The sequence below is a fragment of the Rhinolophus sinicus genome, linkage group LG02 (genome assembly GCF_036562045.2).
Source record: "Rhinolophus sinicus isolate RSC01 linkage group LG02, ASM3656204v1, whole genome shotgun sequence".
Taxonomy (NCBI): Eukaryota; Metazoa; Chordata; class Mammalia; order Chiroptera; family Rhinolophidae; genus Rhinolophus; species Rhinolophus sinicus.
Window position 1 is genome coordinate 94014893 of NC_133752.1, and position 243793 is coordinate 94258685.

The following is a 243793-nucleotide window of genomic DNA, read 5'->3' on the forward strand; positions in this document are numbered from 1 at the left end:
GCCCCCACCTATTTGCGCCCTCAGCTCTCCTCAATTCTCAGGTGGAGGGGAATCCCCCCGAGGGGCTGGGCGCGCAGTAAGTTGAGAGTCTGCTCTGGCGCCACGCAGTGTCTCTACCAACATGTGCTTCCCGTCCCCACCCCCCACCGCGAGAAAAGCTGCGAGACTCGAAGCGCGTCTGCAAGTACTTCTGGTGGCTCTGCGAGCCCCTGGATTGGTGGCCCAACCCCTACTCTTATAGCCCGGGCTTCGGAGGAACCTGGATCTGGGGCCAATGCAACGCGCTCGGAGCCCCCAACACCCAAGTGCCCACATCTGCCCTTCAGCCCCAGCGAGAACGTGCCGGATGCGGCTTGCATGGAGCGTGTGGCCTCCACAGGACCGGTGGAGAAGCGGGAGAGGGTTGGAGACTGAGGCCCGGAGAAGCCCCCGGAAGGGTGTGGGGGAGAGGGGTACAGTCAGGCTGTAACAAGCGCGAGGGCGCCGCCGCCCCCCTGCGCTCCCCAGCCCAGGCCCCGAAGCGAGCAAACGTGTGCACGATGGATCGGTTTCCTTTTAGAGAGCGAGCTTTTTGTTGAGAAGGAAACACATCGGGAAAGAAAGTCAGCTCTCACGTTTGTTTTGGTTTGTCGCCTGTTTGCCTCCCAATTAAAAGTGGCCGCCTAGGCGACAGCTTTGCGGTTTTCACAGTGTAAAACGGATTAGAGGAAAAACTCCAGCCCCTCTCGACTTTCACTTGCGGTTTGCAACCCCCGGGGCGGGTGTGACCCTGCGGCACCTGCCGGGACGAGCTTCCCCCGCGGCCGCCCAGCCTGTGGCCTCGGCTTCCCAGGGGCGGGGCCGGCAAGGTGGAGCCTAGTCTGTGCCCCCCCCCAGGAAGGGAGGCTCCCACGATGCCGGTAAACTTCACGCGGGGACTGCAGCCCGCCTCCTCTCCCCCGCGACGGGGCCTGCCTGAGCTTTCTTCCGCGGTTCCAGATCCTGGGTTGTGCGGGAGTCGTAGGGCAGCCTCCGGGAGGCCCCCTCTCCAGGACAAGGAGCAAGAAAGAGCAAAGGAAAGAAATTGACTGCAGATGGCACCGGGACCAGAGTTGCGTTGTTCGTGTCCCGCTCAGGGCTCCTAGGTTTGTCCCCCAAGAATCTCGAGTTCGCAGAAGACACTTATATCCAAGAAACGATGAGTTCATACGCAAATTAAGTTGAAAAGGAAAGAAAGGAAAACTGCCCTTTCATCCTCTCCACGTTCCCTGCTTTCACCAAATAAACAAAGCATCCTGGCGAGAGTGGGCTGAAGCTCGAGGCGCCCGAGATGCGCAAAAGGGGTTCCCTGCGCGCCAGCCATTCCTTTCCGGCTTTTTGCACCCACCCGCACCTGCCCACTAGTTTGCGGGGCTGCAGGCGCTGAATGAGATTCCCCGGACAGCCAGTCTCATCCTGAGCACTTGGATCCCGCACACCCATAGATAAGTCAGCCCTCGGCGACCCTTTCCTTCTGACCTCCTCCCTTTAACTTATTAAAATAAAAGTTTGCTTTCAGGTTAAAGAAACGCCTTTCTGGTCTTTCTGGCCTGACGCGTGACTTACACATCCTTTGATACCTTTTATACCAGCAGGGAACTATCAGTTGTGATTGCCGAAATCGATACCGGGGCATCCGTGGACGAAGTCCCGCAGGTAATGGGGCCAAGGGATCAAGGAAATAGCAGCAGGTCCGGCAGACTCCAACAGTTCTGGACAGCTTTGCGAAGGAGACTTGCAGCGGTGGAATCTGGGTTGCAGAAAAGCGGAACCCGCGGGTGGGAACCCGGCGGATTCCACCTTAAGCGCTAGCGCTGCGCGGTGGCTGCGGAGGCGTCCGGCACCTGCAGGAGGCGCTGCTGTCCCGCGGTTCCGCCCGCGCCGCCGCCGCCGCCTCCTCCTCGCAGCTTTGGGTCCGCGATCCCGGGAGGGGGTGGGGACGCTAGGGGAGGAAGGGAGCGAGTGGAGCCGTTAGGTAAGGAACCCGAGCTCTCCTGGATTTTGAAGCGGCCTCACTGAGGCGTCGGCTGAAGGGAGCTTTCCTTCGGCCGCGAGAGGAAATGTGGGGAGGCGCCCTCCCTGCCCCCACCGCCTGCCTTCCTGCCTCCCGCCACCTCCGCTCCCCGACCCTGGCAGTGCTTCCCAGACCCTTTGTTCTCGAGGTTGGGAGCTGCTGGGTGAAGGTTCCCCGGAGAAGAGGTCCCCACACGCCACTCGGAAGGAAAAGGACTCTCGCCTCACCCCACAGCCACAGCCTTCCCCAGACGAGTCCTCGGGGTCCCAACGGCCCTTTCCTTCGCGTACTGATGCTACCTTTCCGAGCCGGACTCCGCCAGCCCCCGAGCTCCGGCTCCAAGGCCTTCTCCATGTCTACCCTCCTCCCTTCCCATTCCTCCGCCACCTCCGAGGTCTCTGGGAAGAGGGTGAGAGAGGTAGACGCGAGGGGGAGGAGAAACCACGTCGCCGTCGCGGCGCAGAGAATCCCCAGGGACGCTTTTAGAACCCCCGCCACCCCGACCCCTGGGACCCGCCGCAGAGGAAGGGGTTTCCCGGCTCCGCCACACGGCGGAAGGCCCGCACCTCCTCCGCTTCGCTGTGGAGCCCTGGGGCTCACAACCCAGCCCGCCTGGGTCCCGAGCCCCCAGCTGGAGAGAAGGGGACACCGTAGTTCGTGTCAGGGGAGGCGAATTGCAAACGAACGCTCCCTTCTCCCCCACCCAACCTCTCGGGAGCGCCCCGCCTCGCCTCTCCGCCGCGCGCGACCCGAGGGCTCCCGCGATTGTATCTTGAGTACAGTTACAACTGCGCTCAGCTTAATTTCTCACTTGGGCGAAGGCGGCGCGACGTGAAGAGAGGGGACGGAGATGCGGGGGGGAGGGGAGAAGCTGGGGCGGGAAAGGGAGCCGGAAGGTAGGAGGACGTGGCCGGGCAACGGAGCCGTGAGGGCCTCCGCGAGTCCCGGGTCCGAGTTAACGAGGCGGGACCGCCCGGCAGGCCCACGCCCTGGCCCGGGCGGTCGCAGCCCAGCCGAGCCCCCTATGTCCTCAGTTCTGTGGAGGCGCCTTCACATAGTGCCATCCACGCACCCGCACGTACGAGATCTGGAAGGGGTGGTCCCCTCCCCCCCCCCCCAGCAGTGGAGGCGGCGCGGTGCAGACAGCTCAAAGCTTTCTAGAGTCCTCTTCGGCCTCCCTGCGTAACCCTGGACCTCCCTGGCACGTTGAGAGCCGCGCCAGCGGTTCTCTCCGCAGTGGGTTCCCCCGGACACACCCCGTCCCCACCCCGGAGAGCTGGCGGCCAGCTCGGGATGCCAGGCGGCCAGGCGGGCGCCCTGCCAAATTCCGCGTTCCTCTCCAGGAGACGCGGAGTTGCGTCCCAGGCTCGGGAAAGCCCGCAGTTTGGGCCTGGGACTCGATGGAAAAAGCCCCCCCAAGGCGCCAGGGACACCCCTGCAGGTTGAATTCCTGCTCCATATCACTTCCATTTTAATTAATCTTTTAAAACACCGCTGTCACGCCGCTTGCAGAAAATTAATCAAACCTGAATCCTTGTTGCATAGCAAGAATTTCGATCCGAGTCTTTTAAAAAGGACTTGACTTTGCAAAGTCACGTCTTTCACAGTTCCCTCATTCCCCCTTTAGCAAGGGAAATATCGCAAAAGTCAAGACATGTTTGTTTGGTTCTGTCTTCAAAATGAAACTTTGCTTATTTCTGATCTTTATTTTCTGTCTTTGAACAAAAAATAACGAGATAAATTGCCTACCTCTGTTAATTCAAAATATAATTACTTTGAATAATCTTTAAGAGCCCAGATAAACTAAGATAATCTTAATTTTAATGTGACACGACCCCTATTTTTCCTTGAGAATAATGAGAATAAAGCAGTCATTAATTAATACCAAGATATCGCCATAGAAGATGGTATCTGGTCTCGCTGAGACGCTGAAACATCAGTTGTATTAGTAATTGATACTGTGTAATTGAACATGGAGATAGTCGTCTATTTTTAACCTCAAAGCTCAGAGTTTATTTGGTGATTACCGAGCTCCTAATAATTAATTTTGTTCCTTCTTGCTGCATAAATAATTCTTATGATTCCCAGTTCCCATACAAAAACAGAGACTTCCCATTAAAATCTCCCCGTCAAAATATAAGGTTGTGAAGCTATATTGTGCATCAATCCTTTCTAGTCAATTATTTATAACATATTTGCTTCATTTTTATATCTTCCTGTTTCAATCTCCTTTGCTGTAATTTACCTACTGAAAAAAAACAGGAGAATATAACTATCTTTTACCAGCTTTGTCTGTGTTCTGTTGGTTTGATTTAATATACATTACTTAAGATTTCCAGTCCTTGGAGTGTCTGAGGTTTGAGGATAAATTCCATTGAAGAATCAAACAATTTTGTATAGTGAAGTTGCCATAGATTATATACCCCCACCTAACCAAAACAACCCACATTATCTCACACTTTCCTGTGGTTAAAAATAGACTTTGCTTAAACACATTCCGTTTTTCCCAACCTGAATTGAATTGAAGATCAGCTCTCAACAATTTCCTGGGTTAAATTTACATGTTAACCCAACTTTTTTTTTTTTTTTTTTTTTAAGGAGGGCGCAGCTCACAGTGGCCCATACGAGGATCTAACCAGCAACCTTGGTGTTATTAGCACCACGCTCTAACCAACTGAGCTAACCCGCCACCCCTTAACCCAACTTCTGACATTAAAAACAAATTCCCCTCCCAAGAAATAGAGAAGTCTTCCAAGTAATAATGGAAATTTAGACTCCACCTTTAAGATATCCATTGCTTAGCATCAATTTGCTGATGACCCTTGCTTTTTATCCAGTAGAGGGGGGTTATATTTTTTCTCACACATGCAAAAAAAAAAAAAAAAAAAAAGGTTCCTGTGTATTTCTACAGTATGTCTCCCCAAATAAGTATAAAATATTTTATACCACTTACATATTCTTAGTACCTACACTACCAAACACACTTTCCTTAATTGTTAGTGCTATTGCTGAAGTGAAAGAGTATATCGGTTTTCCACTTATTTTCCCATCAGAACAATTAAAACTTCAGGTCAATATATGACGGAATAATTCTCTCCTTTTGGATTTTATATTTTCCCACTATAATTTAGACTGAAATGGGATTAAAACAGGATCTAGAGTTCTAATCTTGGTTGATGTTTTGGTGTATTCACCGTAATGAGTCCTATTCCCTGGGGTCATGAAGCTCCCAAATGTCAATCAAGCAAACTGATTCAGAAATGCCATTGTTCGACTCCCACGTCACTCGCCTTCCTCTCATTTTATTTAACAATACCGGAGTTCTCTGATCAGTCATTCGGAATATGAGGCATTATCTGGGGGAAATTCACAAAGTGTCTTGATCTTTCTTTGGGAGATACTGTTAAGGGGTTTCCGCAAAGCATAAAGTGCTTGTTTATATCTCTGTCTTTGGACCGCTCTAGGGATCGAAAGAACCAATGAATACGGCTTGAAAGAAAATCATACCGTAAATCCGTCAAAAATTAATTCGTCCAGTTGAATGTTACATTTCTATTTTCGTGTTGGAAGCACCCTGACTTGTCACCGAAGGAGAAGTATGACCGGGTCTGGGTCCAGTTGACGTGCCCTCACTTTCAACCGCGTCTGTTTTACCCCCATTTAATAATACTAATGTGTTTAGTCTACACTAGTTAACCAAGAATTTATTTGGGGGCGAGGAAGAGCCAACCTTTGCCCCGGGAGCGCTATCCAGCCCTTTCAGACACGTCCGGGATCGTCCGCAACTCTCATTTCCCACCCGTAGCCCTGGGCCTCGATCCCAGCTCCCGGACAGTTCCCAAAGCCAAAGTCGTTGAGTGTATCACTCGTTCCGGGCAGCCAAAATTAATAATCAACTTTACTCGTAGAGGTTTTGAGCCTTTCTCCTCAGTTCCCTGAAGGCGCCCTGTATGGAGCCCGGCTCCTGCGAGGACTTCCACTTAAGAAGGCAGGCGTGCGGGGAGGTTTCATGGGAAAAGCTGCCTCTTGCGTCTTTCACCTAGAGGGCTGTGCGGAAAGAGGCATGAATCCCCCCTCCCGCTATGGATTCTCACATCGGGATTTACCCCAAATCCCGGCAGACGCTGGAGCTGGGTCTGCTGCCGCGCATTCTTGCACAAATGCTCGCGTTCGCAGCGCTCATCTCTAAAGGCACCAGCCTCGCGCCCCGCGCGGTCTCCGCGCACACTTAGAGCAAAAGTGACAAGGGAAGGCAGCAGAGGTGGGGACAAGGGGTGGAGCCTCTCTCTAGTAGGACACGATCAATCACTTTAAAGTAAAGGGTTCAAAAGTTCCAACCTCCCATTTGGAGGGTAGAGGACAGGCTTCTTTCTGCAGCCCGCGGGTTCCCAGCAGCCGCGCGACAACCAGGGATGTCGGCTGCTCATCGCAGGAGCCACTTCCCAGGGACACCCTCTCCCGCCCACGCAACCAGGCCAGGCTGACGAAGCTGGCAGGGGGTAGTTTGGCTCCCCGGAGGACCCGCTGTCCCTCGGCACAAACGCGCTCCCCGCCGGGACGAGCCCCGCCGTGCGCTTTTCCCTTTCTCAGCAAGCGGGACGGGCCTGTCCGCGGAGGCTAGTGGAGCTGGCGGCCTGGCGGCGCCGGGCCTCGCGGAAACTCGAGCTCCCTGTGACTCGCTCTGCAAGAAGGGCGGGGGAGAGCACGAGCCAGCTGCCCTGGAGGCAGACCGAGCGAATTCCTCAGAAAACTCCGTTCGAAACACCAAAACCTTCCAAATGATGTGGCTCTGCCCCTCCCCGTCCTGTGGCCTTCCGTCCTGTCAGTCCACTCTGCACCACCGGCCCTGGCCCTCACCTGCGACCTTACCAGGACCTAGCCACCTCGCTTTTTCCCCACCCCCGCTTTTAAGCTCCATCTCCTCCCTGACCTTTCCAAGGCCTCGGCTAGGGTAGCTAGGGTGCTGCAGAGGAAATGAAATTGTTCTGGAGATTACAGTGGGGCTTTTGGCCAGGAGAAGTTATTTTCCCCCCTTCTTTTTCTCATGCTTCCATGTTAAGTGCAAACTTGTATTTCCCTTCCCAAGAATAGACAAATTTTCTCGCTTATTTGCAGTTTTGCAAAGTTCTACACACAGATCAGTGAACCTTAAGCACCCTGTTTCAGACCCACATTGTAGAGGTTTGTCAGGGTCCCTGGGCAGTGAGCGGAATGACAGGTGAATCCAGCAGCCCCAGGGGAAGCCAGACCTAACCCTCAGACTTACAATAGGGCAGGGGTCCAAAGGCTCCCAAGCAGCTTCAAGCAACAGGTACCCACCCTACAGCAGAGCAGGCTTTCAGGATCCCAGAGCTTAGGCCCTGGACACAGAATGTGTTTCTCAGTGACTTGGGACAGAGAGTTCCCAGCCGCACCTCCCTGCCCCCAGGAGATTCCTTTTCCCAGAATTGCCCCTCAGTCACACAAGCACAGGAATCTCTACACTCTAGCCACCTGCCCAGACACAGCCAGGCCACATTTCAACTTCAGTAGGCCCTCACAGTGTAAGTTTATCCCTGCTTTCAACCTGCTTTTTCTTCTTGAAATGATTTAGACGAAGAGGAGGAAGAAAGTAGAGGAGAATGAGGAGAAAGTCCAGGAGATACAGAATAAAGGAATAAAAGAAAGCCAAAGGGCGACTTTAGCAAAACAGCAATTCCTTTCTTATCCAAATTGCCTCCTAATTCAGTCTGTCCCACACTCAAGAAGTGAGATAACTGGTTTCAATAACTGTAGCGTCCCAAAGTAACTTTTTTGAGTGATGTTTTGCTCCTGGACCTGAATGGACCCAACCTACCTCTCTCCCAAACCTGAAAAGAGGAAGGAGTCATGTAGCTTTAAGAAGATAAACAACTTTATAGGGCAGAATGGTCTCCCTGTAGCCAGTTACCACTCCACAGAGGGCCTGGAGTTTCAAGCTGCAGGAGACTAAGTGCTTTTTTGCACAACCAACTTCAGCCCTTACCCAGCCCTGGCAGCCCAAATTTGATTCAAAGGAAATGGGGACACTTATATAGTTCCTTCTCCTGGCTTGACCATTCCCTGGTAAGGAGATCTTAGAATAGAAATACAGCTATTCCATAGGACCATGCTCCAAGTGGGAGCTACTCATCATAAGGGTAGCTAGGATGGAAGATTACTGGAAAACTGATGGCAGAGAAAGGAGATCCTGGGATCCCAGTGTACTCCGTGCTCAGACCTTGAAGTCCATCCTCACTCTCTCAGCCGCTGGGGTAAAATAGACATCAGCCTCTGGGTTATCAGACGGAGTGTGGGGGGGGGGGTGCCCTTTACAACCCCAGGCTAGTGTATAAGGAGGCTATAGTGGGTAGGGAAAGATCTGGCAGAAGGAAAGAGAGGCCTGAGCAGCAGCCACAACCCCCAGTCACTCTGAGGAACTCATCCTCATTAAAGAAATCCTTTGTATGATGCTGCATGTCTTTCCCAGATTTGTGGCGACCACACTGAAGGAGGAGGCAGGCAGCAGGCAGCTGCGGGTGCTGCTGCATGCAGGCATCCAGCAGTGTGTCCCTAGCAGCAGACTTGGTGTCCCCAGTGTGAAGAGCCCAGGCCTTGCCCATTAGGCTGTGACTGAAAACAATCCCCTCTCGCCCCAAGCAGCCTCCGCAGTGGGACTGCCCCAAATCCCTAAACAGATTCCTGGACTGAGAGAAGCGCAGATCATAGTGTGAATGTCTAAGAGCTGGGTTTGGTAGAAGAAAAGAACAGAAAATCCCACACAGTTCTGAAATCACTAATGAAATCATGTGTGGTAGTGGGTATGTGTGCCTGTATCTGTGATGATTTCCTACTTTGGGACTTAGAATGACATTTCGGAAATATTTCTCCCCAACATAGCACCAACGGCTGTTTTTATGGTCCTGCTATTGGGAATCAGCCTTCTGTAAACCATATTGTGCAGTTTCCCCTGGATTTTAATGAAAGAAGAACTGTGCAAAAGCAACTGCTTTGTCCCGGAGCTGAAACAAAGACTAATACACAGGGAAGGAGCAGGCTTTCCAAAATGTACTCGTCTCTGATTTGGGAGGCAAGCTCCTAGAGTGACCAGCCCATAATTGCGGTTGATATTTAATCCTCCTCAGTACAAAGGCCCATCTTTTCACTAAGCAGAAGCTCCACTGATATACGACTAACCTTTAGAGTTATATTCCAAACTAGGAGTCGGGGGCTTCTCCTTGGATTGTCTAGGCCTCTTCTAACCTGAACAAAAAGGATCTGAAGAAAATCACATTTTTTCCCTCGCAACAAAGCATTCCTAATCACTTCAGCTTGTTGGTGAATTTTTATTCCCGTGTCCACTTGGGGTATTGAAATCGATCGCTGCAATATTTAATATATTACACTCCCAGGGTCATTGCTCTCCTAAGACTGAATTCTCTCCCTCACACCCTCAACTCAGCCCGGTTTTTCTACCCTCCCACTCCCATCTGTCCAGGCCCGCTGTTTTGCTGTCCACATAACGCCTTTAATTCTCAGCCCAGGCCAGCAACTTCACGTTTATTTTGTTTTCTGGTATGGAAAATACTGAAAGCTCTAGGCAGCACTGCGCTTAAAAGGGAAAATGAGGAGCTCAGTAGATTGGAGAAAATTAACCTGCCACAAACAACCTCATTAAAGAGCTGCCTACCAAGAGTTAAGAATTAATAGCAAAATGGATGGGAAAAAAACCCTTGAGTGAAGAGACCTTAAAACCTCTTTCCCTGAAAGGTGCATAATTTACAAGCCCAACCTAACATTCAGTTTTATTTCCCTTTCCTAGTGACCTGTCCCATAACCTTGTAATCCACTGTGGGGGCGTTTTCTCTTTGGTCCCTTTCTTCTTTTTATACACCCATAGGTTTGCAAGTCCAAATACTTTGTGATATTTTTGGTTCAAAAATGCATTTAAATTGTTTGGGGCCTTTTAATTTAGAAAGACACTTTAAGAGACTCCTGGAATACCCTTTGGGAATTATTAGATGATTTGAAGAGTGCCCTTAAAAGAATTGTGTTTAGATAGGAGGGATTGTGGGGGAATCATGCAGAAAGAAGTATGAAAAACCAGAGTGAGGACATTTTGTAGATTTAATGTTCTGATGGTACTGTGGTTTATTTTGCTCATGAAGTTAAAATTTTAAGTAAAGCCCATGTATATGGGCTGTAAGTTGCTTTTCTATTGTTTTATTGGGCATTGTATTCTATATTGGCATTTTATATGCATAATCTCATTTCAATGCAGAGCCGCATACTAAATCCTGGGGCAAGCAGATGAGAATGCGGTATGGATATTACACTCAATTTCATTGGCTTCAATGAGAATTTGCACTTTGCGATTTCCATTGTAATGGCTTATCTTTGGCTAGAATTTTACACATTGACATGCTTGTCCTTTGGCCAGGATCCTGAATGAAGAAACCGTGTCAATGGAACAGCCATAATCATTCCATTCACATTATAGTAGGTAACTGGGATCAATGGTCCTAACAGTATTTATAAAAGATTTCCTACCTTTCTTTTTCATAATAATCATTTTTGCACTTTTTTTTTTTGAAGGAGATCACATTTAGAATCGCCCTGGAAGTATACACTAAAGTATTGGCTCAAAACAGGAAGAGATAGGAAATTCACAATCAGGATGTTTCCAATTCATCTAGAAATCCTTCCATTGTGTCAGAATATTATATTTAAGCCCACATATTATGTAGGATCATATCCTATTCAGATAAACCAGCTAGAGATTGATACAAAGGACAAGATTTTAGAAGCCTTGGCAACTTCCCTAAGTCTACAAAGTAAGTTATATTTTCCTCCCATTTAAGTTATGCAAAATAAATTCTATTTTCCTCCTATTTAATAGTAATGTTAAATCACAAACCACAGACTGAAATGTATAAAATAATATGAAACGTTGATGTTTTAGGTAAAAAGATGTTTCTGCAGTCATTTTTTCTAAAGAACACGGCAGGGATGTATAACCAATTTCCTATTTTACTTTTAAATTTACCTACATAAAGATGTAAAAAGATTTTTTTAGAGCACAAAGATTAAAATATTTTTATTTTCTTAAAATTAGATGAGGAGCAAAATAACTGAACAATTCAAATGTTAATCAAGCTCTTCTACTTAAAAATATTCCTTGTTTAGGAGAAAAAGTACCACCTCTCTTTTCAAATTCAGATAAGAAACTCTTTGGTAGTAGTGATGTACACCCTTTTAATTCTCAATCATATATGTTTAAGATTGTTTTTATAAAGTCTTTATTATTAACAGAAAGAAATCAACATTGGCTTTCTGAAGACAAATTTGCCACATGATGTATAACACTTGGAAGAAAATTGAAAGCATCTCTTTGCATTTGCATCTGGCAATGTACCCCACGTTAGAGCCATAGCCATGTGTTTATGGAGTTGAGCTCTCCTAGTCTTGAGATACATGCTGTTTTTTATAGCCTAACCGGAATACCTCAGCACAGGCAGGACAAGAGGCTGGAAGGCCTGGCCCCTCACCCCAGCAAGGAAGCTCAGGGTCACCGCAGGCTCCAACACAGCCGCTATCAGCACTGGTTTAAGTGCAGATCTTACCCTCTTTCCACCTCTGGAGAAAGGATTGCTAACTATTGGTATTTCCCTGTGAATCCTTCACCTGGGTGCAAGGGTTAGGTAGGAGGAGGGGAAGAGAAAAAGCTGAGAAAGTGAGAGAAGAGGAAAAAGAGAAGATAAAGGGAAAGGGGGGGAGCTAAATAAACCTGGTCATGGCAATTCCTACTCTACCATGCAGGTTTTACTTTGAATGGATATCTTAACTAGGCGTCTGAAAGCTTAACCATCCACTGCTCTGCATATTTGAATCCAATGTAAAGGAAGAAAACTAATCTCCTACATTCGCACCACTGACAATCCGGGTATTCATTTGAGAGGGAGAGAAAAAGAGAGCAAGTGAGAGAGACATGAGGGAGAAAGAATGTAAAATGTGCCTTTATTCCTGGGAGATCCAAGAATCTAGGTCCTTTCCAGTCATTCAGGGACTGAAACCCTTGCCTACTGATGTAGCCTTGAGATCTTATAAATTTGTGTCATTTCTAACTTTCACAGGAAAGAGGAAGGGCGGCTGCCCAAGCTTAGTGCAGTCTCTTTTCTACAGTTTTTCCTCTCTGCTGCTCATCACTTATCACAAGGATTGTGTTGTCCCTGGAGCTAACTTAAACTGATCTTAAAGAAGGCAAGCACTAACCATGCAAACTATATTCCAACCTTTCAGTGCTCTGCATGTGCTTGTCCAATAGCTCAGTCTGCAGGAGAACTGAGTTTGTTTGTTTTGATGGCTTGGGGAAGAGGCTAGGCAGCCACTCCGACGGTTTCCCTTCTGTTTGCCTCCCTTCCTTCAGAGCATCCTGGCTGGGGAGGGCCTTTGCAGACCTGTGAGCAGTTGCTCTCTGCTAAACTAGCAATATTTTAAGATCTACGTCTGTTGACTGCTAAGCCTCTTCCATCCAAAAGGGTCAAACACAAACATACTGATGACACTGATTAGATGAATAACTGGATCTTACTGGAGAGCCTCTAGGCTGCCTGCCACTCTCTCTCCACCCCTTTCTGTCTTGCTCTAGTTGTCTCAACTGAAGGAAGTTCCAGGCAGCAGGAGCTAAGGAATCAGGGATACCCTAGCATCCTAGGTTGATCTGTTTCTCCTGTAGATGATCTTTTCAGGCTACACGGACACACATATCTGTGGGCAGCAGGCTCTCTTAAGATGCTCTTTCGGAAATTCTTCTTCCTCCACCTCTCTAGCCTTAACATCCCTTGCAAGGGGACAACCACTACCCTTCCCCCAGTTAGGCACCAGTACGCCCTGCAGCCATGGCCGCTGCCACAGAAGAATAGAGAGCTCCCTGTGCTGCAACCCATACTGCTCGGCTCTGGGCGAAGAAGTCGTGGGAATCAAGTAATGGGCAAGCAGAGGGCTGCTTCCTGACCAGTAAAATATTTATTCAACTAGGCAAACGTTTTCTGGGCATCCACTATGGCAATTTTAGGTGCTGCTGTTAGGTCCTACGAAGAGAAAGAAACAGGAATGGCAGGCAGCAAGGCAAGTGTGAGAGGAGCCCGGCATGGAAGCCATTGACGGGTTTAGCTCCACACGTTTTGGGGTCGTGTTTTTGCAAACAAACCGGAGCAATCTTTAGGGAAAGCCAAATACACATGATGGAAACATCCTGTTTTGAAAAGCAGGAACGGTGGAACCACGGTTACTGCCCACGAGTGCGTTAATCAGGCAGGAAAGGGCTTCGGGAGCCCAAGGCCTGAATTTGGTGAATTCGTGCAATTTGGAGCATTTCGACTTAGTATTGATCTCTAAACTCAATTTTGAAAACAGCCTCCATCGCAGAAGTGTGGGTTGTGTTATCCCAGTATTTGCACGCATCGATTGGGCTAAAATAAAATGCATCATACTCTCCGCAAAGAAGGAAGAGGCAGGGACAGTCACAAGAGGAATAGCAGAAAGTGCATGGTTAATATGGGTTGTACGCGAATCCGCGAAACAAGTGCTTTAAACCCATGGGGATTATACGTAATAGCTAATTTGGTGAGAGCGAGAGTGCGCAAGCAGAGGGCCGTCTTAGAAGGGAAGGCAGATAGCTGAATATAGGTTTTTTTGACTGAAATTAACATTTCCTTGTGATTTGCATTTGCTAATGTCCAAACCCTTACGTATTGTCCACCTACCCCAGGTTTTTTTCCCCCCAAAGTAGGCTCACAAACAAATTCTCTTTCCTCTAACTGCACTGCCAGAGCTCAGAGGCTGCGTAGAGGCTGCTGCTGCTTTTCCCCCGGACCCACCGGGTTTTAAGTCCTGGAAAGGCCGCGGGGCTGAGCCTGGGGAGGCCCTCGCCGCCCGCCCTCTCCAGGCCTGCAGAACCCGGCCGGTCCTCGCCTCAAAGTTAATCTAATGAACACAGCGCCTGCCTGGGTTTGGCCGTACCTTTCCCGGGTCTCAACTGGCTGGAAGAGACCTGGAGGAGATGGGAAAAGGAGATTGCAATGCCTTATCTTAGACTAAAGAAGAAATCCTTTTGCTTGTTACACACACACACACACACACACACACACACACACACACACACACACACACAAAAGCCCTTCCCCTTATTTCTCCTGTCTTCTGAGTCCATTTCAGGTTTCTAATGGAGAGAGCAAGCGAGAGAGCGAGAGAGATCGTGCGTGAGAGAGGAAAGGAGAGAAAGCTTTAAACAAAAGACGAGGAGGCGCGGGTAGGGGTCTGGAGCTCTCCTTCGGGGACTGCTCGTCCTGGCTCTTCTGTTTCCCGGCCCGGCGTTTTCGGGCGTTCCGCGGCCTCGGCGGAACCGGGCTCCACGCGGCTGAGAAGTGGAGACAAAGCCCAAGAACCCATTTCACCCCAGATTGCTCGAGCTGGGGCTGGGGCTGAGGCCGCCGGCCTGTGGTCGAGGCTGGGACCGAAGAGGGTCGCCGGGCCGCTCCACCTCCCCGCTGCCCTCGCTGCCTGGGTCGCCCCCGGCCCGCCCGGTTCTCCTTGTCGCACGCGGCCAACTGCTCTTGGGGCCCCGCGAATTCAAAACACGCCTCCTTAATGGGAGCCTGGAAGCCCCGGCCACTTTCCTCCCAGGCTGAGGTTGCGTCTGCAGACTCGCCGCGGCGCTCCGGGCGAGCGTCGCTTCCATGCGGTCCTTGGCGTCCGAGCGGCCATTTACTGCCCTCTGATTGCGCCCAGGACCAGGTTAGCTCATAAAGCCTTTCACACTCAACAATGGGGATTTTCTCAACAGTTAACAAGAAACAACATAATAAAGCCATTTACAAAGACCTTGCTATTTACTATAAATTAGGCACTCTTTAAGAGACCAGTGCGTAATTTCACACACTTTACAACTGGGGCTGCATTTTAAACACCCGGGAAAACAAGCTTGTTGCACTTTCCTGTGACCTAGCTGCGATGCACCTCTGGTTCCCCTCTTCCTCCAGGAGCAGCTTTGTTTGCGTTGCTGCACTCCAACCTCCCCAACCCGGGGTGCTTTTCCAGGTCACTGTCTCTCGTTTCCCGTTTCCAGGTCATCATTCCACTTGCAGATGCATTGCGAGGTTCCAAGGGACAGGAACCACGGCGCCAACGCTAGCAGGCCTCAACCCGTTACATTTCCCCCACTGGGGCATTCAGCCCGGCCCTCCCCTGACTCTAGCCCCTGGTCTGAGGCCACTTCGGGAGGCGTTCGCTGCCCTGCTGGCTGGCCCAGTGTGAAGTCCCATCCCTTTGCCACTTGCATTCCACACCCGCATTTTGGAAGCTCTGGCAAGCCCTCCGCCCAGTGCAAAAAGCCGGGCCCATTTGACTGGGGAAGAGAGATGGGCGCGAAGGTGAGAAAGGGCTAGGCTGTGTGTGCGTGTGCAGGGGTGGGAGAAGACGCCAGAACACACAAAAGGAGCACAAAGTGAGGGGAGGCGGCTCAGTCCCGGAGGGCGGCGGGGTGGGGGGGTGGGGGGGAGAGCACCCTGTCGCCCCTTCTCCTAGTGGGCCTGGCCACGAGGCTGCTGGGACGTGAGGCTGCGCCAGAGGAGCTGGGGCCGCGCACAGGGGTGCAGGCTCTTCCGCCCCGGGAGTGAGAGGGTCACAAATTCAAAGGAGAGCAGGATCTGGGCGGGGGGAAAAAGTCACAAAGAAATTGGTTTGCCACCTTGCAAAATGGCGGCATTTAAACATCTTTCTGGTGGTGGTGGTGGTGGTGGCCCAGGCCAGAGAGCTCAGGGCTGTCCTGGGTCAGCGCGGTGGCCAGAGCTCGGTGCCCATGGGGACAGCGAGGGGAAAAGGGACCCCGAAACCTCCTTGGTTCCCGGGCCAGCCTTTCGCCGTGTCGGCCGTCCCCAGCCTTTCCTCTAGGCCCGCCTGTCCCAAACCCTGCGCCAACAGCCCCCGGACACTGACCCCTGTTTACAAACACAGCTCGGGGGCGGGGTAGGGCGGCCGGAATGCGGGCTGGCGGGGTGGGGGAGGCCGCTGGCTCCCGAGGACGCCACCAGCAGCGAGGAGCGAGGAGTTGGTGCGAGAGAACGGGCCCGGCAGCTGGAAAGGACTGAACGCCTTGTTTTTGAAACTGTCAATCCCCTCAACCCCTATTGTGAGGGCTTCATGCAAAACATCTCAGGCCTTTTAAAGTAGGAGCTTGTGAGGCCGCCACAGTTTGAAAAGAAGCGAGAGAGGAGCGGGGGCCTAGGGCATGGGCAAAGAATGATAGCTGCCCCCTCCCTTTTTTATCCCCCCTTTTTTTAAATAGCAAAAGAGGGCCTGCCAAACAGGTAAAATGCAGCCCTCCCCCACCTCCTAGATCTGCCCTACGTCCCCACCCCCCAGGCTAGTTTGCAAAATGCCCTTTGGCCTAGGGAGCAAACCAAAACCAAAGCTAGCATTAAAAATAGTTCTTCCTTCCAGGGATGGGGAAAATCCTGGGGAAGACGGGGGTGAGGGTGGACTCCCTAAGGTGGATGCCCTGTTCCTCCTTGCCAATTTCCTGAGTTTAGTTGATGTGGAGCCTTTACTTTTCACCCCTAGTTTGGCTCTAGAAGCTCCCTTTCTCACATCCTTTTCAGCAGGAATTATTTTTAAGGTGAAGCAAAACTCACCACATCTTATGACTTTTGTAGATGCTAATGCTTTATTTAAAATTTTACTTATTTACTTATTTATTTATTTATTTATTTATTTTACCATGGAGAGTTTTTGTTTTCTTCGAAAGGAAAAAAAATGCTTTTGAGGAATTAGTCTACGTCGCTTCCTGCATGCAAACAAAACTATCATCCTCATATCAGCAGAAACTTCCAATTCTTGGGACTGGAACTTTGAGGAATTTCTAGACCATTGAAACTCACCCAGACACGGATAAGATAAAAATCCATGCACCAGCCCATCTAGTTTGTGTTATTGCTGTTTAGTGGTGGCTCCCTGTTGTTGATTTTAAAATAAACAACCATTATTGAGATTGCTCCACTGTAATCAAGTAAGCCAGTAGGAAAGAACACCCACTTTAAAAAGTAAATAGTTGAAAAAGAGCAAGCTGCTTTTACGAAAAAGGCAGATATAACCTGGCTGTGGAAGACAGAGTACACACATCTCTTAAAAAAAATAATTAAATCTTCATTTCACAGTCTTATCAGGAAACTAGTTTTCTAGAAGACCAAATATAAGCTTGTTTTCCCCAAAAGTCAAAGAAAGAGCCCTTCCCAGTATTTTCCTTATGTCTGTGAATGTTGAGCTTTAGACACAGGAATCAATGACCCTGGAACCATATAATGCCTTTTAAAAAAATATTCTATCACCTGAAAACATTTAAATGTAAAAATGCAATCTGTCAATGGAGGTAACTTTTGTTTTTCTCACAATAAGGCATAACTTTTTGAACAAATGGGACATTTATAGTATCTTAGGAAATCTAGATATTGTCATTAATCATAAGACAACCAAAATGAAATAAACTGCTCTGAGAATAATTCCCACAGCAGAATGGGCAAACAGCTAAGGGGCTACCAGAAATTGAAAGAATACTTTGTATTTTCATGTTACTGAATACACTTTCCTAACAGAAGCCCCAACTGAGGTTTTGCTGTGGTTGGCTGGCTTGTAGGAGTACTGTGGGGTGAAATCTGTGTTGACTATTTAATTTCTCTCCTTTTGATGGTATCACTCTGGAATGCCTCGGCCTCCATGCTGCTCATTCTCCAGCTCTTATAAACTGAAACTATTGATTCTCTGAGGGCTAGAGACCAAGTGTCAAAGCTGGAGGCCGATATTTTATGTCAGAAATTCCATAGGGTATTATTTGTTTTAAAGTGTGCTTATTCCATCTCATGGTCCACCCACGCCCAAGATCTGTAGGCTTCAAATATATTCTCAATTTATAACTGAGGAACAGTGATTCCATAGCCAACAAGTAAAGTACTAGTCTAAATGTAGTAGTCATCATACTTTGAACTTTCTTGACTTAGCAGTAATTAAAGAGTAGAAATGACAGATTTCCAGTGTGTGTATGTCACACTTTTTGAAGATTGATTTTGCAGGACAGCTCACTGCACTCAAATTCTGTATTGCCTTCCAAAGAGGAAAGAACTCAGACTGAGAAGCCAATTGTTCAGCTTTCTGGAGTTTTAACTGTAACTTGTACTGATCTTCAGAATTACACACAAACATGAATTCAAGGATAACATCCCCCAATTTTTGCTTTGACCATATCTATCATGCCAATAAAAAAGGATTCAGTGCACTTACATCTGGCAACATTCAAAAAGGAAAGGAAGGGAGGCAGTTCAAAGCATCTGTTTACTCCATCCAAATGTATTTGGATGCAGGTATGCTCAGCCTCTGTCTTTTACAATAATAGTCAAACCACAGAGCATATACAGCAATTAGGGCTGAGACCATCCAGATCTATCTGAAACATTTATAGACAAAAGAAAATTTTCAAAGGGAGTAGGAATTAAAAGGTTAAGGGGGGAAAAGACTGAATTTTCATGAGAAATAGTGACTTAAATTCACACAGTAAACATTTCATTCATGTTTTGTTTTGTTTTGTTTTGTGATTTATGATCTATAGATGCAACTTCCTAGGTTTAAGATGGCAGAGATCCGAGATACATAATTTGTCAGACTAAGGGAGGTGGACCTAAAATTATTAGATTTAACTTTCATTAAAATACCAGTTGATCTCTGCTTCAGTTTTTTAGACCTGAACTTTTTGCACTTGATTTGTAACAAGTTTGTAAAGTCTTGTTGTCATTTAGGAAGAAATCTACCAGTGTTTAGCACAGAACCTGACTGGCCTCATCACATGGTATTACAACAAAACTCTACACCCAATAAATGCATTTCTTTCAGACAAAAACATTACAAGTGAAAATGTCAACAAAACCATTCATTCCTGTTAACCGTTCTTCAATCTGGAATAAGTAGAAATGTATGGAACCAGGAATTTTAAACAGTGTTTTTAATTGAAAATAAAGCTAAAGCATGCTTTTCAACAGTGCAAATTTCCATAATTTTGATTTACTGCTTCCATCACCACAACATAGCACACCAGCATAGCCCTTACCAAGGGCCAGACCCTGGCCATTTGCATGTTGAACTACTTTGACTTTAAGTGCAAATATAGATAGTCACCTCTGATTGTCACTTGCAGTAGAAACTCTCCTGCTGTATACACAGGATGGTCTGAAAACAGAAGTTTAGAGAGATGCAGAAAAAGAAAAATGTAACAAAATCCAAGTGCCTGAGTTCTGGTACCAAAAAGCCCTGAAACAACTGTTATTTTTCATTTGGGGGTATTCTTGCAACTCTGACCCATTCTACTTTTCTTGGGTGTATTTACTGCCTTGTCACTATGAGGAGTCAGACCATAAAATATCCTGCTCTTAAGCGGAATATTTTAATTGTTTTTCAAGTCTGAGGAGTCATGTTCAGACCACAAGGTAAGCAGGACAACAGTAAGAGTCACCTTATTTAAAACCTTTGGGTGAGAACACAAAAAGGACTTTTCCATTTCAAGGACTGGCTGTAAAAGTAAAATCACACCTTTTACCAAAAAGAAAAAAAAAGTAATCTCATATTTATTTTACTCAGTATATATGAGGCAGCTTTTACCAGCATTCAATCAGGACTCCCCAATCTTTCCACTCAAAAAAGGAAAAATTAAGTGCAACTACCATTGGAGACAGAATGAGGGGAGAAAAAGAAAGAGATACCCCACAAATAAGAGCTCCAGAAAAGAACATTTTGGGCTCACAGAAACTTCTTGCTACCTCAGTGTAACCATGTAACCTAACAAACTTTCACTGAATGAAGTTACACTTTCAGGTCTGAAATCTAGTGCATAAACTTAATGGCTCATTGTAATATTTATTATTCAACCTTTTGACATTTATTTGTAGCAGTTGAATTGAGGTACCGGGTGCATTATTAGCATTGAAACAGTAAAGTGTTCCAGCTCTACCGTAATAACTGAGTTTTACTTGAGTCTTTAGCCTGAAGTAGTCTGTGGAATGTAAACCAACCATTCTCCCACCCCGCCCCCACCCTACTCCAAAAAAAAAAAAAAAAAACCCGCAATGTTTAAAAAAAAAAAAAAAAAGTAATCCGATTTCTGTCTTCAAAATGCGATAAACCAGGACTCCAAAAGGGGTGTAACACATTAATGGACTTGTACAAACCATCCTGTGCAGTTTACAACAAAAGGAAGGTAATGGGGTTCAAGAAAATATCTTCCAAAACACTTTTATGAATTAAATTTCCTGAATTTGTGACTAGGTGGAAGAGGTATTGCAGAACCGCCCAGCTGCCATTTCCAGATAGGATGGGCCTTGTGAGGAGGTTGGGAATCCTTAGTGGTGTTTAAGGAATATGCCGGCCACAAATCCCCATCGTTCCCAATAATGAGTGATGGTGGACAAGGAAAATTTGCCATGAAATTAAATGGCTTTTTCACTGCTGATGCTACATTGCTGGCTACCTTTTTGCGTCTGTTTATAACTGTAAAATCATCCAGTGTTCCTTCATGTAGCTCACTTTTACCTGTCGGACGAGGACTTCTAGCTGATTTCAAATTTGGTTTGACTGGAGGTGTCTGAAGTACAGGTCGCTTTCCCAAAACTAGTGTCCGGTAATTTTTTCTCACCCTGGCACCAAATTTATATTCCCCATCCTCAGGTTTTGGAGAACCTAAAGTGCATGAAAGGCCCTGACTTGGAGCCAGTGGATTTAAGGAAAGAGTTTCTTTTTCAGGGCATGCAAACCCTTCCTTGGCTGTGGTTAGCAAGGGGTCCTCCTCTTTACTTCCAGTCACACTGTAAAACTCACCCTTTGTATCATTGCACTCGCACTTTAGCTTATTTATAATAAGGTCAGGTTCATATTCTTCATTAGCACTACTGTCTTCGACTTTGATTTTAATATTGTGCAGAAAGGGCAGTGTCTTGTCGCCTGTGTCAGTGCAGGGACTCTCCGCTTTCGTTGCTGCTGCCACTTCCACCCCAGGGTCAGTCTGCAAAGAGGGCAAATCCGTAGCAAATTCTGTACAAGGGGGGATTTTGGAATCTTTCTCTGAATTTGCGGCTGCTCGTAAAGAATCCTGATTGAAGAACCTAGCAGCTATTGTGTTGTTATCTGCACCGGGTGTAGTAGGAGTTGCTTGCAGGCATTTCTTAGCCTCTCGGAGTATTCTTTGTTGTGGAAATGCATTGTTTGTCTTTGGGCTAGGTGAAGAGGCCCCCTCCGCTAGGCAGTTAAGTGTCAGGTCAGTTCTCTTTACAGTACTGGAAATTTCAGAATGTGGGAATGTAATCGCAGATACCCTATCGTTCCTTATCTCTGTGAAACAAGTCCCCAGGCTGGCCGGGCAGTACACCGGAGACGCTTTGGGGGCCCAGCTCTGCAGAGTCCACTCCTCCGGCGACTCGGCTTTGACACTACTTTTGAGATCGGGAAGTCGGCCGGCATCCTCGAAAGCAGCGGGGTTGGTTGCAGCGGCGGCGGAGGCCAGATGGTACAGGAAGCTGGCCTGTGCCTGCACGCTGGGCGGCTTGCAGAAGCTGGTGCGCCTGAAACGGATGCTCTGCACCGACACTTGGCTGGAGCCGGAGCTGGAGTCCGACTCCGAAGACGAGTCCTCCTCCTCCGAGCTGACTTCACTGGAATCCGAGGCCCCACTTCCCCCCTCCTCCTCTTCCTCCTCCTCCTCTTCCTCCTCCTCCTCTTCCTCCTCCTCCTCTTCCTCCGAGGACAGAGAGTTGCTGGAGCTGGACAAACTGGAGCCAAAATCGGAGTCGTTGGCTGCGTGGTCCGAGTAGGAGCTGGACTCCGAGTCGCTGCTGCAGCTCTCGGGAAAGCTGCCCGGATGGGGCTGCTGCCGGTGGTGATGAGGGTGACTCTGTGGCGGCTGCTGGGCCCGGTGGTGGTGGTGGTGGTGGTGATGGTGGTGGTGGTGGTGGTGGTGGTGGTGGTGGGGAGGCGGGCAGAAGCTGTTAACCAGATGGAACCTCTCAAGGCAAGTGGCCCCGGCGGCCGCCGCCGCCGCCGCCGCCGCGGCCGCCGCGGCCGCCGCCTTGGCTTTGTAGGACCTGGGCAGCAGCAGCAGGCGGCGGGCGCCGGCGTGGGGCGCAAGCAAGCAGTCCTTGGCGCCCCCGCGCTTGCGCTTGCAGCGGTAGGTCAGGCTCACCGGGCCGCCCGCGCCCGCCGCCGCCGCCGCCGCCTTGGGCTGGGGCCCGGCCGCCGACGCCTGGTAGTAGGCGGCCGCGGCGGCGGCGGCGGCGGCAGCGGCGGCGGCGGCGGCGGCGGCGGCGGCCGGGTGCTTGCTGCACAGCAGGCTCCGAAAATAAGCCGGGTCCGAGTGGAAAGCGACGTAGTTTCCCTGGAGCGGAGCAGTTTCGTAGTTTAGAGGGGGTTTGCAAGGCGAGCGCACGATTTCCGGGTAGTGCGAGCCCGGGTATTTGCTAAAAATCTGAGGTAGATGGGTGGCTGGGCGCGCGGCGGCGGCGCCCGGGCGCGGGGACTGCGCGCTGATTGGCAGGGGCCGCGCGGCTCCGCTCAGGCCCCGCCAAAGTTGGTGCCTGTCCTTCCAGAAAGCCGGGCGGGGGCTGGCGGCGGCGGCGGCGCGCTCTGGCGGCGGGGCCTTTGTGGTCAGGGCCCGGTCGACCCTCCTGCGCTTGGTCTTGAGGACCCGCTCAGTTTTGCAGGAGGTGTAGAGCGCTTCCACGTCTTCCCGGGAGATGAGCGTGCATTTGGCGGCGTGGAAGGCGATGCTGTTGATGGCCTTGAGTTTCCGCAACTCCTCCAGATCGCAGTGGTGCTTTTTCACTTTCAGATGATCCATACGCTTGTGCACGGTAGTCCTCGGGATGTTTTTCAGCAGATCCGTGAAGACTTGGGAGAGGGCAAACATTTGCTTTCCTTTAATGATGAGGTAGCCGAGCCTCACGCCATCCACCTCTTCAAAACCTGACTTCAGGTCTCCCATCTCGGGCACTAAATGATCCCCACCATTTGCAGCAAATATATACGTGACGCATACATACACATGTATGTATGTTAATCCTCCACCAGATGCTGCGTGTGTCTCAAGGCATCCTGCTAATAAAATAACAAAGACTGTTATTCCCGACGAAGGGAGTGCCAAACTCTAGGCGAAATTATTGGAAAAAAAAAAAAAAAAACCATGAAATTACACTGACTTGATTCTTGCTTTTTTTTTGGTTTTCGTTTTTTTAAAAAAGAGGGAAAAAACCATCCGGTTTCTGATCTACCAGTGAGTTGGTGTAAGTCTCCGATGCAGATCAGTACCTGGGCCCCTCTATTCCTTCCTTCTCCATTGGAGCACTATGATAATGGAATGTGAAGGGAGAAAGAGAAAAGAAATGCAGCTGCTATTCCCGCCGCTGCTTTAGCTACAAATAAAATGACAGAGTGAAGTGAGCTCGTCCGGAGACACCTTCATCAATTAATTCCCCTAAAGCCAACGCTGATTGGACACTCCTGACAGGTGATGCAATAAAAATTGATATTCCACCCCTTCCCCCCAAAATCTCCCACTAATTAGCATACCCTTATACTGCCACCTCCCCTCCCAAAGTAAATAATACAGTCGGTATATAAATCTTTCCATTAAACTATCGGAGCTCAGAAACAGCCTGACTCACAGACTTCATCTGAACCAGTGTGTGTACGCTTAAAAAAAAAAAAAAAAAGCAAAAAAAAAAAAAAAAAGCTGTATATTCGCCTTTAAAGGAATATTGCCTATTTTTTTGCTTTATTTGCATTTTACCGCTACAGCTATTATCATTTCAAAGAAAAGCATTTAAAAAACATTATCAACCCTAAATAGATACACCCCACCCCTTTTTCCTTTGGAAAATGGAGATTAAGTGAAAATGTGCAGAATAGCCTGGTATTTCCCTTATGGGAATGGGGAAGGAGACCGACCGACTGCGAGCTCCAAAGTTAAACCCGCGAGGTGAACCGCCCCAGTACGGACTTACGTTTTGAATTTCTCTCGATTTTCCTTTTTTTTCCCCCCTGTAATGCCTTTTTACAATCAGAAACAAAGTTTTTTGACCAAGGAAGCAGTTCAAGGTTCCAGCTCCGAAACACTGTAACAATTCAACTGGATTTGGGTTCTCTGCTGGGGGGTGAAGTGGGGAGGAGGTAGTTTCACGTCAGCCCCATAACAAAGCATAGATAAGCTAGAAATGTGTATACTTTTCACAATTAACCAGGCTGGATTGGAGGCGGGATCGTCATAGAGTCCCCAGCACAGCCTTTCCCTGGGTTCTGTTCACCGCAGGCCAGAATTCCAAGGAGCAGTTAGCTTCTGCAGCAAAGAAAAGAAAACGTAAAACGCCCAAGGTGCTACCAGAGGTTTTACGTAATAACGATGAAAAGAAAGTGCTGATATATGATGCAGACCATTTCAACGGTCTATGATGCTTTTGGTTGGTAGTTCAAGTGAATCTTCCACAACTCCCCCCCCCCTTTTTTCATGAAAGCCAAGCATATGCTTTTTAAAAAAGCACTTTGGATGAATATCAATATTGTTTAACCTCTTCTTAGTCAAATTAAGGCATATTTTGGTGTCATTTTCAAGGATGTCCAAAATATTGCCAAATGAGAGCAAAGGTCTTTCCAGTCGCGTTACCAAACGATCCCAAGGCGGTTTGTTGGCTGCTTTGCACAATTCGGCAAAATCTTCTTAACTGCTCGGTGTTTGCAACTACAACATAAATGCAACCCAGGCATTTATATGTTTCCTGTTCCTCCAAAAATAGACACATCCGTGAGGTTAAAAGAATAAACGGATATTTCTGAGGCTGCAAGAAAAAAACTGTAGAACAATTTCTTCCTTTACATTAAAAAGTTCCAGCTTCCCCTCCTCTGGTCTGGCTAGCACAAGCAGTTAAGGCTCCAACCAAAAAAAAAAAAAAAAAAAAGAAAGAAAGAAAAAGAAAAAGATAAAAACCGAGGAATCACATACAAAAATGTAGTTTGCATGAAATCTCGGCCATAGTTCCCCACCCCCAACCTCACCTCCCTTGTAATTTCCCAGGAATTTTGAAGAGAATTGGGAATTTCAAGAAGTGCATCCGGAAATTAAGGAAGTCTATTTAAGAGAGTATGTAACTCAGAGGTTGGGATTTGAAAAGTCAGCCCTGGACTACTGTTGCACTCAGCACAGATGTAATCGCCGCTCTTCAACTTAATCAATGTGTGTACAAACCGCGATGTCTAGTTCTTGCCTTTGAAATCTAAGGCTAGCATTTCCATCCAAGAAATCAGAGCTACAGCAAATTACATTTTTGTCCCTTGAATGAGAGAAGGATCATTGAATAGATCTCGTGATATTTCAGGCTTTAAACGTAACCGAGAGGCAGCAATGAACAATGCCTCGTCACAGCTAATACCATCCACCGAGTTGGCTTTCTCTTGCATCTGGATCCATCATACCGCGTTTTTCTCTTTCACTTTCACCGGAGGCAAAATGCAAAAGGTTTAAGCAGAAAGCAAAGTTTCCAGGAAAAACAGATGCTGGTATTTGTATTTTAAAGTAGAATGACCAGAGTCTTTCTACTGCCAGCGACAATAACGTCGTTTTAAAATTCCTCCTGATGCACTTATATACTGCCAGCCCTCTTCCTTCCACCCCACCCCCGTGCAATTCCCCTCCCCCAGCTTTAAGATTTCCACCAGAGAGTCAAACAGCCAAGAAACAGTAAACTCAGAAAAAGCCTTTGAGAAGACATTACAAAAGGTTGGCTAGAGCGTCCTTTGGGGGGAAAGGGGCAGGTAGTTCTAGTTGTTCTCCATTCCTATTTAGATTTGCACATACACACACACACACACACACACACACACACACACACACATTAACACACATACTTATTCCTCCTGCACATGGCAACATGATTTAGTAACCATTTCAAAATTACATTCTTTCCCTCTCCTTTCTTTCCACCTTTAAAATGCTGGCAATATGGGTGGTTTTTTAAAAACAAATAGAATATTAAGTATTATTTTTAAACTAAGGGTACAATCTTTTGGGTCAAATACAGAAAAATAAAGGCGGGGAATTGGGAATTTGTCTATATATACAATTTATGGGAGTATCTTTATATGTGGACTCAGACACCTTTACACTTATACATTTTTAATACTTCTATTACACATTTTTCTTCTTGTCTAATACATTCTTTTGTTCCTTTAACTTCCTCATCTTTGAGTGTGTGTGTGTGTGTGTGTGTGTGTGTGTGTGTGTGAAGGCGTGAGTGCTCGCAATCACGCGTACACACACACGGAATGTGACAGCTTTCTTGTGGCCATCAGCACACGTTGCATATCCGGGGTCTTCTGCAGGCACATTGGGGGTCGGTCCCGATAAAAAGATCTAGCAGAGGCCCCTGAGCGCTCACACATGAAAGGCAGGGGACTTTAAGATGGATTTGCATGCACACAGGGGATTTCGATCAATAGCTACCAACATTTATGGCTTAGATTATTAATGTGAAAGCTGGCCAAAAGAATGGGGATGAAAAATTAAAGGTGTCTGTTATCAATTATGCTTAAAGTTATGCAATAATTTACTTACTTTGCCTGGATGTGCAGATCCAGATGTATAAAGTACTATTCTTCAAAAGCCAGGGGGTTTCTTTGATAAATTTGTTGACCATGTCAGCCGCCTCTACAATCAAAGATGAACCCAATTCAGATGATGGACTGTATTTAAATTCTTTTTTAAGAAAAGATATATCAACTTCTCTGTTTCTCAAATACACATATATATGTTGGTGGATATGCCCAAATTAACATTTATGTGTATATCCATCTCTGAGGGCCCCGGGAATTACTTATTGGGAATTTAGGTATATATATGAAATACATTGAGTTTGTTAGTTATATGTGATTATTTATTCAGTGAGGAACGCATAATCTACACACTATCAGAAAAAAGTATTTTAGCTTTGAAAACAAAGCTGCCTGCTAAAGGAGAATCCTCTGTGGCAAATACAAATAGAAATACATTCTTAATGTCCACTTACTTCTGCATTTATTGTAAAAAAGTCAGCACTTTCAGTTTTTAAAGTGATGGGCTATGAAGATATGAACATATTTGTCTTTACTTATCCTGTGTGAATGTGCTAAATTTACCTTCAGATGTTCTATTTTGATTTATTTTCACCATATTTTATGTTTAAATACCATTACAATTCAGTCTGACCTCTTTCCTCTGGAGCGAAGTAATGCACACGGCATTTACAGTCTTTTAAATGGTTAGCTGGGAAATGCAATAGCAATTTGCAGAAGTAGTTTACTAATGGGGAAAGTTCTTTTGAAAACCTGAAGGAAAGCCTAAGAGTACTTTTGCATTTCTACACTACAACTGTCATATAATTAAAGTATTGAAGAGCATTAAAATAATCCTTTCTTCCAAGCTTTCATCCATACATACGTAATTTAAATGAAGATCACCCACCCCCATCACCATCCCCACCGCCTAACTCTTCACCATATACATTTGTTTTAGTGACTGCTGGCCACATTTTGTTCAAAGTGAATTCAGACAGAAAAGACCAAGGAACATCACAAAGGCCTCAACAATGTAAGTATACTGGTTAGAAGAATAAAAGAAGCCCCTTGTGTGTTAGCCAAAAGTAACTGTAATACAACGTAACAAAGACTAAAATAATAATAATTTAAGTCTCATATGGCTGAATTAATTGAAGATATAAGACACTAAAAGCTTGTGTGATAGTCAACAGTGCCTTGCTTAAATGTATCTAATCTCACATGTTCTCTACTTCTTGGAAGGGGAAAATGAGAATGGAGGAGGAGGAACTGGCTAAATTAAGGAACAACTTAAATTATAACTTAGTATATTTTCCTTAATTTTTTTTCCTTTTTTGTCTCATCCATACAAATCAGGGCAAGTCTCCAAAAGGGCACATCCTTCTGTTCTTAAGGCATTTAAAAATCCTGTTTTTAACAGAAGTTTGGGACACAGAGTATATGCCATGTTGTCTACTGACCCATAATCAAAATGCAGTGACCTTCTACCCTTTTTATGCCCCCTGACCCATCTTGAATTCAATGCAGCCTTTATAAATTTGCAAATCCTTGGAGGTAAAGGGGTTTTTGTGAGGCTTTGTTCTGAAAAGCCATGAGTGTGCTTTCTAAATTAGACAAAAAGGTAAAGCAACAAACCCTAGTGGACAAGATTTTATACAGGTGAGCAATAGGCAACTCTTCAAATAACACATATTGCAAGCTAAAAAGCAATTATAAACATGGGAGACAAGAAGGTTATAGATGGCATCAAATTAGAGTGTGGTACAAATCACTTTCATGATGTAAGAAATGGTTAGGCCACAATCTTCCTGCTCTCCTCATCTCAAGGGCTGTGGGGGACCCTAGTGACTGAGAAAGGAATGGGGAAGGGGGGGTAGTAGTGAGAGAGTGGGGAGGGAGGGAGGAAGGGAAAGAAAGAAAGGAGGGAGACCTGATATGAATCTACAGGCCCATTCCCTTATCTTTTCTATCAGCCAGTTTAAAGGACACCATAATTATGATGGTGATAAAACAATGCCTGCTTATGTGTGCTGAATAAATAAAGAATGTTTACAGCTCAAGAATCTTTTAATTCCAATTAAACTCTATCAAAGAAAAGCTACTTTCCTTACTACAACTGTCTTTCCCCCCAATTATCTTGTTTTGTTGCTGTATTTTCCTATGAGACACCAGGGCCTCTCACAATTGATCCTGAATGTGGAAAAAAGAAACCTGAGAAAGTAGAGTTCAATGCTGATATATGAAATAACACACAAATATCGAGAGCCACAATTTATTTGTGTTGCCTCAATTTTTGTTTATTTTCCACTAGGGCCAAATGTGTAGAAACTGAAGTGATGACACTAAGTCCTGAGGCCTACCTATGGGCTGCTGAAGCCATGCTGAAATTCTGAGCACCCATGAGGGGAGAGGGGAAAGATAAGACATGTGGGGCCTGATGGCCTCTGTATAGGGAATCCTCTGGTTCTGTTCCTCTGGCTTCAGCCCAAATCTTTCTAGGAGCACTGGAGCCAATCACTGTCTTCCACTGCTGCAGCTACTGGGCGCACACAAAAAAGCGGGAGATCAAAAAATCCCAAGTTCACATTTATGGATACACAGGATCATTTCATATTCATGGCTTCAACAAATCACATCATAATCAGATTTAAACAAGGTTTGGGCAGTAATGCCCACCAGGCTGGGCACTACACACTGACAAGTATCACACACTAAAAGCAACTAGAAAAGTTGCTTTTTTATTTTGGAATCATAGAGTGAAAATTAAGTCTTTACTTTGAAAAGCTTACTTTTCACTTTTGAGGCCAATTTTTACAGTCATAAATGTCAAATAAACGCCTCTCTTTAAATCATTCCTCAACATTATAATTCAAACTTTTATTTTCTTTCTTTCTCAGTTTTAGTAGTGTTTTGTTTTTTTTAAAAAAACACATGGCATAACAAACATTATAAAAAATGCACTCATTCCGTTAAATGCCCATATAAACTTGCTTTTTTTTGGTTTTGTTTTTATTCCATCTAAGTAGCGCATTGCTAAGCATAAACTTAAAAAGAAATTTTCCTCAAAGAAATATCTAACATTTCTTGGTAAATTCTATTTGGAGAAGTGGTACAAAAATACAGTGATAAAAAATTTCAGGGTATTTGTGCGCTTGCTGGGTAGTTGCAGGCCCCTTTCCTTTTGAAAGTTTAGAGCGCCAATACCCTCAATTCTACAGGCAGAATTAGGATGGACTTAGAGGGTCCTAAACGTGACCGATTCACTAAGGCGGGGGGCTACAGCTTGCAGCAACGTGCTCGGCAACCTAATCCTACGCTAAAAGAGGGCAGAGAGCGAAAAAGAATGGAATACAAACTATCCCGACATTCGTAGTTACTTTCAAGGTGGATTGTGTATTTTAAGGCTGATGGGAACGTCTGGTTTTTGGAGCAAAAAGAAGAGAAGGTAAGTGTTTGTCCTTGTATTCACCAGTTCGTAGAGAAACAATGAAAGAACAAAGGGAACCACTTCTCCATCTGAACATTTTCTGTATCTCCCTCCGTTTCAGGCCAAAAAGCTTGTCAGGGGATTCGCTTTACTCTATCTTAAGTAGTTGCTGCTAGGCTTGTTGAACTAAGAATTAGAAAAAAGTTGAGCGGCTGTGTAAACATAGATTAAATAATAATAATAATAACAATAACAACAACAATAATAATAAAGGCTTGCTGTGGCGACTCTACAGCGCTGGTCGCAGTAACTTACAACAGAAGTTGTAAGGGAAGCCATCAGGAAGGGGAAGCCCAAGAAATAACCTTTACACCCCAGATTTCGAACTCAGACATTTAAATCGCCTTTCTCGCTGTCTGAAAGGGTTTCGGCGCACAAAATGTGTAGGTAGTGTCTATGGGAAGAGAGGCGGTGTACCATTTAGGTCGAAAATGTTCTCCATTACTATCTGGAAAATAATTTTTAAAAAGGAAAGGGGATTCAAGTATTGACGATACTTTTTGCCGATAGAAGAAATGGCAGAGGTGGCCGGGCAAGGAGAGGGCTTCGTTTTTAAATGTATTTGCTTTGGGGTACGGTGGTTATCGGCAAGTCTGCCTTTGTGGGTCTGTGTGGCTGAATGAGTGACCGAGTGCCGATGGCAATGTATAAATGAATCGGTGTGTGGGGGAAGCCCCCAAAGCCGGCCAGCACGTGAAAGACACATTTTTTACTGCCCCCCAAGCGACAACCTAGCCCCCTCCACCCCACCCCCAAATCCGTATATTACCTGCCCAGTTACAGTGACACATGTTTATGTTTATAGTCCTGGTTTGTAGTAGTGTCAAGAGCCGCAGCGAGAGGAGGGGGAGGAGAGAGGAGAGGAGGAGTAAATGCAACCACCCCCACTTGTTAAAGCAAATTTACTGCGTTATTGCAAGCCGGTACGGGGGGCTGGGAAGTGAGTTGAGAGGAAGGGTAGAGTTGGGTTCTGTGTTGGTGGTGGCAGGGGGGTGGGGTTAGGAGATCTGGGATGGAGCTACTCTCCAGCGGCCCGGGAAAAGCAGGTCGGTCAATAGGGGAGCATGCTGGCGCAATCGAAAACAAAAAGGTTCCTCCTGCTCGCTGCGTTCACGTGGGGGGCTCTGCACGCGGGGCTCCAGGGACCTGACCTCTGACCCCGGCTCCTCTCCGCGCTCTCCCGGTGCCGCGCGGCCACTTTTTACCCAGGATCCCTCGCGCGGGCCGCGCTCGTGCCGCGCTCGAGTCCTCCTTAATCCTCCATTCCCCGATCTCCATCCCCTCCCCCCCGCCGCCAGCCCCGGGGGAGGATTCTCCGGCAGGGAACCCCCGCCCCACCCCCAGCCCGAGAGTCAGGGCCCAGGCGGCCGCGGTGCGGCCGGTGAGGCGGGGAGTGCAGCGCTGGCCTCCCCTGCCGGGCCGGGCCTGCGGGGGAGGGGATCAAGGGGAGGGGGTTGGGGACAGAGGGGAAGGGGAGGAAAGAAGGGAGGGCCCGGCGGCCCGGCCAAGGCCTGGACCTGTTGACTGCCATTGGTCCGCTTCGTCCCGCGCCCTCTCCCTGCCCGCCTTGGCCCGGGTCCTTGCGTGGAAACCAGGGAGGAAATGAGGATAGCTGTTCTCTCCGCCTCCTTCCAACTTTATTTTTTTCTTGGGGGATGAGAAAGCAAAGTAATCTCCGCTGTCCCATCTTTGCTCATAAAGTACCGTCATGCGCGGGCCCAACGCCCACCCGGCCCCGCTATTTAAATCCTCCTCTCCTTCCCAGACCTGCTCCCCGGCTCGGAGCACGCGGGCCCTCGACGCCCCGCCACGCCTCCCCCCGGCCTGGCCCGGCTGCGTCCCTAGCGAATTGTGTTGCTTTTCTTCCCTAGAAGCTCCCTCGTCCACCTTCCACTTTTTTCCCTGTCCCAAGAGGCGTAAGATAAAACCTCTGATTTGCTGCGCGCTGCCGGACACATTCTCTGCCCTCTCGTCGAAAAACATTTGATGGAGAGTTTAAAATAACAGTATTTTTAAAAGAGAGGGGAGTTTTGTTTTGCAGTTTCATCGGAGCATTAAAATAAAAAATACTAGATGTATTTAAACGTAAAGGTTTTGTTGGATTTGCTGTATTTCCTTTTAGATTTGGGGTTTCCTTTAGAATATTTTCCGGCAAAAAAATGGCAAATTAAAATTAAGGTGAAAGTGAGGCATCAAAACCACTTCCGAAAATAAAGGGGAAATTTAAAAAATATGTAAATGAAATAGCGGGAAGGCGGCCGCAGTGGAAGCTGGAGTCGCCGAAGGCAGCGCCTAGGTGTCGGAGTCCGAGCAAGGAAGGAGGGCCAGCCCGGGAGGGGAAGGAAGCAGCGGGCCGTGCGCGGGCCGCGGCGCTCGGGAGGCCGGCTACGGCAGGCAGGGCGAGCGCGGAAACGCGGACGGGAAGGGCGGCGGTGGGCGGGGGTCCGGCGCGCGGCCGGCGCAGCAGAGGAAGCGGGAGCCAGGCTCCCTTCGCCGGGCAGCCCCTATTGTTCGGCCCTCGTGCGGCTGTTCGCCGGGCGCGCCCTTCTTGAGGGAGGGGTATTGCGATCCAACTCACCCCCCACCCCCACCTCCCCGAACTCCAACCCTCGGGTCAGGTCGGCGCAGCAAGTTTTAGCATCAGACTCGGCCAGCGAGGGGTTCCTAACTCCAGAGCACATAGAGAGGACGCTTTACAACGTGCCGCTAAATTGGAGGAAGCTGGGCAAGCCTGCAACTCACATTAAAGAAGAGGGAAAGCAGCTTAGATATGCTTATAAAGTGATAACTAGGTAGAGACAGTGTGGGCAGTTTTTTTTCTGGATCCGGAGAGTTAGAGTAGTTTCGATCATGTTTTAAATATCTTTTAATGTATGGATTCGAAAATGAATGTCGGGGTTCAAAGGAGTTCGGAAAAGCACGTTTCCCTGTCTATTTGTTATTATTCAGCTCTTTGTTGTGTGCAAGAGCTCTTAATTTTAAAAGGGCTGAGCTACCCCTAACAAAAACAGGCTTGATTTCTTAACGTGAAATGCATTTTCAAAATAACAGTGAAATTCAAAAGGGAAAAACGTGTCATTTGCTTTTAAACTCTGTTTTGGAAATAAATAACCCACGTACGAAACTACCCCTTTTCCTTTGTGAGGCATGTGGAAAACATTTCTGGCAAACGTCACAGTTTCAAAAAATGAAGATTTCCAACAAGTGATGGCGCGTCTTGAAGACAAGACCAAAGTCATCGTGTGTGAAAACTCATGAAGAAATAATTTCAATCCTTTGGCCCAAACCTTGCTAGGGCAAGGGAGCAATTTACACTTAGATTTATAATAGACTTTGCGGAAATTCCTTCTAAAATACCCATTACTTGTCTGTGTATTATGCAGCACTGTTTCCCAAGGTGGATTTTAAAAAACCAATTAGAATTGATCTCTAATGGAATATTATATTTACACGTCATCATGAAAACATCATTTGACAAGAGTTTTGAATTACAAGAAAGAAGTTAATAGATGATGCTCATAAATGGCATCTGTTTGCAGAAAACCTTTAAGAGTCCGTTAAAGGTAGTGGTGGTTGTGATTTTGCATTTGAAATGCTATAGAAGTGGTTTGCTTTTTAATTCTTTTGAATCTTCTTCCTAAACCTGCATTTCCTCATGGAAATCATTTGGGTATTTTGAGGTATAGGGAGAAATTCTTAAATAAGAAATCATTTGAGGTGTAACTATGGAAAGGTTTGAACAGAAAAAAAATTGGTATTGAAAATTAAGTATTCTCAATCTGTTCATTCCTTACACACTCATCCTCCCATGGTCCTTCCTCCCTAACTACTTGGATTCAATTTACAATTTTTATTTATAAGTGAATATTTAGAATAGCTTTATAAGTTTATTTGTTATGTAGTTGATTGTAGAAGGTGCATCTTTTTACACATTTTAGTGTTTCTGGCTTTTTTGGGTTTCATTTATAGTAAATATGTTACAAGTCATTATATACTTTCGAGAAAAACAACAAATGGGTGGAAAAAAGGGCATGAATGGGGGTAGGGATGGAGAGGGACATGTAATGTTCCTGGTCAGTGTTTGAAATACTTTTCTTTAATTTTATGTCATTGTATTTTCCACTTCTGCTTGCACCAAAGATTATTGCTTTTTTAATTGAGGTAAAGTGCCACCATATAAAAATTACCTACATTGTAGCTCTTAAGCACCATAGTAAAGTGAGGCTGACAAAAAGTGTTGGGGGCTTGTGTGTTTAATTCACCAGGAATGTAAGCTTCATAAGATTCACCCTATGGGTCCATGTTGGTCCTTGGCATTGTTACTGTACAATTTCAAGAGGTAAATATACACATTATATTTTTTAAAAATCTAAGGTGTACTAGGCAAACAGTTTATTAATTGAAGGAATAAAAAAATGAATTTGTCAACTTCATTCTTTCTGGGACACAATGCGGTTAATTAACATATTCTTGGGCTTGTTTCTGGATTTGGTAAGCAGTGGCCCCTTTCGGAGAGGAAAACATTTAAATCTTAAAAACTGATGTGTTTTTTTTTGGTCCAAATAGTATTTAGCAATTTAGTTTAATATCTTCTTTTTTTTTTCGGTCCAAGACATGTTTCGTTTCTTTCAAGGTTCTCTTCCATTTTAAAAACTGATTTTCCTCTTTTCCATGTTCAGAATCTTCTCACTTAGATAACCCTATGCATCCTATAATCAGATATCCACATATGTCACTTTAATCACACTTTAATTATAACAGAAATGCAAATCTTCAGTGTCAGTAAAAAAATGGGAACATGGACCTTACACTCCTATTCTTACATTATATTGATGATACTCTGAAAAGTCAAAGCGTGACACTTTTAAGTATTGTTGCATTATGGAAAAAACAATAGTCCAACACTGAAATGTTATTGAGGTTTATGTAATGCTTTGAAGATCTAAAGGCATCTTTTAGATATTATTTTTCTACTGGTAATTACATGGTGTTTTACCCAAAAATGTAAACAAAACCAATATATATCAATTTTATAGCAAAGGAGTAGCTCTGAAGCCAAACGCAAGATTAACCAGACCAAACTCTTTAAAGTAAATATTAGGCTTTGATTCTTAAAAAGATTTAAAATTTAGATTACACACAATTTAATTTTAGAATTACCTAACTAAACTTTTCAACAATTAAGGGTATCTAACAATAATATTAATTATGATTGATTCTAAGTAAGAATTTGTTTTGTAAGAAAATGATGACATTTACATGAAAAGGTGGTTAATATTTGAGGGCTATTTACAGACAATTCTAAATTACTTGGCAAATAAAAAGTTTTCACCTATATTAATTTCAACTATTGAAAATCTTTAAAGAAACCAATTTAGTTGAAAATTTCTGTTAATCATCATTTAGAAATTTTAGTTCAGTTGTACATACAAAATAAAGTCTTGCTTTACTTTGAAGAGTAAAGTTCAGTCTTCAATAAGCCATTAAACTTCAATATTGTACATTAATGAATATTTATTGTGGGCCTACTACGTGTAAAACACTTGCTAGATGGTATGGTGAGTAAAAAAAAAAAATCACCTAGTAAGATTAGCACACTTCATTAAATGTAATTTCCCAAAAGCCATTAATGAAATATCAATTGAAAACATAATTGAAATGAATACTTTTTAATGAAATCTCTAATAGTACTCCATACTATAGGTGCCATGTGTGGGTTTATATCTATAAAGACACAGTACTCACTTATTGTAAGACAAATAAAGTAGTTGCATAAATACGTCAATATTTTAATCATGCTAGCATAAATATATGGCTGATAATAAACTTTTCAATTAAACCTTGGGTACCCATTGAGCAAAAAAAAATTTTATTCAGAGATTCCTTTATGTAAAAGAGGATGTATTTCAAAGTTTGTACAGATCATAAGAAATTGCCTTTTTGCATTGTCCAACTAATTTATTTAGAAACAAGATTATAGTTTCTGATGAGGTTCAGTACATAAATGAATTCTAATAATTGCTTTTTATTAAAAAACCTTAGTATCGGAACCAATACAAAATTTTAAATACTTTGTGGAAGTGAACAACCTGAGTTAAGGAAAGTGCATCTAATCTTTATGGGAATATATCACAATTTCCATACCTCATTATAGAAATATATCCCAACAATGGATATATAGACAGAATATAATGTGCACAAACAGAAGGCAAATAAAACTTTAGTATAAAAGAATAAATATAACCAATACTAACCCATGAACCAAATTTGTGTTTCATAATCTCTACTTATGTAGTAGTTATCTACTTATGTAAATGATTGTGGAAAAGCAAATCCAAAAATTTGGTGCCTAGGTTAAGGGATAAAGAAAATTATAAGAAAATATCCATAGAGGAAAAAAAATACAATTTCCCATTATAGTAGTGTTACAGGTTATATCATAAAATTCTTGAATTTTTTGTGGTTTGCCTCAGATGATTAGTTAGAGAAATAGATAAGCCAGTACTGAGTTAGCTGCTGTTATGTAAAGAAGAATACTGTAGACAGCAGGCTTTTGTTTTATTCTACAGGCACTAGATACACTTTTTCATAAGATATTTTGAAAATACAGAATCAGATTTAAAGGGTAACATTATTTTAAGATTGAAATTGTCCTTTTCTATGAAGTTAGTCTATAAATCCGCTGGACTTTTTTTCTTTACCATGTATATTTAAAAACTTACTTGAACTTTAACAATTGTGGCAATTTAATTATAAGTTTTAGCCATTCCGAGGTCTGAGAATTAGGATATTTAGCCAATTGTCATATATATGTGTATATATATATCACACAAAGGATAAATATAACTTGCTCACTGCTCTATTTCCTGTATCCAAGAGTCCTTGGCTCACAATAAATGTTCAATAAATGTTTACTGAATGAATAGTTGTATATCTGAACTGTTTTATAATATTTGCTATTCTTCCTTTTCAGTTAATATTTTATAGAACTATATTAAGTTTCTGGTATATAACATAAGAAAAAGTTCTATATCTGGTACACGAGTTAAAATTAGAATGACCCACTTATACCCATTATGTTTTTTCTTATGATTTTAATAACTGAATATTTAATATGTTAAATGTCAGATTTAAATAATTTGACTCATTTTGTCCACATTTATACGAACATCTTTGATAAAATTGCTGCATCTGATGCTATTATTTATATATAGTCCTGTTTTTACAAAACAGTGTATTTTCTCTATTTTTCTAAATTTCAAAAGTTGCTTAGAAGTGATTTTTTTGTTTGTTTTGGAAATAGCAAGTGTTTACTTACATTTCTTTTATTAAGTATTACAGAATAGGGTAAAATACCCATCCTTCTTTACATATAAAGTAATTCTATCACAAGAAGTAAGCTCTAATGCATCAAAAACAAAAAGAATGTATTTTGAAATAATTTAGTTCATTAAGGTTTGACTGCAGTGTTTGGGAAGGGAAGTTTCACAATGATTTTAACTCAGAGTTCCTCTTCATTAGGAGTCGGAACCTGAGCAGGAGTTGGATATTAAAGTGGTATCCTTTGTAAAAGGTAAAGATAAAATACACAGCTAAGATACGCAAAACAATATAGGTTTGTTGGAAGGCAGTTTTAGTTTTATAAATATCAATGACATTTTAAGAACATAATCATTATATGTTCAGAAATTTATTGTGGCCATTCCCCCCAAAAGCATTTGCATTTTATAAGTATGTAATCTTATAGTCATATTTTCTAAATTCAGTAATAGAGCTAAAAAAGAATTCTCATTTTTGCGTGTCTCTTTAGTGTACATATTTTCCCTATCTTAAACTTTTAATAGATTTCCGTTACTGTTGGTTTCTCACTGAGTTTTGGAATGTTTGAATATATTTGCTAATATATGCTTGCATTGTATTATAATTCTTAAATATATTTCTAGAGATTAATTTGAAATAGTAAAAAGTCATGCTACCATTTTTTTCCTTTATGAGAACATTTGGAATGTTTTTAAATCTTAAACCATTCTCTTTGGGTGACTGTCCAGGAGAACTTCCTTCATCCTTTGGCATTGTATATAATCTCTTTTTCAAGATCTTCACTTTATATTGCTAATTCCTGATAAGCAACCATTTTGTACCTGCAAGGTATTAATAACCAAAGCCATGAATTTGCCTTATAAGTATACATTTAAACAATGTATATTTCTATTTCATGCTAAACTTTTACAATTAGGCACTTTTTGCCTAAAATCAGTATTGGGCATACAAGGATACATAGGGGATAGGGCAACTGTGGAAGTTTTTACAGCTCAAAACTACTCAGTATCCAGCTAATTAATCTATTCAGACAGACCTAATCCATTTTCTGTTTGTATGTGAGGAGCGAGCCCCCATCTTTCTGCCACTTAAATGACCTTAAAAAAAAAGTGACCTTAAATTTTTAAGAGTAAATTTATATTACAGAGCCAGATCAGAGAAATCCTCAGTCAAAATTGGACTATAGTCTCGTGGTGTTAAGTATGATTTGGTGACTGACTAGAACTTGCGTTCCTTCATTCTTTAGTATCGTATAACTGCATTTTCCAGATCATCACATTATATTTCCATTTGCACTCCATGTTTAACAACCATTTGCACTCCTACAAGGCAAGGTGAGGGTAGCCTTGGTGTTCCCTCTCGGAGTATATCCAGCACCCAGGCTTTTGACCTTCAGTCTGTGATGCACTTCCATTTGTCACTGGGGCCAATGTGCTGTGTAAATGGGCGGCAGATTTGGTGGCCCTTCCACTGGCTGAACTTTGGGTCGAGTCCAGGATGTGAATTTAATGGGTGGAAACGCTGGGGCGGTACAGTGAAGTTAGCACCGCCAACTGAAGGAGGCCATGCTTCATTGCACCCTTCATGTGAGCTGGCATACTTGCCCTAGCCTTGTTACCCACGGGCTAGTTCTGGAGGAAAAGGCCGGCAGGTAGGTTCTCAGTGCAGGAAGATGCCCCCGGGAGACCCCTCCAGCTACTCTTGACAGGACGCCCTCCCTTCAGGCCTTCGGCATTCTCCTCCCCTCCCCCTGAGGCCTCTTCACGGCGTGCACACGCAACCCGCGCGACTAGCGCTGCAGAGGCAGCCTTAACGTCCACGCCCCCGCGTGCGCGCCCCCGCGCCCTCCCGTTGGCTCGTTTCGTCCTCGACGCGCCGCCGGCCACACTCGCTCCCACCTCCCAGCACACTTCAGCGGCGGCGAGCGGCGCAGAGGAGGGGAAAGCGCCCGGAGGTAGGCCGAGGCTGCGGGCCAGACGCGGCGGCGCGCACGCAGGCCTCGCCTCTCCCGGGCAGTTTCCCTCACGCCGGCCTCAGGGCGAGCGCGCACGCCGAGTGACGCTCGGAGGAGGAAGCGCAGCCCGGTTCCCCTCCCTCGCTGCCCCTGGCCCAGCGGGAGCTCCCCCAGTGCGCCTGTGCGGAGGCCTACTTGATTATGTGTGCCCTCTCCGGGCTCCAGCGTTAGCGGCCGGGTGGAGGTGGGGAGGGAAGAAGACGAGGAGGAGGAGGCGGAGGAGGCGGTGGAGGGGAGGTGGGGGGAGTCAGCAAGGACATGGCTCCTGACTCCTGTGCGGAACGTGAGTGACTGAGCGGCAAAGCCCGAGTGAGCGAGCGGCCGAGCGGCGGGCGGGTGCCTGGGGCGCCGGGAGGGAGCGGGGGCGCGGGTTGCTGTGTGTGTGTGTGTGTGGGGGGGGCAGCACTAACTGGCTTGCAAGTGTTTTTTAATGGTCCCCCCCAACTCCCTCTTAGATGGTCTCTAGCGACCGGCCCGTGTCACTGGAGGACGAGGTCTCCCATAGTATGAAGGAGATGATTGGAGGCTGTTGCGTTTGCTCAGACGAGAGAGGCTGGGCCGAGAACCCGCTGGTTTATTGCGACGGGCACGGCTGCAGCGTCGCGGTGCATCAAGGTAAACACCCAACCGCCCGCCTGGCCGAACCCGGCCTGCTTCCAACAGTCACCGCTTCCCCCACCTTGGCTGCAACTGCCAGTTCCCTCTCGCCCCTCCCCCCGCCCCGCCCCGTTCTGCGGCCCGGGATTGACTCCGAGGGTCTGCGGCGGGGCGCAGGGGGGTGTGCGTTGTGCATGTGGGAGAAAGTGCGTGTGGCCTGGACTGTCATGTGATTCGGCGCTCACTCTCTCAAGTGTCATTTGGCTGCAGCCTGCGCCCGGAGCCGTGGGTCTGGAGACTTTCCGAGGCGGTGTTTGGAGGAAGGGGGTGCGGGGCCTCCGGGGGGCCTGTGGGGGGCTGGGTGTGCGCCCCTCGGTCGTGTCATGGTGGCTGTGGGTGGGTTTGGGCACGTGGAGACCCCTCCCCCTTCATGCCCGCTCCCTTCTGCCGCAGTGTGTCAGAGGACTTCCTGTGGCAAGGAATCAGGCTCGGAACGCAACTCGCTGCGCTGGGGCGAGGGAGAGGGAGTGGGGGGCAAGGGGTCGCCTTGCCGCTTTAGATTAGGGAGGGAGGCGCCCGCTGCTGCACCCCAAGCTTTCTGGTGGAGACCCTGCTACTGCGGACTGGGAACTTCCTGCGGAGAAGACGGCGGAAGGTCGCCGCCGCAGTCGTGCTGCTGCAGGAGTGGGTTGGCTGAGCTGCCCTGGGCTGCTGGATGAGGCTGATCAGTGGCCGCTTCAGGCCACTTCCTCAGCTTTAGTGACTGAAGAGAAGAGGAGTTGGTGGTGCCACCAGTGACTTGGGGATCATCTTAGTTTATTTCTGGGTGTTAACAATCGGTGAGTTTTTTTGATTTACAAAAAGCGGAGGACACTAATAAGATACTTTTCTGGGCATGGAAGTTTCTGACCTTTTCCACTTGATGTGGTAAGGAGTTGAGGTTGAAACAATCTTGGTAATTTTTTGGTGGTTCTTATACTCTTCTTATTATTTACCAATTCGCCCTCTTCCCATTTATGAATCTGGCATTGAGTGATGGATGTCAGGAGCTAAAGTGCTTTCTTTTTTATAGAATGGGAATCTCAGAACTGGGAAGGGAGACTTCAGAAGTAGTGAATTTAACTTAATCTGAGGATGCAGTTATTACCATTTTCTTTTAAAGAAGAGCAAATTTGCACACCTGTCTTTTTTTTTTTTAAAGGAGGGTGCAGCTCACAGTGGCCCATGCGGGGATCGAACCAGCAACCTTAGTGTTACCAGCACAACGCTCTAACCAATTGAGCTAACCTGCCACTCCAAATACACCTTTCTTTTTTAAAGAATAAAAACAATGTGTGTCCAAACTACATACTGATTTTAAGGCCTTAGAAAACAAGGTACATAGTATTTCCATTACAGTGTTCGTTGGTATTTGTGGAGGAATTTCTTATGAGTTGGATGAAAAATTATCAAGTTTTGATAAGTAATCCCATCTCAAAATAGAAAATGTTCATTCAAGTCTTAATTTCTTTCTCTATTAGTATAAAATATATTTCTGAAATAAAATATAAGTTTTGGACACTGATGTTACGTTTCTTGGCAGATGGAATGTTTTTACTCTGACATATTCACAAATTTTAAAATGGATTAGAAGCTTAGCTTTGGGGGTTTTAAAAATTTGTGCTGGTTTTACATTCTTCAATTGCCTTCCAGTATTTTAGATATTTTCAAGTTTCCTCTGAGGAAGATCATTTGAGGATATCAATTGGATATTAGTGTTTTTAGGTTTTGGGGAAAATAGCAATTTTGGGTTAATTAAATATTAATATAACAATTTTTTTAAACAACTAGACTTAGATATGTGATATATACTCAGAACACTTGTTGGGACACTCACATTATATATTTAGAAGTGTGCACTTTACTTTCTTTTTTTAAATAATGGCTTTATTGAGATGTAATCCACATAGCATATAATTCACCCACTTAAAGTGTACAATTCATGGGTTTTTACCACAATCAATTTTCAAACATTTTCATCACCCTAACAAGACCTTGGACCCCATTAACAGTTACTCCATTTCTCCCCAACTCCCCAACCACTCTTTGTCTCTATAGATTAAACTATAGAAGCATTTCACTCCTACATTTCATTTTTCTTTTCTGCAGTATCTGTTGCTCATTTTGAAAGGTGATTTGGAAATATTTTCCTTAGATTTATCTAAAATGCTTGCTATCTAAACTGCAGGATATAGGCACGAATGAATGAATTTTTGAGTTAGTCTATGTAAAAAATCTGTGTTAAATTTTATCCAGTATTTGTCCCATCATAAGAGAACAAATAATTAAAATTTATAATGTTTTTACTTATTTAAATGAAATAAAAGATTGGCATTATAACATTTTTATTACAATATACAATTTCAACTAGGTAAAATATGAGACAAATATAAATATGAATGTTTTAATTCTCTACAAAGCAGGTGGTTTACGTGAATAGTTTGAGAGGTAGTTAGTTGAATAGGGCTTGAACGCATATTTGATTTTCCATAATTCCTTAATCTTAACATATTTTAAAACATTTTTACTTCCCAACAGCTTGCTATGGCATTGTTCAAGTACCCACTGGACCATGGTTTTGCAGGAAATGTGAATCTCAGGAGAGAGCAGCCAGAGTGGTAAGGAATGTTTATCAAAAACATTAAATACTTCACTGAGTAGCTTAGGATGCTACACACTCATGTTTCAGTTTGAAGGGTTGCCAGTCTTTTGTTCAAATATTGAATTTGGGTCAAATATTGACTTGCAGTTTTAAACTGATTTTATAAAATCTGAAAAACAAATTGAACTACGTAAGTATATGTTGACGGATACTTTGAGCAGATAAAGTATAAAGTTGTATTTGGGCTTTATTAGCCTTACTTACTGGTTTAAAGGTTAAATCGGCTAATCATGTTAGAATATAATGGCAGTAGGACATAAGGAAGTTAAATTAATAGTTTGGCCAAGTTCTGTTTAATGAATTAAAAAAAAATCACAAGAATTTAATGATTTATATTCTTTTTACTACATCTGCACATGTATAGTTTAACTTTGAATGCTCAGTATTTTCAGACATTCAGTCCCTTTGGCAAAGCAACATAAAGATCTTTCTTTTTTATTTGACTGGCTACCTTCTTTCTGAACACTTTTGTAAACCTCTGGTAAGAAAGAGGGGAGATATTGTTTATTCTTTGTGGCCAAAAGCATTTTTCCAGTTGAACTTTTGGAACTATCAGGGAGAAATAAATTTAATTTTCATTAATCATATAAAAGCATTACCATTTGCAATACGATAGTTCCTTTTGGTGTTGACTAGAGAATTTGACAGAAGGTAGAAGACAAATATTTCAACTTCTCTACATGCATAGTAAACATAGAATCTTATTTTTGTGTGGGCAATGCCTGAATGAAATTCAGAACAATATTCTGTTGATATATTTTGTTTGTGTGTGAGAATGCACTGTAGTAGAATTATAGCTATTTTTCTAGTGTTAGAATAATGGGAATTAGCAAATGGAGGATGAAATCAATTACATAAATTTTAGGACTTGATGAGGTATGTAGAGGTCTACTTTGCATTTTTCGCCTCTTTGTAGCATGTTATGTTTTGGGGTTGATGGATCACCGAGCAAAGGAAGTTCTGCTTTAATTTATTAGTAAACGCTGACAGTTAAGGTGAGGCTGTTCCAGGAGGTGTCACAGTAGATTCAGGGTCAGAGAAAAATTAGAAAGCAGAAAGGTGGGTAATAAGAGAGGGAGGATAAAGATGCTGTGAATGGGGAGTCTAGAATGCCAGCATTATTTGTCTCAAATGCCACTTGTTGCATGTTTCCTTTTATCACTGAGGGCATGGTCAACATACCGTTGTTTCCCCGAAAATAAGACCTAGTTGGACAATCAGCTCTAATGTGTCTTTTGGAGCAAAAATTAATATAAGGCCCGGTCTTATTTTACTATACTATAAGACTGGGACTAATATAATATAATATAATATAATATAATATAATATAATATAAAATACTGGGTATGATAATAATGTAATACCGGGTATAATATAATATAACATAACATAATACCGGGTCTTATATTACTTTTTGCTCCAAAAGACGCATTAAAGCTGATTGTTCGGCTAGGTCTTATTTTCGGGGAAACGGTATCAAAGTAAATAATGTGGTTATCTTAGAAAGTATATTGGAGGATGCATTTTATTTCAGGTTTATTTGGTGAGATGTGGGGGCAATTAAAGGTTTTGAAGAAGAGGCACAACCTCTTCTAAATTATTATAGTATAAATTATAAAAGATAGGGACCTTTGTAAGACAAAAACTTATTTCAAGTTTAAATAAGCAAAGAAAGAACATTTTATTACAAAGATACAGAAACTAAGAACCCGAACATGGAAATGTATACATGACTTAGAAAGGGAATTGAATTAGTCTTAATCTTATTTCTGTTTTTCTCTGTGTCTGCTTCATTCTTTTCCTTTCTGCAGATTTATTCTGTGACTTCAACAATCAATAGCTAACTTTTTTGACTGTTTACTGTCAGATTCTGTGCTAAATGTTCAATACGCATCATCTCCTTTAATTATTCTATCAAATCAATGAGGTAGACATTCTCTTACTCTCATTTTATGGATAAGGACATCATAGTTTTAAGAGAAATATATATCTAGTTGGAGTCTGAGCTGTGATTAATCTGTCAACTACCATGTTGTATGTTGCGTCCTGTGGTGAAAGATGGCCATACTTCAGCTCCTAATATTTTCTATTTCCTATCTCAAGAGACTAAATCTCACTCTGAATCTCACGTTCCTTTGGGACAAAACAAAACGAAAAAACCTCTGGCTTTGCTTGGAAGAGATGCCTCGCTCTGGACCAGTTAGGCATGGCTAGACAATAGGACTGAATTGTTTACACACAGTTAGGGTGATCTCTGGGTTTCGGATAGCTCACTTCTCAGAGAAAGGGTATTACTGGCTGGTGATATCTAGACAGATACTGAAGAATAAAAACCTAGAACAATAAAGTAGCATTTTTAGACAAGTAGTTGGATAGTTTATAGAATGGATTTGAAAGGAGAGGTTAGAAACTAAAAGACTTAGGGTGTTATTACTATAAAACGGGGAGTAGAAAGGGAGGGAATAGAAAGGAAGGGAGGGAGCATTTTGAAGGATGACATGACAAATGGATATTGGGTAAAGGAAGGAAGGGAAATAATCAAAGATGATTCTGAGATGTCAAGGTTGATCATTCTGGAATAGTGATACCATTAATAGAATAATAGTAATAGAGGAAATTTGAAGAGTAAGAAAATTTTTGTTTTGGGCACGTTGGTTTTGATGCTGCTAGGATTTTTCATTGGATATTTAGGATTAAAATAATGAAGTAAAGTTAAAGTTGGAGCTACATAGAAGACTTTGAACCAAATAATATTTTTTCTTAGAAGTGAATGTAGAACTATGGTTAATGGCCGAATGTGGGAGAGTAAGAGAACAGGTTACCAAGGATGGATAATGAGCTGTCAGGAAAGGAGAACCTGCAGGTACAGTAGCAACACGGTCAGTTGGTTTTTTAGGAAAGAATAGTTGATAGTGGCGTTGTTGTCAAGGATGCTGGACTAAGAAACGTTCTTGAGACAGCAATTGTAGTTCCCTGGTTTGGGCAGAACGCTCATTATAGGGCATCAAAGAGAGTAGGTTGTAGGCTTAGACTGAATGTTGCAAAAGTAAAGAAAGAAGAAAATAATAGACAGGCGTTGAGGGCAAATTTGCTTTTTTTTTCTTTCTTTTTTTTTTTTTTAATATTGGGGTAGGTGAGCAGTGTTTTTATTGGGGAACAGTGTGTATTTCCAGGACTTTTTTCCAAGTCAAGTTGTTGTCCTTTCAATCTTAGTTGTGGAGGGCGCAGCTCAGCTCCAGGTCCAATTGCCGTTTCTAGTTGCAGGGGGCACAGCCCACCATCCCTTGCGGGAGTTGAGGAATTGAACTGGGAACCTTGTGGTTGAGAGCCCACTACCGCCTGAGCCATTGGGCTGGCTCCTGCTTGGTATTTAAGGGAAGCACTTTGTCGCTGGGTATTCATTGTTCAGAAAAATCACTTCAGTGGCATTATTCACCTCAAGTGTGAATATGTATTTTTGCTGAAAACTTTTTAGTGAACTTAAACTATTTACTAATCGTTATCACAGTGGTTAGATGTTAAAATACTGCTGACTATTTTTGTATTTAACATGTATTTGTTCTTAATTACCACAGGCTGAAGAGATTTATAGAAATTTTATCTATATAGATAATTTTAATGAGATACAGACAGGATATTTTTATATTTTAAGTATTCTACTTTGAAAACATGTGGAGAGTGGATCATGCAAAAAAAATACAATGACCAAAAGCCCATTACGAATTTGTATTATTTAGGAATTGTTAAATGAAAGCCTATTCCTTTCCTACAGGGTGAGCTGTAAGTTTTTCCTACTGCTCTGCCTGTTTTTATTGCAGTTCTTCCTGGTTTCTTACAGGAGGAACTGCTGGATGGAATCAAAAGTGAGGTTTTAGGGATTGACCTAGGATTGTATTATTTTATTTTTTAATTTCTGCTTAATGAAGATACATAATGCAAACAAATCACTATAAATCTGTAATACCATATAATTGTATACTTAACTGTATCAATTCTATTTAATTGTAATTAAAATTATATTCATATATATTTAATTATCACAGTTTTGAACAATATAGGATGTAAAATGAATACATATATATTCCGCACTCAGAATGAACAAATGTTACTTCTTCATATTTGCTTCAATTCTTCTCTTCTACTTACAAAAAAAACAAATTAAAAAATTAAGTTAAAGTTTTTTCTGTACTCTTCCTCAATACTCTGAGTCAACCATTATGCTTTAGTGTCCGTTGGGCCCTTCTATAGATACATTTTTCCAGTTTACTGGAATATACGATATGTGAAATGTATTCCTCAGTTTATTGTAATTCCTTCAGTTTATTGGGATATAAGATATATGAGGAATGTAAGGAAAATGAGGAATAATTGGTGTATAACATTATATTAGTTTAAGGTATACGAGATAATGATATATATATATATTACAAAATGATTACCACAGTAATTTTAATTAAGTTCCATCACCTCACATAGTTGCAAAAATTTTTTCTTTTGATGAGAATTTTTAGATTTACTGCTCTGTTAGCAACTTTCAAATACACAACACAGCCTTGTTAATTATAGTTATTATGCAGTACATTACATCCCGAGGAAGTTACCTTTTGACTACCTTCACCCATTTCCCCCAGCCACCGCCTGCTGCTTCTGGTAACACCAGTAGGTTCTCTCTCTGAGTTTGGTTTTTTAGATTCCACAAATAAGTGAGATCATATAGCATTTGACTTCCTCTGTCATAGTGCCTTCAAGGTCCATTTGTGTTGTGGCAAATGGCAGGATTTCCTTATTTTTTTATGGCTGAATAATATTCCATTTGTGTGCGTGTGTGTGTGTGTGTGTGTGTGTGTACACACATATACCAACATCTATGTTTTTAGTGCTTAATACTACACATTTATATTCATAAACACCATTTAGTATTGTGTTATTTTACAGGAATATACCATACTGTATATGTATTCTGTACTTATGATATAGCTATATCGATACAGACTGATCTAATTCATTCTTTTTATCTGCTTTTTAGTATTCTGTTGTAGAATGTAGCACAATTTAATTCCCTTATTGATTGTCATTCAGGTTTCCAGTTTTTTCCAATCACAAATAGGGTTCAAATGAACATCCTTATAAATTTAAGGATGGTACTTTAAAAAAATACAGTTTAAGAATCTATATTGATAGGCAAGTTTAATTTATTTATATTTATAGTAATGACTGATACATCTTGGCTGATTTTTAAAATTTTATTTTGTGTTACCTGTTTACCATACTTGCCCCATCTCTCTTTTCCTTCAGTCGGAGTAATTGAGTGTTCTTTATTTCTCTTCTGAAAAACCTGTACTGATTTGGAGGTTATATGTTCTATTTCTTTTTAGTATTTGTCCTTAAAATTTTAATGTTCATACTTTATATTTTTCTAAAACTAATTTCTATACTCCTCTTGAACAAATCCAAGGTTAGGATCCCTTTTACTCCCTCTGTTTTCCTTGCAAAACCTGTGCTACTATGTTCTGTATTTTAATTCCACTTTTTTCTTAATTATTAGTTTCAGGTGTACAAAACAATGCAATAGTTAGACATTTCACCCCTCACAAAGTGATAACCCCTCTCCCCCAATCTATTGCCCCTCTGACATCATATATATCTATTACAATTCCGTTGACTGTACTCCATATCCTGTGATTATATATATATATTAAATTATAGTTGACATACAATATTATTCAGCTTCAGGTGTACACTGCAGTGGTCAAGCATCTACACCGTCCATGAAGTGGTCTCCCTAATAAGATATGTGCCCATTTGACACCCTACAAAATCTTTACAACATTATTGATTATATTCCCCAAACTGTCTTTTGTATCCCTGTGGCAATATTGTAGTTACCAAGTTATACTGTCTAATCCTTCCCCTTCTCCCTCATCCCCATCCCCCTTCCACTTTATTTTTAATCTTCCAAATTAGTAGTTGTGTGTTTCTTTTTTAATAATCATCTACAATTTAGACTTAACATTACTGACTTTTTTGTGTGCAACTCAGTTTTTTGTTTCCCTTGCTGCTTTATGGGTTGTTTTTATCTTTTTGAAAAATTTTGGTTTTTTTTTTTTTTTTTTCCTTTTTAGGGTCTGTGGTTAGTAAGTTGTAAGTAAGCTGTATCAGTCTTTTTATGTCTAAGAATATCATTATTTTGATTTCTTGTATGCTAGTTTGAATTCTAGGATAATAGTTGTTTTCCTGTAACTAAAGCTTTTATTGTAGCTTGTCTTCTGGTGTCTATTTCTGCGAACAGGAAGTCTGTTGACAGTCTGTTTATTCTGCTTGAGAGAGGTGATCTACTTTTTCATTCTGAGGACTCAGTGTTTTTCTTCCATTTTGGAAAATTTTCTGCTCTGTGTGTTCAAATATTATCACCTTCCCATTGTATTTTTTTCTCCTGGACCTGTTACTTAGGTGTATGCTTGGGATTCCCATTTTTTCTTCATACCTTTTAATTTCCTTTTCATATTTTCTGCCTTATCTCTGCATTACAGATAATCTCTTTAGCTCTGCCTTCAAATTTATGCTCATTGTTAATCTGTGAGTTTCTTTTTCTGTGTGAATCATATGTAGAGTTTCTATTTTTATTTTTCAATTTGCTTTTTTTTCATAGTATCTTGCTATTATTGCTTTAAGGATTATATTCTTTCCTTTATTATTTGAACATTTAATGCATACGTACTTTAAAACTCCTTAGAGATTTTGGAATTCTTTCATTTGTTTTGTTTGTTAACTCTGGTGGTAGATGTCTTCATATACTTTGTAATTTTTGACTGTGAGCTAATCTTCAGGAGTTGTCTTCCTTAAGATTCCTTTTCCTCTAACCTGAGTTTGTGAAAATGTCACTGTGGGGAGCTTTGCATTTGCTCTGCAACTGTTAAGAATTGCCTTTGGCTGCTGGTAACAAAGACCAGATTATAATGGCTTCTAAAAATTAGGAATTTATAAATTTACAAATTCTTTTATTCAAGTTCAGAAAGGCATTTTAAAGCTTTTAGTTAGGATAGCTCTGTGAAGTCATTAGGGATCAGACTACTGTACAGACCTTAGCACATGGTTTTCATTTTCAGGGTTGTCCCACAGTCATAGCATAGCAGCTGGAACTGTAGTCGCTGTGACTGCAGAAAGAAGGGGAAAGGGAGGGTTAAAAGTTATTCACCTCATACCTGAGTTATGTTCTTAAACAAGTTTTCTTAGAAGCCCCACTCGACAATATATGCTTAATTTTACTGTCTCTTAATTGTTAGACTGCAAAATATAGGCCCATTGATGAACTGAATAAAATTGGAATTCTCTTAGTAGGCAGGAAGGGGAAAATGAATTTGGGGTTGGTAACTAGAAGATTCTGTCACCATTTGCCCAGTGAGGTTCATTCCTGCAGACCAGTTTTTTGTTTGTTTCTTGGCTTGGATTCCTGCCCCCTTTAGTTAATGGATTTTGAGCCCCACACTCTCTCAGCATTTGCTTGACTTTCCTGTTTTTCTACGGTGACTCCTCATGTCCAGAACAGGCATCTCACTTGAGTGTAGCTTCTCCAGTTTTAGTGGTCCAGGCTATTGTTTTCTAAGACAGATTTCTCTTTGGTGGTGGGATAGGCCCTTACCAGCTCCTGGCCTTGCAGGGAACCCAGTTAGAGCTCTTCTTCACTTTTAGGGTCTATACTGTTGCCATAGTCAACCCCAACCATAGGGGGTATGCATTAGATCCCATACTGTCAATGACTGCCTCAGCTTCAACTAACGTTTATTGTTTTAGCTTTTAAGTGCTTTTTAAAAATGTCTACCAGCTGGAGATTTACCTTTATCTACATAATTGAAAATTGTTCTCAGATTTATTTGTCCTTGATCTGCGTGTGAGAAGGCAGGATAGGGTAGCTATAGTTGATTTTTTTTTTAAATTATCATATATGGTATAACTTTTTCCATTTTATTTCTGTATAGCTTTTCAGTCTGTATACTTTAAATAGAGTGGCTTCAAGGTTAAACGTTTGCTAACCTTTTTTCTTACTGCTGATTTCGTATCTAATACTTGCTTTTAAAAAATTCAGTATAGCATCCTAAGTTCTTATAGCTTTGAGATTTTGAAAAGTTAACAGATTTAGTGCTTACTACCATAGATAAAATAGCAAGTAGCCAATTTCCCTTGTCTCTCTTCTTGAATTCCTTTCTTTCCTGTGAGAAAAGCCTAGCACAACTTAGGTGCTTAATACTTGTTTGTGTCCTTTTCTAACCTGCCTACGGTAACTAGTAAGAGAAATGGAAACATAAGGGTACTTTGATATATTGCCCAGCATGTGGTACCTGTTTATTCCATTTTTTTGGTTAAGATTTAATTTTTATGTTTATCAAAGTGATAAATGCATAGTCAAAATCATGTAGTACCAAAATCTCTCACACACAAAATAGTACTTTGCTGCTTGACTCTCGAACCCTCATCTCATTCCCCAGAGGCAACCCCTTTTTGGAATGGGTAAGCAGCTATTTTTGACAAATCATTTTTAGATGTTGCCTTTCAGTGTATCACAAATTTTGGTTAAATCAGTAGTGTTAAATAGTAATATTTACATGATTATAACTATTTACATATTTTGTTAATTTCTGACCCAAGTGTACTATGATTATTTTTACTATGATTATTTTCTTGTGTTAATTTCTGTTTTTTTCTTTTTGTCCTGGGATTAATAATTGTCTTATATTTTCATTTGCTTTGTGTTCTTTATTTAAGGCTAAATCTTTGTATACCCTCTAATCGCTTCTTCATGTAATCTTTCATTGGTTAGTAAAATTAGGTAGTCTGTAAATTCAATTTTCCTTTTCTTCTCTTTACCTTCTCCTTTCCTTTTCCTCTCCCTCTCCGTCTCCTCAGCCTCTCCTCTGTCTTTCCTCCTCCTTCTCCCTCTTCCTCTCCTCCCCACTTCCTTCTCTCTCTTTCCCTCTTCTTCTGCCTCCTCTCCTCTCCCTGTCTTCTTCTCTTTTCCCTATTCTACCTCTTCTTTCTCCTCTTTGACCTTTCCCTCTTCCTCCTTTCTGTTTTAAACCAGTAGACCTTCCTCTGGGTACCATCTCCCTGCTGCCATCTGGGCTGGTTTCTGTTTAAGCCTGGAGCTTCCCTTCACTGTTATCTTGGGAGTTTCTTCCTGCTTATTTTGGATTCCCTGTTTTCTAACTCCTTACTCCCCCATTTCTTCATCTTTAGTGGTTTATTTCCTTGTTTTGATGGGCACATCTTGTAGCAGCTTCATAGGAAAAGGTGTGTGAGAAGTCAATTTTTTAAAGATTTTGAGTGTCTGATAAAATTGGTAGCTTTACCATCTTGATTGATAGTTTAGCTGAATAGAATTCTTTTTTTTTTTTTTTTTAAGATTTTATTGGGGAAAGGGAGCAGGACTTTATTGGGGAACAGTGTGTACTTCCAGACCCCTTTTTTTCCAAGTCAAGTTGTTGTTCTTTCAGTTTTAGTTGTGGAGGGTGCCATTCAGCTTCAAGTTGTTTCCTTTCAGTCTTAGTTATGGAGGGTGCAGCTCAGCTCCAGGTCCTGTTGCCGTTGCTAGTTGCAGGGGGTACAGCCCACCATCCCTTGCAGGACTCGAGGAGTTGAACCGGCAACCTTGTGGTTGAGAGCCTGCGCTCCAACCAACTGAGCCATCCGGGAGGCAGCTCAGCTCAAGGTGCCCTGTTCAATCTTAGTTGCAGGGAGCAGAGCCCACCATCCGTTGCCGGACTCGAGGAATTGAACCGGCAACCCTGTGGTTGAGAGCCCACTGGCCCATGTGGGAATCGAACGGGCAGCCTTCAGAGTTAGGAGCATGGAGCTCTAACCGCCTGAACCACCGGGCCGGCCCTGAATAGAATTTTTGGTTGGTAATCATTTCCCTTCATAATTTGAAGATATTTCTCCATTGCTTTTTAGCGTTCAGTGTTTCTGTTAAGTTCCATGAAGTTCTGATTTTTAATCCTTTGTATGTAATTGTTCTCTGGATTTAGTATTTTTTCTGTATCCATCTATTTGTGATGTTTTTCATGGTAGTGTGCGTTCCCTCATTCATTGTACTGGGCACACAGTGGCCTTTTGATTTAGTGAATCATGTTGGAAACCTGAGTTCAGCTAAGAGAAATATTTTTTGAATTATTTCTTTGATAATTCCCACAGTTCTGTTGTCATTGTTTGTTTTTTCTGTATGTTTCTTTATCTGGATGCTGGACTTTTTGAACTAATCTTCTGTTGTTTTTTTTATATTTGTGTTTCTTTTGTTCTACTTTCTTAGGCAGTTCCTTACTTTATCTTTCAACCCTTAACTTAAATTTCTAAATTTCATTACACTTTTAATTTCCAAGGGCTCTTTTTTTTAAAAATTTTTATTGGGGAATATTGAGAAATAGTGTGTTTCTCCAGGGCCCATCATCTCCAAGTCGATGTCCTTCAGTCTAGCTGTGGAGGGTGCAGCTCAGCTCCAAGTCCAGTTGCCATTTTCAATCTTAGTTGCAGGGGTCACAGCCCACCATCCCATGCGGGAATTGAACCGGCAACCCTGTTGTTCAGAGCTCGCGCTGTAACCAACTGAGCCATCCGGCTGCCCCCTAAGGGCTCTTTTATGCTCTAAATGCTCATTTTTTATCTTTTGTTGTTTCTTGGATTCAGTATTTTCTCTTAACTATGAGTTTATTAATCAGAGGGTTTTTGTTTTGTTTCAGTTTTCTGAAGTTTTCTTCTCCTGGGACTCTTTTCTCAGTTCCTTTGTACTGTTTGTTTTGGTCTGTGTTATTAAAGACTTTGCTTAAAAATCTGGTTACTCTTAGCCATGAAGCTATGAAGCTCCTAATGAGTTGATTGGAAGATCTCTGTGTGGGCAGGGATTGTTGGCTGATTGGCTTCATTATAGGTGATCTAGCTGGGTTCTTTCATTAGGAGACCACCAACTGGTTAATTTATTCAGAAAAAAATCCTCTAGTCATCCATTTGGGACTGACTGACCTGGTTACCAATATTTTTTGATCCAGGTGGCTGCTGTAATTTTACTATTTAGAATTCGATTTTCAGTTAATTCTTTTATATTCAGTGTGGTACCCCTTTCCTCAGCTCTGCCTGATGTCCCCAAGTCCAAATTTTCTTGTTTACCCTTTCTGCAGTTTTTAGGATGGGAGAGAGACCAGGTACCTGGTAATGTGTAGTAGAGAAGGAGCTTGGGAAGGGGTGGTGTTGATTGTTTTTCAGATTATACCCAGTCCCTCCTGTTCTTAGCTTCACCTGAACCCATTCCTCCCAGATATATATACCACCACTGTGCATGTGCGACCCCTGCCCGCAGTGCCTGGTACCTAAAGTTCCTCCAGTTTCTGATGCTACGTGGTCTCAGACACATTGCTTTTGGGCTTGTCTTACTGCAGCAACCTTTTCTGATCTAAGTCATTTACTACTTGTCTCCTTTCTAGCTTCCAAAATTGTATAGTTGTTGTCTTCCCTTATGTTCTTGTTGTCTTTGTGGCTTTATGCCCTTTTTTCTCATTCAGTGGAATTGTAGGAAGGAGAGGATGTAGTTTTCAAGTAGAATTAAGTACCTGTGCTTGTGATACACTCTTCCCATTTCTCCCAGGATCTTGTTTTATCTTTTAGTCTGTCTTTTTTACTTGATTCCCCCCCCCCCCCAGCTCACAAACGTTTGAATCTTCCCATAGATTCTACTTTCTCTTTACGTTTTTTCACCTTTTTGTCTTTTCCCTTTCACTTCCTGAAAGAATAAAACCTTAGTTGGTATCTCTGCTTTTTCAATTGTCTACTATAGTCCAGCCTCTTAGTTGTGCTTAATGATTGAGGTATAACTTAGTTTTCATTTTAAACAATAGCATATGAAATCTGCATTTGCTATAACACTCTGATCATGGACACTGTCCATGTTGTCTCTCAGTGACTATTATATAAAGATCCGTATATAAGAAAGTCTTTTAATAATTTAGCATCAGGAAAATTGTCTCCCTTGCAGATCTGGTATACTTCCTCCTTTTTCGTAGCACATTCTGTTTTTCTTTTTGTTCTGGCTACCAGGCAGCCCAGAACCAAATCTGGTCTTTAGTTACATCAGTTTTATTAATCTGATTATTAGTGTATTTGTTTCCTCCTCCTCCTCCTGTGGGGTTTAGAACTTCACCTCTTATCTCTGTTTCTCTGCGTGTTGATTTCATTCTCTCATACTACAGACTCTCTACTTCATGAGGCTGGAACCATGACTGCTGGCAGCTCTTGGCTCTCATCTTCCCAGCCCCTTCTACCAGAAGAAGGGGCTCTCTTGAAGAAGCCTGGGAAGGACTCTGATTCACCTGTCTTGGATGATGTACCCACCATCCCTGTGGCTGGAGTGGGGAGGGTACTATGAATGGCAACCCTCACTAGAACTACATAGTTGGAGTCAGGGGTAAGAGAGTTTCCCTAAATCAGGGGGATGTCCCTCATATTGATTTTATGTTTATTTTTCTATTTTTTTATTGTTATAACACAGGTCCTTTATTTGTAGGCTGCCTCAGATCCTTTTCTGAAAAAAAATTTAGGTATAAATAAATACATAAAATATCACAAACTCCTATTCATTCACCCTTCATACCATTGCATTTGGCTATTAAGTCTACCACTCTGGATTTTGTTAACTTCAAATGGCCATGTGTAAAATTTTTCCAGTTTTCATTCTACTTGATCTACTTTCAGCATTTAAAACCGTGATCACTCCATCTTTCTTGCAACTTTCTCATGACTTCTGGGAAGCCGCTTTCTTTTCTTACCTCTTTAAACATTGCCTCTTGATTCCTGTTTGGCATCACTTCCTTACTTCTTTAAAATTGAATTTACATGATTGCTTTTCTGGCCTGTTTATTTCACTAACTTACCTGAGGTAAACTTATGCATGCTATGGATGCCTCTAGGCATCAATATCACCTGAACAGTTTTTTTCAGCCTTTACATCTGTATTTGCAGTTGTCTTCTGGATATCTATCTAGGTGTCAGCATTTTAAATTGAATCTACTTCTCTGGTCACTGACATAATCTAAGCCCTGTTTTTTTGGTATACGTTATTATAGGTTTAAATTACTTAATTTTTGATAAGGTGATATATTAATATGGTGCAAAAAATGTAAAAAGATATACAGTGAAAGTTCTTTCTCTTAAATCTCTCTTGTTTGTCCAGTTTTGCTTCCCAACTTCCCATTGTTGTTTGTTCCTCATTCATTTTCCTAGTTTATGCATGTACATACTTTATATAATATAGTTTATGCGAGTGCGTACTTTATATAATACTAGGTTGGTGCAAAAGTAATTGTAGTTTTTGCAATTATTTTTAACCTTTTAGGCCACAATTACTTTTGCACCAACCTAGTACATGTAGACTCTTGTTTTTCTTTTTTCTTCAGGGTAACACATACTTAATTCATACAGTGAACTTCTCCCTTATCTTCTCTCCTTTTCAGTAGTCTCCCTCTGTTTCAAGATTATCTCCTACAAAGCAAATATGACTGTTGTTTCCCAGTTTCCTATAGTGTTTTTTTCCTTCTGCAAAGAAATAAAATTTTATTTTCTCTAATCCTGTTTTTTCATTAAAATTTTAAAAAAAATTTTCAATAGTTGACATTCAATATTTTATATCATTACAGGTGTATAGCATCATGGTTAGACATTTATGTAATTTATGATGTGATCCCCTGATAAGTCTAGTACCCACGTGGCACCATACATAGTTATTATAATATTATTGACTATATTCTCTGTGCCGTACTTTTCATCCCCGTGACTATTTTGTAACTACCAATTTGTACTTCTTAATCCTTTCAGTATTTTTACCCAGTCCCCCAACCCCACTCCCATCTGGCAACCGTCAAAATGTTCTCTGTATCTATGAGTTTGTTTCTGTTTTGTTTGTTCGTTCTTTAGATTCCACATGAAAGCGGGATCATATGGTATTTGTTTTTCTCTGTCTGATTTATTTCATTTAGCATATTACCCTCTAGGTTCACCCATGTTATTGCAAATGGTAAGCTTTCATTCTTTTTTTATGGCCAAGTAATAATCCGTTGTATATATGTACCACATCTTCTTTATTCCTGTACTGTGTTGTAACTATTGGTGCAGGGAAAAGTTTTTTCAGGTCCACAGTATTTTCACTAAAAGTGTTGTATTTCACCCTTACACATTTAATTTTTGAATAGAGTATGGCTGAGTAACCCCCTCCCACAACCCCCAACACTATGAAAAATCTAGTTCTGTAGTTATTCAGTAGCGTCAGAAATTTATGGTAGTATATTCTAGAGCCAAATAGAAATTACAGCTGCTCTAACGCGATATAAACTCATCTTTTTCCATTTATCTGTTTCTATCCCTTCTATTTTCACTTTCCCCACTCCATCTTCTGCATAGCTGTGAACAGACTAATAACCCCAAAAGATTTCTACATACTATTCTCCAGAGATGATTCTCTTAAGTGCTATGCTGTCCTTTAGATTATAGTTTGAGCAAGTAACTAGAAGTGTTAAGACATATGTATATGTGACTGTCTTCATCTTGATGTTATTTAAGAATAGGAGGAAAATGAAAATAGCATCAATGTTGTGAGATTAAGTGTGTCATCAGGTATAAGGACACTGTTCTTCATGTTTGGATCTTTTCTGAGGTTTATTAGTTTTTGCCATTGTATGTATATGTTTTAACTCCCTTGTTCTTACGTTATTCCCTTTTTCTTTAAAGTTAAGATGGAGATATTTAGATGAGCTGTATCTCTGTTCAGGAAAGTTTCATTTTACTTAGACTTTCCAGAAGATTTTTGTTTTAATCTTCTTTGGCAACACATGATTAATATTTATGGATGTTTGACTGCTTTTGGTAACTGATTTTTTGGGAAGTGCTGAGTTTTCTCTCCCAGACACTATTTATCCTTTGGTCTTCTTTGATGTGTGGATGATAGATGTCACAGTATGTTTCTTTTGTCATTTGTACAAATAACCATATAAAGCTATAAAAGTAATAATATGCTTATCCAAAGACTCCTAATTTCTTTGGACCAACCTGTGCATTTTAAATTACTCCTTTGTGTGTGTGTAGGATTTTCTTATTTTTGTCAGGTATATGATTCAAAGAAAAAAGGGTATACCCAGTATATGGACAATTAAAGCAAAATAATAAAGTGAACGTCCACATACTTACCAACCAAGCTTAATGTGTAGATCATTGTTCATACCTTGTTGTGCCTCTCTTTGATTGCGTTCCACTCTTTCCCTGAAGGAAACACTTTGTGAATTCTATATTAATTTTTCTTGGTTCTTTTCAGTTTCATTTCTAAACATTGTGTAGTTGTGGCTGTTTTTAACTTCATGTAAATGGAATAATACTCTTGATTTCTTTTGATTCACAGTATATTTTTGAGATTGATCTACTTAATGCATGTAGCCGTAGTTGATTCATTTTCATTGTAGTATAATATTTCGGCATGTGAGGTACACCACTATCCAGTCTGCTGTCCTTGGACATGTAGATTTTTGTCAGTGTTTTGCAAATTTGAACAATCACTATTGTGAATATTCTTGTACATGTGCAAGAATTTCTCTAGCTCACTACTCTTCAAACTGCTGGGTATGCTCCAAAAAGGATCATAAAGTCAATTTAGTGGGGAGCAACCAGCATTAAAAAATGAAATGGAACAGGAAAAAATTCAGTTTTTTCAGTATCCTGTGTGTGTCTACAGGATTGCAATATAAGACATTTTTTAAGAGTGGTTCATGGTCAAAAGTTTGAGAGACACAATTCTAGGATATATACTTAGAAGTGGAGTTGCTGGGTTGTCAGGAAGGCCAGTCTATTTTCAGAAGTGGTTGTTTCACTTCACTTTCCCACCAGTGAATGGCTACTTTGTTCTACATCCTTACCTGGTGCCTGATATGTCAATCTTTTTAACTTTAGTCATTTTGGTAGTTGTGTGGGTGTATGTCATTGTGGTTTTTGCTTTGTAATTCTCTGATTACTAATGATGGTGAGCTCCTTTTTGTATACTTATAGGCCATTTGGATTTTCTCATTTGTGACTTGGAGATGGCTTCTCTATGTTAGTGGTTCTTTTTTTTATTCGTTTAATGAAAAGTTCTTAATTTCAATGTCAGCATAGTCAGTGTTTTTTTCTTTTATGGTTAGTGCTTTTTGTGACCTGTTAAAGAAATCTTTTCCTAACTTGAAGTCATGAAATTATTCTCTTATATAATCTTCTAAAATAATTTTTTTCCTGCTTTTCACATTTAGCTCTATAACCAACCCATCTGGATTTGATTTTGTGATTGGCATAAAATAGGAAAAATATATATTTATTTTATACATATTATATATTTATTTTATAAATATTATGTTAATTTGTAATATATGTTGCATATTATATTAAATAGAAACATCCAGTTGTTTTAACACCATTCTTTCCTGCTGTACAGTGGCACTATGTCATAAATCAGCAGTTCATACATGTGTGGTTTGTTTCTGGATGTTCTGTACTTGATTTGTCTTATCTTTGTGCCAATACCACAGTTTTCAAATTACTCTAGCTTATGAGTCTGGACGTGAAATATCAGATAAAATTAGTCCTTTACTCTTTCTCTTTTTTCAGTATTTTGCCTATTGCTCTTTGCATTTGATAACCATTTAGTATTATATTCTACAAAAAATCCTTTTGGTGTTTTGATTGGCTTTGCATTGATTCTGTAAATCAATGTGAGACTTTTTTGCAGTTTGTCTTTCCATCTATGCACATGATAATCTGCAAGTATTAGGTTTTCTTTTAAAAAAGAAACATAAAATTTACCATTTTAACCTTTTCTGAGTATGCAATCCAGTGGCATTAAGTACATTCATAATGATGTATAACCATCCCCATTATCTATATCCAGAACTTTCAAAAATTATTTAAAAAATATGGATGACATGCAATATTATATTAGTTTCAGGTGTGCAACATAGTGATTAGACAGTTATATATCTTATAAAATGATCACCCTAATAAGTCTAGTAACTATCTAACACCATGCAGTTATTACAGTACTGTTGACTGTATTTCCTATGCTGTACTTTCCATCCCCGTGACTAATTTTATCACTGGCAGTTTGTACTTAATCCCCTTCACTTTTTGTCCATCTCCCCACCATTTACCCCCGTCTGGCAACCATCAGTTTGTTCTCCATATCTATGAGTTTGTTTTTGTTTTGCTTGTTTACTTTGTTTTTAGATTCTACATATAAGTGAAATCATATGGTATTTGTCTTTCTGTGTCTGGCTTACTTCACTTAGCGTAGTACCCTCTAGGTCCATCCATGTTGTTGCAAGTGACAATATTTCATTTATTTTTATGGCTGAGTAAGATTCCATTGTATATACCTATGTGCCATATCTTATTTATCCATTCGTTTGTTGATGGACATCTAGGATGGCTCTATATCTTGACTATTGTAAATAATGTTGCAGTGAATATAGGGATGCATGTGTCTTTTCGAATTAAGTGGTTTCAATTTCTTCGGATAAGTACTCGGAAGTGGAATTTCTGGGTAATACGGTAATTCTATTTTTAATTTTTTGAGGAATCTTCAAATTATTTTTCATAGTGTCTGCAGCAAGCAGTTTGCAAACCCACTAACAATGCGCAAGGGTTCCTTTTTCTCCACATTCTTGCCAACACTTAATCTTTGTTGTCTTTTTTGTGGTTTTGATGTGCATTTGTCTGATGATTAGTGACGATGAGCATCTTTTTATGTATCTATTGGCCATCTGTATTTCCTCTTTGGAGAAATGTCTGTTCAGTTCCTCTACCCATTTTTTAATCAGATAGTTTTTTTTATTTAATTTTTTATTGGGGAATATTGGGGAACAGTATGTTTTTCCAGGACCTATCAGCTCCAAATCCGGTGGACGTTTTTAGTCTAGTTGCGGGGGGCACAGCCCACCATCCCATGCAGGAATTGAACCGGCAACCTTGTTGTTAAGAGCTCGCGCTCTAGCCATCTTGCCAACCCTCCGGCAACTCAGTGGCAGCTCGTCTGCAATTAAGTTGTGGAGGGCGCGGCTCACTGGCCCATGTGGGAATCGAACCGGGAACCCTGTTAAGAGCTTCTGCTCTAACCAGCTGAGCCATCTGGCCCCCCCAATTAGGTAGTTTTTTTGATGTTGAGTTGTATGAATTCTTTATATAGTTTAGATATTAACCCCTTATTGGATATATTATGCAGAACTTTTTCATCACCCCAAACTCTATACCTGTTAAATAATAACTCCCCATTCTACCCTCTCCCCAGCTGACTGATTCTTTTTTTAAAATAGAATTTACTGGGTTAACATTGGCTAGTTACATAAGTTTCATGTGTACAATTCATGTGTATCATCTGTATATTGCATTGTGTGCTCACCACCCAAAGTCTAGTCTCCTTACATCTTTACCCTCTTCATTCTCCCCCCATACTTTCTACGTTCTGTCTTTATGAATTAGTCTACTGTAGATACCTGATATAAGTGGGATCATATAATATGTCTTTTGTATCAGGCTTATTTCATTTAGTTTAATGTTTTGAATGTTCATTCATATTGTAGGTGTGTTAAAATTTACTGCCTTTTTATGGCTGGTATACCACATTTTGTTTATCCATTCATCTGTTGATGGACACTTGGGTTGTTTCTCCCTTTTGACTATTGTGAATAATGCTGCTATGAACATTAGTGTACAAATATCTTTTTGAGTCCCTCTTCAGTTTTTTTGGGTATATATTTAGAGTGGAATTGCTGGATCATATGGTTATTCTGTGTTCAACTTTGAAGAATGGCCAAAATGTTTTTCACAGAGGCGACACTATTTTCCATTCCTACCAGCAGTGCATGAGGATTTCAATTTCTCCACATGTTCTCCAGCTCTTCTTTTTTTTTATTATAGCCATGCCAGTGGCGTGAAGTGGTATTTCCTTGTGGTTTTGATTTGTATTTCCATAGTGATTAGTGATGCTGAGTATCTTTTCGGCCATTTGTAAATCATCTTTGGAGAAATGCCTTTTCAGTCATTTACCTATTTTGTAATTGGGTTGTCTTTTTGTTGTTGAACTGTTAAGAGTTCTTTACCTAGTTCTGGGTTTGAACTCTGAGTAAATATATGATTTGCAAATATTTTCTTGTATTCTGTGGGTTGTTTTTTCACTCTCAGATGCAGAAAGTTTTAATTTTTATGAAGTTCGGTTTATCTACTTTTGGTTTTTGTTGCCTGTGCTTTGGTGTCATATTAAAAAAATCATTGCCAACTCCAGGGTCACAAAGACTTCCCCTGTTTTTTAAAGTGTTTTTTAAGTTTTAGCCCTTAGGTTTAGGTCCTTGAGTTATGTTTAGGTCCTTATGTTTAGCTCCATTTTGAGTTAATTTTTGTATATGGTGTAAGTAAGGTAAAGGTCCATTTTCATTATTTTGCTTGTGGATATCCAACTTTCCCAGAACCACTTGTTGAAAAAAGAGTCCTTTCTGTATTGAATGTTTTGTTTTTTTTTTGTAGCTTTTTTTCCCATCATACTTTTTCTATCTTTTAAGATTTTTTTATTGGGGGGAGGGGTACAGGACTTTATTGGGGGAACAGTGTACTTTCAGGACTTTTTTCCAAGTCAAGTTGTTGTCCTTTCAGTCTTAGCTGTGGAGGGCACAGCTCAGGTCCAGGTCCAGTTGCCATTGCCAGTTGCTGGGGCGCAGCCCACCATCCCTTGCGGGAGTTGAAACTGCAACCTTGTGGTTGAGAGCCCCGCGTTCCAACCAACTGAGCCATCCGGGAGGCAGCTCAGCTCAAGGTGCCGTGTTCAGTCTTAGTTGCAGGGGCGCTGCCCACCATCCCTTGTGGGACTCGAGGAGTTGAACTGGCAACCTTGTGGTTGAAAGCCCACAGGCCCATGTGGGAATCGAACCGGCAGCCTTTGGAGTTAGGAGCATGAGCTCTAACCACCTGAGCCACCAGGCCAGCCCTCTATTGAATGATTTGACTTTCCTTGTCAAAAATCCTTTGACCATATATGCAAGGATTTATTTGTGCGCTCTTCATTCTTTTGCATCACTCATGATTGTCTTTATGCCAGTTACACAGTTTTGATTACTGTAGCTATTTAGTAGGTTTTGAATCAGGAAGTGTGAGTCCTCCAACTTTGTTCTTCATTTTCAAGATTGTTTTGGTTATTCAGGGTCCCTGGAGATACCACATGAATTTTAGGAGATTAGTGTACGTTTGGTCCTGTCCAAAATGTCCATGGAGATGTTTGGTCCTGTCCAAAGTATCCATGAGCATATTTGGTCCATGGCAAATGTCCCTGATGTTTTGGTCCTGTCAAAAACATTCACACTTAGAAAACATCCCTGGGTTCTAATAGCTGATAACGTTTATTTATACTTTTGGTTTACAGATTAATTCCTAAAAAACACTTTATTGTCATGTTTTATTGGTCCAATAATTGTGTTGTGGTTGTATTGCCAATAATAACCCTTCGTTTCTCAGTAACCTAGCTGGTAATGGCACATATGGTTAGGTAGATGGGTAGGCATGGGCCAAATGTCTCCATGGATGTCTTGGTTTAGGCCTAAATATGAAGGACTTTTTTGGTGAAGACCAAATTATCTCCATGGACGTTTTGGACAGGACCAAATGTCCTGCAAGGATTTTAGGAATGCATTTTTCTATTTCTGTATAAAATTTGGGATTTTTGGTAGGGATTGCATTGAATCTGTAGATCACTTTGTATAGTAGTGACATCTTAACAGCATGTTTTCCAATCCGTGAACACAGATGTCTTTACGTTTATTTGTGTTGTTTATAATTCTTTTCAGCAGCATTTTGTAGTTTTCAGTGTACAAGTTCTTTGCGTCCTTGGATAAGCTTATTCCTACGTTTTTCTTATTTGATCCTGTTGTAAATGCAGTTATTTTCTTAATTTTCTTTTTGGATTATTCATTTACAATTATTTTTTAATTAAATCTTTTGAGTCAAATGTAGAGTCACATGTAGGTGTAAGAAATAACACAAAGAGATCTTGCATACCATTTACCTAATTTCCCCAATGCTGACATCTTGAAAAACTATCGGACGATATCACCATCAGGATATTGAAATTGATGCAGAATAATTCCATCATCACAAAGATCCTTCATGGTATTCAGGATGCTCAGTTGCTTGTAACCACTAATGTCTTCAGTTCTGTAATTGTGTTAGTTATTTCAAGGTCGTTAGATAAATAGAGTCATAGAACATATAACTTTTTGGGATTGATTTTTTTCACTCAACATAATTCTCTTGGAAATTCATCCAGGTTGTTGAATGTATCAGTGGTTTGTTCCTTTTTACTGCTTAGTATTCTGTGTTGTGGGTATACCACAGTTGAACCATTCATCTGCTGAAAGTTATCTCAGATACTTCCACTTGGGGGTTATAAAGCTGTTTTAAGTGTTTATGTACAGGTTTTTGTGTGAACATAGGTCCTGATTTCTCTGAAACAAATGTCTAGTTGTACAATTGCTGAGTTGTATGGGTGGCTGCATGTTTAGTTTTTTTTAAAGAAATTGCCGAAGTGTTTTCCAGAGTGACTGTACCATTTTACATTTCCACCAGAAGTCTGTGAGCAATCCAGTTTTTAAGCATTCTTGCCAACATGTGGCATTGTAACTATTCTTTTTAGTTAGTAATTTTGATAGCTGTGCACTGATACCTCGTGTGGTTTTAATTTACATTTACCTAATGGCCAATTATGTGCTTATTTACTCTCTATATATCCTCTTTTGGTCAACTGTCTATTCATGACTTTTGTCTATTTTCTAATTTCTTTGCTTGCCCATCCATCCATCCATCCATCCATCCATCCATCCATCCATCCATCCATCCATCCGACCATCCATCTCTCCATCTGTCTCTATCTAACATAATGTGAGATTTAGCTAGCTGGATTCAGTTTATTTTAGTTGATTCCAGTTTTGTTGGTAACATTCAAAGCATCATAGTCAAGAGCCAGTGGAACATGCCCTCTTCTCTCCATCAGGACCGGGGTGGAGAAGGAAGCCTCAGTCCTTGCTGCCCTCACTGCCCCTGCCCCTTTCTCCTCCCTTGGCCTTCTGGTGCTTCAGTGGTTCCTTTATTTATGTCACTTTTTTCCTAAACGTGATTTTTCCATCATTTGCTTGGTTTTTTTTGTTTGTTTTTTTAAATGTAGAGCTCAACAGTTCTTATAGACTAGATACGAGTGCTTTGTCCAATATGTGATTTACTATTATTTTCTCCCACGTTGGAGCTTGTGTTTTTATCCTCATAATGGGCTTTTTTATGTAGTTTCTAATTTTGTTGAAGTCCAATTTACTGATTGTTATCCTTTTATGGATCATGCCTTTGTTTTAAAATCTAATAACGCTATCTAACCCTAAATTCCCCCAAATTTTCTGTTTTCCTTTAAAAGTTTTATGCTTTACATTTAAATTTGTGATTCATTTTGAGATAATTTTTATAGAAGGTGTGAGACTCAGGTTGAAGGTTTTCTGTTTTTATTTTTAATTTTTTGTTGCCTATGGCTGTCTAGATGCTCCAATGCCATTTGTTGAAAAATTACTCTTGCACTTTTGTACAGCTGGGCGTCTTTGTTTGAGTATATATCTGGGTTTTCTGTTCTGTGCCATTTATCTATGTGTCTATCTCTCTGGCAGTATGACACTGTTTTAGTTACTATAGCTATATACCGTGTTTCCCCCAAAATAACACCTAGCCAGACCATCAGCTCTAATGCGTCTTTTGGAGCAAAAATTAATATAAGACCTGGTCTTATTTTAATATAAGACCTGGTCTTATTTTAATATAAGACCAGGTATAATATAATATAATATATAATATAATACTGGGTCTTAAATAATATGATATGCTATGCTATAATATAATACCAGGTCTTATGTTAATTTTTGCTCCAAAAGATGCATTAGAGCTGATGGTCCGGCTAGGTCTTGTTTTCGGGGAAACACAGTAATAATTCTTGAAATTAAGTAGATGATTCATTCTACTTTATTCTTTTTCAAAATCATTTTGGTTATCTAGTTCCTCTTGTTACTGGTTTTAAAAAACATCTAGTTCCTTTGTGTTATTGGTGTTAAAAAATACCTATATTTTAGAATAACCTGACTGTATCTATCCAGAACTCTTACTAGAATTTTGATAGGTATTCATTCAGATTACCTATCAGTTTGTGGAGAATTGACTTCTTTACTACGTTGAGCCTTCTAATCCATGAACATGCTATGTGCTTCCATTTATTTAGATCTTTTTAAATTTCTTTTGTCATATTTGTGTATTTTCCAGCATATAAGTTCTGTACATGTTTTGTGGACTTAGACCTAAGTGTTTAATTTTTGGGGAAACAATTGTAAATAGGACTTTATGTGTATTTTTCTTTTTCTCATAATTTTTTTATTTTTCAATTACAGTTGACATACAGTGAGTATTGTATGTTTAATTTTGGTGCCCATGTATTTATTAGTAGTTCAGGTAACCCCTGTATAACATGGCACTTCTATAACACGAGTTGGGGAAAACCCTCGTACAACACGGCATCCTAGAACACAATTTCACTCTAACACGGTTTGAGAATTAGAGAAATCCCCGAACAACACGGAGCGTAATAAAAGCTTTTAAGAGCAAAAGATACCTCATTTGAAATTTTTCATTCGAGTGTGGATGTCGTATCAGATTTGACTGCAGAATTTCCTGAATGAAGATCTTTCCACTGAAAGAAGCACAAAGTTTAAGACAGAACTTCACAAGTGCTTAGCACCATATAACCGTCTCTCAGCTAAAAGCAAGCAATCTAAAATAACAGATTTTTTGCAAAAGTACAGACTAGAAGTCAAGATAATGCTGAACAAAGTTCAGAGGATGAAGATACCGTGTCAAAAAGAAAATGCCCTCAGTTAATGGTGCTTAGTAGTGATGACGAAGAAAACATCATTTAATACATATTAATATGTTATATTTTTGGTGAAAATTGCTTTAATAGAGATATTTCTCTTAATTATGAAAATAAAATAGTATGCTTTTTAATTTTTGGAACCTAACCCCCTTTTTTGTACTAGTTCTTTGTTTCGTATAACACGGATTCACATAACACTGCATTTTAAAGGTACCCAACAACTGTGCTATACGGGGGTTACCTGTAATGGAAATAACAGTTGAGTTTTATATTTATGTTGCATCTTGCAACCTTGCTGAATTCACTTATTAGTTCTAGGGTTTTTGTAATAGGTTCCTTGGGATTTTTAACGCAAGTAATTGTGTCATCTGCCAATAGGGTTGTTTTTATTTCTTCTCATTTTGTCTGCCTTTTATGCTTGCCTAATTGTTCTGGCTAGAAAGTTTAGCACCATCTTGATTAAGATTGGTGAGAGTGAACATACTTGTCTTGTTTTTTGACCTTAGGGGGAAAATATTCACTCAGTGATGAAAAACATTTAAGTAGGATGTTAGCTGTAGTTTTTTTGTCAATGTTCTGTATGAACTTGAGGAAGTTTACCTGTATTCTTTTTTTTAAAAAATTTTAATTAACGTTTATTGGGGTGACAATTGTTAAAGTTACATAGATTTCAAGTGTACAATTCTGTATTACATCATCTGTATCTCACCTTGTGTTCACCACCCAGAGTCAGTTCTCCTTCCATCACCATATATTTGAGTTTACCTATATTCTATTCTTATTTTTTTTTTTTTTAGCTTTTTTCTGATTATCAGGATTGGGTGCTGAATTTTGTCAAGTACTTTTTGTACATCAATTTATGTCATTTTTTTTTTTTTTACCCTGTCAAACTGGTAGATTACATTAATTGATTTTGAATATTTGCCCTGCCTTTGGAGTAAGCACCACCTGATCATGGCAAACAATTCTTTTTATATGTTAAGGGATTCTATTTATATTTTGTTAATGATTTTTTTTAAACTTTTTTTTTTAAAGATTTTTATTGGGGAAAGGGAATGGGACTTTATTGGGGAACAGTGCACACTTCCAGGACCCTTCCCAAGTCAAGTTGTTGCTCCCTCAATCTTAGTTGTGGAGGGCGCAGCCCAGTTCCAGGTCCGCTGCCAGCTGCAGGGGGCGCAGCCCACCATCCTCTGTGGGACTCGAACCTGCAATCTTGTGGTTGAGAGCCCACTGGCCCATATGGGAATCAAACCGGCAGCCTTTGGACCAGGAGTACCGTGCTCCAACCGCCTGAGGCACCGGGCCGGCCCCTGTTAATGATTTTTGTATCTGTTCATGAGAGATGTTGGTTGGTAGGTTTTTTCTTCTCGGTTTGTCTGCTTTTGGTATTGGAGTAATACTAGCTTCATAAAATGAGTTGGGAAATGCTCCCTTCTTTTCTATTTTTCTGGATAGATTGCATAAAACTGGTGTTAACTCTTTTTTAAACGATTGGTACAGTTCTCCAGTGAAACGGCCTGGGCCTTCATATTTCTTTTTTTGGTAATTTTAAAAGTGCAAATTAAAATTTTAAAATAGTTTTAGAGCTATTCAAATGATCAGTTTCATAATTGATGAGTTAGAGTATTTTTGATTTTTGAGGAAGGGATCCATTTTGTTTACACTGTCAGATATTTGTGTGTGAAGGTGTTGGCAGCATTACCTTACTATTTTGATGTCCGCAGGATCGGCAGTGATACCCTGTTTCATTCCTGACACTGCTCATTTTTCTTTTCCTTTTTTCCTTTGTCAGTGTTGCTAGAGGCTTATCAATTTTATTGATCTTTTCAAAGAACCAGCTCTTTGTTTTGTTGATTTTTCTTATTTTAAATTTCATTGATTTCGGCTCTTGTATTTATTTTTTCCTTCCTTCTGCTTGCTTTGCCTTTATTTTATTCTTTTTTTGATTCTTGGGGTGGAAGTTTAGATTATTGATTTGAAACTTTTCTGTACATTTTTATAAATTTCCCTCTTATCACTGTTTCAGCTGTGTCCTACAAATTTTAGTATGTTGTATTTTCATTTTCATTCAGTTCAGTATATTTTTTTCATTTTCCTTAAGGCTTCCTCTTTCATTATTGTGCCACTTCCTTCAGGCCTCTGTGGTTTCTGGTGAGAAATCTGCTCTCATTCAAATTATTTTTCTTTTATAAAGTATTGTTTTTCTTTGGGTGCATTCAAGATACTGTCCTTGTCTTTGGATTTCAGAAGTTTAATTAGGGTGTGTTTACAAGTGGATGTCGCTGGAATTACTTTGTTTGAAATTTGTTCAGATTCTTGAATCTGTAGTTTTATGTCTTGCCAAATTTGGGAATTTTTCAGCTATTATTTATTTGAGTACTTTTTCAGTCCTGCTTTATTTCTACTTTCAACTTTCATGGCTGCTTTTCTGTTTTAGTCTTGTAAGGCTCTGTTCATTTTTTTTTCAGTCTGTTTTATCTCTTGTTTAGGTAAAACATTGCTATGTTTTCTAGTTCACTGATTCTTTACCTCTCTTTCCTTTATTCTTCTGTTGAGGTCATTCATTGAGTTATTTGTTTTGCTTGTATTTTTCAGTTCTAAAATTTCCATTTGGTTCTTCTTTGTCTTTAATTTTTTGCTAAGGCTTTCTGTTTTTCATTTCTGTGTTCATAATTGCTCGTTGAATCACTTTTATTGTGGCTGCTTTAAAATCTTATCACATAAGTCTAACATCTCTGTCAGATGTTAAAATTACAAATATCTCAGTGTTGTCGTCTGATTGTCTTTTTTTGTTCAGTTGGAGATCTTTCTGGTTCTAAGTATGACAAATGATTTTTGATTGAACCTGAACATTTTTGGGACTTGGCATCTAATATAAACCTGTTTCAGTTGGCTTTCTTTGACACTTGTCTAACAAGGGAAGCATGTGGGTGATATCTCCTTATGCCAGGTAGGCGTTGAAGTTTAAGTTTCCCACTGCCTCTGTTGCCTCTTGTTATTGCTGAGCAGAGTTGGGAGTTATGGCTCCCTACCTGATCTCATTTACCGCTGTGTGTTGGTGAAAGTCCTGACTCTGCTAGACCTTCTCTGAGATCACCCCAGCCGGGACAGGTTGGGTTCTCTCTTTACAGTCAGACGGAGGTGGAAGTCCATGCTTGCCTCTGTTGACACCAGGTTGTCTCTATTGACACCATGGGGGGAGGTTCTCATTACCAGCCAGTGAGGATGAAAGTTCTGATTCCCTACCTACTCCTACACGACCACAGTGGGAGTCTTGGGATGACTCATAGTTTCACGAGGGTGGATGTCTAGGTTCCCTACTTGACCATTGCAGGAGTAGGTAGGGTCAGTTCTTTTCTGTGATATTTTGCTGGAGTAGAGGAGCTACTGTCTACAAAGTTTTCTTTCTAGTTGACGTGCCCCCTTCGCAGTCCTTTGTCTAGACAAAGAAGCCTTTTGTTGGCCTCTTTTTGGTCTGTGCTTGTTGATACTTTCGGGTTGCTGACTACTTGCATTCCAAGAGTAGGGTATAATTAGGCAAAAAGAAAACTCAGGACTCTCACTGCTGTGTTGTTCCTTGAGTTCTGTGGTCCCTAGCTAATTTGCCTTCTTACCACCTCTTAGAATGTTTTTTACTTATAATGGTCATAGGTTTTGTTTAGGAATAGAGAAAAGTTACATCTGCTCCATCCTCTCAGAAATGAAGTCTAGCCTTTGATTTCATTGAGTTTTTACTCTGTTTTTCTATTTTCTGTTTCATTGATTTTTGATCTGATCTTTATTTTTCTCTTCTAGTTTCTTAAGGTGCAAGGTGAAGTCATTGAGTTGTTTCTTTTCTAATATAGTCATGTAGTGCTATAAATTTCTCAATTATTGTTTTAACTTCCTTCTGCAAATCTTGGTTAGTTTTATTTTCATTTTCATTCATATAAAAATACTTTCTCTTTTCTCTTTTGATTTCTACTTTGACCCATTGGTTACTTTAGAAGTAGATTTAGATTCTAAATATTGGGGGATTTTACATTGATTTCTAAATTAATTGCGTTGGGGTCAGAGAAAATTCTTTGTATGACTTAAAAGTTAAAAAAAAAATTTAAGACTTGTTTCATGGACTGAATATGATCTGCCTTGGTGAATATTCCATATGTTCTTTAACAGAATGTATATTGTGCTAGTTTGTGTAGAGTGTCCTATAAATGTTACTTAACAACTTTGTTGTTATTCTGGTTGATAGTATGGTTCAGGGCTTCTGAATCTTTACTGATTTTTTTGTCTACTGGTTCTATCAATTATTGAAAGAGGTTTGTTGAAATATCTATATGTAATTGTGGGTTTTTAAATTTCTTCTTGTAGTTGTTATTTTTACTTTATGTGTTAGGTGAATAAATGTTTAGAATTTTTATATCTTGAGTTAAACCCTTTATCTTTATAAAATGATCCTTTTTTGATAATACTGTTGATTTTTCAAGTTTACTTTATACGATATTAATACAACCATTTCAGTTTTCTTTTGACTTTGTAGTATGTAACATGACCTTTTTCTCTGGCTGCTTTTTAGAGATTTTTTTTTTCTTTATCTCTAGTTTTAGGCAGTTTGATCATGATGTTTTGGTTTGCATTTATTCATGTTTCTGTTGCTTGGTATTTAATGAGTACTTTGTTTTATGTGTTTATAATTATCATCAAATGTGGCAAATTATTGACATTATTTCTTCAGATTTTTTTTTATGTGTTTGTTTCCTCTGTGGCTCCAATTACAACAAAGCTAAGTTATGCTTTGTTCATTTTTTAAAGTATTTTTTTCTCTGTTTCGTTTTGGTTAGTAACTATTACTTGGTTTCATGTGCTGTAAATCTCATATAGTATGTTTTTCATCGTAGACTTTGTAATTTTCATCTTTAAATGTTCAAATTTTTTTATTCTTTGATAATTAACATGTTTAATTAACATGTTTAACATGTTTCTAATTAACGTGTTTAATGTTTCCTTTAGCTTCTTGAACACATGGAATGTATTCATAATAATTTTCTTAATGATGGGTAATAATTCTGTTATCTATGTCATTTTAAGACTGTTTTGACTAGTTTTTGTTTTATTTTGGGGTGTATTTCTTGCATCTGTATATGTCTTGTAAGTTTTTATTGACTTTCAGTCACTGTGAATTTTATCTTGTTAGGTTCTCTCCTTTTCGTATGCCTAAAAATATTTTTGGACTTTGTTTTGTGACATGGTTAAGTTACTAGAAAACAGTTTGTTCCTTTTGGGTTTTGCTTTTATGTTTTATTTGGGTGGACCAAAGCTATGTTTAGGGTTAATTTTTCCCTCCTTCTGAGGCATTACCCTTCTTAGCACTCCGATATGATATGAATTATTAGGTGTTCTATTCTGGCTTTTGGGAACAGGTATTATTTAGATCCTCGTGTGAGTTCTGGGTGCTGTTACTTCTAAATCTTTTGGTGATTCTGTCCTTGGCCTTGAATAGTTCTCCTACGTGCACATGCTGATTAGTTATTCAACATATTCTAGGATAAGCCTCTGTAGATCTCTTCATGTTTCTCTCTCTCCCCAGCTCTCTACTCAGTGCTGGTCTCCCTTGTGAGCTCTAGCCACCTTGGGTTCCTTGGATTCGCAGCTCCATTTCCTCAACTTGGGGAGACAGGCTTTGCCTGGGTTCCTTCTCCCTGTTCCACCACCTGGAAACTCTCAAGGCAGTAAGCTGGGCAAATGTATGGCTCATGTCATTTGTTTCTTGTCTTCCAGGGATCACTGTCTTTCATTACTTGTTGTCCAAAATCTTTAGTGCTGTTGTTTCATACGTTTCGTTAGGTTTTTATTATTTCATGAAGAAGGCTAAATCTGGTCCCTTTTACTCCGTCTTGACTGAAAGTGGTATCATTGTGGTTTTATTTTGCATTTTCATAATAACTAGTGACATTGAGCACATTTTAATTTGCTTATTGACCATGTATTTTCTCTTACGAAGAGTTTGTTCAAACCTTTACCCCGTTTCCTTCTTTTTCTTCTTGTGTTTTTTCTTAATTCTGTTTGTTCATCTATTTTATTTTTATTTATTTATTTATTTTTGCATTTGAGAAGGTCCTTATATGTCCTGGATATACCTGTCCTTTGTGAGATAAATATTTTGTAAGTACTTTCTCCAAGTCTGTGGTTTCCTATTTATTTTCTTAATTGTGCCTTTTGATGAGCAGAAATATTTAAGTCTGATGAAGTCTAATTTATCAGTTTTTTCTTTTATAGTTATTGCTTACTGTGAGCTAAGACACTTTTGCCTAACCCTGAAGTCATGAAGGTAATTTCCTTTGTTTCTTCTAAAACTTTTTGTTTTTGCTAATTTATATTTAGGCCTATGATGTATCTCAAAATAAGTTTTGTAGGTTTTATTTTTTGCATATGGGTACCCAGTTGTTTCTGCACTATTTGTTGAAAAGTCTCCTTTCTTCACTGAATTGCTTCATGAATCATAACATGGTTGCATAAGTGAGCTCTATTTAAGGAATCTTTTTTCTGTTTCACTGATGTATTTGTCTATCCTTGTATCATTTACTATTTTGATTATTTGTAACTGTATAATAAGTCTTGAAGTCAGATTTGCAAGTCCTTCAACATTTTTCATCTTTTTCAAGATTGTTTTGCATAAATCTAAGTCTTTAGTATTTCCATATAAATTTTAATGTTAGTTTTTCCATTTCTCCAAAAAGGCTGATGGGATTGTAATTGCAATTGCTTTCAATCTATAGATCAATTTGAGGAGAATTGACATGTTAACAATGTTGAGTCTTCCTATTCATTAGCATGGTATATCTCTCCATTTATTTAGGTCATCTTTGTTTTTTTCTGAGCAGTATTTTGTGGTCTTGCGTGTCTTTAGTTTTTAAAGTTATTTTTATTTTTCAATATTTTATGCGATTGTAAGTGGTATTATAAATAATTTAATTTTTAATTATTTGTTCTTAGTATATGGAACTAGAATTGCCTTATGTATATTGATGTGTGTTTTGAAACCTTACTTAACTCACATTAATTCTATGCGATTTTTGGTAGGTAATTAGACTTTTCTAGTAGATGATCATGTCGTAAAACTTTACCTGTTTCCAATTAGTGTTCTTTTTAATTTTCTTTTATTGCATATACTTAAATCTTGTTCCCATTCACTGGGGAAGCCATTCAGTTTTATATCATTAATTATGATGTCAGCAGTAGGATTTTTTTTTAATTGATGACTGTTACCAGCTTGTTTTAAAATATTGGTTTTATTATTATTTGAGTAGGGCAGTCCAGGTTACTAGATCAGGAGAGGACTGCCATTGAAAAGATAGTTTGTTACACTCACAGAGCCCCAGAGGAAGAGGTCCACCAAGACATAGGGAGCCACATGGGTAAGCACCAGGGTAAGTTGGGAGGCGAAGGGAGCCAAAAGGGAAAAAAGTAAAGGCAAGAGCCATTATTTTGGTTTCCGTGGGTAAGGAATGGTTATCAGGTTTAGGATTATCTAGTTTGAATTACTTCAGGGACTTTGGGGCACAACGACTTTCCCTAGTTGTCTGGTACCTAGTAGCCCTGGGGTGATTAGGGCAGGAGAATATAATGGCTGGAGTATAAAACAGATAAAAATGGTTTGGGGTGTGGGCTCTGGGTTGGTTGGTTTGCATATGAAAGCTAGCTGGGTAGTTGTTTGCTATCTCCAGGAATTAGCCAGTGTTGGGAGGGGCAGTCCCTCTAGAGTCTGCAAGGCCCCAAAGTACCAAAAATCAGAATGAAAAGATATGATTAATATACAGGTTGAGTAAGATCTCCTAGTTTTCTGGCAATTTATAGCATGAATGGATATTTTTTGTCATATTTTTTCTGTATCTGTTGAGATGATTATATGGTATACTTAAAAAAATTAATATGGTGAATTTCATTGTTTTATTTTCAAATGTTACATCAACCTAGTATTTCTGGGATAAACTTCACTTGGTCATGGTGTATTATCCTTTTTATATATTGCTGGATAGTTTATTAAATATTTTGCATCTTACGTACATGAGGGATGTTAGTCTGTAGTTTTTTGGGTTTTTTTTAGCTTCTTTTCAGTATTATTGGTACATTCGTTAGTATTATTCATGCTGAACTTGAAAATTATTTTGGAAAGGTTCTCTATTTTCTGAAAGTGTTTGTGTGAGATGCTGTTTCTTCCTGGGTGATTTGAAGGAATTTACTTACCAGTGAAAAATCTGAGCCTAGAGTTCTATTTTGGGGAAGGATTTTGATAATGAATTCAACTGAAAGGGTTCTTCTAACTTTCTGTTTCATCTTGTCAGTTTTGGTAAGTTGTATTTTTCAAGGAAGTTTTCCATTTCATCCATGTTGTTAATTTGGTTAGCATAAACTTATTAATAATCTTATCCCTTTAATACCTGTGGGTTCTGTAGTGATAATTCCTTCCTTATTCTCGACATTGGTAATTTGTGTATGTTTTAAAAATCAGTTTTAGCTAGAGTTTTATCAACTTTGTTGATGTTTCCAAAGGATTTAACTTTGACTTTAAATTTTCTCTGTTGTTTCTTTTCTATTTCATTTTTTTCTGCTTCTTATCTTTACTATTTCCTTTCTTCTACTTACTCTGGGTTTATTTTGTACTTTTATAGGTTCTTTAGGTGGGATCTTAGATCATTAATTTAACACTTGTTGTTTTCTAATGTGGTCGGAACATATTCTCTATGATTTCAGCCATATTAAATTCATTGTGTCTCGTTTTGTGTATGTGTTGTATATGGTCTTTCATGGGGAATGTACCATGTTCACCTGAAAAGAATGTGTGTAGTTATTTATATTATAGTATTGCTTAGGTTAGCCATGTGTTTATTGATTTTTTTTGGGGGGTCTTGTTTTGGACAAAACTAGAGACAGATTACTGAGACAGAGATGTTAAAATATCTTACTATGTGGATTTGTGTATTTATCCCTTTACTTTTGATAGCTTTGCCTCAGTTTGAAGCATTGTTACTAGGTACACTTTTATGACTATTATGTCTTCATTATTTGATGCTTATCATTATGAGTCTCTTAAGTTTGTTCTCAAGATTTAATGTAATTGTATGATTGGATTTAGGTCTACCATTTTAGTAAGTATTTTCTGCGTCTTTTTCTTTTTAATATATTTGAAAATTAATATTAAAAAAACAGTTGTAATGGTAAAGTTCACATATCACATAGTTCAGCCATATAAAGTGTACAATTCAGTGTTTTTTTTTGGTATATTCACAGAATTGTACAACCATAACCATAATCAATTTTAGAACATTTTCATCGCCTCAAAAAAAGCTCTGCCCATTAGCAGCTACTACCCATTACCCAACCTCTCCAATCCCTGGAAACCACGAATCTACTTTCCGTCTCTATTCTAGACATTTCATATAAATGGAATCATACAATATGTGGTATTTTGTGAGTGGCTTTTTTCTCTTAGCATAATCTTTTTAAGGTTCACTTATGTTGTAGCATGTATCAGAGCTTTATTTCTTTTTATTGTTGGATAACATTCCATTGTCTAGATATACCACATTTTATTTACTCATTCATTAGTTGATGAACATTAAGGTCGTATTTACATTTTGACTATTATGAATAATGCTGTTAAGAACATTTGTGTACAAAAAAAAGAACATTTCTGTTCAGATTTTTATGTAGATGTATGTTTTTATTTTTTTGGGGTATGGAATTTTTGAACCATGTAATAACTATGTTTAACCATTTGAAGAACTGCCAAAACAACTATATCATTTTACATTTCATCAGCAATATATATAATTTCTTCATATCCTTGCCAACAGGATATGTATATCTATTCTCTTTTCTATTTTAGCCATCCTAGTGGTATCTCCTCATGGTGTTGATTTGTATTTCCTAAATGACTAGTGGTGTTAAACATCTTTTCATGTGCTTGTTTTGGTCATTGATGTTTTCTCTGGAGAAATGTCTGTTTAGATCCTTGGCACAATTTTTAATTGGTTATGTATCTTTATTATTGTGTTGTAGGGCTCTTTATATACTCTGGATATAAGTCCCTTATCAGATATGTGACTTGTAAATATTTCTTCCATTCTGTGGATGGTCTTTTATTTATTTATTTGTTTGTTTGTTTCATGTGTACAAAACACTGTAATAGTTAGACATCATTTACACCCCTCACAGAGTGATAACCCCCCTCCCCAATCTACTACCCCTCTGACATCTCACACAGCCATTACATTTCCACTGACTCTATCCCTTATGCTGTACTCTGCTTCTTCTGACTATATATATATGTATGTGTGTGTGTGTGTGTGTGTATATATGTATATATACATACATATATATAATTCTAGTTGACATTCATTATTACTCAACTTCAGCTTCACCTGTGCAGCGCAGTGATCAGGCATCTACACCATCCCTGAAGTGGTCAGTCTAATAAGACAAGTGTCCATCGGATACCCTACAAAATCTTTACATTATTTATTACATTCCCCAAATTGACTTTCGTAACCCCGTGGCAATTTTGTGGTTACCCACTGTGTTTTCTAATCCCCTTACCTTCCCCCTTATCCCCACCCCCCATCTAGCAACCCTCAGTTTTTCTCTATATCTCTGAGACTGTTTCTGATTAGTTCGTTCATTTATTCTATTCTTTAGATTCCACATATAAGTGAGATCATATGGTATTTGTCTTTCTCTGACTTATTTCACTTACCATAATGTTCTCTAGGTCCATGATTCTTGTGGGTGGCCTTCTTGACTCATTTGCAGTAGCAAAATTTTTAGGTTTGGTAAATTCTAATTTGTTATTTTGTTGCCTCTGCTTTTGGTGTGTCTAAGAAACCATTGTTCAATCCTATGTCATGAAGATTGACTCCTGTTTGATTCTTAGAATTTTATAGTGTTAACTCTTATGTTTAGTATATGATCCATTTCAAGTTACTTTTATATAATACGAAATTATATAATATTTTGCATGTAGATAAGAATTTTTGATATCATTTTTGTAAAGCTATTTCTTTTTGCATTGGTTACTTAGCATTCCTCTAGCAATTTCAATATATTTCTTTACCTTTTTACAGTCTACTTATATAGTGTTCCACTTATAGTTAATACTATACCACTTCTTGTAAAGTGTAAAAATCTTGTATCCTTAAGAGATTCTTTTACATCACCTGTCAGCTGTCAGTTATGCTATTGTCATATGTATTACATCTATATGTATGATAAATCCTAGAAGAACATATTATAATTCTTGCTTTCAATAATAGGTATTTTTAAGAATAAGAACTAAAGGTCTTTGGTATTTACCCAGATATTTACCATTTGTGGTGCTCTTTGCTTCTTGAAGATTTGCATTTTTCATGTAGTACCATTTCCTTCATATTGAAGACTTTTTTAGACCTTATTGTAGTTCATGTTTGCTGGTGATGAATTCTGTTTGCTCTCTTTTGTCTGAAAATATCTGTTTCACCTTCATTTTTGAAGGATACATTAGTTAGATGTGGAATTCTGGATTGAGTTTTTTTTTCTTCAAACACTGTAAAGATGTTGTTTTGTTCTATTTTGTCTTCTGTAGTTTATGATAAAAAATTAGCCGTTTATCCAGTCACTGTTCCCTGTATTTGATGTGTCATTTACTCTTGGCTGCTTCAAGACTTTTCCCTTTGCTTTTTAGCAAGCGGTTTGGCTACATGGGGTCCACTGAGCTTCCTGAATCCATAAATTTGTCTTTCTTCAAGTTGAGGAAGTTTTCATCCATTATGTCTTCAAAATTTTCTTTCCTGCCAATTTCTCATATTCATATCCCTCTCCCCTTTGTAGACCTTCAGTTTATTCACATATTAGACCTCTTGATACTGTCCAGTAGGTCCTTGAACCCCTTTTTATTTTTTTCACTATTACTTTGAGCTGATTGACTCTTTCCTTTGTCATGTCAGCTTGATCCCATTGTTAAACCTATCCAGTGAATTTTTTTACTTTACATATTGTGCCTTTAAGTTTTTAGAATTTTTGTTTAGTTCTTTTTATAGGTTTTATTTTATTTTATTGCTATTGAGATCTCCTATTTCACTTATTATAGGTACATTTTCATTTACCTCATACAACTTAGTTATAATAGCTTTTTTTTTTTAATTGGGTAATTGTGTTTTTTCCAGGACCCATCAGCTCCAAGTCAAGTTGTTGTCCTTCAATCTAGTTGTGGAGGGCGCAGCTCAGCTCCAAGTCCAGTCGCCGTTTTCAGTCTAGTTGCACAGGGTGCAGCCCACCATGCCATGTGGGAATCGAACTGGCATCCTTGCTGTTAGGAGCTCGCGCTGTAACCAACTGAGCCATCCAGCCACCCGTTGGCAGCTCAGCTCAAGTTGTTTCAATCTAGTTGTGGAGGGCGCAGCTCACTGGCCCATGTGGGAATCGAACTGGCAACCTTGTTGTTAAGAGCTTGCTTTCTAACCAACTGAGCTAACTGGCTGCCCTCTAATAGCTATTTATTTTAAAGCCTAATTCCAATGTCCGGGTCATCTTAGGGTTGACCTTCACTGATTGTGTTTTATCTTGAGCATGATTAACATTTTCCTGTTTCTTCATAGATCAAGTAACTTGGATCGTTTCCTAGACATTGTGAGTGTTGTATGTGGGGAGTCTAGATTCCATTATATTCCTTTGAAGAAATTGATATTGTTTTTATCAGCAGTTGATTTGGTTGGATTCAAACTGCCTATTGTATATTTTGAGAAGTTGCTTACATTTCGTTTTGTTTTTTTCCTTAACTGCACTCTAGCCTGCCCTGTGCATAAATGGTTTAAGGTCAATGAGAGATTTGGGCACATTCTGTACATAAAATTTGGGAGCATCCCCCTGGTTCTCCTCTTCCGGATTTAGACGTCACTTTCCTGGTTGCTCTGAACTTTTATCTTCTGGTTCTTCCATCTTATTATGGGCTGACTAGCTCGTCTTTAGGCTAAAAGCATCCCTTCCAAGTTTTGACTTCTGGTGGAAACCAGAATCTGGCTGCTTATCTGTGTAAGGGTTTGTCTCTTGTAAGCATACTTAGCCATTTTGGAAGTAGAAGTTCATTTTATTATGGATTTAAAAATATTTGGTATGTTTCAGTTCGATGCAATTATTATCTTCATTGGCCTTAAGTGATTTCATCAGAGCCTCGTTAGGTTGGCCCATAAGTCCTTTTGACATGACTAATGTAGTCTTTTATAGTTTTCTTGCTATCTGATAGAAAAAGGTATTCGGGGCTTATTTGACCTAGACTAGGAATCATTACTTTTCCTAGGAGTCCTGGCTCCTTTGGGAAATGCTATTTGGAGATCACAGCCTGGGCACTATGGATGCTCATTTCTAGTGTAGCAGCCATGAGTTTTTCTAAAACAAGAAAATATAGGTTAATTTAGGTTTATCTTTTCCTTAAATAAAGAAATGATGGTAAATGTTTCATCCTGCAGGTACTTTTTCATGCCACAATTATATCTTTTATGTGAGGAAGAACAAATTTAAAACTTGAATTTGTCCTTCTTCTTATTAACGTAATACTATTTTCAGTTATTATCTTGTTGCTTTTTATAATATAATGGTGATCATAGTCTAGGTAAACCAGTATAGCTGAATACGTTGTTACATAGCCACAGCCTCTTAAAGGTCAGTATTTTGGGTGAGTTTGACTTAGTGAAGTATATAGTAAGTTTTATCCTTTGGCAAAAGAATCCAATGTAAAATAGAAAAATATTTAGAAATGGTTGTTTACAGTATAAAGATGGAAAATAGTTGCATGCTTTCTTACTATACTACATGATATAGAAAAGAAAGAACCGCCTTGTATAACTTTACTTCTTTGGGCCATTCCAATTAAAAGGTGTTTTTTACTGGTAAAATGTGGTGAGATCTTTAATATGATTTTATATTTTTTGTCTCCTCATAATCTATGTACCATTTTACAGGATTTACTTGTGCCTTTTAACACTACCTCTCACTTAGTAAAATAAGAATGAATCTGTGTAATTCTAATAGTAACCTGTATATCTTCAGCCTGCCCTGTGAAACTTTTCAGCGTGAATCGGTTTACTATAGGATCTGGAGTCTTTGTTGTCCGGGGTCCCTCATACCAGATCCTTTCTCCCTAAGCTTAGGGTATAGTCTTCTAATTATAATGTAACCTTTTTCTATAATAATTTTTTTCTCTCATGTCTTCTAGATTCTATTTCTATCTTTAGTGGGAAGACACAGTCATACTTAATGAGTATTTTACTTAGCATATAGTAATGTATCTCTATAAAAATTTAAATTATAAAACAAATGAAGTATTTTTCGGAATAAAGAAATTAATTTACTCATCTTCCCATTCTCATCACAATCCTGTTATATTTTGTTAGTCTTCTTTTATGCATTTGTTAAATTCAGTTAAAATCTTTGTGAATATAGCATTAATTCCTCATTGTTATGCAGTTAGACTTTTGACAAAATTTTTATAGACAGCTGTATGAAATTTTTTTTTTTTTTAAATTGGGGAAGGGGAACAGGACTTTATTGGGGAACAGTATGTACTTCCAGGCCTTTTTTTCCAAGTCAAGTTGTTGTCCTTTCAATCTTAGTTGTGGAGGGCGCAGCTCAGCTCCAGGTCCAGTTGCCATTGCTAGTTGCAGGGGGCACAGCCCACCATCCCTTGCGGGAGTCGAAACCCGGCAACCTTGTGGTTGAGAAGACACGCTCCAACCATCTGAGCCATACGGGAGCTCAACGGCAGCTCAGCTCAAGGTGCCGTGTTCAATCTTAGTTGCAGGGGTCGCTGCCCACCATCCCTTGCGGGACTCGAGGAATTGAACCTCGAGGAATTGAACCGACAGCCTTGTGGTTGAGAGCCCACTGGCCCATGTGGGAATCGAACTGGCAGCCTTCGGAGTTAGGAGCATGGAGTTCTAACTGCCTGAACCACCGGGCCGGCCCCCCGTATGAAATATTTTTGTACACATTCTTGTCATGTCTTGAAATTATAGTATATAAATGATATAAAAATGACACAGTACTTAAGAAATGCAATTTCCATCATATTATTTCCCTTGGCTCTCTAGAAGTGAAGTAACAGAATCAGTATTTTTCTTGAATCATATTGCTAAATTACTCTCCAAAAGAATTTGATTTGGTGCCATCAGCAGTACATGAAAATAAATGTTCTGAGTATTAGGTATTGTTTTTTAAGGAAAGCTTTACTAATTTAGTGGGCAAAAATGCCTTTGATTTTTTGGTGATTTTTATATTCATATTTCTGTGGATATAGGCGAGGCTAAATGTTTTCTCATATATTTGTTGCATCTATTTTAATTAAAAATATTAGAAGTTTTTGAATTGTCTATTCTAATGTTTTTCTTTTATAGAAGTTTTTAATGTCTTAGATTTGACTACTAATTAATTTTAATATTAATTCTTATATTGAAATTGTTTTTCAAACATTTTGAATTTATATTAGTGATCAGTAACTTTTAAGAGTCTCTGAATTTTCTTTTCCCCAATTGCTCAACAATTACTCTTGCACCTAATCATGCCAAATAGTAATCTATCACTGGTTGTAGTCTTTATGTTAGATTTAGTTATACGTCTACAAGCAACTCTTTCTTTCCCACAAGGTAAATCATGCAACTAATAGTGTTTCCATCTGTGAGTGAAGGATAACTTAGAACCAAATTATTGCCTGCCTTTTTGCAAGTGTGCTCGTATTTTTTTGCTCCTTCCATCCATCCATCATATATATTTTGAGTTACCATGTCTGGAGACTGTGATAGATACTAGGGCTACAGCCACGAAATAGAGTTTATAACCTAGCAGAGGAGATAAACATAATTGCATAAATAATTAATTGTGTTTGAAATATATGACAAGAAGGAAAGTACACGTAATTATAATATGGCACCTAACCTAAAGTACGAATTTAGGGAAACCTCTGAGGAAGTGATTTAAGCAAGGACCTGAGGGATGAATAGAAGTTATTCAGTTGTGAAAGAGGGTTGGAGTGATGGACAGTATTTCAGATGGAGTAAAAAGAACATTTAAAGGCTGTGAGGCAGGAATGAGCTTTGGAGTATTTACAGAACTGAAAGAAGAAAAGGCACTATTGCCCAGAGAGTGAAAATGTTGAAAAGAGAGAAAGTTGTGGGTTGATCCTGTAGGGAAACCATTGAAGGGTTGTAAGTGGGGAAATGATGTATTTGGACTTGCATTTTTGAAGTGGGGGTCAGGTAAGAGTGAATATGGGGAGACTATTTAGTTGAAGGTCACTGAAGTGGTCCTATTCAAAGCTGATGTTGGCTTGCTGTTGGCTAATACTAGTGTAAATGGAGAGAGGTAGTCAAATTTCACCAGTACTGTATTTAGGAGGAAGAATGGCCAAAATGTGGTGATTGATTAAATATGAGGTTAGGTATTAGGGTGAAGCTGTCAAAAGATGATGTCTAGGTGTGGGCAGTAATATGTGGTGAAGAGTATCGTTACGAAGATAGGGAAAACTGCAGGAAGAGTGAAGTGTTGTCATAAGTTTTGGATAGAGCTGAAAGTGCCAGTGTACAATAGGAATGGATCCTGTTATGGATCCAAGGACAGATCTGAATAGGAGGTAAAATTTGGGAGTCACTGGCATATCCTAGTAATTTATTTGGTAATAGATATATGGAAAATGAATGAGATTGCTTAGTATTTAACATGAGATGAGAAGGCATCTTATGCCAAAGCGCCCTGAGGAACTACCACATTTAAAAGTTGGATAAGGTGGGCAGAAAGGTGCTGCCAAAGAGGTAAGAGGAAAATCAGGAGAGTGAAATACTGAATGACAAGAAATATGGCTTATGTTTTTGTATTTATTTACTACGTTATCTTAATTTCCTGCTCTTGTTTTCCTTTGTAATTTATTCATATTAGTATATTGTATGCTGCAAAAGCTCTTTGGGGAGCATGGTAGGGTACAAATAATAAATACTCAAGTGTGACCTCCAGGACCATATACTTCATAGTAAGACAGTGCCATTGAAACTTACTGTTTATTATTTTTATAATTGTAATCTGTCCTTTTTTCAATAGTGAAAATAAATGTTAGTACTGGCTCTATGTTTATTTCTGGTTTTAAATTGGGGAGTGGTAGGGACCAGGATCCGTAATTACTTCTGAGTAACATTGTTTGTGACTGATAAGAGTAACTAGAATAATTAGAGCAGTTACTTCCTTCCAGAAGGCAGGTCAGCACATGTCAGATCATGCTTTCCCACTTAAATCAAAATTCTGAATTTTTGAATTTGGCTCTTTTTTGGATAAACCAAACTTAATTGACTAGAATAATCCTAGCTGATCCTAGGTAGAAAGTAAAGGGAGGGAGGCAAATGGTAAAATCTGTGTCCCAGTCCTATGTTTAGAGAATCTTTCTGTTTTTATTAATGTAGTGCTAAAAAATCATGGCAGGAATATAAAAGTTAAGCAGAATTTACTCTTTAAAAGTTATCTGCTGCTCTGAGGAAGATCCTGTGTCAAGACTTTGTGAGGAATGTTCTGAAATGTTATTCTTGGTGGCAACTAGTACAAATGGTGTTCCCACAGTTTTAATAGTTTTGAAGTTACAGGGAAGATGTTTTGCTTTCGTAATCTGAAAAATCTCTTTGTTTCTTTTTTTTTTTTTTAATAGAGATGTGAACTGTGTCCTCATAAGGATGGAGCTTTAAAAAGAACAGATAATGGGGGTAAGTGCAGAGATTCTTGAAAAAAATTTTATTGAAAGCTGGAGTGGGGAAGTATTTTAAAATACTTGTTGGTTCATATTATATCAAATTAAATAGTGTTTATCACCGAAATATTTTTTACCAGCAATGGATATAATTTATGAATACTTTTGTTATTGAAACACAGTTTTACTACTTTGTGGACAAAATTAAGCATTGTTTTTTCTTAATGCAGAATGACCCACATACTTTTAATGAAAATCTTGATTTGTTTTTGGGTACAGTTTCTTATATTAGAAATTATTTTTGAAAACATAAGCCACTTTTCTATTTTTTTGTTAGAGTTAGAATAATCTGTTGTTTTAGATTCTTTTTTTCTCTTTTGTGTATTGGTGAACAGATGATGTTTCTAGTGAATGTTCATTTTAACACCCTTGAGGATCTTTTTGCTTGATAAAAAGATGCTGACTTCTGTCTAAGTTTTGGTATGCTTTCCTGAGGACCTTTATGTATTTTAATTTCATTTTCATCTCAATTTTCAGCCGAGATTTCATCTCAATTTTTAGTTGAAACAGACTCAGAGAAGTCTGTTTCTTTATAGATCAGTGCCATTTTTAAATATGTAGGCATAAATTTATTAAACCATAGCACACTGTGATAATCAAGTTTTACTGATGAAGAAACTCAAAAAAGTAGAGGTATAACTACTGTTAGTATATGCTTCCATTTTGGGCAGCCAATTCTAAAGTATTTTTGGCATGGTATACAGTAATGGCATGAGTAGAGAAAAGGAACAAAATACAATGTTTTTGACTATATATATTAATTTAATGTTTGGACTATGTTGTACAGTCACATTGTCCAAAATGTAAAAAAAATATTAACCCTCCTTTCCACCATCTGCCTAGTTTCTCAACAACTTTCTTGCCACCAACCTAATTGCTTTTATTACTTGTTTGCATATCCTTCTAGTTTTTTTGCGTACACAAATACATATGAATAGACAAATATTTTCTCTTAATTTTTATACAAATGGATGAATACATATTCTTGCATCTTAATTTTTTTTACAAAACAATTTATCTCTATTATCAGTATAGAGCTTTCTTTTTTACCATGTTATGTAATCAGTCACCTGTTGATGGACTTCTCTAATCTTCTGCTTTTATGACTAATGCTTGTATATGTTATTTTGCTTGTATGCAAGTACATCTGTAGGATTATTAATTCCCAGAAGTGAAACTGGTGGGTCAGAGGGATTTTGCAGTTAATTTTGGTAGATACTCCCAAATTATTCTCCCTAGTGCTTGCACCAATTTATGTTCCTAGCAACAATGAACAAAAAAGCTATTCTCCATACCATTGGTAATCCAGTAGGTGGAAATTGGTATCGCTGAGCAGTTATTTTGTATTTGTCTTAGCTGAGCATGTTTTCTAGTTTTTAAGAACAATTTGTATATTCTCTTCTGTGGTCTGTTCATTTGCTTTTTCTGTTCGGTTGGTCTTTTCTTTTCTTTTTTTTTTTTTTTAAAGATTTTATTGGGGAAGGGGAACAGGACTTTATTGGGGAACAGTGTGCACTTTCAGGACTTTTCTCCAAGTCAAGTTGTTGTCCTTTCAATCTTAGTTGTGGAGGGTTCTGTTCAGCTTCAAGTTGTTGTTCTTTCAGTCTTAGTTGTGGAGGGCGCAGCTCAGCTCCAGGTCCAGTTGCCGTTGCTAGTTGCAGGGGGCACAGCCCACCATCCCTTGCGGGAGTCGAACCAGCAACCTTGTGGTTGAGAGGCCATGCTCCAACCAACTGAGCCATCCGGGAGCTTAGCGGCAGCTCAGCTCAAGGTGCCATGTTCAATCTTAGTTGCAGGGGGCGCTGCCCACCATCCCTTGCGGGACTCAAGGAATTGAACTGGCAACCTTGTGGTTGAGAGCCTGCGCTCCAACCAACAACTGAGCCATCCGGGAGGCAGCTCAGCTCAAGGTGCCGTGTTCAATCTTAGTTGCTGGGGGCAGAGCCCACCATCCCTTGCGGGACTCGAGGAATTGAACTGGCAACCTTGTGGTTGGGAGCCCACTGGCCCATGTGGGAATTGAACCGGCAGGCTTCGGAGTTAGGAGCACGGAGCTCTAACCGCCTGAGCCACCAGGCCGGCCCTGGTCTTTTTTTTAATTGGAGTTTTCAAAGGAGTCCATCACATGTTATTAGGCTTTTGTTGGTATCAGTTGAACTAGTTTTTTTTCCCCAGTTGTTAGTCTTTGCTTATGGAGCTTTTTACCATGCAGAAGTCTTTGGTTATTTTTTAGTTGAATTTACTAATCTTGTCTTTCATGGTTATTTTTTAGTTGAATTTACTAATTTTGTCTTTTGTAACCATTAGTTAGCAAGGTTTTCCGTACTCCAAGGTTATAAAGGAATTCTTTCACATTTTCCTCTAGTATTTGTATGGGTTTTTTTTTTACAGTTTAATCTTTGATATATTTGGAATGTATCGAAGTAATACAATGTGAGGTATGGATCCAATCTTATTTTTTCCTAGGTGCTGAAATGTTACCATTTGTCCATTTACCATTTATTGAACAGTTCATCTTTTCCTCACTGATTGGAATTACCGTCTTTGTTATAGTCTAAATTTGATGTGTATTTAAAAAATTCTGACTAAATTGTATTCTAAAATTGATTTGTAAGTTATTTTGGGAATCTGGAATGCATTTTCCTAAAGTAATGCTAATTATATTTCTAAACTAGTTAACAGAACCCCACAATGTTCCTGATATACAATATTTGTAATACTAATTTTTAATATTTAATACCTATCTATCATGCTGGAAAATATGCTCCAAGTTTTAGTTTAGGTATTCTTCTCCTGGCAATCAGAATTAGGATTTTCTCAACTCAACTTTTAATTTTCTTCAATTTCAACGTTTCTACAGTTCTCAGTTATTAAAAGTAAGTGTTTTAACATAGGTTGGTGTGTGAAAAGTAGGGTATTATAGGCAAAGGGAGAAGCAAGTGACAAAGACACAGGTATATCAGAATTGAAAATGATCGGGAATTGGACTGTAAGGTTTGAATGGAAGGCTTTCTGAGAGGTGAACCTAATGATACAGACAAGATTTTCTTCCCTTCCCCTCTCTCCTGTCCATCGCTTTGCTTTCATAGCCCCTGCCCTGTCCCTGCCCTCCCTTTTTTTCTCATACTAAAGATTTGGTCCTATTGATTGTGGGGAGCTATTGTAGTTGAGGAATAACATGAAGTTTCTATTTTAGAAAGATCACTCTGACAGCACTGAGTTGAATGGATTAGATGGGTATGAGTCCAGACCAACTGTTGAAAACAAAAGTAGATTTGGATCATAAGTGCATTTAATACACTTTTGAAAATCAGCTATATGGCTGGGACAGTGGGGGGAGATATAGAAAAAGAAATAATTGGAATTATAGAGGTAATTTAGTCTGCCATTTTACTCATTGAGCATATGCTCTAGACAAACCTATATGGAAATTCCTTGTGAACTTCCATTGTTGACAGAGATGTAAAATATATTACTGAGGGGGCCAGGCAAAAGGTAGTGTGATGGCTGACTTACATTCTTGAAGAAGAAATTTTAAAATGAATTGAGGGCCATTGATACACATTATTATTTGTCAGAAAAATTAGAAGAACGGTATAAAATCCAACAGGGTTTTACATTCAAAATGATGTACAGCATAATATACTTTTTTTATTGGAATTTTAAGGAATTTTTCAAGGATTGTTTTGATTATACTTATTTTTTGCTTTATGTTCTGATGTTAGAATTTAAACTACACAAAGATAAGACTGCTTTATTTCAGTAAGTTTAGGGGAGAGGTGATGAGGGACAGGTTGAAAACAAGAAGTAGGAGGGATAAAAATGAGGGAATGCATATCAGACATATTAGCGTGGTAAAATGTTACAGGTATGTTTTTAGAAAACACTTTTATTATGGAAAAATTTCAAGCATACATAAAACTAGAGAGAATCCCCAGATACCTAGCTTTAATAGTGATCAAGTTATGGCTGGTCTTTTTTTTTAATCTATATCCTTCCCTACCCCATTCTTTTGATTATTTTGAATTCTGTGAGCATCTCTAACATAAATGGATATTTTAAAACTATCTGATCATACCTAAAAAAATTGTAGTTGCTTGATATATCTCTTACTCTTTGTAATCTCCCCCTCCTTTTTTTTTCTTGTCAATTTGCTTATGGAAAAATCTGGATCATTTGCCCTGTATAGTTTCCCACAGTAGATTTTGTTGATTGCCTCTTAGATGTGTGTGTGTGTCTGTCTGTGTTTTAACATATTAACTTGGTTCCATGTATGTTCTGTCCAGTAGTAGTTAAATGTATGCAGAGGCTTGATCATATTCAGTTTATTGTGGGGCAGGCAAGAATACTTCATAGAGTGTTGTGTACTTCCTTCAGGAGGCATATGATTTTTTGTGTGTGTAATATTAGCAGATGTTGATTAGTACATAGATCCATTATTTTATTAAATAGAGGTTTAATAAATTGATAATTCTATCATTATGTATTAGCGGGATTACTTCTATAAAGAGAACCTTTTCTTTATCAACTATTTTGTTACCCTGAAGTGCAGTTTATGAAGGAAGGATAGGATAAGTATTTTTTTCTCTTAAAATTGAGGTAAAATTCACATAGCATAAAATTACTGTTGGTGCAAAAGTAATTGCGGTTTAAAAGGTTAAAAATAATTGCAAAAACCACAATTACTTTTGCACCAACCTAATAAGCATCTTTAGGTACAGGTGGTCCCTGACTTATAACGTTTGAATTAATTGAGCTGCGAAAGCTATCTGCTGCATTCAGTAGAAATAGTACTTTGAATTTCGATCTTTGCCCTGGGGTAGAGATGTTTGTTTGGTGTGATGCTCGCGTGATGCTGGGCAGCAGCAGCCGCCGGCAGCTTCCAGTCAGCTACTTGGTCAGGAGGGTGAATAACCGATACTCTACATTGTGTTCCATGATTTTGCCCAACTGTAGGCTAATGTAAGTGTTCTGAGCATGTTTAAGGTAGGCTAGGCTCAGCTATGAAGTTTGTTAGGTTAGGTGTATTAAATGCATTTTTGACCTAGATGTTTCCAATTTGTGATGGGTTTACAGGGATGTGACCCCATTGGAAGTCTAAGAGCATCTGTATACAGTTCAGTGGCATTTACTACTTTCACAATGTTGTGTATAATAGCTACTGTCAATTTCCAGAATGTTTTTATTACCTGAATAGAAAGCACCCTTAATTAGAAATTCCACATTCCATCCTTCTTCCTCCAGCCCCTGGCAACCACCAATGTACGTTTGTCTCTGTGGATTTACCTGTTCTGGATATTTTACATAATTATAATCACATAGCATATGATCTTCTTTCTAGCATAATGTTTTTCAGTTTCATCAGTGTTGCAGCCTATGTTAGTACTTCATTTCTCTTTATGGCTGAATAATATTCCCTTGTGTCGGTATGTATACCACATTTTGTTTATCCTTTTATTTGGTGAAGGACATTTGGATTGTTTCAATCTTTTGGCTGTTGTGGATAATGCTGCTGTGAACATTGGTGTACAAAGTATATGTTTTAGACCCATTTTTTTACAAATGATTTACAAATATTTTCTCCCACTGTAGGTTTTATTTCATTTTCTTGATAATGTCCTTTGATTCACAGTAATTTTTAATTTGATGAGGTCCAATTTAGCTAATATTTATTTTGTTGCTCATGCTTTCGGTGTCATATCTAAGAATCCATTGCTATCCAAGGTCATAAAGATTTACACCTATGTTTCCTTCTAAGAGTTTTACTTTTTTAGCTCTTTTTAGGTTGTCAATAATTTTTTTTTAATTTATTGGGGTGAAGTTGTCAATCATTTTGAGTTAATTTTTGTATGTGATGAGTTAGGGGTCCAACTTCATTTTTTTGCTTGTGATATCCAGATGTCCTAGCACCATTTGTTTAAGAGACCATTCTTTCCCCATCGCGTGGTACTGGTGGTACCCTTGTTGCAAATCAGTTGGTCATAGATACTTGGTTTATTTCTGGACTCTATTACATTGGTCTTTATGTCTATTCTTATGCAGTGCACACTTTACCTTAATTACATCTGCATTTCAAGTTTTGAAATTAGGAAGTGTGAGTGTTCCAATTTTCTTCTTCTTTTTTTTTTTTTTAAAAAAAAAAGAGAAGTAAGCCTTTATTTTCCTTGTTCCACAAATAAAGTTGGCTGTGCTGGTTGTTTTTATTCATCTTTTTCCATATTGCTTCGGTTATTCGGGTTTTATTGCAAAAAAGAATTTGCGGATTGCAGAAAAAGCAAGTGAAATTTTGATAAGGGGCTTCATTGAATCTGTAGATTGCTTTGGGTAGTACTGCTATCTTAATATTAAGTATTTGATTGTATGAACATGGAATATTTTTCCATTTATTTGTGTTTTTAATTTCTTTCAGCACTGTTTTAAAGTTTTCAGTGTACAAGTCTTTCACTTCCTTGGTTAAATTTCTCCTGGGTATTTTATTCTTTTAGGCGCAAATGGGCTCTTTTTGTAGTTTTCTCTTTGAATTGTTTATTGCTAATATATAGAAATAACAACTGATTTGTGTGTGTTGATCATGTACCTTACAACTTTGCTGAATTCGTTTATTCTAATAATTTCCTGTATGTTCTGTAGGGTTTTCAATATAAAAGATGTCAACTGTGAATAATGATAGTTTTACTTAATCCTTTCCAACTTGAATGCCTCTTTGCTCTAGTAGATACTCCAGGCCGGCGTTGTATAGAATTGGCAGTAGCACACAGCCTCATCGCCCTTCTGATGTTAGGGGGAAACTTGCAGTCTTTTATCGAGTTAGATGTTGCTGCTGGGTTTTCTATAAATTCCCTTTATCTTGTTAAGGAAGTTCCCTTTTTTCCTACTTTGTTGAATGTTTTTTTATCATGAAAAGGTGTTGAATTTTGTCAGATGCTCTTTCTGTATTGAGATTGTCATGTGATTTTGTCCTTTGTTCTATTAATGTAGTAATATTATATTGATTGATTTTCTTATGTTGAAGCCCCTTTCATTCCTGGCATAAATCCCCTTTGATCGTAGTGTATAATCCTTTTAATAGGCCTCTGTATTCATTTAATAATTGTTATAGGTTGAATGATGTCCCCCAAAAGGTTTGTCCATTCAGAATCTTACAATATGACCATATTTTGAATAAGGGTCAATGCAGATGTAATTAAGGTAAAGATCTCAAATGAGATCATCCTGGCCTAGTGTAGACACTAAATCCAGTGACAGATGTCCTTGTAAAAGACGGGGAGGTGGTCATGTGAAGACCCGTGTGAAGACTGAGATGGAGATTGGAGTCATGTAAACCAAGAAAATGCCGAGGCTTGCCAGAGCAACCAGAAGTTAGGAGCGAAGCGTGTTGATTTTGGACTTCTGGCCTGCAGAACTGTCAGTGAATCAATTTGCTTTCTTACTTTTTATTTTTTTATTTTTTTTAAAATTAAATTTATTGGGGTGACAATTGTTAGTAAAATTACATAGATTTCAGGTGTACAATTCTGTATTACATCATCTATAAATCCCATTGTGTGTTCATCACCCAGAGTCAGTTCTCCTTCCATCACCATATATTTGATGAATTTGCTTTCTTAAGCTCCCAAATTTGTTGTAATTTTTACAGCTGCTGTAGGACACTAACACACTAGTATTTTGTTGAGAATTTTTATATTTATATTCATAAGGGATATTAGTGTATAATTTTGTTTTATATTTTGTCTGGCTTGAGGGAATTAGATATGAAGCTGACCTCACAGAATGATTTAGGAACTGTTCTTCAGTTTTTTGGAAGAGTTTGAGAAGGGTTTGTGTTAGTTAATGTGTCATTAATATTTGGTACAATTTATTAGGTTGGTGCAAAAGTAATTGTGGTTTAAAAGGTTAAAAATTGCAAAAACCGCAATCACTTTTGCACCAACCTAATACTTGTGAAGGAAGGCATCTGGTCCAAGGATCTTCTTTATTGGGAGATTTTTCTTTTTTTGGTTTACTGATTGATTCAATATCTTGTTGTAAATCTGTTCAGATTTTTTAAGTCACTTTTGTTAGTTTGTGTATTTCTAGGAATTTGTTCATTTCATATAGGTTATCTAATTTGTTGGCATACAGTTGTTCATAGTATTGTCTCATAATTCTTTTTCTTTTTGTAAGGTCCAGGGCTAATGTCCCCATTTTCATTTCTGATTTTAGTAATTTGAGGTTTTTTCCCCCCTTAGTCAATTTAAAAGTTTTGTTGATATTTTCAAAGAACTTTTGGTTTTGATTGTCCCCATTTTTCTATTCTCTATTTAATTACCACTGTAATCTTTAATCTTTCCTTCCCTCTTTGGGCTTTGGGTTTAGTTTGCTTTTTTTCTAGCTCTTTAAGGGAGGTATATAGTTATTGATTTGAGATCTTTTTTTTTAAACAGCTTTCTTGGGATATAGTTCATATACCATATATTTTACTCAGTTAAAGTGTACAATATATATTTTTCCATATTTACAAATATGTGCTACCACCACTATCAATTTTAGAACATTTTTATCACTTCAGAAAGAAACCCTGTATTTTTAAGCTTTCACTTATCAATCTATCCTACCTCACCCCATCCGCCCAAGAATCTTTCTTCTTTTTCTACATAGGTGTTTACAGATATGAATTTACCTCTGAGTGCTACTTTCTGTATCACATGAGATTTGGTGTGTTGTGTGTTTGTTTTTTTACCAAATATCTTAAAGTATTTTCCAGTTTCCATGTGGTTTCTTCTTTGACTCTGGTTATGTAAGAATGTGTCGTTTAATTTCCATATATTTGTGCATTTTCCAGTTTTCCTTCTGTTGTTGATTTCTAGTTTCATTCCTTTGTGATTGGATAAGATCTGATTTCAGATCTTTTAAAATTTATTGACATATATTTTGTGGCCTAACGCTATGATATATTTTGGAGAATGTGTATTGGAGAAGAATGTATATTTTGCTGTTTTTAGTACTGTTTAGATATCTTGTTAGGTCTAGATGGTTTGTGTGTTATTCAATTCCTCTATTTCTTTACTGATTTTCTAAGTTCTATCCATTATTGAAATTTGGGTATTGAAGTTTAAACTATTACTGAAGAATTGTCTATTTCTCCCTTCAGTTTTGTTTATGTATTTTGCAGCTCTGATATTTGGTGCCTAGATCTTTATATCTTCTTAATGTTTTGACCTGTTTTTTGGACACATAATGTTCTTCTTTGTCCTTTATAACAGATTTTGATTCTTATTTCATTTTTCATATTTTTTTTTAGTAGTTATCCTGGGAATAGCAATTAACATCTAAAACTTATAATACCCTGAGAAAGACCCAAGTTAGGGAAACAAAGGCAAATTCCTTTGACTCAATCTTTCAGGTTTTCTCTCTTTCCCCTCCCCCTAGTTAAGTCAAAACTTAAAAACACAGTTCTTTGAAAACAAGCTCTGCTGTATGTCCCCTTTCTGGAACCAGGGACCAGAGTTCCACACTAGGAACAGGGGATGCTGTCTTTATGGCTGTTGTCAAACTGAGGAGGGGTGGGACAAAGGCAAGTAAAAATGACGCAAAACTCTTGCTGGTTTTAAGTTGCCTCTTTTTTTATTGAGTGCTCACTTGGTTGTGTAAACTTTTGACTTTTCCAGAGTTCTGACAAAGTAGATTCTTATATTTTTCTGCTCCATTTTCCAGTGTTTCTGTGACAGTACAGGCCCTTGGAGCTGCCATCACTCTAAATGCTTCATTCTTAATCTTTATTTACTGGTTTTCAAAATAGTAGTATATTATTGTGGTTGCCAGTAACAAATAGATTCTGGACAACTTAAGCAAAAAGAATATATGAAAGGCTATGACATCACTCACAGACTTAAAAGGAAAATTGAATAGCGAGAACTTTGGAGTGACTAGACTCAGAAACTAAGAGTGTCTTTTCAAGTGGTGTTCTAGTGAGAAGAGGGACTGTATACTGAACATACTTAAATCATAGATATCTACAGTAGTGTTGTATTAACAATGCATGTGGACTGAGGTGAGGTAGAGGAGTTGCTCAGATTTCTGTGTGGACAGCTGAATGTAGATGGTCTTAACCTGAGTTAGAGAATGTTGGGTGGAGAGTTGTTTAGGAGTATAAAGAATGTAGAGATGCACTTTTCATGTGTTGAGTTTAAGATCATGGTGAGACAGCTGAATTATGTATATGTCAGGAAATTGGGTATAATACCAGCTTTTGGCTCTTAACCATTCCTGCCTTTTTGTCATGTAGTTTCCTTCTGGGAACCTACCACATTCTTGATGTCTATATACACAGTTATTTTCTGCATATGTAAACATTTGTTTACACAAATGTAGGATATAGTGTTTTATGAATCGCTTCTTCATTTAATAATGCATCTTGGAGATCATTCCATAGAAGTAATAAATAATTCTCTCTTTTGTTTATATACATCTGCATATTTAATTGTATAAATTAACCATAATTTAACCAGTCTCTTATTGATAGACATTTAGTTATTAGTCTTTTTTTTAAAATAGTGAATAACTTTGTACAATGTAATCATAAATATGTGGGTGATTAGCTGTTGGCCACAATTCCTAGAAGTGGAGTTGCTGGGCTTTAGGGTGCATGCACCTGTAATTTCAGTGGATTTTCACTGTAAATTCTGAAATCCGTAATTTCAGCCAAATTTCTCTCTATTGAGATTGTACTAATTCACACTTTATTCACAGTACATGAGAAGAACCTGTTTTCATCAGACTTTCCTCAGCATAGTTGCATGACCACCTGAGTGGATTTCAGTTTTAGAGCATCAGTCAAACTCACAAGTCACAATTGGCTTTTCCAATACCAAATATACTTATAAAGGAAGGCATATTCAGTTGCAGTATTACAGAGGCCTCTAAACTCTGAGTCAGGGTTGATGTTTCCAGCATTTTTGTTGTAAGGTCAACAAGCATGGGCACAGGGAAGGAAGCTGTCAGGTTTGGGGATGCTCAGGTTACTGGCCACATAGCCTCAGTATTTGTAACTGACTAGCTCTTCTATTTTAATGTAGTGGTAGACCATAAATTATAAATCATGCAGTGTACACTCCTAACAACCAAGTACAGCAGGCTAAAGAGCATTCTTGGATAAGTTATTAATACATTGGAGACCCTACAGGACCCTCATCTATTTTCAGGGTTGATGTTGCAAGAAGTTAAACTATCAGATATTTTCCTCAAGAACCTAACCTCCAGCTCTTAACCCTTTTCTATCCATCAATATTAAAAATCTTGCAAATTTGCCAGTCTGGTAGGTAAAAATTATGTCAATGCAGCTTTAATTTTGCATTTCTCTTATGAGAGAAGTTGAGCAACTTTTCATATGCTTCAAAGCTGTTTGTATTTCCTTTATGTGAAGTATTCATTCATATTCTTACCTCATTTTTTGCATTGTACATTCCACGTGGCACACACTTTCTTGGATTCTTATATAAGAGTTCTTGATGTATTGGCAAAATTAGTCCTTTGTGGTATGAATTGAAGAATTTTTTCGTCCCAGATGGTTGTTTATGTTTTGATTTTGCTTTTGGTCATACAGAAAATAACATTTATGGGGTGGCTGGTTAGCTCAGTTGGTTAGAGCGCGGTGCTAATAGCACCAAGGTTGTTGGTTCCATCCCTGCATGGGCCACTGTGAGCTGCGCCCTCCTTTAAAAATAAAAAAATTACATTTATGTAATCATGTTCATTAACTTTAAAAATATTCCTGATTTTGTAGCGTACTTAGAAGGGCTATTTCTACATCAGGATTATTTAAAAATTTTCATAAGGTTTCTTCTAGTAGGTGATTTAAAAAGATATTTAGATTATTGATCCATCCAGAATTTAACATAACGTATGAGGTATGAAGCTATTTATTTTTCTTCGAGATGACTGTTTGTCCCAAATACCTATTTTGAATAATCTGTTTTTCCCTGTTGACTTCAAAGGACACCTTTTGTATACTAAATTGTATACTAACTTGTGATTTAGTTTTAATTTTGGACTTTTTATTCTGTTCATTATGTTTTTTCATGGCCCAGTACCACTGTTTTAATTATCTAAATTTTCTGATGTCTTACAGGGATAGTCCGTCTTTATTATTATCTTCTTTCTGTCTCTTTCGCCTCTTCTCCTCCCTCCTTGTTTTTTTAATTAAAAAAAAATTTAAGTGCTATTGGTGGTCTTGCTTCTACTTGTTTAATTTTTCCTTAGAAACTTTTAGATCAGTTTAATTTGTTTTAATTAACTTTGTTTTGGAATAATTTTAGATTTATAGAAAAGTTGCAAAGATCATACAGAGTTCCAGTTATAACCTTCACCTAGTTTTTCCCATTATTAACTTTTTTTTGTTTTTTTAAGATTTTATTGGGGAAGGGGAACAGGACTTTATTGGGGAACAGTGTGTACTTCCAGGCTTTTTTTTCCCCAAGTCAAGTGTCCTTTCAATCTTAGTTGTGGAGGGTGCCGTTCAGCTCCAGGTCCAGTTGCCGTTGCTAGTTGCAGGGGGCACAGCCCACCGTCTCTTGCGGGAGTCGAACCGGCAACCTTGTGATTGAGAGCCCGCTGGCCCATGTGGGAATCGAACCGGCAGCCTTCAGAGTTAGGAGCATGGAGCTCCAACTGCCTAAGCCACCAGGCCAGCCCCCATTATTAACTTTTTACATTAGTGCGGTACATCTGTTGACACTAAGAAACAGGGGGGGTTATCACTTTGTGAGGGGTATACATTTCTAACTATTACATTGTTTTGTACACCTGAAACTAACAAAACAAAACAACAAAACAAAAACCTAAGAAACTGATATTGGTACATTACTACTAACTGAATTCTACACTTAAAAAAATGTTTTTTCACCCAATTTTTTTATTAATTATTTTTTTTGCATTTAGTTGCCATGTCTCCTGTCTCCTCTGATCTATAACAAACAGATTCTCAGTCTTTTCTTAAAATGACCTTGACAATCTTGAGGAATACTGGCCAGTTACCTATTGAATCTGGGTTTGTCTGATGTTTTTCTCAAGATTAGATTGGGTTTATGGGTTTTGGGAAAGAATGCTGCAAAGGTTAAGTCCTCTTCTCATCACTCACATCGGGGGTACAGAAAATCCACATGACATTGCTGATGATGTTATCAGGTTGTTTTGTTTTTATTATTGTCTTAAATTTATAGATTAGCTGTGGGAAAATAGACATTCTTTCATCAGTACATATATTGTGTGCCTTCTATGTGTAGGCAGTGTTCTAGATACAACAATGAACAAAACAGATAAAAAGTCTGTGCCCATGGGGCTTACATTATGGTGAGGAAAGATAAACAGTAAATGAGATAGGTAAGTAAAATACATAGTATATCATATATAGTATTGTGGAGAAAGATACAGAAGAGGATGCATAGCAAACCCTAGAGTGAACTGTACAGTTAAAAATGGTTAAGGTGCTGAATTTTCTGTTATGTGCTTTAAAAAAAAAATCACAGTAAAAATCAATTTATGTGCCCTATTTTTTGCCTTACTACATTGGTCAGGACTTACATACAGCACAACTTTGAATTAGAAATGGTGACAGCAGACACTCTTTTCTTATTCTCCACTTCACAAGGATTTTGTTGAGCATTTCACCATTAGTTATGTAAATAGCTATAGTTTTTGTTTGTTTTGGTTTTTTGTTTGCTTCTGTTTAGTAATTTTTGGGGGTAACTATAACAGATTAAGGAAATTATCTTCTATTCCTATCTTGATAATAGTTTGTTCTTTTTTTAAAAAAGAATTTCACCTGAAATCTATGTAATTTTACTAACAATGGTCACCCCAATAAATTGAAAAACAAACAAACAAGAAAAATCTGTAATGGAGATATAGTCATCCCTCTGAATCTGCAGGGGATTGGTTCCAGAACCTCCTGCAGATACCAAAATCTGAGGATGCTCAAGTCCCTTATATAAAAGGTGCAGAAAAATACATACAGTTGGCCCTCCGCATTCAAGAATGGAAACTACTGTTTTCAATGTGAGGTTAGTTGAATTTGTGGATGCAAAACCTGTGGATACTGAGGGCATTATTTTATCCTTAAGTGTTTGTTACCATTCTCTAGTAAACCTGTGTCTAGAGTTTTCCAAAGATTATAATTATGCATTTATTTTCTTTAGTGATTAAAGGGCTATTTAACATTTTTTTTTATTGTGGTTAGTTTTTGTAAGTTGTAGTTTTGGGGAATTCATCCATTTCATCTAACTTTTAAAATTTATTGGCAAAAAGTTCTTCATTCTTAATCTGTTAAGTATTTGTAGAGTTTGAAATGACCTTGGCTATTTGGGTCATCTCTTTTTTCCTAAGTTTGTCTAGCAATGGGTTTACCCATTTGGCTTTGTTGCTTCTTGTTAGTATTTGCAAATATTTTTATTTCCTTCTACTTTTTTGGGGGGTGTTTATTTAGCTATATTCTAAAATTTTAAGATAGAAACATATTTAGCTCATTAATTTGTAGTCTCTTTTTTTTTTTTTTTTTTTTTTGCATTTCCCCAAATGGCCTTTATTTTTCCAGACCTGTCAGTTCTCCATGGGTTCTTATAATCAAATGCTGGGCCCTCCTTCAGCACTTATGCTTCACTGGAGTGGCAAGTCTTCCCATTTTAAAATTTAATTAATTAATCAGTTTGAATTAAATTTATGGGGATGATATTGGTTAATACATTGTATAAGTGTACAATTCTATACTACATCATTTGTATATTGCATTGTGTGCTCACCACCCAAAGTCTAGTCTCTTTCTGTCACCATGTATTTGGCCCTCTTTACCCTCTCCATCCTCCTCCAATCCCCTTCTCCTCTGGTAACCACCATACTGTTGTCTATGAGTTTATTTGCTTTGTTTGTTGCTTTCAGTTTTATATCCCATATATGAGTGAAATCATATGGTTCTTGTCCTTTTTCATCTGACTTATTTCACTTAGAATGATACTCTCAAGTTCCATCCAGGTTGTCGCAAATGGCAGTATTTCATCCTTTCTCATGGTTGAGTAGTGTTGCATATGTACCACATCTTTATCCAGTCATCCACTGAAGGACACTTAGGTTGTTTCCATGTCTTGGCTACCGTGAGTAATGCAATTTGCAGTCTTTCTAATATCTGCTTTTAAAACTGTATTTCTAGGGAGAAATTTAGCTCATCCTACAAGTTAGATTTAATTTTCATTTAATTAAGTTAAAACTCTTGTAATTTCCTTTCTAATTACTACTTTGACCCATTGTTAATTAAGAAGTTTATTTCTTAATTTCCAAATACATGGGGATTTTTATTAATTTCTAGTTTAATTTCATTTTTGTCAGAACACACACTCTTTGATTTCAGTCCTGTGGGGTGTATTAAGAGACTTGGTTTATGGCTAGGATGAGGTTGGTTTTTAAAGAGGTTCTATAGTGCCTTAAAATAGTCTGTAGTCTCTTCATAAGGTATGTAAATGTCTAATCAGTATGTTACCTGAAACTGATATAATGTTGTATGTCAACTGTAATTGGAAAATAATTTTAAAAATTTTATAGTCTTGGAGTATAGTGTTTTTACATATATACCCATAAGGTTGCAGTTGATGTTTGGGTTATTAACATTTTCTGTATCCTTGCTGATTTGTTGAATACTTGTTCTGTCATTTACTGAGGAAAGTGTGTTAATATTTCTCATTGTGATTTTGTAGTCTGTTTTTGTTTTTTTTTATAACATTTATTTAAGTGTGTTTTTCCAGGACCCATCAACTCCAAGTCAAGTAGTTGTTTCAATCTAGTTGTGGAGGGCACAGCTCACAGTGGCCTATGTGGGGATTGAACTGGCAACCCTGTTGTTAAGAGCATCGAGCTCTAACCAACTGAGCTAACTGGCCACCCCATGTAGTCTCAATTTTTGCCTTATCTATTCTGATGATGTTATTAGGTGCATACACATTTAGAATTACTATATCTCTCTTCCTTGCGAATTGATTTTTTATCATAGTGAAATACCCCTCTTTTTCTCCGGTACTATTTTCTGCCTCAGAGTATGTTTCAACTGATAGTATCATAGCTATCTCAGCTTTCTATTAGTTTTTGTTTTCAAATGGCATATCTTCTTCCTTTTAGTTTTAATTTTTCCCGTATTCTCATGTTTTGGTTTTCTCTTGTGAACAGCAGATAGTTGCCTTTTTAACCAGTTTAAAAGTTTTTGTCTTTAATTGAAGTAAATTTTAGTCCATTTACATTTTGGTGTGTGTGTGTGTGTTTGGATTTAAAATTTCCATTTTTACTAAATGTTTTCTATTTATCCCGTTCTTTATACCTTTTCTCTTCATTCTTGCCTTCGTTTGGATTACTTTTTTCTTTTTAATAGACTTTATTTTTTTAGAGCAGTTTTAGGTTCCCAGCAATATTGAACAGAAGGTACAGAGATTTTCCATATATCCTTTGTCTGCACACATGGCACAGCCTCTCTCATTATCAGCATCCCTTACCAGATTGGAACATTTGTTACTATTGATGAACTTGTAACGACACATCATTATCATCCAAAATCCATTATTTGCATTAGTGTTCTCTCTTGATGTTGTAGATTGTGTGTTTGGACAAATTATAATTACATTTATCCACTATTATAATATCATACAAAGTATTTTTACTGCCCTAAAAATCCTCTGTGCTCTGTCTATTCATTCCTCACTCCTCCCTTATCCCTGGCAATTACTGATCTTTTTACTGTTTTCCTAGTTTTGCATCTTCCAGAATGTCATATAGTTGTAATCATATAGTATGATTGACTTTTCAGATTGACTTCTTTCACTTAGTAACATGCTTTAAAATTTCCTCCATGTCTTTTTATGGCTTGACAGCTCATTTATTGTTAGCATTGATTTGTTGTTTGTCTGGATGCACCTCAGTTTATCCATTCATCTGTGGAAGGACATCTCAGTTGCTTCCAAGTTTTGGCAGTCATGAATAAAGCTGGTATTTATAAACATCTATGTGCAGATTTTTGTGTGGACGTAACTTTTCAGCTCCTATGTGTATATACTACCGTGTTTTCCTGAAAATAAGACCTAGCCGGACCATCAGCTCTAATGCGTCTTTTGGAGCAAAAATTAATGTAAGACCTTGTCTTATTTTAACATAAGACTGGTTATAGTATAATATAATATAATAATATAATGTATAATATCGGGTTGTATATAACATAATATAAGATGGGGTCTTACATTAATTTTTGCTCCAAAAGACTCATTAGAGCTGATGGTCCGGCTGGGTCTTATTTTCGGGGAAACACGGTAAGGAGCATTAGCTGGATCATACTCCACCTCTTCTTTTTCACAGTCTTGTCCCAGTAACCACTGATCTGCTTTCTATTACTATAGATTAATGTGCATTCTAAAGAGTTTTATGTAAATAGAACCTGTATATTATGTATGTGTTTCTAGACACACATATAGTATATCCACACATTATTTTTGTCTGGCTTATTTCTATCAGAATTTTGAGTTCATTCTTGTTATATATATATATCAATACTTCATTTCTTTTTGTTCACTGTTCTTTGTATGGATGTAGCAGTTTATCCACTTACCTGTTGATAAATTGTTCCTAGTTTTTAGCTGTTACGAATTAAGCTACTATTAACAATTAAGTGCACTCTTTGTATGACCATAGGTTTTCATTTGTCTTGGGTATATACTTAGGCACAAAACAGCTAATTTATAATAAGTGCAGGTTCATTCTCTAAGGAACTGACAAGCTATTTTCAAAGTGGTGGTAACATTTTACATTACCAACAACAGTACATTAGAGTTCCAGTTACTCTACATCCTCTTCAACACTTGGTATGGTTATTCTTTAGTTTTTGCCATTCTAATAGGTATATAGTGGTATCCTTGTGGTTTTAATTTGCTATTCTTTAATGAATGATAAATTTGAGCTCCTTTTCATGTGTTTATTTGCCATTTTATATTTTTTGGTGATGTATATGTTCAAATCTTTTACCCATTTAAAAAATTGAGTGTTTTTTATTGTTCATTTTTTATATAACAGCTTAATTCATATACCATACAACTGACCCATTTATATGATATAATTCAGTGGGTTTTAAAACATAGTCATGGCATATATTTTATGGGTCAGATATCCATCATTGAAGATATCTTAAATCTTGCCATGTCTTATGAGAAATGTGTTGTTGGGCGTTTTTATTGTGTGAACATCATAGAGTGTATTTCATAGAAATGGAATCATAGTATAGCCTATGGCTCCTGGGCTACAAGTCTGTACAGCCTGTTACTATACAGAACCACACAAGATTAAATCAAGCACAAGAGAAGATGACGCAATGAAGAGACCTGATAAACATAAAATGTATGAGGCTGACACTAGTGTACCACATCCTACTGTTTCATAGCAACGTTTTTCTTATAAGTAGAAAGAGTGCACTGTAATGATAAAAAGTATAGTATAGTAAATAATAAACCAGTAATAGTCGTTTATTTCCATTATTAAGTATTGCGCACTGTACTAATTGTCTGTGTTAACACTTTGCATGACTGGCAGCACAGCAGGTTTGTTTACACGGCAGCACAGGCAGTGCTGCGTGACGGCTCTGATGTCACCAGGAGATAGGAAGTTCTCTGCTTCATTATAATCTTACAGGACCACTGTCATATATGTGGTCCGTTGTTGATTAAAACATCATTGTGCGGCACATGACTGTATTCACAGAGTTGTGCAACATCATCAAATGAACTTTTCGAACATTTTCATCACGCCAAAAAGACACACTATTAACCATTAGCATTCACTTCTCATTTCCCCTCAACACTTCTACCCCAGGCAACCATTAACCTACTCTCTATTTGCCTATTCTGGACATTTCATAGAAATGGAATCATAATATGTGGTCTTTTGTGACTGGCTTGTTTGACTTTGCATACTCTTTCCCAGATTCATTCACGTAGCATGTATCAGTTCTTCATTTGTGGTAATTGCTAAATGATATTCCAGCATGTAGATACACCATATTTTGTTTATTCTACAGTTAGTGGATGTTTGGGTTGTTTCCACTTTTTGGCTTGTGTTGCTCTCTAATGCCCCAATTTCTCCGAGAAACTTTGTCCTCAGATTTTCTGATTTTTCTCAGGCTTTGGGCCCTCGATTGTATGCTTGAACCAATATTCTTTTGCCCCAGGCATCTGTGGGGTTTTTGTCTACCTGACAGTGCTTTTAGGAGTAACCTTACCCCTTTTCTGTCCTGAGTAAGTTGTGAGCTTGTTAGAAGAAGAGTAAGGCTGTTGTGTTAGTTCTTTAGGAGCTGCAGGTATTTTAGAACACAGTTCTTTGTAGATAAAGTCTGCTCTGCTCCTTCTGATGCTTGGAACTGAAGGTGTTGTCTTCAGGACTGCCACTGAACCCCGGTAGGTAGGCATGGGTCAAGGGAAAGTGAAAAATGCCCAAAGCTTTCCTACTGTTTTTAAGTTGCCTTTTTTTGTAGCATTTGCTTGGTTGCTGCAAACCTTTCACTCTTTTCCACAGTCCTGACAAAATTGGTTTTGACAATTCCTGCTTGATGTTTTGATGTTTGTAGTGAAATGTGCCCTTGAAGCTGCCTACTTCATCATTTTTGCTGACATAAATCTGGATACTTTTGCATTTCTAAAAAATCTTGAGTTTTGTTCTGAAGTAGTTATATTCCTTGGAAGCAGTTTGATCATTTAAAGTCCTGCCCTTATGATTTATTAGGTGGTTCCAGAGCAGTGCTCGTTCTAGGGGTTATTATGCCCCCCTACTGAGGCAAGACCTTTCTGAGTATTCTTCCCACTGCCCAGTGAGTTACAAGTTTTTCCAGTCTGGCTAGGGGAACCGGCACTGTTCCTGGCCGTTTGTGCCTGCTGGATACTGTTCCCACTAGTCCTTTGTATGATTCTTTTCCCAACCTCATGCAATTTATTCATTCATATGTTCTCTGCTTAATACTCAAGTGGTGCTCTCTGCGTCTCTCTTTCTGTGGGTGTTGTCTCTATGAAGAGCTTTCATTTCTTGTATTTTGTCCTGCCAATTTTAGCTGCCTTGGTCTCACCATATCTCCCTAACTTTCGGAGTGTTCTGGGCTTGGCTTCAGATCCTCTGCCTGTGCCTTGGCCTGGAAGAACTCTCGGGACATTAAGCTGGGGAAACCAAGGGCTCTCCTCCTTTGTTTCTTGTCTCTTTGGGATTGCTGTCCTTAATTATCTGATGATACTAGGGTCTTAAGAACCATTGTCTCAATTATTTTGTCTATTTTTTTTGGATTGGGAAGAGGGTATGCATTGTTTCATGCAGGAGGCTAAATTTGGTCCCTCTTAATTCATTTTGACCAGAAGTGGAAGTCTCCTATATTTCCTTCTTAATCTTGATTATATTACTTTATTGTTCCATTGTTCCTCTGTTCCTTTTCTTTCTTTGTGATTATATAAATATTTCTTAGCATTGATTTAAATCAGTTTAATAATGCAATTAATTAGTATTGCATTTAAATTTAATTGCATTAAGTTACCTTTTTTGGCTATATCTTCCCATATATACAAATATTAATATTTATGTAGTTGTTGGGATTATAATTTTTATACCAATAAATTCAGTCTACTGTGTGTACCACAAAATGTAGAAACCTTGAAACCATATAGATGTCTTTTATCTGTTCTTTCCCCAGTCTTTGTTATAGGTTTAATATGTGTTAAATTTATATACATTGAAAATTTTTCCAGCCAACATTTTAACTTTTTATGTAAGCGGTCATAAGTATTTTAAGTGAAAGAAGGTATTGTTTTATCCAGTCAGTATCCATTGAAAGTATCAACGTGCTTATCATGCTTCCTTTTCTTCTTCATCTTGGAACTTTCTTCTTGGCTCATTTTTTTCTGTTGCCTGAGGAAAATTGTTTGGTGCTCCCTTTAATGGAAGTTTGCTTAAAGATATTTTGAGGCTTTATTTATCCAGTTGTTCTTTTGATGATAACTTGTCTTTGGGTGGTTTTAAGATTTTTATCTCTTTTCTTTTCGTTTTCTGTAGTTGTACCAGTGTACCTAAGTGTAGATTTATTTTTGTTTACCCTGGGATTTATTATGGTTCTTTTAGTCTATGACTTGCCATCTTTCTTCTGTTTTGGAAGTTTTTAGGTATTATCATTTCAGATGTTGCTTTTGTGCCATTTCTCTTGTATTTCTCTGACTTGTTTGTTAGGCTTGCTTATATTGTTCATGTCGCCTGTCTTCTTTTTGTATTTTCATACTTTTGAATTTTGTGCTAACATTCTGGGTATTTTCTCCTGACCTATTTTGTTGTTGCCCTCTAATTCTGTTTTAATCTATGTCGAAACCATTGTTGATCCTACCCGTTGATTCTTTTTTAATTTTTTTTACCTCTGCAGTTTTATTTGGTTTATTCTTACAGTTTTCAATTTTGTGTTATATATATTTGAACATACCGTAACAAGCATACTTGCTTTTCTTAAGCATACTTAGGCATACTTGGATGCCTATGCCTGAAACTCCAAAATATAGATCTGTTTTTATTTGCTTTTTTCTGTTGGTTTTCATTCACGTTGTCCTGATTCTAATGTGTGTGATACTTTTTAATGTGTGCTGAAACTGATAATGAACTAATAGTAGAAATTATTTGTAGCCAAGGTGACATTGTTTTCCTTCATAAAGGATGTATATTTACTTCTGTCTGGTGCCTGGGGGTACTTGTAATTTAGGATTAAATGAGTCAGATTTCAGAGTTTAAGATGATCAAAGTCCAACTGCAGTCTCTTTGAGGCTGTACGTATTTTTAGTTTATTGTTACTCCTGGCTTGCCAGCCCTTCAGTGTTGTAGCTAAAAGGGGATGAGGAGTTTACTAGTTCCCCTTCTGCCTTGATTGTCTGTGGGCATAACATCTCTATACTTCTAGCCTTCTGTGTTTGTTAAAAGTACCTTTCACCTTTTCAGCTGCTTTCTCTGAAATAGGCAAATGTCCCCTGGGTGGCAGAAGTGGCCAAAAGCTGTACTCACCACCCTGGACTTTCTTCCTTTTCCAGTTTTGAATCAGTAATTCCTCACTATCACTTCAGCTCTTTGATATCTTTAGGCACATTTTGAAAATTAAAAGAAGCGTTAACATTTCATATAAATTATTAATGTATTTTAAGTGAAATATTGAAATACTAAGATAGTGAATCTTAGAACTAGTAAAAATATCAATTTAAAAATATTGACAATAATATAAAAGTAAAAAAAATATTGACATTTAAAATTTAAGTATTAACTTTTTTCATTTTAGGTATTCCATTATAAAACATTTTATTTTAACAGTGGTTTTTCCCATAGTAGTGTTGATCTGAATTATTTATAAGAAGTGTCAGTCCTTGCCAGAATCTGAATTTTAAAATGTTTCCCTTTATTTGTGTTTCTGTGCATAACAACTAGAGAAATGATTAAGAGTGCATTATCAGTAGTGGTTTGACTATTCAGTCTATAATGAGAATTTGTCAAAGTTTTTGGTGTGTATTTGCTTAGGTAGACATTTAAGGGATCTCTTTAGAAAAGTTAATGATTTTACTGATGTTTGGAAAAGCTTAATTGAAAACTGGAAAATGACATTATTTTTTAATTTTAATTTTATTTTATTAGTTTCAGATGTACAAAACAATGTAATAGATATTTATCATTTATATCACTCACAAAGTGATAACCCCCCTCCCCCAATCTCCTACCCCTCTGGCATCGCACACAGCCATTACATTTCTACTGTTTCTATTCCTAATGCTGTACTCCACTTCTTGTGACTATATATATATATAAAATAATAGTTGACATTCATTGTCATTCAGCTTCAGCTTCAGCTGTGCAGCGCAGTGATCAGGCATCTACACCATCCCTGAAGTGGTCAGTCTAATAAGACAGGTGTCCATCGGATACCCTACAAAATCTTTACAACATTATTGATTATATTCCCCAAACTGAGTTTCATATCCCTGTGACAATCTTGGGGTTACCGGTTGTGCTTTCTAATCCCCTCACCTTCTCCATCATCCCCCCCACCCCATCTAGCAACCCTCAGTTTTTTCCTCTGTATCTCTGAGACTGTTTCTGATTAGTTTGTTTATTTATTCTTTTCTTTAGATTTCACATATAAGTGAGATCATATGGTATTTGTCTGTCTGACTTATTTCATTTAGCATAGTGTTCTCTAGGTCCATCCATATTGTTGCAGATAGTAAGATTTGATTCTTCTTTATGGCTGCATAATACTCCATTGTGTAAATGTACCACAGTTTCTTAATTCAGTAGGAAAAATGACATTATTTTTATTTATTTATTTTTAGGTTGGGCTCATGTGGTTTGTGCCCTATATATTCCAGAGGTACAGTTTGCCAATGTTTCTACAATGGAACCAATTGTTTTACAGTCTGTTCCACATGATCGTTACAATAAGGTACAGTGGATATTATCTCATTGATGTTTGAATATAATGTTTTTGTTTTAAAACTGGGAAGTATAAAGGAATTTTTTTGTATTTTTTTATTATAGGCTTACATTAAAAAATTTAAATCAGAGGTGGCTGGTTAGTTCAGTTGGTTAGAGCGTGGTGCTAATAACACCAAGGTTGCTGGTTTGATCCATGCGTGGGCCACTGTGAGCTGCACCCTCCTTAAAAAAAAAACACATTATAGGCCCCAGTCAAATTCCAGAGTTTTTGAAAAAGTTATAATTACTGTGGTAAACTACAATTATGAAAATAATGTTATTAAGGCCACAGGTGTACAAAACAAAACTATATTAACTTTTTTTTTAAGTACTAATTTTATTTATTGGTGAACATGACCAACTCTGAGCACCTGGTCCAACTCCATTGAAGGCTGTCACACCTACAGATGTGCTCAGATATACTAATTTTTATGCTAACCTAGATATTTAATATTCTAACATTTACATGACATTTTAATTCTTATAGATTTGTCATTTAAGAATTACTGACCTTTTATGTTCTTTAAAACATCAAGTTTCCATTAAATTTGAATCAATTATTATTTTGTGTAATATTATATGTTATCATATGATATCATGTTATCATATGTCATATGATAAGTATGTTATCATACATCCTTTCTTAAAAAAATAATTCTGTTACAGAATATTATTTGTTCCTCCCCCCTCCTCATATTATTTTCTTCCCCCAAGGTAGGATTTTTGTTGTTAGATTTTTAAAAACCTTAATGTTTGCTTTTTTCATACATTTTTTTCTTGATTTTGTACGTATGTATTATTATTTCATTTTCTTTTTGCATATTAGATGATTACTGTTACCTAATGTGCCATTCAATATAGTGTTATCTTTTACTTGAGGTACCTTGTTGATTTATTCCATCTGTGTGAGAGTGTTACTGCAGCCAATTCTAAGATTTCAAATTTTTTTTTTTTTAAGGTTTTAATGGGGAAGGGGAACAGGACTTTATTGGGGAACAGTGTGTACTTTCAGGCCTTTTTTTTCCCCCCCAAGTCAAGTTGTTGTCCTTTCAGTCTTAGTTGTGGAGGGTGCAGCTCAGCTCCAGGTCCAGTTGCCATTGCTAGTTGCAGGGGGCACAGCCCAGCGTTCCTAGTGGGAGTCGAACCGGCAACCTGAGGACGCATTCCAACCAACTGAGCCATCTGGGAGTTCAGCGGCTGCTCAGCTTAAGGTGCCGTGTTCAATTTTAGTTGCAGGGGGCGCTGCCCACCATCCCTTGCGGGACTCGAGGAATTGAACTGGCAGCCTTGTGGTTGAGTCCACTGGCCCATGTGGGAATCGAACCGGCAGCCTTTGGAGTTAGGAACACGGAGCTCTAACCACCTGAGCCACTGGGCCGGCCCCTCAAATATTTTTGTATTAAACGTTTATAATGCAGATCAATATTTATTTTTAAAATTTGGAAATACAGAAAAATAAAAATGCAAGATAAAAATCATCCTAATACTTCATTCAGATCTTTCTAGATTTTTTTGGGTGTGCAGTTTTACATATACTATGTACTCGTAAAAGATTTGGATATATTGCTTATATTTTTTTGTCTGTGTTTTGTAAATTATTAAGGTGTAAGTTATAAACATCTTTTTGTGTCAATAAATTTTACTTTTGCCATTATTTTTAGTGGCTACTTAGCATGTAATACAGAGTATTGTTAGTTTTGATGAACTGTATTATCATTGAAGCACCTCATTTGATGTCTGTTGTGTGAAATTGTCCTTTAGAGTGCAGTTTCTAATTTATACTACACTAGTAATAAGTGAGATTGCTCATAACCTTATATCTGTTATACTCCTGTATCATCTTATTCACATTATCACTGTATCAACATTAAAACAATCTTTGCTATTTTTAGAAAAATATTAGAGTATTTGAATGATTTTCTGTGAGTACTGGTAAGGTTAAATACTTTAAAGATTTTTTTTAAAGGTTATTTGTGTTTGTTAATTGAACTTGAATTGCTCTTTGTTCACTTTAATATTGCAATGTTTTTATTTTTTCTTACAAAGTTTTTTTATATTAGAGATACTATTCTTTTTTTTTTTCTTATATACTTGCTGTGTGTGCCTTTGATCATAATTTAACATTTGCTTTTTTAGCTTTCATTATGTCTTCATGGTTTTATTGTTGTTGGTACTATTCTAGCAGGTCAGTTTTTCTAGTTCGTAAATTTAAATTTTTTACATAATTTACACAACTACTCTTTATTGTTTCTGCCTTTGGTGCCAAAATCTTTCTCTACACTAATGTATAAATACTTCCTTAGTACTTTCAAAGTTCATTTTGTTTTATTTTATTTTTCAAAGTTCATTTTAAAAATACTTGTTTTTCCTTTTAATTTTGAAATAATTTGAAACTTAAATGAAGGTTACATTAGTAGTACAAAAAGCTCTTCGTCTCCTAAACCATTTGAGAGTAATTTATCAACATGATACTGGCACCCTGACGGCTTTACCGTAGTATATATTTCCTATAACGAAGGATGTCTCCTACATGAGCAGAATGCAGCCATCAGAATCAAGTAATTAACATTTATGCCTTATTACCATCTACTCCACAGACCTCATCATTATTTCTCTAATTTCTCCAATTTTCCCAGTAATGTCTTTCGTAGCCAAAGGATCACAGGATGCATTTTGTTTCTTAAGTCTCTTTTAATCTGATATAGTAATTCATTTTTTCCCTCGACTTTTATAGTTTTGATACTTCTGATGATTACAGGCCTGATGTTTTTGTAGAATGTCCCTCTGTTTGGATTTTTCTAATGTTTCCTCATGATTAAATTCAGATTATATGTTTTTAGTAGGAATATCACAGAAGTGATGCTGAGTTCTCATTGCATCTTATCAGGTGGTACATGATTTCAGGTTTCCCATTACTGGTGATGTTACCTTGATCACTACCTGGTGAAGGTTGTGCCTGCAAGGTTTCTCCACTGGGAGGTTAATCTTTTTTTCCCTTTATGATCAATAAACATTTTGTGGGGGAAATACTTTGTAAATGTCTTGTTCCTTGTGCCTTTTACCTGCTAATTACAGCATCCATTATTGTTTCTTGGCTTAATTTATTACTGTGATTGATGGCAAGTGGTGGTTTTCTAACCCCATCATTTCTTTTACATTCATCAGTTAGCATTCCACTTTAAGAAAAAACTTTCTTCACTCCCCATTTATTTATATTAGTATGAACCAATATGGACTGTGTGTTACTATTTTATTTTAAGAGGTCATTCCTCATTATTGTCATTTATTTTGATGCTCATAATTATTTCAGGTTTGGCTGATGGGACCCCTTCACGTTGACTTTTGTGTCTTTTGACATGTTTTTACTATTCCGTGAGCACTTTCTTACTTCTGACACAATAGTATGTTCCAGGCTCATCTGGTATCATTCCTGCTCTAGCCCTGGAATCACCATTTCTCAATGAAGCCTTGATTCCTTGTAGGTGAGAATGGTACTTAGAAACCAAAGTGGGCACTGGGTGTGCTCATTGTTACTTATATATTGCTACTCCCAAGCCCTCCTAGTGGGAATACCTAGGAAATAGATTTGTGTATATAGATACACAACTATACACACATTCACATCTACATATTTTTAATATTTATGTCTATATATTGAAGACTAGGAGGTCACAATGATACTTCTGATTCAATATATGGATATATATACATACACACATATCTATATGTATTTCTGTTGATCAATCTACATACGTATATAGAGAACCATAAACTTTTAGTAACATCTCCAAATCTAACTACACAGAATTCATTCTAACTTTTTAATATTCTGATCATAGTAAATAGGGGATATGTAAATTCTGAAATTATAAGAACAATTGGAAAATGGATTATTGAATTTTGGAAGACAACAATCCTTAATGGATGGTAGTAAAGAATAATTTGGAGAGCATTTATTAAAGTATTAGGCACTTACTATGGACCTACTTTGTATCAGGCATTGTGCTAGATGCTAGGAATTCAGAGATACATAAAATACAGGGTTTTTCTCAATGTGACACTCTTAGTCAAGTAAATATATAATTACAATGTATGAAAATAATATATATTATAAATAATAAAAAATCTGAATGAATTGTTATGGAACATAATAAAAGGAGGGATTATTTTTGCCTAAGGAATTGAATAAGGCATACAAAGAGATAATAAGGGCTTTGCAGAATAACTAGGAATTTGACGTGTGAAAAAAGGATCAAATAATAATTCCAGACAGAGAAAGTAAAATAAAATAGGGTAGTAGGTGCAAAGGGCAGGTGGTAGGCAATTCAGATAATAATAAAAATTGTTTTGTGGTTGAAACATTGTTGGATTTAGAAAAAATAAAAGGAAATTTTGTGAGTGATAGGAAAGGAAATTTTTAGAATATCTGTATAACATAAATAAATTGCAGAGAATTCACTGTGTTGACCTGTTATGTTGTTAAATTTTCTCCGTTAAATATATAATGACCAGCTTTTGTACCATTTGTCATCAGATTTGTGTTTTTATTTTTTGACCTCTTGCATTGTATCAATTCCTCATTTCAATGACATATATACATTTTGTTAGTAAACATAATGAATGTTACCTTTAAATTACCTTTTAATAATTTTTAAGAAACGTCAAAATTGGGGCAACATGGAGATTTGTGAACTTTTTTCAGGTGGAGGCTTGTGTTCTTTAGAGTCAAGGAAGCATTTGTTTTAGAAAGCTGCAATTTCCATAGAGAGTAGTTAGCAAATGATGTATGTGTCCTGTATACATCTTTTTGAATAGTCTTTATTTATTGGATGTCCATTAAGGAATGAGTGTTTGTTTAATAAGTATAGAAAGAATCATAACAGACCAAACAAAGAAGTAAGTGAAAAACACCATAAAACACAGTGTCATTGAATTGTAAAAGCTTTAAGATAGAGGAAAACTTAGAAATTGCTAGTCCAACTTCCTTTCAGTTTTTTTCAAAAGTAGTGGTGGATAGCTATTAAGAGAAGTTTTTAATCAATATATTTAGCATTTGGGTGAAAAAGTTTGAAAGTACTAAATATTCTCTCTGATTTTTAGGACTCTCGTTAGTGCTTGTGGAGCTAAACATTCCACACACCCGTCATTCATCTAGCCAGCGTTTATGGCACGTCCTCTTATAGGTACAGGCACTGCTGGAAGCATGGGGAATACACAGTCCGATATGGTAGGATAGACATGCACAAATCAGTGCTTGTTAAACAGTGTAGTGTGTGCAAACTTTCTACAATACAGACTGTTCACTTAACTAGCCTAACAGAGCTGAAGAAAGAGGAAGTGTCTTAGAAAAGGTTACAGCTTCTCTGAATTTTAAAAAGAGGCCTCCAGGTGCTGCTGGCTGTGAGGGGAGGAGACAAGAGGGAGCACACGAGTGGCCATTAATTTTACAAACTGAAGGACCAAAAGCTTTGAAGTGGGCAAGTGGAGAGAGGGCAAGGGGAAGGAGGAGGGGATGGTAGTGAGGGAGAAGGGCAGTATTGCTAGGACCTTGGTTGTGATATGTGGAATGCTGAGAGGTTGTCAGGACCAGATTTTCAAGAGCCTCACACGGATCATTTTAAGAAGCTTGAACTTTACTAAAGGGCTTTTATATTATACTTGGGAGGGATATGCTCATGTATAACTACCATTCCATTGGGTAGTGAAAGGAATATTGAGAGAAGGGGAATAGAAAGAGACAAAGAATAGTTACATAGAAACTGTTTAGGCTTTCACAGTGTTCCAGAGAGGTAATACTGAGGGTCTGAAGTAGGAGAGTGGTAGGAATGAAGAAGGGACAAGATATTTAGGTAATGTGTAAGAGGTTTAATTGATCAGGCTTCATGATCAGTTTAGTGTGACAGAAGATGAGAGAGGAAGAAAAATCAGAATGGGTTTTCAGTTTCAAGAAGATAATAAGTACTAGGTACATCATCACCACCTGAGATAAGAGTATATAGAGAGGAGTCAAGTAAACTAATTTCATAGAACAGAGACACTAAGTTTGAAATTCTTGGCATATGTTGGTGGAATTTACTACCTTGTTTGTAAAACAAGTCTTTTGTCTACAAGTTGTTCTCTAGCATATAGTAACAATATGACAATAAGGACCCAAGATATAATTCACATTCCTGCCAAAACATTGAGTATTTGCTTTTGTATGAGGTCAGATAATTAAGTTTGCGAACTTGTTGCAACCATGTTGCTAACCTTTTTTGATATCAGAGGGATTATTCCTTATGAATTTGTACCAACTGGATAGTCAACCAGGTTTACAATTTGGAAGTGCTGAAAAGGCTGAGTGAAAAAGACGACCTGAACTTTTTGCCAACAATTCATGGCTCTTGCATCACGACAACGCACCAGCTCACACAGCACTGTCTGTGAGGGAGTTTTTAGCCAGTAAACAAATAACTGTATTGGAACACCCTCCGTACTCACCTGATCTGGCCCCCAAGGACTTCTTTCTTTACCCAGAGATAAAGGAAATATTGAGAGGAAGATATTTTGATGACGTTCAGGACATCAAGGGTAATACGACAACAGCTCTGTTTTCCAAAGTTGCTTTGAAGGGTGGACTAGGCGCTGGCATAAGTGCCTAGCTTCCCAAGGGGAGCACTTCAAAGGTGACCATAGTGATATTCAGCAATGAGGTATGTAGCACTTTTTCTAGGATGAGTTCGTGAACTTAATTGTCAGCGTCATATACCCTGTTTCCCCAAAAATAAGACCGGGTCTTATATTAATTTTTGCTCCAAAAGACGCATTAGGGCTTATGTTCAGGGGGTGTCATCCTGAAAAATCATGCTAGGGTTTATTTTCCGTTTAGGTCTTATATTCGGGGAAGCACTGTAATATGTTTGTTTTTGCCTGGCACTTTATCCTAGTTGCTCAGTTGAACACTTAAAACCTTTTTTCTTTTATGGACAATTGAATCATTTGGAAAAGCAAAACAATCTTGCAACTGTATCTATAAAAACATCCTTTTACCTTTTTTGGTACCACAGCTCATTCTAAATTTGAATTTCCCTATTTGGCTTCTTTCAGTTGCCTTTGCCTCCCTCCCTCCCCCCAGTTCATACATATACACATTCTTATTTTTTATTATTTTGTTTTTTGTGTGTTTTGTGCTTTTGTGTTCAACTTCACTTCTAATTGCCCTTTATTTATTTATTTATTTATTTATTTATTTATTTATTTATTTATTTATTTAAAGATTTTATTGGGGAAGGGGAACAGGACTTTATTGGGGAACAGTGTGTATTTCCAGGCCCCTTTTTTTCCAAGTCAAGTTGTTGTCCTTTCAATCTTAGTTGTGGAGGGTGACGTTCAGCTTCAAGTTGTTGTCCTTTCAGTCTTAGTTGTGGAGGGCGCAGCTCAGCTCCAGGCCCAGTTGCCGTTGCTAGTTGCAGGGGCACAGCCCACCATCCCTTGCGGGAGTCAAACCTGCAACCCTGTGGTTGAGAGGATGCACTCCAACCAACTGAGCCATCCGGGAGCTTCAGCAGCAGCTCAGCTCAAGGTGCCATGTTCAATCATAGTTGCAGGGGGCACTGCCCACCATCCCTTGCGGGACTCGAGGAGTTGAACTGGCAACCTTGTGGTTGAGAGCCCATTGGCCCATGTGGGAATCGAACCGGCAGCCTTCGGAGTTAGGAACATGGAGCTCTAACCGCCTGAGCCCCACCGGGCCAGCCCCTAATTGCCTTTTTTTAAACTCCAAGCCTCAGAGGTTATTTTATTAAATAGGGTTTACTAAGGACTGTGGAAGAATGATAGTATAATTTTCCTTTAGTGTTATTTCTTTGTTCCTCTTACTTCCAAAGGCAGCAATCCAATCTAAACTTTCTGGAAATGGCAATACACAGTGGTTAACTTCCAGTATTTCATGGGATTAAAATCTCACCAACATGTAAATTGCATTTATCAGTTTTTTTCATGTTTATTTGGTGTCTTGAGTACTCTTAGATGTTTATGTAATATAATCTGCCAAGTACAATTGATTAAGAGATAAGATTTTATAAAAACATACTTTAAGAGAGATTACATTGCTGGGCAGTATGATAAAACAAGGGAAGTCAAATTTGACAAATTTAGTTTTTCCATTGAACCAATATTATAACGGGGTTAGATTTAAGACCAAAGACTTTATTCTAGTCAGAAATTAAACTTACTAAAACTAGCTGAGCTACAAATGGGATTGGCTGAAAGGCTGTATAGTAGGTAGTCTCTCAACATACGCATACATAGGGAGTTGGACTTGGAAGTACAAAGTCAGAGTAGAAATGGATAGTGTCCATTCCATCTTTGATTAGGGTCCTACAGTTTCTTGTCTCTTATGTCTGTAGTCTATTTCTGCATCCATTTAGTAATCTCTCATTCTGCTTTCCATTTTATCTGAATTCCCTGTAGATAACTGACTCAATATCCTAGTTCTGAATTTCTAACAGAGCAACTCTGGTCTAAGCACTTGGGCTTAGAATAAGGCATTTTCACCTAGGAAAAACATGGGTACCTAGATGCTATTCTAACATTAGAAACTGATTGAACATAGAGGACAATTTCTACAAAAGAGATACTGTGTAGGTGTTCTTCTTTACCTTCCTGTCCCATAAATGTTCTGTTTAAAACAACTGTAAAAAAGCCTATAAACTGTTCCTGATGTACATACGCCAAATTGCACATGCTGATTCTTTAATAAAATAGTTTAGTATTTTGCATAGACTTGAGATTTCTGTCTTTTTTTTTTTTTAAAAATAAAAAATATTTAATAATTCACAAGCGAGTTTTTGCACGACTTTTAAAGGAGATGATTTAGGTCATTGGATGATTTCATGAGAAACAGATCCAGGGATAATTGTGTATTGGGTTTTATTTTTTTTTCACTGTGTAACACTAGCACATTGAATTAAGGCATAAAATTTTATTTAGTGTACTCTGTTTAAGCTTGGAATCCATCTGCATATAATTGAGTAAACTGTGATCTGTGTGAGTTGTTTGATTTTAAAGGAATAAATCTCAGTAAAGTGTGTCAGTTTGCTGGGGAGACGGACTTTGAAATGTCATGTTTTTCTAAACTAGTGATTCTTTACCTTTTTTAGTCTTCAGGAGTCTGATAAAGCATAAGGAGTCTTTCCCCAGAATACTGAACATCCGAATATGATATAACATAAAACATTTTACATACACTAACCCAAGGATCATAGGAATACCCCTTGATCCTCAAACTCTACCTCCCAATCATTATGAGGATTGCCAAATTTTAGATTATATCAAATAATACTTAAATAATTAATTAAATATTTGATGTATTTAAAAATAATACATTTTAAATTAAATATATAAACGTTTCTAATACTTTGGCATTTTTTCTAATTGTTTTTTTGATCTGTAAATAAGAAAAGAGTTATAATTATGCCAAATATACAGATTTTTATTCTTGGCTCTTTGCTTAATTTTGAATGACTGCCTATAATATTTGTGCCATAATTTGCTTCACCATTCCTGTATTACTGAATATTGCAGTTTTATTGAACTATTTTTGTGTTATAAACAAAAGCGTGACAAAAATCTTGCTTCACCAAGCCTTCTTTTCCTGTTTTGGATTATTCCCTTTGGCTAGAAATCTAGAATTAGAATTATTGTGTCATAGACTATACCTGTTTCTGAAGTTCTTATGAGTATAATATTGCCTCATTGTTTCCAAAACTTTTATAGCTAATAATTTATGAAAATACCATTTTTACCACATCGCCTATGCTGATAAGTTTCAAACACCATTTTTAATATTTGTTAATTTGATAATTGAAAATTAATTTTCATTTGTTTGATTACTTGTCAGGCTATTAGAATGGTATTTCTTCTTGTGAATTGTCTGTGGTTTTTGCCCATTTATCTCTTAAACTATTAGGTTTTCTCAAGTTATGAGCTGTTTAAGTAATAATACTAAATTTTTGTCAGTGTATAAACCACTTTGCCTTTTTGTTTTGGTTACTTAAAGAAAATGCTCATAGACACACAATTATGCTTTAAAGTTTTTTTGGAGGGAGGGGTGTCAGATATACCGGGTGCTTAAAAAGTTTTAAAAGTAATTAGGTTATATATGGATATACAGCATATACCAAATTATAGTGTTACTCTTATTTTCCTGCTCTTGTAATACAGAGATCGTTCTCTGTGTGAACAGTTTCTACACACAAGCACAGAGCAGCCTTGCAGGACTTGGAAGTTATAGATCCCATTAGCGTCACCATTCAGCAAAGTTTGAGGAAGTGGGCAGAGGACATAGCCACAACCCTTCCTCTGGTTCTTTCTCCACAGATGGCAAAATCGGATGCTTTTTCTGCATGCTGTAAGTGAGATCTAGAAGGCAAATGATACAGCTTTTGCAGTTATCAAAGTTACATGGAAGATGAAAATGACTTTGTTCATTGTCAGAAGTTATCTTTAAGGGGGAAAGTTCAGTTGCCATAATGGTGAACCTATAGCACTAAAAACCAAAATGCTGAAATTACACATGTAAGAATTACCAGAAGTTAATGTCTTGTGCCATAGTACACACATGGCCTATTCTTTTTTGATGAAGAAAATAGTGGTTGAACCAGATATCCTTGTATGTTGACAGAGTTTTTCTCATATCTATGGGAAGACGCTGACAATATGTTGCAGCAGGCTACGGCTCTGCTTTCATCTGTCCTGCAGCATGGAGGTTCCTTCCCGTCATCTTCCACACTGCTGGTGTAGGCATTCTGTTCTGTCAGATTGGTTTTTTCTTAGACAAATGTATATTGAATGTAAGTCATAATTGATTAACCTGTTAGAAAGGAAAACGGCAAGGTGACAATGCATGATCAGAGAGAGGGGATAGAAATGGAGGTGTTCCATAGGTTGGGAGACAGATAGCTTATATTAGTATTTTAAAAGGAAGAAAATTTGAAGTCTTATTTTACAGGGCCATATAAATATCATGTCTGTATTTGTAATTACAAGGAGTAATAGTTTGATCACAGGTGCCAGATAGAGGAAAAAACAAGACATCTAAGAAGTAAATGATAAGGATACATTTTAGGTCTAAAATTGGAATACCGAGGTTTCACATCCTTCAACAGCAATGTTCAGCAGTGCTGGGTAATAGAATACTATGAAATAGTGTCAAGTAGGAGCAGAGTAACAACTTACAATATTGATCAGGTTACTACACTGTTTGCCATTTTTTCCCCATTATAGATAGGTCTAATTTTTTTCCTTTGAAGTTCAAAGTATTGACCTATTCTGAAACTGTGACCACCCAAGTTCCCAGATAACAAACAATGTGACCTCTTTTTTAGGGGATAAATCAAGTGCCTTTTGTACCTGCCACCTTTTCCCCGCAATGATGAGGAAATAAAGGAATGCAGAAAATTCTGGGTTGAGATGTCAGCCATGGGATTGGTGTGCTGTGTGATAGTAGGAGCATATAGACTTTTAGAAGAATATAAAAATAACTGATATTTTCTTTACAAATTGATTTTATTTTTCAAAAGTGTTGAATACTTTGTGTGTCACCTCATCTCCGTTTAGTTTTCTTCATATAAACATTTGATTGGGTTTTTACCTTTATCTAAACTCTTGATTTCTTTTGTGCCTAATATAAACACTTGGGATTTATTTCTAATTTTATTGTTGAGATGTTTTCTAATTTGTTTACTTCTGCTTTTATAAAGGTTTAATTTTTATCCTACTTATATAACATTGTTTCTTTTGTTTATTTTGAAGTACTTATTTTGAAAATTGTCATATGTGTAAAATAATATAATGAAACCAACCAACACTTCCCCCGCCCCAGTTGATCACCCAACTTCAAAATATTACCAACTCTTAGCCAGTTTTCATACAGCCTCTGTATTAGTTTCTTAGGGCTAGCATAGCAAAGTATCACAAATTAGATGGCTTAAATCACAGAAATTTGTTCTCTCTAAGTTACGGAAGCTAGAAGTCTAAAATCAAGGTGCTGGCTGGGTTGGTTCCTTCTGAGAACTCTGAAGGAGAATGTGTTCCATGCGTCTCTCCTAGCTTCTGGTGACAGCTGGCAATCCTGGGCATTCCTTGGCTTGTAGATTTATTTATCACCCCAATCTCTGCCTCCATGCAGATGTTGTTCTTCCTTTGTCTCTGTGTTCTCATGTGGCCATCTTTTTATAAGGATGCTAATCATACTGGATTAGGGGCCTATCCTACCCCACTATGACCTTATCTTAACTAATTACACCTACAATGACTATTTCCAAATAAGGTCACATTCTGAAGTACTGGGGGCTTATTAGGACTTAACATAACATTTTTAGTGGGATGCAATCCAACCCATTGTAGTCTGCCTTCTGCCCCCCATTCATGTCCTTACAACATGCAAAAACACTTTTATTCTATACAAACGGCTCGGTCTTAATCTATTCCAGCATTGACTCAAAAATTTTATCTAAATATAATAAACTCAAATGTTTCAAATCTCATCAGACATGGGTGAGCTCTGGGTGTTGTCCATCCTGAGACAAAGTTTTTTTCCATCTGTGAACCTACGAAATCTAGAAAATTTGTCTGCTTTCAAGACACAATGGTGGATAGGTGTAGTGTACACATTTCTATTCCAAAAGGGAGAAATTGGAAGGAGAAAAAGGGTTACTGGTCTAAAGCAGGTTTGTAACTCAGCAGGACAAATTTCATCAGGTTCTTAAAACCTGAGAATAATTCTCTGTGGCTTGATGATCTATCTTCTGAACCACTGGGGGGCCCTTCCCCTTAGTCCTCCTCTAATGACACTTTACGTATAGGTTGAGGGCTGGAGTATTGGGGTTTTGGTTCCACAGTGTTTGTGTTCCACCCTCAGCTTTCAGCTGTATCTGTTCACTGACACAGAAGGTGATTTCTCTCTGCTCTTCCTCTACCACACTTTTGCCCCTTCCTTGGTGTTGTATGTTTTTTGATGTTTTGGGCATGGTGTTTCTCTGTTGTTTTGGTCCAGCCTCAGTCTTTGGTAGGCTCTGTATATCTGGGCTTTAGGGTTTCACTGCTCCCTCCCTCCCTTCTTATGGCATACGTTGCTTTGTGTCTGTGGAAGGACTTGTGAGGATGAGAGCTTCTTCTCCAGCCTGGAAGACTTCTAATAGTATTGTTAGCAGATCCTACCTAGGGTTAGGAATTTTTTCTGACCCTTGCCTAGAATTAAGAGGCATTTTTCCTTTGTCCTCCAAACCATGGTCAGTCTTTATTCATGCCCTGGGTGTGATGGTTTGCTGCCAATGCTCCAGATGCTTAAAGGTTTTGAAAGGAGTGTCTGTGCAAGAGGTGGGATTTCATCTTTCCCTCAGTGGTGCCTGATTCTTTCCTTCATGCCTGTAGCAACACGGGCGGTTCGTTTTGGTTGTTTTGTCTCCTTCCTTCCAGTCTTCTCCATGAGTTCCTTGTAAAAGTTCATAGACTAGAGTCTGTGAATGAGTGTGAACTTTTCTTCTGTCTGTGGTTCTATACTGTCACACTAGGCCACAATCAGCCTTTAGCAGTTTGTTAAAATTTTAGCTGATTTCTTATTTGTATGTCTTCCTCCCTTGCTCTGTCACTGGTGGACATTCTGAGTGTCTTTTGATTCCCGGTGGATTGCAGGGGAGAGTGCATCTCTCCTTGCAGTTTAGGCTACTTGGTTTCTCTGCAACTGCAAATCTTACATAGTTTCAAGATGAATTGTAATTGTATAGTTTAAATGACTTTTTCTTGTTAGGTTTGGTGTGATGGTCTTTAAGCTTTCTACTACTTAGGTAGGGTTGGAATTTGGATCCTTTTGATATGAACACTGTTTTATTTTTAAAAATTAGGTCAAAGTGTGATTTTTTCCCCTGAAAAAGTGAAAACTTTCAGGCTATGAATTTGCCTCTGTGTATAGCTTTATTCACATACTTGACATTTTATTTAGATGTGATTTTGTTTGGGAGTATTTTCTCAATAATCCTCAGTTTACGGTTTTTCTTCTTGATCCAATAGCTATTTAATGAGAATTTCAAAATTAACAAATTACTATTTTTCTGTCTTGATTCGTGTGTCTTAAGACTCTGTTAGATGCATGTATGTGCTTATAATTGTTATATCTTGATGGATTGACTTTTTCATTATTAGAAAATATCCCTGTATCTTTTTGTTACAAAGTCTTTTTTGTTGTTGTTGTTCTGATACAGTGATAGCCATTGCAGCTGTCTTGTGCTTGCCTTTGCATGGTAAATTTTTTTTCACCTTTTACTTTTAACTTATTTGTATCTTCAAATTTAAATTACCAGTATGCCTCTTGTAGACAACATGTGGAACTTGTTTTTTTAATCCAGTCTATTAATTTCTGCCTTTTGATTAGAATACTTTTACATTCAGTGCTATTATTAATATGGTTGGATTTATGTCTGCCATTTTACTTTTTATTTTCTTTTTCTTATGATTACTTTATTCCTCTCTTTTTCTTTTTTTTATACTACCTTCTTTTATCTTAAGTGGGTTTTTTCTAGTGTAACATTTTCATTCCTTTCATGATTTTTAAGTAATATTTTCTTGGGTTTTCTTAGTAGTTGCTCAAGGGCTTACAATATTCTTAACATTCTATTTTCTCTCCAGTAAGATGTAGAAAACCCATTTCTCTATAGTTCCATTCCTTTCCTCCTTTTGGTGTTGCTATTATTATGGATATTATGTCTATATATACTGTAAACCCAATAATACATTGCTAAAATTATTGCTTTATATAATCTTATTTCTTTTAAAGATTCTAAGAGAAGATTTATTTATTTATTTATTTATTTATTTAGAGCCTATCTACTGTTTTTGTTTCTATTCATTTCTTCCTGTGGGTTCAAGTTACCATATGGTGTTATTTCCTTACTCCAGTATAGCTTTATTTCATTGTGTTGTCATTGTCAAATATATTACATTCTGTATGTTATAGTTCCAGCAATAAAGTTGATGGACATTATTTTATGCAATTGCTTCTTAAACTAAGAGAAGAATGAGAGAGAAGTATCTAATCACATGGTTTTTTATCATCTCCTAAATAATTACCTTTGTCAGAGCTCTTTGTGTGTGTTTTTAATTGGTCTATTTTATTTATTTTTCTAAAATTTCAGCTTTACTGAGGTATAATTGACCAGAGCTCTGTGTGTGTGTATTGCAGTAACTGTCTAGTGTCACTTGATTTTAGCCTAAAGAATTTCCTTTAGTATTTCTTTTTAGTCAGGTTTGGAGCAACAAAGTAGCTCAGTTTTTGTTTGTCTGAGAACATCTTCATTTCACCTTTATTTTTGCAATGTACCTTTGCTGGACATGGGATTCTTGGTTGATAGTTTTGTTTTTTCAGCATTTTGAATATGTTTTTCCCCTGCCTTCTGTCCTCCATTGTTTCTGGTGAGACCTCAGGTGTTAATTTTACTGTGGTTTCCATGCATGTGATGAGCCATTTTTCTCATGTTGTTTTCAGGATTTTCTCTTTATTTTTGGCCTTTATCATTTTGACTGTGGATCTCTTTGTGTTTATCCTGTTTGGAGTTTGTTGACCTTTTTGGATTTTTTATCAATTTGGGGACGTTTTCAGCCATTATTTTTTAGTACGGTTTCTATCCCTTTTTCTCATTCCTGGTTTTCTTATTATACATATGTTGATGCACTTAATGGTGTCCCACATTTCTCTGAAACTGTTCTTTAGGTAGTATAATCTAAAAATTCTGTTCTTTAGTGTTGATCCTATTTTTTTAAGTTTGTTGATTTTTTCCCCCCTCCTGCCAACTCAAATCTGTTGAGCCCCTTTAAACTCCAGAATTCCTTTTTGGTTGGTCTCCTAAGTCTAACATCTGAGCCCCTCTCAAAGACAGTTTCGAATGCCTGCTTTTTTTTTCTTGCGTATGGGTCACACTTTCCTGTGTCTTTGCATGTCTTATAATTTTTTTGTTCAAAACAGGACATTTTAGATAACATTATAACCACTCTGATTCTTCCTTCCACTTGTGAGTTTTATTGTTGTTTGCTCATTTGTTTAAGGACTTGGTTGCAATAGTTCTCTGATGTCTGTTTCCCCAACAATGTATATAGCCTCAGATGGCCCTTTTCTAATGTCTTTTCTTTTGCTTTTAAGCCTGACTTCTTAGTTTGCCTTTGAGTCAACAAAATCCACATATTAGTCAAAGACTGTACCCCCTTAGCTAGTTAGATTTTAATCCTTTGCCATTTGATGTGTATGTGACTTAGAGATTATTTTCCAGGAAGATCATCCAAGGTTCTCTTGAGTTGTTTCTGAGAGTGTGCAGCCTTGAGCATGCACAGTCTTTCAGACCATCAGGTACAAGTGTGATTTCATTTTCAAGTCTGGATTGTTAGGAGGTGCCCCTGGGTCAGAGCAGCTTATTGTTCGGCCAGTTTTTGATCATAGGTTGTACTGAAGCCCATGGAGCCCTGTTGGTTGATGGCTTTGTGTGTGGCTTTAGAGAATGCTTTAAAATCTGCCCCAAATCCCACTTTGATTTCTCTTTATTGGGTGCAACCTAGTTCTTGTACATAGCCTTCTGGACCTCCAGAAAGAAGTGTGATCCTAGGAGCGCCCTTATTTGCTGTCTTTCTCTGGTTTTCTCTGTTAATCTTCTGGCGGGCCTGCCGCTTTGCTTGTTTCTACTAGTATCTTGGAGCTCCCAGTCCTGTCTTAATTGTTCACCACCAAAGTGTTTTTGACAGCGCCCATAGGCGTGAACTTCTCCAAGCCCTATTCCAAATAAAGTCCTCTCAGGCAGAGCTGCTAAGCTGTTTGTTTTTCAGGCCCGCCTGGGTAGAACCTCTGCACTACTGCTCTGGAGCTGGGGATGGGGACAGCACCCTCCTTCTCCAGAAGTGACACCAGTACTCTAACAGGGTGCTAGGAGGAGGGAAGGGTGTTGCAGCCCCTGGCTACCTGTCTCTCCCGGTCTGGAACTTCCATTCTACTAGCAAGCTGGGGAAAGGATGACAGGGCCCCAGGATTCTGGGCTTGTTGTTCGGGTGGGAGTCTGTGAGTGGGAATCTGTGAGTGGGAGGAGGAGGGGGAGAAGGATCACTGGAGACCTGGCCTCCGAGGGTAAAACTGCAGCCTTGGACCAAGAGCTGCGGGGAGAGGGAGCCCTCATTTTCTTGACAATACCCACCCAGAGGGGAATTTCCTTCAAAGGGAGCTGGGTGTATATGTGTGTGTGGGGTGGTGGTGGTGATGGGAGGATATTATAGCTCAAATGTAACAGACCCACTCACTGTTCTTATTGAGATTTAGTAGATATTCTTGAATAAAATTTGCTCTATTTGTTGCTTGTCTTTAGGACAATTTTTAGAGACTTTAAATTGTTTTCACCTTTGAAATGACTAATTCACTAAGGAGAAGATCCATGGAGCTCTTTACTCTGCCATTCCAGTGGTCTGGGAGTCTTACCTCTTTCATTTTTATAATAAATATCCATCGTCATTTTTAGTTTTATTGAATGGTCAAATGACAGTGTCTTTTCACTGTCAGCTCTTTGTAAGTCACTGAGGTATTTGAGGTATTCTTATAATTTCATTGTAATTGTTTGATATTCTCTTGTCATTTGAATAGTTTAAGGTGCTCTTATTCAGTGTGTCTAGGTTGGATTTGTTATGATTTGTGATTTTTTTTATAGGTATAAAATAATTTTTGTAATTCATTTCAGTCGCTTATTTTCAACAGAGGAGTTGAAATCCAGTTACCTGACTAGATGTTAGGTTTTTTTGGGTAAACACTGTTGAATGGTGTTAGTTGGTACCACAGTGCATAGTGGGAGAAGTCTTTCTAGGTTTAAAAATTCATGTGTTCCTATTGAAACTGGCTAGGTTAGACCTTCAGAAATAGGTTTCTTTTTAGAAGTGTATCACCTGATTATATGTAGATAGACATTAATTTTTGTAAATTTCCAGTCAGCTATTAATTTTATTCATTATACACTGATACTTGTAGATTGCCATTTATGTAATTTAAGTCTTTCATGAAAGGTGGTACTACTATCAGCTATTTTCTCTGGGAAAAGGACCCAGATAGATGTTAAATTTGCTGGGAGCGTTCATTGGCCAATACCTCTTAGGAGCATCTCTTAACTCCTCGTCTAAAGTGTCTTCCTCTTTCAGGTGTAGTCTGTCAGGTGCAGAGGGCTGAATGAGCTGCCCACTGGGGATTCTTGTGGACAGTTGGAATGGCCTAGACCTTGCTCATTCACATAGGACTCATTCATCTTTTAGCTCTCAGCTCCCTGTATCAAACTCCCTTAGATATGCTTAGTTCCAGAAGAAAGAAAAGACAAAACCTCTTTTTACACCCTTGTTACAGGAATCAGTTGAATATTGGTGAGGAGGTTTTTAGACCAAGGTGTGGTAGGCTGTCTCCTGCCCCTGGCCTCAGTGCCTGTGAAGATTCTTCTCATCTTACCGGGTTTTTGAGTCTATGGAAGACAGTGACTTCCTGAAATCCTACTAGGTCTATTTATACTCGTATGTCTTTGTTTATGTTTTCAGGTTTGTAAAAATTAGATTACTATCAGAAAAATAAATAAATTCGTGTTTTGAAGTAAACTACCGTATTTACCTGAAAATAAGACCTAGTTCACTATCAGCTCTAATGTGTCTTTTGGACAAAAAATTAATATAAGACCCGGTCTTATTGTAATATAATATAAGATCAGGTCAATATATGATATGATATACATATATATATATATATATATATATATATAATTTAATTAATATAATATAATATAGTGGGTCTTATTTGAATATGAGACTGGGTCTTATATAATATAATATAACATCATATCATATCATATATCATATCATTTATCATATCATACCTGGTCTTACATTAATTTTTGCTCCAAAAGACACATTAGAGCTGATGATCCGGCTAGTTCTTATTTTCAGGGAAACACGGTAGGTTAGATAGTAAATCTAATCATGACTTCTGAAGATAAGTGTAAAATTCATATTCCTGTAAAGCACTTGCAAGGTTTGTTTCATTTTTTTCTTTTCATTTTTCTACCCTAAGACTTGCTACATTTGTGATGAACAAGGAAGAGAAAGCAAAGCGGCCACTGGTGCTTGCATGACATGTAATAAACATGGATGTAGACAGGCTTTCCATGTGACATGGTAAGTTTGTTTCCATCATTATATAGAACTAAAACTGGGGATATTTTGTAAATTAAGGACTTAGGTACCCAAATATTATTTACAGTAAATTTTATTGGACTAGTTTATATGTTTAGATTTACTTACTTGTAATAAAGATAATTCCAATAATTGAACGTACTTACCAGAATGAATTTTCAGTAGGTGGACCCTGGTTCTAATGTTTTTAATTCAGTTTCATTTTGTTTAAAATATTGGTGTTGGTTACCTACCCTTTGATTTCTTATTAGGATTAAAGGAGCTGATGTCGGTAAACTTAGTGTAGTGCCTGAAATATTAGTAAGGATATAATGAATGATAGTGTTTTGTCATTGTCTCTGTTTCAAGGGGCAGGGAATAATCAATCTTAGTATTATAGTGGCAACTTCTTAAAAAGTTACTTAGATATTTTTAATCATAAAATTTCAAGAGCAAAAATTATCCTAAAAAAATACAACATAATAGATAATAGCTCAAAATAAAAATCTGGGAATAATCCATTTACTTACTAATTTTAAGAACCAGTCTGTATCTTTGATTCCAAAACTCTGTGAATAAATGTTTGTTTCTTGAGAATACAAAAAAAAAAAAAAAAAAAAGCATCAGTCTATATGTAATAGCCAATATAGACATGTGCTTTATTTCTTGAACTCATACTGTGTGGGTTTATGAAGTCCCCACTTGGGGAATAGAAAAGATTTTTGGTTTTTATAAATTCTCTTTATACTGTACTTAATTTTCCAAAGATGAAAGTCCTGTTTTGGGGGTATGAGATATATACTAATGCTGTAATTTTGGAATGTTAAAAGTGGAAGGTCACATTGAGAAGATGACTAACTTTAGCACTTAGTTTTTTAAAAATATGAATATCATAACTTTAGGTTTCAGTTCCATTTCTTCCATTATTTTTGACTGAAAAACACAACTTATGTTTTTCTTGTCCACTGTACTGTGCTATGGATTTGAAGCATTTTCCTTCTAACAGGATGCAATCTGCACCCATGGGCAAATACCATTATATGTCATTTCAGCCCTTTAGAGGCCTGACCTTTCCATTTGTACTTCTTGTACAGATTGAAAAAGTAGAATGAAGTGTTAATTATTGGGGTGGGGGATTTCTTAAAGAAATTCAGTGTTTCTTTTGTGATGTAAAACATGTATAACTCTTCGTCCTTGTTACAGATGGATGAAAAGTTTATATTAAATTATAAATATAACTTTTAAAAAATTTTGTCAATCACAGGTTGGAGTAAAATGTGCTTGGTTACAGCCAGAATAAAGCCTTTTATATTCCCCTTTTCTCTTAGGAGGTCTACCTTACATGCTTGGAAGTGAATTTGATTTATTTATAGTATGTATGCTGTGGATTGAAATTTAATTGACATACTTGGCGTTTATTTTCAGTGCTCAGTTTGCTGGACTACTTTGTGAAGAAGAAGGTAATGGCGCAGATAACGTCCAATACTGTGGCTACTGTAAATACCATTTTAGTAAGCTGGTAAGAATTTAATATTAAAATAAGTGATTAGTTTTGACAATAGAGGTGACTTATAAAAAAGGCATAATAGCTATTCCTTTCGTTTGGTTTTTGCTTAAGTTTGCTTAGCATTTTCTTTGTGGGAATTAAGAGATCTAGTAATTTTTAAAGATTTTTACTTTGCTTAAGTTCACTTATAAAGGTGAATATTGTAAAATATAATTTAGAATATATATTAGTAAGTAGTAAATGTTGGTATACATTTAGTAGAAAAAAACAAATGTTTAAAAAACTCTGTAAATTCAACACTATTTTCAGTTAATTTGGTTTTTGACATTTGACCATACATTTTGAGATTCTCTATCATTTGTTTCTCATGTTTTTGCTTTATTACTATTACCCCTTATTTATTTATTTATTTATTTATTTATTTATTTATTTATTTATATTTTTATTCACTAGGTGGTAGTAAAAGTAAAATAAGACTGTTTTGTAACTTGTTAAATATCTTGAGAGAAGTTTACGATGTTTCCCTGAAAATAAGACCTAACCAGACAATTAGCTCTAATGCGTCTTTTGGAGCAAAAATTGATATAAGACCCAGTCTTATTTTACTATAATATAAGACCTGGTATAATATAATATAATATAATATAATATAATATAATATAATATAATATAATATAATTAATATAATATAATATAATATAATATAATATAATATAATATAATAATTATAATTATAATTATAATTAATATAACACCAGGTCTTATATAAGACTGGTCTAATATAATATATAATATAATATAATATAATACCGAGTCTTATATTAATTTTTGCTCCAAAAGATGCAATAGAGCTGATTGTCTGACTATGTCTTATTTTCAGAGAAACACGGTATTTAAATACAACTTTGGGAATATTTTAGATTTGGTCAGTCTACTGTTACACAGTAGCATGTGTAAGTTGCACAGTTAGCATGGGATGAGTGAGTTAGCAATACTTGATTCACTGTTACATATTTTGTGTCCATATTCCTTTGAAGGATCATTATTTCTTAACATCTCAAGTGTCTATTTCTCAGTTGTCATTGATAACAATCAGATTTGTATACTGCAATTTCAAGGCTTTGTTTTCTTTTTAGTATCTTTAAAAAATTTTTATTGTTTTTTATTGTTATGGTTCCTTTGTGAATGGGGCTTTCCTCTTTCATCTTCCCTCCCTTCCTTCTTTCTTTCCTTCCTTCCTTCCTTTAAAAAAAAAAATATATCATTAGGGGCTCCTTTTTCTTGAAATTAACAGCGTGTAACTCCAATATTCAGATTCAGATATAAAATACTTAGGAGTATGTATATATATTGTTTGATATTGAAGACTGATTTATTTTAATGACTGACAGTATGTTATTGAAGTGTAATTTTACTACTTAGATGTTAAAAGCATATTCAAATTTTCATTTTCTCAATGAGAGATGATACAGATAAAATGTAGAAATAATTAAAATGGATTTTGAAGTTTGCGTAAATAGAATTTTTTCATTGCTAGTTATTGACATGCTGTTCTCCCACTTGCTAGTTGGGGAAGAAAGGTCTCTTTAGTAATTTAATAAGATTGTATAAGCTCTGCATTTACATGGAATTTGAGCATCTTTTATAGTCATTTTTATCTACTTAAACTAATTAATTAGGTACCACCAAGTTTTAAACACCTTAAATAACTCTCACCATCATACTTGATTATGAAATTGTGTAAGTATTTTAAACAGAAATGTGTAGTACTTTTAGTAATGCTTTGAAAAATGCATGGATCTAACACTGACATTTTCTTTTTTTCTTAACTGCAGAAACAAGTTTTTAGAAAACTGTATGCCTTAATACTGTATGAAATTTAAAGGCTTCTTGCTTTTCCTAGTGGCATAAAGTAACTCTTCATATATTTTCTTTTCTTCTAGTCTTGGCATCCTTCTTCAATAAGGCATTCTCTATTTGGGTTGAAACTTCTTTTCTTTTTTAAACTAGACATTGAAAATTATAATTGATATTTTTAATGAGGTGGTTTTGTGATAAAGTGACAAATAAGCTACTGCTTGTTTGAAAATATAGTCTATCTGCATACATTTTAATGTACAAAAATTATGGCATTAATGTTAAATTTAGGGTTAGAATTTTTTCTTTATAATGCAATAGATTATATATGGATGGTGTCTAAACTGGACTATATAGTTTAAAATAGTGAGGCTTTTTTTTTTACTTCACTAAACACTTTTAAATACTTTACACTTGAATTCGTTTAAGCCTAACAAAAAGATTATTTAAAAAGTTTTATATACATATACATATATGTATATATATTTTCTTTTTTAGAAAAAGAGCAAACGGGGATCTAATAGGTCATATGATCAAAGTTTAAGTGATTCTTCCTCTCACTCTCAGGATAAACATCATGAGAAAGAGAAAAAAGTAAGTGGATTTGTTGTTGCTAAATATGTAGCACATCGACTTAATAGATATTTTTCTTTTTTAGATAAAATTAAGTTCTTGATAGCTGAATGGAGACTTTGAAATATTAAAAATTTTTAACTTATAAAAGAGTATTAATATTAAGTCAAAGAGTAGGTCTAAAATAATGCCATATTTGTGAATATGGCTATATCAATTTCAACTGAAAGTTTGAAATACAACTTGATTGAAAACATGAGAGGGATTTCTTGCATGTGTTACTGTGGTCATCTTGTGAAATCTTTAGGTGACTTCAGCAATAATAATTTGTTGCTATATATATTATTAACTGATTACTTCACATGTAAGTAAAAATCTCTTCAGCTTTTTTTCTTTATAATAGAACAATTTGGAAGTTCTATATATTCTTGACTGTTTTTTTTTCTCTCCCAGTGGTTTATTATTTTTTTAATGGCCAAATATCATACCATTTGTTTGAGAATATTTTTGTCTTTTAATTAAAACACTAAAAGCTTGCCTAATACTAATCTTTCTTTTTCTGACTTACCTGTTTCTGCTTACATTTTTACATATTTTAAAGGATATGAGTAATTTTTAGTAAACTAATAGTAAGTAGAATCATTTATAGGACATATTACCAACATAGGAAAAGGATTACTATGAATTGTTTTTAACAAAGTGAGGCTACAAGGGACACCCTCAATTGGAAAAGCATGTTACTCTTAAACAGTTTTTATAAATCAGTTTGGAAAATATTTCTACAGATTGTGTTAAAAACTAAATTGGCTAACATTTTCATGTTCCTAAATATGTAGGATCTGGGAAGGTGATTGAAATGCTAATGGTATTTAAAAACTAATTTGGTTTAATTTATGTTTGTGCCTTTTTTCAAGATAAACATTTTAAAAGCTCATATTTTTAATTTTGAGATTAATTTCCCAGTTATGAGTAAAATAATAATTAAAACTTTATAATCACCTTGAGAGCACTGGTTGGGTTTGTATAATTTTTTGTAGGTCTTAGGCAGCAAGTATACATATTCATATTGATTTCTTTAATGAGGTGGTTTTGTGATGGTGACAATAGTGGGGTTCTATCTTGCTGACTGTTGTTTGGATTGCCGATGGAAAAATGGCAGGTTTGGTTTAATTAGCGGTTTTAGTAAGAAGCACCATGAGATTTTATGTAAGCCTTTTAATCTGTGAACAAGGGATTCTTAGGTAGCGCTCATTATAAATTATGAAGAGGGAATTCTTACCAGTGATGTTCTTCTGTCCTGCCATTTCGTGAGCATTATCTTGTTTAAAGAAGTGTTCACTGTATGATAATTTTTATCTTAATATATACCCTGTCATGTTATTTTTTAAAGGATAGTTATTAAATGTAGTAAGTGTTAATAAATACCAGTGCTGATGACTTTATTTATATTAATCTTTGTTTTGCTCTAAGAAGGAACTAGATTTTTTATTTTATGGTTTTCTTTGCAGTTGTTGAATACTAGATAAAAAACAGTGTATTTAATTAGACTTGTTTAGCTTTAAATTTTAGCTGTTGACAGTCTTTTCATTGTACGTAATACTATCTGAGTCTTACTTTTAGCAGATATAACTTTAATACAACTTGATTTTGTTGTCAAATTTAAAATCCATATGTGCATTTTATTTTGTAATAACTGAGATTTTATGATAATCTGTAAAGGCTGTGAGGTAACATACTATAAATTTATTATTACTGTTAGACTTGTTTGATTGCCTTTGTAATATTTGGGAAGGGACTTTTTTTATTATGGTATGATGTTAAGTGATAATGTAGTTGAAAAGATTGGGTGTTATAGACTATTTTTCTCTCCTCCTTGCCTCTTTTAATATTTTAACACCCAGTAGGGTTGTCTCGAAAATATGCTTATCATGTTATAAAATGTTGCATTGAAAGGTAGCATTCATAATTCATTCATATTTTAGTATTTTAAAATACTATATATTATGAGCTACATTTTGATGATATTGTTCATAAGATATATTACAGGGACTCTCCTGAATTCTTTCATCTGCCTTCCTTCTGGCACATATTTTAAAATATCATTTATTAAACCATAAGTGATGACAAGGAATATTTAATACTAAATATTGTGTTATCCAAATCACTTACTTAAAAAATGAAATCAATAAGTTAACTTTTTATACAATTAAAAGAAAATAAAAAAATCATAGCCTTTTGCTTTTCAGAGAGTTTCTGTGTGGCCCAAGATATATTAATACTGGTTAGATAGTTACTGTGAAATGCCAGCAAGGAGAGAAGAAAAGTTAATGGTGAGATATGACTTTGAATAAGTTTCTATAAAAATGGAAAAATTGGCATATATTTTTAAAGGAATCAAAGCACATATCTGAAGTACATGAATTACAGCCATATGTATAGGAGGAGATTAATTCAATTATGAAACAGTTTGGATCATGAATTACTTAAGAAGAATATCTTATAAAACTGTTAATGTTAATGTTTATTATATAATAGAATTTTATTTTATGCCTTAGTATCCTTATGTTTACAGAAGCACTGCCATAGAGTGAGATGTGGGCAAGGGTAGGAAATGGAGAAGGGTGTCATCTATGGTAACGTGGTTGTATTGGGAGGCTCCCAGTTCAGAAAGGATTTTTTTAAAAAGCTGAGTTGCAGGTCATTATTTAGACATCAGTGGTTATTTATTTCATTGAGGTAATCTTGTTCCAGTTCATTTGATCCTTAGACTCATCCTCTTCCCACTCATCAGTGCTAAGTAATCCGTAATGTATCACAAGTATAGTACTATTGTTATTGGGTTGGTGCAAAAGTAATTACGATGTTTGCAATTACTAACCTTTTAAACTGTAATTACTTTTGTACCAACCTAATATAACACTTTGTAGCTGCGGAGTCACCATTAGTGACAATGTATTATATGGAAATGCGCTCAGCTCCAAGTAGGTATGCCAGAAACCCATCCATCCCCTACTACAGCTAGAAGTATTTATCGCCCCTCCCACTCCCCTTACTTGCCCTTAGTTTCATTGTTATTAATAGCTGGCAACAGATAAAAGAGCTATCACCAATATGAATACTGTTAAGGTATAGTGGGGTTTGTGGGAGATAGGCTTTTTGGTTAGTGTTTTGTGAATCTCAGGGATTGACTGGACTTCCCTTTTGTTTAGTACAACTCATCTCTTGGAAGAGCATTGGCTACTTTTGTGTCCCTCAGAGCAATAAAACTCTCAGTCACAGAGTTGTCATTATTTCTCTGTATCTTTTTGAAAGTTTTCAACATTGAGAGTTACCTGTCATACCCTTCCCTTTTTTGTGTACTTTTTCTTTTGGAAATCTTCCACTTAAGTTAAAGCTTTAAGCCGTGACATGTGCAGAGAGTTAAGAAATGCAGGGATTTTCAGGAACAACAACTTACGTAAAATGTCTAGGGTGTGTGTTTGGTGGAACTGAAGAGTGACATGAGATGAGACTATTTCGTTAAGAAGGGGCCCTTCATGAGGAGTTTTATAAGTAATGCTAGTTTTATTCTTCATCCTGGGGCGTTGGGCAGCCAGTGAGAAGGATTAAAATTTTTAACTTTTGATTTTATAATAATTTTAGACTTTCAGAAGATTTACAAAATACTACACATTATTTCTCTTCACCATTCACCCAGATTCCCAAAATGTTAACATTTTATCATGTTAGCTTTATCATATCCTCTCTACCCCCTTGCTTGTCTTTCCATCTCTCTCTTGCGGCACCCACCCCATCTTTTTCTAACCATTAGAGAGTAAATTACAAATATAATGCTCTTTAGCCTGAGTACTTTAGTGTGTAGTTTTACTAAATATGTTTAAAGTCCTACATTATTGCAGTATAATTATCAAAATCAGTAAATTAACATTTTTATAGAACTATTAGCTAATCTGTATATCATCTTCAAATTTCACCCGTTAATGTCCTCTATACTGAAAGGGGGAAACTTTTACTGGTCCAGAATTCAGTCCAGGGTCACACATTGTGTTTAGTTGTTGTCATGTCTCTTCAGTTTTCTGGTGTGGAATAGTTCCTCATTCTTTGTCTTTCATGACCTTGACATCTCTGAACCCCTATTTTGGTTTCTCTGAGGCACTACCTTAGATCTTAACAATGGATTTTACAGTCACACACCCTTGTTTTATTCTTTATACAATGATTTTTCTGACAGTGACTTAGATTTTTCATTGAAAACCATTCCTTACTGTTAGCATTATTTGCTATCTGCAGAGATTGGGAATTTTCAAAACTAGCAAACCTTGGTTCCTTTTTGTCAAGAGTTCTAATTTAGTTTATTCCTGTATATTCCTGCTTTTTACTATAAATAGCAAAAAATCAGACTATACCTTCAACATATTACCTAGAAAATCTCCTCATTATTACCTAGTTAAATCATACAATTCATTAAATACATTTTCTATTTTCTATGTCACCATAGGTAACAATGTTGGTAAATTTTCAGTTACTGTATAAAAAGAGAACCTCCTTTCCTCTAATTTGTTTTTTAATTTCTTTTTTTTTAATTTATTGGGGTGACAATTGTTAGTAAAATTACATAGATTTCAGGTGTATAATTCTGTATTACATCATCTGTAAATCCCATTGTGTCTAATTTTCAATCACTTTTTTTTTAAACATTTTTTTTTTAAGCCTGCCATTGCAGCTTCCTGAAAGGCCGTTAAGTTTTCTAGTAAAAGTCTTTTCAATGCTTATTAGGCATCACTCATACGGTGTTACCCCGAAAATAAGACCTAACTGGAAAATAAGCCCTAGCATGATTTTTCAGGAGGACACACCCTGAACATAAGCCCTAATGCATCTTTTGGAGCAAAACTTAATATGAGACCTGGTCTTACTTTTGGGGAAACACAGTAATTTGAAAGTTCTTCCAGCTTCTGCCCACTACCTAATTCCAAGCAACTTCCATATTTTCAGTTTTCTTATTTTGTTGTTATGGTAGCATCCTATTCCTCATAACAAAATCTGGATCAGTACCTATTTATTGCAGCGTAACAATTTATCCTAAAATTTAGTGGCTTAAAGCTATAGTGTTTATTGTCTCATATTTTCTATAGATCAGGAATTTGGATTTAACTAAGTGTTTGTAGCTCAGGTTTGTCATCAGATTGCAGTCAAGATTTTCTGTAGTCATTTGAAGACTTGACTAAGTCTAGAGGATGTACTTCTGAGATGGCTTATTCACATGGCTGGCAAGTTGGTGCTGGCTGAGCAAGAACCTCAGTTTCTTTCTACCTGGACCTTTCCATAGGCCTGCTTGAGTATCCTTGTGACATGGTACCTACCTTTTCCTAGAGAGAGCAGGGTGAAAGCTGCAATATTTTTTGTGACAGCCTCAGATGTCACATACTGTCTTTTTTCCCCTAGTTGAATGCCTTTTTTTTTTAACATAAATTACTTATTGGTGGTAAAATATATATCAAGTGTTGTTTGCCATTTTAACCACTTTTAAGACTCACCATTTTTGCTATATTCTATTGGTTATATAGTGCAGCCTGTTTATTCTGGGTGGATACCACCCAGGGGCAGAGGTCATTGGGAACTATCTTGAAGGCTGGTTGCCACACCCTGAGAATTGGGCAAATATACTGTTTCTTACCAAATTTTCACCCATAAGCCTTAGCATTCATTGAAGATTTTACCTGAAGTAAATGTGTTTGACACAAAGTGATTTTCTAATTCTATCATTCATTATATGTGTACATCCATTAGTTGGCATTCTATGGAAAATTAGGGCTTCTCTCCCTTTTTCCCTTTCGTACTTCTTCATAATGGGGAAGGGGCCAGTCAACAGAGAGAATCAAGAAATAGCAATATATAAAGAAGGAAATTAGGAGAGGCTGGTGTTTTGGAATCCAGGAGAAGTGAATATTTCGAGACGGAAGGTCAGTGCTCAGCAGTTTTAGATGCATATGAATGATCAAGTAATATAAGGAAAAATGTATGTCCTTTGGATTTGTTAACCTGGAATTAAAAAGCAGAAAGGAGAGTAACAAGCATTTTGGGGGAATCAAAGAATTTAAATTTGGGGACACAGATTCAGACAGAAACCCCAATAGTTGTCCCAGTTATATGGTATGGGGAACGGGTTTTGGTTTTATTGATTGTTTTATCTTTTAAAGGCTTTTTCATTATTTTTATTAGTTTCAGGTGTACAAAGCAACGTAATAGATACTTAAACGCCTCATAAAGTGATAACCCACCCCTCAAGTTTACCCCTCCGACATCTTATATATCTGTTACAATACCATCGACTATCTTCCTTCCCTATGTTGTACTCCACATCCCGTGACTATATATACCTATATATTTAGTTATAGTTGACATTCAATATTATTCTACTTCAGCTCTTCAGGTGTAGAGCGCATTGGTCAGACATTTACACAGTCTGACGTGATCCTCTGATAAGTGCAGTGCCCATCTAGCACCTTACATGATCTTTATGACATTGTTGATTATATTCCCCAACCTGTACTTCTTAATGCCTTCACCTTTCTCACCCTGCCCCCAACCCCATTCCCATCTATCTCCCTGATAGATCTAATACCTATCTGGCACCATACCTAGTTATTACAATATTGTTGACTATATTCCTTATGCTATACCCTACATCTCCATTACTACTGTATAACAACCAATTTGTATTATACTTCTTAATTCCTTCCCCTTTCACCCATCCTTAACCCCCTCCCATCTTAAAGAAGTTCCTCTAAGGTTCCTTGTAATACTGGCTTAGTGATGAGGAGCTCCTTCAGCTTTTTCTTGTATGGGAAGCTCCTTATCTGTCCTTCAATTTGAAATGACAGCCTTGTTGGGTAGAACGGTTTTGGTTGTATGTCATTGCTTTTCATTACTTGGAATATTTCCTGCCACTCCCTTCTTGCCTGCAAAGTTTCTGTTGAGAAATCAGCTGCCAGTCTTATGGGGGCTCCCTTGTGGGTAAGTAACGGCTTTTCTCTTGCTGCTGTTAAGATTCTCTCTTTGTATTTAACCTTTGCATTTTAATTATGATGTGTCTTGGTATTGGCCTCTTTGGGTTCATCTTGTTTGGGACTCTCTGTACTTCCTGGCCTTGAATGTCTGTTTCCTTCACCAGGTTAGGGAAGTTTTCTGTCATTATTTCTTCAAATAGGTTTTCAGTTTCTTGCTTTCTCTCTTCTCCTTCTGGTACCCCTATAATGTGGATGTTGGTATGCTTGTTGTTGTCCCAGAGGCCCCTTAAACTCTCTTCAATTTTTTGGATTCTATATATGTGTTTTTTTTTGCTGTTCTGGTTGGGTGTTTTCTGCTACCTTATCTTCTACATTGCTGATTGGATCCTTTGCTTCATCTAATCTACTGTTGATTCCCTGTAATATATTCTTAATTTCTATTATTGTATCCTTTATTTCTGACTGATTCTTTTTTATGCTTTTCATCTCCATTTTTATGCTTCCTATCTCTCTTTTGAAGTTCTCCCTGAGATCATTGAGCATTCTTATAACCAGTGTTTGGAACTCTGCATCTGGTAGATTGCTTATCTCCGTTTCACTTAGTTCTTTTTCTGGAGCTTTGTTCTTTTATTTGGGACGTGTTTCTTTGTGTCTGCATTTTGGCTGCCTCCCTGTGTTTGTTTCTATGTGTTAGGTAGGGCTGCTGTGTTTTCTGGTTTTAGTAGAGTGGCCTTATGCAGTAGGTGTGCTGTGGGGTTCAGTGGTGCAGTCTTTCTGGTCACCTGACCCACGCACTCCAGGTGTGTCCTTTGTGTGGGTTGTGTGTGTGCTCCTTTTATAGTTGAGCCTTGGTTGATAATTGCACATCAATGGGAGGGACTGACCCTTGGGCTCACTGGTTGTGAGGATTGGCCTTGACTACATTGGAAGAGTTGTTGTGCAGAGGCTGATCCTACAGAGCAGGATCTGCTTCAGCAGGACTCTGGTGCCTGCCCAATCCGCCCCTTGGGTGTGTTGTATTTGGAGGCGACTGGGTGATGCTCCACCTCATTTTGAAGCTGGCCTCTGGGTGCGCCAGCCCCAGGACCACCTTGGAAGGGATCCGCTTAGGTCTACTTCAGCCACAGCCGGTGCCCCACCCAGGGCTACGCAGCAGGAGCCAGAAAGAAATCCGCAGATGTCGGCCTCCCATGCTGTGCTTAGAAGCTCCTTTGAGAGGCCAAGCCGTGAACCAAGGCTGGCTGCCACTAGTGCTGGCTTAGCTGCTCAGCCAGAGGTACAGGGCACGCTCAAGCCAGATGCTGCTTGTGTGGGTTCCGCGAACATTGGAGAGATCCTAGGATAGTCTGCAGCTTGAGCCAAGGCAGGTGGTCTGCATGAAAAGCCACTGGGAGCAGCCTGGGTGTGCCTGAAAGTGGAGCGGCTCTAGGTCTCCAATCACCAGGGCGGGGCCAACGAAAGGCAGAGACTCAGATGTCGCGGCTGCCTGTGTTGGAACGATGGGAAGGGGGGGGGGGCTCAACAAAGAAACAATGGCCTCTGCCAGCTCCTTGGTCCAGGAGAAAGCCGCCTCTCCAGCACCCATCCCAAGCCATACAACTCAGTTCTCTCCCCGTATGTCCCTGCTACTTTTTCAGCTGCTGCCCCAGCACTGGAGCTCAGAGCGAGTGATTCCACTGGTGGGAAAGTCCACGCGCAGTCCCTTTAAGAGGAGCACCTGTGAGTGCAGCTGCACTGTCTCACTCAGTCATAGTCTCCGCTGGTTTTCACAACCAGAGATTATGGGGACTTTTCTCCCTGGCACTGGAACCCTGGGCTGGGGTTGGGCTGGGATCTCTCACTCTTCTAGGGGATGGGGGGATCCCCACAGCCGAAATAGCTCTCCTGATGTTTAATGGTCACACACTGATGTGGAACCAGCCCGTTCCGTGTCTCTGACCCTCCTATAAGTCTCGAGGTGTCTTCTTCTGCAAGTCCTTAGTTGAAAGGCTTCAATTCAGCTTGATTTTAGGCAATTCTCAGTAATAGTTGTTTTGTAGGTTAGTTGTAATTTGGTGTGGTTGTGAGAGACGGTAAACACAGCGTTTACCTACTGTGCCATCTTGGTTTTCTTTCCAAGGCAGATCATTTTAAAAAATACAAGTTAATTTTTTAAAGACCCACTTCAGAATTCACTAGGTAGAAATAGCCATCAACACTACTAAATAGACATTCCAGATGTTTTTTCTATACAGAGATACAAAGGATGGTTTGAGCAATAAAGATTACCTTGTTAAAATGATGTAATGCGGGGTGGCCAGATGGCTCAGCTGGTTAGAGCTCGAGCTCTCAACATCAAGGTTGCCGGTTCAATTCCCACATGGGATGGTGGGCTGCGCCCCCTGCAACTAAAGATTGAAACAGCGATTGGACTTGGAGCTGAGCTGCATCCTCCACAGCTAGACTGAAGATAACAACTTGGAGCTGATGGGCCCTGAAGAAACACACTGTTCCCCAATATTCCCCAAATAAATTTTTAAAAAGATGTAATGCTATTAATTTTTTTAAAATATTAAAGTCAGATTTACTTGGCTATGTAGAAAAAAAGAAATGAAATAAAATAGATAACAATATTGAACTTAAGTATAATTTCCTTACCACAAGAGATTATTTCTTTAAATATATCTTTTAATAATAGACTATAAAACAAACAAAAAACTTTAAGAAGTTAAGGCTGTCTTCCCAGTTTAGATGCTTCTAGCTGTAACAGAATATTGCTAAAGCAATAGGAAATTTGTTTTGCCCGAGTTCAGAGGCTAGGCTTTTCTTAGAGTGGTTAATTTAACAATAGCCAATTCAACAATGGTAGGGCATTGTTGTCCTTCGAGGTTCTCTTGGCTTTTCTCGGTATGGCTGCCAGGTCACTATAGTTGTTCCAGGGGTCATGGCTTAACATTTAAGCATCTAAAAGCAGGAAGGGAGTACCTTTTTAAGAAAGAGAACAGAAAATTGCCCTTTGTATTTTATTATCCTGACCCAAATGTATCCCAGACCTAAAGCTAAGGAGAATAAATTTATTAATTGACTTAGATATACCCATGTTCATCTCTGGGCTGGAGTATAGGGCCACTTTGTGAGGATATGAGAATGTGATTAGCCAAGGAAAACCAGGGACTTTGTCTACAAGGAAGGGATTTATGTGCAGTTACTGTTTGATGGCAAACTGTGTTGTTTTGTTTTAACTACATGCTTTGAAAGCTATACTGAGCTCCTGCTGTGAAAGGCCAATAATACCCCCGTGCTCCTCTCATTCCCTGCTAGCCAATTTGTTTGTTTGTTTTTCAAGACATTTACGTTATATTTTTCAGGCCTGTGATACTATCTTGTATAAACATAATCCTCAGAATTTTTTAGGTATTCTGTATTTAATTTAAATCACTGTTGCTTCCAGTCTCTTTAACCACAGCCTCTCCATAGAAGTTCTTTATTTCATCTCTTAAATTGGTTCAACTTTATTATCAAATAACTTTTTTCAAGAATATGTTCTTTGCAGTTTTTTTCATAATGGAAAGTGTTTTCCTCTTGCCTTAATTTTTGAACTATATCTTGGCTGTTTATAGTATCATTGGGTTACACTTTTCTTTCACCTAAGAATTTATCAGTGATTATTTCATGCTTTTGTTTTAGCAGTATTTTTATATTCTTTTCCTTGCTGGTTTCTACTTTATTTACTGATTCTGTTTTAGCTTTTAAATTACTTTGGTTTTGCATTACCCCGAGTTTTTTTGTTTGTTTAGTTTGGTTGTTTTTTTTTTTTTTTTTTTTAACCCTTTTCTGTTTATCATCTTGTTCTTGAGCTTTGTTTGAACTTATGTTCAAATTAAGTTTTATTTAGCATGGGGCGGTTTTGAGAAATAACTTTATGCTGAGTTATATTTACTTGTAGGTTGAGATCTTTAGTTCTTAGGCATGTTATGCTCTTTATATTGTTTATTTTGGGCTGTAGTCTCTGCCATACAGTTTTTTTTTTTTGCTCATGCTTGGGAGACTGTTTAAACATTGGCTTTAGTATAAGTTACGTAATTTCTTGAATAAACTTGTGGGGGAGGAAGAAACTTTCCTCTGCCCCCAAGGTTCTTTCACTGGTCTAATAATCAAATAGATATAAGACAGATTAGCAAGAGAAAATAACCAAGTTTAATATATACATGTGTATGTATGCATGAGAGTCACAGACCCCACATGAACAAGAGGTTCAGAGATAGAAAAGGAAATGGGTATATGAGACCTTCTGAACTAGGGGTGAGGTAAGGTGCCTTGGGAGCTTCAGAGGGTTATTGCAGGATGGTAAGAGCAGATGTTTAGTAAATAGAAGTTTGCCCTGCACTACAGATAGGTAAAAAGAGGTGATCTCTGATAATATGTTGCTATGGGCAAGGCTCCTGATAATTCAAGTTCTAGGTAGTTAAGGGAGGGTCAGAACTTTCTCTTTGAGCCCTAGGTTAAAGTTACCTTTAGCTCAAAACAGTATATACACCACGAGGTACATCTTTGGATGAGTTGATCTGAGCCTGCACACCTGCCTTTTCCCTTTCTGATTTTTTACTTTGTTTTAACGCTTAAAAAGCCTATCTTTCCTTAAAGTTAGATAAAGATTTTAAAAATATTTTCTTCCAGCCTCTTAGATTATTTTAATTTTTATTTAACTCTAAAATAATGCATCTGGATTTTATTTTGTATAAGATACTTTCCCCAAAATTACTAATCAGTTTTTTCTAATACAATTATTAAATAATTTTAGTCTTTCCCTGATGACTTGGAATCCATTCTTTATCATATGCTAAATATTTACATATAATTGAATCCTGGAATTTCCTTTTGTTCTACTCATCTGTTAAAATAAGCCTCTTCAGTGAATGTCATTAGATTGCTTTGATTCATATTTTACAGGCCGATAATAGGAATATAACTGATTCATAGTCTGTTCTCCTGAACATTTGCAACCCTCATATCAGGATACATTTCTTGATGTATCACACAAGACTAGGGTTCTGTATTATTCTGTGCATATATTTACATTCTCACACATGTACATGTGCATACACCTTTTACTCTTCAGGTGTTTCCCAAGTTTTTAGACTTTGTTTACCTTATTGTTTTCAGGGTCATTCACTATTATCCCAGCTCTTGTACCCTTTAAGAATATAGCCCAGTATGGGAAGTAGAATACGACGATAGAAAGGCTGCTTTGTTGTCTGTATGGGAGAAAAATATTGATAATAGAACTTACAGACCAGGGTCATTTGAACCTCATATTTATAAATTAGATGGTATAACTATGTTTATTATTTTGGTGTATGCAAAAAGAAAACTAATGTGTGTTACTTTTAATTTGTACTTTAACTCCCATTCTAGTCCTGATTTGGTTATCTACTGTTGCTTGAGAAACCACCCCACCCCACAACTTTTAGCGGCTTATAACAGGCATAACTCAGCAGAAACAATTCATCTTTTTACCACATGATACCAAAGCGTTTATTCATGAGATTACATTCAGCTGGTGGCTGGCTGGCTGGTCCAGGACTGTCTTGTTCACATGTCTGGGCATAGATGGTGCTGGCTGGAGTCTGGGGTACCTCCGGTCTTCTCTACTTGGCCTATCAGGAGAGTGTGAACTGATTCTTCACATGGTGGCTGGGACCCAAGTGAGCAAAGGTGGATGCCGTACAGGACTTCTTAAAGCTCTAGGATCCTGAACTTGGTACAGCATCCCTTCTGCTACATCCTCTTGGCCAAAGCAGTCCCAAGGCTAACCCAAGTTCATGGGAGAGGAGAAGAAGACATCTTATGATGGGAGGAGCAGTGACATCCTATTACAAAGAAATAGAGACATAATTCCTTAGTGGTCGTTATGATCTGTCACAATTAAAATAACTTTAGAGGAAGAAAGTTTACTTTAGAAGTTGAATAAAAACTGTTGTTGCGGTGTCTTACATTCTTTGTTGCTAAAGTATTAACATTGCAGTCAAGAAATGTGTTATGTAATTGTATCAGGAATTAAAGGCAAAAAGTGGTAGTACTTGTGTTTTATAGTAAAACATCTATCCTTAACTTACGTTTTTTATTTTGCTGGTATGTAACCTCTTTTAGGGCAGGGTCAATGATATTAATCTTTCACGCATTGAACAGAAGTGCTCTGAATGGTTAGTTTTAAGTACTGTGAAAAATAAATAAGTTGAATTAACTCTTTAAATAGTAGCAAATTTCACACCCAATACTAATTCTTACCTATTGATTCAAACAATTGAGAACAAATTGGTTGAAATTTTAAGACATTAAATAAAGTTGGGCTCCTAACATGTAATTTCTCATTTAATTGAATTTCTTCTTAAATTCAGTTTATCAGTTTTAGGACTTCAAAGTAAAGAAGCACACCATAACTTTAAATTATTTTTGTTAGTGATAACTAAATCATCTATTTTCTGAGTCAACCTAGGGGAGAGAATTTCTTGCCCTGGTTTCTAGTTTGTGAGCCATAGAATTCAAGGCATGATGATAGAGAATCTGATGCTATTCTGATGTGGTAGTGCTTTTAAAGTGCTATTTATAAAATGTACACAAAAGTATTTTGTATTTTTAATGAGAAAAAATATGTAGCTTATCAGATAAATGTAGCAAATGATTATAGGCTTCATATTTTTATACATTAGTTTATGTTCAAGGATGAGGGAGCTAAAGTCACTTTAAAATAACTTACACTAGTATTACTTTTTATTGCAATATATACTAATATATATAGTAATGCTATAATGTAAGTACAAGACTAGTATTGTTTACATATAAAATAATATGATTAGAAGTGATTTTTAAGTTATTTTTTGACAAGTATTTGTTAACATTTTAGTTTCCAAACATTTATAAATGAATGTCATCTTTATTGTGTGCATATGTGTGTGTATTTGTGTGTATAACATATATACATGTTATGAGTTAAATTGAATTTTACTTCTATTCATTTTTTTAGAAATATAAAGAAAAGGATAAACACAAACAAAAACACAAGAAACAACCAGAACCATCACCTGCATTGGTTCCTTCCTTAACTGTTACTACAGAAAAAGTAAGTTTTAAGTGCCATATTTTGTTTTATATAATCAGTGATGTGCTGAGTTTTACCTTTCAGAAGTGTTATCATTCCTGGTGTCCTGGTTCCTCCAACTTTTCCGTCCTCTTTAACCTACATCAAGCACTTTGATATTCCCATTTTTTAGTTTTTAATCTACCTTCTGTTTATTCTGTACTTAACGTCTGAAGAATGTTAAGTAAAGATAACCAGTGGGAAGCATCACTGAGGTTAGAATTTGGGTTGTGGGGTAGGCTTCATCCACCTGTGATTTTGAATTCTGGCTTCACCACTTACTGAGCTTTTAGATGGTTAATTAACCTCTTTGTAACTGAATTTCATCATCTAAAGTAGGGGAAGTAATGATTGGAGTTGAATGAGATAATGTATGTAAAGCAATTAGAACAATGTCTGTGTCACAGTAAGTATTACTTAGTAAATGTTAAATATTATGAAGGTTATTAGCACCTGGTTAATGTGATGTGAAAACAAGTGGAGTCAGGGACAGGTGCCTGGGACAGTAAGTACAGGAGGCGATGAGGCCAGGCGAGGGAGGAGCCAGTCACACAGTGCTGTGTGAGCCAGTGGAAGGGCTTTGTTTTTTAGTTTGAGTGAAAAGTGAGCCATTGGAAGTTCTGAACTGAGACGGAACACGGTCTGACTTAGGTTTTGTAAGAACCTCTGGCTGCTTCCTTGTGGATAAACTGTAGAGTCAAGAATGACAGCAGGAAGGCCATTAGGAGGTTATTGCAACAATCCAGAGAGAGATGGGGGTAACTTGGAGGTGGTGAGAGGTGATTAGACTCTGAATGAATACATTTTAATGGTTTTAAAATTGATGTAGAAGTATAAATTTGAAAAGCTAAACCTGCCTTTTCCCTTTCTGATTTTTTACTTTGTTTTTAGATTTCGAAAAGTCTTTCCTTCCTTAAAATTAGACAAAGATTTTTTAAATACTTTTTTTAGTTCCTTAGATTATTTTAAGTCTTTGAAATAATCCATCTGGATTTGTTTTATTTTGTACGAGATACTTTCCTCCAAATTATTAACCAGTTTTTCTAGTACCTTTATTAAATAATTTAATTTTTTCCCTGCTGATTTGGAATCCCTTCCTCATCATATGCTATAAATATTTATGTATAATTGAGTATTTTCCTGGAATTTCCTTTTGTTCTCCTCATCTATTAAAATCAGCCTACCTTTTAGTGAATTTCATTAGACTGCATTGATTCATATTTTACAGGCTAATAATATGAATGTTATTCATACTCTGTTGCCCTGAACATTTGTAACCCTCATCTCAGGATACATTTCTTGTTGTATCACACAAGACCAGGGTTCTGTATTATCCCAGGATGACTTACATATATTTACATGTACAAGTATGTACATGTGCATAACGCCCTTTACTTTGCTGTGCTTTCCACGTTTCAGAATGATCGCCTCTTATCAACTGATTTAAACAGGGGTAATGTCATAATCAGATTAGCTCTGGTAGATTTAAGACAAATAATGTGGTGAGGCCTTGAGTGTTTGAAAGGGATAGGTGGATAGATGCTAGAAGACGTGTCATAGATTCCTTTTAGGAAGACAGTGTCGTTTTATTGTCGGTCCCCCACACTCTTTTACCTTCTGTTGGTGGAAACAGAAATAGGTCAGGGAATCGCAAGGCTGAGTGTTAATCTGAGCTGCAGAGCTTCTTTTAGAACCCATAGTTCATGTTACTAGACCACATTTAAATTGCAGATCAGGCAACTTTACTACTTCAACTTTTAAATACCTTTAGTACCTAGCCAGTCTTGACTGCACATATTTGAACCTTGCATTTGCCATTCTTATACAAAATTCCCTTTCAGTTATTTCTTTTACTAAAGTTCACTCTATCAGTCTTAAAATTTTCACTTGCACTTTTTCTGTGACTAACTTTTACCTCTTTCTGACTCTAAAACGTTTTTCAAACTAGGAATTAGCAACAAATACCTTGATATGTCACGTTAATGTGGTGTTACTGTCATCTGTTACATCCTGCAACTATAATTTATCAGTGTAATATTTTCACGTGAATCTTTGATAACCATGGTTGTGGAACAGACAACTTTTACATATATAAAAGTTGCTAGGAACAAAGCAGGATTTCATATTAATCATTAACATTGTTATCAGAATGATCATAAGTGTGTAAGTGCCTTTCCTAGAAACATAGCTTGTAGTTGTTATCATTGGGAAGTTTAGGTTTTTAGGTAAAAGAGGATTAGATGGAAACAGATGGGATTAGATATCTGCAGACTTGATGCAGAGAATCCTTTAATATGATAAAACAAGTTGAGAAGGCAGAAAAGGATGTGCACCTGTCTGTAGGAAAAGGAGGCTCACCTGTCTGTAGGATGGTGTGATTGCTTCCCTTGATTTCCTCAGTTTTTAGTCTTTCTGAGAACTTCCAATCTGTTTCCTTTTTTATATAGTACAAGGTTATACTACTACTCAGGAAAGATAAGGGGAAAAAGTCTTAGCTATTGACCTTTAAAAAAAAAAGTTTTTATTTTATTTTTTAAATACCATTGACATCTTTTGTCCTTGCAGTATTTTTAGGAAAGGGTAAATGAAGACCTAATTCTAAGTATGTCTTTTAAATTAGCTGTTAAATTTTATACTGTTTTTCTAAGACTTTTTAATGTAGAACAAAATTTTTTCTGTAAAATAGGTTAATTGATATTTTTAAATGTTTAATTAAAAAATTTTTATGTTTCTTTAAAGATTAACTTTTAAAGAAATCATTAGGACTTTTAAGTTATAATTAAACCCAGGTATAGATTTATTCTCTATTTTTACTGTCTTTATTCTTTGCCTGTATTATTCAGCAACACAACATGTTTGAATGCTAACCCTTAAAAATGTTTTTAGTAAACTTAATTTTTAAGGAAATACACACACGTACATGCAATAAATAATCTTATGACAATAAAGGTATTTAAAAGTTGATTGTGTCAAATACGTTAGACTTTTTGTTAAACTTTATTGAGGTAAAGTTGACATTTGCATAAATTTAAAGTGCATTTTTGATGAAAAACCATCACTACAATCACTAGGTAAACTTTCTTTGTGATTCAGTATAATCCCCTTCTCCTTGTCTTCTGACCCCTGTGCCTGCCCAGGCAACTGCTGTTCTGCTTTTCGTCACTGTAAATTAGTTTGAATTTTCTAGAATGTTAAAAGTGGAAATATGCAGCTTAATTATTTTGATATTCATCCATGTTATATATCAACAGTTCATTCTTTTTTATTGCTGACTACGATTGTATGGACATACCATAATTTATTTATTCATTCAACAATTGATGGACATTCAGGTTTCTGGTTTGGGGCTAATGTAAATAAAACTCCTAGAACATTGTACAAGTCTTTGTATGGACATACACTTTTATTTCTCTTGCATAAATACTAAGGAGTGGAATAGCTGGGTCACATGGTAGGTGTATCCTTAATTTTTTAAGACTGTCAAACTATTTCCAAAGTGGTTGTGCCATTTAACAATTGCACCAGCAGTGTACAAGAGTTCCTGTTCCTCTACATTCTTTGCAAGACTAGGTATGGTCAATTGTTATTATTTTAGGCCTACTGGGTATGTAGTTGGTTTCTCATTGTGGTTCTAATTTACATTTTCCTAATGACAAAATTATGTTGAACATCTTTCCATTTGTGTATTTGCTGTATCTTTTTTCTTTTTCTTTAGTGAAGCATCTGTTTTCAGATCTATCCACCAACTGCCTTTTTTTATTGGCTTGTTTGTTTTCTTATTACTGAGTTTTGTGAGACATTATATCTTCTGGATGCAAGTCCTTTAACAGATACATTATTTGTAGATATTTTTCCTACTCATTCATTGGTTTGAGCAAACATTCTTAATTATGTTTAGTATATAATTTTTAAAATGTTTCCTTCTAGAAGTTTATATTTTTGTGTTTTACATTTAAAGCTATGATCCATTTTACGTTAATTTTTGCATCTGATGTAAGTTATGCATCAAAGTCCACTTATTTGAGTATAGATACCCAGTTTTTCCAGAGCCATTTGTGGTAAGACCAGACTGTTCTTTCTCTGCAGAATTGCCTGTACCTGCATTTATTGAAAACAAGTTGACCATATTTGTATGGGGTCTATTTATGGACTCCCTTCTGTTCCATTGATCTGTTGGTCTGCCCTTACATTAATATCACACTATCTTGATTACTGTAGCTTTGTAATAATAGCCTTTTAGATCAGGCAGTGTCCATCTCCAACTTTGTTTTTCTCTTTCAAATTCATTTTGGTTTATTCTGGGTTTTTTGCGTTTTATAAAAATTTTAGAATCAGATTCTCAAGTTGTAGAAATAAGATTGCTAATATTTTGATTTGAACTGCATTTATTCTACAGACCATTTTGAGGGAGGTTGATATCTTAATAAGTAACATCAGTCTTCTGATCCGTAAATACAGTTTGTCATTATCTCAGCAATGAGTGTGCAGGTTTTGTCTTGTTTGCAGCTTATCTTTTAAGTATTTGTTGTTATACTATTTTTTTCAAGTGCTGTATTCTGATTGTTCCTTGCTAGTATATAGAAATATGTTTTTGTGGCTTTGTGTGTTTATCTGGTACCCTTTAACCTTAGTGAACATTACTTACTATTTCCAGTAGCTTATTCCATAGGATTTTCTTCATAGATAATCATGCCAACTGTGAATACGACAGTTTTACGTCATCCTTTCCAATCTGGATGCCGTTTGTTTCTTACTGTACCCGCTAGCACCCCGGGCTCAGTGTTGAATGAATGTGGTGAGAATGAGCATCTTTGCTTTGTTCTTGAACTTTGGGGTTATTATGTATTTAATTTTTTAATATTACATATGATGTTGAGAAGTTTCCTTCTACTCCTGAGAGTTTTTATTAGCCATGGATATTAGAGTTTGTCAAATAATTTTTCTATACATTTTTAATAGACACCGATATGATTTTTTGCCTTTTTAAAATCTGTTAATATGATGAAGTACGTTGGTTGATTTTCCAGTTGTTAAGCCAGACTTGCATTTCTGGGATAAATCCTATTTGACATTGGTGCATTGCCATTTTTATATATTGTTGAATTGCACTTTTTGAAATTGCAAAGCAATTTTTGCATCTATATTTATAAGGAATATTGGCTTATAGTTTTCCTTTCTTAAAATGTCTTTGGTTTTGGTATCAAAAGTAATGCTGGCCTCACAGAATGAGCTTCAAGTATTCACTCTTACTCACTTTTTTGTAAGAATTTGTCTAAATTTGATATTAATGTTTGATAGAATTCACTTCTAAAGCCATCTGGGTCTAGGTTTTTTTTTTTTTTTTTTTTTTTTTTTTTTTTATGGGAAGGTTTTTAACTATTAATTCCATTTCTTTAATTCGTATAGAGCTGTTCAGGTTTTCATCTATTTGGCAATTTATATCTTTTCTCTTTTTTCCTAATTAGACTGACTGTCTAGAAGTTTAGGAATTTTTTTCAGTCTTCTTAAATTATTAACTTGTCATTTTACTGATTGTTTCTGTTGTTTTTATGTTTTGTGTTTTATTGATTTCTGCTCTGATTTTATTTTGTCCTTTCTACTGCTTACTTTGGGTTTCCCTTACTCTTCTTTTTCTAATTTCTTACGGTACGAGATGAAATTCACTTGAGACCTTTCTTTTTTCTAATATAGGCAGTTTAAAAAACTAATAAATTTTAATTTTTAGAGCAGTTTTGGATCCATAGGGAAATGGAGTGGAAAGTACAAAGACATCCTGTGTATCCCCCATCCTCATACACATGCAGCCTCCCCCACTGTCAGCACCCCACACCAGGTGGGACATTTGTTACAACCTGTGACTCGACACTAACTTCATTGTTGCTCAAAGTCCATATTCTACATTAGGGTTCACTCTTGGTGTTGTCCATTCTATTTTATGGGTTTTGACAAATGTTTAATGACATGTATGCACCACTGTAATAGTCTACAAAACAGTCTCATTACCCTAAAATTTCTATGTTCTGCCATTCATTTCTCCTTCCTCCCAAACCCTGACAACCACTATGTTTTTTTAACTTTTTTCATAGTTTGCCTTTTCCAGAATGTCATAGACCAGTTGAAATCATAATGGATGTAGCCTTTTCAGATTTTTTAGAGCAGTTTTAGTTTCACAACAAAATTGAAAGGAAGGCCCCAAGATTTCCCATATACTCCTTATTTGAGCACACACAGCCTCCCCTGTTACCAACATCCCTCACCAGAGTGGTACATTTGTTACAGTCAACGAACCTACATTGACTAATTCACATTAGGGTTCACTTTTGGTGCTTGTTGTTCTGTGGGTTTGGACAAATGTACAATGACAAGTATCCACCAGTAAAGTATCATACAGAATAGTTTTACTGCCCTAAAAATCCTCTGTTTTCCAACTGTTCATGCTTTAATCTTCCCATCTTCTGGCAACCACTGATCTTTTTACTGCCTCCATAGTTTTGCCTTTTCCAGAATGTCATATATTTGGAATCATATAGTATGTAGCTTTTTCAGACTAGCTTTTTTTCATTTAGTAATGTGCATTTAAGATTCCTCCAAGTTTTTTCAAGGCTTGATAGCTGATTTCTTTCTAGAACTGAATTGTATTACATTGTTTGTATGTACTACAGTTTATCCATTCACCTATAGAAGTCCATCTTTGTTGCTTCCAAGTTTTGGCACTTATCAGTAAAGATGCTATAAACATTTGTGTGCAGGTTTTTGTATAGACATCATTTTTCAACTCCTTTGGGTAAATATCACGGAGTGTAATTGCTGGATCATATGGTATGTTTAGTTTTGTTAGAAATTGCTAAACTGTCTTCCAAAACGACTGAATCACTTTGCATTCCACCAGAAATAGGTGAGAGTTCCTTTTTCTCTACATCCTCACCAGCATTTGATGTCAGCAATATTTGGATGTTGGCCGTACTCATAGTGTAGTGCTATCTGCCCCATGGTTTATATTTGCATTTCTCTGCTGACACAGGTTGTGGAGCATCTTTTCTGCTTGTTTGCCATCTGTGTATTTCTCTGGTGAGGTAGCTGTTGAAGTTTTTGGCCCTTTTAAAAATCAGGTTTATTTTCTTACTGTTGGCTTTTAAGAGTTTTTAATATATTTTCAATAACGTTTTTTAAAAAGATTTTATTGGGGAAGGGGAACAGGACTTTATTGGGGAACAGTGTATACTTCCAGGATTTTTTCCAAGTCAAATTGTTGTCCTTTCAGTCTTAGTTATAGAGGGCGCAGCTCAGCTCCAGGTCCAGTTGCCGTTTTCTAGTTACAGGGGGCGCAGCCCACCATCCCTTGGCAGGAGTCGAACCGGCAACCTTGTGGTTGAGAGGACGTGCTCCAACCAACTGAGCCATCTGGGACCTCAGCAGTAGCTCTGCTCAAGGTGCTGTGTTCAATCTTAGTTGCAGGGGGCGGAGCCCAGCATCCCTTGCGGGAGTCGAACTGGCAACCATGTGGTTGAGAGCCTGTGCTCCAAACAACTCAATAACTTTATCAGATTTGTCTTGCAAAGATTTTCTCCCCCTCTGTGGCTTATTTTTTGCATTGTCTTGACAGTATCTTTCTCAGAGCAGAAGTTTTTAATTTTAATGAAGCCCAATTCTTTCTTTTAGGGATTATGCTTTTGGTATTGTATATCTAAAAAGTCATCGCTAAACCCAAGGTTATTCTGTTTTCTCCTTTGTTATCATTTAGGAGATTTATGTTTTACATTTAGGTTTTTGGCTTGATTTTGGTGAAGGATGTAAGTTCTGTGTCTGGGTTCATGTTTTTGCCTGTGTTCATCCAGTTCTAGCACCATTTGTTGAAAAGCATGTCTTTGCTTTATTGTGTTGCTTTTATACCTTTGTCAAAGATCAGTTGACTATATTTATGTGGATATATTTCTGGGCTCTCTGTTGTATTCTTTTGCCAATACTACACTGTCTGATTACTGTAGCTTTATAGTGAATCTGATGCTGAGTAAAGTCAGTACTCCAACTTTATTCTTGTACTTCAGCATTTCGTTAGCTATTCTGGGTCTTTTGTCTCTTCATATATACTTAAGAAATGAGTTTGTCTATATCCACAAAATAATTTGCTGGAATTTTGATTGAGATTGTATTCAATCTGTAGATGAAGTTGGGAGGAACGGACTTCTTGATGACATTAAGCCTTTCCTATCTGTGAAGTTGGAATCTCTCTCCATTTATTTAGTTCTTTGATTTTTATTCATTAGAGTTTTGTTATTTTCCTCAGATAGACGTCCATATTTGTTGTCACACAACAGCCAACAGACTTTCCCCCCATGTCTTTCCTTGAGGAAAGAAAAGTCTGTGAGACTGTGCCTTTTTGGGACGTTGCTTATCTCAATGTTTTACACCTCATGTCACTCTGTCTGGTCCCCAAAAGATGGTTTGCAGCCAATGACGAGTAAGATTCCCCACTGTGGGAACAACCCAAGCCAGGCGGAACCGAGTGGGGACCCTCAATGAGCTGCCTTAGAAGATCCGGGAAGGAGCCTTGCCTCCCCTTCCCCCCTGCCTGGGAAAAGCCATTGTTGACTCTGGCTTTCCTCTCTCACCTGATTGTGAGAGAAGTCACGAGGGCAATAAAGATCAGCTCTCTCCACTTACCTCAAGGGAACTGTTACAACATGAGAGACTTGCCCCCCAGGGAGGTGCATACCTCGCCTAAGTCATCACAAGACTTTCTGCTCCGGCTGCTTGGGGACAAAGATAATTGGTTTGATTCACTTTTGTGAAAAGGTGTATGAGATTCACAGACCGTTGAATAGATAATGCTACTTCCTTGTGTGAATATCAATAAAAGCCACCAGTTGGCCCGATTCGGGGCTCCAGTCTCTGTTCAGGCTGCGAGACCCCCTGGCCTTCTGAGATTTAAATGCATTAAGTCTCTGCTTCTTTCTTTCTTAAAACTTAACCCAAAGCCGCCCCTTCTCGTTCTCTCAGTGCCCGTGTTGCGCTGGACACAACACATATTCTGTTGGATTTAAACCTAACTAATTTTTTGGGGTGCTATTGTAAATGGTATTGTGTTTTTAATTTCAAATTTCTGCAACTTTGCTGTAATTGCTATTATTTGTTCTTGGAGTTTTTTTTAAATTATTTTTTGGATTTTCTGCATAGGCAATCGTGTCATCTGTGGAAAAAGACTGTTTAATTTCTTCCTTTCCAAACGGTGTACATTTTTATATCCTTGTTTTATTATATAAGCTGGGACTTCCAATATGATGTTGAAAAGGAGTGGTGAGAGAGAAGAGACATTCTTGCCTTATTCCTGATATTAGTGGGAAAACTTCTAATTTCTCTCCATTAAGTATGATGTTAGCTATAAATTTTTTGTACATATTGTCAGCCAGCCTTCTGTAACCATGGGTTCTGCATCTGCAGATTGATCCATCAATGGATCAAAAATATTTTGTAAAAAAGTTATGTTGTTGATGATAAGTATTATGTAGTTAGGCCTATGATGGTTGAGTCTGTACTCAACATGATACAGATTTTTTTCCTTGTCATTATTCCTTGAACAATATAGTATAACAACTATTTATGTAGCATTTACGTTGTATTAAGTATTATAAGTAATCTAGAGTTGATTTTAAGGTATTTGGGAGGATGTGCATAGATGATCTGCAAATACTATGACATTTTATATAACAGACTTGAGCACCCATGGATTTTGGTACCTTCCGGGGTCCTCAGCCAATCCCCTGTGGAGACCGGGGATGATTGTATTCTCCCCCCCCCCCATCAATATATACTTTACTATTAATTTTAAACTAAAATTTGCTAGGGAATCATGAAATGTAAATGCCAATATCACAGTAATCAAGAGGAAAGTGAAAAGTATGAAAATGAAAAAGCAAGGGGATGCTTACTCTTGTGTTTCTGCTTTGTGTTTGCTTCTACAACTAAGGTTGGATAAGTTGTCCTATAATAAAGTGTTTTTCTCTTATTGGGGATGATGAAACCAACTGTATTCTTTTTTAACTTGAAGAAGTTCCCCCTTTATTCCACAATAAACTGAGAGTTTTTATAGTGCATGAGTGTTGGACTTTGTCAAATGCTTTTTCTGCATCTATTCATATAATACTTGATTTTTCTTTTTTACCTTGTTAATGTGATGAATTACATTAATTGAGTTTTGAATATTGACCCAGCCTTGCATTCCTGGGGTAAATCTCATTTGATATAATTCTTTTTATATTGTTGGATTTAACTTGCTAATATTTTGTAGAGGATTTTTGCATCTATTTCATGAGAGAGATTGTCCTGCAGGTTTCTTTTTTTTCTTCTAATGTCTTTCTTTTAGTATTAGATTAATGCTGGCCTTATAGAATGAGTTAGAAAATATTCCTTCTGTTTATATCCTCTGAAAAAGATTGTAGAGAATTGGTGTGATTTCTTTCTTAAATGTTTGATAGAATTCACCAGTGAACCTATCTGGGTTTGATGCTTTTATGTTTTGGGGTTTACAATTATTGCTTCAATTTCTTTAGCAGATGCAGGCCTATTCAGATTGTCTATTTCTTGTGTGAATTTTGGCAGTTTGTGTCTTTCAGGGAATTGGTACATTTCATCTAGGTTTCAAATTTGTGGGCATAGAATTGTTCATAATATTCCTTGGTTATCCTTGTAATATCCATGAGATCTGTAGATATGTTCCCTCTTTCATTTCTGATATCAGTAATTTGTGTCTTCTCTTTTATTCTTAGTTGTCCTGGCTAGAGGTTTATCAATTTTATTTGTCTTTTCAAAGAACCAGCTTTTGGTTCTGTTTAATTTTTTTTTTCTATTGATTTCGTGTTTTCACTTGATTTCTGCTTTAATTTTTATTATTTTTTTCTGATTATTTTGATTTAATTTGTTTTTAGTTTCTGGTTTCCTAAAGAGGAAGCTTAGATTATTGATTTAAGGTTTTTCTTTTTTTGTTTTATGCATTCAATGCTACACATTTCCCTCTAAGTACCGCTTTTGCTGCATCCCACAGATTTTGATAAGTAATATTTTCGTTGTCATTTAGTTAATAATATTTTATAGTTTTTCTTGAGCTTTCTTCTTTGACCCATGTGTAATGGAAAAGTGTTTTGCTCAATCTCCAGGCATTCAGGGATTTTCTAGCTATCTTTCTGTTAATTGATTTCTAGTTTAATTCTATTGTGGCCTAAGAGCAGACATTATATATTTTCATTCTTTAAAATTTGTTGAGGTGTGTTTTATGGCTCAAAATGTGGTCTGTCTTGGTCAGTGTTCCATGTGAGTCTTAGAACAATGTATATTCTACTGTTACTGGTTAAAGTAGTGTATAGACACCAATTATATCCATTTGATTTGTAGTGCTGTTTAGTTCAAGTACATCCGTATTGATTTCCTGCTTGCTGGGTCTGTCCATTTTTTTGATAGAGGAGTATTAAAATCTCCAACTATAGGAATGGATTCATCTACTTCTCTTTGTAATTCTATCAGTTTTGTCTCATGTATTTTGATGCTCTATTCTTAAGGATTGTTGTGTCTTCTTGCAGTATTGACAACCTTTTTAATTATATACTGCTACTCTTATCCCTGGTAACTTTCCTTGCTCTGAAATTTTCTTTGTCCGAAATTAATGTAACGGTTCTTTTTGTTTTGGTTAGTGCTATCATGGTATATCTTTTCCCATCCACTGATTTTTAATCAATATGTGTCTTTATATTTCATGTGGGTTTAAGACAACCTATAGTTGAGTCTTGGTTTTTGATCCCCTCTGAAATTTGTCTTTCAATGGGTATGTTTAGACAGTTGATACAGTTGAGTTTAAAATATGCCAAATTTGTTACTGTTTACTATTTGTCCCCCTTAGCCCTTACTCTTTATTTCTGTTTTTGTCTTTCACATGTTTGCTACCTTTTGTATTTTTAATTGAGCATTTTATATAATTCCATTTTTTCTCATTTCTTACATATCAATTATACTGTTTTTCTTCATGGTTGCCCTTGTGTTTTCAATATGTATTTACAGCTAATTCAAGTCTACTTTCAAATAACATTATACCACTTCACAGTACTACAAGTTCCTTTTAATACAAAATTATTCCTAATTCCTACCTTCCATCCTTTCTGTCAATGCTATTAGTCATTTCACTGTGAACTTCCCAAGTGATGTAAGCATGCATAAGCATATGTATGCATAAGACTAATCAAATACATTGTTACCATTGTCATTTTGAATAGTTAAAGAAAAAGAGAAGTCAGTTTTTACTTTACTTTCATTGATTAATTCTCTGATACTTTTCATTTTTTATGTAAATCCATGTTTCTGACCTGTATCATTTTTCTTCTGCCTGAAGAAATTTTCACATTTCTTGCGTGACAGGTCTGCTGGCAGCAAATTCCCTTCATTTTTGCTTCTATGAGAAAGTCTGTCTTTCACTAGTGAAGGACACTTTTGTGGTGTGTAGAATTCTAAGTTGTGTTTTTATTCTCTTGATGCTTTAAAAACATCACTCTCTTCTTGCTTGCATTGTTTCTGAGAAGAAGTCAAATGTAATCCTTATTTTTGCTCCTTTAAGACTTTTTTCCCTTAGGGTTCTTTCAGGATTTTTATTTTCTTTTTTATTTTCTGCAGTTCGAATATGATATGCCCAGGTGTATTTTTTTTTTTTTTTTTTGGCATTTCTCTTTCTTGGCATTTGCAGAGCTTCCTTGATTTGTGGTTTGGTTTCTAACATTAATTTGGGGGGGGAGCTCTTAGTCATTATTGCTTCAAATGTTGCATTTTTCCTTTCTTTCTCTCTCTTTTGCTTCTGGTATTTCCATTACACTTTTGTTAACACCTTTTATAGTTAGTTGACCCCATGGTTCTTGGATATAGTGTTCTGTGTTTTACAGTCTTCTCTTTGCTTTTCATTTTTGGAAGTTTCTATTTTCATATCCTCAAACTCTGAGGAGTTATGCTCTGATAACCAGCAGCCATGCCTGGTCTACTAATGACCACATCAAGGAATTCTTTCTGTTACAGTGTTTTTGGTTTCAAGCATTCCTTTTTGTTTCTTTCTTAGAATTTCCTTCTCTCTGTTTACATTACCCATCTGTTCTTGCATGCTGTCTAGTTTTTACATTAAATCCCTTAGCATATTAATCATAGTTTTAAAAATTCCTGGTCTGATAACTCCAACAATGCTGCCAAAAAATCTGTCTCTGGTTCTGATGTTTGTTCATTCTTCTCAAGCTATACTTACCTCTTAGTGTGCCTCATAATTTTTTGTTGAAAGGAGAATATGATGTACTGGATAAAAGGAACTGTGGGAAGTAGGCCTTTAGTAACGTGCTGGTAAGGCATGGGGAGAGGGGAAGCATTCTGTAGTCCTGTGATGAGTTCTCAGTCTTTTGATTAGCCTGTGCTCCTGGACTGTGAACTTCCCAAGTGATTCTCACCCCATCCCCCACTCCCTTGGTGGGATAGGATGCTGCTGGGAGGGTGGGAGTGGAGTTGGGTATATCCCTTACCTACCAACTTTAGGCTCTGCTATAACCCTAGCAGGTTATACTTTGGTAAAATAGTTTTTCCTGTGAGCAGGGCTTGTTAAGAACTGAATACTTTGGCATATTTTAGAATTGTTCCTTTCTCCCTTCCCTGTTGGAAACATGGGTGTACTTTGTCTTCTGATACTCACTGTGAAGACCTGGTAGAGCTCCTGGAGGTAAAACTCAAAAAAGTTTGAGGGCTCTCCTATGACTGGGTCCTTCTGGCATTTTTCTCTCTCAGACTTGTTCACACTGAGCCTTCAGCAATTTGTCAATTATTCTTGAGGTTTTGCTACTCTGATACTGGTTCCCATAGAGATTTCTGCTGGGATACATTGTGATTTTCTATATCCATCTCCCTGTTTCTCCAGTTTTTGGGCAGATCTCACTGCTTTGGTGGATCTAAGAAGAGCTGTTGATTTTTCAGTTTGTTCAGCCTTTTACTTAGTAGAACAGAATTAAGACTTCTAAGTTCCTCATGTCCTGAACCATAATCCAGAAGTGCTGATATGGGCATTTAATGCTATAAACTTTGTTCTAAGCACCACTTACGAGTTTTTGTTGTATTTTAATTTTTACTTAGTTGAACAATACCTTGTGATTTTCTCTGACCCATGGATTGCTTAGAAGTGTGTTGCTTACTTTTCAAATACCAGGGGATTTTTCACATACCTTCTTGTTATGGTTTCTAATTTAATATCTTTGTGTTATATAATTTCTTTAAAATTTTCTGAGATTAAAAAAATGACACAATATGGATTATATTGTTTAATGTTCTGTGTTCTTTTCAAAAGAATGTACTCTTTCTGCTCTTGTGTGAAATTGCTCAATAACTGTCAGGTCAAGTTGATTGCCATTCTAAAGTTTTCTATATCCTTACTGATTTTGTTTTGTCTACTTGTTCAGTCACTTATTGAGAAGAGGTTATGGACCTCTCTTACTGTAATTATGGATTTTGTTATTTCACCATTTTTTCTGTCAGTTTTTGCTTCATTTATTTTGAAGGTCTCTTACTAGGCACAGAAACATTTAGGATTTTTATATCCTCTTGATGGATAGACCTCTTTATCTTGGTAATATTCCTTGTCTGAAATCTACTTTGTCTGATATTAACATTGTGAATTCAGCTTTCTTTTGATTATTGTTAGAGTTATATTTCTTTCCCATGCTTTTACTTTTAATATCTTTGTGTCTTTTATTTAAAATGGGTTTCTTTTAGGCTCCATATTCTTGAGTTTCTTTTTTCAGTGTTACAATCTCTGCCTTACCATGGGTTATTTAAGTAATTTACATATAATGTGACTATTGATATAATTGTATTTAAATTTATCATTTGCTAATTCGTTTTTTGCCCGTTTTCTCATCTCCTTTTTTTCTTTTATTCATTGAATATTTTCTGTGATTCCATTTTGGCTGATCAGCAGTAAGTCTTTGTATTATTTTATTGGATACTTTAGGGTTTATAGTATACATCTTTAATTTGTCGGTCTGTCTTCAAGTGATACTATACCATTTCAGATATTGTATAAGAACCTTGTAGCTATATACTTCCATTCCTACCCTTTTGGCTTTTGTGTTTTGTCATATTTTAAACTTTTTGCATATTTTATAAACCTCAATTAATGACTATTTTTGCTCTAAACCATGAATTATCTTATTCGATAATCATTGATAAAGGGATTTAAATAATTAAAATGTTATTATATTTACCTCTGTAATTACTGTTTTTTGTGCTCTTAATTACTTTGGGTAGATCCACATTTTCTTTGTTGTCTTTAGCATTTATTGTGTTGATCTGCTGGTGGTTAGTTCTTTCAGCTTTTTTATCTGAAAAGCAATTATTTTGCTTTTGTTTTTGAAAGATATTTTAGCTCACTATAGAATTCTAGGTTAATAGTTTATTTCTTTTAGTACTTGAAAGATTTTACTCTTCTGTTTTATAGCTTGCATAGTTTTCGTGAGAAATCGGTTTTGATCCTTATCTTTGTTTCTTAACACATAAGGAATCTCTTCTTAAAATTTTAACCCTCTGGCGGCTTTTATCATTTTCTCTTTATTGTTGGCTTTTAGTGATAAGCAGTTTGATTATGATGTGTATTCATGGAGTTTTCCTCGTGTTTCTTGTGCTTGGGTATTAGTTGATCTGTATGTTTATAGTTTTCATCAAATTTTGTAATGTTTCTACTATTACTTCTTTTAAGGATATTTCCCCCCTCTCACTCTTCTTTTGGGTACTCCAATAACATGTCACTTAGGCTACTTAGCGTTGTCCCACAGCTCACTGGACCGTACCTCCCCCACCCCCTTCTTAAAAGTCTTTCTGTGCTTCATGTTTGATAGTTTCTGTGCTATGTTCTTAGAATTGGACTAGTGAAAAACTGGTGGCTTTTATGAGACATTTGAATAGTACGTCATGAAAACATTTTTTAGCCAGCATTATTATGTTTCATCATGTTGTTGGAAGGCACAGCTGTTGATTATTTCTCCTCCCTCTGCCTCCTTCTCCCAAATGTGGATTACAGAGCCTTGAAGAATACTGTAAGGACTTTAAAAAAAATAATAACTGCTAAGTCTTTGGTTACCTATTATATTATAGAGTGATTGTTGAATTCTGAGTCTAATTAAAAATTTTCATTTGAAGCAGGAAATATTTTTTGTTCTTAATTAATAGTAAAATGGCATTTTATCTTACCTGAGGACTAATAATTGTAGTTAGCTACAAAACGAGAATCATACATATTCCAAATGTCTATTTTAAAGGATTCATTAAGTTGCCTGTAAATCACAACATAGACCAAAGTAGTTATGTACTTCTTTAGAGACTCTCAATATGGCCAAATACCCACCCAGTTTTATCTCTAGTGGAGGGTGGGGGAAAGCTATGTTTTATTTAGTTGAATGTCAGTTGATATAGTTAGTTTGCATCTTATGGGTCAATTTACATGAAAAATACGTATTTTTAAGCACTACAATCGTTTTCAGAGCAGTGAGAATCTCATACTTTGAGTTATGTAGGTTGTGAATCTGAGGAAACAACATATTTGCGATGTTAGGCTTACTCATTTTGTGTCTTTCAGCCTTTTCCTACTACCTTCTCCTTTTACTTCTTTCTACATCATCTTGATCTTGAGTTGACTGTAGATTTATAATGGAATTCTACAGTGCCATTTTATTTAAAAGCACATTATGGAGCAAATACTCTTTTTTTTTAATTTATTTTAAACTTTATTAGTTTCAGGTGTATGGAACAAATAGTTAAGTTACAAACATGGAGTGAAGGTATAGGTTTTTCTTTGAGTTAAATGTATATGACCTTTTCTCTCCCTTTTCATTAAGTATACTTTTATCAAACTGTTAAAATCTTTAGCTAAAGTTTTTTTTTAAGACATCTATGATATTTTTGAAACTTAGAAGTTGCCAAAGTTTTTAAAAAATAAAATGTTATGTCATAAGGTATATAAGAGCCTAATCACTGTGTTGTACATTTGAAGCTAATATAATGTATGTCAAATGTAATTGAAAACACGTGTGTTTTTGTTTTTTTTAAGATTTTATTGGGGAACAGTGTGTACGGGGAACAGTGTGTACTTCCGGGACTTTTCCAAGTCAAGTTGTTGTCCTTTCAATCTTAATTGTGGAGGGTGCAGCTCAGCTCCATGTCCAGTTGCTGTTGTTAGTTGCAGGGGGCGCAGTCCACCATCCTTGCAGGAGTCGAACCGCCAACCTTGTGGTTGATAGCCCGCGCTCCAACCAACTGAGCCATCTGGCACTGCACCATGTGGGAATCGCACCAGCAGCCTTCGGCGTTAGGAGCACATAGCTCCAACCGCCTGAGCCACTGGGCTGGCCTGAAAATAAGTTTTTAAAAATGTTACAATTTTATTTAATAAGACTTGTCACTGGAATTTGTTTAATTTTCATTCATTGCTTTCTTTGTAATACCTTGTCACATAGATGTCGTGTTTTCATTAGATTTATGGACATATTTATACTTCAGGGGTGAGCAAAGATGTGCTATTAAATGAATGGGAAAATTGACTAATTTAGATTGCTATGTGGAAGCAAAGAGTATATTTCTGTGTTGGTACCCCACCCAGTTTTCTCTCCTTTCCTTATTTGATACATGGATAAAGCTCTGCACATGAATGAAGAACACCACAGTGTTTTTGTTAGATAACTTTTAAACTTCACTAGGATTAGATGTGGGATGGAGAAACACCGGATCAGCTCGAATTATTGGGGAAAATATTTGAAAAGTGAAGTAGATGGTTTCCAAAGTGGCCTGCACAGCATGGAAAAGCTTCATATTTCTGAAATAATCCATGAAGTTTAATCTGCTTAAATATGATTGATTTGTTAAACGGGAGTGTGTTTTCTCCTGCAGTTTATATTGAAATCTTTGTACTTATTTGTGGGTTATAGTTTGTTAGCATAGTGATTATGGTTTGTTTTTATGAGATAATGTCTCGTATTTGATGTTGAAAATCTGTTGTTTGCAGTGAGATGATGTGGGATGGGCGCAGCACCAGGGAAATAGCAGAAAAGTAGTAGTAAAAGTATTTGGTTTTCAAAACATTTTTGAAGTCTTATTCTTCTTTTTGAATGATTTTTGCTAATAATGCCAACTATTTTGAAACCTGATTTTATTGTCACTTTCTCAGTTTTTTCAAATGTATCTGATGGTTTGTATGGAGTGGTGGGGTTATGTGTGGGAAATTTCAGTTTTCTGTATTTTCAGATTTTTCATTTATATTGTATCAGAGATTTCAGATATATATTATTCAACAGAAATTTAGGGCTGGTTATGTTCCAGATGCTTAGTGAACTTAACAACAGCAACAAAAATCCCTGACCCTTTGAACCTTATAAACCTTTCATTTTGAAGTGTGTTAATTAATAATGTACATTCTGGTATAACACATTTTCCCATTTTCATAGTCATTTAATTTGCCTTATTTGTACACACCTTGTATTAAAATGATTATTAAAAACTGGAAACTAATTGTTTAAACAAATCTTTATCTTGCTCTTTTCCCTAACATATCTAGATCAAAGGGATGATTGAGAACCAATTTTAGGGTATAATATGTCTAATTTTTAAAAATCTTGGGGCGGCCAGATAGCTCAGTTGGTTAAGAGCACAAGCTCTGAACAACAGGGCTGCCGTTTTGATTCCCACATGGGCCAGAGAGCTGTGCCCTCCACAACTACATTGAAGACAACGAGTTGCCGCTGAACTTCTGGAGGGGCGGCCGGATGGCTCAGTTGGTTAGAGCTCGAGCTCTTAACAAGGTTGCCGGGATGGTGGGCTGCGTCCCCTGCAACTAAAGATTGAAAATGGCGACTGGACTTGGAGCTGAGCTGTGCCCTCCACAGCTAGATTGAAGGACAACGACTTGGAGCTGATGGGCCCTGGAGAAACACACTGTTCCCCAATATTCCCCAATAAAAAAATTGAAAAAATCTTAACTGTAAAATATAACTGTTTCCTTAATACTTGAAAGAAATGATTTGTGTCTCAAAGGCTTTAATCTTTGTTTCAAAACGCAGCCTTCACCTGAATTTAAAAATTCTTGCTCTGACCTGTGCTAGATCCTTACAATGTCATGGATATATTCCTGTAATGAATTTGTAATACCTCACTTCGCTAATTGTTGCCTTACTGTGCAGTGAGCGCTAAGGCTGATTTGAATTTCATGTCTAGGAAGTAGTACATTTCTGTTGAGAAGGCTGTTGCTTGAAAAACAAGTGCCTTCAGTATTATTTACTATGTGTCACTGAGTGAATATAACTAATAATGTACTTCTACTAATTGCTGCAATTTGATGCTCAAATAGCCATACTATAAGTTATCTACCTTCTTAAAAATAGCATTTATAAGAGACTCCAAAATAATTGTTTTTAAATGAGTTGCTTAGGTGGTGGACTGACTTATTTTTATAATGGAAAACTTTCATATGTTTATCTTACAAGTCCAATAATTATTTATTATTAATGTACCATCATTTTTTATCTGTAGCCAAAATATAATCAGGTGTTTTGTTTTTTTTCCCTTTTACTTCCTTTCTCAATCAAAATGTTAGACTTATACGAGCACTAGCAGCAACTCTATATCGGGATCCTTGAAGCGCTTGGAAGATACTGCAGCACGATTTACAAATGCAAATTTCCAGGAAGTCTCTGCACACACAACCAGTGGAAAAGATGTTTCAGAGGCTAGAGGGTCAGAGGGCAAAGGCAAGAAATCTTCAGCCCACAGCTCAGGTCAAAGGGGAAGAAAGCCTGGTGGAAGAAATCCAGGAACGACTGTGTCAGCAGCTAGTCCTTTCCAGCAAGGTATTAATTATGATGTTTTAGTTAAAATACTTGTTCTTATGATAATCAATAGTAGTTAAGTTTTGTAAACTAATTTATTTTTTACTTATAGCTAATGAATCATTGGAGATTATTTTATGATTGGTTATTGTAGTAAGATTACTTCAAAGATTAGTGTTTGTTGTTAAAATGTTTCTGGGACCTTTGCTTTCTTTTTTTGTTATGACCTGTGCTTCCAAAGTTGAACTGTAATTTTAATGTTGAAATAGATGTGGAATAAAGTTTAAGTTTGGGGAGAAAAATAAAAGCTGCAGTTTTCCTTTTTGCTCTATAGAACAGTCATTCTTTTTTACAAATTCTTTTTATTTATCTTTCCTAATTAAACAGTAAAACAATTAAGATATTTATAGTAAGTAAACAAGTACTGGATAACTTTTAGTGGCTCTAAATTGTTCTCAGTAAATAGTAGTTGTTGATTATTAATGCATTTATTATAAAGCTTGAAGTTTAAAGCAGAATTTTTGCTCAGCCTACATATCTTTTGGTAAGGCTGCTATATTTATAGGATGCCTAGTTAATTTTGAATTTCAGTTAAATAACTATTTTTTCAGTAGAAATATGCCCCATGCATTTATATGGGACATGCTTATACTGGAAAATAATTTGTTCTATAACTGAAATTTAAAATTAACTGGGCATTCTGTGTTCTGCATGGTAGTCCTCTTTTATGGAGAACAGAATAACTCAGCTAAACTTTAGGGTATGTTACCCCTATGTTCTAGATTTTCACTTTGTGTAATTTTTAAAATGAATATAAATATTTTGAGAAATATAAATGTTAAAACTGATTGCGATAAATACGTTAGTAAAGTATACAATAAATGCCGCCCCCCCCCCTTTTTTACCCAGGAGTAAATGAGGGGAAAAATTGGTCTTTTTCTTTACTCTGTTGCATCTTTTACTACTAATAAAAATTGTATCCAAAATCTCCCAGGATATATAATTTGAATATGTAGAAAGATTGCTTGGTCTGCTGACTCTTAATTGCAAACTGTATTTGTGAATTTTAAACTAATAGCTATTTTGGGCTTCAAATCTTTAAGTCCTAGGTTTGTTTATTTATTTATTTATTTTGCCTTATAATACAAAAAATTAGACAAATAGAAAAAAATAAAATGCCAAATTTGTTGTTTTATTTTAATGAGGTTACTATATGTTTTTATTTTTATGGAAAATGGATAGTAAAACCTTAATTTTTGATGTAACTTCATTCACATTTTCAATGTGGTATTAGCAGAATTCAGTCATCTCTTCTCTAAAATTAAGACCTTATTTTCCACTGTTAAAATTGCATTTTTGAGTTTTTAATCTATCTGAAGTGTACTAATCCATTTAGAAAAGAACTCTTCCATTTTCTTAAGTTTCATAACATTGAAGAGTATTTTCTGGCCACTGTTAAGACATGGTAGAGAATGTTATTTTTTTATATCTGTGGTGTAATAGTCTATAAAAGTTTTAAAAGTTGAATATAAAGATAGGATATTTAAAATAACTTTTTATTGCAGGTAGTATGTGAATTTTAGGAAATATACATTTAAAGTATTGTGTATGCTAAATGTTTTTAAAGTACTTGCTAGACTGTGGTGAGTTTTTAACACCAGCTGTAAAAACAAAAAATGTGTAGAAAAAAAGACAGATGGTGACAGATCAGAATGGATAATAAAGAACTTCTTTATAGCTGCTAATTAAGTGGCAAATTGCAGTTATCCTTAAATGATTGACGTAATATAAATAGCTTCTTAATATGTACGGTTTTCTATATAGACATAGCCTAAAAATGCTTACATCAGTACAAATACTTTTATAATTAAATAAAACATATATGGTCTTGAAAGAGTTAAATTTTAAAACTTTTAAGATTCTTTTTTTAATAAGCTATTTCAGAAGAGTTTAAAATTTAAAAATCAAACCTTGAGACTTTAGTTAAAAAGAAATTCATGTGTGAGGAAAAATACCTTGTAGGTATTTAGGCAGATTTATGTGTGATTGCTTATGAATGTGCTCTGCAATAAAATTTAACACTTAGCTTGAAATTTGCTTTCTGCTGCAATAAAACATTTTATTTTGAGATTTTGTTTCCAAATAACATTGGTTACAATATGATATAGTTTAGTTTTATGAAACATAATAGATGTGTGGTCACAAGATGTCTAAATACTTCATTTGGCAAGCATGAGGAGAGGGTTCATAATGACGTAATAGTGTACTAACATTCTTTACCTAAAAAATATGGAAAGATAAGCAGTTGTGAAGGAGATTCATGAGTGGAACCTCCTGTGATTTTACTCTCATGAAAACAATAGAATGTTAGTGGCTGGTTTCTTTCTTTATGCAGCTTCATGGGAAGTGGACTGGAAGAATGTAAGGTTACATAGATTAGGTTCCATGTGATCATTATTATTTGGTTAAATCCGTATTTTGGTGGGGTCGCTTTAACTGAATAACAACATTCACTAACATTATCTTGAAGTTAAAACTCAGAACTTACAACCTAAGCAACATCTTTTGGTTCTCATTGTATGTTGGGAACATTTATAATCATATCTTCAGTAATTGAAAAAGAGGAAGTTCCCCCAGCCATTCAGAGTCCAACTGTAGTCTTGTCCAAGTCTCCTTGAGACTTGGCTCTTCTTCAGTCCTTCCTCAGGCATACACAGAGTATTTGGGGGAGAATTGAGGAATGCGGCCATGGTAAAAGGTAGGTTAAATAAAACACATCTCATATCTTGGTAATTGTGTAAGTAATAGTTTGCAATTCAATTTAATAACTATAAAATGACAAGTATTTTTTAAAGATGATTTTATAGATAAACTTGATTTCAGTTAATAACCTTTTTAGAAATCTAGCTTTGTTACATAGTGATGTCCTAAGTTTTATAGTTAGCTTTTTTCACCCTCTCTTTTTGATGATTGTATCATTTCTACTTCTCATGGGAACTTTTGCATCCAATTTTTTCTTTTCCTATCCCCCCCCCCCCTTTTTTTTCTTTTTTTTTACTACAGGCAGTTTTTCAGGAACTCCAGGCAGTGTAAAATCATCTTCGGGAAGTTCAGTACAGTCTCCCCAGGATTTCTTGAGCTTTACAGACTCAGATCTACGTAATGACAGTTATACTCACTCCCAACAGTCATCATCAACCAAAGATGTACATAAAGGAGAGTCTGGAAGCCAGGAAGGGGGGGTAAATAGTTTTAGTTCCATAATTGGTCTCCCTTCGACCTCAGCTGTTATTTCACAGCCTAAAAACTTTGAAAATTCACCTGGAGATTTGGGTAATTCCAGCCTTCCTACAGCAGGATATAAGCGGGCTCAAACTTCTGGCATAGAAGAAGAAACTGTAAAGGAAAAGAAAAGAAAAGGAAATAAACAAAGTAAGCATGGGCCTGGTAGACCCAAAGGAAACAAAAATCAAGAGAATGTTTCTCATCTCTCAGTTTCTTCTGCTTCACCAACATCATCTGTAGCATCAGCTGCAGGAAGTATAACAAGCTCTAGTCTTCAGAAATCTCCTACATTGCTCAGGAACGGAAGTTTACAAAGTCTTAGTGTTGGCTCATCTCCAGTTGGTTCAGGTAGGGATTTGCCCATTGTATTTCTCCCTCATTTCCACCTCCATCATCCCCCAAATTAAATTCATATTAAACTATTGTGATAATACTTGAGTGACATTGGGTTATCTTAATGAACAAAGTATGTTATGATCTTAAAAAGACAGTTTCATGTTTGGCACTAATCTGATGTTACTTAACTAAACACAGACTAAATAGTTTATTGATCATTTTTTATGAAACACCTAGAATTAATTTCCCATTTTTGTTTTGCTTCACTTGCACAGTATTTTAAAAACCAACTCAGAATTCACATGTAAGGTGTGAAAGGTTTTGCACTGTTTTTTTTAATTGGTATTTGCTTTTGAGTTTCCTTTCTCTAAATTTCAGTTAGTCTTCATTTTCTCAACAATTCCTCACAGAAATTTTATTTGAATTACTCCTGAAATATTTGTGAATCAGTGATTAATAATTTAAATTTATGGATTTTTAACAATCACATTTTAGGAGATAATCTGAAATGATTTATATTCTTTTTTGTTTTCAATTATGTTTAACAATTTTTTTACCATTATCTTTATTACAATATGAATGACTTTATGTTGTTATACCATTGGGATGCTTCTTTAACCTGCACTTTATATTATGAATAGTATTTTCAATTTTTCAAAAACTTTCAGTTGCATGTTTTTCGACAGAAGCATAACAGTTTAGATGTTAGTTAAATGTCTACATTTATATTTTAAATTGCATCTTGAGTTTAAGGTAAATTATTTTAAATAAGTGTTGATTGTAAACCTCACCCTTTTTTTGATTTTACATTTCTGATTATAGGAATAAGGAGATTTTGGCTAAAATAAACTATTATGGATTTTATCAGTTCTATTAGCTGGTAGAGAGGATAGGTAGGAAAATGGTATGGAAAAATAATAAATACAATTTAATGAAGAATGTTTATGTATATTTTATAAATATAGAACTTTGAGTTGTTTTATAGTTTTGCAGGTAATAATTCCAGTAAGTAAACAAAAGAAAGACCATGCTAAGGGAGAAAAGAGCATGTTAAAAGGTCAGGTGTGAAAAATAGAAGCTGTAACTACCATTTGTTTTGTGACAGGGTCTATTAAGTGCTTTATAATTATTATCTTGTTTAATCTTCACAACAGTTTTATGAAGTAAAAACTATTAATGTCTCTATTTTGCAGCTGATAAAACTGAGGTTTAGACAGGCAAAATAAGTTGCCTAAGATCACACACCAGGGATTTCTTTGTTTCTCATAACTAGCTTCAGAGCTTGTGGTGAACCTAAGTTTTTTTTGAGAAGTGAGTGGAAATTGAGGACGGATTGTTTCATTAGTAGCTTTAAGGATGGTTCTAGAGCAGGATTTCTCCATCTTGGCGCTATTGCCGTCTTGGTCAGGATAATTCTGTATTGTGCAATGCTGTCTTGTGCATTGCAGGATGTTTATCAGGATCCCTAGGCTCTACCCTCTAGATGCCAGTAGCACCCAAGGTCCCCCACCCACCAATCAAAAAATCTCCCCTCCAGGGGATGCAGAACAAAAATCTCCCTTGGTTGAGAACCACTGTTTTTGAGGGGAAAAGTGTAAATTGTGTTGAGAAGTTCATTGAAGAGGTTTTAAATATATTGCACATTTGAATATATATTTTATTGATATGTTTCCTTTGAGACCAGAACGGCTTAGTAATTAATTAGCCTTAGTCCATAGTCACAAATAGTAAATTTAGATAAATTTACTCAGAAAAAAATTGAGTTCATATTCATTTTTAGCAAGAGGTACAATAATCAGATGAGTAACTTACTGAGAAAATTAAGCCTAAATTTACTTTTGTAAAGAGATCCTCACTGATTTCCTATGCATAGAAGCATAGCCTGTCATTACTAATTTCAGAAATTACATTTAGATGCCATTTAAAACAGATATCCTCAAATTAATGGAATTAAAATAATTGATTTACATCCCTGAAAAGATTTTCCCACCTGTTACAGATCTTAGGCATGGGAAATAGTGTTCTTTACACAATGATTGCTTTCAGAGAGTAATGTTTGTGGTACATCTAAGGCAGAAAAATAGGAATTTGTATCCCTTTTACCTTACCATTAGGTAAACAAATTTAGGGAGAAATTCCCATAAATATTATTATGTCATAAAAATAAATGACTTAAATTTAGACTTGTCAGGATTTTTTTTCCTTTGCTTGAAAAACAAACTTAACTTTTTTCTTCAGTGTGTATATATGTCTTGTTAAAGTTAAAGCGATAATATGGCCGGCCCGGTGGCTCAGGCGGTTAGAGCTCCATGCTCCTAACTCCGAAGGCTGCCGGTTCGATTCCCACATGGGCCAGTGGGCTCTCAACCACAAGGTTGCCAGTTCAATTCCTCGAGTCCTGCAAGGGATGGTGGGCTCCACCCCCTGCAACTAAGATTGAACACGGCACCTTGAGCTGAGCTGCCACTGAGCTCCCTGGTGACTCGGTTGGAGTGCGTCCTCTCAACCACAGGGTTGCCAGTTCGATTCCTCGATTCCCGCAAGGGATGGTGGGCTGTGCCCCCTGCAACTAGCAACGGCAACTGGACCTGGAACTGAGCTGCGCCCTCCACAACTAAGACTAAAAGGTCAACAACTTGAAGCTGAATGGCACCCTCCACAACTAAGATTGAAAGGACAACAACTTGACTTGGAAAAAAGTCCTGGAAGTACACACTGTTCCCCTTCCCCAATTAAAAAAAAATAAAAATCTAAAAAAAAAAAGTTAAAGCGATAATAATGGGATAAGATTAGTTACTTAAAACTATTCGAGATAATATGTTCTTTAATTTTGCACGTTTTAATAAAAGTTTTTAGCATTAGATCAGAGTACTCTTCTTGATAAAAGTACTAGAAAGTCTACTGAGAAGAAGCTGGCTAAATGCTGTGAATATTTAGAAACTATGCCTTCTTAGCATAAGGTAAGACATGCTAGCTACTATTGAAACTTAGTATGTGCCACACAGTGTTAAGCATTTGACAAGCATCAAGTATCATTACTCATATAGAAGAAGAAACTGAAACAGAATTCTGCCAGCTCTTAAGTCATGGAGCTATACATTTTCCTTGGTTTCAGAGACAATTATAAGATTCAAGTGATGTTTGCTAATGAGGATCTAAAACCACGCTAGTATGTCAGACATACGTTAAGGAACAGAATCAACAGGAGAATTTGAGTCAATAATTTAGTATCTCTTAGTATAAAAATATTAATTTTTCCTTTGGACTAATTTTAGATTGAGAAATCATTCAGTAATTATAAAAGCAGGAAACTTTCTTCCCATATAAATAAATAGAAAGGAGAAAATGTATACTGTGTACTACAAGTCCAGCCACCGTTTTCAATCTTTAGTTGCAGAGGGTGCAGCTCACTGGCCCATGTGGGAATCGAACCGGCAACCCTGTTGTTCAGAGCTTGTGTTCTAACCAACTGAGCCATCCAGCTGCCCCCAAGAATTGTTTTTAATGATGCCCTTTTAAAAAGATTCATTTGCTTTAATGACACGATAATTTCATAATGATGAAGGTGACCTTTGTAAGCACCTGTTGGCTGTGATGTTAGACTGTCACATGCACTGTAATCCTACCGTGTTTCCCCGAAAATAATACCTAGCCGGACAATCAGCTCTAATGCGTCTTTTGGAGCAAAAATTAATATAAGACCTGGTATTATTTTACTACAATATATTTTACTATAATATATAATATAATATAATACCGGTCTTATATTAATTTTTGCCCCAAAAGAAGCATTAGAGCTGATTGTCCGGCTAGGTCTTATTTTTGGGGAAACACTGTAGCTCCATGAAGTTAGGGGATGTGTTTGTTATGCTCGCCACTGTCTGCTCACTGCCAGCACAGTGCTTTGAACATAGTAAATGTGAAGCATCTTTTGAAAAAATGAATGAATGCTGCTAGTAATCACTGAGAACATATCATGTGGTTAGTAGTATCCAGTGTGATTTTGTACTTGCCTTCCAGGTGTTTATAACCAGGTTCTAAGTGCAATTATTTATTTGTAAAGCTTTCCGTGTAGTATTACAGGCCAGTTTAAGATGTGTAATTAAGTTGGAGAAGATGGAATTTGAGTTGTACTTTGGAGTAGGCAGGAAAGAAGGCCAACAATATTATCAGAAAAGAAAGTAAAGGTGTATTTGGAAAATAAACCTAATAGAAACAAGAAGCTTGTGTTTGTGGGATAGTTGGAGGTAATGTTGACTAAATAGGGCAGGATGGGTTTATGGCGAGGTGAATGCCAGGCTGAAGAAGTCAGCTTTATAGGCCAGTGGTCTTGAATAAACATCCTTGACTTAATTCTGGCAACTTACTATTAAAATAATTTTATAATGGAAAAAAAATATTGCTTCTGTTAGCTTATAATAATGGTAATATATTTGAGAGCACCTAACTGTTTCTAAAGAGCTCTTTACTATCTCATTTGATCCTTGGAACAACTTTGTGAAATAGGCAAGACAGCAACGTACTGTTTTTGTTGCTGTTATTTCTCCTGTTTTACCACAAGTAGGATGTAAAGCAGAAGTAGAAATTAAGTTCTTAGGATGTAATTCTCTTAAAATTGTTAATTAGAAACATCAATGTAACAGTAATCAGAATTCTCTCAGATATGTAATCAAGTGTATGTAGCAAGATATTAATCAGAATAGAAACCCAGAAAAACACTCGTAAACTCCTTGTCTGATCAAGGGTTTGGAATGTAAGATTTTTATTGTAATAAATTGAGGGACATCCAGATAAATAACCTACTGTTTTACAGTGACTTATACAAAATGGAAAACTAATGTTTTGTTTTAAGTGACTACTAAATCATGTAAGTTTTGGTTTATAGATTATGTTAAGCTTTTGATTGAATTTTTTCCTACATAAATTCTTTTGAGACCTTAACAAGTAGATACATCCAGTCTTTTGAGACACTGAAAATTAATACAGCATTTGAAAAAATTATTTAAAAAAAGAAAATTAGTACAACACTTAAAAGAGTTGATATGCTGTGTTTGTCCTTTTCTTTTTCCTGTTTATCTCAATCACATTATGAGAGTTTATGACTTATTAAGGTGAAAGTTAACATTTATTGGGGTAACATTGGTTAATAACTTTACATAAATTTCAGGTGTGCAACTTTATAATACAGCATCTGTATATTCCATTGTATGCTCACCCCCAAAGAAAGTTAAGATTTTTTTTTTCTTCACAAAAGTCAATATCTTGTTATTTCCTGAGAAAAATCTGGTTAAAAAAAAAAGGAAAAATCTGGTATTCATTAAATGATAAGAAGTTGATGTCTTACCATTCATTAACTTTTTTTCTCTGGGCGTACTATGTCTTTCAAAGTATACGGTTCTCTGTTTTTAAAAATCGTAGTCCCTAGTTCTTCAATATAATGCCATATCTTTCTAAGTTAAGATACTTGAAATATTTCAGTGACGGAATTTTTTAATGGTGATAAATGCTACAAAAGGAGATTCTGGAAAGGCACCCCTTTGGTTGTGATCCTAAGTACTTTTAAAGTCGTAAAGATTTCACGGAGACGAGTTATTAATACAAACAGATCACTTCAAGAAAAGTTTGTTGTCGCTTCTGCTGAAATATGAAGGTTATGAATGTTTAACTGGAGCCCGTTTAACTATGAAAGGGTTCTTGTTAACTATATATCTATTTATGTCATATCTACTTAGGTTGGTAAAATGAAACTGAGAAATCTTTCCCTGGAATAGGCTGATTTCTGTAAACAAATATGGGAATCACAAAGATACAAGTATTAATCTAATAAACTCACAAGAGTAGAGTTGCTAATACAGTCTTTAGACCAAGGAGTATATACAGTTATTGAGCATAATTCAAACTTAATGACTCAGATTCATGATTTTATATACATCGATTATATTGGGTCATAAATGGAAATTGTGTAGGATATTGGATACTGCTAAGAACAGGATATACCTATAAATTTGCTTCTTTGGAAAATTCTCTGATTTTGTTTTGGTCTTTGCTGGTTGAAAATTTGGGCCTATACCATGGCTGTCTTTCTACAAAAGTACTAAATCGAAGGCCAGAATAGCCATACTCAAGTTTTTTCCCCATTGAGAAAGTTCTCTGGCTACTATGAGTGTTCTTTGATTATTTTCCAGCACCATTCCAGTTACCATTTCTCTGTAATGTACCATGTTAGTCACTTCAGTAGCCCTCACTGCCTTTTCAAATCTCACTTGTATTGGATTTGTTAACAAAGCATTAAGGTGGCAAATTCTCTCACCATGTCTCATTTTCGAATGTCATCTTGAAAGAACTGATACAAGCTGGTATAAATGTTTGATTTTTTTAACAGCATCAAATATAAAGTTTTTTAACATTATAATCATTAAAATTGAGCAGTGGCTTGCTCAACCATGCTTTGTCTTTCTAATTATTTCAAGTTATTTAGAGTGGCCCGTGATTAGACTTGACTTCTAAGGTACATATGTAGATACACGTGTGAGTGATGGTTGCCTGGAAGGCTCTGTTGTACACATGGTTCCTAAGGTAGAATTTCTAGGCGGGAATTCCCAGGGGAATTTCTTTTTCTTCCTCCACTTTTCCGTTCACGAATCCCAAGAAAAGTTGATCGGGAAAATCGGCTCCTTGAACCCAGGTGTTTGGTAGTATTAGCTGTCACTTTGTGGAAACGATTCATCGTGGAGAACAGAAAATAATTTGTATCTCGGGATTCGGGAACAGGAAAGTGAAAAAAATTCCTGAGAACGGGTGGGAATTCCCACCCGGAAACCCTATCCTAGAGGTTACACTTTTGGTTTAGTAATATCCAGAGAATTCCCAAATAGCATTCCTTTAAAAGAACTTGGCCAACAGTGTTAGAATACCAGTTTCCAAGATTAACAGGCCAGGTCCTTTGAGTCCCAGTGGCCCTAGTCCTGGTTTTATCAACTGTTTTTGCCTTTGCAACGTCATATAGAAATTTATTTTCCATTTTCTGAGCAGTTTGCTTTTAGTAGTGTTTTATTGCCTCAGGTCACCCTCTGCTTGTCCTTATTTGGGTGGAGTAAAAGAACAAGAGTGATGGCTTATTCATTCATTATCGTCATCAAAAATGAAAGGTTATAAGAAGTAAGTGCAGTGTAGTTTAATGAGTTTTAAACTGTTGTATAAGTCATAATGGATTTCTGCTCAGATATAAACTAAATAATTTTCGTACTTAAATTGTAATTTCTAATTGACCACAGCATTCAAATGTTTTTGATATACTGTTGACATCTAAAAATTACATGAAACACATTAGTTTCTCATGTTGCCTATCTATAGTATCTCTCTTAGTAGTGAATCCATTTTATTCCTAGACATTTGTTTTATATATTCATTTGTAAGATGTTAATGTCTTTTTCTCATTCTGTGCATGTATACGTGTGCATGCGTGCGCACATGTACACACACACACACACACAACCCCATTAAGATTTGTGAGAATTCTATCATGTTTTGTCCTCCTACTCCTCACATCCCAATTACTGGCTTATAATTTCTGTTCCCCCAGTTCTGTTTGTCCTTCTCAACTGCACTTTTAGGTAAATGTTTTCCTGTTTTTCTGGCCTGTTTTCTTTTTCTGCTCTTGAGGCATTGGCAACCTGTTTGCTGATTTCCTTTCTCCTCCCTCCCAACAGAAATTTCCATGCAGTATCGGAATGATGGAGCTTGTCCAACAACTAGTAAGTTGTCGAACTGGGTTGGTACCCAGGCTTTTTGATTCCTACTCTAGTGTTTTTTCTAGTTCATTATGCACCTTGGAACCTCTAAATTTTAATGTATCAAAATGCAGTTTGTTTTCAATTGAATAGATTTCTTTCTCCTACAGAGATACCTTATTTAAGTTGCTGCTTTGCCCTGTGTTCAGGAGCCATATTACACTCAAATTGTGAACAAATTTTAATTATTGTTTAATAATGGTGCTTCCATTGCAGAATTGTGACTTCTGTTCCCCAATGAAGTAATATTTTCAGTATTTTGGTTTCCACTAATTGTAATGTTAATATAATTTTTCAATATTTATATATTGGCATCAGATAGCTTTCTTGCTTAGACTGCTACATATGTTGAGACTATTACACTGAATTCTAGGAAATAATACTGTTTGATCCGGTTAGATGATAAAATGAGGTTTCTCTTTATAATAAATTTTGTGGAGTGTGACCAAAGGTGGATTTACCTATAGAATTGCATCCTATACTCATTTTTTACAAGAAAGACATTACATAGTTAGACTTCTAAGTGTCTTTTTAAAAGTGATTTTTACATATATTTATTGCTAAGGAAATTTGTCATCATTATGATGATATATCTAACATTTAAAGTTAGTAGGTAATATATTGACAAATGAAACACAATATTTAGAAATTTATAACATGTAAAAAATGAGCCAAGCTTGCAGTTTTAATGATTCAAGCAATGATACATGATAGACTTACTGAGACTTTTATTATATTGATTCAGTCTGTGCCTATGTATTTCTTTTGTGTGTTTGAGAATGATCTTAACCTGAAGTCCTTTTTTCCTTACTTAAAAGCTTTCTCAGAGTTGCTGAATGCAATACATAATGGTAAGTTTTATTAGAATCTTCTCTGGTGGTTCATTTATCACAAAGGTTGCCTTTTATACAGAATTCTGATTGAAAGCTTGCATGTTCTATTGACGAGATGAAATCCAGCTTTGCAGTGAGTCAATTGTTCAGCACCTTAGTGAAAACTTTTTGTAGACTGCCTATAGAAGAATAATAGGTCAATATATTTCATCAGTTTGGCTTTTATTGTCTCTCTGTAAGGCAAAATGACAATAGTGTTTTTCTAACTTTATGAAAGTCTTTTTAATTTTTGCAAATAGTTTTTGTAATTCTTTTGAGCTCTCTTTCCAGCGCAGTTAGTAATTGGTACCTACATCAGGAATTTGCTGCTTCTTCCTCAACTTGGAATGTGAATTTGAGTTTTAGGATTTTAAATTAATGTATAGAATACTTTTATTATTTTACCCCTGTGTCCTATATAGTGAATAAAAGGAAGATAGCCTTTTAAATTATGTCTAATTTGGGACTAGGTTTTCTTAAAGGAGAGTTGCATCTTCTGTAGGGTTAGGTTTTAAAATAAGGATATAAGGCAAATGCTACTATCATTTTTCACTTATGTAATTATAATGAAAGTCATTTTTGCAAAAATATTTGAGAGTTTCTTCAGTTTCCAAGAATTTTCCTTAATCCTTTGTTGTTCCAAAAAACTTTTTTGAATCTTGTGTCATCTTTATTGATTTTCTTTTTCAGTTTTTTTTTTTTTTTTTTTTTTTTTGAACAGTGTGTTTCCCCAGGGCCCATCAGCTCCAAGTCGTTGTGCTTCAATCTAGTTGTGGAGGCTGCAGCCCAGTTCTAAGTTTAGTCCCTGTTTTCAATCTTTAGTTGCAAGGGGCGCAGCCCACCATCCCATGGGACAGTTGAACTGGCAGCCTTGTTGAGAGCTCCAGCTCAAACCAACTGAGCCATCCGGCCATCCCTCCGGAAGCTCAGCAGCAGCTTGTTGTCTGCAATCTAGTTGTGGAAGGCGCAGCTCAGTGGCCCATGTGGGAATCGAACCGGCAACCCTGTTGTTCAGAGCTCGTGTTCTAACTGAGCCATCTGGCCCCCTTTTTTCAGTTTTTATCTCACATGACTCTTATTTGTTTGGCTGTTTATATGATTCCAAGCAGTTTTCCAGTACATTTTCATTACCTTTATAAAATTTTGCATATTTTGCTAACGTAGGTTAATTTGCATGCAGTCATTTGGCATTGTGTTTGTATTATGTCAGGGGTTTGCAACAGCCAGCAAAATAATAATGGCATGATGTGCTGGTATAGACACTCATGTTGACTTGATGGTGGGGGTGGTTGGGACATGATCTATTATAAGTGATCGTTTTATTAATGAGGACATTTGTTATTATAACTCTTGCTTCCCTATGTAACCTGGAACTGCAGTCTTAGATAATGAATACTCCAGATAACAAGGAACTCTTGAACATTGGGTATTTAGAGGAAAAGGGATTGGAAGCATGCTTGAGAATAAACTAAACATGTTACCCTTTCTTTGGTAGGGAAGTATAAAAAGTGAAGAGGTTTAACCTCTTTTTCATTTTGCATAGGTAAATTTAGACTTGCTCTTTTATTTTGGAATATTAGAATTTAGAGGCATGCTGGAAGTTTGAAAAGAGTATAGTTGGAGTAAAAAGAAAATAGATACATGGGAAGCAATTGTGAATGAACTGCCACATAAATCTTTTGCCATTATTAACTGACAAAGTATTGGGTTGGGTTCATTTAATTAAGACACTTATGTTTCTCTGTATGGGTGAGTGAAATTAATGTCATGGGATTAAAGCAATGAACACCGGTTTTCTTTAAAGTTTTCAGTTTTATAAAATTCTATTTGAGAGAGCTTTCTAATAGTGTAGTCAGATACTTGTATATTCTTAGTCACATAGAGAAACAAAATAAGTAATGAACTTATATTTTTCCTTTTGTTTTCCTTCTTTTATAACTGGAGGCTTTTACCTTTTGACCTCCTTCACCCATTTTGCTCTCCCTCACGGCCCTCCCCCCTCCCCCCTCCCCTTAGCCCCTTCCACCCTCCCCCACTTCCCTCAGGTAACCACCAATTTGTTCTCTATATCCATGAGATGAGCCTGAGGTTTTTTTTTGTTTTTGTTTTTAAGTGAGAGCATGCAGTATATAATTTTTTCTGTCTATTTGTTATAGCATTAAGCCCACAAGAATCACCCATGTTGTCTCAGATGGCAAGATTTAATTCTTTTATGGCTGAACAATATTCGTGTGTGTGTGTGTGTGTGTGTGTGTGTGTGTGTGTGTGTGTATTTATCTATGTATCCATCGATGGAGCTTTAGGTTGTTTCTATGTCTTGGCTATTATAAATAATGCTGTAGTGAACACGGAAGTGGATATACAAGTACAATCGTCCCTCGGTATCCACAGGGGATTGGGTCTAGGACCCCCTGTGGATACCAAAATCCTTGGATGCTCAAGTCCCTTGTATAGTATAGTGTAGTATTTGCACATAGCCTACAGACATCTCCTATATGTTAAATCATCTTTAGATTACTTACAATACCTAATACAATGTAAATGATATGTAAATAGTTATATTGTTTAGGGAATAATGAATGACAAGACAAAAAGTCTGTACATGTTTAAGTCTGTAACGTTCCCCTCCCTCCCAATATTTTCAATCTGTAGTTGGTTGAATTTGCAGGTGTGAAACCAATGGATATGGTGGGTTGACTGTATCTTGTTGAATTAGTGTTTTTATTTATTTTTGGATGAATACCCAGAAGTGGAATTGCTGGCCCATATGGTAGTTCCATTTTTAATTTTTTGAGGAACCTCCCAACTTTTTCATAGTGATTGCCTCAATTTACATTTCCACCAATGGGGTGCACCAGGGGTTCCCTTTTCTCCACATCCTTGCCAACACTTGTTATTTCTTGTCTTTCTGATGATGGTCATTCTAACAGATGTGAGATGATTATCTTATTGTGATTTTGATTGGCATTTATTTCCTTGATGATTAGTGATGTTGAGCATCTTTTTTTTTTTTTTTTTAAATTTTTATTGGGGAATATTGGGGAACTGTGTGTTTTTCCAGGACCCATCAGCTCCAAGTCAAGTCATTATTTTCACTCCAGGTGTGGAGGGTACAGCTCACTGGCCCATGTGGGAATCAAACCTGCAACCTTGGTGTTATGAGCACTGCGCTCTAACCTACTGAGCTAACTGGCTGCCCTGGCTGCCCATTTTACGTTCCCACCAACAGTGCCCAAGGGTCCCAATTTCTTCATATCCTTGTCAACAATTGTTACTTTTTTATTTTTTTATAGTAACCATCCTTAAATAGGTATGAGGTGTCACATGTTAGATTAAAAAATTGTTTTTGTTTTTTTTCATTATGTTGGGCATTAAGCAATAAAAAGCTTAAGATTTGTTAATGGGAGAGGAAGGAAAAAGAAGAATTTACATTTCATCTTATTCTCCTTTATTTATTTTCTGTAGTTGCTGTAACAAGTTATCACAAACTTAAAACAATACAAGTTTGTTACCTTATAGTTCTGTGGAAGCCTGATATGGATCTCACTGGGTTAAAGTCAAGGTTCGGCAGGCATTATTTCTTTTTTAAGGTTCTAGGGGTGAATATGTTTCCTTACCATTTCCTGCTGCTAGAGGCTGATGGCCGGCCTGGCCTTGGGTCCTCCATCCTCTGCAAAGCCAGCAAGGTTGGGTGGGGTTTCGTTTGTCTGGTTCTCAGGTTCAAAGTTCATGAGGACTCTGATGACTATATTGAGCCTACCCAGGCAACCCAGGAGGACCTCTCCGTTTCAAGCTCCTTAATTGAAACACTTTTGTGTACTCCCTTTTGCCATTTATAAGGTAACATATTGACAGGTTCTGGGCATGGATGTGTTTGGGGTGGGGGTGGGGAAGGAGAGGCATTATTTTGCTTACCATATCTGCTTTACTTCAAGAACGTATTACTTAAATAATTTCCAGGGTTAGGTTTTATTAGCAAGTACATATATTGAATAATTTTGGCTTTAGCACCTTTTTGTTAATTCTTCTCCCTTAAATTACTAGTGACCAGTTCTTGTTGCCAATTTCAGGAGACAGTTGGGTTTTTATCATACTTGATTTTGTTGCAGAGAAATTGTTGGCCCCTTTGTTTTGAAAAAAAGTACGTTTTCCTTTTTTTTATTATAAAATATTTCAAAAGTAGAGAGACTTTTGAATATAGACATCATGAATTCATTACAGATTTAAGACCTGTTAATATTTTGCCATATATTCATAGATCCTTTTCCGAATTTTACTATATTTGATACATTAAAAGCAATATAGAGAAGGTATGTAACACACTAATAAAGTAAACATTCAGGAGACTACCACCAATTTAAGAAATAGACTATTACAGGCACTGTTGAATCTAGCACATGCTCTTCACTACTGCATTCCCCAAAAGGTAACTACTATCCTTAATTTTATGCTTATCGTGCCTCTGCTTTAATTCATTGTTTGGCATGTATGTATGTATAAAATGACACCCCCTTATGAATTTTCATATTTATCTTTTTTCTTGAGTAAATGGTTTTCGTTCTACTTCTCCAGGCTCTCATTATCTCTCCCCCACCAATTCTTTTAATGAGATAAAATTCACACAGCATAAAAATTACCATTTTAACATTGTAAAAGTGTACAATTCAGAAGGTTTTTTTTGTTTATTTGTTTTTAGTATATTCACAATATTGTGCAATTGTCACTATTGTCTAGTCTAAATCTAGACCATTTTCATCAACCCAAAGAGAAATCACGTAATCCAATTCTCCCTCACCATCCCCTGGCAACCACTCATCTACTTTCTCTCTCTGTGGATTTGCCTATTTTAGACATTTCACAGAGGGAATTATGCAATATGTGGCCTTTGTGTCTGATTTCTTTTACTTAAACATAATGTTTTCCATGTTTAAGCATAGGGTTTATCCATGTTGTAGCATGTAACAGTACTTCATTCTTTTTTTATGGCTTATAATATGCATTGTATAGATACACCATTTTGTTTATTCATTCATCAGTTGATGGACATTTGGGTTGTTTTCACTTCTTGGCTATTATGAATGATGCTGCTATGAATATTCATGTACAAGTTTTTGTGTGAACATACGTTTTTATTTGTCTTCAGTATATATTTAGGTGTAGCATTGCAGGGTCATACGGTAATTCTGTTTAACTTTTTAAGGATTTGTCCACAGAGGCTACACTATTTTGCATTCCATTAGCAATATATGAAGTTTCCAACTTTTCTACATCCTCACCAAGAATTGCTATTTTCTGTTTTTTTAAAATCATAGCCATCCAAGTGAGTGTGGTCTCTCATTGTGGTTTTGATTTGTACTTCCCTAATGACTAGTGATATTAGCATCTTTTCATGTTTTTATTGGCCATATTTATGTATATCTTCTTTGGAGAAATATCTATTTGTATCTTCTGGTGTCAGTTTTTGTAGTTTGTATGTTTCTAAGAATTTGCCTATTTCATCTGCATTTTTAAATCTTTAAATTTGTTGGCATACAATTGTTCATAGTATTTATAATCCTTTGTATTTTTTTAAGATGGGTGGTAAGATCCCCTTGCATTCCTGACTTTAGTAATTTCAGTCTTCTTTTTTCTTCATCAGTCTAGCTGAAAATTTTTCAATTTGTCCATCTTTTAAATCAACCTTTTTTTTTTTTTTTTAAGGAGGGCGCAGCTCACAGTGGCCCTTGCAGGGATCAAACTGGCAACCTTGGTGTTATTAGCACCACGCTCTAACCAACTGAGCTAACCGGCCAGCCCTAAATCAACTTTGATTTCATTCCTTTTCTCTGTAGTTTTCCTGTTCTTTATTCCATTTCTGCTCCTGTTTACTATTTCCTTCCTTCTGCTTATTTTGGGTTTAGTTTGCTCTTTTTTTCTAGTATCTTAAGGTGGACGGTTAGATTATTGATTTTAGATCTTTTTGTTTGAAAGTAGGCCTTGACAGTTAAAAATTTCTTTCTGAGAGTATGTCAGTATCTTTTATGATTTCTTTCAGTATTTCTTAATTGTTTTGTTCCCAGAATTCTTTCCTCTACTTTTTTCTTCTCATTATATGCATATTCCCTTGGAAAATATCTGTGCCTGCAGATTCAACTATCGTCTGTACTCATTAGATTTGCAAATCGATGCCTGCAGTGTAGAATTTTTTCGAGTTCCAGACTCATTTCTAACAACCTCATAAACCTGCTTCTTCTTTTGTGTTCCTAATTGGCATATGATACTTAGCCACCAATACCAAAATTATGCAGAGGAGTTAAACTAAGCTCTCCCCTCTAATTTTTTTGGTCATCATTTGTTTTTTAAAGGTTTTTCCTGTTATTCATTTAACTTGTCTTTTCCTTTGTGTTTCCACTGCCTCTGCTTGGGTAACCCAACATAATTTGTCATGAACTCTTTCAGGAACCCCCATCCCCAACTGTCATTCCATTATCCACTTCATTATGTAGGTGCTCCCATAAGCAGTGGTGTATGTAAAATTGCAAATTAGACCAGGTCCTGTCTTACTTAAATCCTGTAAGAATTTTCTGGTGTTTATGGGATAAAATTCATTCCTTAGCACATGGAGTTTTTTTATAATCTGGCACTCTCCAGTCTCATCTCTCCAACTTTATGCTGCATCAGTATAATCTATTTGTAGTTTCCTGATGTACTCTTGTCTGCAAAATCTGTAGTTTAGACTTTGGTTGTGCCTGCTGTTATGGCCTTCTTTCTTTATCTAGTGAAAGTAGAATTTAAAACTAAGCATGGTTTTATCTCCTGCAAAATTTTTTCTGACACCCTTTGATAGAATCATTACTTTCAAAATTTTTTTTAATACTTCTGGGTCCTTGTACGTCTTGTCTGTTGCCTTCTTCAGTCTACCTCTATTGTTCTTCCAGTTGTTTTTGTTTCTGTGATTTATATTTTACTCATATTTGTCTCACATTTGTGAAACTGGAAAAAAATCTCTTCCATCAGACAGTTAAGACTCTGAAGAGTTAAAGACTGGATTATTTATTTATTTTTTCACAGTAATTCTTGTGTTTTGTTGTTGTTTTAACTTTTATTTACTTTAAGTGTGTTTTTCCAGGACCCATCAATTCCAAGTCAAGTAGTTGTTTCAATCTAATTGTGGAGGGTGCAGCTCACAGTGGCCCATGTGGGGATCGAACCGCAACCTTGTTGTTAAGAGCACTGAGCTCTAACCAACTGAGCTAACCAGCCGCCCCGTGAGACTGGATTATTTTCATAATTTGCTCTTTAATACCTGATTCATCTCAAAATGTTTTTTTGTAGAGAACTTTATAAAATTAAAATTTATTAGTTTACTGGGACATTTTGAAATACTTATAAGAACCAAGGAAGTATTATATATTAATAGTCATAGATGTTGAGTTTTAAGCATACATCTTGATTTGGTGTTTCTCAGAGGGATCTTGGGACTTAATGTTGGTTGTTTTGGGTGTGTGTAAAACAGTCCATAAACTTTGTTAATTGGTGTTTTTCGATAAGGAAATAAAAATATCATCAATACAAGAAAAATGCTTTTAGGACAACACCTCACCGATGTAAACCAACAAATTCATCCCAGTGGGATGAGTTTTATGTGACCAGAGAAATTTAGGAAACTTAACGAGTTGAAGAAATAATATTAAAATTATTGTCCCAACCATGGAAAAAGAAAACAGAATAGGTAGGAGAAAGATATAATGTAGAAGTCTTTTAGTCAATTTGGGGAACTTTTAAGCCAATTTAGAAAGGCTAAGTAGTCATTTAACTATTTTAAAGAACAATAATATATGGAGGGTAAACTTCAAATAGATGCCCAGGAAGTGAAATGCCTTGTATTTCATAACATTTACAGTGGTGCCTTGGAACTAGCCAGCTTGACTAAGAGAACATAGATTTCATGATATTACTAAACTGTGTGTGTAACTTTTCTGTTTCGTTTAGTAGATATTTTTAAATGCTTAGTACAATGATGAGACAAGTAATTTGTAAGCTGGGATTATAGTTTAGTTTCATAGTCCAGTTGAAACTAGCATATCATCAACCTGGTTTTCATCATCCTATTTCAGGTATGATTTTGCTCTAGTGCTTTCTAGGTTGTTTATTGGCAAGTTTTTCTTCCTCATTAGACTGTAAACTCATTTAGGGTAGGGATTGGGTTTTATTCATCTTTATTTCATCAGCATTTAGGTTATCATCAAATAGACTCTCCATAAATGTTGAATAAATAAATTGTCAGTTGCTATACTGACAACAGTCCTTGAATAGGTTTCATATATTCTTGGTAATATGTTCATTTCTTCTGAGAGGTAAACTTTAGACTCCATTCGGCAGTCTTGTTTCTGTCAAAGTAGTAACTTTGTTCTTTGCTGGAGTAATGGAGTTGCTTCATTTGTTTGTCTTGGCAATTCTCACTTTTAATATAATTTTGAAATAGTAAAGTAGCTAAAGAGCTTACTTAGATCTATTTTCACAGCAGTATATTGCTAATTGATTTTTGTGCCCCATTTACTATGCTTTTAAATTCCCTTTAATTATGGTGCTTACAGTTTGTCATGACCACGCTCATTAAACAAATCTCATTTGATGGTAAGAGGCAAAGTAATGTCAACCAATTATTCATAGATACCTGCTGTACGATTGAGAATAAGTATGAATGCTAATTGATTTTAGGGTGAACATTTTCCCTTAAGAATAGAATCGTGCTCAGGTTTGTCGGAATAGTTGGTAGGAAACTAGATCTCGGTTCTTCCCATGTCCCCTTTTGATTTCAGGGAAACATTAAGAAGGTAGAGATCTAACAACAAAGATGAGTAGTTCTCAGGCATATCAGTTACAATCTATCAATCGTTTGAGATTGACTATGGTAATGAGATACTGCTGGTGGGAGGAGTTGTCACTATGATTTTTTGGAGACTGAAAACCACTGATCTAGGTCATGCTAGATCTAATTTCTTAATCTGATTAGTGATGTGTTTTTTTATTTTTATACAATAAATTGTTACATCCCAGAATACAACAAATGCTATTTGTTCCATTGTTTGTTCCTGTGTAAGAAGGAATTTGACTAATGCTATACAACCTTGCTAATAAGTAGTATAAGACATACAGTATAGATAAGACAGTAACACTTTTTTCATTTCATAGCATCCAAGCTACTTTGTTTCATGAGTTACACTGTTAGTTTTTGGAAGATAGGCTCTCAAAGACTCTTAAGTGATAAACACAGAAGGATATTAATATTTGGATAGTGAGGCAGCAACGGGGGAGAAAAATGTGTGTTAATTACTACGAAGCAAAATGAATTATAAGCATCTTGTCGAAACTGCATGAGAGACAGAACCTGAAAAGTTCCTGTTGTGTGAAGGAATTAGTATAAATGAAAATTAATTTATAAGAATAACTTTTAAATTAATTAAATGGTAATGCCATTAATAATCTATTTAGAGTGCTGACTTTTAGTGAAAACAAATTTATGACTTAAAATTTCCATATTTGTATGTGTGTGTGTGTGTATGTGTGTGTGTGTGTGTGTGTGTGTGTGTGTGTGTGGCGGGGAATGTTACCTTTACTGATTTTTTTTTTTTCTCCCTCTCATATGTCTTAAGTACCTCAACTTGTCTATCATGGTAGTTCTTAGGGACTGGTATTAAAATTTCAAAATTTAAGTGTATCTTTTCTTTAGACAGAGATGACAGTTCTACACTAACAAAGCAGGAACTTAAATTCATAGGTATGTACCAAACTCAAGCATGGTTCTAAAGGTAATACTGTAAAACAATATTAGAGCTATGTAGTCACAAAAATGATAACTGAAAGAAATTCTCCGTAATCTTGGATGGTTGGTGGGATGAACTATGTTATCATGTTCTTACTGTTGTACTTGTTTGTATTTGTCATATTGCTTAAGACATGGTAGGGTGGGTTTTAGGATTCCTAAAACTACTTACTTGTAAAGGTCTAAAAGCGTAGGTTTTGATTTTAAAGACCACTTTCTACATCTGTAACCCTTCTTTCTTACTGAGACCATATCCTATGATGTACAATAATTCTTTATTTTTATAATGTATCTCTCAAATACTTTTAGATCAGTTGAGAATGAGCTTGTGTATTCTGAATCCACTACTCCTAACCAATTAATATATGTATCTTCTCTACCCCTTTCTCTCCTCTAAAAATGTCATTTTCACATACTAATAAAACTAATCTTGCAGGATGTGAGTATCTGCAATATGGAACTTCTCAAAGTGTCTTCGCTTTTTTGTGTTTGACATGTATATATTAAACTCTTTCTATATCTGAGATCTTGGTTAGCTGATTTGGGGAAATAAGTACACTGTACTGCAAATTGATCCTGCCTTTAGGGAACATAAAAGCTAAAAGGAAGAGAAATGTGTGTATAAATAAAAATTTCAAGATACATCGTTAGAACTTCTCTAATGAGCTACACTACAATAAGATTTTAAGGTCAGGGAAAATTACTTTCAACTGAGCGATTGAGATATCCAGAAAATGTAACATTTTAACTGATACTTATAAAAAATGTGTAGAATTTAGCTATGTGGAGATAGGGATCAGGGCTCCACTCCCAATTCCAGGAATACAAATAGCACCAGCAGTGGCTCATAAATGAGAATACACAGCCTTGTGTGAATTGATGGTGATACTGATATTTGATGGGAAATATATGAGAAGTAACAGCCTTAGCTGTTAGGCCAAGGAGTGAAAGTTGTTGGTGTTTGAGTTAGGAAAAAAGATAAAACCCAGTTTCATCTCTTTGTAGCACATAAGATTGAAAGGAGCTAATGTTTGATCAGAGAAACCAATTAGATTTTTGTACAATGTAGCCAAATATATCAAGGGCCCAAATAAAGATAATGTAAGTCAGACTGATGGGACTTACATCAAACAATTAAGTTCGCGAACTCATCCTACACACCTCATTCGCTACGTACGCTACTACATCCTACGTTCGCTACATACCTCATTACTGGATGTCATTATGGTCACCTTCAAAGTACTCCCCTGGGGAAGCTATGTACCGATCCCAGCACCTAGTCCACCCTTCAAAGCAATTTGGAACTCTTTTTCTGGAATGGCCATCAGAGCTGTCATCGTATTATCCTTGATGTCCTGAATGTCATCAAAATGTCTTCCTTTCAATATTTCCTTTATCTTCGGGTAAGGAAAGAATTCATTGGGGGCCAGATCAGGTGAGTAGGGAGGGTGTTCCAATACAGTTAGTTGTTTTCTGGTTAAAAACTCCCTCACAGACAGTGCCATGTGAGCTGGTGCGTTGTCGTGATGCAAGAGCCATGAATTGTGGGTGAAAAGTTCAGATTGTCTTTTCACCCAGCCTTTTCAGCACTTCCAAACAGTAAACTTGGTTAACTATTAATTAACTAATAACTATAAATTCATAATGAATAATCCCTCTGATATCAAAAAAGGTTAGCCACCATCGTAACAAATATGAAACTTAATTGTCAGACCTCGTATATTTCCCAAGAAGAACTGGTAGTAATCATCAATAAATTGAATGGCAATAGCTGAGAGAGGATGGCTGTTCATTTACCAACAAGATATTTAAGTAGAGCTGTTTCTCATGCAGATGAGTAGATGGGATTAGAGTTCGGACTTCAAAGAAAATTGAGTCCTTATATAGGGGTAAGTAACTGAAATTCTGAGATTGGTCATGGCTGAGAATTGTTTGTTCATAGAGAAGATGAGATGAAGAGGTTGGATCAAGTTTGTTTTAAGATAGAAAGGCTTAATAGATGGAAAGGAGGACTTGAGAAAGATAAAGTATTAAGATGCAAGAGAGGATTATTTGATGGATGAAAGAATCTGGACAGATGGGAAGCCATCAAGTGAACAAGTAGAAAAAGTCAACCTGAGGGGATACAGAGGGAATAGCTGTGGAAACGTTCAGTGGGGGGGGGGGGAGGAAAACCTTAACGTTAAAATGTCTTCGTAATTTTGGATTAATGAATGTTTATATTAGAAATTTTAAAAGTAGCCCCCCCCCAAAAAAAAAAAAGAGAAGATTGCTTTATTATTGCTTTAGATATGTGTGTTTAGGTATTTTAGGTATGTGTGTTTACAAAAGTGTTGTCCTTTTAGTGTACTTCAGATTAATATTTTAATGATTACATAGAATAATAAATAATGGCACCTATATATGTAAAGATTGTGCTTCTGAGCTAGTTATTTTCTTCTGTAATCTCTCTGTCTCCTGAGATATTACCTCTTGTCTTACATTCTTTGGCAAGAGCGGGTCTGATCTGTCTCTCACTCTACTCCCTGTCTACTCCAAACTGAATGTGTCAACAAGTGGCACCTTCTAAACCATTTTCTGTAATTAATTAATTGGAAGCTTCCTAATGTGACTGTTATGTCTAATTTCTTTATTACTTTCAAAATCCATCTTCCTCATAACAATTGGGTTGGTTCAGATCCTTATTATCTCTTTCACAGGTTATTATATTACTCTTCTTTTGGTTTTGTCCAATATACCTAGAATTGAACAGGTGGGCTGACTTAAGCCAATATCTCAGAAATGATGGTAGGGAAGAATGTCATTTAGTCATTTATGATAAAAACATAGCTGTCAAGAATACCAAATGTTGCTTGTCTCATTCTTCCTTAAAATTATCTTGGGAAAACGCATTATAATTGGGAAGTTGCTTGGCTTAGTGAATCTGACATCAGAGTAAGGACAGTTAAGTTAGAATATGTTTAGAGATTACCATCTTCTTGATAAGATTCTTTTCCCTTTTTATAATGCAGTTAATTGCTTTGCATCATCCTTTCACATTAATTTCTAGTCATGTGTTTGCAGGAATTATGTCCCAATCACCTTGATTAAACCTGGAATTATTGACTGTGTCTTATGGTGAGCTGTTTCTATAGATGGCTGATATTACTTGTTTCACACTCAAGAGGGTCATTTTATTTTAGGATCTCTGGATATTTATATTGGGGGTATCCAAAAAATGTATACAAGTGGACATTTTGATCAGTGTTGCTCAAGCAGTAATTCGCCGTAATCAGCAGTGTCTGGATGCTGATGGTAACCACTTTGAGCACCTCTTGTAATTGCGAAGTCAAACGTGACTTGTATTCATCTTTTATTATCAGTATATATTGAGTATTACAGCTTTAATACAGTTTTTTCCTTAATATGTGTATACATTTTTTGGCATACTGTGTGTGTGTGTAAAAATATATGTAAATATATAAATATATATAAATATTTATATATATATATTCATTCCTGACAGAATAGTATATTTATATAATAATACCTAGGTATTTGGAATTATACTTCTCAGACTTTCTCCATCGTGCTTTTAATATTAGGAGCAAGTAATATTTTCATTCAAAAGGTGTAGTAAGAAGCTTATATTGAAAGTTGTTTCTGGCTGTGTCAAGATTCAGGAAACCCAAAGTCTTTAATCCATGTTGGCCATAATAGAAAATCTGATTTTTTACCCAAATCAGTGCTCAAAGAACTATGGAAAGAAAACAGAGTAATTAAACATGTAAAAGACATGAGAGAAGTAATAATTTGAAACAAAACACATTAAAAAGAAACAAGTAGAAATTTTAAGTATGGAAAAACTGTAATAGCCGAAATAAAGAACACAGTAATTGGGATAAATAGCACAACGGATACAGCTAAGGAACAAAATAATTAATGGGTAGATTAAGGAAATTCCTAGAAAGGAGGAGAGGACCAAGATGACCCCCACCCCCCCCACACACACACACACAAAAAATAAAAGCTATATAATTTGGAGGGTAGAAGTAGAATTCAGGTAACAGGAACCTCAGAAAGAGAGAGAAAAATGGAGAGGAGGAAATAATCTGAAGAAATAAACTCCCTTTAAAAAGATGAAAGTTCTTAGATTGAAATGGCCCATAGAGGGCCGAAGAAAAAAGGGAAGGAAAAGTCCTCTTCTGGACACAGTATAGGGAAATTTTGAAATATCAAAGACAAGGAAAGAATTCTAAAATATATACTATTAATATGAAATGCTTCTTGGGGAGAAATCTAAAAGAACTAAATAAATAGAAGTGACTTCTGTCCTAAGGAAATGGTACACAATAGGAAAAGGTTAGACTTACAGAGATATTTGTCATAGGAAAAAATTGGAAGTACTGGAAATGTAAAAATTACACTTACATTTCTTGTAGTATCTCCTGGATTTGATTATCAGATAATATTTAAGAAGCTTACTTAGCAACTTGGAAATATATCCGTGATACATTTTCTCAGACACCAAGCCCAGAACAACAAATTGTATATGTATTATGCATAAAATAATATGTACGTGGCAAAGGACTGTCAGTTTTTTATTATATGATTCTTGTTTTCATGGTGCTCAGGTTCTAGTTGGAAGAGTCAGAAATATGAATGAATAATTACAATAAAATGTTAGAAAAAATTATAGTGATTATGTTAAAATTATGGGTTTGAGAATAGTTTTTTTCTTGCCTTCATTTTCTAAAATTGAATGTGGTCTTTACTTTTATGTTTTTATTTAAATTATACAAAACCTTTAATGAAGATTGGCAAATTGTTTTAATAGCTGCCACATCTAATGAGATTATGTTCATTTTAATTGACAATTTTTTTCTACTAAATCTTCCTTTTAATTCTCTTAAGCTAAAGAAACAAAAAATATATCACTGTGTAATGTACTGCGTGATGTTTTTCATCCAGGCTTATGACTGATACTAATTTAGGTGTGTCTCATCTCTTAGTTGAAGTACTCTCCTTCATTAAGCTGATCACCTATGTTTTTATACTTCATGTGAGCTTAGTGTTTCTAGAGAAAAAAATCACCATGTACAAATTCATATCATTCTCGATTCATGATACTAGCCTCGACTGACATTTATATTGCTTGACAATGTTAATTAATTCACATCTCTAGGAAATCCCCTTTCCTTTTTTGCCATGATTGTTTTGTTTTTTAGTTCTTCCTCCCCCTTCCATCTGCTGTATGTTAGATGACTGTGTCTCTTATTCCCAGAAAAAAACTTCCATCTTCTCAATACCCAGTTCTGCAAACCAACTTGATTTGTAGCCATCCTCTTTCCTTCTCTCCAGTTCTGCTTGCAGTCAAAGGCTCTGGATTTTTGTGCTCTGGATCTCATCGTTTTCTGGCCCCTTAGAGACCTCTTCATTTTAGTGTTCACACCCTCTGGTTCACCTCACTTACCTAAGCATGCTCTAGTGTTTCTCCTGTTGGAAAAAAACCCAAACTTTTTAAATCCCACATTCCTGTTTGTGTGCCTACCCCTTAAACTGTTCTACCCCACTCAATAATTTATTTAAGGTGTTCTCTTGGGACAGTGTATCTATCTAGGTGTGACTTTATTCTTTTTGGGACTTCTTGTGTTTCCTTTTAGAGAAAATTCATGTCTTTAATTAATTCTGGACACAGTTGTAGCCACTGCATTTAAAAATATTGCTTCTTCCTATTTCTGTTCAGGAATTTTTGGTAGACATATTTGGACTTTTGTTCTGTCTTACATGTTCCTTAACCACTCTTAGAATTTCCATTTCTTAATCTTTCTGTGCTATATCTGGGTAATTGCTTGTGATCTTTTTTGTTCACTCATCATCTCTTTTGCTCTATTAATTTATTGTTTTACCTGATATTGAGTAAACAATTTTTTAGTGAACGTGTTTTTCAATTTTAGAAATTCTTTGTGAACCTTTTTAAAATGGACCTGGTCTGGTTTTGTTTTTTTCTTTCTTGTGTTCAGAATGCGTAGCTCCTTTTTCTCATCTAATTTTTTTTTTTTAATTTTGAAACAGTCTCAAACTTACAGAAAAGTTTCTAGTATAGAGAACCTTATTTTCCTGAACAATTTGAGAGTAAGTTGCAGACATAGTGCTCCATCAGTCTTGAATACCTAAGTATTTCATACAAACAAGGACATTCTCCTACAAAATCACTGTACCACTGTCTAGAACAGGAAATTAACATTGCTGTTTTACTACCATCTAGTCTTCAGATGGCCATTCAAGTTTTGACAGTTGTCTCAAAATTTTTGAAGATAACAGGCTACTTATTTTGGGTTTGGTTTGTTTTTTTTCATTATTAGATTCAAGTTGTTTTTTGGAGCAAGATATCATAGAAATGATCTTTCTATTGCATTGATCACATGGCGATACATAATCAGGCTTTTCCAGTGAAAAGGTTTTTCCCTTTTATAATTAGTAAGTATTTTGTAGAATAAACTGTGATACTATATAAATCTCCCATTCCTCATCAAACTTTCTATTTAAATCACTGTGGACTTAAGGAATCCTATGGGTTATATGATTCATTTATTGTGCTCAATTTGTTCACAGTTTAGTCAGTGGGAGCCCCTTTAAGCTGACTCTATGTCCTTTTTAATATGCCCTCATTCTTTGAACACTTCTTTACTTTCTGGCGGTGCAAATATATTCATTTTCTATTGCTGCCATAACAAGTTATCAATTACAAAATGAGCATCTTAAAACCACACATCTAGAAGCCCAGGTTGGGTTAGCTGCTTTCTCTGCTTAGCGCCTCACAAGACTGAAATCAATGTGGCCAGCTGGGCTGTTATCAGGAGATTCTAGGAATAATCCACTTCCAAGATCATTCAAGTTTTGGCAAAATCCAGTTTATTCTTGGCAGTTGTACGACTGAGGTTACCATTTCCTTTCTGGCTGTCAGCTGAGGGCCTCCCTAACTCCTAGAGGCTTCTCTTCCATCCTTGCACATGTGTCCCTACATTTTAGAGCCAGCAAAGTTGAGTTGAATCCTTTTCACACTTAGAATTTCTCAGACTTCCCCTCTGTTGCATTTCTCTTGCTTTCTCTTCTGCTGCATCTCCCACTGACTCTTCTGCTGTTAAGGGCTCCTGTGATTACACTGGGCCCACCATCGTAATCCAAGATAATCCGCTCATTTTAGGGTGATCAGCTGATCAGCACTTTAATTCTATGTGCCATGTCTCTTCACAGCTGTACCTAGATTAGTGTTTAATTGGGAAACTTGGGGGGACATACATCTTTAGAATTCTGCCTATCACGGTAGGATATCCCAGCTTTCTCTTTTTTATATAAAGTGTTACTTTTTCCTCATATTTTTTATTCCTTCTTTTAGATTCTTAATCATTTAAAATATTTCTCATAATCTTTATTTGCTGTTTCTATTTTCTAAGATATTGGAGGATGGTCAAATTTCAGCTTTTGTATCTGCTGCTAACTTGTGATCAAAGGGATCGGTTCCTTCCATGGTTTTGTGTCCATTTCCCCCCCCCCCCCCCATCAAGTCTAGTTGTGTAGGACACAGCTCCCATGCCCATGCTGGTATTATGAGCCTTGCATTCCCCCTAGCTGATGCAGTTGGTTGCCGATTGGCCACTGGCCCATGTAGGAATCAAACCGGCGACCTCTGAGTTAGGAACACCGTGCTCCAACTGCCTGAGCCACCGGACTGGCCCCACTTCCAAGTTTTTTTAATTTTGGATTCTGAACTCATTTTATAGCCTAGGTTGAGGATATATGCCTTCAGAGAGGTTTTGTGTTTACTTTTGCTGTGTACTCAAGTGACAGTACCGCCTGACCCATTCTTATGTTAATTTAATGTTTGGGGTTTACCAGACCAGGCATATAGTGTAAATTCAAGCCCAAAACCTATTATTGGAAGGCAAGGCTGTGGCTATACATTCTCAGGGCAGACTTTTCATCCCCTCTGCAGACTTTTCATCCCCTCGTCAGAGCTTCCTTATTTTCCTTGTTTTCTCACTATGGTGTGATTTTTGTGGTTTATGTTTTGTTTTGTGGGGACTGGGGGAGATTTTTGAGGGCGGAAGAGGGTAGTTTATCTTTCCCCTAAAAGTGTAGCCTTTGGAAAGTCTAAGCTATATAAACAGGGTTACATCAGTTTCAACTTTCCATCCCTTGAAGGCTCAAGGTCTCTTCAAGGTGGCATTAAAGCCACAGCTCCTAGGTTACTGACACAGGCTGGCTCCTGTAGGACAACCTGTTAAAGTTTTTTCCTCTTCATTTTTGACCCCTAAGGATTTCCCTTACTTTCTGGGGACTTAGCTATTCATTCTTTAGGTCATTTTAATTAGAAAGGATTTTAGTTTGTTTAGTCTGCCTCATTGCCAGAAGCAGAAATTCTCCTATTGATTGATTTTTTCCAAATCACTTCATATTGGCTTCTGCAACTACTCCACTCAGGTCAGGAATAGCTTACATTGCTAAGTCCAGTGGATATGTTTTAGTCCGCATCTTAGGTAACTTCGTAGCATATTTATTTTTGTTGAGGACTTTATCTTACTATAACCACCTTCCATCCCCTCCCCTCTCCTCTTCCTTCCCCTTCCCTCTCAACATTATATAATACTTAGCTTGGTTGTCCTACTCTTTTGACCATTTCTTTTTAGTTTTCTGGTAGCTTCTCTTTTATCCTAATTTAGTGTTGAAATTCTTTGGGGCTCAGTCCTAAGCCTCTGCTTCTGTCACTCCATAACTCTCATCAAATTTAAGCTACTTAAAATCTTTGTCTAAAGTATTGCAATAGATACTTACATTATTTCCAGGATTCTACTCTTCTATTGTTTTTCAAGGCATTGTTCACATTGTATCGAAAGTGATCTTTTAAAGACATAATTCTGATCATGCCATTTACTTGGTTAAAATGCTGTAATGGCTTTTCAGTAGAATGAAACAAAAGTCCTGTAGAGCCTGCAAGATTCTGTATGAGCTCGCTCTTGTCTGGCTTTTGGCTTCCTCTTTGAGCATCTTATTTCTTTGCTCATTATACCACTCTGGATGTATCAGGGTCCGTTTTGTGTGCCACAGAAGTGAATTCTGTCAAATTTAAGCAGAAAAAATAATTTATTGGGTATGTATGATTATTTTAAAGGAAAAACCCCATGACAGACCTCTGAGAGGAGAGAAATAAGGGAGTTTCAAGGGCTAGGTAAACAAGAATTAATACAAGTACACTCCTAATACTACCACCATTAGACTAACTTAGGTGTGACTGTTTTCTGCCCTTATGAGTATGCATTTGAGATTTAAATTCTCAGGAGAGATAATTTGATTGTCTTGGATGGGTCACCTTTTCATTACTGGGCCAAGAGTATATGAAGTGGAGGGAGGAGTAGATAGAAAATAGAGTGCTATTTGTTAAAGAAATGGGAAACAATTCTAGGCAAGAAAAAAAAAGAGAAATGGTCTCTGGAGGACTTCTTTTAATTTATGTGTCACTTCACAGAGGCTTACCCTGTATTGTTAATCTTAATTAAGTTACCCCTTATATTCTGTCACAACACATTCTACTTTCTCATCATAGCACTAATATTTGTGCAATTATTTAATGTCTGGCTCTTTTACTTTAAGCCCCATGAATGCAAGAATGCTATCTATTTTTTGTAGTATCTTCAGCATCTAGTATTGTGTCTGGGCATATTAGGCACAAAAAATCTTTGTAGATTATTGAAAAATGATGTCTATGCAATATTCAATGATTCCATCAAAATTATATTAAAAACATTTACAGATTTTTATAATTAAATAGGAAAATGTGTATGTTCTGTGTAAAAGGGTTAAAATTTTAATATTCAGAACATAGGCAGCTAAGTAAAGCAAAACAAAACTATAAACTATGCACCAAAATGTTTGAAAATGTATAAAAATATCAAATATGTTTGTGGATGATTGTTTGCTACTTTCCCATCCATGTAAAATTTTTGATGAGTGTTTCTATAGGTAAAGTCAAAAGAAGTCAAAAGAATCAATATATAATGAACAAAATTGTTCATCTCTATGTAAAAATAGAGCAACCTAAGAAATAATAAATGCCTACCTAAGAGATTCAGGAACACCTGTATTCTGTCAAGATGGCCAAGAGTCTCAGGAAAGACAGCTCTCTTTTTTCTAAATTTTATTTTACCCTTTCTGAGTGAATGTGTTGATCGTATAGAGACATATTCCACAATCTAGAAAAGGGAAGCTAAGATACAGACTATCCTAAGAATTAATTCATTAGTTGCCAGAGGAAAAATATATTAAGGCAACATTAACAATGGAAGCTTTCTATTATTGTATATGTTACCTATTTACTTCTTTTAACATTAATAGATATTGTTTCTCCTTTATATTTAATGATATGGTTGCTATGTATCAACTGCTTACCAATGTGGTAGACAATATACTACTGATATTGGTATGTGCTTTACATAATGTTAGCTAATCCTTTCAGCAGCTCACCCTTCTGCCCTATGAAATCATTGGTACCATCCTCATTTTATAGATGAGGTATATTAGGTTCAGAAAGGTTAAGTTATTTGCATGAGGGAGCAGGATTTGGACTTTGAACTACTTCACACCATATTAACCACCAGAAAAGAATATTAGTCTCTTGGGATGTGGGTTAAGGATAACTTATCAGGCTTAACCATTTACTTGGTTAAATATTCCTCAAGACTATCCCATTTATTTACTCTTCCTTGCTCAACAAGCAACTTGACGTGGCACTAATTTGCCCTCCCAGGCAGTTTGAAATTGGAAAGCAGGAGCTCTGCTTGGTGAACACTAATATTTCTGTCACTGGAGAGGTATACTTCCGTCTTACATATTGATTTTATATAATCGCCATGGGTATACTAATAAAAGCTTAGGTCTAAACAACGTTTTCTTGACCCACACTGTACTGTTCTTCCTAAGATCACCATCTCTCTCCAGGTTTCCAGATCCAAGAGCATTTCAGTCTGGGTCTTAAGTAGCCTTTGAGCATCATGTGATACAGTTGACGTGCCCCGTCTTTCTTAGACTTGTTTCTTGGCTTCACTGACACCGCACTCACAGTTTTCTTCTTACCTTACCAATCTCAATTTTCTCTTCCACTAACCATCCTTGAAATGTTAGAGGTCTTTAGGACTTAGTCCTAAACTGGCTTTTCTCTGTTTCACAAACAAAAATCCACTCCTCCCTCGTCCAGTTTTCACCACTTCAGTAAATAGTATTTCTGATCACTGGCCAGAAACCTGGGATTCATGTATAATACTGTTCTTTACTGCCTACCAAATACAGCTGATCATCAAATTTCGGTGATTCTAACTTCAGGTCACTCTGCGTGTTCAATATCATGACCACCTTAGTCCAGAGGGACATAATCTTTCATCTAGATTGTGGAATCACCTCCTAAATGATCTTTCTGTTTCTACTCTTCCCGCTTTCAGTTCATTTGCTACATAGCAGCAGGAGGGATGATCTTTTAAAAACTAAGTCATGTTCTTTGCCTTTGATGTCTTCCCACTGATCTTAGCATGAATTCTAAACACCTGTACATGGTTTCCAAGGTGTTGTGAGATCTGCTCCTTTCCTCTCCAACCTTGCTTGTATTCTGTCGCTCTCTCCATTGTGCTCTAGCCATATGACCTATTTTTTCTTTTTCCTTGTCTTTTGAACAAGTTTTTCTACTTTAGTCTTTGTCCAGTTAACACCCACATATCCTAACTTTTAGGTCTTGGCTTAAGTATCTTTTCTTCAGACATGTCTTTTCTGCTTCCTAATTTTTCACTCTCATAGTACCCTTTTTCCTTCCATCATAGTACTTGTCTCAATTTATAGTTATATGTTTCTTTTAATGTTTGCCTCCCTAAATTGCAAATTCGTGGGGAGCAGAGGTCATGTTTATCTCGTTTCCTGCTTTATTTTCCTGCTCCTAGCACAGTGCCCGCTTGTAATAGATACTCAATAAATATTTGATGGATGGACGGATGGACGGATGGATGAGTCAGTGTGTCACTGCCACCCTCTGTATCATTCTGCATCTTTGTTTCTACTCTCTATCCTGAACAGATGAATTTCAGGGTATTTTCCTAGAGCTTGTGCATTTCAGGATTCAGTTCTGTTTAATTTGATGAATGTCACCTTGATTTGGATTAAAATAGCATATAACTTGTAAAAATATTGAAATAGAGTGAAGTTAAGTAGAAAGCAGGTACAGAACAATGAAAGGAAGATTATTTGCTTTGTAAAAAAAGATCTAGAGGTCTTAATAAACTGTTCCTGCTGTACCAATCATACCTGAGTTATGAGGGAGTTGAGGTGTCAATAATTCTCATTAAAAAAAAATTTAGAGTTTTATGCTTTTCTGCCTTGATAGTAAAGGAAATATTTGATTTGTTCTATTTTATAACGGTAACCTGAGTTAACCAGACAGTTTCAAAGTGTGATCACTGAATTGCACATTTGGCTGTGCAGTTTCCCATATAAGTACTCACTAATGCATTACAATAACAGATTAAATTTAGAGATCAGGGGTCCTCAGTCGCCACAGTTTTGCTTCTCAGTATTATACTTTCATGATATATTATTGCATGTGGTAATGGTATTTGCAGTTTTCAAAGTGCAGTAGGGACATTAAGCGTCCTGACAATTATAATACTCTACTTTCCTGACTTAAAGATACCTTTTTAATTAGAGCATTAACTCTAAAATAGCTATAGCTACCATTTGTGGAAACTTACTGTGTATTAGGCATTGCTAGAGCCTTTCTTTACTGGGATATTCTTAAAAGGCTTTAAGGCTATTCTCTTCGGTTTATAGAAAAGAACAATGTCAGCATGCTGCCTCCAACTAACTTCTGTCTTTTAGCTATTGAACTTGGAGTTTCTGTATGTAGTGTGCTTTTCACCATTAAAAAACAAACCAAAAAAACCAAATCTAGGTATTTTTAAAAAGCTAGATTCAAGTACTTCTTTCTGGAACTCCCCCATCCCAGTCTCTTCCTCTGAGCTGAAATCGTCCTTCATGTGATACGTCCTTCTCCTGGGACCTAGCATTTCTCTCTTCTATCATTAGCTTATGAAACTTATTAGCTCTATTATGAGACTAAGTTCTTTGAAGACATAACTCCTTTCTGTTCTTTGCTATCTTCAGTGCCTTTTTTATTATAAAACCTCAATAAATATTTGTTGAATCTGTCCTTTGAAATATAGGGTTTATAAATACTTGCTTCATCTGCATGCTTTTCTGTTCTTCACAGCCAAACTTCTTAAAAGAGTTATCTTGCCAAATTTATTGTCACATTTAGTGACTCTTTTTTCTGGCCTTACATTAAATGACCATTAGAATAATTTGACCTTTCCTTTGGAATTCTCCAAGTGGTTTCTTTTTCTTTCTTTTTTTAAACAAATTTTTTATTGGGGAATATTGAGAAACAGTGTGTTTCTCCAGGGCCCATCAGCTCCAAGTCAATGTCCTTCAGTCTAGCTGTGGAGGGCGCAGCTCAGCTCTAAGTCCAGTCGCCGTTTTCAATCTTAGTTGCAGGAGGCGCAGCCCAGCATCCCATGCAGGAATTGAACCGGCAACCTTGTTGGGAGAGCTTGCGCTCTAACCAGCTCGTTGTCTTCAATCTAGTTGTGGAGGGTGCAGCTCACTGGCCCATGTGGGAATCGAACTGGCAACCTTGTTGTTCAGAGCTTGCGCACTAACTAACTGAGCCATCTGGCCCCCCACCCCACCCCCTATTTTTTTAAGGAGGGCGCAGCTCACAGTGGCCCATACGAGGATTGAACCGGGGATTGAACCGACAACCTTGGTGCTACCAGCACCATGTTCTAACCAACTGAGCTCACCGGTCGCCCCATCCAAGTGGTTTCTAAGATTCTCTCAGTTTTCTTATTTTGTTCTTTATGGTGTGTGTGTGTGTGTGTGTGTGTGTGTGTGTGTGTGTGTGTGTGTGTTTTACCCTTTAAATGGTTATATTCCCTAGGGTTCTATCTTTGGTCCTTTTCTCTTGATCATGCTGAGAACTTTCCCCTGGGTGATCTCATTTTTCCATTCCTCAGCTTTTGACCAGCTTCCATATCACGAGTTGTAAATTAAATACTTACAGGGGCCAGGTAGGTAACATAAATGAGTGAAGAATTGGTGAAGAATAAATAACGATGGGACACTGGTGGATTAAAAACTCTGTTCAAAGCTTCAGCAGATTTTTACTATTTCAGAATGTAGTATCTAGTGTTGACAAAGCTTCCATTTTTCAGGAAAAATTAGAAATCTTAAGAATTTTTAATGTGAAATTTTCATTTTCTAACTTCTAAATATGAACTAATCAAAACTTTCAAATACAGTCCACTCCAACAGAAAGCATTTTTGAGTTTTCACATGTACTTATTTTAACTTCAATATGCTTCTAACTCCTAGATTTGTACCTCCAGACTGGATTTCTGCCAAGCTTTGGCTCATCCCATTCTGTTCTAGACTTATATAGGAATTCAATGTTCCCTAGGCATCTTAAACACCATGATGGTCAACTTGAACTTCAAACTTATATTAGGAAGTGGTTTCAGTTATAGAATCAAACCGCTGTGAATTTGAATCCTGGTTCTACCACCTACTAGGTCATTGAGCAAGTTACTTTGTTTAAACTTCTGTTTGCTCGTATCTAAAATGGGAGTGATTTGCCTCATTGGGCTGTTATGCTAGTGACCTACCTGTAGTAATCAAATGCTGGATATTCTGTTCTACTCCTGCTTCCCTGATGGTGTCACCACGCTCAGGCCCTCTTTCTGGTGCTTAAGAGTCATTCTTTTTTTTTATTGGGGAAGGGGTGGGGTACAGGACTTTATTGGGGAACAGTGTGTACTTCCAGGACTTTTTTCTAAGTCAAGTTGTTGTGCTTTCAATCTTAGTTGTGGTGGGTGCCGTTCAGCTTCAAGTTGTTGTCCTTTCAGTCTTAGTTGTGGAGGGTGCAGCTCAGCTCCAGGTCCAGTTGCCGTTGCTAGTTGCAGGGGGCACAGCCCACCATCCTTTGTGGAAGTTGAGGAATCGAACTGGCAACCTGGTGGTTGAGAGGACGTGCTCCAACCAACTGAGCCATCTGGGAGCTTAGCGGCAGCTCAGCTCAAGGTGCCGTGTTCAATCTTAGTTGCAGGGGGTGGAGCCCACCATCCCTTGCGGGACTTGAGGAATTGAACTGGCAACCTTGTGGTTGAGAGCCCACTGGCCCATGTGGGAATCGAACCAGCAACCTTCGGAGTTAGGAGCATGGAGCTCTAACCGCCTGAGCCACAGGGCCGGCCCTTAAGAGTCATTCTTGACTCTTCCTTTTTTATCCTTCAAGTCTAACTAGTTAGCAGTCCTATGAACTTTGCCTTTGTAATGTCTCTTGACTGCTGTTACTTTAGTTTAATCCCTATTTTTATGCAACAGTATTATTATAACAACCCTTTCTCAATCTCTGTTTAAATACCTCCCCAGTCTATTGTCTGCCTTGGGCCAATGATTTAGGTTTTGCTTAAACACCAATCGGATCACATCAAGCTTCTGTTTACAGTCCTTCAGTGGCTTCCTATGGTCTCTAAATTTTTTTACTTTTAACATTTTACCTTTTAATGTTCTCTTTGATCTCATACCTTCTCTTTTCTTGCCTTATTTCTTGCTTAACCTGTACAGATAGTACTTATAAGTTCTTAGAATTTACCCAGCTCTCTGTTGGCGTGTTTCTTCCTCAAACCACACTTTGCCTCTGTTCTGCAGCTCCTTTAGAAGTTAGTTTTAAAGGCACCCATCTATTCCAATAAGTTTTTGACCCCCACCCTCTCTCACCCCAGGTCTGGGTTAGATATCCCTTTTTTTTGTACTCATAGCCCCCTGAGGATATTTCTATCATAGTACTCTTCACAGTCCTTTGTAATTGTCTGTCTTTTCCTCTACGCTTCTTGAAGGCAGAGACCACATACCTTGAATGGCTTTGTATCTCTTAGGGCTTAGAATAATGTCTGGCAAACAGCCAGCTTTCAGACATTTGTGTAATGCATTCATTTGTTGAATGAATAAATTGTTTTCTTTCTAAAGAAATTGTAGATACCTTAGGAGCCTCAGTTATAGTTGTAAGTCATTTAAAAATGTTCCAATTCTTTTATTCTTTGTGTTTGAAGATTATAGGTGCTTTTTATTTATTATGAAAGAATAATATTTATGTTCTTTAGAACAAAATAAGTTATTCTGTTGTTATAAAACTATTGTTGCCTTCACAGGCAGTAGTTTCTCAATAAGATTTTTTTTTATCTGCAGACCACCTAAGTGCGTTTTTTCCCCTGCTTTCCTCTTGTTACAATGTCAAGTTCTTAGGATCTTATTCCTTCCCGCCCTCCCAAGAACCTTAGTTTGTAGTAGGGTTTCTCAGCTTCCTCGCTATTGACACTATAGGCTGTCCTGTGCATTGTTAGATGTTTTAGCACCATCCCTGGCGTCTACCGACTAGATGTCAGTAGCATTCCCTGGTTTTGGCAACAAAAATGTCTCCAGACATTGTCAAATACCTCCTGTGGAGCAAAATCACCCCTGGTTGAGAACCTCACTGGCTTACAGATATTCCCATCTCTTACCTTTATCCTCAGAGACCTTCTCTTTCTTTATTGGCTCCCATCTGTAAAAAAAACCAAAACACCTTTTTTTCATTAACTCCTTGTTTCCACTTAACTTTTGCTAATTTTCTCTTTCCTTCTCCTTCCCAACCACTTTCTTTAGAATGAATTGTTTCTACCTTCTCATTCCCCTTTTTCTTCTGGCTTTTACCTCCATGCGTCCACTGTGTTCCTTGCTCCTTGAAGAGAATGTTCCCACTACCTGGTAGTCCAGACGTCATGCTCATCTCATGTCTCTGTACTCCCCTCTACCTCTGCCCCTCTGCTTGTACACCCCATTCAGTCAGTGATGAAGTCCAGTTTATTCTACCTCGTGAATATCTCTAGAATCCACCTATATTTATTCTCATAGCTGTGTCCCACCAATGTCATCAGCCTCTTTGTTGGTCCTGGAATCTCAAAGTTAGTCCCGTTCCATTTTATTTTCTACATTGTAGGGTGGGTGACCTTTTTAAAACAGTCTCTTCCCATTTCAGACCTTTCTCAATCACAAGTTCTGGGGCCTTAGTGCCTGCGTTTTGAAAGGCTTACCAGATGATTTTCATGCAACTCGAATTGCTTTATTCTCCTATGTAAGACGCTTTTAGGAATTCCTAAAACCCTTATTTTTATAAAACACTTCCTGATGTGATCTCTGTCTATTAGCAAAATCATTTTTGATATATAAAAATGACTTGGGGTCTTTTAGACAGATGTTTTTATGAAAAGTCAGTATTTATTCATTTAGTTACTGGTACTTTTGTATGTTTACCACCACTGATGAAATTTATCATTGGGGGAGGGGTTAGGAGGAAATGTGGTATTCTAACTTACTGATTAATGTGTGTCTATGGAAGATAGACATATAACTCATATGCTAACTTATAAGATAATTTATTTTCTTGCAGGTATTTATAACAGCAATGATGTAGCAGTATCCTTTCCAAACGTAGTATCTGGCTCAGGATCTAGTACTCCTGTCTCCAGTTCTCATTTACCTCAGCAGTCTTCTGGGCATTTGCAACAAGTGGGAGCTCTGTCCCCGTCAGCGGCATCATCTGCAGCCCCTGCTGTTGCTACAAGTCAGGTACATTATTACAGCGTTATTTACAAAGTGACACAGATGGGTTTGTCGGGTTTGAAAGTGAGTTTGATTGGAGGAGAAAAAATGAAATAGGGCTTCCTATAGGAATTTATAAAATACCTCAATTTGTCTTGAAATGTTAGTGGAAATAATAAACATTTTTACATGATACGAGAGAAGACAAGGAAATATGTTGGCACCAACTGATACTTTTCAGTTTCTGAGTCTAATTTTGTCCTAATGATGTAAAACAGTAATTTTGGGGGAGCTTTTAGTCTTTCTTTTAAAAAGTAGGACTTACAAAGTATGAACCAATTTTGGACTTTTATAGTTCCTTTTGTAATTTTAAAAACCACACAAATAATATATGAATATCTGCTGTCTACATTTTTTAAAACCAGTGTAGGAGAATATAGGACACAGAGTGAAGGATCCCTTTAAGTACTATATGACTTCCCTCCTGGTAGGAGAGAAGGAGTGTTCATAAATATTGTAAATAACGGTTACTGTGTTGGTGGTTTTGCCTTTGTTTATCCCTTTCTTCCACTACAGATCTGTGACTTGATAGGTGACCTCGTCTACAGGATGCTTTAAAAGAAAGAGTCAAATCAGAAAAATCATAATCTTGAATTACATAAATAGGACTGCAAATGGGCAAAGCTGTACACATACACACACACACACCATTTCTCCAAAAGCGATTATTTAAAATTCCTAATACATATATAATATATTATATACATAGATATTATATATATGTATTATATATATACATATTGGAATTCTTTATGATTTTACTTTAATTTTATCCAAAGCTCTAGTTGTAAGTCTGTTAACATTTTGAGAAAATTATAACAGTGATAAATGTCTAATCACAAATAACTAGTTAAGTAGTTATTTGTAAGTAGCTATAAACTCTTGCTTTATGTCTTCATAATTTCCACTGTTTGGGCCTTTAAAAAGTATATACTCTTTTCCAGTATTTTCTGTAAACTGTACATCAAAGCACAGCATTAAGTTATTTTTATGAAATGGTACAGTATAAACAATCACCATTATAATTAGGTCAAGTATTAGAATAAATAACAGACAGTATGACACAGAAAATCAATGGCATGATTAGTGGTATCTTAGAAAATGAAAGTTAACTATTTGGTCAGCCTGGCAACCTGAATAGGGGGAATTTGACTGGTTTGGGTTTTTCTTTAACTCATCACCAAACTTAGTGAGGTACCCATAATAATAGGGGTTTTGGGTTAGAGAGGACGAAAAGATAAATGAGAGAATGGCTCTTAAAAATAGTTTTATCCCTTAATTTTAATTAAGTGTAACCATATGCTGTTGCTAGCTTTATATCCTTGGACAGAGTCTCATGAACATTTTCAGTGGGCATTTTTCTTTTCTTTCTTTATAAAAGTCTATTTTAATTACTCTCTGGTTAATTCCAGACTGAATTAGGCAAAAATCTCATTTCTTCTTATTCATTGTATTTGTGGTTTTGGGGTTGGCATTAGGGAGCTCGATGGGGGAAGTGGTGGTGAGGAGAAATTTATAGCTAGAGGGAAAATTCCACTTAACATACGACTCAACTGAAGAACAAAGAAATCACAGTTGCAAGTAATCCAGGATTCAGTTCAATTAACATCTTTACTGTTTATTCTCTTCCCATGTTTCAGTAAGATGGGTCTCGTAAATATGATCATCCAGTTAGACCCAAATGCTGCATGGTGAGACAACTGCATTCTGTCCAGCAGAGAATGCTTTCTGCCTTCAAGCTGGAGCTTATTTAGCCTGGCTTATCTGGTGCTGCTGTAGCAACCATCAGTCTCCAGGCAACTGAGGCACGTTGACCCTTCAGTTGAACTGAGTGCGAAACTACTTCAATTTAGCTGCCTGAGACAATGGTGTTGGTATTTAATGTGCATAATGTGAATTTTCTCCTCAGTGTGCAAGGGAAAGGATACAAAACTGTTTAGAATAATTTAAATGTTTAGAGAGGACTCTTAAAATTGTAATGCACTTAGTAATTGAATCTTCTTTCCAAAATGACAGAAGTTTGTTTCTGGTTAACTTTCATATTGGCCTTGTTTGTTTTCGTATCACACAAGTCATAGTGTTTAAATAATCACATCCTAGACTTTTATTTAGGGTCTCTTTATATAGGTAGTTGATTTATAATTAAGAGATCAGTGCTATAAGTGGGTAAATTTAAATGATCAATATTTAAAATGTAATTATAGAAGTCTTATCACAGTTATTAAGAAAACCATGACACCAGCAAGCAAATATTTAAAAAATATATAAATTAGAGAATAGAAATGTTAAATTTTAATAATGCTTTGCTTCCCCTCCTTCCCTCCAAAAAACTTAATGAAAGTATTAATTTTTGGTGACTGGCCTGATGCCAGCAGGATAAAAATCCAGAAGCCATCCTTGATCTTTCTGGTCTTAGTGTTAAGTAAGATAGGCTGGCCTTTTGTTTGACTTGTTTGCTGTCTTATGAATTGTTCCCTGCAAAGTGGTCAAGGAGGTAAGATCAGGAGGCTAATAGAAATTAAAAACAGAATAGATTTGTGACTTTATAGGGGGAAAAAGGAGACGCTTGTAAAATTGGGAGTATCTGATGCTTAGCAGCCTTAATTTGAAAAAAACCTTTAAAAAAATATTTGATAACCCAACTTTATTTTCTTCAGTCTTAAATCATTGTTTTATTTGATATACTTGTTTTTAGAGTAATTATTCTTTCATAGATATCAGCAGTACATTTACAATTAGTTCCTTAATATTATTGGAAGATAGACTACTGTCCATGTGATTTTTAATGATATGCACTGCCCCTGTTGTATCATGAGTATAGGTATAAATTAGTTTCTGTAGGGGTGCCATTAGTTTTTCATTTTGCCTTTCAAATTCCCCTCTGCTTCCCAGTTCTACGTTCATTCTATTCTGTCTTTGGGAGAATTCTAGTGCTTTTGTTTGAAAGATGATTCCTTTAATAGAATTTAAGACTGAATGTAATTTTTAAAATTTGTATTCTAATATATTGTGCATTCTAGGTTTTGCTTTTGGATACGGTCTTCATGTAGATGATCATGGTTCATTGTTTACTCTGTTACTGTTATTAAAAAATGATACAAGTTTAAAAATAATTTAAGTAAAGGAACTTCTGAGATTTATGTGATATTTAGTAGATACAGATATTTAAGTATCTGCATAAGGTACAGTTTAGTGACTAATGTTTTGCATATTTCTATGAGACTTTTACTTAAATTAGCTTTGAATATTTTGTTTTGCAACATCATATAATTTGAGAGAGAGAGAGAGAGAGAGAGAGTGTGTGTGTGTGTGTTGCAGAGGTGTCTTAGATGTAGTCCTTAATTTCCTTTCAAATGACATCTGATATGACACTTTCTTTCTATTTGAGAAAATGGTTTAGTTTCCCAAGCAGATTGACCTGACTTCGGGGGATCTCTGACTTGATTGGTCAGAATGAAAGTTTCATCTATTTTAAATAATTTTATAATGACTTGTCATTTTTAAGGACGTTAACATTCTGAGCAAAATAAGTTTTTGTAAGTGCTTTGTAACGTCACTTGGATGATGAAAGGTTAAGTAACTGCTCAAGGTCACATGTCTAGTGGTGGAACGGAAATTTGGAAGCAAGACAGTCTGACTCCTGAGCCTGCTCTCTGGTGTACTAATCTGTACCATAAAAATGAATTTCCCAATTATGTGCCTCTATGTCAAGAGGTATCTCTTTGAAAAACATTGTTAGGAATGTTACTGTGTCTGTTTGTGTGACACAATGCAAAACAGAAATTTGAGTCAGAAATCCTGGGTTCCAGGAGTTTTGCTACTCACTAGTTTAGTGTAACTGTGGGCAAGTCTTTTCAATTTGTAGGCATCATTTTTTTTATATGTAAAATGAAAACTTTAAATACCTATTCTACGTGCTATACTGGTATGTTGTGAAGTTCAAATGAAAATAAGTACTTTGCAGACCATAAAGTACTTTGGAATTAATGGTTATTATACTGATGTTACAGTTATTACAGGACATCATTAATTTCAACTGTTACAGAAAAGCCTGATTACCGATGAGAAAAATTGTACAGAAGCACTTCTTTTACTAAAAATAGTATTAAATTTTTCTTTTAAAATTTACAATTCTATGTTAACACAGATACATGAATTTTAGCCATTTTAGGTTCAACTGTTGACTAAGGTCTTTTCCAATTCTTAAATTAGTAGCCACTGTAGTCCTGTGGACTTATTTTTAGGTGATATATTGAATAGATATTAACCAATTAGGAAACCTTATAATTGGTTGGTTATTCTATGCAGTCGTCTTGTCCAATCATGAGTGTTCAGTGATGATTTAACTACTATTTAATCCCTCCTACTACTTTATAGAAACTCAATTGTAGGGCATTTCAGCATTAGCCTAAATAATAGTTTTGAATACGTTAAGCTCCTAACAATTAGGGAGCAGTTAGGGGCATTGAGTAATGTGGAATGATGCAATTGAACCTGACAGCTTGAACAGTCAGCCTACTCATGGGACCTGAAAGTTGTTCACACTTGGTTTCATCTCTCATCACACGCTGAGTATTAAAGCCGTACTGGTGGTAGCTGACACAGAAATGGGGTCTGTTATCAGAATATGTTTCATAGCGCAAAGTTTGAGTCGAGTTAGAGAATATCTGAAAATTTTCTAGTGTTCTCTAATTTTTCCTGGAAGCTTTTCTGGTCAAACAAATTGAAAACAATATGTAAATTAATTTTCATTAAAATATTTGAATCCTTACATTATATTTGTAGTATTGCTATGTTATTATATAATGTATAAATTAAGATATCATTGCATGACTAGACCTTCTAATTTATACCTTCTAATTTTTCTTAGGAAATATGTTTTAATCTTTGAAGTATAGCCATGTTGATATCAGAATATAATTGGTAAATTATATTCTCTAACGAAGTTAATGGAAAAATGGAAACCATAATAGCTTATGAAAGTAATTTTTTAAATGAAAAGCTAAAATTCAAGTGCTTACATGTGCCAAGCATTCTTTTGAGCCCTTTACATACAGAGGGTGCCAAAAAAATATATAAACATGTTAAGAAAGGAAAAACCTGTATTAAAATTGTAATATTCAATATGTATATACTGATAACAAAAGATGAATACAAGTCATGTGTTTACATTTTTTGGCACCCTCCATGTGAAGTGAAGACTCAGCTAGTTTCACAATATTCTTATGAGGTAGGCACTATTATTATCTCCAGTTTTACAGATGGAAATTGAAGACAGGTCTTTGCCCAAAGTAAGAAGCTTGCTTTATGACAGATACAGTGATAGCAAAAAGGTTTGTCTTCTAAGAATATACATGAAATAGGAATTTAAAAAAATAATATTCAACTTGTAAGTCTGACAGAGTTTTAGAAGAATGTATTTTTAATCGTGTCAGGGTTGAAAAGCTTGAAGAAGAAGCTACTGTGTTTTAGAACTTGTTTGAATCATTTGATTTTAATGTTTATTGACAGGTTAATTGCACATTTAAAAAATGCTTGCTATAACCTCTTCCTGTATGACTGAAGCATAAAGTTCCATATCTACCTCTAGATGATGTATTTCTATGGTACTTTGTAAAAGTGAAATATTTATAGGTACTATTCTTTCTGTATTTTTTAATATTTATAGGTACTATTCTTTCTGGAATTTTTTTTTTTTTACCTTTACCAACATTAGGGAGAAAAATAAATCTACCAAAACAATACCCACTCTTAAATCTGTTATTCACATAAATGAGTAGACTTAGGCTGACGTTTTCCCTCCACAACTACCTGGAGGAATGAGCCTAGGAATTCGGTAGTTACTTTACAGCGAGAGCTTTTTAAAAACTTCTCTGTGGTCATAAGCAGAGATTTGCCATAAAGAGGTGACCTGTTAACAACGGGGACATTTCAAGCTGAAATGTAATTTTAATTTTGTTAATATTTTAATATGGTATGTCAGTGTACTTAGGAAATACAAAATATCTTTGATTTGTTTTGAGTTTGAATACTGCCTTGGTGTAGACTCTCATATTTATCTAGATGTTTAATATAAGTTATTCTAAATTTGCTAAGGGTATTCTTTGACTCAGACACCTAAACATATTTTGTTTCAAAGTAACTTAGACTTAACTCAATAATTATTCAATTTATTCTTACTCTACTTGTCTTTGGATCCATCTTGTAAAATAATTCTACTTTTCTTCATGAGGCTTTTACAAGAGTGTTAGAGTAAGTGTAATATAACATCTTGAGTGGAAGTTGTTCCTTTAAGTTATTAATCTTGAGGAAGGAACAAAATTCTCTAAGATACCATATATTGGAAGTTAAAGCAAAAGTTTTTTATGGCAATATGAATTTATAGTTATATAAAAATTTTTATCTTAATCTAATACCTATTTTCACATTTTGAGTAGATGACTTCATTTCAGTGGGACACTATAAAGCCAAGTACCTAGTTTGTTTTGTAATCATATTCTTTTTGTTTTAACTTATTTTGAAATAATTTTAGATGTATGCAAAAGTTGCAAAAACAGTACAGGGTACAGTTCACGTATATTGTGGATACCCTTCACTCAGTCTTCCCAGAGTTAACTCATGTTCTTAATAGTGCCAGTAGACCCAACAGTGATTCTATCCACAACAGCCATTCTCCGTACCTTGGCACGATAAAATTGAAATGTTGTAAGGTAGGTACTTCCTTTTAAAAAGAATTGCCAGTCTTTATACCAGATCTTCTGAAGCAGACTTACAGTACATTAGTAATTTGCTTTCAATGTACTTTTTAATCGATGTCCAAAGTATGCTGTGAAGTGTGTGTGTATTTCCTTTATTCCTTGTTTCAGATTTCTTTTATGTAAAAGCTTTTAGTGTCCCTTATGCTTCAAAACCACTGTTTCTTTAGGTTCACGTGGATGTCCTTCCATCGCCCTGAATCTTAATGCTTTCACTTATTAATGACAAAGATTTTTGAATTTACAGAATGTCAGACATTACCTGTGTACTCTTCCTCCGTAAGGCGTCTGTCTTTCCCCTACTGTCTCACTCATCCTCGTTCATTGCCACTAAGTTGTGGAAACTTTTCACTAAAATGTTGGGGGGTTTTTTGGTCCTAAGGTGCCAACAGTTATCAAAGGTTCCCAGCACTAACCATTCTAAATGTCATTTCAGAAGTATTGACTAAACAGTGTCAGACTTTTGTAGAGTCTTTGGTGACTCCTGTTCCCCGTCTATAATGTTAATGTAGAGTGGTTTAGATGTTTTAATATACTACAAAACCTACCTGGTAAAATTAATAACTTACTTTCAATTGCTTTTGGAAGTTTTTTGTTTAGATAAATGCAGTATTTTTTTACAAAACAGAAAACTACCAGATGATTTTTCACCCACTCAGCAATTTTGGGAAATTGGTCATCCAGGATAATGAAGAATGTATTCCCATTTTATTTTATCATTTTATTATTAATTCATTTTTGCCTCCTATTTTTATAAAATATATATTTTCCTGCTTTGGAATTATGCTAAAGATGATTTATCCTCTTCCTGATGATAGTCATAATGCAAATCAGTTTATATGCTGTTTTATTACTTTGTATTTTGATATTTTAATATAGTGAGCGTAATGTGTGATCGGGAAACTAAGATAATTTGGAGACTACTTCAAGAAATTTGAAGCTAATAAGGATAAATATAAAGCCCTTGGCAGAAGGAACCCTTCTTGTAAAAGGGTGTGTTTCTGAGTAGGATCTTTTGATTCTCATCAAGAATCTAAGGCAGCTCATAAAACTGATAATTGGAACTAAAAAAGTAGTCCAACTGGTATAATATTAGTTCTGATTCAGCCAAAAGATGATTGCATGAAAAAGGAGAATCAAAAGGCTGAGATGCAGATGCTAAGGCCTCTGGATGTCCATGTGCTTTGAACGCCACGCCCCTGGCACTCTGTAATAAATACTCTTACTCTGGCTCATATTTTTCTCTCTTCTCTTGCCGTCAGCTGTTAACTTCTTGCTGCCAACAAACTGTCTCAGAATATTACTTTTTCTCCCTCTTTGTAATTAATTTTCCACTTCTAATCTGTTATATGCTTAGTTGATCTTTTTAGAATTATGTCTAGAGTAAGAGTAAATTAGCTCTGCAAAGGGCATTTTTATGTATAAGTTACCAGAGATTTTAGCACATGGGACCGGTAACATCTGGTCTTTCTGTTTGTCAGTTTGCATTTTTCTTGTTCTAAGTTATTTTATGAGTAGCCAAGATTCCCAAGTATTTGACTTCTGGAGAAGTAAAAAAACTTACTATATTTTCATTTATGATATGTGTATTTTCTGTATGTTACACTACTAAATACATGGCAAGTGTCTAGTATGATATTTAGGTTAATATTATGACTTATCTTTTACTGAGGGCTAATTGATTGTTAAACAGGACTTTATAGTGCAAACTTACTGGCTTTGTATACATATCTTTAATAAGAGGAAAACTGAAACCCAGAAATTGACCAATGAACTTAGACATTAAAGTATGAGCCCTGAAATATACCTTTTGAAACAATGGAAAGCAAGGACAGAATTCTTCATTACCAAGACTCTTCCTGTGAATTTAAAGTCCAATTTTCATGCTTAATAAGTTGGCTAGAAGCCAAATTTAATGTCAGGGTCTGAGTCTTTCCAGAAACACAGTTTATTCTCTGTAATATTTTGCTTGTTATAACTACTATGTTGTCTTGGTCTCTTGTGTGCAGTTACACGTGTCAAAATGTCCTATATCTTTTGTTTGGCTGTTATTCAGCTTTTTTATATTAGATGTGCTTCAATTCTTTGAAACTATTTTCCAGAATTTTGTACTGAAACAACTAGACAATGATTTAATTTATAAAAGCTTAAGTTTGATTTCATTCATGAAAAAGAATAAGAAATGTACTTTAAAATTTGTGGTTCTGTTAAATCTGAAGAGTATTTCAGGTTAGTATGTAGTAGCCTTCTTTGAGTAACAGTATTTTGTGTATAAGAGATTTGCTTCCAAAATGCCACATTCTAAGGTTATAATATTCTTGGAAAGTGGGAGAAAGTATTCACATCAAAGAAGGCATTTTTATTACATTGGATTACGCAAGACTTTGGCCAGCCTCCTTAGCTTCATCTGTTTAAGGGTTCATTTTCGCTTGTTTGGCACAAGTCCCAGTAGAGGCCTTCAGAATTGTGGTTAGCAACATGAATGAATTACAAACTTTGGACCAGCTCTTCAGTTAGTAGAGCTGGCTTCCTGCCAAAAAGACAGTGCCTTATATGGGGTCAGGGCAAAGCTGTGATTCGTTGAGCCCTGCATTGTATAGAAAACATACTTGTGATGCCTGTTTGCTTTCTTTTAAAATAAAAACAAAACAAAACAGAAAAAGCAGCAGGCTTCCAAGTCTATCAAAATAGGAAGTAACAAAATAGTGTGCAGGTTTTACTAATGACCGAGTTAAGCAATGGAAATATGGCTCCGTATAGTTAAAGTACTAGAAGTAGGAATTGGACCTTTTGACTTCCTTCTAGCTAGTCTGTGATGTAAGAGACTAAAGCATTTGTTAGGCATCTGTTGTCTACCTGCCCTTATTTTGTAAATGGTTTAATAAGATTAAATAATTAGTCATATGTTCACAGGGTTACCATGCCGCTGGGTTTTGATACCGACTAGATACTTCGAAATTAAAGCAGGAATAGTTAACTTTGTGCCAATCCTTTTTTTTTTTTTAATTTGGAGTTATGTAACTTTTCAAAAATTGAAATGTTGGAATGGTAAAACAAGAATGAAATTTGCTCTTCAGAAAGTGAGGCATTTTTGCTTATATTCTTAGGTTGGAGAAAATTGTTATTAGGTATATCAGGAGGAAATGTATTAAGATATTTTCAAATATAATTAATCTTTGTAATTCTTTTCGTTTAGGCAAATACCTTATCTGGATCTTCTCTCAGTCAGGCACCATCTCATATGTATGGCAGTAGATTAAATCCAAATTCTTCAATGGCAGCTCTTATTGCTCAATCTGAAAATACTCAAACAGGTAAGTTTTCAAGAATTTTTAAACTCTAAAATTCTGTTCCCCTCTCCCAATGTAATCCCTCCCCCCCAATGTAATTTTCCCCCTATTGACTCATTTTATTTGAAAAGTCTAAAGGTGTGCTTAAGATAGGATGGCACCTTTTCAAAAACAAAAACAAAAAAACCCCAGAAGAATCACAGTTGGAAGTAAATAGTATGCTGTGCTACAAAATAGTGATGTGCTTTTTTTACTGTCTGAAATGTAAATGTTTAAGCAGAGCCATCAGCAGGCAGGAATGCAACAATGTCTCCTGTGACTTTTGTGATTGATGTGTTCAGTTCTCAGTTCTATGCAATGAAAGTAACATAACACTGGGCTTTTCTGTGAATAGCCTAAACCTTTATTTGCATAATTCATGAAATTGCATTACACAAACTTGGTTTAAAAAAATCCTGTTAGGGAATTTCTACAGTGTTTAGTAATCCTGAATTTTTACTAGTTGCCATTTTGTAGCATTTGCCTCTTGTGCTGTTTTAATGAGCCTCTGGATTTGCTTTGTTTCATTCCATCCTTAAGGATTTGTTGACATGTCCAAGTAGTCATGCCTGTTTGGGGGATGGGAATGGGTTTAGCAGTTCACCAAGAATGGATCAGTCATGTCTTTACCCTTTAAGGGTCAGAGGTTACCTGACTCGGAATAAGGGGAGAACAACCTTGAAAGAGGCCAGAAAGGGTGATTTTATAAGGAACTAACTGTAGGGGAAATAAAAGTTAACTTTTCACGCAGAGATTTTTCTGTGTTACCTAACGAATATTTTGAAGAAATTTTTTTTTCCTTTTAAATACATAATTCAGTGTTCCTACTTGTTTTTGTCAATTTGGATATTTAATGTTATATGTAATTTTATTCTTGGTGTGAGTATCCATGTAATATAATTTTAGTCTTGGTGTGTGGCTCTATATAATAAATTACATATTTTATGAGTTGTCTTGGGATGCAAAGTGTTAAAAAATACAAAGCATAAGGATTTGCTGTGATAAGCATACAGATTAGCTGTCCACAGCTGTGATTCATTACTTTAACCGTAGAAATTAAAAGTGGCTGAGGGGAGGGTGCTGCAAATGCAAACCACGCTTCTGTGCTGTAAAATTGAAAGGAATGAAAGAACAGAACGTAATCCATGGCCTTCTACACCCACAAAAACGTGTAGGGACAACGCCTTACATGCCACAGTTCAGCAATTCTAAACTAGCAGCATACTAGGCCTTCTACTTGCATAGTTACTGCAAAGATAGTGGTAAGGGTTTTTTGTATGTTTTAGGAAAAATCAGGGCAAGAGCTTAAAACCTCTTATCTAGTGAGAGTCACTTTATCAGCTATGAAATATTTACACTGCAGATCAAGATCTTGGAGACAATAGCCGCAGCCTTGTTGGCAGAGGAAGCTCACCCCGAGGAAGTCTCTCACCACGGTAAGCATTATTTACACTGCAAAGTATCCAAAGGAAACATTTTGACATTGCAAACTTCTTTGTCTTGTATCAGCAGAGTGTACATTTGTGAGGCTATAAAAGCATTCTGAAGATAAGAAACATTTCTGGGCAGTCAAGAAAAAAGATTCTAAATTAATTTGAATATTAATTTAAACATAGATTTCTAAGCTTTTAAAAAGACAGAACTCTTGTTGGTTTCCAATCAATTTGAACTTTTTTTGTTTTTATCATTTATATATTTAGCTGCTGGTACTATTAATGCATTACCTTGGGTAACTCTTTTTGGTCATAAAATAGTGTTAAAATCTCTTAAAGCTACACATTTAAAGCTTTCAACTTTGGGTACCAGTTTTAGCGCTGTTGTGGGCAATACACTTAACCTTTTCCTCTCTAGTGCCTAATTCAGTAAATGAAGTTTTTGTGGCTCATCTTTAAAACCCTTCTGATTCTTAAGATTGAATCAAAGTGTAGCAAATGTATTACATTGTTCTGTGAAATTATCTTAATTATTATATGAAAGAATTCAGGTACCATTATTAATAGTGTATAATATATATGAGGTTATTCCTGTTAGCAGGTTACTCTTAACCAGAGTTGTACTGAAGGGCTGAATTTCTCAGCGTAATCTGAGTGCCCCAAGTCTTCTGTTCTCAGTAGGGAGAATGGTAGTAGGAAATAATTCTGTCAGTTTATAGAAGACAATGGAACTTTAGGCTGTGGCTATCTTTTTATTGATTTAATTCCACTTTCAACTTCTGCACCTTCTTATAGTTTGTTTTCTCTCTGTTCTCTAATTTTGTAAACTGCCTCAAGCATGGTATTAGACTGGATAAGAATGGAGAGCAAAAGGAGGAAAAAGCCCATTTCTAGAATCTTTTTTCACTTACGGGAAATTAAAAATTTTCAACTATGGGAATTTAAAAATTCTGTTAGAAATTAAAAATTTTATGTGGTGACTACCATGAATATTAGTGTTGCTGTGTTGCTGACATAGTTGCCGATGGTCTGTTAAGGAACATCTTGGTCATTAAAGAGATTAGTATTAGTCCAATAACCTCAAATTTTGCTGTTTTCTGGTGGTACATCTATTAGTGCCTTTTCCCTATATAATTCTTAGGTGAACTAAAAGTAGTATGGTTTTTCCTAATTGAACTCTGTGGAAAATTAAATATTCCTTCCTTTGAAGCTAGTAATCTGAAGTACACAGTGATAACATCTGCCTAGTCTGTAATTTTATGCTGTGATTACTTCTGTACTGTTTTATTCTTTTTTTCTAAGAAGAAAGTTAATGGATTTTTGCTCATACGTTTAGTAGAGGAAGCATTTCTGTGTTCCCCTTTAAACTTAAAATATCATACAAACTATCCAGAAATTATTTAAGATCCCTTAGTGCTATTTTGCTTGGTGAAGTTCTTTGTTTTTCATTAGCTAAATGGGATTTAACACAATAAATGGTATAGAATTGTTTTTAGCATATATTTCCAACTTTATATTACCTTTTAAAGATCAGCCTGAAGTATAATAGCCTAAATTATTCTGGCGTAATAAACTCTTTGGAGAGGGAGGGCCAACCGTATGTAACACATGATGTTTACATATGGAATAAAAAGCCTCATTTGTTTAACTTCTTATTTAAAGAGACTTTTGTAGAGAAACATATTAGGGCAGTAGCAAAACAATAGTGGGTTGTTAGAAAACCTGAGTTGTAGCCCCAGTTCTGTCATTTACCAGCAGTGTGTCTTTGGATAAGTCACTAAAGCCTTATCTTGTTTCCTCAGATGGAATTAGAGCCAATAAGCCAGGTTTCAACTTCTCGCTAGGTTGTTGTGGAGATCATATGAGATAATTATGTGGACACACTTTGAAAACTCTAAAGCCCTTTACTAATGTGTTCTGTTAGTATGGAAGCTGGGAACCAGAAATGGCCACATTTGCTAATTTAAAACAAAAAGTAGGTGAGAGAATATTACATACTCATCTTAATATAAGTAATATTTGTTTTGGAAGAGGTGATTAAGTCATCATCACTTGAAGTACACACATCTAAGACATTTTAGAAAAATTTGTATAAAAGGCTCAAATAAAAATTGCTCTGGTCTTGATCCTTAATACTGAAAATACAAATAAGTATTTTTGAATTTATAACAACGCTTCTTCAAAATTATTTAAAATTTCTTTTTGCTAATATTTGAGATTTTCTTGGTTGTAAATTAAAATGCTTTCTACATTATTATAATAATATTTTGCGTATTAAAACAGAATGATGGAACTCTTCTGGCTAGTTATTTTAAAGTCTTTCTAATCCTGTCTTTCTCTTTTGTCTCATAAACCTATATCAAGTTCTTTTATAGCTTATTTCAGAGATTATTGGTGATGTGTTTATGTTTTCGAGGGGTTTTTAATTATCGAGTATGGCCAGTTATCCCCTTGATTTTACAATTCAAGGAGGAAGAATGGTAATTACTAAATTTTAGGGTAGATTATGGTTTTATAGTTCTAGCATAGGCAGCCTGGTGTTAGAAAACTCACACAGGAAAAGGGTCAGCATAAGGTGAGAAATGTGAATGCGCTCTCCTTCACAAGGTTCTCCTGTTTAACCTGAGAATTAATGTTTTCAACAGATCTCCTGTAAGCAGCTTGCAGATTCGCTATGATCAACCAGGCAACAACAGTTTGGAAAATCTGCCTCCAGTAGCAGCCAGCATAGAACAGCTTTTGGAGAGGCAGTGGAGTGAAGGACAGCAATTTTTATTAGAACAGGGTACTCCTAGTGACAGTAAGTATTCTTTTCTTGTCTTTAAAGAAAGATGAATGGGTGCGTGAACAGACAGGTGGATGGATGAAGAAGTTACACTTCATCAGGACTAGCAATGAAATTATGATACAAGTTTTATATAATATGGTAAGAAAATGTAATATAGGGGTTTTATAGAACAAATTCTACAGTTTTACTGCTTGGACTTAAATCCTGTCTTTACCTGTTATTAAAAGTATGATCGTGGGCAAGTTTCTTAAATGGCAGTGTGCTTTAACTTCCCATTTGTAGAATGGGAATAATAATGTTGCTATGTCATAGTGTTGTTTTGAGGGTTAAATGACAAAAAAATACATAAAGAACATTGCCTGGCTCATAGAAAGCACTTCTCTGTTCACTGGTTATTGTTACCATTTATAACTATCATAATGGTGGTACTTTGTTCTTATTGATTTTTAACTTTTACTGAAATACACAAGTTGTATTTTTTTCTTAGCTTGTTTGAAGGAAATTTGCTCACCTCTGGAGAATTTACTTAAAAAAATGCATGTAGTCAAATATGGCTAATAAGCCTATTGATTTTACAATGTTGATGAGAAAGAATAATACCAAATTATATGTATTTTTATATATTATATATCATTTACTTATTAAATTATATAATATATATATTATATGTACATATTTAGTATCTTTACACTTTTAATTACTGGGGGTGGAGCCATGGGTGAAAAATGCCAAAAAGCAAAGTCACACTGCAGATGGTAGTTAGCTGGAAAAGTGGCCTAGTGTTAAGGATATATATTTTTGTGAAGAATATAGGTCGTTTTTATCATTTTGCGATATAAACTTTTGCTGCCTTATTTTATTCAAACAAAACATTTTGCTTGTTAGTAGACAAGTGCCATAAACTGGTATTTTTATGAATGGTGCCCTGACAAAAAATTGCTAATTTTGAGGAAGTTCATGCCGGGATAATCCTTTAAACACTATAGCTGGAAGACAGGTTTTACTTCGTTTTATTGCATATCGTTTGGGTGCACTCAGGGTTTCTTTGTGGGGTCTTGTGGAGGAGGGATAAAAGTTAAACCCTTGGGAAACGACCATATGTGTCAGTACCAGTAGAGTTGTGTCTTTTGAAGGCCCTGAGGGCATGTTAAACAAATACAACTTTTTAATACATAAAAATTTAAAAAGTGCCTATCACTGTGGCATAACAGCAGCACTCTGCTGTCAGTGGAGAGGTCTGAGTTGTGGAATGAATTGAAACCGTATTTGAGGTGATGAGGCAGGACGGAAACAGGCCTGTCTGTTTACAGACGCTGCGCCTTCTGCGGGAGTGGGGGCTGCAGTGCGCGCGCACTGCCCCCTGCTGGGGGGTGTGCGCATCAGCATGCGGAGCGGCTGGGCTTGGGAGGGTTCTCACCGTGGCTGGGGGCCGGTTTAGCGTCATCAGGCAGCAAACAAAAACTTGTGCTCTTTTTGTGTTGAAGGATATTGCTATGATTCCTTCCCATTGTAAATATGACTTTAATGTAGAATCATGGCAGGCACTTTAGATTTTTAATTAGTCTTTTATTTTGATGAAAATAAAATGTGTTTGTCAGTTTTCTTTGAGTGGAAATTAGAACAAGGTGGGTGTTTTTTTGGTTATGCTTATATATGTCCAAATATATTGTGGTATATTTCTATGTACATATAAATTTAGGCGTAAAACCTAGTCATTTAGAAATGGTTTACAGAATTTCTTTTTTATTTTAACTTAATTTCTTAAGTTATTGAAACCTAATCTTTGTGTGTGAACTTGTCTTTGTTAAAAACTATCCAAATGTTTGCTAGTTTTAGGAATGCTGAAGTCATTACACCAACTTCAAGTTGAAAATCGAAGATTAGAGGAACAGATTAAAAACTTGACTGCCAAAAAGGAACGCCTTCAGTTGTTGAATGCACAGCTCTCAGTGCCTTTTCCAACAATAACAACAAATCCTAGTCCATCTCATCAAATGCATGCGTTTTCAGCACAGAATGGTAAGTATGAACATATTTACTGTGTATCTAAGGAAATTAGGCTAGATTTTCAATATCTTTTAGATAATAAGTGAATAATAACTGGTTACCACTTATATGAAGATGTAGAAAAGAAATGATAGGTTATTTTTGAAGAGCATAAAGAATCCTGTTAAGTGATGAACTTGAATTTGTTTTAACTGCTTTAGTACATAATTTAATGATAAAATGTATTTAAATGTGTAGTGATCTCTTTATTGATTTAAAGCCATGGTATTCAATAGAGACACAGATTTTTCTGTTTAAACTGATCTTAGGAATAGCAAGACTTAATATTTAAGTGTTTTTAATGTGGGCTTCTGGATAAGCTTTTAGATAAGCCTTTAATCTTATACATAATGTAATTTAACAGGATAAATAGGTTTCTTTTTGTCTTTTATTATTCTAGCTCCTACTACTGATTCTTTGAACAGCAGTAAGAGCCCTCATCTAGGAAACAGCTTTTTACCTGATAATTCTCTTCCTGTATTAAATCAGGTAATTTTGGTGTGGTTAGTTCATTTGTGTGTTTTACTTATGAACAATAGTATATCACATTAAATGGTTTCAAATTATTTTAAACAGTTTTGCTGTGTTCCTTACAATTTAAGTTTCTATTCTTTCTTCCATTAGGACTTAACCTCCAGTGGACAAAGCACCAGCAGCTCATCAGCTCTTTCTACTCCACCTCCTGCTGGGCAGAGTCCAGCTCAGCAGGGCTCAGGCGTTAGTGGAGTTCAGCAGGTCAATGGTGTGACAGTGGGGGCACTGGCGAGCGGAATGCAGACTGTAACATCCACCATTCCTGCCGTGCCTGGTGTGGGTGGGATAATTGGAGCTTTGCCAGGTAACCAACTGGCAATTAATGGCATTGTAGGAGCTTTAAATGGGGTTATTCAGACCCCTGTCACAATATCCCAGAACCCTACCCCCCTCACCCACACAACTGTACCACCTAATGCAACTCATCCAATGCCAGCTACACTGACTAACAGGTAAGAAACTTAAATATATTTTAGGGTTTTCAGTGCAACATATTATAGTAGTACCATATTGTCTGTGCTTTAGATTGGGATTTTTAATGTGCTCCTTGTAGATGGATGCTAAGAAATTAAAACTTGCCAGACTTTTAAACTAAGTATATTATACCAAGAGCCATTTGTTTTTCAAACAGAAGTAATTCAATTAAAACAAAATTAAACCACTTTTAGTAACAAAGCATTAAATATATTCTGTGCTGAAATTTCAGTCTTGATCTGTAATGTCTATTTTAAATGCTAATTTTTCTTACCCTTGTATATTGCCTTCATGTATCATAAATTCTAAAGAAAAGTAATATTGTGATGAAGATCACATAGGAATATTGTCTTCTTAAAATTCGCTATGTAATTTTGTTAGCTTTATAATCAAAGATTTTTGATATAGGGTGAAGGTCAAATATTTATCTTGCATTTCCGGGGAGTAAGATTCACTGTTTTGTTGTACTTGAATCATTTGAATGTTTGTTCAAAATAAGGAGACTAAAGCCATGTTATTATTGAACATATTTTTGAAGAATAAATAATTTTAAATGGATTTGCAATGGGTACTAGTAAACTATTTTATTCTGGCTCTCTTTTCACTGGTGCTTAATTTTACTGACCATTGGGACCAATAAAAAAGTTTAGGTCAAATCACTTAGTAGTATGTTTGGATTCTTTCTTGTTTTAAATATGTGTTACCTAGTATGGGTTAAATTATCCTTGAGTAATGAAGAATAACTTATTACATGTATATGTTATAAACACATGTGAATTTCTATTCTGTAAAATAACTTAATGCCTGCTTAGTTTACCATAGAAAGGAAAACAAAACATTTCTTGACAATGTGAATTCTCGTATATCTGTGTGCGACATGTGCGTGCTCATACACACAGAAATAAGAAATTTGTGCACCATTGTTTTCAGAAAGTATTGTGATTAAAAACTTGACTTGTTAACTTATTAAACATCAAATCAAAGAGTGGTCTTTCATTTTACATTTGAAAAACCATTAAAGGTATATACTAGCAAGTAAAGGTTTTCATCTTTTTGCAGTGCCTCGGGACTAGGATTACTTTCTGACCAGCAAAGACAAATATTTCTTCATCAACAGCAGTTTCAACAGTTGTTAAATTCTCAACAGCTCACGCCAGTAAGTGCTTCCTTTTTAAAAAAATTAAAAAATTTTTTCAATTACAGTTCACATTCAACATTATTTTTTATTGGTTTTAGGTGTACAGCATAGTGGCTTGACATCTATATAGTATAATCTATGTGGTGATCCCCTTGACCAATCTAGTACCCGCCCGGCACCACACGCAGTCACCACAATATTGTTAACCATGTTCCCCATGCTACATTCTACATCCCCGTGACTACTGATAATGTTTGATTTTTATTAGGAAAAAGTGATTTAAGTTAAATAGATATTCAGCGTGCCTACTGATTACCTGCTTTTTGAAATCACATAATGGGATGCATAATGCAAATATGGTTTGTCTTTGCCAGTCTGTGATACCTAGTGACATTATATTGATTGATTTACAAATATTAGGACATGTGCTGTGGTACTCTTGTAGACTATAGTGACAAAGTGGCGAACAAGACTTTGTGTTTTCATGGAGCTTCATTCTGATAGGGGAGATGGGTAATAAATAAATGTATACTTTTTTTTTTTAAATTAAATTTATTGGGGTGACAATTGTTAGTAAAATTACATAGATTTCAGGTGTACAATTCTGTATTGCATCATCTATAAATCCCATTGTGTGTTCATCACCCAGAGTCAGTTCTCCTTCCATCACCATATATTCGATCCCCCTTACCCTCATCTCCCACCCCCTACCCCCCCCACCCCCCTTACCCTCTGGCAACCACTAAACTATTGTCTGTGTCTATGAGTTTCTGTTTCTCATTTGTTTGTCTTGTTCTTTTGTTGTTTTGGTTTATATACCACATATCAGTGAAATCACATGGTTCTCTGCTTTTTCTGTCTGACTTATTTCGCTCAGCATTACACTCTCAAGATCCATCCATGTTGTCACAAATGTTCCTATATCATCTTTTCTAACTGCAAAATAGTATTCCATTATGTATATATACCACAACTTTTTTATCCATTCATCTATCGAAGGCCATTTTGGTTGTTTCCATGTCTTGGCCACCATAAACACAGCTGCAATGAACATTGGAGCACACGTGTCTTTATCTCTAAATGTTTTCAGATTTTTGGGTAGATACCCAGGAGAGGGATTGCTGGGTCATATGGCAATTCTATTCGTAATTTTTGAGGAACCTCCACACTGCCTTCCATAACGGCTGCACCAGTCTGCATTCCCACCAACAGTGTATGAGGGTTCCTTTTTCTCCACAGCCTCTCCAACATTTGTTACTATTTGTCTTGTTGATGATAGCCATTCTGACTGGGGTGAGGTGATATCTCATTGTGGTTTTGATTTGCATTTCTCTGATGATTAGTGATGTTGAGCATTTTTTCATATGTCTATTTGCCATTTGTATGTCCTCTTTGGAGAAATGTCTCTTCAAGTCCTCTGCCCATTTTTCAATTGGGTTGTTTGTTTTTTGTTGTTGAGTTGCATGAGTTCCTTGTATATTCTGGATACTAGCCCCTTATCGGAGGCACTGTTTGCAAAAATCTTCTCCCATTCAGTTGGTGGCCTCTTTATTTTGTCAATGGTTTCTTTTGCTGTGCAGAAGCTTTTAAGTTTCATATAGTCCCATTCGTTTATTTTAGCTTTTACTTCCATTGCCTTTGGAGTCAAGTTCATAAAATGCTCTTTGAACCCAAGGTCCATAAGTTTAGTACCTATGTTTTCTTCTATGCAGTTTATTGTGTCAGGTCTTATGCTTAAGTCTTTGATCCATTTTGAATTAACTTTGGTACATGGTGACAAATAGCAGTCCAGTTTCATTCTTTTGCACGTGGCTATCCAATTCTCCCAGCACCATTTATTGAAGAGGCTGTCTTTGCTCCATTGTATGTTTTTAGCTTCTTTGTCAAAAATTATCTGTCCATATTTATGTGGTTTTATTTCTGGGTTCTCAATTCTATTCCATTGGTCTATGTGTCTGTTTTTCTGCCAATACCATGCTGTTTTGATTATTGTAGCCCTGTAGTACAAGCCAAAGTCAGGAAGTGTGATACCTCCATTATTGTTCTTTTTCTTAAGATTGCTTTGGCTATTCGGGTCTTTTGTGGTTCCAAACAAATCTGATGATTTTTGTTCTATTTCTTTAAAATATGCCATTGGGATTTTGATGGGGATTGCATTGAATCTGTATATTGCTTTGGGTAATATGGCCATTTTAACTATGTTGATTCTTCCAATCCATGAGCACGGAATGTCTTTCCATTTCTTTGTGTCTTCTTCAATTTCTTTCAAAAATGTCTTATAGTTTTCAGCATATAGGTCTTTCACATCCTTGGTTAAGTTTATTCCTAGGTATTTTATTCTTTTGCTGCAATTGCAAAAGGAATTGTTTTTGTATTTCTTTTTCTGAGATTTCATTGTTAGTATATAGGAAGGCAATGGACTTTTGTGCGTTGATTTTGTAGCCAGCAACTTTACTGTATTCGTTGATTGTTTCTAATAGCTTTTTGGTGGAGTCTTTAGGGTTTTCTATATATAGCATCATGTCATCTGCAAAGAGTGATAATTTAACTTCTTCATTCCCAATTTGGATGCCTTTTATTTCTTTCTCTTGCCTGATTGCTCTGGCAAGGACTTCCAACACTATGTTGAAAAGCAGAGGTGATAGGGGACATCCCTGTCGTGTTCCTGAACGTAGAGCAAAGGGCTTCAGTTTTTCTCCATTAATTATGAGATTAGCAGAGGGCTTGTCATATATGGCCTTTATTATGTTAAGGTATTTTCCTTCTATACCCATTTTATTAAGTGTTTTAATCATAAATGGATGTTGTATCTTGTCAAATGCTTTTTCTGCATCAATTGATATAATCATATGATTTTTGTCCTTTATTTTGTTTATGTGATGTATCACATTGATGGATTTGCGATGTTGAACCATCCTTGTGCCCCGGGATGAACCCCACTTGGTCGTGATGAATAATCTTTTTAATGCATTGTTGTATTCGATTTGCTAGAATTTTATTTAGGATTTTTGCATCGGTATTCATCAGAGATATTGGTCTGTAGTTTTCTTTTTTGTGCTGTCCTTACCAGGTTTTGGTATCAGGGTAATGTTGGCCTCATAAAATGAGTTAGGGAGTACTGTCTCTTCTTCAATTTTTGGAAGAGTTTGTGCAGAATTGGTATTAGATCCTCTTTGAAGGTTTGGTAGAATTCACTAGTGAAGCCATCTGGTCCCGGACTTTTGCTTTTGGGAAGGTTTTGGATGACTGATTCAATTTCACATTGGTGATCGGTCTGTTTAGATTTTCCAGTTCTTCATGGTTCAGCCTTGAAGGCTATATGTTTCTAAGAACTTGTCCATTTCTTCTAGGTTGTTGAATTTGGTGGCATATAGTCCTTCATAGTATTCTTGGATGATCCTTTGTATTTCTGTGGTGTCCGTGATAACTTCCCTTTTATTTCTGATTTTGTTAATCAGTGTCTTCTCTTTTATCTTAGTAAGTCTAGACAAGGGTTTGTCAATTTTGTTAATCTTTTCAAAGAACCAGCTCTTTGTCACATTAATTTTTTCTATTGTCTTTTTGTTCTCTATTTCATTTAGTTCTGCTCTAATTTTTGTTATTTCCTTTCTTCTGCTGACCTTGGGTTTTACTTGTTCTTCTTTTTCTAGTTCTTTAAGATGTAACATGAGGTTATTTATTTGGGAGTTTTCTTGTTTCTTGAGATAGGCCTGTAATGAGATAAATTTCCCTCTTAAAACTGCTTTCGCTGCATCCCAAAAATTTTGGTAGGATGTATTTTCATTGTCATTTGTTTCTATGTATCTTTTGATCTCTCCTCTAACTTCTTCTTTGACCCAGTCCTTCTTTAAAAGTATGTTGTTTAATCTCCACATATTTGTGTTTTTTCCCATTTTCTTTTTACAGTTGATATCCAATTTCAAAGCCTTGTGATCAGAGAATATGCTTGGTATGATTTCAATCTTCTTAAATTTGTTGAGACTGATTTTATGTCCCAATACATGGTCTATCCTTGAGAATGTTCCATGTACACTAGAAAAGAATGTGTAGTCTGATGTTTTAGGATGAAGTGCTCTATAAATGTCAATTATGTCCATTTCATCTAATGTGTCATTTAGGGCTACTATTTCGTTATTTATTTTCTGTTTGGATGATCTATCCATAGCTGTCAATGATGTATTTAAGTCCCCTAGTATAATTGTGTTTTGGTCAATTTCTCCCTTTAGTTCTGTTAGTAGTTGCTTGGTGTATTTCGTGCTCCCTGATTGGGGGCATAAATATTGATGACTGTTATGTCTTCTTGTTGTACAGTCCCTTCACCATTATGAAATGTCCATCTTTGTCTCTTGTTATCTTTTTCACCTTGAAGTCTGTTTCATCTGATATCATTATGGCTACACCTGATTTTCTCTGGGTACCATTTGCTTGGAGTGTCAATTTCCACCCTTTCACTTTGAGTCTATGCTTGTCCTTGTAGCTGAGATGTGTCTCTTGGAGACAGCATATGGTTGGGTTTAGTTTTTGATCCAATCTGCTACTCTGTGCCTTTTTATTGGTGAGTTCAGTCCATTTACATTTAGGGTGATTATTGATATGTGAGGATTTCCTGTCATTCTATCTTTAGTTTTCTGGTAAGGCTGTGTCTCCATTGTTTCTTTGCCTTTTGTTGTTGTCTATTATTTCTGTGTGGTGGTATTCTATGATGTTTCCCTCTGTTTCTTCTTTTATTTCAGTATATATTTCAGTTCTGGATTTATTTTGAGTGGTTACCCTTAAGTTTATGTAAAAGAAAGTTTGATATTTAGAGTATTCCATTTTCTTCAGCACGCTTACTTTCTCCATTCCCATATTCCGTTCAGGCCTTTACTCTCCCCTTTTTATGTTTTGGTTGCCACAAATTGTCCCTGTTGATGGTGGTCGAATAGCCTCCTTTAGTATTTCTTGTAGTGCAGGTCGTGTATTAGAAAATTCCTCAGCTTCTGTATGTCTGGAAAGGTCTTTATTCCTCCTTCATATCTAAAGGATATCTTTGCTGGATATATTATTCTTGGCTCATGATTTCTCTCTTTCAATAGTTTGAATATTTGGTTCCACTCCTCCTGGCTTGTAGAGTTTCTGCTGAAAAATCTGATGATAATCTAATGGGCTTTCCTTTGTAAGTTACCGTCTTCTTTTCCCTGGCTGCCTTGAGGATTCTTTCTTTGTCGTTGATTTTAGACAGCTTCAATACAATGTGCCTTGGAGAAGGCCTGTTGGGATTGAGGTAACTAGGTGTTCTATTTGCTTCTTGGATTCGAGGGTCCAGTTCTGTCCACAAATTTGGGAAGTTCTCATCCACAATTTGTTTGAATATATTCTCTGTTCCCTTCTCTCTTTCTTCTCCTTCTGGTATGCCCATTATTCTTATATTGCTCTTTCTGATGGAGTCAGAAAGTTCTTGTAGAGTTCTTTCATTTCTTTTAAGTCTCAAGTCTCTTTCTTCTTCTATCTGTGTCATTTCCAGGTTTCTATCTTCGATGTCACTGATTCTTTCCTCCATCTGGTCAACTCTACTACCTAAGCTGGTTATTTCATTCTTAATTTCTTCTATTGAGTTCTTAATCTCCAGAAATTCTATTTGGTTCTTTTTTAAAATTTCAATCTCTTTCATAAAATGCTCATGCTGTTCTTTGATTGAGTTTCTGAGTTCATTTAACTGCCTATCTGTGTTTTCTTGTATCTCGTTGAGTTTTTTCAGAACTGCAATCTTGAATTCTCTGTCATTTAAGTCACATATTTCTGTATCTTTAAGTGCCTTCTCTGGAGATTTTTCACTTTCTTTCTGAGCTATCTTGTTGCCTTGGTTATTCATGGCGATTACTGGTTTACTATTTCTCTTCCTAGACATCTACAGGAGTGACTTCTGCAACAAGTTGATAGGAAGAGGTCTTTCTTTTGTTTTCCAGTACTTGTTGGTAGAATGTTTTACTTTTTCTCCGACTGCAGGCTTTTTTTTTCCTCTCTCACAAGGTAGTGCTATGTTTTCTCTGCACTACTCTAGCTTCTCTCACAATGGGGGGATTCCCTGGGAGACGGGCTTCTCCTCTGTTAATAGTTCGTCTAGGTCACAGGGCGCAGTGTCCCGGTGGGTATGCGGAGAGCTTTTGATGTTCCAAAGCTCTTCCAGCTCCTGATTCAGAGCCCGTATGTTTCAGCAGTTCTGTTTACTCCTGCAGGGATCCGCCCAGATAGGTGGGGCCAGGGGTGGGGTGAGCTGTGAGAGGTGGCCCAGAGCAATGGCGGCCACCACCACCACCACAGCCAGTCCTGCTTCCACAGCTCTCTCCCCTTTGCCGGAACTAGCTGGGCTGTGAATTTGTGTCTGTGGGCCACAGTTCTCAAATATAGCAAATTTTCTGTTGTTTTGATCTGACACTGCTACTGTTTCGCTTCTAGCACCGGGCAGGTGGGGGCGGGGCGAGCTCTGGGAGGGGAGGGAGGGGGCGGCTAGTCTCAGTGCCTAAGGCTCCGTTCTCTGCTCGGCAGTGCGGGCTTAAACCACCGTTTTCAGCCTTTTTCCCTCAGTCTTTTCTCCGAGGTCTCTGCCGTGAGCGTTGGGTTCAGCCGTGTTATATGCTGTCCCCTCAGCCCTGTGGAGCCCTGGCGGAGCCCTAGCAGTCCGAGTTCTTCCCTCTCCCGCAGCTGCGGTAGTTCCGGGAAGCAGCGAGCTCGGCGCACTGAGCTAGGTCTGCGTCCTGCGCCCGCGCGGCTCCGTCTCCGTGCACTTCTCCGTTTCCTCCTCCCCCCACTCGCACGAATCTCCCACCTGTAGGTGATTTCAGTCGGTAGTGGGCCTCTTCGTCTTGCCTGTCTGCTGTGCAGGGAGTCCTTTGTGGAGTTTTTGTTGTTCAATTCTTTGTAAATTCCAGGGGAGCTTTACAGAGGCTCACCTCACTCCGCCATTTTTCCGGAACTAAATGTATACTTTTTGGTAGTAATAAATATTGAGAAGGAAAATAAAGCAGGATAAGGGGATACAAAACAGTGGGATGAGGGCCATTTTAAATAGGGTGGCCCAGCTTCTTTGAGTAGATGACTTTTGAGCACAGAACTGAATAAAAGTTGAAGGAGCATGACTTCTTGACATGGGAATAGAAGAGAAAGCGCATTCCAGGTAGAAGGAACAACAGTTATAAAAGACTTTAGCTGGACATGCATTTATGTAGTGAAGACTAGAAAGAAGGCTAGTATGACGGCAGAGTGAGGGAGGCTGCTGAAGGGGAGAGAAGATCAGGTCGCTGGGCTTGGTCTAGAAGATCATGGACTGTCTGTTTGGCAAGAAAGTTAGTTCTTAAGTATGGAAAGTCATAGGTGATTTTGTTTTTAACCTTTCTATTATGGAAATTTTCAAGTGTATTGAAAAGTAGAGCATACAGTATAATATATTAATCACCCAACTTTAATAATTATCCCAGTTTAAAAAAATCTTGTTTCGTATATCCTTACTTTTTCTTTCAGGATTATTTGAAAGAATTAATTGGAGGGCTTTGAACAGAATAGTGACATGATAATAATTCATGTTTTTGAAAGATGAGTTTAGCTGTTGCATTATGGAGAGTAGTCTGTGTGTGTTGGGTGGCAACCCTAGAAACAGGGAGGCTATTGGAGCAGTCTAGGTAGGAGATGTTGGTGTCTTAAAATAATGTGATAAACGTGGTAAGAAACTGTCTGAAATTGTATATTTTGAAATGTACATATTTTGAAATTGTATATTTGAAGACTTGTTTGTCAGACATTCAAGAAAAAGAGTCCTAAGCAATTGAATGTTGACGTTTCCTGAGGTTTGGATGACTAGGAGGGACAGGTTTTGGAGAGAAAACAGGAGTCTGTTATAGACATAACTGAGTGTGAGAGGTCTGCTTAGACGGGCAAGGGAGGTGTGTCCTAGGCTTTTCTGAGTCTGGAGTCCAAGGAAATGCAGTTGGATGTATAAATTTGGGGTCATTGCTTCCTGTGTGATGTTTAGATTCACAAGATTTGATAAGATCAATAGTGAATGAGGACTGAGCTCTGGACATCCTGGAAGAGGAGAATAATCTAGTACAAGATATTGAAAAAAAGTGGCCACTAACTAAGAGAGTGGCCCTGGTGTTCTAGGGTCCATACGAAGAAAATGTTTCAAGAAAGGAAGGACCCTATTGTGTAAAATGCTTCTGGTAGGACAAGTAAGAATGGACCACTGGATTTGGCTGTTTGGAGGATTTTTCACAAATGTGGTTTTGGTAAGAAGTAAAAACCTCAGACTGGTTCAGAAGAAAATGGGAGGAGAGGAAGTGAAAGTGGAATAGAGGCAACTAACGACGTTTTACTGTAAAAAGCCGAGAAATGGGCACCTAATGGAAGAAGGACATGGTGGGGGGGGTAGTTTCTATTCATTTTGAATATGACGGCAGATGTGTGTGTTGTGGGTTAATTCCCAGAGCAGCAAATTCCCTAAGAAAGGAGAGAAGCTGAGAGTAGCATTCCACTTTAACAAGAAGGTAGGTACAGCAGCTGTCAGTGGATTTCATGATAGGAGGTCAAGGAAACCCACTTTTAATGCTTTTAATTGTTTAAATTAAATGATAAGTATAGTCATCGGCTCTGGGAGATGGGGTACTGGTGGTGAAGAAGATGTGGAGTAGATGCCTTGGCGAAGGGGAGAAAGAAGAATTAACTGAGCCACGTGGCGTTGTGTGGCTCACATGCAGGGCCAGCACTGGCTGGTCCTCTGCTGTCAGAAATTTAAAGTGAGACCAAGCTGATATGGTCGTGTGACTTTTTTCGAGCCCCATTTCCCTAGCACTTCATTGAATTAGAAGGCATGGAGAAGGGCTGTTTAACTCAAGAGTTTCAGCTTTTGTTTATCATTTCTTTCTAAAATGTATCTACCTACTTTCTTGTTTAGTCAAAAATATATTGACAATATTTGTTTTGATTCTAGAGTATCATTTTTCACAGTCACTATATTTACAATGGTATAAAGATAAAACCCTCCACTGGCTTCCCATTTTACCTTGAGTAAAAGACAGGGTGTGTACAGCCTACTGCTGTGAGGCCCACAGTCTGCTCTTGCCTCCTCCTTGCTCACTCCATTCCAGCCCCTCTGGCCTCCTTGCTGTCTCCCGTGATCGTACTGGACATGCGCTGAAGGAGCTCCTTAGCACTGGCTATTCCATCTGCCTAGAACCCCCTACCCCAGATCCACATAGAGAATTCCCTGACTAGTCTGTTTCAGGTGACCCCACCCCTGTCATACGCTGTCGCACACTCCTGTTTCCGCTGACCCTTAGCAATACTCCTATTCTGACTTTGGTCTCTCCCTCTTGTCCCCAGGGTAGGCTACATAAGGGCAGGGATTTTTCTTCTCCACCAATATGTGTCAAGCACAAACACATGTCTCAGAAACAGTGCCTGGTAAGCACTCAGGAAATGAAATACATCTTTGCTCTAAAGAATAGTCTTATAACTACATAAAAAAAGCACTCTTTTTTGAGTGCTTGAATGAGAAGTTCAGACTTATTTTAGATTCCCAAAATTATGGGGAGGATTTGACCCACACAGTGCATTTTAAAGTCAAATACAGATAATTTGTGACTTCTCTACATTTCTGTTCTCCTTGATTGTCATGGATAACCTAATTTGAATAGAGGTCTCCTTTATTTGTTTTGCCCCTTTTGAAGATAAGCCATGCACTGATGTTATTGACATTTCATAGTAGACGGTTGTTACCTAGTGCAGCAGTGCAGCGTATTTTTTCTGATGAGATACTTGCTTTCTTTCTTAGTAGTATGTATATGAGTGACTTACATTTAAATATCTAATATTAAAGAAGAAAATAGAAAAGGCAGGCTTTACTGACTGCTGAATTCTGTGACAGGGAACTCATCTTCTTTCACATGTTTTTACCTAAGGAGCAACATCAGGCGCTTCTGTATCAGTTAATGCAACAGCATCACCACCAGCAGCACCACCAACCGGAACTGCAGCAGCTGCAGCTCTCTGCACCAACACAAATACCGATAAACAACCTACTGGCAGGTACTCAGGCGCCACCACTTCACCCAGCTCCCACCAACCCATTTCTCGCCATCCATGGAGATAGTGCAAGTCAGAAAGTGACAGTAAGTATCTTTGCTTTATTCTATCTAGCAAAATAATAAAAAGAATTTTATTGATTAATGAGAGATGATTCTCTCCAGTCCCTCTCCTTCCCCCCCAAATATATTATTCCCTTGATAATTTCTCTTTAAAACCAGTTGTTTCAGCAGCTGGGTATTGTAAACACAAAGGACCTAAGCCAATTTATATATATCCCCAAAGTATATCAGTTTGAATTTGCACATAAGGTTTGAAGGCCGTATGATAATTCAGAAAGTTTCAAAATAAAAATGTTGTATTTATAGCAAGTCGTGTGGAACAGTCCACTCAGACAATACTTGGTACTTTTTAAGAATCTTTGTTTAATTTGTTTAATTATAGAACCAGTCTAGATATTTTAGCAGTATTTTTTTTATTTTGCTCTGAAGTGCTTCCTAAAATGGAATTATATTTATAATAAAATTAATATAAAAATTTTAGGGTAATCCAATTATTCCACCAGATTATGATAAAAAAAAGTAAATTATAATCACATTTCTAATGGAATTTAAGTTTTATTAATTTTATGTAAGTGATAGCATCTTACCCTGTCAGCGTACAAGATAAATTAAAAACGGATGCAGGAACAGTATACTATACATTTGGTAGCACACAGTTTTAAGGCTGTTTCTTTTTATTAATTCTCCCCTTCAATTAGGTCTACTTTACTGTAGTGTATAAATATTTCTCCTAAATTCCAGTTCAGGGCAGAACTGTGTTAGAGGAAGGCTACTGGGATATAGAATGCAGACTGGACATCAGGAAAGCAAGAAGGAAAGAATGAAGTGGGAGAGTGGGCAAATTAAAGTACTAAAAGTCACAATGTTTGCTGTTTCCCATAATTTTGAAAGCTTGCTATATACTGTGCTTTTAGTCTTCAGAAACTTTAGTTTGTATTTAGTAACAAGAATTGGTTTAAAATATAGATTATTGATTTTATTAACTCTTCAATGCATTTGTTTGCCCCATTATTTCTGACTTCCTGAATATATACTGTCATTGTCACAAACGTTGTTCCCTCTGCAGTATTCTTCTGACATGGGAAATTTCAGTGATTCTGTATTCATTTAGAAATTTTTTGTACTGCTTTTTTTCTCAAGCTTTTTCTTATGTTAAAAAATGAATTAATTACTAGTTACTTTTTCCATATAATATGAAAAGTGTATTTTTAATGGAAAACCACAATAGTAAACAATATAAAATAAACTATTAAATACCTAATGGAGAAAAGCAAGGGTAGCAAATAATATTTATGAGTACCCTACTGTATGCGAGGCATCTTTGTCAGATACTATAGTATGCATGATTTCAATCTTTGAAATAGTAATAGGTTGTAACCCTATTTTTTTGTAGATTAGTAAAACAAGACTCGAAGAGGTTAAAGCTCAAAGGATAGCTCAAAGGATAAATAGCACATATTGGATCAGAACCCATGACTTTGTTAGTCCATAAAAAATTCATTTTCTGTAATACCATGTTACTACTTCTGTGGAAATGTTAATTTCAGGGGATGATTTCTACATTCATTCCTGTGAGTTCTGTGGCTCAGATGGGCACTTTTTTGTTTACTGCTGAATTTCATGTTTGTAAAAGCAACTGATAATGTTTACCAGTAAATTCATGTCTTTATATTATGCTGAAAAGTAACCATGTCGACTTGTAGGAAAAAAGGAATAACCATGTATACCACATTTTATCTTGGTTATAATTTCAATTAAGAGGATATTACCTCAAATGTGGGCCAAAAATTGATTTAGCTAATGCATTTGATCTTGTTTGTTTCAACTGCAGAGACTTAGTGATAAAACGGGGCCTGTTGCTCAAGAGAAAAGTTGACACTTGAGAAAAACATCTTAGAAATTGCCTATCCTGCTGTTCTAGCACTTCCTCTGGCTGCTGTTGCAGTCCTCTTACTACACCTATGAAGAAATGCAACAAGAAACTAACTGCACAACAAAGGATTAATTGCCACAAGGACATTTCTTGTAAGGCTTTGATTTTCTTGTTGCTTTGTTGCACTGAAATGAAATTCCCATATCCCCCACCCCTCACCCAGATTTTTTGAACTTTGAAAGAAAATTTAATACCTAACTTTTGTCATTGAAAATTTACATGCAATGAGTTTATCAACCTAAGAGAAATTTAATATAGTTGGTGCACAACTAATTTTGTTACAAATTGGAGAGATGAATAGCAAAACTAAAGATTTTTTCCATTTATAAACTACTTGGTTTTATTGTACAAGTTGGAATATGAAAATAAGATACTTTGTTTGGGTTACAATGTGCTTGCTCTGAGTCAAAACTTAAAACAAATTTCAAGGAACTGTCCAATTTCTTCTACGAGAGTTTTGTTGGTTAAATATTGCAAATAAATAAGTCATCAACTGGGACTTGGCAATCTTTGTTAGAAAACTTTCTAATGGGATTTGGCCAATTTTGGTAATCAAGTTAGGACGGTAATGTCTTCCTTTTGCAAAACGAAATTTTTTTTTTTTTTGCTAAATGCCTCTTTTTTGGTGTTAAGACCTACTCATATTTTAAAGAAACCTTGAGTTGAGTTCTAAGGCTGCTGGGGGAACCAGATCAATTCAAAATGAAAGACTTCTTTCAGAAAGATGGGCCACTCTGGAAGCTGCTGGTCGGGTTTGGCCTGAATCAAGTGCCTGTTAGTACCTTATGGTGTTGAAATGGCTCTAGACAGCTGAGCTTGCACTGTAGTCAGTCCTTGTAAGTAGTAGGAATAGTCAGTGTTGCACCAGCAGCCTTCCCGTGGTTCTGCCTTTATTAAAAACTTTCTATGCCACCATAGATAGCTCAGGCAAAATACCTGGGTATTTATCCACTAATGAGTCACAAGAAAAATGAGTGGATTTGGTAAGAATTTTTGTTTTTTACTTTGAATAACTTCCCATTACTGACGATGATTTCCAACAAATGAACAAAACAGGATAAACAACCCACCACTACAGTTCCTAAAACAGGTGAAATCTTATTACAGTCCTTCCACTTTGGGTAGCCACACTCCTGGTGTGACAGTATGGCAGTGTATAAATTACATAATTGAGGATGTAATCATTGAACTGTTCTTAAATGTGTGAATTATTAGTGGAAAAGACCCAGCTGTAATTAGACCTCCACTGTGTACTTAGCTGGAAGAACATGTTAATTCTGCAATATGTCTCTTGGTTAAACATTGCACAGTTCTTACCTCATTTCTGTAAATAAGGTTTTGTGAATCTGTTTTGTATTGTGAAAATATTCATAAGATAACATTGATATTTTGATTTGTAATATTTCTAATTGGTAGATTTAATTGAAAAGTAAAATTAATTTATTTTTATATGTTCAGGGGAATTTTAAAGAAAGTCAGATCTTTTGTAGATAATTTTAAAAAATCGGTGTGGTTTATTTTACTTATTTAACCCACTGGTTGTTATTCTGTAACAATTTGTATAAATGGTAAATTTTGAATGTGTTATTATTTTACCTAGGTGTAAAAATCCACATGTATTGAAGAAAATGTACAAAGTTTTTGTTAATAAAATTTAACAATGTTTATAACTCTGTGCCATTTTTCCAGTTTTATTGAGATATAAATGACATAATATCACTATTAAGTTTAAGGTATACAGCATAATAATTTGGCTTATATATACATTGTGAAATGTTTACCACAGTAAATTTAGCTATCTCATACAGATACAAAAAAGAGAACAGAAAAAGTTTTTTCCTTGTGATGAGAACTTTCAGGATTTAAACTCTTAACAGCTTTCCAATTTACCATAGAGCAGTGTTAGCTATAGTCATCGTGCTGTATGTACATTACATTCTTAGTACTTATTTATCTTACAGCTGGAACTGTACCATTTGACCGATTCCTCCTCCCTCTTTCCCCTCCCCCGCCTCTGATACCCACAAATCTGATCTCTTTTTCCTATGAGTTAGGTTTCTTTCTTTAAAAAAAAAAAAAAAATATATATATATATATATATATATATATATATGTATGTATGTATATATTCCACATATGAGATCATACAGTATTTGTCTTTCTCTGTCACTCAGCATAATGTCCTCAAGGCCCATCCATATTGTCACAAACACAGGGTTTCTCTTGATGGCTGATAATATTCCATTGCATAGATATACCACAATTTTTGTATTCATTCATACAACAATGGACACTTCGATTGTTTCCAATGAGGATGTAATTAATCATTGAACTGTTCTTAAATGTGTGAATTATTAGTGGAAAAGACCCAGCTGTAATTAGACCTCCACTACAATGAACATGGGGGTGTATATATCTTTTTGAGTTAGTGTTTTCATTTCCTTTGGATAAATATGCAGGAAGTGAATTGCTAGATCATCTGGTAGTTCATTTTAAATTTGTTGAGGAACCTTCATACCATTTTCCATAGTGGCTGTACAAATGTGCAATCCCAGCAACAGTGCACAAGGATTCCCTTTTCTCCACATCCTTGCCAACATTTGTTATTTCTTATCTTTTTGATGATAGCCATTCTAACAGGTGTGAGATGGTATCTTATTATGGTTTTGATTGCATTTCCCTGTTGATTAATGATATTGAGTATCGTTTCATGTACTTTTGTCCATCTGTATCAGTCTTCTTTGGAAAAATACTCAGATCTGCCCATTTTTCAATCTGATTTTGTTGTTGTTATTGAGTTATATCAGTTCTTTATATATTTTGGATTTAACCCTTTATCAGATATATAGTTTGCCATTAATTTCTCCCATTTGGTAGGTTGCCTTTTCATTTTAATGATGGTTTCCTTTGCTTTGCAGAAGCTTTTTAATTTGAGATAGTCCCACTTGTTTGTTTTTGCTTTTGTTGCTTTTGCTTTTGGTGTCGGATTCAAATATCCTCACAAAAACCAATGTCAAGGAGATTACTTCTATGTTTTCTTCTAGGAGTTATATGATTTCAGGTCTTACCCTCAAGTCTTGAACCCATTTGGAGTTAATTTCAGTATATGGTATAAGATGGTGATCCAGTTTCGTTGTTTTACATGTGGCTGTGCAAAGTGCCCAACACCGTTTATTGAAGAGAGTGTTCTTACTTAATTGTATATTCTTGCCTCCTTTGTCATAAATTAATTAACCATATACGTGTGGGTTTATTTCTGGGCTCCCTATTCTGTTTCATTGATCTGTGTGTCTGTTTTTGTGCCAATACCATACTATATTAATTACTATAGCTTTGTAGTGTAGTTTGAAATCAGGAGCGTGATGCCTCCAGCTTTCTTCTTCTCAAGATTGCTTTGGCTGTTGGGGTCTTTTATGGTTCCATACGATTTGGGGGATTATTCTATTTCTGTGAAAAATGCCATTGGAATTTTGATAGGGATTGCATTGAATCTGTAGATTGCTTTGGGTAGGTAGGTATGGACATTTTAACGATATTAATTTTTCCAATCCATGACCATGGAATATTTATTTGTGTCTTTTTCAATTTCTTTTATTAATGTTTCATAGATTTCAATATGCAGGTCTTTCACCTCGGTTAAATTTTTGTAAATGGGATTGTCTTCTTAATTTTTTTCTGATAGTTTGTTATTGTAAAGAAATGCAACAGATTTTTGTGTATTGATTTTGTATCCTGCAACTCAACTGAATTGATTTATTCTTATATATGTATTTTTGATGGAATGTTTACACACACACACACACACACACCCATGTCATCTGCAGATAGTGACAGTTGTACTGCTTCCTTTCCAATTTGGATGCTTTTTGTTTCTTGCCCAGTTACTCTGGCTAAGTCTTCCAATACTATGTTGAATGAAACTGATAAGAGTGGTTATCTTTCTCTTTCTGATCTTAGAGGAAAAGCTTTTAGCTTTTTACCGTTGAGTATGATGTTTGCTGTGTTTGTCATATGATGCCTTTATTATGCTGAGGTACATTCCCCCTATACCTGCTGTCTTGACAGTTTTTAATCGTCAGTGGATGTCGAATGTTGTCAAATGCTTTTTCTGCATCTGTTGAGATGATCATGTAATTTTAACCTTCCTGTTGTTAATGTGTATATCACATTGATTAATTTTGGATGTTGAACCATCTCTGCATCCCTGGAATAAATCCTGCTTGATCATGGTGTATGATCCTTTTAATGTGTCCTTGAATTCAGTTTGTAAATTTTTTTGTTGAAGATTTTTCCATCTAGGTTCATCAGGGGTATTGGCATGTAATCTTTTTCTTGTGTGTGGTTTTAGTATCAGGGTAATTAATGCTGTCCTTGTAAAATGAGTTTGGAAGGATTCCCTTCTCTTTTATTTTTTGGAAGAGTTTGAGAAGGATTGGTATTAATTCTTTAAATGTTTGGTAGAGTTTACCTATGAAGCTGTCTGGTCCTAGACTTTTGTTTCTTGGTAAGTTTTTGATTACTCATTCAATTGTGCTAGTAATAGGTTTGTTCCAATTTTCTATTTCATCATGATTCAGTTTGGGTAGGTTGTATGTTTCTAGGAATCTATCCATTTCTTCTGGGTTGTACAACTTGTTGGCATATAATTGTTCATAGTAGTCTTATGATTGCCTGTATTTCTGTAGTATCAATGGTAACATCTCTTCTTTCCTATATTTAGGTGCTCCTATGTTGGGTGCATAAAGATTTTAAAATATATCCTCTTGTTGGATTGACCCCTTTATTACCGTGTAACACCCTTTTTTGTCTCTTATTACAGTTTTTGTTTTAAAGTCCATTTTGTCTTGTAAATGTATAGCTACTCCAGCTTATTTTGGTTTCTGTTTGCATGGAATATTTTTTTGCATTACTTCACTTTCAGTCTATGTGTGTCCTTGCATCTAAAGTGTGTTTTTTGTAGGCAGTATTTAGATGGGTCTTGGTTTTTTTGTTTTCTTTTGTTTTTATCTATTTAGCCACTGTATGTTTTGATTTCTTTCAGTATCAGTATCATTTGACTTCTTTATCATTATCTTTTGTGTAATCACTACAGGTTTTTGTCCTGTGGTTACCATGAGGCTTACATAAAATATCTTCAAATTATATCAGCCTGTTTTAAATTGATAACAAGTTTGATAGCATTCCTAAATTTTATCCTTTTATTTCTGCTTCTCCTCAGGTTATTGATGTTAGTTTACATATTTTATAGTTATATGCAACAACATTATTGTAGTTATGGTTAATATTTTTTTAACTTTTTAAACTAGAGTTGCAAGTGAATTATGCACTAACATTACCATATTACAGAATCTCTGATTATATATTTACCATAATCACTGTGTTTTACACTACCTTCTTATGTTTTTATGATGTTATTTAGAGTCTTCCAGTCGAAGAATTCCTTTAGCCTTTCTTTCTTTCTTCCTTCTTTCTTTCTTTCTTTCTTTCTTTCTTTCTTTCTTTCTTTCTTTCTTTCTTTCTTTCTTTCTTTCTTTCTTTCTTTTTCTTTTAATTAAAGTGTATTGGGGTAACAGTTGTTAATAAAGTTACATAGGTTTCAGGTGTACAATTCTGTAATACATCATCTATATATCACATTGTGTGTTCACCACCAGAGTCAGTTCTCCTTCCATTACCATATATTTGATCCTACTTACCCTCATATACTACCCCCCCACCCCCCTTACCCTCTGGTAACCCCTAAACTATTCTCTGTGTCTATGAGTTTTTGTTTCTTCATTTGTTTGTCTTATGCTTTTGTTGTTTTTAGTTTTATATCCCACATATCAGTGATATCATATGGTTCTCTGCTTTTTCTGTCTGACTTATTTCGCTTAGCATTATATTCTCAAGATCCATCCATGTTGTTGCAAATGGTACTATTATATCTTTTCTTATGGCAGAATAGTATTCCATTGTGTATATGTACCACAACTTCTTTATCCATTCATCTATTGAAGGACACTTTGGTTGTTTCCATGTCTTGGCCACCGTAAATAAAACTGCAATGAACATGTCTTTATCTGATAAATGTTTTCAGATTTTTTGGATAGATACCCAGGAGAGGGATTGCTGGGTCATATGTTAATTCTATTCTTAAATTTTTGAGGAACCTCCACACTGCCTTCCATAGTGGCTGCACCAGTCTGCATTCCCACCAACAGTGTATGAGGGTTCCTTTTTCTCCACAGCCTCTCCAACACTTGTTACTATTTGTCTTGTTGATGGTAGCCATTCTAACGGGTGAGGTGATATCTCATTGTGGTTTTTATTTGCATTTCTCTGATGATTAGTGATGTTGAGCATTTTTTCATATGTCTATTGGCCATTTGTATGTCCTCTTTGGAGAAATGTCTCTTCAGGTCCTCTGCCCATTCTTCAATTGGATTGTTTGTTTTTTTGTTGAGTTGTATGAGTTCCTTATATATTTTGGATATTAGCCCCTTATCAGAGGTGTTGTTTGCAAAAATTTCCCATTTGGTTGGTTGTCTCTTTATTTTGTCAATGGTTTCTTTTGCTGTGCAGAAGCTTTTCAGTTTTATATAGTTCCATCCATTTATTTTAGCTTTTACTTCCCTTGCCTTTGGAATGAAATTCATAAAATGCTCTTTGAACCCAAGGTCCATAAGTTAGTACCTGTGTTTTCTTTTTGCAGTTTATTGTTTCAGGTCTTATGCTTAGGTCTTTGATCCATTTTGAGTTAATTTTGGTACGTGGTTGACAGATAGCTGTCTAGTGTCATTTTTTTGCACATGGCTGTCCAATTCTCCCAGCACCATTTATTGAAGTGGCTGTCTTTTCTCCATTGTATGTTTTTGGCTTCTTTGTCAAAAATTAATCTGTCCATATTTATGTGCATTTTTTTTCTTGGTTCTCTATTCTCTTCCATTGGTCTATGTGTCTGTTTTTCTGCCAATACCATGCTGTTTTGACTATTGTAGCCCTGTAGTACAAGCTAAAGTCAGGAAGTGTGATACCTCCAGCATTGTTCTTTTTTCTTAAGATTGCTTTGGCTGTCAGGGTCTTCTGTGGTTGCAAACAAATCTGATGATTTTTGTTCTATTTATTTAAAAAATGCCATTGGGATTTTGATGGGGTTTGCATTAAAGCTGCATATTGCTTTGGGTAATGGCCATTTTAACTATGTTGATTCTTCCAAACCATAAACATGGAATGTCTTTCCATTTCTCTGTGTCTTCTTCAATTTCTTTAAAAAATGTCTTACAGTTTTCAGCATATAGGTCTTTCACATCCTTGGTTTTTTATTCTTTTTGTTGCATTGCAAAAGGAATTTTATTCTTTTTGTTGCATTGCAAAAGGAATTGTTTTTATTTCTTTTTCTGAGATTTCATTGTTAGTATATAGGAATGCAGTGGACTTTTGTTCGTTGATTTTGTAGCCGGCAACTTGACTGTATTCATTTATTGTTTCTAATATCTTTTTTGTGGAATCTTTAAGATTTTCTGCATATAGCATCATGTCATCAAAGTGTCGTTTTAACTTTATTCGCAATTTGGATGCCTTTTATTTCTTTCTCTTGCCTGAATATTCTGGCTAAGACTTCCAATACTGTGTTGAAAAGCAGAGGTGATAGGGGACAGCCCTGTCGTGTTCCTGAACATAGAGCAAAGGGCTTCAATTTTTCACCGTTAATTATGATATTAGCTGAGGGTTTGTCATATATGACCTTTATTGTGTTGATGTATTTTCCTTCTATACATATTTTATTAAGTGTTTTAATCATAAATGGATGTTGTATCTTGTCAAACACTTTTTCTGCATCTATTGATATAATCGTATGATTTTTGTCCTTTATTTTGTTTATGTGATGTATCACATTGATGGATTTGCATATGTTGAACCATCCTTGTGCCCCTGGGATGAACCCCACTTGGTCGTGATGGATAATTTTTTTAATGCATTGTTGTATTCGATTTGCTAGAATTTTGTTTAGGATTTTTGCATCTGTATTCATCAGATGTAATTTTCTTTTTTGTGTGTTGTCCTTATCAGGTTTTGGTATCAGGGTAATGTTGGCCTCATAAACTGAGTTAGGGAGTACTGTCTCTTCTTCAATTTTTTGGAAGAGTTTGAGCAGCATTGGTATTAGATATGCTTTGAAGGTTTGGT

General features: G+C 36.8%; 3 protein-coding genes and 1 non-coding gene across 25 annotated transcripts in view; 1 reads left to right on the forward strand and 3 right to left on the reverse strand.

Moving 5' to 3' along the window:
* The window catches only part of LOC141570008 (uncharacterized), a 14812-nt gene extending 11321 nt beyond the window's left edge, over positions 1 to 3491 (reverse strand). Inside the window, exons 1-3 of the mRNA XM_074324833.1 lie at positions 3227 to 3491; positions 2332 to 2803; positions 1 to 1960 (exon numbers count right to left, since the gene is read on the reverse strand). The exon at positions 1 to 1960 is cut by the window's left edge and continues 11321 nt beyond it. Coding sequence (XP_074180934.1) covers positions 1621 to 1960; positions 2332 to 2803; positions 3227 to 3491 — 1077 coding nt within the window. The 3' untranslated portion in view covers positions 1 to 1620. The remainder of the gene's footprint in view (positions 1961 to 2331; positions 2804 to 3226) is intronic.
* A 15564-nt stretch (positions 3492 to 19055) lies between these two features.
* Positions 19056 to 23781, reverse strand: SKIDA1 (SKI/DACH domain containing 1). Of its 2 annotated transcripts, none has more exons than XM_019755967.2 (2): positions 23308 to 23781; positions 19056 to 23203 (listed from the first exon to the last, which is right to left on the reverse strand). In XM_019755967.2, the coding sequence occupies exon 2, from the start codon at positions 23091 to 23093 to the stop codon at positions 20358 to 20360; it is 2736 nt and encodes a 911-aa protein (XP_019611526.2). In that variant the 5' UTR covers positions 23094 to 23203; positions 23308 to 23781; the 3' UTR covers positions 19056 to 20357. The 2 variants fall into 2 exon arrangements, with proteins under 2 accessions (XP_019611526.2, XP_019611527.2); XM_019755968.2 differs by having other exon boundaries at positions 19056 to 23206.
* Positions 23782 to 39032: 15251 nt separating this feature from the next.
* Positions 39033 to 237299, forward strand: MLLT10 (MLLT10 histone lysine methyltransferase DOT1L cofactor). Of its 21 annotated transcripts, none has more exons than XM_074324864.1 (24): positions 39033 to 39147; positions 39966 to 40125; positions 42685 to 42764; positions 84478 to 84532; positions 107946 to 108055; positions 127190 to 127293; positions 128716 to 128809; positions 131153 to 131248; positions 145241 to 145336; positions 164988 to 165240; positions 168283 to 168852; positions 176550 to 176594; positions 177449 to 177481; positions 187215 to 187262; positions 204865 to 205043; positions 215028 to 215145; positions 216524 to 216596; positions 219239 to 219393; positions 221212 to 221400; positions 221828 to 221916; positions 222052 to 222413; positions 223495 to 223591; positions 233506 to 233715; positions 235523 to 237299. In XM_074324864.1, exons 2-24 carry the CDS (start codon positions 39966 to 39968, stop codon positions 235565 to 235567), a joined length of 3261 nt encoding a protein of 1086 aa, XP_074180965.1. In that variant the 5' UTR covers positions 39033 to 39147; the 3' UTR covers positions 235568 to 237299. The 21 variants fall into 21 exon arrangements, with proteins under 21 accessions (XP_074180965.1, XP_074180964.1, XP_019611545.1 ...); XM_074324863.1 differs by lacking the exon at positions 39033 to 39147 and adding an exon at positions 39366 to 39450; XM_019755986.2 differs by lacking the exon at positions 39033 to 39147 and adding an exon at positions 39549 to 39694.
* On the reverse strand, positions 64957 to 65021 carry LOC141570264 (small nucleolar RNA SNORD42). Its single transcript, XR_012494269.1, has one exon. It is a non-coding gene; the product is annotated as a small nucleolar RNA SNORD42 (small nucleolar RNA).
* Positions 237300 to 243793: the final 6494 nt, after the last annotated feature.

Bases quoted from the DNA above. Each gene is read 5' to 3' on its own strand.
- SKIDA1 (XM_019755967.2), bottom strand. From the start codon at position 23,093: ATGGGAGACCTGAAGTCAGGTTTTGAAGAGGTGGATGGCGTGAGGCTC.
- MLLT10 (XM_074324864.1), top strand. From the start codon at position 39,966: ATGGTCTCTAGCGACCGGCCCGTGTCACTGGAGGACGAGGTCTCCCAT. The intron at 131,249-145,240 runs GTAAGTGGATTT...TCATTTTTTTAG, and splicing joins ATCATGAGAAAGAGAAAAAA to AAATATAAAGAAAAGGATAA. The intron at 187,263-204,864 runs GTATGTACCAAA...ATTTTCTTGCAG, and splicing joins GCAGGAACTTAAATTCATAG to GTATTTATAACAGCAATGAT.